Raw genomic sequence first — 216771 nt, 5'->3', positions numbered from 1 at the left:
AACATCCTTCCTATCCACCTTAAGAGAAAGCCATTGATCTAAACTTTAATTCACAATATCGTTACTTGGGAGTTTTCCTAAATACAGTAACGTTTCTTGTATGCTTCAGCGTAGATCAGCACTTAGTTTCCTGGGTCACCTTAAAGATAAAATGCAAGCTGCTAGCTTTTCAAGCTGTATTTGTGTCGTAACAATGCCTTTCAGCACACCCATTTTACTCTGAGGCATATTTCCATCTTGTAGAAGAGTAGCATGTTTTATTCCTGGGCACATCTGTTCCCTACTCTTAAAGTACACACTTCATCTGCACTAAAAGTGTTATCAACTAAATTTATGAAACACTTAGGCACACTAAGTATCTATGTAAATCTCTACTCAGCCCTTTAACAGAAAAGCGTCAGGAAAGAATACATCGTGAAAAACACTGAGGGATCTGAGTGGCAAAGTAACTCCGATAATCTCAAATGTCAGAGTCTTACGTAAAATAAGAACTGACACTTTCTTATTTGTAAGTGATATTAAAAGGAGGCAAGATGAATTTTAAGAAAGTTTTATTATACAAAAGACGATCCAAACCCAGAAGAGCTCTTCTACAGCTCTAAGAGTTTTGTTCTGTGACTTGTACTTCCATATGCTCTTCCAAAAAGCCAAGATAAACAGGCTCATTAGTCCCACTTTCTTCTTACCAAGAGTGTTGGAAAAAAATGATAGCTGCATCAGAATCCGTTTTTTATTCTTTGTATTCCAAGAATTGCTGAAGTCTTTTTTTGTGTTCTGTAGACACTTGCACTGCACTAAAAACAACAAATGCAGAACATAAGATTTTACAGTAAATGTAACACACCACAAAAAATAAAGCTCCACACCAAACTTAAGTATACATCAAAATCAACAATTACACTGGAGCTAAATTTTAGGAAACCCAGCTGTATCAAAAATCTACATTCCAAGAAAGAGACAAAAAAACGTATTAACCCTTAAAATTGTCAATTCTTACCCTCAACAGCTTCCACTACCAAGACACTTGACCCTAGAAACCTAGCCTATTTCCTCACCTTTAAACTCACACGAGCAATTGTTTAACTCGCATGCATGATTTAGGTAAGAAAGAATCTCTTAAAACGATCTCTCCTGTATATCTAGCACTTCCAAACTGAGTAACATTTCATCTCCACAGAGAGAGATGGGCAGATACTGCAGGAAGGTTCAGTCCCACATATGCAGAGGCCAAGAACGAAAGTCTGCCTGCTGCGACTGGGAAAGAGCCATCAGAGAACCAAGAAGCAAGGGAATTAGATTACTTGGACTGTTCATAGGATTCTCAGGATTCTCTCCCTACAGAACAGACAATTGTCTCTAGTTGGTTTACTTTCTTTTCAATAGCAAAGATTTATTAAACGAGTGGTATTCATGGACTGCTTCTAAAGACTTCATGAAAAGTCACTAGGAAAAATCGCCCAGATATCTATGAACAGTAAGTTTCTAAGCGGGGAGGGGGGGAAAGGTGTGTGTGTGTCTAAGGGGGAGGGGAAAATATCTATACAAGAATTTAAATCAAAAAATCAAAATCAAAAAATACTAAAATACCATGAATAATGACCTGAATGGATTTTTGCCCAAACTTCCCTTTTCACAGGTCCTACAATAACATTAATTAAAACCAAATTTAGCAAGCAATGATTAAAAAGTTCTTACTTTAAGTGTTCTCCAAAGACGGTAGTTATCCGGTATAGTGCTGTTTTCAGAGATGCTCTAAGTGCAAATCGTAGCGTTTTGTAGGATGTGTCCACCAGACTTCCTGAAATCCTGGGGGTCTTGCTAGAAACATGAGGCAGTTTGAAATACCTGTCTACAACCTGATGGAGAAACACATATGAGAAAAATGAACTTGTTTCGTCTGCTCAATTATTTCATAATGTAACTCGCAGTATGTTTATGTCAAATAAAGAAAAAAAGAAAGTGCGAGTTCAGAAATTCCACGAAGACATACAAAAATGTACTGGGAGACTGAGCTTGACCTTGCATTCCCTGGCCATCAACGTGAACACAGAACTAAGTTCTGTGAAATAAACCTCTCTGTTAATGAGTCTTAAATGCTAAGCACAGCGCACACTGCAGTAAAAATACATTTCTGTCCTGTATTATGACTTGTTTCTTTCAGAAACAAGGGTATTGGCTTCCTCCCCCTGCGGTGCCTGTTCTTGGAATAGATGACTTGCACCGAAGAACTTTAATAACCTCTAAATTCTTTCCAAGAATCTCCATTAAGGCAGTGTAAAATGATTATGTCAATAGGACACGCATAGCCTTGGAAACAAATCTGGATTTTTTTCAAATACACATTACACAAACATCAGTAAGTTGAGAGTGACTTAGTATTCGCAAAGGAACACCACACAGATCTTATCTCCCGTGATTTGCAATGTCTCTAAGTGCTCCAGGTTTCACGAGGAATGGTGTACAGCCAAATAAAGATGAAGTCCTAACTATGCATAAAATACAGTATTTTAAGTGCAGCATCCCCAAAATAAGGTCTTGAACTGAGCATAAAGTAAGTTTTTTTTAGAAATTAAACATTCCATTAAAAACACACTTTCTATGTCTACATTTTCAAAAACTATAGCAAGGTCTTTATTCAGCTGTTTCACAATGAGATAGTGGCAACTAGCTGTTTTGTTTAGATTAACTGCAGAAGAAAAGCCATTTACAAACTTGAATGTTATGACTGGTCACCAAGGTCAAAATATAATATTAACAAAACTCCTTCTCTTCTTCTAAATTTGTTCTGGAGTAAGGACAAGTTAACAGTTTTTACCTCCTGAAGAGTCAGTAAAGTATTCAGGATATCTGGCAGTGTCGTTTGGACAACTCCAAATTGGTCTTCAGTAAAGGAGGCTGCTACCAAATGAGACAGACCTTTAAAAAAAAAAGTAATTTACTGTAATTACTGAATTATCAGCTTCTGAAACATTACCAAAGATTATGGTTTGCCTGAAGATTCTACTAGTGCAGTGAAATTCTTCAGGACAGCCAGGTGACAGTTACCTCAGCTTTGCCTTGCTTCAGGACTGAACCAGTCCCTGGTCTGACAGGTGTACAGGAGTTTGAGGTTGATGACAAGGCAAGAGAGAGTATGTGTGAATTTTAAAAAAGCACTGGCTCCCTCTTTCCGCTGCTCGGATCAGAGCTGCACCTGACATCAACCAAGAGACAGGACCTATTTCACAGTTCTTCTCGCTATAGACAAACATTTCTAGATCACTTAACTTTTTTTGTTCAGCTTGTACAAGGAGAATGCTCTACTACTTTGAGGGAAACCTTGATTTAGCTTTAAATCCCTTCACAGTTTACTTACTTATCATATTTTTAAGAATTACAGCTTAGCCCTCTGCCCTTAGTTAAGACATGAATGGTATCGTCTGCTTTTCTGCAAACTGTACGTGTGGTTCCCATCCTGACTCTACATCCCAACTCATCACCTTCACTCTGACAGTCTGACATATCTGCCCATAAAAAAATCTAACCTAGGAAAAGGATCAACTTTTACAGAGTCAAAACTAATAAAAGATTCCATCAATACTGGTATTTGCTCATGACTTTGAAACAAACAAGAAAATCCCGCAGTGCGACCACATGCTGTCATTGTTCTTTTAATTCTCTGCAGACCATCTTTTTCCATTTAGTTGTTAGGTCACTACCTGAGTGCCTCCCTCCCTCAACTCTCTGTGATTAGCAGAGAAAGGCTCAGAGCTTTTAGTCAGAAAAGCCATTTTAAAGAGACATCATAAATCTATTACTGAAAAAAAAAATATGTACAAGGGATACCTGGTTTCACGTGGGAGAAGCAACAGAAATCAAGTTTAGGAATCTCTACCAAACCTCTACAGAACATAAACTTAAGAGATCTCGCATGGGATCTCAAAACTAACAAGTGAACTAAACCTTTATTCATGTTGGTATCTGAAATGCAGTCAGGTTTTATCAAAATAGATTCAAAGATTTTTCTTCCATTGCATTTCTAAAGCCCCAGAAACCTGGAATTGAATCCTTTTAGTAGTAGCCTGGGAACAGAAGCTGCTTACCTCCCAAAGCCCAGATGTGCATTTGGGCATCAGAGAAGACAGCTTGGATGGAGGCTTCGGGGTGCTGAGAAGAAATCAAAGCATTCTGAGTGCACTTCACAAACAATATCACCAAAATTACAGGTTTCAATTAAGGTATTACACATTTGGTGGGGTCATCCCCCTCCCCTCAGAAAAGACCTGCAAGGCTGACAGATCTCAGGGAATACTCAGAAAAATCAGATCTTTTAAGAAACTAAAATTCTTTTTGGACAGGAGCTGCCCACAAAGCCATAGCTATGACTGGGAATTTTAAAAAAATAAGTTAGCTAACTAGTTTTCAAGAGTTATATAGGCAAGACAATTCCCCCATGCCCATTTAATGATCTTGCTTGCCTCCATCTCCGCTCCAGTCTATAACTGATCAGAAAACACTGCTGTATATGTAAGCGTAAACCATTATCACATACACAGAAAAGACTGCGTATAAAAATATGATCTCTACTTGCAGGAAACATTTAAATCCCTGAAAAACAAAGTCCAAAATTAGAGGGGGATGCTTCTGTAAAATATAACTGAGCTGTTGTTCAATTATGCTAAGAGAAATACCCAGCTGTTTTTCTGTGTAAACACGACGCAAGTTTCATTTAAGTGTTCAAGTTCACCTCAAAAGTAATAGTAATATTTGTACCAGTATCTCATAAGGAGAAATTCCCAACGTTCTAGCTACCATTTCTCCCACAAAGGAAAACTATAAAGAGTTTATTTGGTACACGGATCTAGCAAAAAGCAGTTAACTGAATTTTAAAATTAACTAGAAGCCATGTCATGTTACAATTAGTATACCAAAACAATTGCATTTAAGTTTTCAGTTGTGTTTTATTGGTACATGATGCTTCAAGCAAAATGCAGTTTATAATCAGATGAATTTAAACGAATATGATTATTCTTTTTTATGCAGGTATGGGATACTCCTGCTATGAAATTAATAGTAAATACAAAGTTGTACTTATGGAAAACCTTAAATTAACAGGAAAGGTGTTAGAGCTGTTACTATATGCAAAAAGTACAGAGCGCCACAGCAGAACCCATACGCTCATGCACTTCTAGTCTATGATCAGTCACAAAACATAAGATCATGATTACCTTGCTGAAGAAATACATTATCAGCACCCGTTTGGACAAAAAATTTTTTATCTGAAAAGAAACAAAAGATTAAAAATAGTTAAACAGTTGGCCCTCCTCAACCCTATCATCTCTTCACAGCGTAAAGGGATTGGAGGTGGGTGGAAGGATTTTTGTTATGTGTGCTAATTGGAGAAGGAAGTATTAATTAACAAAAATGGAAAGTTTTTTCCAAAGAGAGAACACCTAAGCTACACTGCTATAACCTATCTGTACTGCGGCTTTTACTCTACCTGTTCTTGCTTGTTCTGAAGCCATGTGTAAATAAAGCTTGGCTGTACTGCCTCACTGCCAGCTCTCGCAGCAGAGAGCACTGGGATGGACTCGTGGTGGGAACCATTCACTTGCAGATCTACAAGAGAAATACAGCATCTTCAGAAAACTGGTTGCTCTCACTTTAATCCTCAAGATACAGATCTCTATTGACATGCCTACTACACTTAGGGCTACAAGGCTAAAAACAGCGCTGCGGAAAAACCTTTACCTGAACCTGATGTCCACAGCTTTGGTTGCCTTCTCATAACACGAGGACTCTGGACTGATCCATGCCAAGGAGAGTTTACATCTAGAATTCCCATCTTGCCATTTAAAGCAGGTGAGCCGAAAGGTGAACCGAGATCAGACCCAGGCGATCTCTTTAAAGGCGTTAGGGATGATTTAACCAGGGAAGACATGGAGGCTCTGGGAACAATATTAGACCTCTGTGACTGGAAAGACACGTCTTCTGTCACAACAGCTCCTAGTGACAAACAACACGCTGCGTGAAGACAAACAGGCTGGCACACATGAAATAAAAGACCGGTTTGTTATTTGATTGCTATTTCAACAACCTCGCTTGTCATTAGAGCTTTTACGAAAGGACATTGTTTCCACTGTGGTTTTGCAAAGAAGTACGCATCCACATGAGCATGAAGTGTTTTAAAAGTTCATCAGTTTAAGAACAGCAAGTGATGAGAAGGATCCCCATGGATTTATTTATTTTTCTCCTTTTGCTAGCTAGCATCACTATGCCCTGGTATGTATCTACATAAAGTGTGTGTTTAGGATTAAGTACTAGAAAAAGGCTACCTATAGAAGAATGGCAATTCTTTCCGATTCTGCTTGGTATGTAAGAAAAGACACAGAATCCAAGGAACAGCAGCACTAGAAGAAATTCACCTCTGACATACCAACAGTCCCCCGCTGTTCCCAGGGCACTTGTATCCTAGGCACTGACTGCTAAGGGATTCAATTACCCGGCACCCCTCGTGCTAACACAGCTCTGCTGCCAGGAATGATGCCTACGTCTGGCACGTAAAACACCCGAAATGCTTGCAGGCGGCACACCGCTCAGGAGTCGGATTGGATATTCTAATTCTACAGCGATATTAGTGAATATACTAATATCATATTAGCAAATATACTAATACATACTACATATTCAAAGTCCCCCCGACAACAAAAAATTGTTTTACCATCTTAAACTAATCATAAGAGCAGCTATGCAAATTACAAAGCATCTCTTGGCAAGATTTAAATTCTCCCTCTGCTAGGTTCGACCACTTACTAAAACTGTACTAATTAGACTTTAGTTCATGCAAGTGCGGAAAAAAATATTGTGTTGAATATAACACCATGCAAAGTAAACAAACTGAGTAAACATGATCTTTCCAAGTTCTCTAGTTATTTTGGGATTATTTCAACAAGAATATCTAAAATTAAATCGGGGAGAGACTTTTTGTTTGCATTTATTTGTAGAAAACCCTATAACTCATTTTCCCCATACAACTTAATTGAGACTAACGTACCTATGGAATCTATTGGTACTTTCATGCTTTACAAACTATTATGAGCGTTTCCCTCGCATACCTGGAGTCTGTGGAAATACTTTCAGCTCTCCTGCCGGCTGCTTTGCTCTCCCATTTGCTGCTGCAGCTTCCTGCTGTGTGATCAGCCTCTTGGTCAGATCACTCAGAAGACTCAAACACTCCCTTGATATCGCAGTCCAGTTGTGCGGGTGCCCACCTAGCAGTACGCACACACAAAAGGAAATGCTATAGGTATGTTTAACCCAGATGCTCATCCCTGGATCTATCCTGACAGTGCCCGTGTGCTCTCAGCACAAGGCTCAGAGATTATAGTATTTCTAAAAAGACAGAGTGCATTTTCACTGTGACAATAAATTTGTATTGAGGGGAAGATGAAAACACAGACAGACTCTACCCTTCTGCCAGTGGCTAACTCTAAAAAGACTGCAGTAAAACCCGCTAAGCGAGCGGGAAACACAGGCAGCTCGGCCCATCAGATCTGAAATCACTAAACAACTAAAACGAACAAAGCAATATCAATGGTGATGGTAAACAATTTTGAAGTAGTACAAACACTGGAATTCCTGATGAGGTGTAACAAAAAGTTCCCGGAGGCTTTGACGCAGTTTTAATTTACCTTCTCTGCCATATCTTTGTATATAGAAAGAGGCTTGAATACTAATTGAAATTATAGCCATTGTTTGCTTTCACTACTCTAGTGGTGACTCACCATTTATGCTTGATTTCACCTCATTCACATCTGAGCATTAGGCTTTCATACACATCTGTTAGGTTATTCACTTCAGACTATTTGACTGGTGGCATCAAGAGGACCCTGCTTTCAGTATCCCGAGACCTGTGTTTCCTCATGGCTGCCATTTAAATCAAGAAACAGGCACCAGAATTTCTTGAGTTTAGTAGATGAAACAATATGAATATAGATAATTACGCATCCTTTTGGAAAAAGGCATCATAGGGACGAAGCTCCCTGGCTTAGATAGCATACCTCGCAGCATGAAGTACAGTCTAAAAGCATTTGACTAACAGTTTTAAAAAAAAAAAAAAAGACAAAGAATCAACATAAAATATTTTTTATAATTACCTGGCTGACTAAGGCTAAAGACTTCCTGTCGTCGAACAGGAGAATACTGGGAAAGTAACATCAAGTCTTGTAAGGCTAAAAACTACAAAGAAAGGAAAATGTTTTAGGGCATGCAAAGTCCAATATGTTTCCTTAAAAAAATGTAGTTATCCATACAAAAGCAATCCCTAACAAAGAATGAGTTCACACCGACTAACACCAGCCACAAAACAGAAAAAGCAAGCAGGCAAACGACTGCGCACATCCCTAGAACCACTCTGGATGGCGCTGCTGAGTTAGTAAGAGCTTCCGAGAACTTTACTAATATGTCATTTCTCTGGAGTTAAAGAAGATCTAACGCTATTTTTTATCTTAACAGCTAACAGCTCAGACAAAGAGCCTAAGACGCAAAAAAATCTCAGGAAAGAACTGTTTCTATAAGCCAGAGCTCAACTCCACAGTGTGCTGTACAGTACCAGACCTAATACTGCTTTTTCATGCGATTAAATAGTTAATGTGGCAAACCAAAAATAACCAGATTTCTTACACTGTGCAAGACCCAATTATAGATTAGACACTTTAGTAACAGCTGGGATCATAAATTAGACTTCGTCTCCTTTTAACAGTGCTGTGCTCGACCCTTCCTCGCCCATCCTTTGATAACGCAGCAAAGCTTAAAAAAGGATTCAAATGGATTAGAGCCTATTGTATCTCCAGTCTTATCAGATCTGTAAAATCAGTAAAAGTGGATTTTGTATGTGCAGAATATTCTTATCTTTATTTACATAATACTATATGAGGTCTCCAATTTCTAAGTATTATAATCAGTAAATCCCATTAATGATTACCATAGTCAGACCAAAATTACTCCTTTACTCACAGATTTTAAGTAGCTTTTTAGTATTGTCTTTAAAAAAAAAAAAAGAAACCCAACTTCCAACGTAAAAATTGAAATATTTTTTTTAATTTCAAGAGCGAACACACACTTAAGAACTCAAATACAAGTAGCAGGGGCAAAGTATTAATTGTGTACAAAGGTTTGACAACACACCTGCTTATCTGGCAAGATTTAAAGCTGAAAGAATTAAAAAAAAAAAAAACAACAACCCCCAACTGTCACTAGCCTTTTGTTTTTGCATCAGTACATGTTAATATACTTATGCTGCAGACAAACAGACCTTAGGTCTAACTAACTGAGTCTGTCTTCAGCTTAAGTAACAGTGCAGTGAGCACCAGCAGATGTCACTACTAAACAAATTTTCACCATTAAGTGTAATGCCTCCTCCAGTGTTCCCAGGCAGCTTTTTAAAGAACTAGCACCTGAGTTAAAATAACTGGTATCTAGAAGATCTAAATGCACACTTCAAGAAACCACCTGAGCACACACCTAGCTGGGAAGATGGTGGGAATTCCATTACCTTTATAATGAGGGGAGGATTGCTGCTTAAGATTTTCGGCAGGCACTGGTCTGTCTCCTCAGGAAAAGTCGGCTGGACAGGAAAATGATGAGTCTAAATATAAACATCAGAAATTGAGTTACACAGAGCAAAACAAAAGAAAACCTTACGAAAGGCCAAGCCCGAGCTGTTACTTGTCAGATGAATGACGAACTACAAAAGTGTATATCCCGTTGTTTCAACTCACTGTAAATTTGCCTGAATTTCCAAGATAAAAACAAAAAGACTTGACTCCTTACATTTAAAACCGAGAAACCTTAGAAAAATCAGGTATCTTTACCTTCCATGTACCAATTTAATTCACAGCTAGAGGCATCATATCATTATGACAAGAAATCCCTCTAACTACACACCCAGGGGAAAAATTAGTGACAACACATTCAGAAACAAGACTGAAATTTAAACTATAATGTCTATCTTTAAGAGTGTAACCACTCTGGTCAAGAACTGAGGGTTCTTTTACCAAATAATAAAAGATTTGTTTAATTTTTCTTTTGCACCGTTTCACTGATAAACTAATGAATTCTTCATATTCATATTCTGTGTTTTTAATAGAAATTCTGTTCTTGTAGCTACATTTAAAATGGAAATAGCAGTTTTTAAATTGTATCAAACATCACATTTTTAACATTATTTATTTAACATGGATCAGTTTGGCACAGATTACCTGTTAGTTTTGTGTTACTGCACTCATTTTACATATCACAGCTTTATTTTCCTGTTTCCAACTTCAAAATTGAAATTTGAGGTAGCAATTGCTTCCAAAGTGTTAGTAAAGTGACTTCATGTGAACTAATTTCTTTCCTGGCTTTTTTATGCAATTATTTACAAACAGCTTCGGAAGTTTTTTAGCTCTTAAAAAAACAAAATTATGTGGATAAACAAATCTTTTGTTTGTTTATCAAGTCAAAAGGTCCTTCACAGCTGGATGTTTCTTTTGCCTTCCAGAGTTTTATAAGCAATACAACAGTTACAGCCACTGACAGGCAGCGTTCCCTGGTGCTGCAACTACTGTCCTTTAAAAAAGGTTGTTCACACCTCATAACTGTTGTTGGAGCCGCCCGCAGATTCTGACACATAATTACATCAGTTTTGTTTCACTCATTGTTAGTCTTTTCTCCATGCAGCCACAACTAGATCTTTTTAATTAAAGCCAACACTCCAACAAGCACTGCATGCCATTTCATCCCATAAGTGTTTTGCATCATTACTTTGGTCCAGGATTTAAACATCGCTTTTCCCCCCACTAACCTGCAGTCATGTTTTGTTTTGTTTTTTAAAATCAAGTTAGATGAACAATTTTTTCCTCTGTATTCTTACAAAGAAATATCTGGATTAGTCACAGATCAAGTCTCCAATTTTTTTTTGGCAAGACTTCTTTTTTTTCCTCTTCAATCATGGTCTCACATTTATTCTAATATAATTCATTATATATTTAAACGGTCTTTTTTTAGCTGTATTAATTTGTAAATTTATGACTTAATGAAAAGGCATAAGTGTCTTAATTCCCGAGATTACTCGAAGTCTATTTTAATACTGCAGCCTGAATTAGATTAACATGTTTCTGCTTTGAACAACTGTGTACTTTGATGGTTTGCTTTGAGATTTCTAGAGCTTAGCTCGCAGAAAACGGACAACATTTGGTTCTCTTTCCTACCGTAAAATTGCATTGAGAGCTATGTAGTTTCTGGATGTTCTCTTCCCATGTAACCTGTAGCTGTTTAGCTAGCCTCGCACACAAATACAAAACCACTGCATGGAAACACACGCAGAGACCATTAGTAAGCTCTGCCAGACACATACGGGCCCTGCACTGGCTCATCTGTCTTTACACCTAAAGAGGACCAGGAACGCGGTGCAGACTCCACGAAGCACAAAGTGGTTCTTTGTTAGGGTGGCCCCAACAACATCTGCACGGATTTAGCATCAAACATGAACAGGAGAAGGGGGACGTCGAAACAGAAGTAGAGTATAAGGAGGAGGTGGAAATAACAAAGCACTGCTGTAAACCCTGTTAATTTTGTAAGCAGCATAGGCTTGTGCTATAGGGAGAAAAGGGGAAGGTCAGTTAACACTCAAGGCCTCTCTCAGCTGTTCAGTTATCAGGTATTACCTGGGGTGCGTGCTTCGAAAATTCAAGAATTCGTAATATGTTATTTCCTAGTAAAACTGCTTTTGAAAAGAAAGTAGTGTCTGTGAAACACTGATGTTACATCTTCAGCACTGACACCAAGTACTAACCTCTGTAGCATAGATTTTGAAGAGTAACCACGCGATGTACCAGGTAATCAGAAGAAATACGCCGCATAACCAGGCATGGTAAAACAAGGAGAGATCCAATAGGCCAGTCAGAGTGTCAAGAGGATGCAATTTACTGCAGATAAACCAACCAAGAAGATATAAGTATTTTTATTATGGAAGATGTCTATACTAAGCTGTAACAGGAGCAATAATTGCAAGAATAAAGTTGCATTCTTTTTTTGCAAAAACACTTCTTAAAGGTGTTTGAGATACCATTTCTTTAATTTTTCAGTAACTGTCATTAAATGAACTTAAGAAAAATTAAGGAAATTAAGGAAAAGAAAATAAGTATGAAATAAATAACAATAATTAGAGTTTTAAGTAATTACAGTAATTAAGAGTCCAATTTCTCTATTTTAAAACAAACGGCAGTCGTATAAAAACAAAGCTATGTCCCCCTAGAATGACACAAAAGCAGATAAAACACACACTCGATTTGGAGAGATTTGCCTTTCTAATATTTTAGAGACTTACAGAGATGAAGGAAACAGGATTTCTCAATGACTATCTACAAGACGGTTCCTACAAGGGGATGTTGGTTCCTTTTGGATCCATCTCAGAAGCACCAACTGCTCCCCACGTTCTGTGTGGGGACACAAGGACCCGAGTCCTACTAGACACACACAGCCAGCTGCGGAGCTGGACTTCTTTAGCAAAGGGAGCTGTTGTCAATATTCTCCTGCAAGTTTTCATCAGCGCAACGTACAACCCACCTGTCTACCTGAAGATCCATTGTGGTACTTATCCATACCTTTGGGATGTAACCTAGGGGATCAAAAAGAAACACTGAAACAGCTACAGCACTGCAAAACACATATGCAACATGCCAAAAAGACGACAGAAGTAGAAAGCGCATATAGAGACAAGAGACTGGTCTTGTAACATGAGCACACCAGGAAACAATCTGCCTTTGGGTTTGTTTTGTTGTGGTTTTTTTTTAAGAAACAGAAACAAGAGAAGGAAAAAAAGCCTTCAGGCCAGCAAGTATACATTTAGAGATGTAGACCTAATGTTTTATTGCTAGCTTCCCAGCAAATATTTGGGAACATTTAAAGAAAAACGGGAATGTAAACTACAGACTAAAACAAATGATTTTTTTTTTATTGTTTTCAGATTTTTATTCTTTTTGCCACAAAACAGTGGCCCAAAGCACCAAGCTTTTAAATGTACACCTGTAAATCACCAGCTGATTACAATTTGGCAGCTCCTCTTCCATGCAAGTTATTTGACAGCTGCCTGCACCAAGATTTCCTGCACAGAAGAGATCACCCGAGACAACAGTCTGTGTTTTGGTACAGTGACGAAACAGACCTCAGGTTAGAAAACTATAGTTCCCCACTCCCTTCTCCTTAGAATACTGTCACCTTCTGAGAATGCTATCAGCTAGACAATAAATTCATATAGAAAGCATTAATCTCTTTGTAGAAGAGACAGTTCTCATATGCTAAACAAGCTTCTGTGAGGCTGTAAGAACTGCCATCCTACAAATATCGCTGTACAAACCCCATGTCTTTTCTTACTGTTTTGGAGAAGTGTTAGATCTCTTCATTTATTTATTTAAACAAGCCTACAAGCCTTTAGCAAGTTACCTGGAGGGCTGAAAAATAGCATAACAGGCCTGACTGATTAAAGATAAAGTTTTCAAAATACAGGAATTTAAAAAAAAAAGAATTTCAGGAACCCTTACCAAAAAAGTAATATGCAACACAGAAGTTTCTAACGAAATATAGCGATTCCACACAACTGTGTTTAACAAGGAGAGGCAAAGACCTTCTGAAACGTAAGCACTTGTATTGCTAAAAACAAACAAAAAACTAGTTTAGTATTCTGCACACAGAACATATCAATGAAATGGTGAAAAATAAAAAACGGACAAGGTACTTGAAAACCTGAAGTCTAGATGAATTAAAAAAAATAGTTTAAGGCAATTCCACATTACACCTACTATTTATTTTCCTGGTGTCTTTCTGCCAGCCTCTTTCCTGACTTTGTAAATCCGGGAATCATGCAGAGTTAACAGCTGCTGTAAGGCTACAGCAACAGAAGATGTATTTGTAAGACGATGTTTCACAAGCCATTCATCATTTCACATTGGGACAGATTTCTGTAGAACTGCTAGAGCCCCTCCAAAGGAATTAATGGAATTTCACATGAACAAGCTTTGGATGTTGAGCTTTAAGCAAGATTCTGGTTGCTTAAAGATATGAAGATCACTATCTGGTACCCAGTCACAGTTGATAATGTGCTTTTTTTCTGCTCAGGATTTTGAGCTTTTAGGTGACCCATGTTGTCAGTTCAGTTTGTGGATATTGTTTCTTTCCTGTAGTTCACTTTCTGCACAGAAAAGCTTCTAACGTGCATCAGAGGGGCATAAATTTTGGATCTCTGGATTTCTGTGTTCATTTGAAAGGGGCTGAGCAGGAAGGAGGAAGATGAGCAGTACAGCCATTTAAACCTGAGTGTACGCTTCATCTGTTAGAGAAGGCACGCCAACAGACAGCTGCTACTGCCACGTTCAAAAATCTAAACAATCAAGGCTTTTTTGGTTTACTTAGACATGTCTTTCTGCAAAGATGTTAAACCTCTTACCTGTATGATTGGAAATGGCAAATAATTCATATTGTTTATAAGATAAGAAAGACTATAACTGGATCCCAGGAAAGCTCCCGAAAGTAGAAAAAAGAGGTGATATTCATTTAGGCACATCTGAGGAACAGCATCAACTAGGCTAAAATAGAAAACCTAGAATTAATTCTGAGTTAAAAAAAAAAATTAATAAAGTCATTCTAGCCTTCAGAAGTTCAAATCAGAAGTTTGATTTTACTTTCCTGATCAGTACATATGATGATATCTCAATAAGTCTTTACTAAAGTAGGAATCCCAGCACCTGTTTTTGCAGTTTATACATGAAGATGCTTCTGATATTTATGAAGTATGTCACGTTAACCAGAAGACCAAAACCTAGTTCAACCAATTTGTCATCATTCAACTTTCCATTAAGAATGCTGGCTATTTAGTTTCAAGCCCAGTTATTTCTCTGTGCTTTCTAACATTTACAAAGGATGCTATTTCCTATCCTTTACTAAAGGATATCAAGATATAATTGCTTATTTTTGATAGTACCCAAGTTATAGTCTTTTGTTTGAAAGAAGCCATCAGTAAATACATTTTACGCTAGAAGTTCTTTGCATAATTTACCTTTGACACACACAAATAATTACCTTTCTGAAGGCGTGCAGGGCACAGCAAGAAACTGGAACTTCCCTTTTGTCATAACTGTAGCACACCAAGCAACCAACATTCCCATTACAGCATGAACAACCGAATGGATAACTTGCCGAGGGTGAATAATTTTTCCTATCAGTGCTAAGCGAGAGCATGGTATCGATGGCACAACTGCAAATAAAAGCCAAAAGTGAATTTTCATTTCTTATTAACAAAACCCTTTATTAGAGGGGAAAAAAAAGCCATTGTCATTAAAGAACTTCTCATAGTTGGAATCAGTCACTAGATAACAAAGAAATCAACGAAGTGTCTCAGCTAAGAGAGTCTCAGCCAAGAAGCAAGCAGGAATATGGAATGATTTACTTAAAAACAAGCTTTGTGTCTTGTCTATATTAATTTAAAAGGAAATCTACCAACGTCAAGTACACTGAATGAAAATACAAATCTCTTTAAATGGCCATCCTACTTAATTCAGGTATCACAGCAGTTTACATAACCCACCTGCATAAAATTCAACGTTGAAGACGCTTATTACTACTATCACCACAGACATAAGGAGGATACAAAAGATGACATAGGAAGTATATAAATCATTGAGAGAATCTAAAATAAAAAAAATATATTATTGCTCAGAAGATTGCAGTAACACAACAGCATCAAGTAACAGAAAAGAACACTTAAGCAGTGAGCAGTAATGCACTAAGTGCATAAAGGGGAGTAATGTTCAATGGACTCTAATCTCTCACCAGATCTGCCCAGCTACACAACATTTCTGCATAAAAGCATATTTAAATGTCACGGAAACTATTTAACACCCTTATAACTGGTTTTCTCATAAGTGAACAGTCAGAATTTTGTTTTTCAAATAATAATCTTTCAAAGTTAATTAAATTATGGCTCAACTAACACAGCTTCCCTTCACTTAATAAAAGCTACAACCATACAGCCACACTTAAAAGGTAAGAAAGTCCTTACAAAGTAAATTGCTTTTGAAAATACAAAAGCCCAAAAGAACAAATCAGAGGGGGAAAGAAATCAAGTCTCGCTGCCTGGAGCAGCGGAATGACTCCAGGTATCCAGCTTTCCTCTAAACATCTCTCAGTTTTCTGTGTGTGCACTCGAGTGAAAGTGATGTTCACCACGCAGTGCAGCTGTTTCAGGAATTTCACTTGTGATTCAACGCACCAAAGCTAGAGGAAACTTAAGCTCTTTATGCAAACAGCAGCTGCATGGGGCAGGAAGGGGAAGCGTGTCCAAGTACCAAAAACAGAGAACTAAGTCGCTTAATTTTTTTTCTCTGAAGGATATACTCACTTACATGAGCTTGCAACAGCTGTTTCTACCTCGAGGGAATTATGGTTATAACCAAGACAGAAACTGACATTTTGTAGCTTACAGACCACCCCCAGCTGCCCCGCTCCCCGCGGCCGCAGCTCACAGCGCGGTGCCCGCCGCCTTCCACGGATCCCGCGCCCGCCCCCGGCCCCGGCCCCGACCGCCGCCTCGGGGGGGACAAAGCACCTACTGGAGATCCAGCGCACCGGGTGGAAGGGGTCGATGCCGCTGAAGACGACGAAGGCCGCGGTGCAGACGGGCAGCAGCAACACGGACCAGGCGACGGCGGCCGCCACCCTCCAGCCCAGCACCTGAGGGAAGCAGAGCGTGAGGGGCCGCGGGGGACGGGAACCGCCGCCTCCCCTCAGGCCCCGCACTCACCTGGCGCAGCAGCGCCCGCCGCCGGCCCGCCTCTGCCTCCATGGCCGCGGCCCGGCCGCCCGCGCCGGCCGTTCAAAGTCTCCGCCGCTCAATGGCCACCCCCGCCGGCCGCACGCCACTTCCGCCGGAAGGTGCGAGGGACAACAGCCAATGGGAGGCGCTCGGACCCGCTTTCCCCGCCCCTTGGACGGAAGTGACGCGTCGCGGGCGCGGGAGGACTACAAGGCCCGGCGTCCCCCGCGCCGCCGCTGGGGCGGCCATGGCGGCCTGAGGGGAATGGGGGTCCCAGCGCGGTGGCAGAGCCCCAGCAGGGCCCCTCAGCGCCCGCCTGAGAGACAAGGGGAAATGTTACACAGTCCCGCGGGGAGGGAGAGCGTGACTGAGGGGAAAGCAAGCGTGCCGACGACACCAAGTTGTGTGGTGCAGTCAACGTGCTGGAGGGAAGGGATGCCATCCAGAGGGACCTGGACAGGCTGGAGAGGTGGGCCTGTGCAAACATCATGAAGTTCAACAAGGCCAGGTGAAAGGTCCTGCACCTGGGTTGGGGAAATCCCAGGCACAAATACAGGCTGGGCAGAGAATGGACTGAGAGCAGCCCTGAGGAGAAGGACTTGGGGGTGCTCGTGGATGAGAAGCTCAGCATGAGCAGGCAATGTGTGCTTGCAGCCCAGAAAGCCAACCGCATCCTGGGCTGCATCCAAAGAAGCGTGGCCAGCAGGGTGAGGGAGGCGATTCTGCCCCTCTGATCTCCTGAGACCCCACCTGCAGTGCTGCATCCATCTCTGGAGCCCCCAACATAAGGAGGACACAGACCTGTTATAGCGAGTGCAGAGGAGGCCACAAAGATCATCAGAGGCTGGAGCCCCTCTGCTGTGAAGACAGGCTGAGAGAGTTGGGGCTGTTCAGCCTGAAGAAGAGAACATTCCAGGGAGACCTTACAGCAGCCTTCCAGTACCCAAAGGGGGCTACAGCAAAGATGGGGAGGGACGCTGGATCAGGGAGCATAGCAATAGGACAAGGGATAACGGTTTTAAACTGAAAGAGGGGAGATTTAGATTAGACATTAGGAAGAAATTCTTTGCTGTGAGGGTGGTGAGCCCCTGGCCCAGGTTGCCCAGAGAAGCTGTGGCTGCCCCATCCCTGGAGGGGTTCAAGGCCAGGTTGGACGGGGCTTTGAGCAGCCTGGTCTGGTGGCAGGTGTCCCTCCCCAGGGCAGGGTGTTGGAACTGGGTGATCTTTAAGGTCCCCTCCAACCTAAATCATTTTATAGTTCTATAAAGAATGCGTCTGGGCCTAGGAAAGCGGCAGGAACTGCTTTCAGGGCAGCATTTGGTACTGGGAGAGCTCGGTACACGTTCGGCCCTCAGGGCAGTTCAACCGTAACATGGCAAAATCCTGTCTCGCCTCCAGCCCACCTTCACACCTCTTATGAAACCTTCTCAACAGCTTTGGAGAATGAGTATCAGATCGTTAACAAAATAAGAAATCACCTTCAGAACACTTTATTCAGAGGCAAAATAGTGTTGTGAGTGCAGACAGACTTTTAAAAAAGAAAAACTGCTGTACAGGATTAAGATCAACAGTTCACTCCCCTTATGGAACCAGTCAGTCTCCAGTGAGTCTGGAGATGTCCGTATGTCCATGGGACATCACTGTCCTTTCTTCTACAAAAAGCATTCCCTTTTCTTGCGGTTTCCATGTTCTTCAGTGAAAAAATAGTCTAAAATAAGATTACTGTACAGATGGAGAAACAGGCATTGTAACCTGAAAGAGACAAATAACTCCTATCAATATTACAGCTCCTCACAGGCACCAGAGGACACAATAAAGCACATATTTACATCTAAATACTAAAATTGATTACTATCATTTGGAATCCTAATAGGCACCTGGGATGAGAAACTGATTTTGCAGGAGTAAAGCTTCTAAAATTGATCTGCATGATTAGACTGTGTCACAGATGGTAATTCTTTATGATCATTTTTGCTAGGCATATTTGGCTTTTTTCTTTTTTTTTTTTTTAAATCTAATAGAGCTTCTGCTCACTCAAAACATACTCTGATCTCCACATACATGCTTGCGGCTGCTGTACTTGCAGGGGCCTGGCCTCTGCATGTCTATTAGCCTTTCCCTGGACCTGTTCCACGTCTCATCTCTCCAACAGAATTCAAATGTCATCTGCCGCTGGCAGCACTCCCAGCTACCAGGAAGCAGAACCTCCAACCATCCCACACAAGGAATGCGGTCCGTACGGATGGCTCAGGCTCTGAGTCAGCCTTGCTCAGGGAGTACATGGATGTCCCTGTACACAGAGCTGCTGCTCTGAAACGCATTGTCACAAACACCAAGGGGGGGAAAAAATCCAATTTACTTTTAAGATTAAATGGATAGGAAAATAGGAGCATAATAGTTTATTGCTTAAGTTTAACTTGTGCAGTACAAATTCTAACAAATATGTTTTGGCTTTTGTAAGGAATTGAGGGAAAAATACATCTTTGAAATTACCTATGGGACTGAGTAGATTATTTAAATGTGTGTTTCTTTGCCAAGAGTAAACTGAAAGAAAAGAAAGATAAGATGCCTTTGTTCCTCAGAGTCTTTCTGGCTATATTTAAAACTTACAACTGGAAGAAATGTTAATAAATGGTATTTATATATTATATAGGTGCCATTTAGCAAAATTGGTCTGTTAAACCCTTTTCCACTCAACTACAGTAATGAGAAAAAGTTTCAAGATGTCTTGTGATGATTACAAAAGTTAGTTTAGATTGGATTCTTACCTTATTTACCGACTCCTTGTTACTACTGTTGATACATTGTGAGCAGGGATAACAGGTGCAGGAAAATCCAGTTCAGGGGCATCAAAAAAGTACGCCTGCATTATCACAGAGGAGAAAAAAGACTGTTTAGGAAGAAACTAACAGTTCTGCCTCGTCCCAGCTCTTTCCTTCCACACTTGCTGTTCACAAAGTATAAACACAGCACCGAAACAGCAGATTTGAAGCTTTTCTGGTTTTGTCAGATTAGAAACGGTCAACTAAACTGGTGCTCTAAACTACACCTTCAAACATAACAGTTTGCAGCTGAGGCCTTTAAAAAGACAGTATGGGAAGGGACTGGATTGCAGATATTTGACTGTTTGCTTTTTTAACTGGTGAAGCTCCAGGCAGGCTGCGGTGACAGGAGCCCCGCTGAAGTCAGCTGCAAGTCTCCTGCTAACACGAGAGTTGCGTTTTGCCTTCGCCTCCCTGCACGCTGAGCTGCGGGGAACCAAATCTATCTACTCTGGAAGCTGGGAGGGCAGGGAACAGAAGCGAAGCCTGGATTATATCATTCTGCCTACTGCAACAGAGACAAAAAATAATTTCTCATCACTGTGTATTTCCATAGTTTTAGTTTTTGTTTTCATAACGCTGCTATCGTGGAATCATATTTACTAAGTTGTAGCAGGTTTATGTTTTCATACATAAAACTCATAAGCACACGCTACATATTGAACATTTAATCATTTTAAAGGACTACCTAAGCATAGTACTCGTTGGAATAAGCTGCAACTGGATACAATAAAGATTGTAAAGATGATGAATTCCAGACAAATTTAAAGACGACTCTGTGAGTCATTTTGTGCTAAAGACTTATTCATTATTGAGTTTGTTACTGGCACTGTGAAAGTCAGATTGGCATCAATTTTTGATGTGTTTGAAGTAATTGGAACTTTCACTTTGGAGGTTTTTCAGAAGTACTATTACTTTCTTTATCAAAAAAGATTTTCCAGCAATCCCCTTCCCTGCACCGTAACATGTCGCCAGTCCCAGGAAATAACGGATTAGAGAAGAGGAAAGGCAGTGTCATACCAAACAGCCGACAGCCAGCAGGGCATGAAGCAGAACAATGGTCCCCACGGTCGCCAGCGCAATCCTCCGGTTGTCATCTCGGACAGCGGGCCAAAAGGTCATCACCAAAACAGACCCCGAAAGGCACAGGGAGAACATCACCAGGACCCAGCGCACCACTTTTTGTGGAATAATCCATAAAATCTATAAGAGGGAGTAAAACGATTGTTAAATAGACTGTGTGAAACAGGGATTCATTTATTTAACGCATTGTTCCATGACATTTCCTCACTTCCAGCCAATTTGTGCACAATTAATTCACGCCTTATCTGATATGTCTCTGTTATTTGAGGAAAGAGTAACAGCAAGAGCAGACATGACAAGAGCATGTCCCCTGAGTTATGGCACTCCCTCCAAGGCCTGCCCCTTGCCAGAGCGGCCCAGGATGGTCCCCGCTAGGAGAACGTGTCCTCGGAGCCTGTCCATCAGCACTGCCAGCCCACTCACCAGTGTCTGTACCCTGGGGACACACAGCCCGATTCCTGAAGTTCCCCTGGACCGCCTATGCGGCTTGCCAGCAGTTTGGATTTGCTGCCGCTGCGGAAATGACCTGTCCTGGGCTTTTCCAGGACCCACAAGCCATCTTTACGTTACACAAGCTTAAACAAAAAGCCAAGCAAAAGCAGCAAGTGATTTGCCCAGTCCCCAAGATTTGGGCTAATAGGAACAATAGTGAATTTTCTAAAGCAGGACCTTTTTGCGGGGCATGTAATAGAGGTGCCCTCTTTAGGCCATACGTACCGCTGTGGGAATGTAAATGAAGAGGGAGTAACCATATACACACACAATCTCCAGGAACGAGTAGGACACAATGTTCATAACTTTACTGTTCCTCCACATCAGGAATCCCCAGAGAGCCAGGGGAACAAGCCAAGCATACGCATAAATCGTTGTCGCTGCTATGGACACTGGAAATACAACAAAAGGTTTCACATTTTACTCAAAATACCAGCCAGAATCAAACATGTAGAAGCATTTAGCCCCAACACTAAAAAACTATCAAAATATTAAAAGTTTGAATTATTAATAAATTGAGAACTTTGCATTTACATCCAGTTTACACCCACTACTTTACCAGCTCTTCAAGTTAGTTTAAAAGTAAAGACTCCAGAAAGTATTCTCTTGATATTTTCAATTTCTTTATTACACCTGTGTAGAAAATGCTATCGGTTTCAGTGTGAAAGGAAGTGTCACAGAGGAAAGAACGACTTAGTTAGAAATTCGGCTACTAACAGCTACTGAAAAATGAGAACAGACTGCAGACATGCTAAAAAATTTGGAGGAAGACACAGACACGAGTGGCAAATGTGAAATTATTCAAGTGACTGGATTCCCAAGCAGCAGCATTCTTCCAAGTACACTGGATTTTGGAAACAAACAGAAGCCACGTTCCTCGGCAGGGATGGCAGTGTCCTTCAAACTACAAGGACGGGCATAGACAATTGGCTCCTCACTCCGAGTTCTCTGGGGCACGTATCAGTTGAGCATCTTTTGCTTAGAGTTTGCCAGAAGGTAACAACTCGGTAGGTGATATAAGTAATATTCTAATTCAGTCATTTTCTGTCTGAGGTCTGCGGGCTTCTAGGAGGCCACGGAGCCAGAAAGGCACCTACAAAAGCACCACAGTAGCCACTGCTGGGCTGTCCCTCTCTGTACAGGGGGACATTCACTAAGGCTAGAAAAACAACTGCTCTAATTACTCCTACCTGCTCTAGTAAAACTCTGTAGCTACTTCATGCTCTGGAGGAGTAGGGTTCTACCTGTTACAGCCCATTTTAAGGGCTCGTTTCACATCTCTAAGAATTTAAAGAGAGCAGTTAATCAAAAGACTCTGCTAAATCAAAGCTGTGACCTGTTTTTACATTACTTCACTAGCACATTAAAAAAACAGAAAATCCAAAAAAACCCCACCAGAAACAAAGCAAAAAAAAACCCCACCAAACTCAGGACTGTATTGACTACTTACAAACCTTTTCTGAACTCGGGCACATAGTGGTATGTTGGTTTGCCCAGATGGATGAAGAAATTCGAGAGATTGCCACTAACAGCAATGGTAAAGACGAGCGTGGCACATATCCAAAAAGGACCTTAAGAAGAAACAAACATGTTCAATAACAACTCCTCTGCCCTCTTGTTTTTTTAAGGCTAGCGAGTAAAAGGCAATACAAACTCAAAACACTTAGCACAGAAGAGAACTTCTCACACCTCGTACGTACCGTAAAGGTCAGGATTGCTGCGGATATACAGCCTCACAAAGTTCTTCCCCGGTACTGGGAAAACCGAACCTTTGATTCTGTCCAGGACCTATGAATACATACAGATTTGTCCGACTCAAGATACAAAACAGAAAAAACTCAGTATCTGGATAAAAGATAGCTCAGACAATAGTTCTGCTCTGGAGTGAAGTATTAACCTGGTACGTGTCCACATCGAAGAACGTCTGGTAGTACTCAAACGTCCAGAAAGGGGCACTCTTCTTCTGTCCTGCAAGCAGCTGTACGGAGGGGAAAGTCAACACGAAAAACATTACAAGCATGCAATTTATGTATTACTAGTTCACTTACACAATAGTTAAATGATTTCTGTACCTGGACAGAAAACAAACTGAACAGGCTGGTGCTTACTATTTAATGGTTTCCCTTTCCCCTGCTAGTATTTGTTAGCAGCGGCTAGTCTTATCTCCCTGAAAGCAGAATGGTGGCCTGGCGTTCTAAAGAGCCGCCAGATATTACCTTCCACCACGTCATTTATAACACATGCCGCCATTGGTATCACAAGTTCCCTCGCCGTCGCTGACAGCTGCATTAGCTGAGCCTTCAGACAAAGCCCTGGCCGTTTCCAGGTTTCCTGCTTTCCTGCCAGAGTCACCAACCCCACAGCAACAACCGACAGAAACAAACACCGTGCTGTTTTCAGCTGCTGCTGTGCTCATGTCCTGGCGTATTTGAGTAGCATAAATCACCGCCATTTCAGTTCAATTTCCTAGGCTGCAAAGCACAACAGCTGAGGAGCCAACGCACGTTTGCTTCTGCTAACTCTGCTAATGAGAAAGTAACCTGCAATGGGGATGAAGCAGAATTTTAAGTCACCCAGCATGAATCCCTGGTGTACTTCCGAAATATCTCAGTGTTCCCAGCGCTGTTTGTGTAGGTGCCAATGGAGGCGCTGTAGGTGTAAGGGCATTACCTCTGTTTTATCCGAGTCGTCGGTCCCCAGTAATTCATCATCCTCTTCTCTCCCTGGGTCCTGCCGACGGCTGTGCTGATTCTTGGGGATTTCAGCTGGCTCGTCAATGCTTATTGTAGTAGCGTCAGGATTTGCTGCAAGCAAATTAGCTGCATCGTCAAATTCTGCAAATAAGTACATTACAAGAGAGGCAATGATGAAGCTAACGAAATTTTTGCTTTTGTGGCTGAAAAAACTGCATTAAGACCCCTACACAGCCCAAGAAAGGATACATCACTAGTTTAGGCACGTCAAATACGACCTGCTTCTTAAAGCCCAAACTGACATGGATCAAGCTGAATACTTACTTAATTAATAAAGCGTGAGGATGTCTTTCCTGCTAACCTGCCGGCATTATGATAAACCCGCACCACTGAAACCTGCCATCAGCCCCAACCTGAGACTCCGCAGGTCTCTGCGAGGGCGGGGGGAAGGAAGCTGCCCCTCTGAAGCGACTGTAGAAATGGCTAAATTTCATCCTCTCCAAAAATTAGGTTTTTTTCCGACCTGAGTCTATGTTATCAATAAATCCGCTTAAACAAGTCTGAAGCTACAGCCCACCCCCTCCCGCCGGGAAGGGCGCCGGCCAGCAGAGGTGACACCGGGCGCACAGTCCCATGGCCGGACGCTAGACATCCCTGACGCTACCGGCGAAACCCCACGGCGGGTTTTCCTCCGAGAAGGCTCAGCGAGGCTCCCCGGCTCCGACCCCCCACCGGCTGGGCCCCAGCCCACCTTTACCTTGGAATTTGAGGTCATCCACCGCCGCCATCCCCCCGCCCTGCTGCAGGACGGGCGACAGCGCTGAACCCCTTCCCCGTGTCCCTGTCCGTGTCCCCGCTGCCGGCGGCCCCGTCGCAGAACAGGTGAAGGCCCCGCACCTCCGGCCGCCGCAGCCCAACCGCTCCCGGCCCTTAAAGGGCCAGCAGCCGCCGGGCGGTGACAGCCAATCAGCAGCTCCGCCGCTCTCCTCTCCTCCCCCGCCCCTCAGGCTCGAAGGAGACGTCGCGGCGACGCTTGTCGCGCCAGCCAATCAGAGACCGCGGGGCGCTTTCGCTTCCGCCTCCGCCCACCTCCTTAAAGAGCCCGCGGCGCCCCGAGCGCTGCTGGGCTGGTGTTACGGGAGCGGGGCCCCGGCTGCTGTTTGTACGTGTCATATACATACACATACTGATTATACGTGTAGCTATATGTTATATAGTCCATTATAAACGTATATTATATATTTTATAGACCACTGTGTAAAAATATAATAATGTATATTATAGAATTTATATTTTTATATATTATAGGTATTGGGGTGTATATATATATAAGGCACCCCCCAGTGACAAGCAGCAGCCACCAGAGGAGGCCAAGCTGTTGGAACAGGCAGCTGTTGGTGCAGCCCATGCGAAATGCAAATGGTGGCATCAATCCAAGGCCCCCAGCGTCACCATTGAGGGTCCAGTGCCGAAATGTGACCGCTCTGAGACCCGTGGGGTCCCAACGCGGAATCGCTGGCAGCATCACACCCTCACGTACCGCTAATGCAACTCAGACTTTCACCCTGCAGCTCTGGGAAAACACCCTGATTCAGCTGCTCTCCTTAGTAAAACACACAATATATTAATGAATAAGCCTTATAAATGTGCAATTAGCACCAAAAATCTACCTGTCACTGTAATTAATGCCTTTGGTGCAATGGAGACGGTGCGGCTGAGCAGCTTCTCGCTCATGCAGACACTGAATTCCGCGGAGACGTGATGGCGTGCAAAAGCAAAGCAGAAATTCTGCCAAACGTGAACTTTTTTCCTCCCCCTCGACCTTTGGCCCTGCTGTCACTCCGCGTTCCCCATCAGAAGCGGCCAGACCTCCTCCAGCACCATGTTCCGAGTCAGGGTATTCCTGCAAAAAATCCTGATTCTTCTGCATGTTACTACGTGCGTCATCGTCGGCAAAACGCTGATGATCCTGTTCCCCAATGCCATGAAAAGATACATCCTCAAACAGGGCGAAAAGAGCAGAATGAACACGAATCCGAAGTTCAGCTACGAAAACTGGGGCCCAACATTTTTCAGCTTCCAGTATTTGCTCTTTGTGCTGAAGGTGAAGTGGAAGAGGCTGGAGGATGAAGCCTACAAGGGACATCCCGCTCCCAACACGCCGGTGGTGACTGTCAACGGGGAGGTTCATCACCTCTTGGATTTCATGCGAGGTCAGTAGATGGGCCGCGTAGGTGGCATTCACGGATGGGAAAGGAGCAGCACATTCACTCCAGCTGCCTCCTGATTTTCAAACACGACCCGTATTTATCATCCTGGCTAGCGTATCCCTTCACGCCAATAAGCTCAAGAACATCTTGCAAAAGGTGGCTCTGCCTGGAAATACCTCTTCACTGATTTTAGGGAGAGAAGACCCAGAATTGGAGCCGTGTGCGGTGATTCACAACCGTTGGCTGTCACTCCCTGTGTATGTACAGAAAGTCCCCCACCAGAGCCCTTGGCCAGCACAAAGCCTAGAAAGCGCAGTGGTTTTTTCCAGATTCAAAGTGGCTAGAAATAAAGCAGAAGAAGCTGCTTTGTACTTTGTCCACTGCCTCCCACGGAGGTCTCTGTAGAACATGGAATTAATCATTAAACTGCAGTCTCAGTCCCCATGGGAGGGATTACACCCTTATCTAACTCTGCTTTTCTAATTTTTTTTACATATATATTTTCTTTCTATAGAAAACAGGATACAAATCTGGAAAAGAGACACACAATATCTACAGGGAGGTACCCCCTTTATTAGATTCTTTAGGATATGGATCTATGCTAGCAGCGGTTGTTGAATTTAAACCCAGCCAGAGGGAAGATCTTGAACAAATTTCAGATAATTTAGCATAACCACAGACTAAAAGAGTGCTTAAAAATCCTGCAAGTCCTCTTAAATGGAGGCTTTACAAACAGATGCTAACACCTGTGGGCACGTACCCTGATAATTTATAAGCAACTGCATAAACGCTTTTGCCAGTGGCTTTTTTAACACTAGTTTAATAAATAATAATATATAACCAGAGTTCTGTTTGGACAGGAAATTGCAGAAATACACTGAATGCATGAAAGCCTGCGAGGCATGACTGAAAAGTGCAGCTTCCGCTCAGCTCAGCTAGAACAGACGCCTCTGAAAAAAAAATCAAGACACGGCCACTGGGTTCATTAAAAGGCGTTAAAAAAGGACTCTGTACTTACGTGTCCCTCCCTCAAACACTGTCCTTTGAAAAACCTTGTGGATGATCATGTTGAGTATTTTTGAAGTTCCTTCGTACGAAGGATCTCGGGGAGGCTGTGATGCCCTACGCGCTGTATATCCATTTTAGACCAATTCCCTCTCCCAAAACATTGGTAATTTGAGTGCTGGCTCTCGTGATGCGGAGGCGAGGGAAGCCGTGGGACCACATGGTGCCTCCTGCCTTTGCCAAGGAACGGATCCCCTTCGGATGAGCTCCGTGCTGGACCCAGCACAGCTCAGAGCCAGGCGAGGGTTAAAAAAGCACCTTTGTGCCTGTTTTGCATAGACGCAGATGTTCTGCTGATGATTTTAATGTCCTGAGAAAGTTACAGGGTGACGTACCTACTATTGCCCAGGAAACTCTGCACCTCAAGTCAGTGTATGTATTTAATTCTCTCCTTCCTCCCAACACTGATTTAACCACAAGCTGTCCCCTTTTCTTCCAGAAAACCGACCTTTAATCCTGAATTTTGGAAGTTGCACCTGACCTTCGTTTATGTTAAAATTTGATGAGTTCAACAAGCTCATCAAAGATTTCAGCTCAATAGCAGATTTCCTTATCATCTACATCGAAGAAGCTCATGCAGCAGGTACTGTACAAATATCACAGTAATGCCTACCAAAACTTCAGACGCGCATCATTCCCTTTAGGAAAATACGTATTTTGGCAAAGGAGGGAATGCAAATGGGAAAGAAATCTCCCTCAAAAGTGGCAACACCAAATCTTGGCACCAATTTGCGTCCCTAATTCTCTAAAGCTTTTACTCACGCATCTGACTTTACACTGAGGCACTCTGGCTGAAGGCTTCATCTCTCTGAAGCGAAGCACGGAGTTCTATCTTTATAAAACTTCCTCTCAGTGTTAGTACAGCCCCTTCTGATATTAAAAAAAAACAAAAACATTTAAGAGAACAAAGGTTTAAGTATACGATGCCACGTGTTAACGTTTAAAAAAAAAATAAATCATTTAAACACATTTCAAGAACAGGAGGCAGACTCTTAATTTGAAAAATTTAGCAAACAAACTGTCCACACATTGGCCCTGATTTTATCCCAGGGTTAAGGTGGTTTTCTACAACATAGCATTCAGAGTTTTCAAGTTTTCTAACAACACATCACTTTCAGTAGTTGAGAAAAAGGTAGTAACTCAGTCAGTCATCAAAAACTTTTACTAGTTTCAACTTTACTAGGAAGGGTTGTGTGCAAACGTGTGTTTGCGTATTTCCAAAAAAGGAAGCTGTGCCCTGGCTCAAAAATGTTTCACTTCTCACAGATCTGAAATTTTGTTTCATAGGCTCAGTGAGTACAACCAAGCAGAATGAACAGTACGATTGCTGAGACTGTGCTAAACAAAGGGGTATCAGCTGATAGCACTACTTACCATTATAAAATCCCTTCCTCTGAGCCAGTAATTTTGGCAAACCTTACCTAAATAGGCTGTATCTCCCCCAGCTGATCTCTCTCTAGGGTGATTGACATAGGAAAATTTCAGCTAAAACACATCAAATATTTCTGAGTCCAGGGCAAGGGGAAAATAGTTTGCCAAAATTAAAGAAAAAAAGAAAAAGATCTTGGAACCATTTATTTGAAAAGCTGTAGTGCTCTCACACTCTGAGGGGGGGCTTTCATTTCATGGCAAGTTTTGGTGTCAGCAATAAACTGCAGTACTGTTCAAACAGAGTTTTGGGATATGGCACGCAGTACATCTCCACCCTTGGCACCTATTCAGAATGTTCCTTGCTAAATCCCTTTCTCATTTGTTTTAGATGGATGGGCTTTCAAGAACAATATTGTTATTAAAAATCACAGAAGCCTTGAAGATCGAAAAATTGCAGCACAATTTCTTCAGAAAAATAATCCTTTATGTCCAGTGGTTTTAGACACTATGGAAAACCTGAGCAGTACAAAATATGCTGCATTGCCAGAACGACTCTATGTACTTCAAAGAGGGAAGGTAATCTATAAGGTAAGAAATATTGACAATAATAATGAGCACAATATATTGAGATTTTTAAATTTCAAAATAATTTGAGGATGCTTTACATTTAAGTCAGGATTTCATTCTGTTTCAGAACTAGTAATTTCACAATTTACTGTGACTGGAGAGAAAACGGACTTGTAGCAAAACCAGTCTGGGCCTTTATGAAGTACATATTTGATGTACACCTCAGTCCTGCTCAAATATTTATCCTTTGGCTCATTAGGAAACCTAAGTACATCTAAGCTGTCCAGCTCCAGGATCCAGAGTCTGGCCCTGTCCCAGTTACACAGCAGGGTGTAACCTGTGCATGCACCATCTCCCACACGACGGCTGCCATGCAAAGGAAGCTCAGGCACATCTGCCCATAGTTCTGGTGCAACTGCTGCGTGCCAGAGGACTGACGCTTTGCCTGCTTGAGCATCACTGTGTAATTTTATTGCCTCTGCAGGGAGGAGTGGGGCCTTGGAATTATCACCCCCAAGAAATACGCGCCATCCTGGAAAACATGAAAAAGAGGAGGACTTCAGAATAAAGATTATCTGGATAAAAAAGCTCAATTAATAAGTTTTCATAGATGTAAGTGTAAGAAGGAAAAAAAAAAGAATAATTTAAAAATAACAAGAGAGACAAGAGGGAAAAGAATCTAAAGAGCATCTGCAATGTGTTTGTCCAGAGGGTTTCAAGTCTCCTCACTACAACCCCAACTACTGCACTGTAGCATCTTCCTACACTTACACCACATGGAGTAATGAAGAGTAGTTGGGTCCACGGAGCTGTCAGGACTGGAAACCAGCATTTAAATTTGTAAGGAATATTGTGCAGGATAAACTTCAGGGGTGGTGACATTTGCTGCAAAAGTCGACTGGCATGCAAAACACTAATTTCACATTATTAAGATTCTCTTTCTCTTGTATACGTACAATTTTCCTAAATGTTCACCTTCACTGACTTCAGAAGGCTTCTGAATAAGACAATCTCTATCAACATTTGTTTCTATTAATATTTGTTATGACAGTCATAGCATAAAGCATGGACGGCTGTGACCTGACTGTAGAAAATATTTATAGAAACAAGGGATTGATCTGCAATTATTAAAAATCTATCAGAGCACTTCATATGGCTTCACATTATTTCCCTCCCTGCCCTGCCCCTCTCTCCCCCACGTTATTTATAAGCATTGGTATATGTTTATATTCATCCTATTAATCTTGAACAGTTTGAGTTGATGAGAAATTTACCAATTTAAGAACTTTTGAAGGACTTGTTTGACAGTAGGAAGTAATAACTCCCATTTAAGTATTTGACACTTTTTTTTCCTATTTAACTCAGTGCAAGGGACACATTTTACAGGAAATCGAGTTTTAATTCATATATTAAGAAAGCCTGATACAAACATACTTATTTAAATGGACTCAGTTATGTTCAAGTGTTCTAAGGTAACAGTCTAGGTTATAAAATGAGAAAGCTGTTACTACAATTAACAAGAGTACTGCATTGCGGTTGGACTTGATCTTAAAGGTCTTTTGCAACCTAAATGACTCTATTCTATTCCATACATTAAACCATCGGGGAATACATACTCCATCTAAACCTTCAAAAAACACTTCAATACAAGGTTTTCATAATAAATATTCTCTGCACTACAGGTATCAAAATATAGTTTCTTTATATATATAAAAAAAAAAGGGAGGTACAAATTTAAGCTGGACTTAAGTGTTTTCTGCTGTGCCCTCTGCCATCACCCGGTGCACTGACACAAAATGATCAAAGGCAGATTTGATGATGAAACGCAAGTAAGTGGCTTGGAAATCAGGAAGCTGTAGAAGGAAAAGGAAATGTTATTGCGTTCTCTGTAGTAACATCACTATCCGACAACATTTGCAGCAGTTTGTTAGACAGAAGGATCTAAATATTTATGTATCTGTTTTTTGAATTACACATAAATCAAGCTCTTTTAATACATCTAGCCAGCTTCAGAGCTTCTTTAGATGACAGCAAATCAAAAAAGTCCCATTGTTCCTCAATAGTGCAGCCTTAAAGGCAACAACTGAGGGAGGAAAGACTGCCACACTTCTCGAAAGAGTTCCTTCACAGAATTAGGAGCAGTAGGCAGATGCAATTTCATACCATAATCTACAAAGGAGCAGTCGAGAAGTGCAATTTTATACCATGATCTACAAATTCCCATATCTAACATCAACTTAGCAATAACTGTAAATAAGGACATGTTTTGGGTTTTCATGGTTTCTCCCTACTTGGTCTAGACATCCCATTTCATGAACAACTACTGATGTACACCATAAATACTCACCGGAAATTCTTCCATTTGAAGCTGTCCTTCTGTGTGTTGCAAATCTAGAAAATATATTTTAAAGGAAATAATGAAGAATAATGTGCAATACTGTGAAAAGTTTCCACTGGACTTCAGACTTCACGGGAGTTTAAGGACCATGAACTTACACTGCATATAGAAATAAGGTGGTTGGTTTAACAAGGTGATTTAAGAGAACAAATACTTTTTTGCAATATCCCAGTGTATATATATCCCACCCACTAGACTGTTTTATAATATGTCACCCAAGAGGCATTAAAAACAAAACAAAACCAAACAATGCAGGTAAATGGCACTCTATTATACTACGTAAATCTGTTTTTAATTTTTGGAACATAAAAGCGAGTACCTAAGTAGTGCTTTTAGCCCTTTTACAGCATTTTACATCTCCAAACTGCTACAGAGACCACCAGTGTTCATAAACTTCATTCAAATGTGACTATTACATTAATGTCTTAATAAAATAATCATCAAGCCACACTTGACTACTCAACGAATAGACATGGGGTTAAAATGACTTACTGAAAAAGATCAACGTTATTCCCACAAAATCCCTGCTGCTTCAGATTCAGAATCTTACCTTTTTCAATGCACTGTTCAAAACCTACTGGGTCTTTAGATACGCTTCTTTCAATCCTTAAGGTCCGCACTAAAATATATATACATACACATTTAAAATATCAATATGAATTCTGACTCGTTATTAATATTTATTGCATCACTTTTCATCCACAAAGCTCTCTAAAAGCATTAACTAATCCATTCTTCGTCTGACTTATGGGGCAGGACTGTAATACAACCAACATCACGTACAAGGTTGGACGAACAATGATAAGTTTTCATGTCTTTTGCGTAGCCTCTGCAAATGGTCAAGGTGCTGTCTCCATGCTCTGACCTTGTAATAGTAAGTTCTGTTTTAGAACTCAGACTTCCCTTCACATTATTTTAAAAAAGTACGACTAAGAGAGTTCTGTCCTATGAAACTATTAGAATCAATATTCAAAATAAATCATTAAAAGAGTAAGTTTTGTAGTCCTGTCCATTGAATTAGAACAGCCAACGCTGTGCAAGAGAACAGTTAATTATAAGCTTCATACGAGTTGTTATAAGGACAAAATAAGTGCAGGTGGGGCAGATTTTCCATCTTTTTCTGATTTATTTATGAAAAACTTTGAAGGCAGAGAGCCAATTGCTTTGTTAAGCTAAATGACGCTTTACAAATTAAATTAAGCTTTAGAAGTGACTACTTACAGAATGCGACACCACTGTGAGAATTTACATAGGCACGGAGACACGTTTTAACATAGTGCGTATTACATACCGCAATACATGAAGTCTTACCCAAATAACACTGGATTGCGACTTTGCTGATTTTTACGCATTTAGGAAAACCGATAATGAATTCCTGTGGGAACATCCCTGTCGTCGTCCAAAACGTTTCTGAACTTCTGTGGAGAGAACGGGACAAAACCCCCACCTGCAGATTCGCTCCTATAATAACCTTAAAAAAATCTACCACAAAAGAAAGAAAAAAAAAAAGGCTGCAAAGCCATTTTTATTTGGGGTATTTTAAGCAAACCGCTGTACGGCAATGGGGAAGCGCTATGGAGGTATTAATACTTTAACGTGCTCTATACCCAAGCAGCAACATAGGACTCAGAGGGTCCCAGAAACAAACAAAAAAGTTAAATTACGCGTTAATGAGTGGGAAGGCAAAGGACAGAACGTGGCGGAGCCGGGCTGCGGCACCGGCAGCACCGGGAGGGATCCCCGGGGGGATCGGCCACCCCCGAGGAGCCGCTTCCCGCCGGGGCCCACTCCTCCCTCACGGCCCCTCAGCGCCCCCCTCACCCGTCCGCCATGTTCTCGGCCGGGTGCTGCTCGTCGCTGGAGGTGGCCAGGACGACGGCGGCCCCCGCCGAGCTCAGACACCAGTCTGCGGCCCTCATCCCCGGGCGGCGGGGAGGGGAAGGCCGGGACGGCCGCTACCAGGCAACGGCGGCGGCCCCCGCTCCGCCCCCAGAAGCTGCGCGGTGCTTAGCGGTGCCCTGCGGGACCCGCCACCCCAGAGAGCCCCTCAAGTCCCCGGCTACGCCGCCGGTGCCGCAACCCCCCGGGGGTCTCCCGCCCCGCTGCCGCCGGTGGGGTTTGGGAGCGGGAAGTTCGCCTCAGGCAGGGAGGAGGGAGGCCAGACCGGACCCCGCCGCCCCTCAGCCCCCCGCTCCCGGCATGCTCCGCGCCGCCCCGGCCCCGGCCCCGGCCCCGGCCCGCTGGCGCTCCCCGCCCCCGGCGCGGCTCCGCCCGCCGCCCGCCGGCGCTGCGGGATGGGCGGCGGGAGCGCCGAGCCGCGGCCCGGCTGACGGCGCGTCGGGGCGGCCCCTCCTGGGGCAGGTAGGTGGGGGCCGGGCCGGTGGCCCCTGGGAGGCGTGGGGAGCGGGGCGCGGGGCTCTCGCCTCCCCGCCAAGCCGGGGGGGGACCCTTCCCCTTGCCCCCAACCCCGCCGCGCTCATCCCCGGGAAGAACCCGATCCCTTCACAGAGCCCCCCTCCCGCCCCCTCAGGGCTGGACCCGATCCCCCCGGACCCCTCTCTTCCCGGGCAGAGCCCCATCCCATCCGCTCCCCTCGCAGGGCCTAGTCCCCTCCCGCCCCGCAGGACCCGAGCGCCCAGGGCAGGAGCTGACAGGACCCCGTCCCTCCTCTGCCCCTCGCCGTGGCCGGGTCTGCGCCCTCCTGCCCCCCCTCGCAAACCAGAGCCCCTGGGCAAGGCTGGCACCAGGAGCCTGCCCACCCTGCCGGGGTGGGAGATCCTCCAGCAGGCTCCGTTGCCCTGCTGCAGGCAGCCATTTGCCCTCCTCCTCCTCCCCCTCGCCTGCAGCAGAGCCAGGCCAAGCTGTGGGGGCCGCTTCCCACGCAGACCCCCCACCACTGTCCGTGCCTGTGCAGGTCTGGGACGCTGCCCCGTGCCTCTGATGGCCACCAGGCACCAAGTGGCAGGGCCCTGACAGAGCAAAGGCCCTTTGCCTCTCTGCCAGCCCTGCATTCTGCTCCCACTTGAGCGGTGTTTGCGGTTTGATGGCAGACAGCACACCCCTGTGCCACACAGCTCAGCCATCCTTGCACCGCAGGGCTCCGTGGCCGTGCCTGGGGCATTGAGGATGGCTGCCAGGGTTTGGGGTCTTTCCCGAGTAGTGTTTTCCCTTGTGGCTATTCTTTACCTGTCTACGGTTTGTTTTTGCAGAACTGGACGAGGGGAATGTCTTACTGTCTCCACTCTGAAAGCCATTTGGATACTGGGCCAATATACGTGCGTGAAAATGGGAAGCTGCACATGGTAAATCAGGGTGCAGGCAGCATACAGAATGTCACTCCCAAAACAAGACCTTTTAGGCTGTTTTCCAGAGGATTTTCGGTGGAGCTTTGTATGAACAGGGAGGACGATAGGGCAAGGAGGCAGAGGACTGATCATTTCATCTTCACGTACACTAAGGAGGGGAACCTCCGATACTCGGCCAAGTCTCTCTTCAGCCTAGTGCTGGGTTACATTTCTGACAATGTTGATCACATTGACTCGTTGATTGGTTTCCCAGAGCAGATTGCGGAAAAGCTCTTTTCAGCTGCAGAAGCAAGACAAAAGTTCACGGAACCAGTAACGGGACTGAGAGCTCTACAGAAGTTTACTGAAGCATATGGCAATTTGGTGCTATGTTCATTATGTTTGCGGAATAGGTAAGTGTGTGCAGTAACAGATATTGTCATCTGCTAGTGCTTTTTGTTAGCATGCTTAAAAGTTTCCCTTAAATTATTTTCTCTTAAAAATAATTTTAAAAAAATCTCTTGGGCCTTATGACACCACCTAATTTTAATGAAATGACCTGAGCCTTATCTCACTTTGCTGCTTGCTTACTTTTGTCCCATTCCTTTCCTACAAGTGCAGCTGGTGGTTTCATTCCAAGATGCAAATCGTAATACAGGTGACAGGCTACATCCGTGTTAACTAACAGGGGATTTTACGTGAAGGATTAAACTTCCAACTTTTTTTAACAATAATAATCAGCGCTTCCACAGCAATCTCTGTGTTTAATGCATTCTCAGGTATTTAATGGGAAGTTTTTATAAGTGCTGCTAATAAGCATTTCAACATACTTAGCTGACTGTACAGATAAAATACACCCTTGCAAACTGTCTGGGTTTATTTACTATAAGCTTGTTATCCTGTTTCATTTTGGGGCCTCAGAAGAAGATACAGTCTTGTAGGTAAGTTACAGGCTTTGAAGTCAGGCAGGTTTTACCTTAGTTTATTGTGGTTCCCATCCCCATATTGAACACGCTTTAACGAGGTTCTGATTAGAGTCCAGCACCATTTTTTCCACCTTCTCAATGTCCGTGTTGTCTTTCACTGAAAGAGAGTCTTGCCAAGCTTAAAACTAGATGTTTTTAAAGCTGTGCTCCTACTGAAGTCTTTCCCAGTAATATAACCAGTCTATCTTCCATCTGTACACTTGAAAAAGGGATGGTTTATCCAGTTTAAAATCAAAGTAGGGACATATTCATCTGAAGTGCCAAGGGTGTTTTGAGCACAGTAGGAATGTTTGAGCAGAGGTCAGTTATCTTTTGTTTTATCCTTTAAACCTACTTCCTTTTTATCTCTAGTACAGATACTTTTTATGGGCTTAATTCAGAAATGAAGTTACCTCTGGCATCTTTTGCCATTACAGAAAGCCGAGTTAAGTGCTGAGTCTTTGAAATCCAGGAAGTAAGATATTAAGGCATTTCTGATTAATCTTATTTCTAAGAGAGCCCGCTCTACTCCTCACAACCTCCCTGAGCTAGTAGTGTCTCAAGAATTGTCTTGTGTTCTGCCTATATGTACCACCTTCTGCACAGCTGAATTGCGTGGCAAAGAGATTTGGTGGGGTAGTTTGATAGGTGTATATACAGTGGGAGGATATTAAGATCCCCTTATTTGCATGGCCAAAGAGGTATTCCTTTAGGGATCAAATTAATAAGCACCCCTCATTTCAGCAGTGAAGATGCTGACCTCAGGGTTTGTCTTGCTATGGGGAATATAAGGTAAATTCAGGAGAGATTAGTGAATGTGGGGTTTGCCTTGCCACGGGGACAGTAAGATGTAAGTGCAGGGGAGACTGGTGATGTAGAGGCTGCTACGTGCTTATTACTGCATACTCATGCAGTGGTTTGTTCCCATCTCTAAACCTCCTACTGAATAGTTCCAGCACAGATGTTTGCGTGGCTGCAGAGTGAGTCAGATCAGGGAACCAACACAGCTAAAAAAATAACCCACTGAGTAACTGCTGCCTGGGGTGCAGTCCTAGCTCTACTCGGAGTCTTGCAGGTGTCCTGTAGGACTTTAATCTCTAGTGAAGTATTTTATTTACATATATAAAAAGTAAAATTTTGCTGTTTGACAAGATATCCTGATACATTTGAAGTAGATTTTAAACCTGGATGAATGTGAGTTTGTCTACACACTTCGTAGGTACTGAGGAAGAACAGTTTGTGAAGTTGACTTACGATAAGATAGAATATACATTTTGCACTATTTTGAAATAATATAATAGTAATCTGTAAAGAAGTCCCTAATTGCAATGTTTGCAAGTTGAAGTCTTAATTGTTAGTCCCATATTTTGAATCAAAGCAAAACCATGACATTTGTTCAAGGAGAAAACTGGGAACTCAGCTGTTTTGTGTACTGCAGACTGCACGTAAACTGGTAGTTAGGACAGCTGGCTAATTTCTGTCAATTTGCACATAGGTACTTACAAGAAATGACTGCATTATGCTTGTGACACTTGAGGATATAGGGATATAGGTGCTGCCTTATGTGCCTGAACACTGATAGCTTTTTATTTTTCTCTCTTTGCAGATACTTGCTTATCTCCGAAAAGCTAGAAGAAATTAAATCTTTCCGGGAGCTGACGTGTTTGGATCTCTCCTGTTGTAAACTTGGAGATGAACATGAACTGCTGGAACACCTCACCAAAGAGGCTCTGTCTAGGTACTGATTTCTTGATGCATAGCTAAAAATGACACTTTCTTTTCCTATCACTAAGCAATTCAAAGAATCAGGCTGTGACTGTAAAGGAAATTTTCACAGGCAGAAACGTGTAAGTTTGAAGATTTTGGTTGTTCATAAAACACGTTCTTGAGGTAAACAAAATACAAAATTTACTATATCCAAAGCACATACTGAATTGTAAGATGTGCAAGATAATTTACTGTCTCATATTTTTAAATCAACTTTTTATATAAAAAACACAAAACCTGCATCTTGAGCATTTGGAATTTTTACACTTTCATTTCCCTTTTTAAGAGAGAACTTTATCAGCCAATTTTTTTAACCAAACCAGTGTTCCAGATAGAGATTTCTGCAAGCAGTATGTGGAATACTTAATTAATTAACATTTAAAAAAAGATTTTTTGTAATTTTATTTAATACTAAAGATTGAAAAGTAGAAAATCAATAGGCAGGACAATTGCTAGTTAGGGGATATTATGTTACTATAAGATTTTGGTGCATTTTACTTCAAGGCTGTGTCTTGAAGTGCTCTGGAGAATGTTTTAATGATATGTTTTTCCCCCTGAGTTTTGTTCATCTATGTTATGATACCTCATTGCTAATTTAAAATCATTGCCATATCTCTTATTAAATCTGCCCTCTCCCATTTTGCCAAGCATTTTTCTCTTTTTAGTTTTGACCGGAGTCGAGATTGGCAGCCTTGACTTAAATAGCTTCAGTGTATAAAGAACCTTATTGTCTCTGTTAGCAAATGCTTGTGCTCTAGGATCGGTTTGTCACGGGAGCTCTGGGAATAGCTGGTCAAGCAAGTGCGTCTGTTGAGCTAGCAGGGGCAATATAAAGGTATTTCTTAGTCCTACTAACCCAGGCTTCTTCCTTGCTGCTTTTTACTAATGTTAACAAAGCGTTTGCACAGGAAGACCCCAGCCTTCCGACACAGAGCTTTAGGACATTTTGCTAAATTATCTAAAATAATGACTATAAACTATGTGTTTATATCTCTCCCCGCAGTGTAAAACGGCTTCTCCTGAAAGACAACTCTTTATCGGATGCAGGCCTTCGCAGAATGACAGCACCAGTACGAGTATTGAAAAAGGGGCTTGAGAATCTTTTGGTATTAGACTTGTCTTGTAAGTACTTCATGGGTTAATATTAGAAGCAAACTGTAGCCTTTCTGATTAAGAATTTTTTCTCCTTAATGTTGAAGGAATACATGAATTTAATGATTCCCATGAGCCAAGTACTCAACCCCAAATTTTACCAACAACTTTCCAGAAGGCGCAGGTCATACCTGTAGTCTCAGCCACTTGCTACTTACGTAAATATTTTTAATAGTTTGAGAAATGATATTGTGATATTTGTATTTTGATCATTAGAGGGAAAAAGTCAGTTTTGACTCACTTTCAAAACTTGAAGCATACTACAGAAAAAAAGGCCCAAACCCCCTTGTTCCAATATCAGCTTTTGGAACAGACAGTTTGTTGGTATTCTGATCATCTTTCTCCACGTCTTGCAACTTCATTAACCATTCTTGACCTTACAGGTAACCCTAAAATCACAGATGTGGGAATTGGATACCTTCTTTCTTTCAAGAAATTGAATTGTTTGGACATTTCTGGGACAGGTCTCAAGGTAAGCATCTCAAGGAGCATCTAAGTGTACCAGACAAGTGTCATCAAATGTTCTTCCCCTCTGCTTACTTTATTTCCCTTTTCACTAGGACGTTAATGCTGTCATTAAACGGATCCAAATGCAGATAGGCCTGGTTCACTCCAAAGTGCCTCTGAAAGAATTTGATCATAGTAACTGCAAAACAGAGGGATGGGCAGAGCAGGTACGGAGTTTTAAGTCTCTTTTACTCTCTAGAAATAGTCCTTATGGAGTATTAAAACACCAAATATCAAGGACTAAGGCATAGAGTTGTTTCCAATGATATTTCTGTAAATTTTACAAGAAATATTTTAACGCGTTCAAATGTTATTTCAGACAGTTTTGCAGTGGGAGCAGGCAGTTATGGAGGCCAGGAAGTCACAAGACGACTTGAGATCCAGAACAGCAGCTCTGCGTTTCTGTATGTAACTACATATAGATCACATAGTTTATTTGTTTTCCTTCCTACAAGGAGTATTTTCGTACTTCTTTTTTTATAGTACAAAGACCATCTCAGGTGTGCAATCTCAGTCATTTGTGTGACTGCATTACAACGTGTTTGAGTTTTTTCATTTGTTATACCGCCAGATAAGTACAGCATGGCAGCGTGCTGAGGGCAACATAAAACAACTGAGTTTTCTGCTTTTGAATCTAAAATATAAATGTTATTTTGCCTTAAGCAGTCAGTGTTCCAAGTTGGCTTGGCCAAAACACTTTGCAACACAAGTATGCATTTTAAAGCATAATTCTGTTTTTCCCAAAATTTAAACTTGATATTTTTTTTTCCTGTAGATGGCAAGACACATAGAATAGAGGATGTAGTGAAATGCAAGCTGGTGGAGGCAGAAACAAAAGCATCTGGAAACTTGCAGTTCTATAAGGAAAAAGTTCAAAATTGTCATTTACCTTTGAAAAAGGAGATTGCAAGCAGCCATGAATTAAGGAACAATAAAAAAAGAGCTTTGGCTGAACAAGAGAAAGAAAGGACTTCCAAACAGAAGCATCTGTGCCTCAGTGTGGAGGACTGGGATTTGTTAAATACCTACTGAGTCAGAAAGAAGTGGGTCTTTTGTTTGTTGTTTTCTTGCTGATGACAGAATTTAGACATATTGAGAGGGAGTAACAAAGGAGACCGGCATCGGCAAAGCTGGTTGCTGGGATATGCTTGTGGGTTAACCTGTGCTTGGGGAGGGAGAGTGTCAAGGAGAAGGTTGATGATACTACTGTATATTTTCAATACACAATAATTTTTTCAAATAAAGTTTTTGTTGTCATCCTTAACTAATTCTTCTGCCATAGATGTCATTCAGAAAAATAGCTGGTCCTATCCCTTCTCCTCTCTCGCCTCCTGAGGGGCAGAAGACTAATCACCGCAGCTTATCTGAAAGGAAGCTGCACTGGGCTGGTCAAGCGCCCTGGGCCGTTAATAGTGGTGGTAGAACATAAACCCCAGCCTGTAAGCACCAGGCTGTGCCCGGAGAGCTCTGACAAAGGCAGGAAGCAAAGAGGATAAGCACCGGCCCCAGGGGAGGGAGGCAGAGAGACAGTAACCCCTCGCTAAAGGTTATTGCAGAAATCCAAAGTAGAACAGAAGTCCCCTCTCTCTCTCATTTTAGCCCAGGAAATGAAAGCTGAAACTGGGTCACTGTAGAGATTAGACTCTGCAGTTGTAATATGTTCTCCCTTACAAGCAAATTCACTGCATTTGAGAACATTCTGTGGTTTAAAACCCTTTCTCGGTGTGTATGCTTGCCTGCAATATACTTCCCATCTAAAAACAGGGTAGTGTTCACAGAATTATACATATTTGCCATAAAAAAAACCCCAAAACACCAAAAGCCTAGATTCTCAGACTCGTTCTGTGTTGGTCTGTCTGAAGCCAGGAGTACCATGAGTTGGGCACTCGACCATCATTGTGCTCTTAGGCCCATCAGGCCAAGAATTTAACTACAGGTTTCCTCTCCTAGTGCTTATTTAGAGGATATCTTCCTTTTACACTGTTGTCAACCATAATTCAGCAACAAGAAAAGCAACACATCCTTGGAAATCATGAAGCGTCCGAGAAAAGGAACTTGACCTCAAAAAATGCATAAAGAGCTAAATCTCTTTCTCTCTTCGCTGTTAAATTGATGGATTTGCCTCAAAAAAGGACGGCCCACAAACAAAACGAGAATCCTTGCAGTCAAGCCCTACATTTTTTCCCAGAAACTCAAGACTATTAATAGCTTCCACTGACAACTACATCGGCCCTCCGTTGAGACAAATAGCGGCACAAACAGTGACTTAGCAAAACAGCGTCACAATGGGGAGGAAGACGACTGTGGTGCTCAAGCATAATCCTCCTGCAGCTGGCAGCTGGCCCCATGGCCACGACGGATTTCTTTTGCTAGCCCTTCCACCACTAGTGCGAGCACAGCGAGACGCGCGTCTCGGGGAATCGTAAACTCCATTTCACATCGGTAAAGCAGGTGGGAGCTGCTGCCTCGAGCCAGGAAATAGGCACACGGTGATTTGACATGAACGGTCTGCCCAGGTCACAGCCTTGTTGGTAAAATAATACATTACAGCTTTCCTTTTCAAAAAGGGTGTTTTAGACCACTGCGTCTCTTACACTTTCCATCCCTGGTACTATTATTCCTTTCCTTAGGTTTCTTGCTGACCACAGCAGGCTTCCTCTTTTAAACGCACCGCGGTGCAAATTTTATCCTAGGAAGACTCAGACACACTTACTGCTGTGTCCTCAACCCACTCATCTCCGTTTATTGCTCTCTGTAAGACACGCAGCCTCTGCTGACCGGGAACAAGGCAGTAAGTAAGAAAATTACAGGAGGAGACTCACCCTGCAATAGATGGGCTCAGCCAAGTGCCTGCTGAAACCGCCCGCTGCGTCCCTGGCTGTTTCCAGGCTGGTTACTGAGTCTTGCTGCCTGTGGACTGTTGCTTCCCTTGTCCATCTTGGTTAGGCTCTTCACAGGTGTAAATCCAGAGCAGGATGTGTCCCCGGTTCCTCTCTCCTAACCCGGGGACCATTAATCCCAGCTCTGGCACCCCAGGGACATCAGCCGGAGAGCAAGCCGGGGCTCTACCCTGCAGGTACCAGGTGGGTCGGTTCCTCTGACACCAGTAAACTTTTACTGGCTATCTTAAATGCAGAGATCACATTCCTGACCCCATTTCTTTGTGGTTTACCTCAATTACAAAAATTCTCAGGAGAGGGGAGTGTCTGGTTTCCTCTTTCCAGCCATGCCCCCTAAGGCTGCCTCCATTTCCTCACCCTCCTGCTGAAGGAAAGAGAAGGTGGCACAAGAATCTTCCCTGCCTTAACCATTTGCCTTCTTTATCCGTCTCAAAATAAAGTAAGAATTCCCAGATCCCAACGTTGTCCCTATCCAGCCAAGGCAAACCACCACGTGACCTCCGCTGGGCTGGAGAAGCAGTCTCCCACACAGCAAGCACAAACGTCCAACTCCCCACGCTCACACGTTGCGTGCCCAGCCCCCTTTCCTCCTCTCCCTCGAGAGCACCTCAAAACTTGGCAGAGGTGAGCCGTGACAATGATCGACAAATCTTGGACTGGGAGAACAGAGCAGTTGCCATATGGGTCAGCCTAACCGGCATCCTCTTCCCAACCACAGCAGACATCGGAGGCTCCAGAAAGTCATGGCTGTCCCAGTATCTTTGATACAAAGCAAATTTTATTTACCCATCACATTGGCTGGGCCCTGTGCTGAGCGTGAGGGTTTTTTATATTTTTTAACAGCTTGTTAGTTCAGTCCTTACCAACTACAGTTGCTCCGTTATCCATATGTAGTTCCCATCATGAGGGATGAGGTTCTTCTTCCCCTCCTCTCCCACCTTTCTTTGACCGCTGGCCCGTAGAAGCCTGCAGCAGTCACAGCCCACCTCCCACCTGCCCCCTGCCAACTGAGGGACCTTGTTGTGCTTCAAAGCCAAGGAACAGGCAAACAGTTGCTGCCTGAGCCCAATCTGAATCAGAAAGAAGCTCTTCTTCCCTGGGAAGGAGAGGCTGATCTGGTAGCGCTGCCTCTGAATCACCCCTCCTTGAAATTTCCTTCAGAAATGCTGCAAGACTTCCTCATTGACTGCCCCAGAAGACACTTTGGGGTAACAAGAGGAACAACAGCAGCTACAGCAAGCCAGGCTTTATTTACCAACCCCGGCTCAGCCTTGTTGAAGTGTTAGATGTCTGTGACTCTCCAGCAAAAGCGTGCATCTCGATTTCAGGCTTTGATGGAGGCTGGAAGCTTGCAAGTGAGAAATATTTACCGAGAAATCTCCTAACCTCTCTTCTGAGCTGCAGCACCGAACGCGCCACAGTAATGTTTTATGGGCACGGAGAAAGAAAACCATCCGTCCTAGCCAGGTGTGGAGAAGGACAGGTTGTTAAATGCGTCTTTAAAACTTTCTCATAGTCCTGGTTCCGTTATGCAGAGTTTTGCCATCTCATTCCAGGTGAAAGTATGAGTCAGAATACAGTAAAGCTATTTTTAAAAGATCTCTCAGCCCTACAGCTGTATCCCAGCTACAAATTAGAAGAAACATTCACTGTTGATGCAAGCCATGATGACATGCAGAGTTGCAGATCACAGGGCAGAGAGGAAATGATTGAACAGGGTTTTATTTTTAAAGATCTATGACCTGGGATGGTGGTGGGAAGAATATCACCTGGTGTTTATTTTGGGCCTAGAAAACTAAGCGCACTTACTGCAAATGTGGGCTTTTCTCAGAGATGATGTTTTAGACACAGAGGAGCTTTTCAAAGGAGCAGAGAAAGACGGCACCTTTCTTAAATTTCAGTGGCGTGGCTGTATCTACATCCTGAGGACTGCTTTGAAGGCTCGGCTGCCTGATCCTGCTCTGCTGGTGGAGGAATGAATCGAGCAGCGAACAGACCCTGTGTCATCCCTCACCGCCCCAGGAGCAGCACTTGAGTTTCTGCTGCTCCCTGCTCCAAGGCTGCGACTTTTTTTTTTTTTCCCTCCCTTTCTTTGCCATCTTCAAGCGCAAACTCATCCCAGCCCCACGGCTGTTCTCAACCTGCTGAGCTGCTGCTCCAGAACTGCACAGCCCTGAGACAAGTGCATTTTATATATGCGCCAGTTCCCTGTCCCTGACCTGCAGGGATGGCTACGTGGTCACAGGGACACGGGGATTTGTCCCCACAAACACTGAAACACCCACTGCAGTCTTCCTTGCCATTACACTCTCCACGTTGGCTTTCATGGATTGAGAAGAGGGCGGGAGGCGGCCTGTGCAGCAGCTCCCCACCGCGTCACCCTCAGCACAGCGTTCCTGAGGAAGTGTCCTGGGAGCATCAACGTGGAGCCTTCAGAGCTGCTGCTGAAACCACCTGCAGGTGTGCTTTGCACACAAAGACAGGGTTCTCCTCCTGCCCACGAGGATCAGGAGTGTGAAGATGTGTCAAAGGGAAATGCCAACCCAAGGGCTGGAAAGGCTCACCTCACTCAGCTCCTGCTCTTTAGGGTAGTCCTCAACGTACCTTCATTTGGCTGCCTGCAGAGGCACCAGCATGTCCATTCTGGAGAAGCCCCTCATCCAGGGTTGGCCAGACTCAGTATCTATGTCACCAGAAGCTAGTGGTCTCCAGCAGCCTGCACACAACCCATCGAGCTATGGAGTCAATGCTGCAAGATGGTGCTTTGCCCATGTAGAAAGGACTTGCCCTCACAAAACAGGAGAATCTGTGAAGGTGTCCCATAGCTGGTGTCTCACCTGCAGCATGGGCTGCCGTAGGCTAGAAGCACAGCACTTCATCCCTGTTTAGTGTCACCACATGCTGATGAGGACTTGCTTGGGTTGGAGCTTCCTGAGCAGTTGGTAGAGCAGGAGGACACCGCGGCTCAAAGGTGACAACGCAGGAAGCACCCTGCAATCTCCAGCGCTGCTGGGTGACAAGACTTCACGGTCTGCAGATATACTCGTCGGACCAGCTGTGGCAGTGCTGGATGCCGTCCTGGCACAGCCTCCTGGGGATGCAGGAGCAGTACTCGTAGAGCACAGGGCTGCAGTTCCACCATTCTGACCCACATGGGGGGCAGGCAGCCACTGGGAGGGATGGAAAACAGGGAACAGAAATGCTTCTGCTGCACTGGCCCCTTCCCTCCTTTCTTAGGTGGGTAGCTACCCTTTCACCCCCCAGCAGCTACTGCAAAGCCACTGGTGATGACCTTGCGCCTGTGAACCCACCAAAAAGGACACTCGCTTGATGCTACTTAAGGGAGGCAACCACGGAGTGTGACATTGTGATGACCTTCATGGCAGACATGTCACCCTGGGAGGAACAACTAACTGTAGTTTGTACTTTTTTTAGCAAGCCACTCTAGAGAAAGCTGCTCAGATGGGCAGGTCTTGCCTGAGGTTCAAAACCAGAGGGGCGACTTAGGAACAAACCTGCTGCTCATTTTAGCGAGAGAAGGGTGTAGATGGCTTTGAAGCTGCTGAGGAGCGTTCAGTCCCCCCGACTCAGAAATGTACCCATCTCCTGACCAACAACCAAAGGCCAGTTTGAATGATCGTTGCTGCCTACAGCTACACATCCCAACGAAACTGCTCCGCGCTCAGCAAGCCACAGAGGAGGAATGACTTTTGGGGCTGGGAGCAAGGCACGGAGTCTTTCCCCTCATGGTTGCCAACAGGCATTGACACAGAGCCCTTGGCAGCTGACGGGAGGGAGTCCGCACAGTTTGTACTCGTGTCCTGTCCCAGCTATTTTGTGTTTTAGCAGTGGATGCCAGCCTCCCAGCATTTCCAGCAGCAGCAGTGGGCACCACGCTTAGACAGCCTATTGCAATCCATCAGCAGAAAAGACCTTTTGCCCAACAGCAGCCAGAAGAGAGACTTACAGCTCCCTGTCTCATCAGAGCAGTCTCCGCAGTCGTTCATCCCATTACACCTCTGATCGGCGTAGACCCAGTATGCGGGGTTACTGCAGCGGAAAACCAGGTGTCCCGGAAGGCTGCGGGGCAAGTCACCTGCACGGGCGGACACAGAGGACACGTGCTCAACTCCGCTGGGCACGGACTGGGGCAGCAGCTACCAAAGGCTGCTGTCATGGGGGGGGTCAGTCTGTCCTTCCCCATGCGGTGTCAGGGCATGAATGCCACCGCAGATGGGGAAGCTGCGGTTGGAAAGGGAACGGGATGCTCATGGAAGAGCCAGAAGCAGAGTCTGGGTGCCCCACACTTCTCCTTTAGTGAGTTTTTTGTCCAGTGTAACTGGACTATAAATTAACGACGTAGGCTTACAGCTTAACCAATGGAGGAAAGCTGCAACATGGTTTAAAAAAAGCCCTTGGAAGATCAGAGGAGCTTGGAGTCTTTGATTCCTGGCATTCCCGCTGGGTTTTAGGCAGTGCCATCTCTGAGCGTCTGCCCTACAAAGGATCTACCAGGCTTATCTGCTCACGTACGCATCCAGCAGTGCGGAGCAGGATTAGAGGAAGCTCACGATAGGAAGACCAGCGCGGGGAGGATGGTAACAAACAAAACCACTCACCACAGAGTTCCTCCCGCTCGTCCTCTCCACTCCTGCAGTTGCTGACTGTGTTGCAGACCTGGCTGGCAGGGACACAGGTCACTTTGTCATCGCACAAGAAGCCTGTGCGGTTATTGGAGGCTGCGCAGAAGCGGTTCACTGGAGGGAAAGCCAGAAATACTTTATTGTTCAACATTTTTGTGGTATGAAGAACAGATCAAAGGGAAGAAAGGGGGATTTCTGAAATTGATTTGTTGTTATGGAAATAACCAGGGGCCAGGAATAATCTCTGCTAGGTTCCTGTCAGAGTCATAGAATCATAGAATCATTTAGGTTGGAAAAGACCTTTAAGATCATCAAGTCCAACTGTTAACCTAGCACTGCCAAGTTACCACTAAAACATGTCCCTCAGCACCACGTCTACACGGCTTTTATATACCTCCAGGGAAGGCGACTCAACCACTTCCCTGGGCAGGCTGTTCCAACGCTTGACAACCCTTTCAGTGAAGAAATTTTTCCTAATATCCAATCTAAACCTCCCCTGGCCCAACTTGAGGCCATTTCCTCTTGGCCTATCAGTTACTACCTGGGAGAAGAGACCGACCCCCACCTCTCCACACCCCCCTCTCAGGCAGTTGTAGAGAGCGAGAAGGTCTCCCCTCAGCCTAGCTTTCTCCAGGCTGAACACCCCCAGCTCCCTCAGCCGCTCCTCACAAGACTTGTGCTCCAGACCCCTCACCAGCTCCGTTGCCCTTCTCTGGACCCGCTCCAGCACCTCAATGTCTTTCTTGCAGTGAGGGGCCCAAAACTGGACACAGTATCGAGGTGGGGCCTCACCAGTGCCCAGTACAGGGGGATGATCACTGCCCCAGTCCTGCTGGCCACACTGTTCCTGACACAGGCCAGGCTGCTGTTGGCCGCCTTGGCCACCTGGGCACACTGCTGGCTCATATTCAGCCAGCTGTTGACCAACACCCCCACATCCTTTTCCACCAGGCAGCTCTCCAGCTGCTCTGCCCCAGGCCTGTAGCGCTGCATGGGGTGGTTGTGACCCAAGTACAGAAGACGAGACCAGTAAGTCTGAAGCGTGACCATACCACCATACCACCCAGAGCTACCACAGCCCTATGGAGCAGGACACCCGAGCTGAGGAACGGCTGGTGGTCCCTTTCCTTCTTCCTGGTCTGTGCTGGGAAGCATGGTGATGGACACAAAGGCTCTTCTCATGCAATGCCATTCTCTGCCACCCTTACCAAAAAAAAAACAAAACCAAAAAAACCAAAAAAACCCACACAACAACTCCTGGGATACCAACCTGGCGTGTGTGACAGGAGCCCCAGCACCACCGCCAAGCCCACGGTGGCCACAAGGACAAGCAGTGCCATGGCAGAGATGCAGACACATCTCCATGTGCAACTGCGTGGATGGCAGCGGTCTGTCAGGAGGCAAGAGCAAGAGGTGAGGGGCTGGGGAAGGGTCAAGGTGTTTTGGAGGGGAACAGCGCCGAGCCACGAGGGTGATGTTTGAGGGGTTCTACATGCAGGAGTGGCAGGGGGCTACTGGTGTTTGTGTACCGATAGTTGAGTTTTAATAGCCAAATGATGATGTTAAACACCTCCTTGCAGGGAATTACGCTGCTTGTAGTGTGTCAGAGCCTGTGCTGCCACTATGGAGCACTGGGACCGAGTGGCACAAATGCCGTGTCTGCATCGGAGCTCACCCAACGCACTCGGATGCAGGGGGATGGAGAAGACCCAACCCCATGGGACAGCAGTGCCCTTTGCACGGTGGGAGCAGCTGAAACACAAGGCAGGTCAGTGTAAGGCTGGGAAGACGCCCTCCCAGAGCCCACAGCAAAACTCCCCAAGAGGTAAAAATTTCACTTGACAGTATTTTGGGCTTTCTGCCCCAACCAGGACTTTAACGGTCCCACAGGACGTGGCTGAATTATCAGCTCAAAATGGCGAGAACCGGATGAAGAGCAGCCTTTTCCCTCCCCAAAGATGTCTCCGGGGTACGGAGGGCAACAACCTTCCAGGGACTCCAACTTCCAGAAAGTCACGTACGTAAATAAAACCGGAAGACAAATGACAAACCCACAGTCATTGCAACACCAGGGCAGCACACGTACGAGCAACACGGAGCAGCTCGGCTCTCTGCAGCACCAGCGCTTTGTCTTTAAACCAACATCATATTTTCCTTTGTATTTCCAGACCAACAGGAAAAAAAATTAATGTTGTCACCCGAGAAGCACATAACTGGGGCACTTAAGACAACCCTGCTTGTATAATTGGATTTTGGTACTTCTGAACTTAAAGAGCTTTGATCGAAAAGTTAGAATTTGTTGTAGCTTCATCTTTATTTAGTTGTTGTGTTGTATGAATGCAGTGAAGGCACGGCCTTTGCTCAACGGCAAAGGGATCCCGGCTGCAGTTACCACCCCCTCCGTCACGCTCGAGCGGGAATCAAACACAGAACATTTCAGCTTAAAAGAAAAGTGGTGAATTACAGCATGTCCGCCTCTACAAGACAACACCTTTGACCAGAAAGCACAACAGCTGCAAACAGACACGGGTGTAGAATAATGGCAGTGATGAAATGTTGTTGCAACCTGATCCACAGGTTTGCTATTGATTCTGTTTGGTCTCACCGTCTCCTTCTTAAAAATGGTCAAAATTTGCTGAATTTAATTGGCTATTAAAAACGTACAGAAAGCCTATAGCAAGTTCACGATGAGCCTTTCCGTGGCAGCCAAGGATTACTTATCACGCCGCTCTACCGCAAGACTGCCAACTCCAGGCCAACAGACAACAGCTTAAGTTTATTGTTCTTATAGTCTGGACGTTTCACTACACAGGAGCGGGGGGAAATCAGTCTCAACAGACCAGAAATACTGCTTGTATTTTACAGTACCTAGATAGTTTCAATTGATTTATACTCTAATAATAAAAATGTTAAGCTCTGCGTTTTATTCATTACCTCTTTCTTCAGAGAAGGACTTTGCTGAATCAAAAGCGGCCACATCGCCATTTCTCTAGAAGGAAAGGAATAAAAGACGGTTTACGGAAGCAGCACGCAGTAGCCACGCAAGGTATGCCTTTCTAGTTCTCATACCACCTTACCCAGGAACATATAACGTATTCCTTTATTTTTACATACAAGCAAAAGTTGCCTCGGTGGAAACACGGCCCAGATTTAATTCACAGAGCAATCGACCAAACCGCCTTTTAAAACTTAGTGACCCATTCGTGAAACAAACACTAAGGCAAGTCCAAGCGCTTTGTATCAATACTTGCCTTTCGTATCAAATTAGGTTAAGTAGAAACAACCCCGAAATCTCACAGAAACCAGCGATAAAGAGGTCAGACAAACACCGCTACCGAGAACACGTGCACTTTAGGAAACAGCTGCATGTAAGGTTTTTCCCCCCCAAAGAGAAGTACCGTACCTGGGGGTGAGTTTTGTTCATGCTTCCCAGAGCTACAGCCCTCACAGAGCTCAAAGGACCGCCAGGAGTCTTCTGCACCTAACAGGAGCGATGTTACCAGGATACGAAACCCAACAGAGGTAGGAGAGCAAGGCAGGGAGCTGCTGCCCGGACACGCAAGCAGGAGGGGACGGGGAAGGCATGTGTCCTGGGTTGAGCGACACAGGACTAATTTCTCTTCCAATGCAGGGGAAATCTCCACTTTCGGAAGACTCTAGCGTCTGAATTCGTGAAAATATTTACTTTATAGCCAGCTATGCCATGTGGGATTCAAGGTCTCGGTGTTCTCAAGCCTTGCCGGGTGCAGGGATGAGGAGGAGCGAGGCCTGGGCATTTGACCCAGGCTGGCCAACAGGATTATTTCATACCATGAATGTCCAGAGAAACTCCTTGCCCCGGTGCCGGACCCCTGAGCCCTTCCCTTCCTCCCAAAGCCGTTGCGCTCGCAGCGTCCCACATTTGCTGTCCCCTGCCGGGAGTGCGTGGCTTCCTGCTGAGAGAATGGGCTGAGTATAATTCTTGTATATCTTATATTAGTGTTGGGATTAATACTGGTTCTTTAGTATTATTGTTAATTATTTAGTCTTATCCTATTAAATCTATTTATATTTCAACGCTTGTGTTTCCTTGCTTTCCCCGATTCCCCTTCCCGGGTGGGGAGAGGTCCATCAGGTGATAGAACAATTGTCTAAACGACAATAAGTTGTTATGAGTTTTCTCAAACCATAACACAGTGCTGAGCCCGTGCTCCAGCTCCAGTGGGAAGCAGGTTTTCTGGTTTGTTTCTCATTCCTCTGGCTCCATCTTGGTTTCACAGCAGGGCATTAGGCAAGTCATAAAGGACACGGAGATTTTGGCTGCAGAGAACCCCCGTTTGGAAGACGAACGCTCACCTCCAGCCAATGCCAAACACATTTACCCTGGTGCCAGTCAGGGAGAACTCCCCTTCACAAGGAAAGCTTAAGGGAAGAGTCTGATCATGTTCACGCAAGTCTCCTTTCTCCCCACCTCCTTCCAGAGAGCTGACACACTCACCTTGTAGCAGCATCAGCCCAGGCTCCTGCAAGATGATCAGATCTCAGCAGACCTGGGCAGGATACAACCCTCTGGAATAGCTTCCCTGCTTGGGCAGCGAGCACAGGCAGCGCAAATCCCCCAGGGTCCTCCCTTTCACTTGCGTACTTGAATTTCCAGGCCTGCAGAAAGTCTTAGCGGCTCAGCCTGTAGCTAATATGAACTCACAAATCGGTTGCAGCCTTCTAAACTGGCAGCAGGCCTCAGCACAGCACAGGCAGAGTGGAGTTTTGCAGCTTCAAGGATAAGATGTCACGAGCAGGCAGCTTTGCCATGGGGCTAGGGGGGAGAAAAAGCACTGGCAGAGAGTCCTCGAGGAGCCTGTGTTCTTCTTGCTTGCAGGAGGCTCCACAGGACTGAGGTGCCCCCAAAGACGGTGATTCCTCCCCAAGCAGTAGCAAAACCAGCTCACCAGGACTTTGGAGGAGAAGCTGGCAGCTATACTGCCTGTAAGTTGGCCCCGAGACAGTTGCCTCAACATGATTCAAAGCACCAAGTAACACCCAACATGGGAGAATAACTATTACAGCTACTTCCCTCTCCATCCCCACACACGACACGCACCTCACTCTCCGTTACGTTAACTTTGAGTTAATATACTCTTCTTGACACGGGCATCTGCCAACCCCGCACTCGCCTGCTCACAGACCAGACAGAATGAACTACAGTCTCCAGGAAGGAGCTCCTCCTTCAGTGTGGCAACACCAGTTTGTCCAAAGCAGAAGCTTCTCAGAGGAATACGTCACTGGTAGATGTGGTGCTCTCCTGTTCTGAGGGGAATTTTGGGTGAAAACACGAAACCCCAAGTAGCAAACAGCCTGCAAGCCTGGGCACCCGCTGCAATAGGGAAGAGTGACGGACTAAGGGTTAAAACCTGCGTTATCTTAAATTTGGGATCTTTTTATAAAGAGGAAGTTTAAGTTTCTAATTGGACTTGATAGAGAAGGACTATTTTGAGCCTTCAAAAAGCTCGTTAGGCGACGGCGAGCTTGCTGAGTTCCATGTAAGAGCACGGTCAAGCCGGCTATCCGTACCCCACGAAACAAGCCATGTGTAAGATGTGGGGTAAACCCACTCTTAGAGGCAAAGGTCCGTAAGACCTGACTTCTGCCACCATCTGCTTCCTCCCCCAAGATGCTCAAGCTCAGCTGTAGCCAGCCAGGCGGTTGGGTTTTAGAACAGTTATCCCACATCAAAAACCGCTAGTTCAGAAAAAATGAGCTCATGCGAATGAAGCAACAAACACAAGCAAGTCCTTCTGAAGTAGAAAAAAAAAAAAAAGAGATAAAATCTTTACCGAAGATCTGAGAGGCTGAAGAGGGAGCACAGATTAAGATATCCAGTATGACAGGAGACTATCGTTAATTCTAGCACCTAAATAAAACCCACCCCAAACCCCCCTAAACGTACCATGGCTATTTCTGCCAGCAGCAAACTGCACACACTTCAGAGGGTTGCCTCATTTGCGTCAAGATGATTCCATTTAAAATCTGATACAAGTTCAGTTGAACACAGGCCTAAAGAGAATATAAAATGCTTTCCTCCTGCCGTTTCAGTAATTCAAGGCCCTTCGTGTAAACGGTGGTCTTGGGCAGAGACCAAACCCAGGCTGCAGCCTCTGAAAACGAGGATGTCAGGAAGTCAAACAGTTTAAAAAAAAAAAAATAATTCATCAGACAAGCCATTTTGCAAAGCCAAATGTCAAGATAGCTTAAATACTCCACTTAGATTAGAAATCTTGAGAAATGGTTCAATTCCTGCAGCCTAGCTAGTATCTGATTTTACTGAGGGAAGACACTTTGACAAGAGCTTCCAAGTACAACACTTAACAAATTCTCCAGGCTCTGGCTCGCTCTGGAGACAGTAGCGCCAAGTGACAGATTGCCGCAGGCACGGCGTATCCTGTGACCTAACAGCACGTTACTGAATCACTGGCTTCACTGCACAGATTACTTTCGCTGGAATGTCATTAAACAGCGAACAAAAGACAAAACCTGTAAAACTTCTGTTGAGTTTCCTCCCTTTGTTGTAGGCAGATACAGCGCCAAACGAGAGCAGAAGCTGTTTAACTCAAGCCTAGGAATCTAAGCAAGAAAGTCAAAACGTTCTGGAAGAGGAAGTTTTGTGAAATCAAGCCATCAACATTACAGAGGCTGTACCGCACACATTGGAAACAGGCAAACAGGTTTTCCTGAAGCTCTAACACTCCCTCTGCAACTACACCTAAAAGCAAAGGAAAACATTTTAAACAGACTTGAAAACATTTCCATGACAGTCATTCAGTTAGCAAAACTGGGATTGCCGAAGACTCTTCTGGAAAGGCAATCCCCAACAATATAGCGCTAAGACGACAGGCAATAATCACTGACATAGGGCCCATATTTACAAGGTAATTTTGGAACATCCGTCACACGCGTCACATTTGATACCGCTCCAAGCGGAACACTGGCATCCCGCACCGAAAGAGGGCTGCGTGCTGAGCTTTGCACCACGTGAGCAGAAACATCTCAACTGAATCACTGCTGCAGAGGGATTTCCCGCCCCTGCCATCGTGCAAGTGAACAGCGTTCCAAAAACATCAGCCCATCCATTTTCACCACAGTCGCGCTTGAGGCCTCTGCAGTAATGGCACCCACGCACGAAGGTACCCATCAACAGCTGCTGGCACCCACGTTTCTGGGCTACCACGTTGTCCCACTGAAGAAATTAGCACAAAAGAGGTACTCCTAATTTAAGACTTCAAATTGCAATTTCCGCACATTGATACAAGCCTGCTTAAAACAAAGCGTCGCTCAGTGCTCTTAAACCTCATTAAAAGAAAAACCGCTCGAGTGCTCCCAGGCTCACGGCCCCTGCAAGGCTCCATCCTCTGCAGTTACACAACCCTCAGCGTTACAGCCGCATTAGGAATGGCTATTGAACCAGTTCTAACAGCGAGGGAACGCGTCGCTGTATCCTCCAGAACCTCTACGGCTCTCACCAGAATTCAAAACCTGAAGAGGTGGTGTTTGGTTTTGGGTTGGTTTTTCTTTTTTTTCCCTTTTTCTTTTTTTAAACCTTCAAGCAGTTCTGTATAATCAACAAAACACGACAATGAGCTGGAAATCACGCGTTCTAGCCATCTTTCAAACACTTACAGAGACCTTAAACTAAATCACATATACCCCCAACTCGTCCATGCTATGGGAACCAGCACACAGTAATCTCCTCAAAGAAATAACCACTAAAAATATAGCAGGGACACTGTTAGATGAGAGACATTGTTAGTTGTTGTTGCGTTAGTGAATCATACAGCAAAATCAGGTCACGTTGCCCATGAGGGGAATGTCACAGAGAGGCTTTCATACTAAACACGTTGTGGTCAATAATTAACCGTAGCAAAAAGCTCTACAGTCAACATTTTCTATACAGTCAATTTTATTTGTCTCTTCTCATTTCTCAGGAATCAACTTGTTTCTGTAAATGAAGTTACAAGACTAGAATAGTTAATCAAGAACAGAAAGTAGAATTTCTTCAGAAAACACAGGTGCTAACTTTACAAGCAATTTAAGACTTAAAGGCTAAAGTTTGACAAAATAATCAATCATGTTATGTTCCCTGTGTGAAGGGATATGCCCGTAAGTTTTAACAAAGTTTCCATCTTTCACAAACGGAGTTCTAGCCTGCGATACTTCACAAATGCTTTCCATCTTGGATATTGCCACACTGTAGAAAAAAATATATTTCTGGTTTTGGAGACAGGGTTGTTTGTGCATGGACATTAACAAGTACAAAAATTCAGCAGATAATTTTATAATATTTTCTCTTAACTACAACAGAAAGTGCAACACTAAAAAGGCATCTCCCGCCTACTTAAAATTTCTTATACCTTTACAAAGCTAACTCTGAATGTACACATTACATCCTAGAACACACAAAGAAGTCTGAAAGTGGAAAGCATGCTTACAGCTTTTGTAAGCAAAGAGACACATAGCAAACACCAGTGGAAAGTGATTATGTCTGGAAACAAACATAAATTCAAGATGTCTGAATCTTCACTACTAGTTGAAAACAAAATCCCATGACATTTGTTGATTCTGTAACTTTATTTGCATTTAAAGACTGGCTGCTAAGCTTCTTGTCTGAAGAACCACCACAAACAATCAGGAGTTGCTAGCTCTGTAAGAATTAGTCTATTGGATCCAATGGAGATGTATTTAAATGGCTGATTGAGCCAGATTGACTTTTGTAGGAAGAGGTCCTGCTTCTTCATGTTCCTCAGTCTTGCATCGAACCACAACAAGTGCAGAGGGTGGATATCTGTTCAGTTTTTGTTCATTCATGTATTCCAGATCTCCATAGATGCTCAGCTTCTGAAATACGTAAACAATTTACTTTAAGACTCTCCGTACTGAAGACAAAAATGCATTTCACTATGAAACTACATTCCTGGTTCCAATGGCTGCAGCCCTTCAACACAAGTGAATCCCCAGGCTTTCTGTAACGTCTGAAATTCATGGCTGGAACTAGATTTGAGTCCAGAAGAAATGTGTTAAATCTGCCAGAACAACAGCAGATAAGAGCTTGTGTAACAGCTCCTTCAGTTTGCCAATACCGCAAGCCTTGTTTGCACTAGAGATGCGAGTTCAGCCAGTTCCCCCCCCGATCAGACTCTCTGCGCTCACCAATAATACGCTGTCACTTCTGTTCTCACTATGGATCCTCCTAGATTAAACCCATACTGTGTTCCACCTACGCCACCCAACCCTCGGTATAGCTTTAATCCCGGAGAAATTAGTAGCAGCCTCCATTTGCTAAGAGTAATCTGAAGGCTGTCAAGAGGAGAGCGCTACAAACCAAAAGACATCACATCTGGGCTGGCTGAGTAAAGCTCAGAGCACCTATCAGCCACAGGAATGAGCAGGAATTGTTTGGTTATGAAAATCAACATTCAAATAGGAAAATTGGTTTGCTACCTGCAAAAATAAATAAAAACAACACCACCTCCACTCCTTCTAGTTGAGCCTCCCCCCAAACGTTTCTTAATCTCTAGACGGCTGTAATGCAAAAGTAATATAACGAATAAATTCAAAATGTTTTAAGTTATAAAACAGAGTTACCTCAGATGGAACATATTGCTCTACAGCTGTAGCTACAGTTGCGCAACAAATCCAGAGCAGCACCAACACTGAGAGGACGAGCGTAGTGGTTAAAATCCAACTGGAATTTCTGAAATGAAAAGAATGTTACTAGATTTCATATACCGAACACGAGACAATGGAGCCTCTAAAATGTTTGGTTCAATTTTGACTGCATTTCCTGCTGATTCATTAGTCTCTAGCTCTTTCAGCTACACAGCCCACTTCAGACTCCTGGGTACTCTAAAGCCTATTTAGTAATCTGACTTCACAGACAAAAAAAGACTTGCAGGATTCTGTTTATTCATCCCTAAGCATCCTCCCATCTACAATTTTAAAAACAGATTTTTCTGTTACACATTTTGGATGCAATTCACTGATTCTTCATGCGTAAGTGTTTAAGGAGAAAGTAACTGGAGTAAGGGAAAGAACCAACACGCTGATCTTCAGCAACGCTTTAATAAAGCTATACTGGGTATTTTCAGACTGAAAGTGAGACATGACAGTACCTTTCATATCAGACAATCCCAAATCAAAATACAAAACAAGTGCTTTGCCCTGAAACATAGCCAGAGCTAAAGAACAGGCAAAACAGCATTGATTAAACAGTTCACAGAACACACTCAAAAGACAGTGTAGGAAATTATCGATATGAAGTTCAACTGAAACGGGTAGGAGAATCAAAGTTGGCAGAATAGCCTGCAAATAACACGGGGCCATCACAGAAAAGCCGCAATCGCAAACAGAGAGCCAGTTTTAACTGCTGTGCATCCTGACCCCAACAGACTTGTAGCACTTTGAGATCTTACAACATACACGCAAAGGGAAGGCCGTTACCCTCCTTACTAGGTATAGACATTCTAGGATATACGTACATGGAAAGACACTTGAAAAAGCTGTCATTTTCTCGCTCTTCAAAAAGTCCTCGGTATGTCTGTGAACTTCCTGGACGTAGGTCTGCTGAAATACAACAGCAGAAACAGCAGTCAGGGGAGCAATAAAAGTAGAAGACTCAAATGCCACACAGCTTGTTTACAGAATGCATAAAAAAAAACCACTTTAAAATGGCCCTAGGTTGCATGTTTCTATTTCCAGCAGAGCCTCGTTTTTACCACAGACTTCGCTAAGCGTGCATAGTGCAGTCTACACGGCAAACACAGTTATATTTTAGCTTTCTAAAATCTGCTTTCATGTGCCACCTGCAACTTCATTTTTTATTGCACGACAGGGAACATTTGCATTTGCTCTTCCAAAGCACAAAGAACAACTTACAGGCTGTTTTACTCAGCGACAAGGATCCTCTTGTATCTCCAGTTTCCTGATCAAGCTGTGGGACATACTGTACTTCTGGCTTTGACTAAAACAAAATAAGGAGTTAGGAGATCCTGCTAGCAGGCTTCCACTGATCTTAATCATTGACATTTTCAGAACTAATACGGAATTTAAGCTTAAGACATGCACCATTCACCCAAGTTTGACCCGCTCCCTGCACCAGTCCTAAAGGCAGTGAAATACTAGCAAAAACTAAACACTTCTCATAGTGCTCCATAGTCCTTTCTGTGACTGGAAGGAGCAGAGTTAAAGGCATTTAGCACCCAGAACATCTAGTTGCCTTAATCTCAAGCAAAAAGGCAGGCACCTGGAATATGACAATTTTGCCATCATCTGCTTGAAGATAGAAAGTCCATGAGGATGTTATGAAGCTCTGAGCAGAATCCATCATGTCACTCCAGAATGATCTCACCAGTGTCAGAGGAAAGAGGAGATGAATCCTTGGCATCAGGGACATTAACTGCAAGCACAACATTAACTGGTTTTCCATTTGTTTTTACATGAAAAGGACAAAAGTCATGTTCCTGCTCACCCCTCGCCCCACACCTAGATTTGAGTCCTTAGGAAGATTTGTCTTACATTTGAAGAAATTAAAAAAAAAGACGACACGCTGAACAGAAAACAAGTATGTGGTATTTGAAAAACATGTCATCTACTTACTTGCTCTTGCCTTAACTCAGCAAATGGCAATTGGTTCTGGCATCCAAGATGGCAAGCATATTGTTCATCAGATTGGGAGTATGCTTCCGTACAGGCTGCAAGGAAGAAATTCCCCAAATGAGAAGACAAATTCTGTGTTTTAGTTAAGAAAACATTTTCAGTATAAGTTGGATCAGAAACTAAGCAGCAGTTAGAAGACTGACAAACCCATTTGCAGGGAAAGATATCGCAATCACTCCACGGGTAGCATTTGCTCTGAGGTCTAACAAAGGCTAAGGAATCAAGTCTTAGACAGATGAGGCAGTTGAAATCTGAATGCAATCAGAGCAACTGATCAGCAATGTTACCCTGGAAAAGCTTACGGATGCAAGTTTTCATTGATCCTCCCACAACTACTATAGTTTTTCTTCTACGTAACACATAAAACATGAGTTTTTACTTCAGAGAACATAGACTGGAATCCTAGAAGGAATAGAGGGACCATCAGTCCATTACATCCCTTAGAAGTAACAGCAGAGGTCATGGTATTACAGGAAAACCAAAGGAGTGTTTTCCTGATAGCGAGAAGAATACAGAAACTGCATTAGAAAGTATTATGGAATAATTTTTTTAAAATGAAAAATGAAGACAATGTTTTGTTTTACAGAAACCTTCTATTAATTGTTCACTAGAGACCATGAAGATCAAGAAATCTAGATTATTCAGAGATAATAATTTAGATTGTTCTGCCCATGGAGGTACTGGGCAGACAATACATGGGCATAGCTCTGCCCCAAAACACTATAGCTTAGGTGGACAATGTTGCAGCACTACCCAAACCAAAGACTCAAGCCAAGTAGCAACACCAAGGACAGGAGCTCTCCCAGTTTTCCACAGGAACAAATGGACCATCATAAAGGCTAAGAACAGCACGGCATCAGCAGCTAAGCATTTGAGTATGCAGCTCATAGCACCTGAACAGCAATTCTATGGTAAAACTGCCACCCAACTAGTGTTTGTAGGCAGAAAGAAGCATCAGAAGACAGAATTGAGCAGATCAGCCAAGATATATCTTGCCAAGCATGGAATACTTAGTCAGAGCACCAACCAGTGTAACAGATTACAGAACATAAGCCAGCAAAAGACAACAGCCTCAGGAAGGAGTTAAACCAGAAAGTAAGCAACTGTTCAATTACCCCTACATGTGGTCTATTGCTACGTTACTCTTTTTATGGCACTCTCTCATGTGTGGTTTGACAACTAGACTGACATGCTGTATCACAGCTATACGCAGTGTATGACAGACTAGAGCATTAGCCCATTTCTGGAGTATTTAATGCAGTTTTGTAGCACATTAGCATCTTTGCATGTCAGGCTTTCTACTTGCGTACCTTCTACCAGCTCTCAGAGATAGCCACTAGCCCTCTTGTTTTTATGAGCTACTGAGAGGATAAAACCTCCTTTAAGTGCTGTCTTGGTGCCTAATTGTATTGGAAATATTGATGGAGAGCTCCTACCTTTCCCGCTTTCCTCTGAATAAAACTGTGAATCAGCTGCCTCAATATTATTGGAGGAAAGTTCTATACAATTCCAAACCCAGTAATAACTGGCCTATGGTACACATATTTCATATTCACTGTGCAATTTTTGCTCTAACACGGATAATCTGAGAGAATTAGTCACAAGTATTTAATGGCCTATTTCAAACAAAACACGTACCTCATTCCCAAGAGTTTAGCTGTAGGTAAGCCTCAGGATGTAGCCTAGACCACAAGTTACAAGGCAGAGAGCACATTAAGATCTGTGTTCTTACTCTCTCCGAACGATTCACTTGTATATACAAGTTTGTCAGGAATTGTAAATGGCACTAATTGTCACATGGAATTATTAAAGGAAAAGTGTTCATTTGACTGGATTTTTTTCCCCAGCCATTTTGTGTTTTCTATGACAAACTGTTTGTAGTAAAACAATTTATTTCTAATTTGTTTACAGGGACTAATGATACTTAAGAAATTCGTGAAAATAGCAACACTGAGGCTCAGGTAAGGAGAAACTCACAGAGAACAGACAACCTTTCCTTAAGATTTTTTTTTTTCATATTCTGTATATAAACTCTAAGAAGTTGTTAAACAAAACCAGAAAGCAACTGAAGTAATCCCCCCGATTTAACAACACCCTTTCAGACCTTCCTGCTCTCGCCTCTGTTATGTCTCCACTTTACAGGATGTTGAAGGAGTACTGAAATCTTACCAGAGTCGCATTCCAGTTTGGTTCGATTCAAATCGATGCCATCGTCCACAAACTGACAAATGGAAAAGAGTCTGCAGCCTCGCTGGCACGCGTACAGCTCCTCTTCCTGGGAAGGCACAAGAAAAAGGCTTGCATCCCTCCATTCAAGAACATAATTGTCAGAAAACAAACAATTTTTTTTTATTTTTTTTTGGAAGTGCTATAAAAAGCCACCCACCAGAGCACCATCCTCCTTCCCTCTGCTAGACCGGGAAGCCAGCTAAACGTGACACTCTGGATCATCTGAAATAAAACCAAGCTACAGCTCTTTAACGCTGTAGCAGCAGTTACAACACAGTAATGCTATTGATTTATTTCAAACAGAGCTCTTCATTCTGTAGTGGGGCAGACCTGGAACAGCAAATTCTATTTTGTAATTCTGGTCCTACAACTCACAAGCAAAGTTGCACCGCGCTTTTTTTTTTTTTTCAATAAGCATTGCTTTTAAAAATAAGAGATATAGCTATAAAAGATTTACTGACATTTAACCCTACAAAGAGTAGATAGTCTTAATTTCAGAACTCAAACAGTAGAATCCAACAGGAGAGGACCAAAAAAAAAAAAAAAGACTAATTTTGACAGTGTATTACAATGTATCTACCAGACTCTATTCAGAACTACAACAGAATTGTCAAAATAAGAGATTATCTTCTGACGTACTAAAGCAGTTAATCAGGGTACCAGTAACTTGCCAAACCAGCTTCACAAGCACATATTTTTATTTATTATACTGAACTGAAGCGGAAAAGTGCTTCCTCTAAATTGGAGACTCTCTAAATTGGAGAGACATGGATTTGATGACGGACCACTCAGTGGATAAAGAACTGGCTGGATGGTCACACTCAAAGACTGGTGGTCAATGGCTCGATGTCCAAGTAGAGACGAGTGACAAGTGGCATTCATTCCTCAGGGGTTGGTACTGGGACCATTGCTGTTTAACACTTTTGTCGGCAACATGGACAGTGGAATTGAGTGCAGCCTCAAACTTGCCAAGGACACCAAGCTGTGTGAAAGGGTTGACATGCTGGAGGGAAGGGATGCCATCCAGAGGGAGCTGGACAGGCTGGAGAGGCGGGCCTGTGCAAACCTCAGGAAGTTCAACCAGGCCAAGTGCAAGGTCCTGCACCCTGGCACAAATACAGGCTGGGCAGAGAATGGATTGAGAGCAGCCCTGAGGAGAGGGACTCAGGGGTGCTCGTGGATGAGAAGCTCAACATTGAGTAAGCAATGCGTGCTTGCAGCCCAGAAAGCCAACCGCATCCTGGGCTGCATCCAAAGAAGCGTAGCCAGCAGGGCAAGGGAGGTGATTCTGCCCCTCTACTCTGCTCTCATGAGACCCAACCTGGAGTACTGTATCCATCTCTGGGGCCACCAACATAAGAAGGACATGGACCTGTTGGAGTGAGTGCAGAGGAGGCCACAAAGATCATCAGAGCGCTGGAGCACCTCTCCTATGAGGACAGGCTGAGAGAGTTGGGGCTGTTCAGCCTAGAGAAGAGAAGGCTCCAGGGAGACCCGAGAGCCCCTTCCAGTACCTAAAGGGGGCTACAGGAAAGATGGGGAGGGACTCTTGATCAGGGAATGTAGAGATAGGACAAGGAGTAATGATTTTAAACTGAAAGGGGGTAGATTTAGACTAGATAATAGGAAGACATTCCTTACTGTCAGGGTGGTGAGACACTGGAACAGGTTGCCCAGAGAAGCTGTGGATGCCCCGTTCCGGAGGTGTTCAAGGACAGACTGGATGGGGCTTTGAGCAACCTGGTCTAGTAGGAGGTGTCCCTGCCCATGGCAGGAGGGGTTGGAACTAGATGATCTTTAAGGTCCCTTCCAACCCATTCTACGATGCCTCACTGAAACTATTAAAATTATGCAACTATAGAAAACCTACACCTAGTATATCTTCTGTTCACAATATCAAAGGGATGGATGTGCACTTTGCACATACAGTGCTCTCCATGTTGCAGAACTAAAAACAGACTCTATTACGTGAGATCTCCTACTTATGATCCCACCCTATCATGAATCAGACCCATCAAAACCACTAACTACATAACCACTGAAATGACTGCAGCCAGTTGCTACACAGGTGGAAAATGGACTCTGAATTAATTTAACAAAAACCAAACATACCACACCTTCTGTACAACCTACTGTAAACAAACTGGCCATTGTTTGCCTCTGAAAGCACAAGCTCACATGCTTTAAAGGCAAAAAGTAGAAGACTGTGAATATAAATTAAAACTCAACTCTAACAACACTGACAAGGTGGCTAAGACAGTTATGCTGTTGCAAAAAAAATGTTTGCAATTTGATATCCAGACAGAATTAGCTTTAGCAGACTGATTTCTATGGCAGTCTTCCATGGAAGTCTCAATGAAGCTTGTCTTCCTTTCCACTGACAACTAAAACTTCCTTCAGTTCAGCTGGTAGTTTTGTGACACATGGAACAAAGACTAAATGTAAAGGAAGAAATGGGTGTATTATTCGACAGCTCCAACACCAGACAACAAAGAATTCAAAAGTACAGTAAAAATCACAGAACTATCAGCTTTCCCTGAGCTTGAAAGAGTCCTTTAACAGAAACAAGAGCACTGTGCCAAAACAGTATGGAAATATATTAGCATAACGTTTAGTCATAATTTCTCAGGTTTAAGTTATTTCTCCTCACTGTCATCACATGAAAGCAACAAAACATGCCGTAAGTACAGAGGTAAGTTTACTTATATTACACACAACTCCCTGTTACTTCCCTGTGGGGATACCCATATCAGTTAGAGTCATAAAATCCGATTTAAGTTTCACACGAAACAGACAAAGCCCTATTACCTAATATTGTCAGCGCTGCCCTGCATGAAGTCTCAAAGATGGGGTAAGAGCTCCCATCATTTAGAGTTCAACCTGCCACACAGCTGCAGCTGATAACGAAGTATATTGCCAAGAACCAGGAAAGATGAGATTTTTGGCAATAGATTTTCCAAATTCAAGCCAGTAGTTAAAAGTTTACAAAGCTTTGAACCAACAGTAAACTCTGCAGTATGAAATTAGATTCCCATTAGATGCTATTTCAGTACTTTATCATGAGATGGAAAAAAATTCCATGCAAGCAAATCAAAACACAGGTTGAAGGTTCTGACAAGCTTCTTGTTTATCATAATTTATACTTCATCTTTCAATATCCAAGTGTCACACTAGTGCCCTGACTCAGGATCTTTGGCCTGTAATGCACACAACATTGTTTTTGTGCCCACAAATATGGAGCAGCCTAAGTCAAATTACAGCTGCCTCTTTTGGAACAGGAAGGGAAAAAAAGCCACAAAACTGACAAAACTACCCAGCACTATTAAATCTATACTTTGAAAGTGGCATTTCTTCGGCAAGCTGCAGCCTAACCATCTATTTTCAAAATGAAGTCTCTATCTTTAGAGAAGCCACTGCGTTCCCTACTTTGAGGGGACGAAAAATCTAAGCCAGATGAGAAACGCCACAGGCGGCCAGCAGCAGGCTGCCGGCTGCCCCCGAGCGCTGCGAGCATCAGCTTCCTCCATGTTTATGCTTACTGAAGACACGTCCAACACCGCTTGAGCAAACACGGACTGGGACAAGCCTCGACAAGGGCTACCGTCCGAGAAACCGCCGGGTACGTCCTGTCACTCTGCAGCACAAGAAGGGGCTGCGAGGGGAGAGAGGCAAGCGACAGGCCGAGGGACGGGGAGGCCGGGGCCGTGTTGCCCGCCCGCCCCTCAGCAGGGCTGCCGGGGGAGGGAGAAGGGGAGCGGGGAGGGGCCCGCCCCACCGGGAGCCGTGAGGCAGGGCCCGCCCGTACCTTGGGGTAGGTGTGCAGGGAGTAGGTCAGCTGGCAGGCGCGGTGACACGACGCCGTGTTGCCCAGCACGGAGTCAAAGGCCTCGGACGAGGCGGCGGGAAGCGGCCCGGCGGCCGGAACACTGCTGCTGCCCCCCACCAGCAGCGCCAGGGCAAGAGGCAGGCAGAGAAGGCCGCCCCGCCGCGCCGCCATCTTCCTCCTCCCGCAAGCCCTCACTGACGGCCGAGCACTCTCGCGAGATTAAGTGCCTTCGTCTCTCCCGCGCGGTGCCTGCTGGGAGATGTAGTCCGTGCCGCGGGGCGGCCCCGGCCACCCCACTGGGCCTCGCCTCCGGCGGGAACTACACGGCGGAAAGGGCGGGGTCAGCCGCTTCCGGGAGGATGGACCGGTTCGTGGTGCGCAGGGCCCGCGGCCCGGAGAGCCCCCGCCGGGCCGGGCCAGCCCCCCGCGCCTACCGGCAGGCCACCATCGAGTCCCTCAAGGCAGGTCACCGGCGCTGGGGGGGGAACGGGAGGGATAGCACGGATCGCCCCGGCCTCCTGGGCCTGAGGGGGGGTCTGCACCCCGCGGCACCGGTGCTACTGCGGGGCCCGCTGCCTCCGAGGGCACGGGGCGAGGCCTTGCGCCGGGGCAGGGCCGCGCTGCTCCCCAGAGGCTGTGTGTCAGGGCGGCGGGAGCACCCCGGGAAGAGCCAGGATGGCCCTGAGGTGCCTCGGGCGGAGGAAGGGGTGTCGGGCCTTCACCAGGCCGCCATCCTGCCTCTGCATGGAGCTGAGCAGTGCGGGGTGACAGCGGGAGGAACGTTTTGCAAACTAATCCCAAACTGATGTCTGTTACCATCGAGGAGGGTGTTGATCCCAGCACGCCTTCCCTGCAGTCGCTCTGTGCCCACCTAGGTATTCACCTGTGGCTTCAGTTCTTCACCAACATCTTTGCAGCGTTGAGGTGGCATCCTCACAAAGAGCAGGGAAGCCAGGTTAGAAAGGTGCAGAGGGCTCTACCGCATTGACAGGCCTTCCCTAAACCGAGATGGGTTATAACTTGGCTTCTTCCTGCCCATTTGGTGTGGTGTAGGGTCAGGCTGGGCACGCCATCTTCAGTATTGCCAGCTGGCTCGCTTTTCTCCCCAGCAAGAAGAGCTCTTCAGTTGGTTGCATGGTGGTCCTGTGCGAGACCTGCATAAGAGCTGAGCCCTCCTTTGCGGAAACACAACAGGAAAACATTTGCTGCACCAAAGAGCTTGTTAATGTAAGGCAGAAAGCAAAAGACTGGTGCATAAAAACCACCCCAGCTGTCTGACCATTGCTGAATCTTTCTAAGATGCCGCATATCCAAAAGATGAGGCTTGCACCGTTTGCAGCCTGTTCTGTGGAGCTCTGTGTCAAAAATGGGTCAAAAAACACTGCAGATGTCCAGTGTACTTGAGTTTGCGTTCGTGTTCCCTAATGCTTTGTTTCTCTCCGTGCTGGCATTATTTTAAATTTAAAGCCAATTTGAGCAGGATTCAGATTCTGCCAGGCTGCTAAAGATGAGTTCCCTCCCTCTTAATCCTTTTTTCTATTAAGAGAGATTTATACAATGGACTCCTTAAATTCAAAACACTTCTCTTCTAGCAGACATTCACTGTTACGTGCCCTAAGGTGGGCAGACCAAGGTGAAGCAGCTCACTTTGCTTTCTAGTTTCTCCAGTCTTGATTTGCAGTAGGCTGCTAATCTCAAGCAAGTACCCATCATTCCAGTCCATCATGTATCCTGTGCTCTGGTTCATGCCATAATCAATAATTCATGTGTTGATGACATCCCCATTAGCTACAATGAAGCCAGTGTCCTTATTTATAAGAAAAATATTCTGCTTCCTTAATGGCTTTTCTATTTTCCAGAGAGTTGTGGTTGTGGAAGACATAAAACGATGGAAGTCTATGCTTGAGCTGCCTGGGCAACCAAAAGAGAATCTGATCGAAGCTTTGGAGGAGCTGAAGAAGAAAATACCTTCCAAGGAAGTGTTACTTTCAACAAAAATAGGTACATCTTGTCTGATCTAGTCTGTGAATGTTAGGCTGTCTTGTGTCGGCTTGGCTTGTCAGTACAAAAGAGACTAGATTGCAAGTTTTTTAAGAAACAAGCATAGCTACCAATAAAAAATTGTTGATATCCAGCCTGCAGTTTTCAAAGCTTGTACTGAAAAAGTCAGCTATCCTCTACTTCTTCCCGGATTGTCTGCTTATTACCAAATACTGCATCACCGACTCTGTGTCAAATTTTTCAAGCGCTCTTCTTGGGCACCTGTGTGTTTTATTCCTTCTCCTGCTATCTGTTAGGGGCATGGCAGAGTGCGCTTTTGCCATCTGAGACATGGCTCATCTCTTTGACCTGGCCAAACACTCTGAACATCCGAGAAATTCTCCTCGGATTGGCCCGGAACTGCTTACTGCATCCTCACGCTGAGAAATCCCCAGCAGACATGTAGCTGCATGCCAATGACACAGCCCGATCCTGGCTATTTTCCACAGGACTTGGGGGAGGGACAACGTGAGACCACATGGTCCCTGCCTCTCCTGTCTATGGAGAGCATCCCGGCACGAGAGACAGTCGTGCTGGCCTTTGTTTGCCATTACAGCAGCTGGATCTCTATTCAAAGAGCCCCCCTTGCCTTAGAAAAGGCAATGTGATCTGCCCCATTCCCCTTAACTTCTGAATTGTCATTTCATTTGCTGTGTTCAGCTTATTCAGGCTTTTCCCGAGATTTTCTTCCCCAGTGCCTGCCTGAACGCGGCTGGAAGAGCCACTGAAGCCTAACAGTGACATCTCCTGGCCAACAGTGCTAGTGGTCAGAGACAAATACCCCGCTGGAAGAAGGTCCCTTTTGTCTCCTCTCAGAAGAAAGCCTCTTTTGCACTGGCAGGCCCCGTCGATTGGGAAGGTTCTGCTTGGGGTCACTGTGGTGTTTGTACGTTAAAGTGCTATAGCCCTCACCAGCAACATCTGTTTTCTTAAAGGGGTTTTCAGGTTAAAACCGGCATTATTTGTAGGCCAATCTTACAAGCTTTCACCAGATCTGGTATCTGTGTAGAAAATTAATGTAGCCCTGTATTACCTAAGTGTTGCTCCACACCTTGGTGATGTGGGAAGGTAATTTTCACATGTATAGGTCAATTTCTTGCTAATTGCTCAGGAAAAAAAATCACCGCAGAAGTCAATGAGTGAGAACTTCGGACTTAATTCCTAATAATTATATATTTGTATTTCTGTCAATGCTCTGGTTGCTTTGCTGATGCTGCTTGAATTAAAAATGTGTGTGGCTGCTTTAGCACCAATGTGATTTGACCGGTGTCCATTACATTTTATCCACCTACCAAACCTGAAGGAGCTGTTACTGTTTTCCAGGTCACACAGTGAATAAGATGCGCAAACATTCAGATCACGATGTGGCCAGCCTCGCCAAAGATATTTACACGGAGTGGCGAACTTTCATCAAAGACCATTCAAACAAGCCCTCTATAGTGGTCAGGAGCGATCCCAAGACGGAAGCTTTCAGAAAGAATGCGCGGAAGCTGCTTTGTGAAGCCCTGGATCTAGAGGTAGCTTTCCCGTCCATTTGTCTTTGGCTCAAAGAGTTACTTCTTGTAGGAACAAGTTAAACAAACTTTTTTCAGCCATAGCTACTGTAAGGCTTGTCCTGCCCGCAGAGCCAGGACAAAACCAGATGATCTGTTCCTATTTTCAGTGATTCACTGTGCGTCCCTATTTATAAGTAGCTTTGTTTTCAAAGTAGGTAATTATTTCTTTTTTGGTTGTTAATCAAGTAACCCCGCTAATTGTAAATGAGGTGTATTTGCACTCATTTACATAACCAGCCAACAGAATTGTTGTGTGTCTGCTGCAGTTGGGCTGTACAACAGAAGGAGGAAGTTAATAGAACATAAAGTTTTTCCTACGACTTAACAGCTGTGAAAGCAACACTGGGACCTTTTGGTTGTTTCATATTTAAGTAATTAAACATTTGTAAATTTAAATCTATTGCAAAAAGAGAGAGGCAAGGTTGACAGTATATAAAGTGATAAATACCAGATCCCTCAGGTATCTTTAAGTAAATGAACAGGGCTTTGCTGTAATGACTAGTTTGCTTGGTCTATGAAATGCCATAATAATTATCCTTTTTAATTTATTCATTAGTTATCCTTTAAATGGCAAGTCAAGTGATAAGCACTCAAGAGTTTCAAAGCTAGGTGTTTGCTAGCTATGAGAACAACCTCTCCAACTTCCAGTCCATCTGGACTGAGGCAGCACAAAAGGATGGTTTGCTGTGGGAACGGCAAAGTGGGAGCTCACCTTTGCCAGGCCGCTGGGTCAAGCTTGGTTCTTGGAAAGCACATCTATGCATGGTGGTAAGACTAGTAGTAAAGTCTGAACCTATGGGACATAAAGGCTGTTGTACCACTCTGAAATGAGTAGTATTGGGTAAAGCAGAATTGCCTCTGAACAGGACTTGCACAGCAAGGAAAAATATCCTTCTAGCTTGCAGCTATCACTGTACGTGCAAGCAGAGCTTACAGCAGCAGGTGAACAGCATGTATAGGGAGAGGAGCCACAGAGGTCCAACAAATGGGGAGCAGGGACACCTGAGAGGGTGACAAAAAGGAGAAGGGAAGGTGGGGCTGAATGAATCCAAGGGGCTTCTAGTGCTGCCTAACAGAGGGGCAATGTAGTGATGAGTAGCAAAACCAAAATGGGCGAACGACTTGGAGGAATACTGCTTGGCACGCTGGAATCTCCTGCATGCAAAGCATGGGAGATTCCCCATCACAAAAGGCAGAAGTGAAACTAAAACCATTTCTTGATGGGTGGGGGATTTTTTTTTCTAAGCTGTGCTAAAGTACAGGTTTTGGCACGTGTTGAAGCAATAACTGCATAATTAACATTTAGCAAATCCCTTTCTGCATTCTTAATTACACCTCCTTCTACACACAGAGAGCCCACATTTCCCTTTATAGCACCAGGCAGAGTTGCCAAGTGTTTGGCATGTCTTAGAGTTGCTGTTGGAATCAAGTTTGAAATAGTATCCAAGGTACCTTATATCAGCAAGATCAGAAGTGAGCTTTATGGAGACGGTACAATGTAGCTTATAATTGCAGTTGAGCTTGATACCCAAAGCTGGTTGCAGATTAGTTTCCTGTTGTGATGGCAAAGTACTGCCACCCAGCTGGAGATGTGGATATGTTCCCTGCTACTGACCACATTGCCTTGTTCCTTAATTGCTAGGGTGGAATTAAATTGCTCTTCCTGTTACACTTGTGATGGGAAGTAGATTTCCTTGAATCTAAACTGATTAATGAAGAAACACTGAGAAGCACCAAACTCCAATTTCAGTCAGTTGGTCTCCTTATTAAATGTAAAGATCTAATTTTATACTTTGTTGTTTTCAGATTGATCACCCACTGGCTGAAAATATTGAGCGAGAAGCTTTTCATCTCTCTTCCCGTCTCATTAGCGCACCGTATCGCAGAATGGTGCGAGCTCTTGTCTTCTCATTAAAGCACAAACCTGAAATCCGAGCAGAAGTCAAGACTGGCACACTCGCTGTCCCTGCCTTTGTACAGAGCCATAAAAAGTGAGGTGTTGTGCTTGATCCTGAGTAAGAACTTCATGTGCCTACATCTGTGTGGAACTGGGAGCCCTCTCTGTCGTGAGGGGAGCGCAGAACTGCTGATGGTGTGACTCACTTGGCACCGCTCTATGAACAGGGCTGCTGAAGACAAGAACTACTAATGATGAAAATGGTGCTGTAAATCTGGCTTGGTAGAAATCCCTGTGGGCTTTGTTGCAAGAAAAGTTTCTTCTACTCTGCTGTATATTTTCCTGCTACAAAACCATCCTCGCTGACTCACCTGTTTCTCACTTCTGCCTGTTTTGTCATACCTCAGTTTAGCTCCGTCCCTGATATGGATCCTCAGGTGTCATCAGCTGGATCACGTAAAGGAGCAGCTCTGTGCTGTGCTGGTAGGAAATACTGGGAATTCAGGGTAATTGGTCCGTGGGAGGAGATTCCTAGTGGATAACTGCAAACCCTAGTTAACCCTAAATCAGCCACATCTGCTGCAGCTGGGCCCTGCCTGTGGCAAGAGCTAGCTGTTTTGCCAAGCCAGGTGATTGCCCTTGTGCTGCCTTTCAGAGTTGGATGCGCAAGGGGTTTCAGTGGCTTGGCTGCCACCATTCCGTAGGCTCAGTCATCCTGCGATTGTGGGCATTTTCTAAAGCCCTGGGGTAAAAATCGAAATGCCCTGGAGTATAGGTGCTATCTAACGCCTCTGCTGTTTAATAAGCAGCACACTCAAACTTCCATACATCACTCATGATTTAAATGTGGTGCTTGTTCTTACCGTAACATGAATAAAAACTTGAATTTTCTAAATAAAATTAAGTTATAAGCAAAATACTCCTTTTAAAGGCTTTTTTTTTCCTGCAAAAGGAACGTGGTTCAGAATGATCGTGTGAACAAATTTAAGCAACAAACTATTGCTTTAATTCCTTCTAGTTATTAAAAACTGGAAATCTTGCCTCTCATATTTGCTCTGATTTCTTTAGTGCCACAAGTCACCTTGCTCTCCATAAGCTGTTATTAAAGCTGTGACAGGCACAGTGTTTCTCTACTGGTAGGTAATAAAGCGCGCTCTGTTCTCCGTGTGTACGTACACTAGGGACTGGTCACAAACCTTTTTCTGAGTTACCAGGGTAGACAGAACCAAATACAGGGATGAGCGAAACCTGCCTGGTCACAGTTGTGGGAATTCAAGTCTTAATATACCATAAGGAGGTGTCTTTCGATCAGTTGTGGTCGGGACTCTTACTTCAGAAGAGTCACTTAAGGACAAATAATACAGTGGGAAAACTGAATTAGTCTTTATTCAGATCTTCGCATGACTAACTGTCATTACGTGGACCTGCTAAATACCCTTTTCTTCTGTGGACACTAGAAGCTAAAGAAACACCCAAAACTTAGCTGAGGTGTTGAACTCTGTAAATTTAATTAGATAATTGCAGGTTCTCTTGGAAACAACTAAACTTTGTCTTGTTTGCATGGGCCAGTGCAAGACCATTTCGGTTTTTTTTCTGTACACATTGTGAAGGTACCTTCAAACGGTCAGCTTTTCTGAAAACAGCCGTGCTCTGGTGTACAGACATTTCATTTGTGGAAAGTTAAGGTTAGGTGTGTTGGAGACAGTGTGAGACGCAAACTGTCAGACCTGCGGGTAGTGACTGTATGGATAATGCATCAATGAAGACTTAACGCTTGTTGACCTGGCTGTAGAGATATGAAAATCCTCAATTTATTTCTTACCAGTAATCAGCTCCATTCCCCACTTAAATAACTTCAAACTACACAGCTGTAATTGAATTCACGAATCCTGGGCTGCCATGGGAGGAGTTCAGGATCACCGAACGACCTAGCTTTTGCTTCCAGAGCTGCAACGCCGAGACCTGCAGTATTTATTTTCAGTTTTCTGTTCCTGCTGCTGGGCTGTGTTTTCTCTATTTAATAGAGAAACAAAAATCCTGAAAATGAGGAACTTCTGTTCTAATGAATGCCAGGCCAGAGAAGTTTCCCACGCAGGTCAGACACAGTTAGACAACTTTGGCGTATCTGAACACGCAGCCAGTTTATGCTGTGCTGTGCGTTCGTTTGCAAGACAGGTCTAGGAAACACCCAAATTGTGGTGCACAGTGCGGGTGACAACTGAAGACAACTGTTGTATGAACGTGAACTTCTCTGTAGCGCTGGCAGCTTTACTCTGAAAACAGCAACCCAGCGAGATGCGCTTTTGTTTTTACTGTTTAGCCCTGGGAACTAACTGGGAGTGAGGAAAAGTGATGTGGGTGATTCTTTCCCCTCTCATTAGTAACAGTCCTGCGGAAGGGATGCCATTCATGACACGGCACTGTAAAATTTAAAAGCAAGAGCAACACAGACATAAACAAGGACCTGCCACGGTCCAGAGTACCCCTGTGTGGTTTGTAATATGTGGAGGAACAGGACGATGGTGGGGAATGCCAGCCTTGTCCTCAACACGTATTTAGAAAACAAGCAAAACTCCAACCTGAGCGCACCTCCTCCTTCGTGCAACCCTTTTGCGGTGGTGCGAGCCCGAAGACATACCAGCCGCTGTCAGCAGGCCTGTCTGAGATCCCCTCGCTGCAATCTTACAGGCTGGCCACATGTCACCTGGGCTTAGCGTGGGACAGCCAGTGCCTCCTCGAGTCCGCAGACGGCCTGGAATGACCTACAGGTACGTGTGAGCTCTTCTGCTCCGCACAGACAACAAGCTCAGGCTGTCCTATGCCATCAGACTGTTTCGGGATATAAGCAAAGCTCTGCCAGGCCCATCTCTTCCAGGTGACTTTTTCCACACCCTCTCCTAGTCCCTGACACTTTCCTTTTCTGAGCAGTCTTCAGGGAAGAGTGAATTATTATTAGGTTTTTTTAATCTATTTTGGATACCTTCAGCTCTTTAGGGCATACATTGTAGTGATTGTTTTTGCTTCATTCTCAATAGGTGCCAAATATTTTTCATTTGGGAATTCACTTCAGGGATGCAGAGTTACTGCAAACGAGGAGAAAACTCTCCTATAAATTTCCTCTATTTAATGGCTAATATTTTTGTCCAACTTGTTTTCAAAGGGACCTAAGTGTATAGCTCTGGGTCCAGCGCTTCTCTCTTAATGTTCAAGCTGGCAGTAACATTTGGGCTGAAGGTTCACAGACTCAGCTTTGCATAAAACTGACTGTCTGGAGGAATTGGAAAAGATTCCCGAGGGCTGGACTCGAGACCCACAGGACAGGAGGAATGCAGAGAACAAGGGAGTACTTTAAGGACAAAACCAGAAAGGAAGGTGGGGAAGGAAGGCAAAGCCAGACGAAAAAGCAAAAAGGACAAAAAGGGCTTAATTTTCCCAAAGGGTGATGCTGAATGCGACAACAGGATACTTGATGCCTGACAGTAATCCAGTTTTTAATTACTCGATAAAGACCAGATTCCCCCCTTGGAGCACTCTCACCTGCACAACCAGTTTGCTGCTCCTCGGGTCTCCCTTCCCTCTCCTGGGCGATGCAGCCAGTGGGGGACTGGAGCTGTGCGGCTCGTGGATAAATCAGGAGGCCAAGGATGGCTGGTCCCCAGGGCTGCGATCCGTTTGTTCACCTGCTGTAGTCTGTGTGACCTCTGGAAATCCCTTGAAATAGAGGGTCTGGAAGGGCACAGGCACCTGCACCCTGCGGAGCGCATGGCTCCCGAGGCTGGCCTGGCTCCGAAACGTCTGTTCTGCTGTAGTTTGCCTGCGCCAAACCCACTCACAGGGGGTCCTGCAGGACCCTCACTGGCTTGGGTTCCCCCACCACGTGGGTTACACATCAGGCTGGAGGAAGAAAGGGCCCCTCGCGCACCCTGAGGTTTGGCCTTGCCGGCCCAGGCAGGCGTTTCTCCTAAATTCCGCTCTTTCTCCTCCGGTTTTCCTTGTCAGCCGCTGTGCGGTGCAGACCGGCCACAGGGTACCGGTGGGATGCGTTACAAAAGGCAGGGACTCTCCACAAGCTCCCGTCTTCACGCTGGGGAAACCCTTTTAGATGAAAAGGGAGGATGAAAGGGCTGAGCGGTGGCTCCCTTGTGGTAGGTTCCTCTGGCACGGTGCCTTTGAAATAGCTGCTTCCCTTTTTACGGGGGCAACATTAAATGTAGGAGGCACCCAACCTGGAGAAAAGATTCTTCTTTTTTTCCCTTTTCTTACCAGATTAAGCCCAGCCCACAGATTTTTTTTCAGCAAAAGAGAAGATAAAGCCAACTGATCTATGGAGACCTGCTGCACCCAGCAAAGAGAGGAGGGGAGCACCTTCCAGAGGTGTGTGACATCTCCTGCTCTCCTCCCCTGCCTGTGCTGCTGGTGCTTGGGGAGCACAGGGTGGGCTTGGAGCAGCTCCGGGAGGGATGGAGGAGGGATTTGTCTTCTGACGAGCAAGTTTGGGAAGGCACCGGGTGACAGCTTGCTCCGTTTCCCCATCAGCAGGCACGGCTCAGGAGAGCTTTGTCCTGCCGCAAATGACTTGGGCGAAAGAAGACAGGAATAGACAAGATCCTCCCTGTCCTTCAGAAAAGAGAGTGCACAGCAGCTCACCGTTTTTCATCTTTTAAGAGGCTCTTCAAAGGTTTCTCCACAAAGAACCCAAACTTTCAGATCTCATTTGCTTCCCCGGCAGACCTGTAATACGAAGGGTTTGTTAGGCTGGCCCCGGATTAAGAGATGTTAAGGCAAGGAGCGGCCAGAGATGTCTTTTGGAGCCCTGATCATTTGAAGTAGGCTCCAGGCACTTTCCTGCCAGGGTATGTTAGCACACCACAGGACGGGAGCGTAAGATGGAGAAGAAATTGGGAGCTGGAGCAGAGGAGGGACGGAGGAAAGCGGAAAAGAAGAGGTAGAGGGAGGGGAACGCGTTGGGGAGTTCCCCAGCCAGCAAAGCCTCCCTCCTCTGAGTCTCCCTGGCTGCTTTAAGTGGCTGCGGCACTTTTAAAGTGGTTTTAATGCTAATGAGGGAGCCTTCCCATAGCAGAGATGGTGTTGTGGAGGGTACCACAAGGGCTGGAGAGCCCTCCTGCATTTGTTCAAACACCCCTCTGCACAGGTGCTGGTACGACAGGATAAATCCCCCCCATCCCCATTCAGGTGGATGCACTGGCATTTCAGAGGAAGGGAAACTGAGGCACGAAGGGACTCTGACATGCCACAGGAGGCAGAAAAGGGAAGCCTGTGCCAGGGTTACACTGCAATTAATAGCACTCTAATTCTTCTGCTACCAGTCCACAGAACAACATCCAGGGTCTCTGTCAATTAGACTAGATTATGGGATAATCCTCGCTAATTATATATTATTATACAGCAAGCACTTGTCTCCCTATAAAGAGTGCTCCTATAATGGACAAATGATGTTCCTTGAGCACAGCCAGCCACACTGGCAAAAAAAAAAAAAAAAAAGAGCCAAAGTTGCAGCCAATATTTTACCTAAGCTGAAATTTTCACATTGCAAACATGGCACTGCTGTCCCGGAGGAGGAGGAGGAGGGCTGCAACATGCAGAGCCAGCCAGAGATGGATGGCAGCCTCAAATCCACACACCCCCCAAACCTGCAACAGAGGCATGACCGTGAGCTCGAAATCCAGCTGTAAACTCTCCCATCCGTCATGGAGCAAATGCCCCTTTCAGCCTCCACGCGCCACAACCCCCCGAGCCGGGGAGGAAGACCTCACTGTCCCCGGGGCTGCAGCGACCGGGAAACAGGGTTTAAAATGAGCTGAGAAAACAACTCCCGGTAAACGCTACCATTGCATTTTTAATTGTCCATATGCTTGATCCATTATGTTTCCCCAGATGGCAGGGCCGCCTGACTACTGCCTCCTCATCTGTGCCGCCACGGCCGGGGTCTCCGGCAGGTACCTGGATCCCGGTCGCCCAGGATGCCCAGTCACGGCATACGTGTGGGAAGAAGGAAAAAAAACCCCTTCTATTCAGCGAAGCAGCAGGGTTTGTGCCCACGAAGGGGGTGCGATTCTGCACACCGCCAGCACCGCTCAGAGACGTGGAGCTCAGCTCCGGCGCTGGCTCCCCAGGTGTCACGAGCATGCCGGTTCTCTGCAGCCCGGTCCCAAGCTGGGGGAACTGAGTATAAAATTAAAGTACACAAGTAACTCCCTGAGAGGAGGAATAGGGGGAGAGGGAAGAAATCACTGGAGGAGAGCTGTGAGAATCCTTGAAATACATTTCCCCCTCTTTCCCAGCACGAGCCTGACGTGGGGCAGCAAACCAGCTACCACATCTGCAATGTGAGGCCGGCCGCCACCTCCATCCTGATGGTTTGCTGCAAGAACGTGGAGGGGAATGGCTTCTGGAGCAAGCGGAGTGACCCAGCCAGGGCGAGCTTGGGGCCCACCAGTGCCCGCAGCGAGAACACACACCCCATGGCAGTGGGGCTCGCCCTGGTCCCCGCTCCCCTTCCCACCCCAGGCACCGCTGGTGTCACCGCAGAAAACTTTACTGAGTATTACACAGAATAAACCACCAAAGGGCAGTCGCCTGGGAAGGGGTGAGCAGCCAGCTGGTGCTCAGAAAGCTTTCCTCTTTCTTTCTGCAGCCACCAAGGTAACAAACTGGCCATTTTATTCTCATTTTAAGAGAAAGATGTGAGTCAGCAGAACATCACAGTGCCCCTGGAGCCACATAAATCTCAAGCGAGAAGAGCATGCGATGCTTCTGCCTAAGAAAGCGTCGGGACATCCTTTGGTTTTATGGCTGGGTTGGTGCAGAAACCTGGGGCATATATAAAGCCTTCCCAGAAAGACAGAGACCCGAGTTACCTGTCACAGCCTGGGAATGGAGAAGCCCCCCAAGCACCGGTGCTCGGTGACCCCCAGGGTTGGGTTTGCAGCCTCTGACCTGCAGCAGCCCCCCACCTGCGGGAGTGGGGCCAGACCCGCTGTGCTGAGCTTGCAGGAAAAGTTAAGCACCCACTCCTTAACTAATTATCCCTGCAGCCGGAGGGGGTCCATCCCCCTCCCCTCACCAGAGCCCGGTGATGTGTGCAGCCAGGAAACCATTCACAAGACACCAGAGAGCTCCAATCTCTGCCCCACGCTGCAGGGACAGACCCACCGAGGGGCCATCCGTCCCCAAAGCTCACCCAGCCGCGGTGCTGCTCACGCCGGGCGGCTCCAGGGGACTGCGGAGCAATGATGCCAGCTCAGCCAAGCTGGCACCCTGCCCTCGCCACGCTCCTTCCCAACCCCGCAGTGCCCTGCTCGCCCACCCACAGCTCTAGGGACACCCGGGCGGCTCTGAGCAAGCCCAGGTTCAGCTGCAGGGCTGGGCTCAGCTGTGTTGAGTTTCCCTCCTCGGCAGAGCGCTCCTGCCCTCAGGCTCCTCCGGGCTGCTGATGGCCACCACAGTGTGACCGGCTGCACCTGAATGGGCTCACTTTGGGTGCAGGTGGGATTTTCCAAGGCTGACAGACCCTCGCGTTGTGGATCATGACACCATGTGCTTGCTGGGAGCCCCAGTGGGATGCCCCGTCCTGCCCAGCACCCCAGGGCAAGGGGGTGCAGGGTCCTGTACAGGCAGCGGTGCCCATTTTGGGGCACTTCCACCATCGTTTCACTTGCCCAACGCCGCAGCACAAAAGCATGGCGCCCATCAGCACATCCAACCAGTGCGACACATTAAGAAAACCTTCCTGGTAAATAGAGAAAACATGGAGAGAATGGCTGGGATTTTTATGATATTTTAGCCCAGCTTCCCTCCGGTAGAAGCGATTCCCCCAGGGAGGGAGAGGAATAAACCAACTGATCTCCTGGGGGCTCTTTCAGTCCTGTTTTCTATGATCTATGATTTTCGATCATCATTCTTCATCAGATTTGCATGCAGGCGCTCGCAGAGAGGTAACGGAGGCTCTTCCTCCCGCAGAACAGCAAAGCCTTTGTCTGCTCCAGAGGGACGCGGCTCCACATCCATAAGCAAAGCCAGGAGATGGAGTGGCTGCATTCAGCCCCGTGCAATCAAATCATCAGGCTCTAAATAAATAATCAGCTGAGTAATGGGAGCGCTGGCTATGCCCGCTGCTCTCCCCGCCTGCTCGGGAAGTGCCGGGCAAACACCAACGAGGGAAACTGAGGCCCAATGTGTGAGGACAGTGGGCACGGTGGAGGGCAAGGAGCCCTGGTGATGGATTCCTGATGTAAGTTTGCAACTCAGCAGAGTGGCTCTTACATGAGAAAAAGGGTTTGTTTCACAAAATGACCCGGGTGGTCCCTCTCTCCGGGCTGTGGGCTTGCACCGTCCCCCACCCCGAGGCTGGGCTCCCTCCCAGTGCCCAGCCAGGGGACCTTGCACTCACTCACTGGGGATCTTCTCCCCTCCCGGCTGTCCCAATGTGTCCTCCCGTGCTGCTGGGGTCTTCACCCGCAGGGAGGAGGACGGACGCTTGCTGAAGGAGAACTGCCACGGGTGCCACCCCTGCTCCGGTCCACGGCATGGCCATGCTCAGCATCAGAGCAGGTGGTGGCAGGGAAACTCTCCAAGCCACAGAGATGTCCCTTGATCCACTTCGGCGCAGCTTTGGTTGCACGGAGGAGATTGGATGAACACAGATTTCTTATTAAAATGAATCTGCAAGGCCGGAATAGCTCCATCCCCTGGTTACACCTCCCCTTTCTCCTCCTGGCCCCTTTCTGTTAGCTCTCTCTGCAGCTCCTGCTCGTCCTGCATCGCATCGCTTATCACGGTGACAAATGAGCCAGATCCTCCACAAACGCCCCTCTACGCTGGGTGTCCCTGTCACAGCTGGCTGCGGGCAGGGGCTGGCTGGGCCATGGGAAAGGCAAGGGAGGGCTCCGGGAGAGCCTGGTGAGCGCCGGCGGGGAGAGCACAACCATTCCCCGTCACGCTCGGGAGCTGGGTGAGCACGAAGCGCCCTGTGCACAAAGCCCCATTGTTGGGGAAAGGTCGCCTCAGGCCGGGAGGGTGACAGCTACAAGGGGCTTTTGTCCCAGCTGGGACTGGGACTGGGATGGGGACGTGCCATCGGTGCTGCCAGGTCGTTCTTCGCAGCGGTGTGGGACGATGGGGTTGTCCCGCTCCGGGACCACGTCTCAGCCAGCAGCACCACGCTCCTGGGCTGGAGAGGGGAGCACCCCGCCGTGGTGGGGGGAAGGAGCTGTGGAAGATATTGGGTGATTTGGGAAGCGGACGGTGTGGAAGCAAGTGGGATAAACCAGCTGTGAGCACGTTTGGGCTGGAAATCCGGAGGGGGTTATCACGGGCAGCTCAGGGATCTGGGCGGGAGCGTTGCAAAGCCACAGGCACGTCACGAGCCATTTTGAATGGAAACCAATCCTGCATTAACTGGGGAGAGGTGGTGCTCCCACGTCCCGGCCACCCAACCAGGAGGATGGTAGGGGCCCCAAACTCAGGGGTTACACCTCTGTCCCCATGATGTCCCCTTTGCCCCATGCCGTCAGCATGGCTTTAATTGGGGTCCTCACGCCCGGTGGTGTTGGGTATCTGAGAGCACAGAGGGCTCCTGGCCAGCGTCAATGGTGACACCTCCATTTTTTTTGCAGACTCCTCTTCCCAGGGTGTTAAATTTGGAAGAGAAAGGGAGGGCCCTGTGTATCAGGGAAGAAGCGGCTTAACAGGGGATGTCAGCAAGCAAAATCCTGCAGGTCGGGGAGAGACTGGACGCCAAAACCTAGTGGAGAAAAACCTAATGAGACCAGCCGGGGTGCTGGGGAGCCCCTTGGCTCGGTGGAGCTGAGCTGCTCCCGCATCCCTCGGGATGCGTGCAGGCGAGCGTCGCACCAGGGATGCTCGCGCGGCTTCAGACCGGAGACGGAGCTGGAAACCCTCCCTGGAGTGAGTGCAACAGCAGCCCGTATTGCTGCTGGACTCTGCGACCACATTCAACTCCTCACTTGAGTGCACCAGCAACAGCTACCCAGAAAAGCCTCTTTTCCCTGCAAATGGCAGGTTCCCGGAGGCTCTGGCCGGGCGAGGAGGTGCCCGTCCTGCGGGCGAGGGGCTGGGTACTGCCAGGCACGAGCGGCTGCAGCATTCACCTCTTTCAGCCAAATCTGGGCTGCCAGGAAGGTTAATTACATCTTTAAGTTTCTTCAGTTGTCAAATCTTGTAACCCTCGCCTCAAGCTGACAGTTATATACCTAGCAATTAGCTGGCAGCAAGGCTTTGCAGGCAGCAGGGGAGTCTGGCCTTGTTTCTCCTCTTCGTACACAACACGCTCTCGAAACGTTTGCCTTAATGGAGCTTAACTGCGCTGGCAAATATTTCACTCGGAAATCTCGCATTTGCCGATGTGTTGCACCAACAAACACCGAGTCAATCCGGGCTCTGATAACGAAGGCTCCTCGTCAGGAGGCATGAGTAGACATGTGCCTTCATAGAATCATAGAATTGTTAGGGTTCGAAGGGACCTTAAAGATCATCTGGTTCCAACCCCCCTGCCATGGGCAGGGACACCTCCCACTAGATCAGGTTGCTCAGAGCCCCGTCCAGCCTGGCCTTAAAAACTTCCAGGGATGGGGCAGCCACCACCTCTCTGGGCAACCTGTTCCAGTGTCTCACCACCCTCACGGTGAAGAACTTCTTCCTAATGTCCAGTCTGAATCGACCCGTCTCTAGTTTTAATCCATTCCCTCTAGTCCTACCATTACCCGACATCCTAAAAGGTCCCTCACCAGCTTTTTGTAGGCCCCCTTAAGATACTGGTAGGCCACTATAAGGTCTCCTCGGAGCCTTCTTTTCTCCAGACTGAACAACCCCAACTCTCTCAGTCTGCCCTCATAGGAGAGGTGCTCCAGCCCTCTGATCATCCTCGTGGCCCTTCTCCGGACACGTTCCAGCACGTCCATATCCTTCTTGTAGTAGGGGCTCCAGAACTGGACGCGGTACTCCAGGTGGGGTCTGACGAGAGTGGAGTAGAGGGGGAGAATCACCTCCCTCGACCTGCTGGCCACGCTTCTCCCGATGCAGCCCAGGATACGATCGGCTTTCTGGGCTGCAAGTGCACACTGACGGCTCATGTTGAGCCTCTCGTCCACCAGCCTTCTTCCCTCCCCAGACACCTCCGAGGCATCCGTGGGCTGGTGGACACCAGGAGGAAAAGCCGCTTCATCACCATCCTTTTCCTTTCCTGCTGCTTCCCCTGATGTTCAGCAGCAGGTACAGACCTGTCCCAAGGGGTGCGGGAAGCTGGACATCAGTCAGGAAAGGTTTTCACCCATGGGCTTGTCCTGTTGACCTCTGCTAAAAATCCCAGCGGTGGATTCAGCAGCCAGAGGGGTTTGCTGTGCAGTGTGATGCTTGTACCCTCCGTAGGATGGATTCCCCTTGGGAGGCAGCGCTACCAAAGAAAGGGCTCCTGGATTACCCACTGCCCTTGAATGACCACACTTGGACATTTTAAGATCTCGCCCTGCACCACAGTGTGTTTTGCACAGGTTGGGGCGGGTGGCCCCTACGCCAGGCTCCCAGGGCTGCTTTCACCCTTCTTCTGCTGCGAGATGTCACGCTGGCTTCGCCATATGCTCTCTTTGCCACAGCCACCCCCCCGTGATGCTAAAAGGGAATTTCCTTTGTGTTGGTACAGCACAAGAGGCAGGCAGGGGATTTTTGGCCATCCATCAGCCAGCAGCATCAGAGCTCCTGGGGAGGAACCCAAGTTTTCTGGAGGTGGAGGTGACCACAGGACTATCTTCATGCTCTCGGCTGCCAAGATCACCTTCTGCAAGGACCAAGGGTGGAGGTCTGGGGTCACGGAGGTTGGCAGCAAAACCCGCGTCAGTCCCAGGGAAGCCAGCCCCTCCTGCTGAGTCCAGCTTTAAAGGGTTACCAAAACCTCCGTGCCCACAGCTTCAGACTCCGGGAGTGATGCTGGTACAGAGCTCACAGTGGTGGACACCTGGGTGTGCTGGAAAGGAGGAAAACACAGAGAAGAGAGATCATTCTCCTACCCTCCAGCCGCTGGTGGCTGAAGGGCTCAGGTGAGTCCTGCGAGCAACGGGCGGGTTAGACGACATGCAAAGATCAAACGAGGAGCTCCAGGGCACCCGATGAATGTGTCTCATCACATCGCCCGCGGACATCCAGAAACGCCGCCTGGAAGCATCTACGTGAGCTGCATCTATTCTATACTTGCCAAGTGGAGATACCTATAACACAGCTCTATGGTACCCCCTCGAGCACAGGTGGGAGAGCGGAAAATATTTGTTGGGAATATCGCTATATTTGAGGATGGTTTGTACCTTCAAGAATCCAGATAAAAATAATTGACAGGAGGATTTTCAGCCATCGGCAAACAACGTTACTTTCCTGAAAGCAGCAGCACCAGAGGGAAAACAAATTGAAGCAGGTGCGGGAAGAGTTAGGAAGCGCAAGAATTGTATTCCCGAGCCAAATGGACAGATTGAGACAGAGGAAAACAAATTGGGAAGGGAAGTGTCTGCCTATTGCCCAGATTTTTCAGGCGCTGGGAGGAGGTGGAGGTTGGGTTCAGGCTCAGTTTCGGGGCCTGGGAGCCGTGTCTCTGTTTGAGCAGCTGTGTTAGTGCTCAGCCCGGGGTGAGGATGGATTTTGGGGTGATTTCCACCCTGGGCAGGGCTGGGATTGCAAGCCCTGGAGATCTGGGGAGCAGCATCTTACAGAAGCACCAGCCCCACCACCGCGATGACCATGAGGAGCCCGGCCAGAATGCAGATGCTGATGAAGACGATGTCGCTGGTGTCTTGGCTCTTGGTTTCACGGGCATCCGTCGCTCCCCCCTCCCGCTGCTGGGCATCCACCAGGTTTTCTGCCTGGCTGAGCCTGGATGGGTCGGGGCCGGCGATGAGGGTCACCGAGGCTTCCTTCCTCTTCGGCTCACACTGCACCTCATACTGGTGGATGTCCTCCTGGTCGCCCACTGAAAAATCGATGTAGAGGGTGCTGACGATGACGGACGTGTTGTTGCGTTTCTGCAAGACAAGGGTCACGGCTTGTTGGGGCTCCTTTTCACAGGGGTTTGGAGGGCAGTTGCCCATGGATCAGACCAGCATCTACTAGGAAGATGGGAGCTCCTCTCTGCAGCTGGTACAACCAGCACAGGGCCAACCATCTACTCAGCTTGCTTTAAAGGAAGGTTCGCTGACCGCTTACCTGGGATTCGGTGCCGCAGGTGTCAAACCTGGTGTGTATTTTAAAGTTCCTGCCAACCACCTGGGCTGCACAGGATGGGGTCCCCAGATAAATCCTATTCCTCTCCAGATGGGCCAGGGACTGCACGGGGATCTGGATGTGGAAGTCCGTCCGGGTGCAGCTGACGTTCATGGGCACAACTGTTGGGAGAGAAGCCAAGGTACAGGTGAAGGTCCACGGGGAGGGGATGTCCTCAGGCTGCGGCAGCTGGAGGAGCTCAGCGCAGAGCCACCAGAGCCACAGCCGCTCTCAAACCTCGCTGTCCCCATCGCACACGAAGCAGGTGACCGACAGTGCCCGGAGTAGCAGGGACATCGGCCTCACGAGTTTGCTGTGCATCTCGCAGTACCTGGCGTTGCTGCCACAGGACTCAGGGGATGAGATGAGTTTTCAGGGAAAAAGGAGCCCCACCGAAATGCAGAAAGCATTATTTTATATATCAATATTTTAGCCCTGCCCTGTGCCAAGGTCAGACACAGCTGGTTCCCAGGCACTGCCCCGCTTTCTGCCCCGGGGGAGACCCCACCACCGGCTTTCTTGAGCCTCATCCTCCTTTCCCAGCTTTCCGAGCGATGCCCAAGTGCCATCACGAGCAACACTGCGGTCACTCCATAAGCAAGGAAGGATGTACCCTGTGGGAGCAGCCCCCCTCCGACACTATAAAGCCAGCGAAACATTTGAGTTGCTGCCCAGGATTAGACCACGCCAGCTTTGCTGATGGCTTGCATGGGCACAGAGCTCCCCTACATGCTACAACACCCCTGCAAGAGACACTCTTACAGAGATGAAATGGAGGAGACGCATCTCAGGAGACTCCCACAGGTGCCTGTCCCAGAGCTGCACGGCTGCCACGTGGTCCCAGGGGAAGGGTGACCTGGGTCCCTGGCCCCAGGGCATCCTCCTGGGGATGCTGTCCCAAGTATCATCAGCCCTCCACCTCCCCCAGAATGTTATTTTTGGTGGGGAGCTGGTGAGCCGTGCCTAGAGGGAACTGTTGTTGGGCTGCCCGCGATGCTGAGCAGAGGAGTGAGGCAATGGGGAACCCAGCCCCACTCCATCGCTCTCCCTCCGGCACCGTATTTGGTCCCTCTGGATGCAGAAAGCATCCGTGCAGGGAAAGAAGCAGGGAGAAAAATGCCCCCCTCTTTAAAGTTAATCCTCGCTCAGCTTGAACCAACCACTTGGGCAGTATGAATTATTGAATTATTCCAGCTCCCTCTGAATCTTGGCCTTATGAAACTGGTAAGATGCAATAAAATCAATGCGAAAAAATAGTGTCACTTTGCTTCACTTAGTGCATTATAAAACCATTAGAAGATTTACCAAATAACTAAAGTGCATTAGATCAAGAGGAGGAGGAGGAGGAGAAAATGGATCCTCTCTCCCGGCGTGAAGGCTTTCGTTCAAACGGCCGTAAATCTCATGCGCCCCACCAAAGTCATGCCCTTTCATGGGCCCGAAAGAAAACTATCTGCATGGCTGAAGGGCTGTGGCTGCGGATGCGGAGGCTGAGGTGCCCCTTTGCCAAGGGCTCCCAAGGAAGCCGGAGAGTCCGGTGCTTGCCGGTGAGAGCAGCCCCTCTCCTGCAGGGCGCTGGTGGCTGGGTGTGCCGGGCTGGCAGCTAATTGCCAGCAGATGCCCGAATCACTGGGCAAACGTAGCTGTGGCCTTAGCTTTATGGAGAAGGGCTCGGTTTCGTATCCAAGCTTTTGTCCTCCCCCAACACGCATCTGGCAGCGTGTAGCGGGGGATGCAGGAGCCTCGGGCAGCCAGGAGAAGTCACGTCCCTCTCCACCACAGGGCTTTCCCCCGCTCTTCAGCTAGCATCCCATCTGTCTGTCTGCAAGCTCCTCCGTCGGGAATGTGGTTTCTCCATGACCAGACACAGCGAGGCCAAGACTTCTCTCCCTGCACCCTGCTGTAAAACAGTAAGTAATAAGCAGGACAAGGACAGGGACAGACCTGCCGTACACACTAAAGCCCTACTAGATGTCCAGTATGACCTCTCTGCCTCCAGAGGCTGCAGAGGCTCAGGACAAAACTCCATCCTGTCTCTTACTCCTAGAGCCACATACCCCCAAATCCTTTCTGCTACACTGGAAACGAAGAACAATTTTGCTGCTGAGGGATAAAAGCTCGTAAATCCGGGGCCAGCCACCCTCCAGCTCCTGTGCCGCCGGTCCAGCATCCCTGCTCCACCTCCAGCCCGCCAGCGAGGCTGCCCCTGCCTCAATCATCCCTGACGCCCAGGTCAGCTCAGACGCAATTATCTTGAAATACAACGAACGCCATAAATTCACCGACTTTTGAGGTGCAAAGGTTGGCAAACACATGAGGAAGGTTACATGCTGCTCCTCCCACCCCCACCGGCTATGGATGCACCGGCTGGGACACAGGGCATGCCGGCAACGGGGAGATCCTGGGCAGGATTGGCTGGGCGGATTTGGGAATGCTGTGCCAGGGGTCCTGTCCTTCCCAGTGCTGGTGGAGGAGAGGAGATGGTTTATGTCTGCCTGCTCAGCCATGTGTCAGCAGGGACGAAACATCCTGGGAATCTTGATGCTTGAGCTGTTCACCTCCCCTGGGGCTTTGGTCCTCTCAAAACCCCCGGGTTTTCTCACCTTCACGCTCTGAGCGAGGAGAAGCAGCATGGCAGTGGCAGAGACGTGGGGAGGAGAAGCTGGAAAGCATGTCCTGAATACTAAACACGACATGGAGCGTGTGTGTCTCGCACTCTGGGAGAGCTGGAGTTCACTCACCATGTCTTCTCCACCCCATCCCTAAAGAGCCAGGTGCTCTGCTCCTGCAGATGGGTATCTTCACCGCGCAGTCCTTCTGGAAATCATATGGCATGTCCCAGTGGAAATAAAGCATTGACGAACACCCAAGTGAGACCTTACCTCCCACGTAGGCGATGGAGAAGCCCCTCTTGGCTGTGTTGCGGTCGGTGTGGAGGACCAGCAGCAGCTGGTTGCTACGGGAGGTGACGGGTGACGGGTTCTCCCGCCCGCACCACCGCCCCAGCAGGGACCCGTTCTCGGTGCCACCATCAAAGGCGGCCAGATGGTCATAGTCACAGCCACCCGTCAGGCTGCTCCGGCCCTCCAGCTCCATGTCCAAGAAGAAGACCTTGACCTGGTAGCCTGGGGGCAGCTGGATGCTCCACTGGCACTTGAGGTTGTTGGGGTAAAAGCTGGGGTACCGAGGGCTGGAAAAATTCCCTTTGATGGTGGTGAACACCTCCTGGCACTCGCCTGCTCAGGAAAAAAGAGGAAAGGAAAAAATGAAAGCAAATCTGAAGCCCCCTGGGTGCAGACAAGCTGGTGTCTGAGCAATCGCTTGTTTTATTGCTAAAGCATGCTCTGCCCTCCACCTCACTGCTCCCCAGCCTTGAGTTTGGCCGATGGACACCCTTCAGTTTTGGGAGATGGCGACACCCAAGGTGGCCAAAGTCCTACAACTGCTGACAGGGAAAACCTGTATCCCCGGGGAATGGCATGAGCAAGGGCGAAGGGCAGCTCTTGCGCAAGAGAAAGACAACCTAGGGCCTGGAGGAGACACAACCAAGCCATTTGTGTTGTGTGGCTGATTACACTTCACACCATCATCTCATGAGCTCTCCCCAAAGGGCTCCCCTCCACTATCATCTCCTCTTGCTGCCATGGGAGGAAGAGCATCCCCACAACCACCTTGGGGACCCGTCCTCACACCCTTCCCATCACCTCGAGACCTCGCACCCGAGTAGAAATGGGCCTTGAAGCCCCTGCCGCCGATGTTGAAGTCTGACTTGAAGAGGACGAGGAGGTACGGGGTGGAGGAGACGGTGCGGGGTGGACGGGCACTGCCACAGTAGCGTCCCAGGCGGGGGGCGGCGGCGGTAGGGCCATCAAAAAGGGCCACATAGTCGAAGCCGCAGCCCTCGCCACCCTCCACTTGGAAGTCGGCGAACACCAGGGTGAGGGGGCCACCACTGCCAGTCCCCCCGATGCTCCAGCGGCACTCGGCATCGTTGGGGTAGCTCTCGGGATAGCGGGGGCTGGTGATCTCCCCGGACAGCCCCGTCAGCTGCCCACCGCAGGCATCTGCAGAGAGGCACGGGTGATGAGGATGGTGGAGCAGGACAGATAGATGGATGCTCTGCCACCGCCATCCCTCCCCACTACCTTTCCGGTAGGCAGCGGCGAAGCCACGCTTGGCCACGTGGCGGTCGGAGCGGAAGACGACGGCCATGACGTGCCAGGCGGAGGAGAAGGGTGGCGGGGGGCTGTGGCCACAAAAGGTGCCCAGGAGGTTGCCCTGGTCCCGGGCAGCCCCGTTGTAGACCTGGAGGTAGTCGTAGGCGCAGGCGGCGTGGTACTCCAGCTCGAAGTGGCTGAAGGAGAGCAGGACGGAGGAGCCCTCGGCCACCACGATCAGCCATGTGCACTCTGTCTCGTAGGGGTACGGCCCCGGGAAGTTGGGGCTGGAGAAATTGCCGGAAGGTGCTGAGAGCACCCCCCCGCATTTGATGCCTGGGGGAGACAGAGGTGAACGTGACATCCCCTTTCCAGGGGAAGCCCAAAAGGATGGAGATGGGGTGCACGGCGCCGGCTCCATCCCACCACCATGAGTAAGGGAGTGAGTTTTAAAGGCACAGTGGTTCCAGGTTTGCCGGTGCCCCAGCTTCCCAGCCCTTCGGCTTTTTGCCTCCTGCTGACGATATTCCCTCCATATAACGGTGATATCAGTGAATTGTAGCCAGGAGAAATCGGGGTGAAGGGCTCAATGCGCTTAACAATGAGTTATGCATGTAGGGATCGATTTTCTAATGAAATCTTTATACTGAGACATGGTTATTATAAAATAAGTTGGAGGAGGAGGGGGGCGGCTGCCACCTGCCCCTGGGTCTGATGAGGGTTGGGGTGAAGAGGCTGATGTAGCGGGCACATACATCACGTCTGGGAGGGACGCAGACCCTGTGTGGCCTCAGGGGGACACACGTGTGTGTTCCCAAGCAAGGCTTGGGTGCTCGCTGCCATCAATCTGGGCCAAGTATATGGGGGATCAATAGTCAGCCAGCGCGTGTCGCTTTTCATCAGTCTCGCTGGGGCGGTGACCTCCTGGCAAGTGGGGGGAGGTCCTGCGGATGCTCGTGGTGCAGCACCATGGCAAACGGGTAAGGGGGGGATGTGTGTGTACGTGTGTTTATTTGCCTAAGAAGCAAAGCTGGCCAGATCTAAAATCACCTCGGTAATTACTGGGGATAGGCAAGAAAGTAATATGGGGCTGGTACTAAAGGAATAACGTTATTGGAGTAAATATCCAAGAGGAGGCGAGTAACCACGGGGCAAGCAGACTGGTGGACTAAGGGCTGGGAGACCCAGGGTGCCCCGGGGAGCCCAGGTGGGTGCAGGCAGGGGGGAGCGCCCACCCCCGGAACGGGATGGGTTTTGATTTCTGACGCAGCCCTTTTGTAAGAAAGGCCCTGCCACTTTTGGGGAGGGGTATGGCTCGTTAGCTTAATTAGCCGGCTGACCTGGCCCACCCTGCCCCCCAAATTACCGTGTTGTCTGCTAACCCTGCCTTGTGTCCTGGGGGTGTTTTATCCAGGTAAGGTGGGGGGTTTATTGCATGTGTATGTAACACACATACATACATACACATGTAATACACATACGTACATATACATACACATACATATATTCACATATATACGTGTATGTGTATATATATACACATACATTCACGTATATGTGTGTGTGTATATGTATATATATGTATATATATTTATATAGGCATGTGCAACTCTAGAAGTTAACAAAGGCACTAGTAAAGCACCTGGACACCACCACAGGACAACCCCTACCTGCAATATGCAGTAAAATCAGCAGAAAATCAAGCACGGAGCAGCATCCCGTGCTCGCTGCTGTGCACGGCGACGGCAGATCCCAGCTCCTTTCCCCAGGCCAAGCCGGGCATCCCCTGGCCTGAGCCGCTCTCCCTCCCCGGGCTGAGAGCTGGGACCGGCTGGCACCCCAGAGCCGCTGTGACACCCACAAACAGCCCTCTCCTCCCCGGGGTCCCCACTGGGAGCTGGGATGGGGCTCTTACCTCTGCTGGGAGCATCCCCGAGAGCCCCGCAGAGCACTGCCAGCGCGGCCAGGCAGCCCGCCCCCGCGCACCCCATCCTCCGGCAGGCAAACCTCCCCTCACCGGCGCCCCAGCATCCTTTCGGAGCTGTCTATCCGGGAGGGGGGAAAAAAAAAATAAACACAGAGAGAAATAAATAAAAAGCGGGAGGGCTGTAGAATTAATAGCAGAATGAATAATTCATTGCTTGTTTGAATTAAGAGCGGCAAGGTAACTTGATCTATTCCTCCCTTCCTTCACTCAGTTTTAATGATCTGGATCAAATGTCCCAAGGATTTACACTATACCAGATACCTTGTCAATACACTATATTTATAAGAGATATTAATGTTTCAGATACGGTGTATAATGGCAGTAAGTCTGGGCTGACAATATGCCCTTAAGGGGCTATGAAAATAATTTAGTTCACCCGGCAAGCCAGCGAACCAAAATGGGAATTTCAGACTTACCGAGGAAAAGCACCTCAGGAATTAACGTGATTTATACTGCGGCACCCACTGCACAAAAGCCAAGCGGTGGTAAAGGCTAGGGAAACGGGGAACGGGATTTAAACGCAGCCGCATCTCCATGTTGGCTGCGGGGTCAGCGTCCCTGCAGCCAGTGCCCGGGCTCAGCGGGATGCTCAGCCCGGGAAAGCGGCAGTCGCGAGCACTAAAGATAGCAAATCCCACCTCCCCCGAGGAAGATTAGAGATGAATTGTGACTCCCGGGCAAAAAAACATCGATTATTATAGAACCTGCTAAGGCCTTGGGGAATTACCATGTTCGTCTATGCCGGCTCACGCTCCTTCTCACCCAGGCTCTTGGATCGGCTGAAGGTGATCAAGCCTTTGCTTTCGGTGGGGAAGACGCGCTCCTCCTGCTGTGCCACATTAGCTGGAGAAATCCCCAAACCCAGAGGTGTTTCAGCTCCTTCCCTCCCGCCCAGGAGAGAAAAGACTTTCTCGCTGCCATGGCCCACACCCAGATGAATGCCAGGAAACAAACACCCACGGGGGCCTCCCGGCGCGAGGGACCCGTGCGGAAAAAGTCACCTTCAAAGCAGGGGGGCAAGCAGCAGCCAGCATCTGTAAATCTCAGGCAGGGAGACAAGTTGCATTTATTAATTAAGCAATGAGGATCGATGCCTGAGACATTTCCTGTGGATTAATGATGGGCTGGGAGGAGCTGACGGCCCGAGGTGCAGCTAAGGACCATTAACACCAACTGGTCATTAATCCCCAGGAAATGCTCCATGCCAAGGTCGTTAAGTGCCCGCATATATTTATGGGTAATAACAACAATATTTGTACAGGCTCTCTCCCCGCTGCCCGGCCTCCCTGGAGCCATGCCGAGGGGTGGGGGAGCATTGGGACATCCCAGCCAGGAACCCTCTGTCCTGAGGCGGGGGACATCAGGGTGTCTGTCCTGGAGCGTCGGGCACTGTGCCACCCCATGGGCGCCAGGAGTAAGCGCACATCCAAGAAAACAGCCCTCCCTGTCCCGGGGAGCAGCGCAAAGCTCCTGCTCCAGTGCAGGCTGTGGGAGATGGCTGTGATGCTGGCACATCTCCTACCGACCTCCCAGGGACTCTGCAGAGCTTAATTAGCCGCTTCTCTAACGGGCTGGTAGAGGAGGTCTGACCCCATGCCTTGTACAACGCACGGGGGATCAGCACCCCCAGCAAAGAGGCAGGAGAGGTCTGGCTCCACAGCCTGGCTCCCTCCATGCCACAGCCTGGCTCAGCCGGGAGCGCTCAGCCCTCTCGGCCACGATCCCCCGGGCTCGGGGACAACATGCTCCCGGCTTCTCCATCGCTGCATGATGGAGCAACATGTTCATCCTCACTGATTCATCTCCAGCAACACCCACTGTCCTACAGCCATTCCACCACTGGCCTCAGCACTGAGGGACATCCCAGCATGGAGCCGAGGGACATCCCAGCACGGAGCCGAGGGACATCCCAGCACGGAGCCAGTGTCCGGGACACCGGCACCTCCGCGTCCACTCTTCTCCATCCCTCCGGCTGCGCTCTGCGGTCCTGCTTCATGCTGTGCATCAGTGATACCCCCAGGACCCGGGGGGCTGGGGCCGTGCAGCGCAGCAGCTGTGCCCCGCTCCCGGGAGACAGCATCCATCAGCCGCCGGCACACTCACCCTCGCCTGACCCGGGGCCGGCCATTCCTGCTGGGCCTGAGCCGGCGGGGAGCGGGCAGAGGAGCCAGGCAGGTCCTTCCACATGGAGCAATGGCCGGAGTTCTTTTGGATCAGCCCAGGGTGCTCCGTCTCCGGCCAGAGACACGGCGGGTGATCTCGAGGTGTGCCGTATCGGGGCTGCCTCTATTCCTCTGCGGGCAGATTTATAAATCATGAGTTAAAAAGGCATTTGATTCATTTAAATAGAAAGGACGTGATCAGGACTGTGAGACTTCAGAGAAGATCAAAGGTTTAAATACGGTCCCCAGGAGAAACAGGAATTATTTAGGCAGGAAATAATGAGATGAAATTAAGAAGGTACTTAGGCAGCACATGAGGAAGAATGGGAGCGAAGCGAAGCCCCTCTCCCAGGTACAGCGCTGCAGGGGCGGCGGGGGCTTCCCGGAGCATCCTGCCAGCACCCCCCAGACCCGGCAGAGAGGCAGGGTCCAAGTCCCTGCCCTGGCCTGGCAGCGGCCACCTCCAGCTCCACAGATCCCTCGATAATCCACAGCATCGCCACCACTTCCCTATGAGACTGCCACCGTGGGATAGTTCCCGGGCCTCCAGAGGGAAGGAAACCTCTCCTCTTCCCTCAGCAGGGATAATCCTGCCCAAAAGCCTTTCCATCCCATGTCCCTGCCTTTGCAGGAGTGCCACACAAGCCTCTGAAAGGGGCTGTCCCCGCAGGGGATGGGTTGGGATGAGGGGACTGGTCTGAGAGCCAGCCGGAGAAATGACAAAAGGCGGGAGGGGGAAGGGAGAGAAGGGCAGAAAATAGAGAACAAAGTGCCCAGGGGCGGTTTAAAAGCCCCTTCAAGTTCATACGTCCATGGACATCGTCTCCCCCATGGAGAATGTCTCACCAAGACCCCCTTGTCCCCTCCGGCGTGGCGAGTGGGGCTGCTGGCTCGGCGTGTGTCACCTCCTCCCGCTCTGCCCGCAGTCTGCCTTCGCGGGATTGCAACCCGCAGCACTCACAGCTTGCTCCGTCTCTCACCACCCTCCCTTGCAGCCACGAACAAAGACGAGAGGCTTCGCGGCAGAATTGCCGGACCAGCTGGGTAAGGTTTAACCACGGGGGCCCATATGTGCTGAAATACCCAGACATATTGGGGTTGTGTTTAAAGGAACAGCCCCGGCTTTCGCGCGGAAAGTCGTCGCTTCTCCGACGCCAGCGTGAAGTTTTACTTCAGGCCTTTGCAAAAAAGGCTGGGTGGATTTTTAGCAAAATCTCAGAAAGGCAGAATATTTAAAGCAAGCAGTATATAAGTACGGTTTTCAGAGTACGTAATACTCGAGGAAAATACTTTCTGCTAACTAGAGGCAAAGTAGGGAGAGCAACCAGAGAAAGCAACTCCTGATTTTCTCACCCCCACGCCGTGCAGAACCTCTACTACACAGTGGCTTACCGTGGATGAAGCAGGGTTTGGATGGGAGCTGAGAGCTTGCCTTGGACCTACGATGGACAACTTCCCTGGATCTCTCTGCATTAAAAGACAGAAACCTGTTTTGGGTTACGAAGATGGCTTTCTTGTCAGCCCCTGCTCTGATGGAAGTTAAGATAAAAGCTGCAGCTACACTGGATTAATTCCAGGCGGCTGGTAACTGGAGACAAACCTCACCAATGCGAGGGGAAGCTGCGCTTCCTCCCAACATGTGAATCAGCGCCATCATTTCAGTGCACGCTCCTTGTTTTGAGTAACTCAAACTCCATCTCCTTTGTGTAAGGTGTACTATTTGATACATGTAAAAAAGAGACAGGAATGATAACGCAACGTCATCTGTCACAGCCTGGGAAACCCCAACACAGGATAAACTGGGAATGAACAGAAAAAACACAAAGGCGTGCAGAAAGTCTGTATTTCCAGGTGCAGTTAGTAAACACAGTGGTCCCAGAAGGTTAACGAGCGGACAGCGGGTGTCTCAGAGGAAAGGCAGCAGCATCTTGGACTGAAAGAGGAGGAAGGCGCTGGGGTGCCCGGGCTGGGTGCTCTGCCAGGGCAGCTGCAGGGCTGCCATCCCTGGGGTAGGGCCTTGGCTCTCTCCCCTGCCCCATGGGAGAGAGAACCCCAGCAACACTTCAGCTCCTCAGGCAGTGTTCTTGTACGCCTGGGGCACCCCTTGGGCACCTGTGACAAAAAGAAACAGCTGTTTATTTGAAAAGAGGTTCAATTGAATGAACCAGGGCTATTACACAACACTTAGGGGACACGGAAAGCAACCAACCATCCTCCCCGAGAGCAGCTAGATTCCCAGATGCTTTCTCACACAGAATTTTAGGACATGCTCTGCTCTTCCTCTCCCCAGGCAGCATTTCAAGGGCCAAGGGCCAGGGTAGGCAATGCAGGCTGCGCTAGGGCAGGGGGGCCCACATAAGTCCTTGCTGGGCATCCTTATGTATAGCTTTTTCCATTATAGGGTTGGAAAGGCTCTTTTCAGCGAAGATCGGTGCTGCCTTCTCTGTATTAGTGTACAACGGGGCAACTGAGGCACAGAGAGGTTGAAGTGACTTGCCTGGCACCCCCAGCAAGATAATGACACAACCAAAATGAACCCCACAGAATCCAGAATGTTCTGCTGTTCCCTTGGCCGGGCAGTCTTCTCCCTCAGGATGAAGTCTCTCCTCAGGACACCTAACAGGGCACGATACCACTGCAGACTAACACGGATTGCACAGCAAGTCACTGGTCTTCATATTAAAAGACAGCTGTGTACTTGGATGCTTTTTTAATAACGCTAGGATGCTTTTAAGAGCTGTCTCTTAAAATTGCACGTGCAGACTTCCATTAAAATTACCATGCTGTTCCCTGAGGTGTGGGTGGCACATCACATGGTAGCCACTCTGGAACGGCACCTGTTCATTAAAACATTCTCAAGAGTGAGAATCGTACTGGAGACAAATATTTGATCCAAAGGCCTATGAAAGTCTATGCACAAGGAACTCAGTCTATCGAGATGACCAATTTTGAGTAATGTCTGCAGAGAAACAATGATGTCCAAGGCTCCGCCTAAGGTTCCTCGGGTCAGGAATATTCTGCTAAAAGAAAAAACAGGAATTTTCTTCGATTCCTGCAGCTTTCAAGTATCTATTCATATCTTCATTGAATGCAGAAGAGCCGCAGATCAATACAAATGGCTTTCTTCGACAGGAATTTATTATCATCTTCATCAGGTCTTCAGCGAGACGACCAATGTATGTGTTTTCCTGATAGCTCCAAGGAAGTTTTTCCAGTGAAGTTTCCTGAAAAGGCAAAAGGTTTTCAGTGTGACATGTTAAAAAGGACTACTGACTGCTTACAGCTGAATCTCCCTCCTCCCCTCAGAGGACTGCACAGGACGTTTTTCACCCTTGTGACTCCATCTGAGTAGAACTGACCCTTCCCGAGAGCTGCATTCCTCTTCCAAAGCCCAGATCAAATCTTTCCCTGCCATGGGACCTGGCCATTCACTCACTCAGAGGGGACTGAACAAAACCAGCGTGTAACTGTCACTGATAAACGCTGCAGAACCTTCTCCTTTGAGAACCACTTCCCAGAGCGCCTTTTCTATTCCCAAGTCCTAAGTCACAAGTCTATTCCTCTCTATTGCCTCTCCCATTCCCAAGTCTCTTTCAGTCCCATCTCCCTTGACCAAAACTGAAAGATGCCAGTCCTGCTCCAAACACAGCTCTGATCCCACGAGAAATGTTAAATCCCATGGCGTTAGATCCAGTGGGGACTCCCTTACTGCTATTAATTAGAAGCAGAAGGTGCTCAGATGTGGTGGTGACAGGCAGCAGAGTGAAATACTGAGACGGACGGATATATAATCCTAAAAGGGAGGATGCACGAGTCAGTGTGGGACGACAGCAAACCTGCTAAGGGAAGAGAAGAAAGGGAGAGACGTACGTGCAGGACAGACAGTGCTGACAGGGGTCAGGTGGGTTTCTTGCCCTTCACTGATTGAATTTCAAGACCTCCTCACGGTCGCAAGACCACACTGTCCTGAAAAGGGTATTTAAGCCATGTCACCACAGGCAATTACTGGTTATGCTCCTACTCTGTAGGCAGCTGAGGGGGTGCCTAAGTCACAAGGCCTTTTCCCTATACCCAATCTCAGCTTGCCGAGGCCATATGTAGAACATAATGTATGAGGCAGATCCGCTATGAGAGATACAAAAAATGATTCATCTGAGAAACTAAAAATGCAACGGGATTCATTCCCTTAGCATAAATAATTCCTTCTATATCCTCCCTGCAATGAATCCTCATTTCTGAGAGAAATAATTTTCAACTACCCAATCCACGCAGAACACAGGCAACTTTGGGACCAAATGGAAATGAAAAAGACTGCGCAAAATGTAAGACCACTGAGAGGTATGCCCTTATCCCATGGATTTGGCAGAAAAAATAATTTTAGAGAGGGGGAAACAACTTTAAGAACTTTAAAAATGGGTCAGCTGGGAAAAATAATTGCTGGGAAGTTGGTGCTAACGTACTAGAAGAAGAGAGCTCTAGCCATGAGCAATGAATGCAGGATAAGGACAGATTAAGGAACTGGTATTAGGAAAGAAGAAATAGTTTATTTGCTGTGAGTCTCCCAGAGTCAAGTTTTCTTTGCACAAATGTTTAGGTGCAGCAACAACAGTCTGAAGTCGGGGGGAATAATCAACAGTGACTATGAATCAGGGGGCTCATCCCAACAGAACTGCTACCAAGGAGGTAAAGAGGGACAAGCAGTGATGGTCACTTCCCTGAAATTCTCCAGACTGGTAACAGCGTGAGAATATGTAGCAGATTTAAGAACAGCACCTCCTGGATCACAAAATAGCCTCAATGACTGGGAAAGAATTAAGATCATGCTCGTGGAAAAGCAGAGGAGGCAGAGGCTCATCCAGCACACAGAACCCTCACACGAATACGCTTCATATCCAGTTATTTACCTGGCTTAGGACGTAAAATATTCTGACGTTCCAGTATCGAGCCAGATCCTGCAGAAGAGGTTTCAAATAAATTTTGTCAAAGGTACGGAAGCAGCCAACAAGAGTTACAAAGGTTTCATCCTCTTCATCATCTGTTATGGACTGGAGGATGGGAAGCATCGGTGCAAGGCCGGTACCAGATGCCAGCATGAGGAGTTCTCCATACTGACAACAAAACAGAGAATTTTGAATGAGCTGTGGTGACTGCAAACGGACAAGCTCATGGTCAGTTGCTCCTTGCTGCCACACTGGTAGAGGGTCCCTTGAGAGAAAACACATCAGAAGGTCATGAACTGGTAAATTCAAATCTCAGGATGTATTTTTCTGCAAAGGGTTACAGATAGCACTTCCAGGGTTTACACACCATATCTAACGAAGCTGGATTTTACCTAAATACAGTAATTTATCCTGACTTTAGCCTTGATTTCAATTAATTTATATTTCAGTTCCAATTCTGCAGTACACTTTGCTGACCCACTGCGTGTTGTTTTCCCACTGGAAGTGCTCCCTGTGTGTGTGTTTATCTCGGATGCTGCAAACTACAATCCTGAATGTTCTCTGGAGGAAACGGTTTCTTCTCCATCCTGATCCACGTATCTTCCTGGTACATTATCTCACTTTTCTCAAAGAGCTACCACCAGCTCCCAGTGCTCCCCACCTGCAAGGGGGGGACACTCACTCTACTCGCAATAGGGATGTCCAGGCAGTGAGGCGCTGTGCGTAGGAGGACAGAAGGTTCCCAGCACCTTCCGCAGCTGCCAGCCAGTGTGCCAATGCCAGAAGCGGGACTTAAGCCCCTATTAAGCCCAGAGGCTGCTTGTGCTCTGCTCTGACTTGGCAGTTTACTGTGGATGGATCTGATCTGCCCGAATCTGAATCCTATTCTACTGGCAGCAAGGAGAGATAAAAGAAAATTTTACTAGGAAACTTTGTTATAATTAATAAATAATAAACTGTTCTTCTACAGCAAGTTGTTTTAATGATTGCTCAGGTGCTTTGCAAACTGCATGTACACAGATCACCCAGACAGCCCCTGAACGCAGCCACTTCTAGGCATGACCGCCACGTTCTGTCCCAAATGATTATCTGGACACTTTTAAGATGAGAAGGGAACAGTAGCCTAAAACAGCAGGGAGAGTATTTCAGGAAGCAGAACACAATTGGTTTGCATGGAGCTTGGCCACTGGGATTTTACAGCCTTATTTTTGTTGTCATTGTTGTTGGGGGTGGGGAACAAGGCTTTGGTATCTTAATGACCAGTGTTTCAATTTTGCTCCTCATTTGAAAGGTCAGAATTAAGTAATCGAACTAGTACGTGTGAGAACCCTTCCCCTGAAACTGGATCTGCCTTTCTTTGCAGGGAGCCTGCTATCAGCAGGTGGGATCAACATTTGCAGAGTGGCTGGGTGATGTGACACCTCACTGGAGCTGCTGCAGTTCAGGGAATACCCAAGAGAGAAAAAGATCAACACCTCTCCTTCGCTCGTACTCAGTCACAAAACAGCAATGTGGTTCAAACAAGGCAACAATCCACACTCATTGCTGGTGCGAAATAAGTTCCTTTTGTTAAACACATCAGGAACTTTTATTGCAAGTGATGAACACAGAGCCTTGCTAATATTTTCCAGTCTCACATCCACCTCCCTCTCCTCTTCCTTCTTAAATATTCTGCAGTTCAATAAGGTGTACTTTCTCCAATTGACTGCTAATGCTGCAGCACTGTACAGTAATCCAGGAGGTCCCTAAAATAATCAGGAAAACAGTAATCAAATTGATGTCTTCCCTTCGGAGTATTAAACAAAGCTAGCTGCCACAAGCTGAAACATCCGATGTCTCTTAGGGAACTAACCTTATTAGGTCGATATGGGAACCCTCCAAATGGCCCACGCCAAAAGACCATGTCTCCTTTTTTCCACGTTTTTATGTATTGTGACATTAGCCCGGCTTCATAGCACTAATAAAAAACATTGCACAAAAGAAAAGAATAATTATACTCTGTTGGAAAGTTTCCCAGCTTAAAGTCAATTATAAAGTTATCTACATTTAAACAAGAAGGGGACAAAAAAACATTTCATGCATTTAAAAAGAAAGAAAGATCATTCTATTTGAAAAATAACTCAAAGTTATACCCAAAACAAAGACATTTAAATTAAATCATATTGGATCCATTCCAGCTTCGCTGTAATGTAAACACAACCCACTCTCATGCAGTCCGAATTTCCAAAACGGGAAAAAGCTTATCAGAGTTCTTGCTTACAAAGCACACAGAGAAGAGTGTCTTGAATGCAAAACACAGTCCAAGCCTTCAAGCGTTCTCCAAATCTCAGGGTGTGGGGTCTGCAAATGCCCTCTGGGTACCGATAGTTATATAAACAATGCATAGCTCTTGCTTTATTTCATTCTCTCAGATGCTGTGTTGATACAATTAATGACCCAAAGTCAGGTTAACTCATTTATAAAACTCTTGTTTTCAGAACAGATCATCTGGATGCCAAGAGATGCCTTCACATTTTCAAAAAATTATGTTAATTTGGGCCTCACAGAAGAAAAACATTAGTAAAATCTGCCTTACTTCTAGCAGGCACAAACAATATTATCTAGGCTCTTGCCTGGAGGAATTCTAACCTCGCTCAGGAGGTCAGAAACACAGAAGCAAGGAGAGGCTGGAAAATGAAGGGCTCATCCAAGCAGCCTTGTAGCTATGTGCTATACAGATATGTATGTCCTATATGTATGACCACTTTACGGTTAATGAGAACAAACATGCACAGAACGGCCACAGTCTATAGGATCTGGCCAGAGAACAAGGGCTGGTCCAAACAGCAAGAGCAGATAAACTCAATAGCTGGGGCAGACAACTGGTCTCGCACAGAGGCGATGCCACTGATAGCCTGAGGAAGAGCAACACAACCAGAGGTCAAAAGATAAGATGTGATATAAGCCTTCAAAGACTCCAGCCCATATGAAAGAAGTGTATTTGGGGGTATTTTCTGCACGCACGTTGGACAGAAGCCCAGCCCCACACCCCAGTGCCTTGGCTGGCCACCAAGCTGCACTGCAGACAAACAAAACCAGTGAACCACAAAGAAGCTAAGAAAAAGTGAGTGAGTGAGCGTGTGCCTGCAAGCAGTATTAGCTAATAAAGAACACAGATGCTCCTCCCCTCCTAACAACCTCACTTAAACAAGATACCTGAAGTATTAAGAACTATTAGCACCAACTGTTACATTCAAAAGGTAAATGCACGACATACACACACACATCCAGGCTCCGAGTTACTGTCAGAAATGTTTTACATTGAGAGGGTTCTGGGCATGTACTATGTCTCACACAAAGAGTGTGCAGTTGCATCAAAGGAACAGTATTTTATACCTACTTTCTTCAAATATATGCGGAAACCCAAGGCAAGAGCAGAAAAGTCAGCCCCACTTACTGCCTATTCCCTATGGACCAGGGTAATGGAAACTAAAACAATCCCTCTTTCACCAAAATTATTTCCAAAAATTGAAGTGAGAAATGACTGAGTGGGTTTAAAATGAAATTTTCTAAATAAAAAGAAAAAAAGAATTATCTCCTGGGGGAAAACTTTTACACCCAGTTTTACATGGAGAGAAACCCTAACATTATAAAATCATTCAAAAAGAGGGTTATGCTCCGTAAATGGCAACTCCCTCACTCTTAACTGTAGTATCACAAATGCAATGCTATAATAACAGGAGACAGAAGGGTTTGAACAGTGCTTGGATTGCATAGTAATAATAATAATATAGTACTTTCCAAAATTGCCTGAATAGTGTGAAATATACCACAACCTACAGAGTGAGTTATAAAAATGGCTGCTTTACACTGGGTGTTACCAACCTCTTTTGTCACTGCCAGAGAATAACTATAGCTCCCTTCGGGATGAAAGGTTCTATATAAAGGAAAGGTATCATTACAATCATTACTATTATTATTGAAATGCAAAACCTGTGCGTAATAACCAAGTATACATGAAATTTCACAGTCATCCTGTGAACGTATCCTATTAATGCAACACTTTTCTCCCCCACCACACACCAATTGCCACAAGAATGGTGAAATGACCCTCCCACAGGTGTCCTATAGAAGCTGTACGCTTTTCTAAAGAACAGGGTTTGTATTAGAACATACAACGCATAATAAATCCCCAGATGTGAAATCCTGGAAGACAGGCAGAGGACAAGTGGTCACTCCCTGTAAGCCACCTGGGACAGCCAACAGTCTGAATTTCACACCTATACTGAAGTCTGCGCCTGCCCCGAGGAATCACTAGAGACATACAAATGCAGTATCAGAAAAATCTTCTTCAATTCGATATTCTCGACGCAAAGTCATCATTTATGAGGGCCCTGCAGACTTTATTCAGACAAATTTCCAGCCAAGTTCTCCTATAAAATCCTTCTGAACTCAACCAGCATTTTGTGGTGGCCTCCAGAAAGGCCAGGACACTTGTCCAAAATGGATCTCTGCCACCCCAATAGGTGTAGCGTGTGCCCGTGGGCCACCTCTCTGCCCCCTGGGCCACAGGGACCCTCTCAGACTGCAGACAGCTCCAGAGCCCTGCCTGCAAACCAGAAACAGCTGCCTACTGTCTGCCTACACTTTTGAACAAAATTAATTTTTTTTCTGAGGAGTGTTCTTAAAGCAAAATACAGAGGGGAAGGATAACAGCTGGGAAAAGACTTCCCAAAATCGGTGGTTCAACTGGGTGTGATTTCAAAGACAGACTGAAAAGGCAAAATGAAATCGGGGAAGCAGAATGGGCTCTTTCCACACTGGTGACCGCAGGGCTCCCGAGAGGCTCTCCCAAGCGCATACCAGGGCGTATGCTGCAAAGCACTTGTTTGTGTGTCACCTTTCTCTGCTTTCAGTTTTGTGGGAAAAAACTGCAATTTTTATCAGCAAAGCACAACTGCTTCAAAACAACACGGAAACAGTCCATGAGGGGTTTGAGAGTCTCACTTGAAGCACGGACAGCTTGGTTCCTAAAGAAAACATAGTGCCCAGCACCAGAGACTCTAATCCATATTGCACAGGCTTACTTACTTTCATTAAAACTTCAAAGTACCCTTCTGCATTCCCTGGGCTAATCGGAGTATAGGCTCGCTGGACCTCCAACCCATTCACCACTCCTCTGAGGAGAGAAATAGAGGAACCCACTGTGACTTGGGTCATTGACCAGCATTACCAAACTTCTGCAGTTCTCTGGGGAGATGAGGGAGGCAGCAGGTCCTCTTCCCAGTGGCCCGGTCTCTGCACAGATGCAAAACATTTCCCTTCCAAAGGTAAAAATCCAGGGGGAACATAATGGCTAAATGCACCTTTTGTTTTTCCGGTGGCGGCCCCAGCTGTACTACACATTCAGCTCTTGGACGCACCCCTGGAAGGATGTTTGAGCCATTCTGTGAGAAACAGCCGAACATGCAAGAGTGGCAAAGGGGAGAGAAAATGCTTTCATGGTTAAGTTTTCTATCCCTTTTGGGCTGGGGTCTACTTTCCTTTCTGTGTTCGGACGGCATCTGGTAATTAAATAATGAAAGCTAGGGCACAGCCTTGACCTGAGGTCTTGTCAATGTACACTGTATTTTCCTGTTAGTCTTCTCTTTCTACAGAATATATCCACCCTGCTCTTTACCACTGACTACGGTAATTGATTGAAGTGACCGAACCTTTTCCTCTGCTGCATTATGAGAGATGGCTGAAGGGAGAAGCGTGTACTTTCAGCAGCCAGCCAGCTGTATACATCAGCTGCTAACGTACAAATAACATCAACAGATACAGATCAATGGCATCGTAACATGAGTTTTTCTATCTGGCAATGATCACCACAGATGGCCGAGAGAGACATAAACTTTTCCCAAGTGGCCCCTTTCTGGCAAGCAACAAACTACACAGGAGGGTTGTTTTGTTAGAAATCCGTCAGGAAATACCTGGATGTCATGGGTAACACCGCGGGTGCTGGGTTACTCCAAGATACAGGGCCTAAAATACTGAGCTCTGGGGTAAGTGCAGTTCATTGTCTTCATTCCAACACACTGGAATAAATCATCTGTTGTAACATCTATTCTTTGAGTCTTTCTTTCTGCAAATGGATTTTCTTAATCACACCTAGTTCTTTCTGACCCACCGACGCAAGGATAATGCTGAAGAAAAATACAGCTTTGGAAAGGCTTTTACCATAAAATCAGTAGAGCTAGCGAGCTCACAAGTTCTTTCATCTGTGTCATTGTGGAGGTATAGAAATTATGATTTGCCTGGTGTGAAGCCTTTGTCTATTGACAAAAACCTATGTATTAGGTTACATAATGCAGACTGTTTAACTAGCACAGAGAACAATACCTTAACACGATATGTTGTCCTAAACTCAATTGCAGACTGCTATTTCCCGGTAATTCAAATTTGTACTGGTAGGTGTCCTCTGTTAGCTGCTCCACCGAGCTAATGTTGAATGCAGTAAATGTATCTGGATTCAGTTCTGAATTATTGCTCTGCAAGAACAACAATAAATAATTACTTGGTTAGATGGTGTCTTTTATTATTTCATTTTTCTTTGGAAGCAAACGTGTGTGCTAATTTAGTGCCGGAGATACTCAGGACTCCAAAAGAATGTGTATTAAATGCAGGGCCCAGCACAAATTTCAGCTCTCTGCTGATTCATTATCATGTTCTGCAGCATGCACTTTGGGATCCTACATTCCAGCCCCCCCTTTTTAAATTACATTTTTGCACCTTCCAGCAAGGTCATCCTCATATGACTCACTGCAATCATCTTCTCATGTCTGGAAACAAACAGAAATAATACTGCTAAAAGAGCTGAGCGCTGCTTTGGGGGCAACTTTGAAACCTACTGACGACCACTGTGAATAGGAAATACTGTTAGCCGTTTCAACGCTGATCATTTTTGCTTGACACAGCATAGTTAATCTTACGTAAAAGGGCACCGATAAGCTTAAAATTAGGCGCTGAAGACAACTACTCCACTGCACACAATGCAGCTTTTTTCATCCTCAAAGTCTAAAAAAACAGGAAAAGATTAAAAAGGTCGGGAAAACAGAGCTTCTACAAGTAAAGTGTCAGAGAAAATTGCAGTTCTTTGTACCTTTCACCCATTCCCACTTTCCAGAGAGGCTGGCTCTGGCTGGCTGGGGTCCCCCAGCAAGGAGAAGCTGCAAACCTAGGACTGTAATGCGACACCAGGGCGAACTCGACACTTGGAAAATCACATTACAGCAGGGAGACAGCAGGCAAGGGGGAGGGTGGCTGTGAAGGCAGAGTTTGGGGAATTGCGTTTACAGCCTTCTCTTAAGGCACTGCTTTAATCTATTGCTGCATCCCTCGCCCATCACCACAAGCCTGCACGCTAACAAGTACGATCAAAGTACTGGCTCTAGAATGTGATGAAGATAAATTGACCTGCTCCTTTTTTTCCATGAGGAGGCTTTTGTCTTTCTTTGCCTTGGCCCTTTCCCATTGTGCAAGCTCCTTCTCGTACACATCATAGATGCAGGGTTTGCAGCCGCTGCCGCAGCACTGGGATGGAGAAGGTTCCTGGGGTTTGAGAGCCAGCCAGTCGTCCTCGTTTCCACTCATTGTCTGCAAAACACAAGCCCTGCATCAAAAACAGCAGGATGAAGAGCGGCGCGTGCTCATCAGCCAAGCATTATTTGGAGAAGGACTGAGAAATCTCTCTTGAGCATCTTGCATGTGTATCTCAGGGGACTCAGAAAAACCTGCAAGCCGATCTGGTGCCTACAACGCTCCATTTTTGTTCAAGTGCTCACTGCCTCTGCGTTGTCCGGTGCAGGAATGTCAGACATTGCAGCCACCAGCCCAGAACCGTGCAGTAGACCCCAGCCCAGCCTCAGGCTCCACTTCCCAGCCTGGCTGCCTAGTCAGAGCTACCTGCAGCAGCAGCACGCACATGCTTATTCCTGCTTGTTCTGCCGTGGTGATTTCCAAAGGAAGAGCAGCCTGGTCACACAGAGCTGAAACATCAGAAAAATCTGCAACTCTGTGAACGAGAACCGATAATAAACCCCAACTGCCAAGCCGCAGCCTGCTGGAGCACTGCTTTAAAATGGGGGGAGGGTAGCGAGCTGAAGTGGGGGGGTTTAGAGCCTAGAGGCAAACGTGGTAAACTCACAAGCAAACGAATAAACACTTTGCTTATGAGCAGATTTGAGCCTGGCTTTAAATGCAGACATGTAGGGACAGGGTGAGAAGCACCCAGTGTGATTTTTATCCCTTGCCGCTCGCTGCCTTTGGTTCAGACAGAGCTGTACCTACTGAACGCTCCTCAAACCAAAATCAAGATGCTGACTTCTCAGGGACTCTGCCATTTTTACACAACACTTGGCCTAATGCTATTCCCAATGCATTTGTATCTGTATCATTTAAACAAAGGGAGGTCCAGAGGAAATTATAAAGCCACGGGTGACGAGGCTGAGGAAGAGAACACTTAGCACTTAGAGCTTCATTTTCAAGGTGAATTAATTAACTAACCTTCTCCCCCACAACACAAAACCGCTTATTCTAACGTTACAGAGGCAGAAGAGGGAACCAAAAGGCGAGTGGTCCTGCTTTTCACAGCAGCCGACGGTTCCGTACCCACCAGGCACCCGAGTGCCCGAGGTTCCTCTGAGGGCTGTGAGGGGGGAGCCCCCGACCAGGCCGCGGGTGGAGCCGGGGAACCCTAGACTCGGGGCTGGCCGCGTTTATGGAGTTTTGAGCACTTACTGTGCATGCCCGGGGCTTGGGCACGCCGCCCCGGGGCCAGAGCAGCCCCGTCCCCTCGGGCCCCGCGCCACCTCGGAGCCCAGGCCCAGGCCCAGGCCCGACCCCACACAGAAGCTCTGCAGGCCCCGACGGCCCCTGCCCGCCAAGGGCCCGTCTCCCAACTTTCTCCCCCTCCCCCACAGGAGAGAAGGCACCTTCCCCACCCCCTAACCTACCAACATAGCTCCTGCCCTTCACCCGCCGCCAGGCAATTTGCCGACCCTCCCTTACCCCGTGGGCGCCTGCTCGCCATTGGTCGCCGCCGCCGTCAGTCACCCGAGGGGGGGGGGGGGCGTGAGCCCGCCCGCCGCGCTCCCGCCGTGCCGCGCGCGCCAAGATGGCGGCTGGCGGGCGCTGAGGCGGCGGCGGGAGGATGGCGGTGGGGCCGATGGCGCTGAGGCGGGTGGGGGCGGCGCTGCGGGGCCGCGGCGTCCTCACCCGCAGCATCCTCACCCGTGCGACGCGGCCCCGTCCCCGTGGGCCGCTGCCGCGCACGCCCTGGACCACCCGTGGGCCGCCGCCGGAGGAGCTGGCCCGGATGGTGGAGCGGCGGCCGGTGCGGGAGCAGGTGGAGCTGGACACCATCACCTACGCCGGGCGGCAGCACTTCGTGCCCGGCTTGGCCCGGCCACGCTTCCCGCCATGGGACCGGGGTTGGCACGACCCCCGGCACTCGCCGGGGCCGCGCTACGAGGACATGCCGCTCTACAAGGAGCGCGGCTGCTACATCTGCCACCAGGCCGTCCGCATGCTGGAAGGTACCGGCCCGGCCGCCCCTCCTCCGGCGCCTCCTCCGCCCGCGACACCCCGCTCAGTGCCCCCAGCGCTGCCCTGGGCCGCGCAGCCTGTTCAAGCACTCGCCCTTCCCCGCCAGCCATGGCTTCTCCTCACATAATGTCAAAAAACACACAGCGGAGAGCCCGCCCTGCCTAATGAACTGGCTGCGCTGTCAGCCCGACGCCCAGCGGCCTCAGTAATACATATTTCTTGGTTTGTTTTGTTTTGTTTTGTTTTTTTTTTCCCCAAGGAGTTCGGCAAGCGCAGTGGCTCACCAAGACGAAGCTGGTGGAAGGCTTGCCCCCGTCGGTGCTCAGCATCATCGACAACCCGGCTCACCAGCTGGAGGACTATGAGGAGGGTGTAAAGCGTGCGATCTCGCACGCCAGGTTCTGGGACACGACAGAAGTTGCTCCCAGGAGAGAACATTATTGGTGAGTTCTCAGTCCTAGGGAAAATCTTTCCACTGTGTCATTATGGTTTTAGCATAAGCCAGTCATCAAGCAGGTAACTTAAGAACCAGAGTTTTTAACACTACAAAGAAAATTCATACACAGATCTGCTGTTGAGAAATTCACTTACTGTGCAAAACTGTTAGCCACAGGTTATCAACTTGTAAAACAAACAACCACCACCAAAAACCCCAGTTCTGAACATTGACAGTAGTACCAATGTAAACACATATTCTACATTAAAGCTTCTTTCAGGCTAAAGTCTGTGTTTCAACTTGAGATCTACTTCTCGCTGATGCAGAATGTCAATTTTTAAATCAGTAATGGTAAGCATTACCTGTGCCAACTTGGAACAGGACCGGTGTGTGAGATATTAATCTGAAATCTGTATTGGTGACTTGGAAATGTTACGATACTATGTTTTACATACAGTAATGCTAACAGCATTCATGTCCCACAAGCATCTGCCCGCCATTATGGTCATACTTTTTTATGTAACTATTTTTTTTCTCATTCTAAAGCCCAGTACTGTTTGAAGATTTGATACATTTATGTCGGTTAATGGCTGCAAAGTATCCTTCTTTGGCTAAAAGAATGTTGGCTAGAAACTACAAGATATCAGCTACGTGGGAAAGAGGTTAGTTGCTGCTTTGGTGGAAGCATTTAGCTCTTTTCATTCATGTAAGAGGGGTGACAAAGCTGCTAGCTTTAAGGCTGAGGATTTGGAGAAAATGAAGAAATTTCTGGAACTGAGTAAATCTTTCAGTTTTAAGTAGTATTGTAAGGATGGGCAGCCTTGGAAAGTAGCAGGATACTTGCCCTGAGGAGATTATTAGAGCCTTAGACAACATCAACGAGATGGCAGGAGAAGAGAACCAGTGCCTTAGAACTGATTGTTTATTTTTTTGTGTCCAAAATCTGTGCTATTGCTTTTCTACATATGTTTAGTTAAGAAACTAACACCAGCAGTTAAGGTTGGTATTTTAGAAGAAGAACCTATAGCTGAGCTACTGTGTAAGTTTAGTTTGGAGGTGAGAGGGTGAGTGAGCCTTGCAGAACAAGTTCTTGCTAGAATGCTGCTACCCAAAGGAAACGTATGTCTTTCCCTAATGTTATTTTGGCAATGCTTGAATGTAGCCTAATTTCCCTCCCCAGAATCCATTCTCCTTCAGGTCCGTGGCCTGAACGGAATGCTTATGAACTCTATGGCCCCGATACCACCAGTAGCCTCCAAGGAGGAGATACTGGCCACGGAAGAGCATGCTCTGGAGACCTTCTATCCCATCTCTCCTACAATTGATCTTCAGGAAGTGAATGTGTACAAAGAGCTCAATGATACAGGTAAATCTAGCCGCTGATAATAATTTTCTGTCAGACCAAGTGTTCGGGTTAACCTGGAGTCCTTGTCCTTCTGCGAGACAGCAGTGGGTAGGGGGTGGATGGGAATGAGGGAACACAGTAGCTGGGCACAGGGTGTGCAGCGCGAGTGCTCCAGGCCCATGGCAAGTAGATTGTGGCCTAAGCAGGACTGCGGAAGAGAACTTAGATCCTGGCAAGTTAACAGTTCCTGAAGATAGGGGAGAAACATCGTCTGTGCAGTCTCTTACTGAGCGATTCCTGACATGATTCTCTGCCATTTAGGTTTTAGAGATGGTTATCCTTACGCTCATCCTCACACTCTCTTCTTCCTGGAATCGGCCAACGTTCGTACTAACAGGTTCAGACCAGAACAACTTCGTGCTAAAATGCTGATGTTTGCTTTCGGCAATGCGCTGGCAAAGGCTAAGGTGCTGTACGGGGTATGTACTGGAGACTGCTGCTGACTCGCTGGGCCTTTGTTCTTTCCCTCGCGCTGCACGTAGTGGAAAGAGTTGTGCCATTCCCATGCCGTGGCATGTGACATTAGTTTTCAAATCTGAGCTTCCCAGTCCAGAGGTCTAACTCTAACCTTCAGGTCTGGTTACTGATGTCTGCTTGATCCAGGAAACCATCTCTCAGCCATGAGCGTGTTCGTGATGTAACATGCGTTGGAGTGGTAATGGGAAGGAACCAGGGAGTAGGTTCAGCTGTAAAACTCTAACCCATCCGACAGCTCAGTATGTAAATTGATACTTCATTGCTGGCTGAAGGAGGAATTTTAATTAAAATACAAAATCTACATTCAAAACTTGTTTGACTAGAGTAATTTTCTGGGCAAGGTAACAATACATTTATTAAAATATTGGCTTTAAACCAAGTAGAAGATGCCGAATCAGCAAGTACTCCTATAATTTCAGCGGCAACTGGCTTTTTAAACATTCTTCCCCACTCCTTCTTTTCCTAGAACGATCCCAAGGTTCTGGAGCAGCCAATAGTGGTGCAAAGCATTGGCACAGATGGCCAGCTCTTCCAGTTCATGGTGTTCCAGTTAAATACAACAGACCTTGTCTCTAGCGATGGCATAAAAAATCTGGTCTGGATTGACTCTGATCAGAATCTGTATGAAAAAGCCCAATGTGTTCCAGAAGTCAAGAAGAGAGTTGTTACGGTAAGCAAAACTTGGGGATGTGGTCCTGGAAATCCTACCCTTTCTCCTCTGCTGGAGGTTTGAGAGCTGGCGTAGAGCCGCAGCGCGGGTTTTAAACCGGCTGAAGGGACCTGACGCAGGCACTGGCCTTGTTCTTAGGCAGGTGCCACCGACAGGGAGTATTCTTAGTGCTGCTGTACCCCGTGGCGTGCGAGCCACATGCCGAGCTTCGTATGAACTCCGACGTAAAGATAGCCCCAGCTGTAATCTACCAGCTCGTAATATGCTCGTTTAAAATAGGCTGGTGCTCTGATGAAGGGAGTGCTTACGTGCAAGTGCCCGCTTCGCTGTAGAGTAAGCAGAGCGCGGTGCTGTCAGCCCTGCTTACGCTGGGAGGGCGTCTCGGTTTGACGGGCAAAGGGTTTGTGCCGTCTGCGGTGTGTAACCGGTGGAAGTACCCGCACACAAACCCATCTGGGGAGGGAGGGCGGGCACCATTTGGAAGCTACCACATCTGGAGTCTTACTCAAGCATTATTTAAAGCCGTTGTTTGTCTACATTAATCACTTCACTGCAAACTGAGCATCCATGTCTTTTTCTCTGCAGAAGCCCGCTGGAATATATGGCTTTCAGCCAGACACATTCAAGAAGTTTCTGGCACTGTATCTGCATGGAACTGTGTGAAATTCAGCTCAAATGAAAATACTTCACCAACTGTACCTGCTGCTTCTCTTTGCCAGAACCATCACATAATTAAAGAAAGGTGGATTAATTTACTTGAAAAAATAAATTATATTGCTACTGAGAGTAAAATTTTTTTTAAACTAAGTTGTGCATGAAGGAACTCTTTCATTTTAGGGGCTCACCTCTGGATTCGGGTTAGAGAGAGTCATCAAATGCATCCTCCTGCACTTTTCCACCGTTGCCTAGAAAGAACATAAGCCAGTCATTATTCCTCTGCGCAGGTTCTGCTCTCGGTGTGCTTTTGCACAGAGCTAGACTCAAACCTATTTTCCGAGTTTGCTTTGAGTACCTCTGAATGCGGGGTGTGTGGAAGAGGCTCACAAAGCTTCAAGAGGGGAGCCTGAGACATAAGCCTTTTACATTCTGCCTGGCTTTTACTTTGTTTTTTCTCCTGGCTGCTTTGGGATGTATCATGCTGCCCTGCGCTTCGTTCCCAAAGCACTTAATCGGTGAGATCGCTTTGTTGGATCTATAGAACCGCCGTTCTTTTATCCCCCAATCCTGGGATGAAGAGACCTATCCATTTTGGGAAAGTGGCGTAGAATGTAGCGTGAAACTTTGGTGCCTGGTAGCTGGTATTTGCTGCTAAAAACACAAAGGAAGAATTTCTTCCTGCCACACAGAGTTAACTGAGCAGGAAGCGTAGTCTTTTTAAGATGGGGGGATTAGCATGGTTTGTGTGAAATGAAGGCTAAATTAGCTCCAGCCAAATGTAGAGTGTTTTGCAGTTCTGCGCTGATACCCTCCAGCACATGGGAAGGAATAGGACAGCCTGCGCTGTTTTAAGGTGTGGAAGAGCGCGTTCCCCAGAAATTCATCACACTTCAGTTGTGTCAGAGACTGGTCTGTGCTTCGTGATCCTCCCTGACCGTCTGGGTGAACACCCCAGTTGCGTGTTCCAGTCTCAGTCCATCAGACAGCTCTGCAGGTTTCGGAAAAACAGATTTTCGCTAGTCAAACTTGAGATCGACAGTTGCACCCAGTAAATGGGGATGCGTCGGCTGTAAGTTAAACTAACAAATCCCTCAGTAGTTAGGAGAAGATGCTTGAAAGAGAAATAATCTAGTGAGGGTTGCATTGATCTAAATCCCATTAATTCTGCCTGCTCAAGGGTTGCCTAATTCAGCTCATCGATTTAAATCTGTTCAGATCTGTAATTTGCACCCAGTTATTCAGGAATATATTGTAATACACTCGTGCTCTGTGGAGCATGTTCCAGTAGGTGTTTCTTTCTCAGGCTGTTGGCTCTGTCACACGGACGCTGCCGAACAGCTCTAGGCAACAGCCCTCGGAGTATCCACACCCCCTCACCCTTCCAGCTTACCCATCTTTGGGAGGAAACCCTGTAGGGCGGCGTTAACATTCCTGAGCAGAGCGGTTCCACCAGGGAAGCCTGGTGGAAGAGTGGCTTTGGTGGAGAGGGGGTGTGGAGAAATGAAACACCTCCTGTGCTTCTGGTAGATGTGGGAATCTGTGAAGATGGTCTGCTTAGGAAAGAGCCAAAGGCCCTTTAGATGCTTTACCTCTCAACAAAGACATCTCTATTAGGACAGGTGGTAGAAGAGGAGAAACTAAGTGAAGCTGGAGACCTGCTGTCTCCAAGACTGAGCAGAGGTGAAGCACAAGCCCAGGGAGAGATGGACAAAGGCAGAACAAAGGCAATTTTGAGGATGGCAGAAGCAATAGGACATGGGACAGTCAACAGGGGAATGAGGCTTCAGCAGGTTACAAGAGGTATTAGGAAGCCACTTGAGAGGAGGGGACCATACACAAGCATGCAAGACTGTGTCCCTGGTTTGCTCAGGACACAGCTGATGTCGCCTGTGGTGGTGGGGAAGCAGGACTCACGTGTTGCTGGAAGGAGCAGCTCATGCTTGTGCTGGGTAAGCTCCTCTGAGGTCCAGGAGAGGAGCTTGAGGGAACAGAGCAGGGCTCCCAGCTCAGCACCGGGGATGGATGCTCAGGTTGGTCCGTCGTGGTGCAGGTACGAGGTCTGTGAACCAGGCAGCCCCTACCACAGACAGCCATGCACGTGTGTGGTGTCCTGCTGGGCTTCACCTGGTTCACCCGCTCGTTCCTCCGGTGTGACCTGCTGGAATTGGCCCAGCTGAGGGAGGTGGGACCCAGAGCAGGGCAATGGGTCACAGAGGCACACGTGGGCTGGCATCAATAAGTTATAAAGGCTCGTCAACCAATGAATGGCGTTACCTCAGCATGGACCAAGAACCAGGCATTAACTTTTAATGAACGGCAGCCGGGGGAAGCAGAACATGTGAGAACAGGGTGGCTGGAGATGAGGACCCAGCAGTGCCTGGCTGCCCAGAGGAGAGCTCTGCAGCCGCTGGCAGGGGGTCTGGCCCCCAGCCTGCCCTGGAGGTGATGCACGGTGTGTTATCCCAGCTCCACCACTCCACACTACCTTCCCCTGAACCTCTCCTGGTGGAAGATCCGACTCCACGGGCTGCACTCGTGGTGCCAGCAAGTACACACCGTGCTCAGACCGGAGCCCCTGGTTGTTCAGATCCTCCTCCCACATTTAATTTAATGGAAACTAACGTGGGAGACAATTATCCCTAAGGTTGGGCTCAGGAGATGTTTAGAGGAGGGAACTTGGCAGTTTCTCAGGGCGGTGTTTAACAAAATTAGGCTGTAACCTGGTAAGAACCAACAGGACGGGCTTTTCTGTGCCCCGCAATAAACACATCAGGCAGCAATGCTGCCCCTCGCTCCAGGCGGCTGAGCGGTGCCCGCCTGGGCAGGGATGGCTCCAGGAAGCCAGGAGCGCAGGAAGCCCTCCTCCTCATCAACTAATTACCCCTGGGGGGCCGATTTTCCCAATGATGGACAACACCCACACGCTGCTTTCTGCAAAGCGCAGAGATGTGGTTACCTGGACCAAAAACTGCATCGGGGGATAGCTGCGGACCCGGCACGGGGACATCTGTGGCGTTAACCCGGAGGCAAACCTGCAGAGGTAGCGAAGGGTGCGAACACACCCTGCTCCTCAGCCTCGCCGTTAATTACATGCTAATGGGCTCTGCAGGCACAATGATTTTTCTGGGTGGTTCCCAAACCCAGCAGCCATCCAAGGCATTGCCCCCCTGCTCCGTGAGCATCCAGGACCACACCGCTCTCACGCCCGGAATTGCAGCGGTGACGTGGCTCCAGGTGCCGGGTGGGATTGTCCCCCAGGACCAGCAGAGCTCCGGGATGGCTCACAGGCCCCCGAGCCCACGTTTGAACGTTCCCTCAAGGAGGGAGAGAAGCCGCAGAAGCGCAGCCAGCCGTACCCTGCCCGAACTAGTCACGGGCGGAGAACAAGGCTCAGACAGCAGCTCCCGGCAGCGGTTCAGGCACCCGGCACTCGCAACCGCTCATCCGAAGACCTAAAAAAGCCCCACTCTCTCCCCAGGCGCTGCAGCAGGCGCTGGTGCCGCCCGTCGGGGAGGCAGGTCATGGAGGCTCAGAGCCTGGAGCTGGGGTTGATCCCGCAACGGTGCGTTCGCCCGCCCCGCACCGCAGCCGGACCTTCCTCCCGGAGGGGGTCAGCAGACCCCATTGCAAGTCTATGTATGTGTGTATATATATATATATTATTTTTTCTTTTAAGGTGACACTCGCATCCCTCCCCCCGCCTTGCTTACCTCCCAGCGGTGCAGGCCTCCAGCAGTGGGAGGCGGCGAGACTCCTCTCCTGGGCCACCTGTGACCTGCTGCGTGGGTTGCCAACCTCCATCGTCCCAACTCCTCCGGCCTCTTAACGGGGGAATCCTGTGGCGGGACAGGGTGCCAAAAAAAAAAAAAAAAAAAAATCCCCCCTTTTTTAGCCCCAGAAAGCCCCCCTCTGTGCAGCCAGATGGGCTGGGTGCGAGGAGGGTCTGGCGAGCGCGTCCTCAGCCTGATGAAGGCAGGAATGACCGTTTTTCTACGCTAAAAGCCGAAATTTTCAAAATGCTTAAAAAAGAATAACCCATAAAAGAAGCGAGAACGGTTAAACCAAACCTCTCCCAGCCCACCCCCCCGCCAAGGTCCTGCGCCGCAGCCAAATCCCCGTCTACCTTCCAGAGCCCCCCCTGCCCAGTGTGGCCACCTCTCGCCTCCGTTCCCACATCCCAAACCTGGCGTTCGGTCCTTGATAAATAAGGGTCGGAAAAAAAAAAATCCGCCCCGCCCCCGCCCCCTCCCCAAGTCTGGCAGCAAACACCAGGAACAAACTGCAGAGCACCGAAATCAAATGTTTATGTTGATATTTATTACAGCATGGGGGGGGGGAGGGGGGAGAACCGTTTCATTCAAAAAAACCATCCCATACCAATGAAGACAATAATTTAGCTATTCATTTTAAAATACATTAAAACCGGTCCTTTCATTTCCTCGTTGTCAGAACAAGAAAAAAAACCAAAAAAAACAAACCAAACAAAAAAAGGAAAAAAAAACCCCAACCCCAAGATGGAAAGCGGAAAAGGAAAAAAAGTTGACCCCCCCCCCCCGCCCCGGGGAGCCCCCGGGTATATTCAGGAGGCAACAAATCTGCGTTCGGTTATTTCTCAGCGTTACTTGGAAAATATTAACCTGACTGTAACTATGAGAGTGACACCCTCAGACCCCCCCATCCCCCCCGCCCCTCCCTCCCCAGCGACTTTCTACAGGTAAAGCACAATTAAAATGCCTAGGAAAAAAGAAGGCAAACATTGGAAAAAAAAAAAAAAATTTGTATTACACGCTCAAAAAAAAACGTTTTGTCATCTCATGTCTTGCAGTCAGAGTAATAAAAACAAGCCAAATGTCCCCCAAAAACATTTCAATGAAGGGGTGCGGAAAAAAGACATCCCTTTAATAAAACATTATCAACAAATATCGTACACAAACTACAATGTATAATAATTACTTTTTTTTTTTTTTTTTTTTTTCCCCTCTCGGTAATTTTCGAACCAGACTACAAGGTAAGAAAAAACACTGAAACAAGATACAATGCTTTCAATAATCCGCACAAAGGTCAAATCCAAGGGAGAGAATATTTTACAGAATATGATATACATGGAGCAGAAATGGGAGCCGGAGAAAAACAAAGACCAAACTACAGGGTAGTGTCATGTACAGAGATCCCAACCCGCCGCCTTGGCTCGTCCCTTCCTCTCCCGCCAGAAGGAAGGGCCCTCCAGGCCTGCCATTAATTTTTATTTTCTTATTACAGAGCGAGCCTACAGAAGAGCAAGGTTACATTTTTTAACAACAAGAATTCCTTAAAAAATATCTCCGTCCAGTTCCGAATCAGAGAGAAGTGAAACAAGAGCACGTCTCTAAAGAAAAGAACACCCCCCCCACCCCCTACCCCCCGCAAAACACCCCCAAAGCAAATAAACACCCCCCCCTCCAAAAAAAAAACCAACAAAACCCCCAAAGTTAGCTGGAGATCACAGTTTCAAAGTCCCAGGTCAGATTAACCCTTTCTTTCGATGGATTTTTAAAAAAAAAAAATAAAAAAAAAATCCATTTTTGCAGTGAACCAGCTGCAGGACTGTGGGGAAGGGAGGGACAGAGATTTCTTCTTGCACTCGAGAGAGGGGGGGGAAAGACTAACACAGTGCATGCCACAGTCACAGAGAGCAGGATCACCATCCATTCGAGGACGGGATCCCGGAAGGGGTCACCTGCCTCAACAAGTTTATAACGAGGTGGTGGAGTCTCTTCCCCAAAGCAGATCTTGTTAACTGGAGGAGGAAGCGTTGGTGCTGCGAACGAACCAAAAAAAAAAAAACAAAAAACAAAAAAAAAAACAACAAAAAAAAACCAAGCCCCAAAAAAACCCAACAAAAAAACCCACCCAAAAAATAGAAGGGAAAAAAAAAAACGCCCCAAACCAAAAAAACACAGGCCTTCTGAACGAAAACCACCATTGTAAACTGTCCAGTTTATTTAAAAAAATGACTACAACAGAGACAACATGAGATTTCATATCTAGACTAGCTTCCTGGTGTCGCACGGCACAAACATACAACAGGTTCGGTTTCTGTCTTTATTTAAAAGAACAAAGCAAAGAGATCGGAGTTGGGTGCTAGAGGCTTCCGTTTGTTTCCAAAAAGAAGTGTCATGTACATATATAAACCCTTCTGCACAAAGAAGGGTCTTGTCATGTCTTGAAATATTTTAAGTTTTGTCCTTCATGTTTTATGGAATAAAAAGTTCGGCCTTTTTATTGCATGAAACTAAACCTGGGGTTTTGGCCCCCGCCACGCGTCTCCCTGCCCATACACCTAGCTTCTTCTTCGTCTTCTTCTTGCATAATTCGTTGAGATCCTCCGAACGGCAGCTGACTCTCTTGATCCTGGAGAGGAGGAGGGGGAGGGAAATCACACACTCATCGTCATGCTGGGGGAATACTGGAAGAGAGACAGAGCCAGGGTGAGAAACCAGGCGGGCCAGACACCCCCCCCCCCGCCCCCGCCACTGAAGGGAGGGTGTAAAAGGAGGCTGATGACAGCTGTACAGCAACCTAATTGGATCTAATAAATCAGGAGGAGAGGATATGCTGGAGGCTCAAATTTATCAGGGCGTAATCTGCTCTGCAACTCGCTTTTCCGGGGAGAAAATCAGCGGAACAGTATGGGGTGAGACGCAATTTAAAACAAATAATTAACATGCACGTGTGTCTGCGCTGCTAATAGAAGAGGAGGGATGTCTGCAGCCGCGCACAGCGCCTTGCATCGGCCAGGCCAGCACAGCTGGCTGCATCCACACCCGCTCCTCTTCGTCCCACGGGATCCTCTCCTCTCTCCTCCAATGTCTAGCAAGAAATTTTTCCCTCTGAGGGCGGTGAGCCCCTGGCCCAGGTTGCCCAGAGAAGCTGTGGCTGCCCCATCCCTGGAGGGGTTCAAGGCCAGGCTGGACGGGGCTTTGAGCAGCCTGGTCTGGTGGGAGGTGTCCCTGCCCAAGGCAGGGGGGTGGAACTAGATGATCTTTAAGGTCCCTTCCAACCCAAACCATTCCACCATTCTACGATTCTCTCCCCTCCCTCGGTAAGTCCCATCCCACCGAGGACCCAAGCTTGCACCCACCAGCACGTTCTTCCTCCCCACTTTCTGTCCCGGAGCAGCTCACACACAGCACAGCCCAGGTCCAAAAGCCACCCACCGGCAAGCCCAGCCGCCCCACCGTGCCGGGATGCCCCGGGGACCGTCCCCCCCTGTCCCCAGGGAGGCTCACTCACTCACATTGTCATTTTGGAAGGAATGGAGAAAGTTGCCTCCCAGCTCCCCGTCGTCTCTTGGAGTGCCCGGGGGATTGCTAATGCCACTTATGTTGTTTGGAGAATTCTGTGGGAGATGGGGGGGAGGCGGTGAGCGGCCCCTGAAACGCCATGGGGACAGGACGCAGCCCTGCCTGCCACCGTCACGTCCCCCCGATGTGTCCCCATCCATCAGGGTCACACCGGCGCCCCAGGGCTGGGAAAAGGGGGGGGACCACGCACCCGCTCTGCAGCTCACTTACTTTTGGAAGTCCATCTATGTCTCCTGACCCTGTGCAGGGGGGGGACACAAAAAGAGAACAACCTTATTGAGCATGCAGCGATGGTCCCTGCGTCCCCCTGCCATGCTCCTACCCCCCGAAGGCTTTGAGCACTGGTCTGAACCGGGGGCTGACCCCCAGCAGGCACTGGGATGCTCCGCCAGCATCCCCAGGGAGCGAGGGCCCCCCAAGCCACAGCCCCGCCGCGGGCGCTCACCTAACGATCCGTTCATGTGATGGGGCTCCATGCCGCCCATGCCACCCATGGGGCCATCGGAGCCAGGGCCCATCGGGAACTGCGGAAGAAAAAAGGCAACAGACCCCAATTTAGCCACAAAACCACCCCGCACACCTGCCACGGCCCTGGTGGCTACTGGGGACTGTCCCCTCCTCATCCATCCCTCCGGAGCGGGGCAAGAGGAAGGATGCATCCACCCCTCTGAGGCTATGGGGCATGTTTTGGGGCTCATGGTCCTATGGGTTCACCTAAAAAATTTGGCCATACGGTGACCCAGACGCACGGCAGCACAGAGGGCTCCCTCCAACTAGTATTTCAAGAAATTTAAATCTGCCCCCGCCCCACAAAACACAAGATCTCGCCGGGCACGCAGCTGCCACCACCTCGGCCAGAGCAGCAGGACCGCCGCTCTCTTAATAAGCATAAAAAATTAACAAAGTCACCAAAGAGTTAATCGCTTTTTGATGGTTTGTTTTATTTCTGTTTTGTAACAAATGGCTGAAATCAATTAAAGTGCTTTACTCTCAACTGATGAAGTTAATTATGATTTGTTATGGTATCTGATATGTAAATTATTAGAAAGCAGACTTACATTCGATCGACTGCCTGCGGGCGGTACTGGATTAATCATTGTGTAGATGTTGTCACTTGAATTTGTTGAATCTGTGGAACAGTGAAGCCCAGTAAGTCGGGTGATTAATTCATTTCTTAATTAAAACAAACTCATGCCACTTGAACTCATTCTTTTGTATTTTATCACCTAAAATTCCCTCTAAGTACCACCATTTTCTGGCTAATTTGTATTTAATGAAGATCCACAAAGTTTTTAATCACAGAAATTCAACTGTGAAAAATAATTCAAGTCCTGGCTGGGAAGCGTGGGGAGGTGATTCCCTGCCATGTAGCACTCCCCACCTCCCCGAGCCCCCCACCATCCAAATCCATAGGGGGACATGCCACGGACATGCCATCCCAAAGCCAAGCGGCCCACGCCGCTCGCTCCCCGACAAGGCAAAAATTGGGCAGGGGTTGTCCCTAGGGACGGGGTTCTCCCAGCAGGGGAAGGGGCAGGATCCCCGGAAGGCTGCCCCTGGAGAAGGAGGTCTCGGGGCGGGGGTGTCTCGTACCTGCGGGACTGGGCATGATGGGCGTCCCCGGAGGACCGCCGCCGCCGGGTGGACCCTGCGGAGAGACAAAGTGGGGGTCAGCAGCGCGAACAGGGGCATCACCCACCTCCCCACGCTTTCAAACGCCTTCCCCCGGCTGGATCTTGCACCCCCAAATCCAGCCCGCCCCCCCCCCGACCTCAGCACCGCATCCCCCCCAAACTGCATGAACTCCCCGATCGTAACATCTCTGCACCCCGGTGATGGGATGGAGGGAAGGAGACGGAGGACTCACCACGTATGTACCAGGCGATGAAGAAGAGTATGGGATCTATAGAGAGAAGAGAGCTGGGTTCAGCCGCGGGGTGCACGGGGGCTCCCATGGGCTGCACATCCAAGAGCCCCCACCACCCCCCCAGCCAGGCCAGGATGGGGGTCCCAGGGCCCACCAGCCCTCACAGCTGCCCCCGCTGCAGGGAGAGCAGCACGGGAGCCGGGCATAGGCTTCAGATGCAGCAAGAGCCTGGGGGACCCCCTCCTCATTAGCAGGGTTCAGTTAACGAGGAATGGCCTCGTTTGCGGGGACGGTCCCTGACCAGCCCCGCTCTTGCTTCAAGATACTCACTGAGTTAGCACTGCTGGGGTTCGGCCACGGTCTGCCGGCTCCTGGCCCCCTGGGGTCAAAATTAAACGGGAAAAAAATTAAACGTTGTGGTTTTTATCCGTAGGGTCTTGCAAAGCCCGAGTCGGCAGCCAAACACCCCCGGTGCGGGGTTTGCCTTACATGTTAATTCCAGGCATGCCGGGACCTAAGGAGTTGGGTGGAGGTCTCATGCCGCTGCCATAGTTCTGCAACGATAACCAAGGGTCAGTCTACCGTAACGGGAAGGGAAACCGGAGAAGACAAGGGAAGGAGAAAACAAACCCCAACAAATAAAAAGAACAAGAAGGTTCATTTGCAAAAATGAGCTTAAAAATCAGATGATGATGAACGTAAAAGCAATTAGCAATTGCGCTTATAAAAAAAAACAGGCAGCTGAATATGGGAGGGAGTCAGGCTGAGCCCTAAAGTCCCCCCCTGGTCTCTGATGGAGGGAAAACAGCCCCCTCCCAGCTCCGGGAGACAAATCTGCTCACAGCCCCCGGGGCGCCAGCAACAAAACCTTTTGGGTTTGTCTTTTTGTGCAGGAGAAAACAGGGGCAGGAGGGGAAAAGGTAGCAGCGGCGCTCGGAAGGTTATTGCTGCAGCGTAAGGATCGGAAAAGGCTGTGCCAGCTCCCCCCGAGATGGAGCATCCCCTGCTCCCAAGATAATGGCTGGAGTAGGGAAAAACAAGCCAGGCTTGTTTTCCCGTTGCTTCCCAGCTCTCTGCAGCTTGGGGAGCCTCTCGGGGCTCCTCTCCTGGCTTATTCCACGCTGGCTTAGCCTCCAGCTGGGACCGGGAGCCTCAGATCTTCGTCCCTCATCTCCTAAAACCAGCTGGAGTACAAAGCCAAGCCCAAGGCAGCGGAGGAAGAGGAATCCCCCGAATGCCGCGCTCCATTTGGTCTGCGCTTGGCTCCCTGTGCCCTCCGGGCGACGTGCAGCCGGATTTAGGTCGCGCTGCCGCTCCTCCCCTCCCACCTTCCCCACGATGCATCTTTTTAGGCTGTATTTCTGCTATTTAGAGAAAAAATTGCTAGGGCAGGAGGGGGGGACGGCTGGCCGCTTCCTACTTTGCAGCCCCTCGGAGTGCTCCAAGCTGGATCTTAAGTGCAATGCATCATTGCCGTTGATTTTTCCCTGGATTTATGGATGCATCAGAGCACGGTGCATCGCCAAAGTTTGTTTTGAAGAGGCAGAAAAGGGTTTTCCCCAAACAAATTAACGGCAAGTCCTTAATTGATCGAAATTCCAGCCATTTACACTGAATAGCAGCATCAAACCCCTTGTTTACAAAAAAAAAAAGAAAAAAAAAAGGAAAAAAAAAAAAGCTCAGCGTTTTTAATTGGAGCTGAAAGGCTGGAAAACGAAGCCATCTGAAAGATGGGGAGGGAGGGTGGGGAGGGAACGCAGCTGTGCCGAGAGACCTGGATGCCGGGCTCCGGCAAGACACCGCCGAAACCCAGGGAGCTACAAAGCCCCTTCACAGAGGCACCGGCAAACCTAATCCTGGCTTCTGCAGAGCTAAAACTGCGACTATTAAAGGGAAAAAGGCAGCGGCCACCGGCTGTAAGGGATGATTCATCGTCGGTGCATAATAAATAGCTGTTGTCAGGACGCCGGGATGTCCCGGCTGGATGCTCTGCAGCCCTTTGGAATAATTTCAGGAGAATTTGGGAAGGTCCTGATGCAAAATCTTTAGATTTCCAAATGTAAAGGGAAAAAAAGCCCTGGTGTGAGAGGCTGCTGGGTTTGGTGCGATATTTTTGGCGGTTCCCGGATGGCTGCGGGGAGGCGGCGCCCAGCGGGTGCCAGATTGGGAAGCCCAGCGCTTCTCCAGAGGAAGGCTGCCTTTAAAAAAACCAAAAACCCCTCTCCCGAACGTAGGTAACACAGGGAACGGCGGAGTCAAAAATAAAAGCTCTGAACATTTCACAACTCCTGCCGGCTCCCGGAGCCGCCGCCATCCCACGCGGCGCTCAAGGCGCGCTCGACGCTTCCAAGTTTCCCGGCGAGCTTTGGAAGTGGGAAGCGAGCAGCCTCCCCCGGGCAAGGCGCCGCCGCTCTCCTTGGCGCAGGCCACGCTAACAAATGCCTTTTTTTTTTTTTTTTTTTTTTCTCGGGTGCAATCCTCCAGGAAAGAAGGATTTTAAACGGCGCTATCGGAGGGCTTGTCTGTGAAACACTGCTCGTGCAGGTTTGTTATCCCGGGTTTGGATCCCGGTGCCTGCGGAGACAGCTGGGCATCCCCGAGCAGCATCCTCAGGTTGGTGTTAAAAAGAGATGACACAACTCCCCTCTTTACACAATATTCGCTTATCGCAACAGTCTCGGGGGGGGGAAAAACAAAACAAAACTCCAGCGCGCCCGCTCGTCTCCTGACAGACTCTGATCCTCGCGCTACAAACTTGACGTAGGCGACGAGGCAGAGAGGATAAACCTCCAACCAAAATATGGTAATCCGGTTTTTGAAGTCTCGTAGCAGGAACAAACAGGAGTGAGTCAACAACAAGCCACTCCGTAAAGTGAATCAACGGAAAGACAGCATATATTAACCCAGATCTGCTTAATTTCCAGAGTTTACTCCCCTTTCCCGAAATAGAGAGCTTGAGCAGGCAGCAGGAAGGGAACCTCGCGAAGGAAAGCCTTATTCCCCTGCTAAAGGGATCTTTGCCATTTCTTGTTATTTATTTATTTTTAATGAAAGCCTCCTTTCCCTTTCCTGCTGTTAGGGCCGTAACTATTTCCCAGGCAAGCAGTGTAATGCACTCAAAGGCTGCTCCGGTGCGGCACTAAGTGCCATCCCCTCTGACGGAAGGGCAGGGAGGGAGGTTGCAATACCCTTAATGAGCTCTGAAGACCTCGCTCCTGTTAAAAGGAGGGATTTCCAGATGCAAGACTAATGTAAAACGCATTAACACTAATGGGGGGGACAGGGCGTGGAGGGAGGGGGGAACTCCCAGCCCTTTGAGCCCCAGGAGGTTGTTTCGACGGTTTGCCGAGCCGTAAGATGCTCTTTGGCGCTGGGCTTACCTGCGGACCGGGACCCATGGGGCCCATCCCTCGCGGAGGATTCATCCTTTGCATGGGGCCGCCCATGTTGGGGTGCCCTGTTGGGAGGAAAGCAGGGGCGTTAGGCGGCCCAGAAGCCCCTTCGAGTCGCAAATGAGCAGCTAACGAGAAACACTAACGGTCCACCCTCCTCCACTGGGTTTACCTTGCTGTCGCGTGGGATCCATCGAATTGGGCAGCAACGGCTGTGTACCGGGAACGGCGCCCGGGGGCTGTGAAAACAAGGGGAGGAAGATTAAAAAAAAATAAAATCATTGCTAAAACGCAGCCGAGAGAGAGAGATTTGGGTTGAGGCTTTAGGCTTTTGGGGTGCTCCTCGGTGTGCACCCTGGGATGCATCACCCCTCCTGCTACTGCACAACCTGTGGCTGTCCGAGCATCCCGCATCCTGCTGCATCCCACGGCATCCTGCATCTCGGGCATCGTCCTACAGCCTCCAGGTGTTTGCCTCCCCTTCCCTTTCGCACACACCCTCTAAAAACCAAACACAGCACCAGCGTTTCCTCCTCTCCCTGCAGCCCACGCGCCATCAAGCTGCCATATTTTAGGGGAGCAGGGGAAAGCCCGGGCTGCACGGGGCAGAGACGTCAAAGCCGGCAGAGAAAGGAGACGGGCAGTGCAGTTCCCCGGTAATTTACGCAGCTCCAGGGCCAAACCGTGCAGGTTGCAGCGATTCAGCGGCTGCCGGCGGGGAGATGCTCCATTCGCAGCAGAGCAGCGTTCGGACCCGTCCCCAGGCCGGCAGAAGGGGAAGGCGGATGCTACCCCTCCCCAAACCCAGCTCTGCTCCGACAAGGTGGCTATTTAAAGTTCAAAGGCTGCTCCAAACAGATAAAGGGGAAGAAGATACCATCTGCCTGGGGGAAGCAAACTGTAAACAGTTTTGCTACAGCACCGCCTTTTATTTGACTGCCGGCACAGACAGACCCCACTGCTGGAGCGCAGCATGGGCACTGGGTGCACGCGGACACACCGAGGCAGAATTTGCCCGATCCCAATTTTTTTTGCCAGCCTGGAAGCTGGCAGCAGGAGGAAGATAAACCGGGGGCGGTGTGTGTGTGTGTTGTAGTGATGGATATTTACACTTCTGCTGCCTGACCTTCCAGCCTGCCTATTTATTCCTCTTGTCCCTCTGGATGCGGCCACAACCTCCCCGAGCTCTGCGTAGGTACAAAACTGTGTTTTATACATGGTGTTTGGGCGGGGGGGGGGAGGCGTAATTAAATCCTTCTAATTAACTTTACCCAATCCTGCGTGCTCGACCCTGCCGCCAGAGCAGCCACCGCAAACCGTCCCCTGCCTGCCCCAGCTCACTGTGGTCACCTCCAGCAGCACTCAGGACCAGCCTGGGTACCACAGCAGGACGGGGGGGGGGGAGCGGCGGCCCTTAAAAACGTCCCACGAGGAGGCGCAGTTAATTAATACCTCGCTAAAACAGCCACCAGTGCCCTGGGTGGGAGGCTCTTCCGACTCAGCTGGGCTTGGGGGTCCTCCATCAGCCCCCCCCCTCCCCCCGCCCCGAGTTTTTCTCAGCTACGTCTCAGCTGTCTCAGCATCATTTTGCAAAGTCCCAGCGATTCAAGTCTCAAATCCAGCAGGCACAAACACGAAGCGAGCTGCTGCATCCCATTTCCTGACTATTCTGCTCTTTCTGCTAATAGCTCTATATTAATGTTGTTAGCCAAAAAACAAGCTCCCAAGACAATTTCTGCGCAGTCACCTTTCCTACTCAAAGGAATTACAGGTTTCCTTTAATTTCCCTTTAATGACAAATAACCTCTGGTTGGGTTATTACCCTGCGGATCCGCACGGCATCGTCGGGAAGGAGATGAATTCCTCTACCCAAGCCACGCGTTCAGGCAGCGCGTGGGGTGGAAGCCTCCGTCCGTAAGGCCAGAAACAAACTGCCCTTGTTTAAGCTGGGATAAGAGGATAAGCCCAACCCCAAAAATTCAGCGGTGACCTGCCCCGCTTGACCCCGCCGCTGATCTGAGCGCTGGGTCAACCCAGCAGCGGGATTATCTCCATCACTTTAATTTTCTGCGATTCCAGGGAAAATCTAGCCGGGCAGCGAGCCCACAGCACGGCACGGCTGCGCTGAGAACACCACAAATAAAAAACGGCACATGCCCCACCGCCATTTATACCCTGGATATGCCCGAACCTCAAAAAAAAAAAAAATGAATATAAAATGGTTGTGTGACACTTGACGCTCCAGCAACACAAAAACGGAGGATGTCCGAAGGATGCGATGTTTGCCATCCAAACCCAAGGAGCCTCGGCAGGGCACGTGGCCCTCATCCCCCTCCCCAGATAAAAGCCATCCCCGGGGAAACCCGCCGGCGCGGAGCCCGGGAGCGCAGTACCTGGTTGCCCATCCTGATGGGGGGCCGGGGACCTCCGGCGTAGCGCGGCGACATGAACGGCTGTGGGGGACACAAAAGGGAGGTCAGGGCCGAGCTGCGGGGAGGCAGCACGCTCCCCACGCACGCCGGTTACACTGTACACACTGCTTTTATTTTTGGTTGTTTTTTTTTTTTTTTTTTTTTTCTTTCCTGGAGACATCCTTTTTCAAAAAGTGAAGTTTCGAAAGGAAAAAAAAAAAAAAAAAAAAAAAAAAAGATGTCCGGAGTCCGTTTTTTTTAACATTTTCTCTGTAGGTTTATTGTTTGAGAGCGTTTGACATCGGCAATACTAGGTGAGGCTGTTAAAATTAGTGCATGGGAAACCCTGAGTGTTAGATACTGTTCAAGTTTAAATATATAGAGATACATTAAAAAAAGTGGCAAATAAGCACATACAGACACGCACACACGAAAAACCCCCAATGCTAAGTACTGAAAAAAAAAAAAAAAAGAAGAAGAAAGACTTAAAGTTACTTTTTTTTTTATAACTGCTGCTACTAATAGAAGCTTAAAAACCCACATCCAGTTAAATTTCTCAGGCTACCTTGGGAAGGTAAAACAGTCTGATACCCACGATTGAATTCTCAGTCCATTGACAACTACACATCCAAAAAAAAAAAAAAAAAAGAAAAAAAAAAGAAAAAAAATGGGGAAAAAACCCACCATTTTGCTTCGGAGCTGGGGTGCCCGGGGGGATGCTCCCCGGGGGGTGGGTACCCGCCGCCCAGCATGCTTATATAGAGGGAAAAAAAAAAAAAAAAAAAAAAAAAAGGCAAATCGAGCGCACGTCCCGGTTCACAGCCCTACCCATCGCTAGTGTCTTTACCTGACTGTGGGGTCCCATCATGCTGTTAGGATTGTGGGGTGGAGGCTGTGCGTGTGGCGAGGGCTGTGACCCAGGCGGTCCCTGTGAGGTCAGACAGTAGAAGGAGGTTATAGATTAGCACATGAAAGCGCAGAAAGAGCTAAAAAAAGGATTGACGGGCGGACCTGTTTCGTCGGGGAGTCGGTTCTCCCATTTTTAAATTTTTTTTTTTTTGTTGTTTTTTTTTTTTTTTCCTCTTTTTAATTGAGTTTCTATTCATTTGTAGCTGAACGATGAATGACGATATATATAAAAAAAAAAATAAAATATTAAAAATCAGAACATCTGTCAAAATACAGCAGCTACATTGACGGTAAACGGTCCGGTAGTTCAACCAAGTCTGCAATGATAAACACACAGGGAAACACTTCGCAAGGGCGTGCAACGAGGAAGAAAAAATACGCAGGAGAGGACTGAAGAGGTTGGGGCAAACAGGGAAAAAAAAAAAAACGCCCCCAAACCAAAAAAAAAAATCTCATTTTCTCCTCTCTCATCCCAAAGGTTGGGAACACCTCTGGGTTTTGGGTTGGTTTTTGGTTTTTTTGAGCGTGGTTCGGTGGAGGTGGCGGAGCGAGCGCAGAGGACGAGGAGCACGTCCCAGCTCGCGCCTGGGCAGCGTTTGGCCGGCACAACCGGGGGCTGCATCGCCAGCCTGGACGGATGCAACAGCCTTCCTCGAGGTGGATTCCCTACGGATGCGAGTAAAATGGCTTGCGAGCAAAGAAAGGATGTCTAGGGGAAAAAAGGAGAGATTAGTCGGTGCAGGTTTAAGGCTGCAATGCAGCAGCCGCTGACATTTTGGGTTTGAACGCCCACTTTTTTCTTTCTTTTTTTTTTTTTTTTTTTTTTTTAAATTTCCCTTAAAAGCATGAAATTAAAATTTGCTTGGAAAAACCGCGCGCTCGGTGCAAGAACATAGCGGTGCGTGTTAACGTAAGGAAGGAAAAAAAAAAAAAAAAAGAAAAAAAGGAAGAAGGTATTTTTTTGAGTCAAAGGAGGTGTAATTGGTAGAGAAAAAGCAAACGAGCTTTGTCAGTAGGTGATGGGAAGCGACGGCAGCTCCAGGACCGGCGCCGGAGCAGATGTTCTCTACCTGCCTCGTTACTGATTTCAACAAGTGTTCGCCTTCTAGCTGCTGCCAGCAATGGCATGGTTTGTTACCATGAGCAATTTTCTTAATTAACAGACATTAATTAGCCATTTAGCAATTTTGCAAGCATTTGTTTAGCAGCTTTCCTAAACATGAATACCACTGTGATAATGGTACTGATTAGAGGGTCCCCTAATTAACAGTACAGGGAAGGAAAATTGAAATCACATAAATTAAAAAGGGAGGGGAAGTTAATGAAGGCAGGACATATTTGCACCTGCAAATCTTTTGTACGGCGGAAACTTGAGTGCAATGTAAATAAAGTAAGAGGGTGGGTTTTTTTCCTCTTTTTTTTTTCTTTTTTTTTTCTTTTTTTTTTTTTTTTTCTCATTTGAACGGTTCGGCAGCGAGATGGAGCCAGGCGGATTTAAACCAGCAGCCTCCTGCCAGCCTTCCCGCTCCAGCCGCTGCGCCCAGGGAAATGACGTCCCACCATTTACACCACCATTTATTCTCCAGGAGCCAAAGGCAACCGGCCTTCCTAGGCTGGAAGAGGTGGCAGCACCTCAGGACAACCCTCCCGGTGCCAACACAACTGCCTTCTCCATCCACGTCCCACCACAGTGGAGAAGACAAACCTCCATGGTCCAACTGTAGCATTGACCACCTTTAGAAGTCACCTCCATGCATGAAATTTGACTTATTTTTGCTGAAGTGGCTAACTCTGCCCGTGAGAATGAAAACTGCACCAGGGGCAGCAGCCACCTCCTGCCACCGGTTCATGGAGAACAACACCTCTCAACGAGGTCTGGCCACCACCAAAGCCCTTCCTACACGTCACAGCTGTAGGATCTGGGGTAGGGAAGACTGGCAAAGGTGAATGAGTGATGAAACCGAGTGGAAAGGACCAACTGGGACGCACAGAGGCCAACCCTCAAGTCCCAACAACACAAGGGTCAACGGGTCCTCCACAACGCCTGCCTTGCTGTGCTGCAAGGAAGACGTTGTTGTTATCCAGGTACTGAGTGGACAGGCAAGGAGACCCCATCCTGAAGTTATTAAACCCCCGATGTCCTCCCTCTTGTATCCTCCGGCGTGTGAAGGTGTGGGGTTAACAGGTATCGAATGCACAGTGGACATGGCCACCTACACACAACCCAGCTGGGCCCAGAGATGAGGCTTTGGGGCCGCATTTAGAGCTCCAGAGCAAGCACCGTTTGGTTATTGTAGAAAAAGCATCTACAAGACACGGCAGCATTTTTACCAGAGACAAATCCCCCGCGGCGTTCGGATCTGGGGAGCATCTGTTATTTGTGCTGCTGGATGCATCCTCCGGAGCGTGGTCCTGCCCCGCCGCCCTGGGATGCTTCCCGGGATGCTCCCGGCTCGGCACCACTTATAGCAGCCTTCCAGTACCTGAAGGGGGCCTACAAGAAAGCTGGGGAGGGGCTGTTTGCAAGGGCATGTAGCGATAGGACGAGGGGCAATGGTTTTAAACTAGAGCAGGGCAGGTTTAGATTAGACATTAGGAAGAAGTTCTTTACAATGAGGGTGGTGAGACACTGGAAAAGGTTGCCCAGAGAGGTGGTGGAGGCCCCATCCCTGGAGACATTCAAGGCCAGGCTTGATGAGGCTCTGAGCAACCTGATCTAGTTGAAGATGTCCCTGCTGACTCCAGGGGGGTGGGACTAGATGGCCTTCACAGGTCCCTTCCAACCCAACGCATTCTATGATTCTATCCTCACCGTTGCGTTATCCCATGTGGTCCCGCTCCTGGCAGACTTCTGGATAATGTGTCTACAGACACCCGGCAAACATCTCGTCAGGCAGGGAGGAGCCAAAAGGGGCTTTTTTTTTTTTGAATGCCTTTTTTTTTTTAATCTTCTTCATTCTTTTCTTCTATTTCATAAGAGCGGCAGCATCCGAAATGCTCGCTCCGGGCTGCAACCGCCGCGGCCCCCTCCTGCGCCCCCCGCCGCACGGCTGCTCCGCTCCGTCAGAAAGGCAGACCCTCTGGATATCGTTATCTCCGTAAATATTTGCAGATGTTCCAGGGCCAGGAACGCCTGCCGTATCGGTTGCTTTTTTGCATGGGTTTTCCCTGGCTGCGGAGGAAGCGGCAGACGATCCCGACGGATTGTGGCGGTTAAGACAAGTGTTTTGCAGAGATGACATGTGGCCTCCAACCAACAGAACAACCCTTTGTTTTGACTTAAAAAAACCGGGTATTTAGCAGTTATTAACTAGCGCTGTTACAAGAGGAGGCCGAACGCACACAGTCCTTGCTTCCTCCACATCCCAAAAGCCCCGGAGCCGCATCCCCTCAGCGGAGTCCATCCCACGTGGTGAGCAGGACCTGCTCGGCAGAGAATTCACTCTCATCTCAAGACCCAACCCGAGAAACTCCATCATATCTCAAGCTCTCGGGTTTTTTTCTTATTTTTTCCTAATTTCCCCCCCCCCCAAACTGGATGCCTTGCCTAGGGGTGGCTAGGCCTACTAAAGCCTTACTTTACTTTTCTCACCTTCCTGTAGCTGCCTGAAAAAAACCCCAACAAATAACCCCAAACAGCTAAAACGGCGTTAGAGGAAACTGTTTCCCACAGCCCTCGGTGCCCCAACCTCCTCCCTGCTTCATTTCCCCCCTCCTCTACACCACAGGGACTTTAAAAGCCCAACCTGGCCCATCAGACGACCAAAGTTTGCTGCTGCTGCTGCTTTCTACCCAGAGTTTCCAGGCGATCAGGTTATTTCCACTCCGTCTTTCACCAGCTCGACTCCTCAAACTTCTTGTAAAATATTAAAGATGGAAAATGGCACGAGCGATCATAGCTCCGCGTGTGTCAATTTATGTTTCCAGCGTAATTCACCACAAATGGATCATGTTTTATGGGCTACATACTTTCAGCTAATGGGGGAGTTTTTCTATTTAAAAACATTTCCAAGCACCTCTGGGGGTGGCAGAACAATGCGGGATGGTACGAGCAGGCAAAGCATCGCTGCCACGAGATGCCGACAATTTAGAGTTAGCAACAGGAAGGCATCTTTGTGTTTTAAAATACCTGCGCCGGCCGTTTGACATTAGAAAATGCCAAAATAAATTAGGGGGAGATTCATTAAACGCGTGCCTGGGTTTATTGGGTAGGAGCTTTATTTGTAGGGAAGGAGAGGGCGGTTTTGCCGGTTATCAACCAAAAAAATGAGATATCCTTGATGGAGCCTTTAGATGCTCCAGGTGCCCTCAGAGAGGAGGACCACGGCCAGCTTCCGCACCTTCCCGAGAGAGGGCAAGGCAAGGTAGGGCAAAGCAAGGCAAGAAAGGGCAAAAGAGGCCAAAGCAAGGCAAGGCAGGGCAAAGCAAGGCAAGGGGGGGGCCAAGTTCCCCCGCCGACGGTGGAAGGCAGCCGTGGGCAGGAGCTCTGCCTCGCCTGCAGCTGGGGCTCCCAACTGCAGAAGCCTGGTTTTAAGGAATATGTTAAACACAAGCTCTTCAGGAAACAAACCCGTGTCAGCCGGAGCCAAGAACAGTCACCTCCATCTGGCTGGAGCACCCGAGAGAAAGTTGACTGCAAATCCCACCATATGCTCCAGACGCTCGGTACAAAAGCCTCGGGCATCCTACTAAACTTCCAGAAAAAAAACCCCCAACTTTCTCTGATGCTTGCTTTTCCTTTTCTCTGGCTCGTAAGACACCTTCCTTCAAACCCTGCCCGGTGCAAGGCTGGCACCGAGCTCTGCCCCGGGGATTTTGGGAAGGACAGCCTAGTTTTGCGGCTTTTGTGCCACCTGGCCGGAGCTGGCTGACCACAGCTGGTGGCAGTGGCAAATCCCACTGAGACATCAGGACAACTGAGCAGGGGGAAAATGGTGGCATCCAAGGAGGAAGCAGGACAACATGGAGCCCTTCCTATTGCCCCCGGCTTTACCATCCTCACCCCTTCCCCAAAGCGATGCTCTCCGGGATGCAGGGAGGAGAGGCGGGGAGGACAGGGGGTGTCAGGGGGAGCCCCCCGCCAGGCTCCGGAGCCCCCTGTCCTCCCCGTTTCCCGAGGTGTCTCTGCATTAGGGGGCAGTGTGGGAACACCAAGCAGCCCGGCGCTTTGTTTTGGTGCATCTCGGGCGCCGAGCCGCTGATGCATAGCTAACGCAGCCGCCGACATTGATTTATGGTCAACTTTCCATTTCATCAGCGTGAGGGGTACGGGGCGGCGCGGGGAGTTTGCACCGGGGAGAAGGGGCACGGCCACGGCAGGGGGCTGCTGACTGTGCCCCCCCCCGCCCCTATTTATTTATTCTTAAGAAGGTGTGGTATTAATGGCTTTCAATTTTTAATTTTTCTTCCTATATTTCCCTGCACCCCCCTCTCCCTCCTTTAAGGGATCTGCACCCCGGCATCAATCCAGGTTTCAAAACAAAAGCAGGAACGCCTCCGATGACCTTTAGGAGGATGAGCAGAGGGTTTGTTTGCTCATCTCAAAGGGACAAAGAGAGAGATTTAAATAAAAGCATCTACCCACGCCAGCCGGCAACCCGTCCACCTTTTGTCCGGAGCACTGCCCGATGCCGTGCCGACGGCTGGCACCACGCAACGCCCCAGCAACCCAAGGGTGTCCAGGGCCTCTCCTTTCCCATCGTTTTGGGAGACTCTGTGGCCTGTATCTCCCTTGGCCTCCAGCCCAAAGGTCGCTGCTGAGCCCCAACACAGGGAAGTGACTCTCCCTGCAAGACGGTGGCGGCTGCAGCCTGGGCTCCTCCTCTCTTCCCTTCCTGGCGCGTCACTTCTGCTCCAAGCTCACTCCCACGGGTTTTTGGGCCACTAGCTCCCAGGAATGGTCCATGTATTTTCTTTCCCTTTACCAAACTGCAGTGCACATCTGAATGCATGGGGTGTGGGGGCTTAATGCTCCCCCCAGGGCTTCAGCTTGGGGTTTCTGCAACCTGACCTTCACTGGTGACTCCCTCCTCAGCTCCTCGTGCGATGCACCACCATGCCAGGACAGTATCAGGCCCTCTAAATCCTCTCACAAATGATCTGCCCATGCCTCCTATCCTCAGGGATATCCCTGCAGGTCCCTGGTGCCTTCAGCATGGTGCACAAGAGTGAGATGCTGGCCCCCCCCATCCTCCGGTCTCCTGGCATGAGGAGGGCACTGGCCAAGGTGGTACCACCAGGAACCTCACTCACTCCCAGGGCTGGCACACCAAGGGTCAGGGAGAAGTCCTTTGCATCTCCTGAGACCTTTTTGGACTTGCCCTCTTAAGTTCAGCGCTTAAATTTCCTACAGAGATAGGACATTACCCCTGAGCTGTGACCAGCTCGCCACCGAGCCTCCAGCCCACCTCTGTAAGAGCTGGTCTCCAGGACCTCCTGAAGCTGGAACGAGCTCCAGCACTCGCAATAAATCAGCCAGGCTTTCACGGAGGCGATGTTCAGACTGTGTTAAAAGGTGGGATTTTTCTTCTCCCCTCCTCCCCTCCATCCCCAGGGCTGGGAGGAGAAACCAGATGTTGGAGGGCTTTCAGGAAAGGCAGGCTCTTGAGATATCACATGCGAGCCATATGCATCGGCACCCGGCCTCTCTTCCCCCCAGCAGCTCTGGGGACGGGCAGCATCCCCGCACACGACACCTGCACCACTGCCATTACTTCTGCTGGGTTTTCAGGACCCCCCCACCAAAGGTCCTAAGAAAGCAGGGCTGCTTCTGAGCCCCCCTTCCCCAGCGGCTCCTGGTCCAGCCACACAAGAGGTAGAGGGTGAGGATGGGCTGTTCGCTCCTGAATCGGACCCTCAGTGCAAAAACGCTATGGGAGGGCAGAAAGGAAAGGAGGGGGGACAGCTTGGAGGTTGGCAACGGGAAGAGTTGAGAAGGGAGCACGAACAGCACGTCTGGGGAGACGCGACTCCTTCCTCACCTTCCCCTCTCGGGGAAAGCCAAGCCATACTCTTGAAGCCTTGCCCTAACTCCGTGCCAGTTTTGCAGCCCTCGCAGCTCTGCGTGAAGCAGGAGCCCCAAAGGACAGTCAGCTTCGCCACGGGGCGAGATCAGGACGTTTGGAGACACATTTGTTGGAAGCAGCAGCCTGGCACTCGAATTGCTGGCAGCAGCTATGACCTGCGAGATACTATCTCTGCAGTTAGCTTCACCCCGTGCCGCCAAGTGCTGCTACAACATTCGCCTGTTTTAGGGTTCCCAATCAATACCGGATATTCTTACTTTGTCAGAAGCATGTTCAGGAAATGGGATCTCTCTTAAAAGAAAAAAAAAAAAAAGACAGGACCCTCCTTCCCCCTTCCCATACACACGCAAACGGCAATATCGGGCTCAGATATCGCCACAATAAATCACAAGCGCCTTATCGAGTCTGGCTGTCTACTGCCCGAGAAGTTCTCCCATATACAAATCACAAGCCCAGATAAAAAAAAACCCCAGCTTGCCAAAACAAATATTCCTTTCAACTCTTATCCCATTTGTTACACGAACAAGTGTTTCTTCCTCAAGAAGGAAGATTTGAATGCACCGAGAGCTTACGCCGCTGCAAACCAGTGAGGCTCACGCCGTGCGAGGAGATTTCAAAGAAACCCCCCAAAACCCCCCCCACGGTTCAAGTTTTGAAAACTCCTTTTCTATGAGCTTGTCGAGAACCCTTCCATCCGCGTCACTCCAAACATACATTACCCCCTCCTTGGTCGGAGCTCGGCGCGGGAGAAGGAAGGAGCGAGGGGACTTTGGGGACTTTGCGAGGTATTTGCTTACAAGGTGCCTCCACGGCATTCGGGGACTTGGCTGGAGCCGGCTCCTGCCTGCAGCCGCAGCCAGCGTTTGTTAATGCTTTCAGTGATTGCATTTGGAAAAAATCAAGCGGTTAACCAGAGAGGGAGGTGGGGGGCGGGAGGGGGGGGGGGAAGTTTCAGGAATCAAAATCCAGAATGTTTTCAATTATGCACGTCTGTTAGGACCGGAGAACAAATACAATCTCAACCCAAACACAAACCAAGCAGCTTTGGAAAAAAACATCGGTTGTAAACACACAGTAACCTCTTCGAGGGAGAAAGAAATTGGCTCTGAGGCCACAAAAAAATAGAAAGCAAACGTGGAAGGACAGCAGAACAGGAGTTGTCCCTAGACAGGTCAGCTACGTGGACACGCTGCTTCCCTAGCATCCCCTTGGGAAAAAAAACCACAGTCACGACAGCGCTGACACCCAGAGCGTAAGCAAACACGTGCGTGGGGTGGAGGCGAGCACCGGGAGGAGCGGCAGCCTACCTGGAAGAAACCGGGCGGGATGGGGCCCCCGGGCATCCCGTCGTTCGGGGGAATGTTTCCAAGCACGGGACTCGGGGCGGCAGCTGCGCTCTGCGGGGAACAAAAACAGGACAAACATGGTGGGTTTGAGTCAGAGTTAAGAAAAAAAACACATTAAAAAAGCTGTCTCTCCTGCCACACCATACTGAGTCGATTAGCCTGTTACCCCCAGAGCCCCGAGCATCGCTCCCCATGTCCCGAGCATCGCTCCCCATACCCCAAGCATCGCTCCCCATGCCCCAAGCATCGCTCCCCATACCCCAAGCATCGTTCCCCATGCCCCAAGCATCGCTCCCCATACCCCAAGCATCTTCGTTGCCCGGGGGAAAAAGCAGAGGATGCTCGGAGCCGGAGCGGCACCGGCCTCTGCGATTCACCCATGGAGAAGATGGCTGCACAAAAAATGGGGCTAATTCTGGGGCTTATTTATTCATTTACCCAGGTATTCAGTCTCGTTAATCCACCAAGGAGACTCATCCAATGCATCACTTCAGGCAGAATCTGTTTTAAGGCTTTTAAAATGCTTCTCTTACCCCACCTCCCCCCCCCACCACTCGCCAGTTCAGTTCTGTGCTACGAAAAAGACGCCTCCCTGACCTAACCAGCATGCTGAGGTTTTATTATGAATTTCCAAATTCATCGCACCCGACCTGCGGGGTCACATTCCCCAGGACGAGCCATCCTAGTGGCTCCAGCCCTGAAAAGGAGGGATGGGGGCGGACATGGGGTACCCAGACGCTCCGCTCGCTCCTGCTCAGCATCTCTATTTACTTCCTCGCTGTGCTGTGCAGCCGGCGGCACTGGGAAAGCACCAGGATGATGGGAGGTCCTTTCCCCGAGGATCCCTGCTGACACACGTCCCTGCTGGGCTAGGAGCGATACCTGTGCCATTGAAGCGCACTCTCGTTTACCCATCGCCAAACGAACCCTCCTTCCCAGGGCAGTTACAAGGCAGCCTCAGTGATATTCCTTGTGTTTGGACCACTCAACCATTCCCTCCACAAATTTTTATGATGGCCTTACCCACCTAAAACCACGTGGCGGGGCCAAGGAAAATCATCCACCACAACAAAAATTAGTGGAAAAATTTTCCACCGAGGAAATCCCACGAGCAGATGGGGTACACATGAGCCTGCTCAGGCTTGGGTTTACCCCAAAGCTTGGCGCACCCTGACCCCAACAAACCCCATGTCCTGACAGCAGCCAAGCCAGCCCCGGCCCCTGACTGCTTCTGATGTGGTGGCAAGTGCAAGTGCATCCTCAGTAAGTTTGCTGACAACACCGAGCTGTGGTCAACATGCTGGAGGGGAGGGATGCCATCCAGAGGGACCTGGACAGGCTGGAGAGGTGGGCCTGTGCAAACATCATGAAGTTCAATAAGGCCAGGTGAAAGGTCCTGCACCTGGGTCACGGCAATCCCAGGCACAAATACAGGCTGGGCAGAGAACGGAGTGAGAGCAGCCCTGAGGAGAAGGACTTGGGCATGTTGGTGGATGAGAAGCTCAACGGGACCTGGCAATGTGTGCTTGCAGCCCAGAAAGCCAACCGCATCCTGGGCTGCATCCAAAGAAGCGTGACCAGCAGGGCGAGGGAGGCGATTCTGCCACTCTGCTCTCATGAGACCCCACCTGGAGTACTGTGTCCAGCTCTGGGGCCACCAACACAAGAAGGACATGGACCTGTCGGAGTGAGTGCAGAGGAGGCCACAAAGATCATCAGAGCGCTGGAGCACCTCTCCTATGAGGACAGGCTGAGAGAGTTGGGGATCTTCAGCCTGGAGAAGAGAAGGCTCCAGGGAGACCTGAGAGCCCCTTCCAGTACCTAAAGGGGGCTACAGGAAAGCTGGGGAGGGACCCTGGATCAGGGAGCATAGAGATAGGATGAGGGGTAACAGTTTTAACCTGAAAGAAGGTAGATGTAGACTAGATATTAGGAAGAAATTCTTTCCTGAGTGGGTGGTGAGACACTGGAACAGGCTGCCCAGGGAAGCTGTGGATGCCCCATCCCTGGAGGTGTTCAAGGCCGGGGTGGATGAAGCTTTGTGCAACCTGGTCTAGTGGGAGGTGTCCCCGCCCATGGCAGGGGGTTGGAACCAGATGGTCTTTAAGGTCCCTTCCAACCCAAACCGTTTTATGATTCTGTGTGAGCAGAGGTGGTACACTGGGGTGTCAGGACTTGGGCAGCCTGGAAAATTAAGGATTGCTACTAAGGACTAAGGCTTGCCAAGGTGGGACCCCAGTGTCTGGTTGGGACTCTTGCTATTCTGGACCAGAAAACCCCAGACCCCCTTGGCGAAATAAGTGGGGTCCCCCTGCGGGTGCGGGGTCCTGAGCCCCCAGGCACAGCCCACACCACACTCCCCCCTGCCCCTGAACGCGGCATCCCGAGCAGCTCCCCCTGCATCCACAGCAAAGGCCAGATCTGAGTGTTTTTACAGTTCATAAAAAAAAAAAAAAAAAAAAGTCGTCCTGGCAGGAAAAATAAGCCTGCCCGTTCCAGGCTCTTTTTATACATCAGACGGCAGCAAAAATAGACGGGAGAGGGAGTGAACCCACTTCTCCCCCTCCCTCCATCCCCCCAAGTGGGTCAGCTATAAAAGTAAAACCAAATCTTAATCCAAGGCCATGAACATATTGCAGTTTCTCTGCAAAGCAGATGACGGTTCTTAATGCAAAAATATATAAGACCGAGCCCCAAACTGCAGCGAGCCCATTTGGAATTTCCTTTATTAAACCCTCTATCACGCAAAACGCTTCTCTCCCAAGGCGGCGAGCGCTGCAATAAAGCTGCCAAGGTGATATTTTATGGTTTCAAGAGATTTCCAGCGCACCATAATCCTTTGCCGGGGGAATCTCCCAAAGCGGAATGGATCCCAAAGCAGTGGGGAGCGAGGACGGGATCCAGGAGGAAAGTACACTGCCTTCCTCCTTCCCTCCGCAACAGGGAGCAGAGGGAGGAGGGCGAAGCAGCCAAAGAAAATCTTGAAGCGAAATGCCCGTTTTCCCACAAAACCGCAGAGGATTTTTCTGCGCTAAACACCCCGAAACCTCACCTATGCCTTCGCGGCGTAAACGGGGATTTAAAGTTCCTCGCACATGTGGCGCTTGGCAGAACTCGGTAATTAAAAACCCGCAAGTGCCCTGAGCATATTGTAGGATGGGAGCCAAATTGGTCAGCCCTTGATGAATGATTTACAAGGCTGCGAAGTGACATTTTATTTCTTTTTTATTCCCCTCCCCATCACCGCCGCTAAGGTAAACACGGAGGCACCTTTAGCCCTGCCGAAGCCATGGGAGCTCAGCCACGGCTGGAGCAGCTCTGCAAACCCCTGGGGAAAGCGCCAGAAAAGAAAGAAAACGGCGGGGGGGGGGGGGGAAGACAGTGGGAACAAATTTCCCAAACCCTAAGGGTGAGGACTCAAACCCCGAGGGTCAACACCCAAAACCCAAGGCCTTTACAGCACCAATTTCCAAAAAATTCGGACTTTTTTGCCCCCCTAGCTCCCTTTCCCCTGACTGATTTCCACCATTTTGGTTAAGAGACTCTTTTTAGGGACTCTGGAGCTTTCGGCTGGAGTTTGTCTGCCAAGCCCCTTTCACCAGGAGAATATCTAAGCCCCCCTAAACCCTCCCAGCTTGGTTCAGGAGCACAAAGCCCGTTGTGCCACCGCATCCACGCTGGTGCCAAACCGAAGCCACGTCCAGCCACCCGAAGGTCCCCGGTAGCACGCCATGTCCCAAATTCCCTTCCACCAAAGGACGCCGGGGACGAGCAGGGACAGCTCTGGCACAGCCAGCACGCCGGCTCGTTTGCCTTTTATTAAATGGTAAATTTGCTCCGTGCCGGAAACAAAATGCAGTTCCTGGGGCACGCATATATAGCTATATACACACACGTACATATATACACATTTATTCCCCGCCCCACCCCGGCCCCACGTACGTTGGATTTTTTTCCCTCTTTTTTTTGGTGGAAGCGAGCGGAGCGATGGCAATCTGGATGGCCGCATTTCGCTTCCAAACCGAAGCTCTCAGTTAACACACCGGCTCGGTATGCCAGCAGATGCCGTCTAAGCCTTTAAATCGCACACTAATTGCACTAATTGAGCTAACAGTCTCTGTTTCGTCTCCCTACCCTGAGTCAACCAGCGTCTTCTGGTACTGCTGTAGAGATCCAAGCTGTTGACTGTAGTGTTATTTTGTCAGCCATTAAACGATTCATCAGAGTCATTAATTGATTTATTACCGCTGCCTGCGAGTATAGCTTTGCAAATAAAGAAGGATGGAGGTCAGGAGGCAATGGAAATCGGACAAAACAGCACAACCAGGAGCTGGGCACTTGAATTATCGGTAGGATCCCGCTCGCGCAGGACCGCTGGCATCAGGGTAGGGGGGAAAAACGGGAAAAAAAGAAAAAGAAAAGATGGGCTGCTTGGCTGCACTGCCAAACCAGTTAGGTTTTGCAGCTAAAATCTTTGTAGGATGTAAAAGGGCTATTAAAACCGGTTTGTTTTCTTAACCTAATCCTTAGGAAGAACCCGGGATATTCTGCTGTATTAATTGCATTTAAGAGTGGTGGGGAAGAGGCACCAGGTTGCCCCGCCAGCATTTCGGTGTCACCCCAATTTGCTTTCCCAGACCGGGAAAACGACTCACCTCCGTTCGTCCCACCGCCCCGGGAGGAGCTGCGGGCCCCTAATTTTACTTATTTACTTCCTTTAACGCCGTGTTTAGGTCTTTGCTCGGTGTGAAGGTTGGTGAGAGCTGGGTGCGGTGAGCGGCTTCCTGCCCCCCCGCCCCCGGCAGGCTCGACCCGAGAGGAGCGATGAGGCACCACCGGGGCCGAGAGGGTTTCGGGGCATTGAACTTAAAAAGCAGAGCAGAGCTGGTGGGCTGAAATCGCCTCCAGCGACAGCACGCTGTTACCCCCAGCCCCAGGGTACCCCTGGTAATAAAAGGCAGCACCCAACAAGGGAAGGTCTGGGAAGCTTTTTGGATCCCACGGAAGCCCTCGGAATGCTGCGACGGGATTCTTCCTTCTCGTCCCCATCACTGGACGAGCCTGAGCCGCCTGCAAGAGCATGTCGAAGGTGGGTTAAGGCGCTGCACCCCGATGCATCCCATCCTGCAAGGTTCCCAGCGTCACAGCGAGACGATACCCTGCAGGACGGCAGGGACCAGCCCAGCCTCGGCTCGCCGCCCGCCCGGACCTGCCAGGCTTCCCCAACACAAGCCATGGTTTCTATTAATGATAAAAACCAGGTCCCAGTTCCCCTCAGCGGTATTTACTCTGCTGTTAAAGGCGAGACAGTGTCCCTACCGCAGGCTCCAGGCAAGCAGCGCCAGCATCCCACAGATGGCTTTCACCAAACACCTTATTTTTTAAAAAATAAAAAATAACCTCGCAACGATGGTGCACGGTGACAGGAGGCAGCAGAGGGGATGTTCCCGCCATGGGAAGCACCACCAGCACCAGCCGCTCTGCCGGCCCCAGCCTCCATCAACCAACCCAGAGATGGGAGAGAAAATATCTTCATGGCACAGACCTCGAACCAAACTAAGGACAGCCGGACATTTGCTTTTTTGGCTCAGGATGGTTTTGCCTCTGCTCCAGGGCCAAAAAACAGAGGATTTTTGGGCTGCATCTCACACTTTGCAGCACCAGGCACTCGAGGGCAGCCTCTGGTACAAGTGTGTGGGGACGCTTGGGACATGTTGGGGATCTGGTGTCTATCTGTCTCCTTTGATTTTATTTTTTTGCCTAGAGCACAGGCTTTGGAGAGTCGGGAAGAAACCGGCGTGCAGGTCAGGACTTAAGCAGGCTGCGTAAACAGGTAATACGGAATTTAATTGGACTCCAGTTAAGCCTTTTCATCTCGTTAAAGCTGCCTTCATCTTACATAGCCAGGTTTTAAATTTAATAATAGAACCCTCCCACACCTCGCAGTAACCCGATTAACGCCGGGGGAGGACGGCACGCCGACCGCTTCCTCTGGACCGAGCCCTCGGATGCTCTCCTGCACCAGTCCCCTCCGCGGGTCGCTGGCGGCATCTGCGTTGCATCAACGTGTGTGAAAATAATTAAAACACCAGCCCGAGGCAGCCGACGGGCACCCACTGCGGCACCCACTTCAAAACCACGGTGCTCGCAAAGCCTCTCGGGTGGGCTCAGGGGATTTTTGGGGCGCATTGTGCCCCCCAGTCAGGGTACGCCAGGGACCATCCTGCATCCTCCGCTGCAAACCATTTGGCTGGATGCTCCAGGAAACAAAACTAACTGGGTTTTGGTTTATGTTAGGGTAAAAGGCGGCGAAAGGAGGCTGAGGTGAAGCTTTGTATATTGGCAAGAAGAATCACAGAATCGAAGAATGGTAGATATTAAAACAAAATAGAGGAAATGGGCTTGTAGCAGTATCACCACGCTACCCAAACGCCGTCACCGCGCTCCCGTGGGACACCGAGCCATGCATACGAGTTTGCCTTAATTATATTTCTAGGATGTCGCAAACTTTTTGTGCTTATTTCAAATACATCCCCTACAAGCCGGCCGGCACACAAAGTGCCAGCGTACACCCTGGCTGAGGACAGCCGCACTCGGCCACTTTTTTCCCCCTCCTTGAAAACGAAACAAGCCCCAGCCCCGCATTTTCCCTAAGCTTTAAAAACACAACACCAACCAAAAAAGGCAAAACAGTTGAATGGTGTTTCAAGCTAATACTGGGCTATTTTTTTTTTTTGTCCCCCCTTGTAAAGGATAATCTGAGACAGCAGCCCCGGCCATGAAACAATAGGATTTTAATCTTTTAAGTCGGCGTCCCCCTTATCCCCGGGAAGGAAACCCCTTCAGTCATTTACAAGTTTGTAAATAAGGCTCTTGGTAGCATCTCGCGGACATCTGCTCCGCCAGCCCGCCAGCGTTCCTGCTAACATTTACAAACATCCTTACGCAAACACCCAGCGCGCTCTGCTGAGCTGGCTTTCTCTAAATATATCCCAAGGAAATAACTTGGCAGGGCTGCAAAAATTTCACAGCAGACCGAATTAAAAGGGGGGGGTGGGGGATGATAAGCACGGGAGGTGTAAAACAGGCTCAATGCAATTAGGCCCGGCTTTGCACGCGGGGGTGCAGGGGAAGGGTTACGAAGGGAAACTTGTGGGAAGTTAAGCCGGGCTCGCTGGTGGCGTTTCCCCTGACTTAGGAAGGGTTTTGCAGAGGAGAGCGCTCCGGTACTTCACGCCACGGGGATGCGAGGCATCGCCGGTACCTTGGGACGCTTTGCCATGGGCATCCCTCAGCGCCCCCCCAGCCAGCCCCAGCGTGGGGCGAAGGTGAAGCTGGGGTCCCACATCCAGCCCACACCTTAAAACCCGGGTACGACCCCCTCCCCGCTGCCAAACAGCTCAAACGGATCTCGTGCCTAATTAGCAGCCTGGAAAATACTGTAAAAACACAGGTATTAATTACTATCAATTCTCCTCTAATAATTCTAGCAACAGACAGGCCAAGGCTCTTTTCCAGCGATCAATACCATCCATTTCAGGGCCCACCTGCCAAAAAACTTATATAAAATAATTATATAAAATTTTCATTAGATAATGCAATTGCTTAGGACTATTAATCTACCGCTCATCTATCAGCGCAGGATGCTCGGCTCCACCGAGGGCCGCTCGGCCATCGCTGCCGTGCAGCCCCTCGCACCCACAACCTGTGCTCTCTCCTGCACCGGACACTTCACGGTTCCACCCGGATTTGCTCCTGACGTACCTACACAAACTTTACACAAAGCTTACAGATCAATTTCAGATTTTTTTTTAAAAATTATTTGATTTTTTTGAAAATCACAAGGGAAAAAGCCCCGGCAAGCAACGCCGTCAGGAGAAATAATTTGCTGGGGTTTTCTGCAAAGTTAGTGACGGTTACAGCAGGTGGGTGTTTACGCCTCGGGATGCCCCTCGCTCCCCACTGCTGCCGTCGGGGTGCAATTATGTGGGGTTGCATGGCTGGATGCTCGTCAGCACGTGTACCAGGTCACCTTCCATCCCTGCCTTAAGCATCATGGCTGAAATCAAATCCTCTCTTTTACCAGCCTTTGAAAAGATCAGATTAAGGAAAAATACTGCCTCTCTTGAAAAAAAAAAGTAATAATTTGGTGATGAGGTGCAAGGGAGGCTGCTGGCGTTGGCAGCCCGGCTTCTGCTTCCCAGCGCCTGTACAAATCACTGCTCCTCCAACTTCTGCCTTCTTCCAGCTTGAAATTGCCAAGCGAATTTTGGAAGGGGTTATAAGAAAAGCTTGAGTTAAACGGGTGAACTAATTTAAAAGAGAAAAAAAAAATAAAATATACAATCCGCGGCTTTAGAAAAATGCTGTGCCATTGCACCACGTGAGTTTGAGAAAACATCGTTTTAACTTGTCCAAAGGATTTACTAACAACTAACAAGGATATTGGCAATCCCGTTGGCTAGCCGGCGCACCGCAAAATGCCCCGAAGGCATCCAGCGCCTGGCAGTGATTTCCCCATTAAAGATGGGTGATGGGTGCAGATTAGAAATATATTTTTAAAGAAATTTTTTTTTTTTTGGCCACCTTGGGTTTCAGCTAGCCGATCTCATCGGTTGCGGTTTGCAATCAAAAATAATACAAAATAAGCTGCGTGGGGAGCCAGTGATGCCCGGTACCCAACTCTCATCCGCACTCAGGGAAGGGGGTGAGACTCCCCCCGGCACCTGCCTTTACAGCGGTAAACACTGTGACCTCCCCAGAAAAAACATCCATTTCCATTGTTTGGGCAGCGGGATGCTGCGGGATGGAGCACCAACACCCCGGCACAGCATCCGACACTTCCCACCCTTGGTCCAGCCGGAGAAGACCAAGACCCGGCTCTGCCCCGCGGGGAAAACGCCCCCATTTTCTCCATCATCTCCAGCCGCGGGGAAAGAGAGGAGGGAATTAATGCAAATACTCCCATTCTTGTCATGCACTTGAATGCCAAAATATCCCATTTGCTTAAGCCTATTTTACTGCTAGCAGCTGCCCCAGTATTATTCCCTGACACCAAAGGCAAAGGGCGAAAGAAGTTGGTCCGGAGCAGGTGAACACCATCTGCCCGTCCCCGACAAGATGCTGGCGGCCACCATCTTCATGTAATAACACAAAACCCGTTTGAACGCCTGCGAAAGGTTACGGCGGTGCTTAAAAAGCGCCGCCGTAACCTTTCGCAGGCGTTCAAACGGGCTTTGTGTACCTACGGAGGCGGCCGAGCGTCCGTCCCCGCTCGCAGCGGCCCCTGATGGATGTGCCTGCTGATGTGTGAAGAGTAAAGTTTTTCCACAATAAGCCTTTTTTAAAAAAAAAAAAAAAAAAAAAAAGGCAGAGTCAAATCCCCTTCTCTAACAAAGCAACAGACGAACCAAAAAAAAAAAAAGAAAATCATCATTTTTAGCAAAAGTGGCTTTGTTGATGCTTGCAGATGCTTCGTAGTATCTCCTCTGCGTAGCATCTTCTATTAAATATGCTGGTGGAGGGATGGAAATGCCTTAAATTGAGGTGGAGGTGGCAGCTGAGTTAAAAAAGGGCTGTGACTTGCTGTGTGGGTCCAAAGTCCGGCACCTCGTATAAATCCCGGCGAGGCAGATGGGGAGGAAGATGCCGGACTTTGCATGGGAACAGCCGGCACTGCTGCGGCCAGACGCAGGGCAGCACGTCAGAGCCCCGAATTAACCGGGATGGATGGATTTATTGCCAATTTTCATGACTTCTGTATTCCACAGCAATGATGGCTACGGGCTTTTGTCCTCCCCATCACCCAAATAGCTCCCATCCTGCAGCATCCACCCTCCTGGGAGCATTGCCATGACAAGCCCACCAGGTTTTTCCACCCTTGATGTGTCCCAAGAAGCAAGTATGGGCTTGGAAGTCCTTTGTGAGGCTGCAGTCGTGCTCCGAGAGCCAACCCAGCCCTTGATGAGCCTTTGCTGGGATGGCAACACCGGAGCATCACGAGGAAAGCCGTTAGCAAACCCCAATCCCAAGCCAAGATGGGTTTAGCGATGGAGTCATGCCCTTGCCAGCGTGCATGGAGAAAAGCCATCGCCCCTCAGCACCATTCCTACCATTTCCAGGGTGATCTTTTAAAAACGGTAAAAATATTGTGCCCTCCATGCAGCACTTTACACCTAAGTGCTGCCCGGAGCTACACAGCATCCTGCACTCCTGCATCCATGCAACGTTTTGGTGTGGAGATATGGATCTGAGGAGCATCCTGCATCCATGCAGTGCTTTACTGCCTAGGTATGGAGCTGCAGAGCATCCCGCATCCCGCAACAGTGGTGCCAACCCTCCCCAAGCCCTGGACGGCCACCGGTAAGGTCACACCGCCTGCGACCTCGAGTGCCATATCCTGGGCTCGTCCATCCCTGGTCCCTCGGGAGCAGATTTGTCCAAGCATAGTGGTGCACCACCGATGCTCTCTCCAGGCGATCTTAAAGCTTGAGCAAACAGCTCGGGTTTGAAACACGTTGAGCTCAAGGGAAAACGCAACACGTGGGTGCGAGGCGGCAGCAGGAGGAAAATCTCAGCTTTCCTCATCACCCGCCGGCACAGGATCCCACTCCAGGACATGGTCATCACTCACCCCCAGGAGCACGGAGACGGTGTCTCCGGGGGCACAGCCAAAACCGAAGCAGTGATAAATGTCCCCAGAAATCATCCCTGCACATCTGCCAGGGGTCAGAGATGAGGGGGTTTGGGGAGGGGAGGGGAATTGCAGCAACTTTCCCCTCCTCTCCGCTCATCTAATCCTCTGGGCTAATCCCTTCCAGCCATATGGAGCCCTCGCATCCCAAACCTGCCCCCGGGAAGCACCCGCGGCCGCCCTTCTGCACCCAGTATCCTCCCAGGAGCAGCGCCTTGGACTTCCTTTGGAGCCCCTCCGCAGTCCCTGGGGGAGATGCTCCCCTGCAGCAGCTCCCCAACACATTGTGCACGCACAATTTCTGATGAAAATTCACACCAAAAATACTCTTGAAACCCAGGTGAGCGCAACCCCCGTGTCCGCTCTCCCCCCTTTTTGAACAGCAAGGTTTATTTATTGCAGTTATTTGTGGGTGCTGCTCCCAAAAATACTGTTCCCCGGGTCTGGTAATTGCGCAAGGCGTTTGAAAATTAATAGAGCAGCTAGAGCAAAGCACAGGAGGAGTAAATCTGATGTAAGCCAGCATGTAATTCTGTGCTATTCCCAAGAACCAGAGGCTTTTCTCCGCACCCAGTAAAAGTAGGGGCACAGAGCTTCCCTGGTAGGCTGGGATTTTTCGGGAGGAGGAGGGTGAATGGGAAAAGTTTAATTTCCAGAGCATTTTAATTATTATGGCATGTTCCGGAGCAGGAGACAAGATGGGTATCCATGGGACGGGAGGGAATTCACCGTATCACCTCGCCTCCAGCTCTGCTTTGTCTCGCCTACCCCTACCTGGGATAGGAAACACGGCTCCAAAGTGGCCCCACGTTTTATTTACCTTCACGCCAGCTCTCCCCATTGCTGTGGCGCCGCTAGCAGCGGCCGGCCAGGCACTGCCAAGCTGTGGGGCTTCCCTGTGGAAAAGTCCCTGGGGGGTTGTATAACTCAAGGAGCAACCTCACAAGGCGCACACAGGGCTAGGGGAGGATTTCTGATAAAAAAGGCTTTTTTTTTTTTTAAATTAGTCACTTTTTTTTTTTTTCTTTTTGCATGCTCACAGAGCGGTTTGGTTAGATGAAACTGCAAGCTATGTTACCCTTAGAGCTTACAAAAAATGACTTATTTCACTTCTAAGAGCACCCCTCCCCATCAAAATAAGGCGGTTAATACAAAACCCCCCATTTATGAACTGGGAGCTTTTTGAAGCCAGCTCTGGAGGAACCCTATAAAACCAGCATGCAAACCCCCTGACCCAGCAATAAACTAGTACGTGAGCCAGGAAAACTTAAAGTCTTGAGAGCGAGGGAAAGAAAGAAGAAAAAAAAAAAAGAAAAAAAAAAAAGAAAGAAAAAATTAGCCCCAGGCTTTCAGACAGCAGAGAGGGGGAGGGAGCGATGTGAGAGCTGAGCATCACTGCAAGGTCGTGTTTGGACTGGCAGCGCTGGGGAAAACCTGGTTACAGAGCGGGATGGACGGGGACGACGAGCGGAGGGAGGGGATGGGCATGGTGGTCATGGCTGTGAACTGCTGATGGGAACTTCCCCATGGGATTTTTTCGCTTTCTTTTTTCCCCATCCACCATTTGATATCCATAAGTAAGAGCAGGTCCTCCACTCCCCGCTGCCGGAGCCGCTCTCCAAGTCCGGGGACACCGCTGGTGGGTCTGGTGGCACCCTCCTCTCCATGGCGACATGCCCACGGGTGCCAAGTTGTGGCCCCATCCCTGTGGCAAACCCTCCTCCATCCCCAAAGCTGAGCACCCCACAACCTCCCGGCTCTGAGGGCTGCTGCCCCTCACCAGAACACCCCCAAACCCCGCGGGGAGCTGCAGGCAGACCCCGAGCTCCCCGAAAGGCAGAGGATGCTCCACGGCACTTGAGTTTCTCCAAGCCTCGGTACACGCTGGGAAGGAGCCCCGCATCCTGGGGATGATGGCACCCTTCCCCTGCCCACCCCTCCTGGGGCACCCTGCAGACCCCCGGGCCCCGCCGGTGAAGCTCCAGTGGTCTGGGGGAGTTTCTCCCTCCTCCTGTCACCCATCGCAGCAGCCCCCCCAGCACCCACCAGTGTTTTGGTGGGCGATGGCCCCTCCTGGGAAAACTCTCCCTGGCCGTGGCATGGAAGCGACATCAGGGACATGGGCCTTTTGTGTGGGAAGCACCCCGCTAAGCCACACAAAGCCGGGGTGGGGGGGTTTTCCAAAGGCTCTCGGTGCAGGGAAGGGCCCCCTCCATCTTCCTCCACCCCAGGCACCGGCTTTTGTATTGCCTTGGCCGGATTTGTTCACTCCCCTCCTGGAGCTGGGCCTCCTCCTCCGTCTGCAATCCCTGCGGATTTTACCTCCCGGCAAGAGCAAGGGGGGAAGAAAAAGGCGGGGTGGGGGGGGGCGCAGCCCAGAGCCATAAAAGAGCCTGGTAAAAACAACAGACTGCGGTTGGGGGATAGATACGCCATGGCTTTAAAAAAGCGCACCGCCGAGGAGAGTTTGATGGCTCTGCCAAAAGGAAAGAAGCGTCTTCCCACTTGCAAACAAGAGTTAATTATAGAAAAAAAAAAAAAAAAAAAGAAGAAAGAAAGAAAAAAAAAAAAAAAGGCCCAGGAAAGTGTTAAAACCATCTGTGCCATGAGGAAGAGGCTGGGGCCGGGCGGACGCAGGCAGCAGCGCTGACAGCTGCTGTGTACGGGCAGCCTGGACTGCTCCCCCCGCGCCGTGCTGTGCCACCCCTGCCTTGCCATCCCTTGCCACACCATCCTCCCAAGCCAGTGGCTTTAGCAAGCCACACTGCTGCGAGGTCCTACTTGCCCCAACACGTGCCGTGGGCCTCCAGCAGGACCCCCCAGCAGCAGGTGGGGTGCACAGGGCAGGAGCTCCAGGTTCAGGGGGTGAGGCCACCAGCAACCCCCAAAAATGCTCCTGGGTGCCACAGATGGGACATCCCTGGGATGCACAGTGCACTTGCACCATGAGACTTGTCCTAAATATGTCCCACCAAAGCATCACACTGGTATGTTCCAAGGGACAGACCTCTAGGCACCCATTTTTAACCCCAAACCCTAAGGAAACGAGGCGCCTGTGATGACGCCGAGCACCCTGCATTGCCCCTGCCACCTCCTCGACAGGGCTGAGGATGGATGTGCCTCCTGCCGTGGGGAGCATGGGGTCCGTGGGAGGGATGGGACCTGTGGGAGGGATGGGGACCATGGGAGGGATGGGGTATGTGGAAGGGATGGGGTCCGTGGGAGGGACGGCGTCCGTGGGAGCCAGAGCCCAGCCTGGCCGCCTGCAGCAGCGCCGCCTGACCCCGCAGCCGGATCCCAACCGCTTCACAAATATTTACCTAGCTGGTTTTTAAACAAACCCGAAATGCCGGAGAGTTTAAAGTCCATGTCCCAAACAGCTCCTGTCTTGCTCCCGCCTGCCCTCGGGTCCCCAGCCGCCTGCCCGGGGAGCCCCCGGGGTCCTGCACCCTGCCCCAATCCTCGGATTTTAAATAAATTGCAGGCAGCGGGCAGGCAGGCTCCTGCCCGGTCAGGCAGCCGGGCCAGCGGCAACACTTCTGCCTCTTATTTTATTAGGGACATTCAGGCTGGATGATGCCTGAACACGCAACTGGTGCATTTCAGAGGAGACCTCATGCTGATGAGCTTGCATATAGATTCACCGCAGAAAATAATTAGCCATAATTAAGGGCTTCTGGTTTATGGCTCCAACAATTGTTTAAACAGCAGAGCCCTGTTCAAATTAAGTTCAGGACTTGCCAATAAATATTTCTTTACCGTGATACGGTTTAGTTTCAAGCTCCTGCTCCAACCAGCCAGCCTGGGCTGCTTGGATCGGGGCTAAAGATGCTTCTCCTGCAAGGAGGAACATGAGCCGCACAGCTGGACCTGGTCCCAAAATCACGCTCTTTTGGAGCAAAAACCTCCTGGGGGTAAGAGAAAGGAAGGAGGAATGGCAGGAAAAAACTGTCGGGAGATGGAGAAGACAAGAGAGGATGAAGAGCAAGGAGGTGTCACCGGCGGGTAGACAGCTCCATGGGGTGAGGTGGGCACCAACATGGCACGGCTGGATCGGCTGGTATTTCAGCTCACTGAGTCGGAGGAGCAGTTGAGGCTCTTCCGCGTAGCATCCACCCACCGGGCCGGCCCCCACCCCACCTGCGGCGCTCCCTCCCTACGGACAACATATGGCATGTCTCACCTCATTAGAGCCATAACTAGCAGAAATAATCAGCAAGTTTGGTTCCTCCGCCACCACGTGCTGTTTTAAGAGAGCGATCAACAACACACAAAGTCTAAACTAATGCACTAGAACAAGCTCTTCAGCACCGAAGTTTTCTGGTGTTCCCCCAAAGCCCTGCTCCCAAAGCCAGCCATGGTCCTGCAGCGTGCTCATGCTCCACAACGTCAGCCTCGGCGACATCAACCAGGCAAAATTTGAAGATCAATATTCATATCAAGAGATTTTGGCCGTGAAAGATGGTGCTGCCAACACAGCCATACACTGCCCAGGTGCACCTGGAGGGCACCCACGCAACTGTGCTCTCTGGAATAAGGAACCGGTGAGAGGGAGTCCCAGGCTGCTGGTTCCACCATGCAGGAACCATCCATGCGTGGAAACCCGCAAGGAGCTCCACAACACATACACTGAAAGTTTACTTTTTCCCCACTTTTTAATTAATACCAGCCCCCGGTTAGCGCTGGCAAAGAACGAACACCTCAGCATGCCACCATCTACCATGAGGCATCATACTGTTATGCAGTCCCACCACACCGTGATGCAGTTCCACGACGCTGGACCAGGTAAAGGACAAGAGAAGAGGAGGCCATATGACGGCCCGCATGGGAGCTCTGTCCCCAGAATGGTGGGGACATCGTGTAGGGATGCTGGCCCTCAGGCTGAGTAGCTTCTTCTCTCCAAGGCAGGTCCTGAAGCCATCTCAGGGCCACCGATTACGGAAAGCCCAAAGGTTGCTACAAATTAGTAAGTCTTTCTGCTGTTTTCTTTGAGGAAAAGGGCTGTTTTCCCCCATTGCTGCTTCTTCCAGCAGATGAAACCTCAGGAAGTCCTGTGAGCAAAACCCCAATGGTGCTCTGCCACCCAAAGGAGCATCTTCATACACGTTTGGTGCCTCCCCAGAGGAACAAGCCAGGAGCACCGCCAGCCCCCATCAACTGCAGGGTTTTTCCAAGTATGATCTAGGAGCACCGTGGGAAGCGCACAGGGAAAATGGCCATATCATAAACCAACTCAACTTTATGACCTGAACGTTTTAAGATGTAGCAGGAGCCTTTGTACTGTGGATGTAATGGCAATATATCAGTTAGCCATCGCTTCCACCAAGATCTAGCGCTCTAGATTTTGCAGCAAATGCCGACTTAAAGACCCATATCAAATACATTATGATACCACTGTTTCCCGTTACCCACGCTGATGATTCAATTAATTTAAAAACAGCAGTGAAATTTAATTTCACCATTAACCCTGCCAACCCCGGCAACCGCCGGCTGGGAAGACGGCAGCCACCTGCCCAAGTCTGGATGGACCTGAGGGGTGGGAGAAGAGCAAAGGGATGAAAGGTGAGGAAACATGGATGAGAGCGGAGAAAACAGGGCAAGGCGGGATCTTTACTAAGCCCTTTGCAGGGGTAAAGTTTGCAGGAGAGAGGGGACAGGGAGCAGACGAGGAGTTGCAGAACAGCACCTGCAAAGGGCTTTACTGAAAACAGGCTCTTGCAGGAAAGGCTCGCTCTCCTCCTTCCGCCAGCATGGCTTGAATTCACGTGGTCCTGCACAACTCCAAAGACAAACGCGATACAGAGCGCAAAACACACCAGCAGCTGCCCTCCAGAAGTGTAACCCCCGGAGCCTGCCTGGGTCTCACCTCGGATCCATCAGTAGGGCCAAGGGTTAACAGGAACCATCAAGTGGAGCGCAAACTCCATAAAGGCAAGCTGTTCTTTTTTTTAGGGGGGGCAAGGGGGAAGGTTGCCCTTTAGAGATTTTCAGTGATGGTTTGCACGTGGGCTCAGGCCTCGGGTCAAGCGAGGCTCACCCGTGGCTTCATCAGGCAGCCACGGAGGAACAGCACAGAAGGGACACGGCCACCCGACGAGCTTTCCTCCCCGACACACGGCTGGAGAAGAATAGTTAGCCTGAGCAGAGCCCTCCCATCTGCTTTTGTTTTCCAGTCTTCAGTCCCGGGCTCTGCTAAAGCCCCTGAAGTCACCGGGCATCTGTTCTCCTCCACCCATCGCAATCTGCCAGCCACCGCCGCTCTGACAGCCATCCATCACGCCGTAATACGCTGACCACGAGACCCAGTGGGACATCATTTTCAAGTCAAATGCAGCAGTTAGCATAAAATAAAGCATCGCCCTGGTTTGGGGTTGTTTTTTGTTTTGTTTTGTTTTGTTTTTTTTGACGATTCCGCAGCTGCAGCCAGGGACTCGGTATGCAACAAAAGTGAGGGGGGAAAAAAGGCACAGGAAAATGGCAATTCTACTCTTCTGAGTCATAACAATTATGACGTTGTGATAAGAAACGTTTTCTATGAATTTTTAAGTACCAGTAATCCTGTTTTGCAATTGTCCCCCGGGAACAAGGCGACAGATTGAATGGGGCTGACAGTTATTTCCATCCTGACAAACGCGGCTCCGACGCGCCGTCTCCTCCCTCCAAACTTCCCAGCCCGGCGTTCAGCCCACTGCTCCGGCTCTGGTTTGTTTGGTGCAAGTGAAGTGGACCTGGCTCGGCCACCGGTGTGACTGAGGACATCTTCAATAACCCTGCCAAAACCACCCCGCTGGCACCAAACCCCAAGTATGTACTTAATTTGCACGCCCATAAAGCAGAGCTGCCCCTCCAACAGGACGCACGGGGAGGAAATGCACCCGATAAAGTCCTATTTCCTTGCACGTGCAGCGATCCCCTCAAGAAACCTTCAGCTGCGAGCCACGAGGCAAGTGGAGCATCTTGGTCCCCCCTGGTCCAGCCACAGCAAACACCCCCGCCGGTCCCGGGAAGATGGGGATCAACAGGGAAGAGCATCGCTCAACATCTCAGGTATCATCGCCCTAAAACCCTGCAGATTTATCTCACTGACGTGGATATGGGCTGCGGGAGAAGGCGTCAGGGAAACGCACATTTTTGTTCAAGTCTCTCAGACCGGGAACAAAACCGGTTCCTTTTACCTCTTTTGTAAAACGAGCACCGTCATCAGAATCAGTGCCGAGGAGCGAATTTGTTTTGCAGAGGATCAAATAAATAATGGATGATGAAGGAAAGCTGCCACGGCGAGACTGCTCTGCTCTACGCAGCCTTTCCCGATCTGCTAGTTCTTACAGCTCCTCAGGCTGGCACCAGCTCCAGCCCCAGCGATGCTCCCCAAACACGGCTACCAAGCGGTGCACCGGACGAAGTGACACGCTCTAGGACACTGGTGGCCACCCTCAGCCACCAGCCTGTCAATACGTCTCAATCCTTTCAATAATATGTTAAAAAAAAAAAAAAGGGGGGAGGGAAAAACTAAGTTTCTGCTTCCCTGCGAGCAGTCACCCTGTGCCTCTCCCACCTCGGACGGCTCCGTGCCACCACCCTGCACGAGCGGGGACGTTTCCCTGTGCCCACCTACGAGAGAAGCCTGGGCCTTTAAGCACTATATAGCCAGAAGACATTAAAACCAGCCTGTCAATTTAGATGCAAATTTATTTTAGATGCGACAGAGGGCTTACAAAAGAAGGTGCAGCTAGATGCTGCTTGCTTCTGCTAAGGCTGTTGTGATTTGGTTCCCAAGCGGCGGATGGGTGTTGGGATGGGTGATGGGGGAGCTGGCGGGTTGGGTACGGGGATGCAGAGGCTTTTACCTGCGGATCAGTCCCTGCCTGAAACCCAGCTCCGTAACGACCAAAAGCCCTTCATCTGAAGGCTGTGCAAGCTGCTGCCACGGGAGAGGCGCAAGCACAGAAGGGTGCCCACAACCGCTGCCTCCTCCGCACCTCTTCCTGGCAAGTCCTCCTCGGTGCCATGCCGCCGAGACCGGCATCCTTTGTTTTCCTTCCCTGAGCCTGGGCAGCCCTTCTCCTTCTTCTCTTCCTCTTCCTCCTCCTTCCAGCCCTACCACCACCACCGCCACCGTCCCGGGGCAGGCTGCAGCCCGGCAGGTCGCCGGGGCGGTTTCTCAGAAAGCATAACCGTTTCTGCAGAAAGTTTGGCAGCTCGGGCCAATGGCAGGACTTGCTTTAATCAACTCAAATTGCATTTTCTGCAGATAAGTCTCCCACTCTCGGCTGCCAGGAAAAAAAACCAGCCGGACAGCAGCAAAAAAACCCCAACAACCCCAACCCAACACCACCCCCCCCCCACGCAGGCTGCAAAGTCACCGCACAAGCTCGCAGGGTGATTATTTATAGCCTTTCCCTCTGCAAAAGCCAAAAATAATTGTTCCAGCCCAATTACCGAATTTCTGAGTGCTCGGCTCAGGGGTAGCCACTGAAGCGCCGTGCCTCGGGCCGCTTGCAATTAGCACCCGGCGAGGTGGGATGGCTAACAGTAGTGGGCACCTCCGGAGAGACGGCATGCTGTCAGCACCGTGGCGCTTCCCCCATGCCGGGTTTTGGCAAGGAGGACATGTCTTATGGAACGTAACCTCCGTGGGGTTGAGGTGGGGCTCCAAAGACGTTCCCCAGTAAAGTGCTGGGCTCTAACGAGGTTTCACCGCAGCCTGGGCTGAACCCCAGAAACCCCTGTAAAGGTCTGACCACGCTGGGAACACACATGGGAAATGCTGAGTTGGGTTCCTTCCACCCTGTCCTGAAGCCCAACAAGACCGAAAGCCTTCTGCAGCCCCCTGCTCAGACAGCTTCCCCAGCCGTTCCAGCCTTCCCTTGGCTTCCCATCCCTCCTTACGAGCCCTCTGGTGTTGTTTGGAGACTGTTTTTCCTCCTCCCTCAGCTCAACCCACCCACGCCACCGCTGCCTTTTCTATCAGCAGCCAAGGCAGGTGAAGGGAAGCGACCACATTTTGCATGAGAAGAGGGGGAAAGCACCAGGTGCCCGCTCTGAGCCCGCGACCTCTGAGTACCTTCCGTAACATTCACAAAAAAATACATATATACACCAAAACCACCGGTGGTGGAGCCAAGCCAAGGAGCAATTCAGGGCTGCATGCCGCACAGTCACCCTGCCTGGAGTCAAAACTGATCTCCCAACTTGGCTATCACACATTTTGGGGATGTTCACCTCTTGCCGAACCCATAAAGAACAACTCAACCACCCACAACGCTGTGTGAGCCCCCCCAGGCAGGAGGTGAGCCCCCAGAACAGCTGCTCAGAACAACCAACAACCGCTGCTGCCTTTGCGGGGAGAAAGCCCAGGTTCCCTCTGCACCCCACTTCTGCGTTTGCTGGCTTGATCCCTTGGGAGCTCTCAAAAAAACACCAGTTTTGTGAAAAGGAGGTAAAGCAGAGGGAAACCCAGCTGCACCGGTGGTCCCAGCCGAAGAGCCAGCAGAAGCCTGGCTGTGAAGGAACCTGTGTGGGAACCCAAAGACGCTCCCACAGCAAACCCACAAATAAACGCATTTCTTCCTTTTTAGAGATAGCCTAAAATTTTTTCGTATCGGGGAGGGAGTTTTCCTTTGGCTTCTCCTTTGGGAGGACCAGAAGTGTCATGCTGAGCTGCTCTCCTAACAGCGATCGTCATGGCAGCCCCCATGAGACGCACCCTACGCTGCAGAGCACCCAGTTGCCAGCACCTGCTTCCAACCCAGGCAGCCAGTGAAGCTGCAAACGCCTAAAAAAAACCCCAAAACCTGCCCATTTCCTTCCATATGACTCATCCCACCTCACGACCATCTTCATCCTGGGGAGCTCTTCTTCCCAGGTGCAGAGGAGGGGGCTGCAGACCCTCCTGGGGATCCACCTCCATGGGACACCTCCGACCAGAACCAACTGGGGGGCTCAAGCTTCAAACCTAGAGGCCCACCGAGGGGAGGGGGGGATACAGGGTGGCGGGACCCCATCTTTACCCCAGCAAGGGCTGTCCTCCCCCTTCCCCGCGAGGCTGTGCCGGCTCCAGCCGCTCCCGCGATCCAAGCGGAGCAGATGGCACGCACAACACTTACGGCTTCGCTTTCCAGCCGCCATCGCAGAGCCGCTTCTCGGCAGGGCGGAGGCGGGGGGTGGGGGGGGAGACAGCTTTTTTTTTTTTATATATATATATATTTTTTTTTTTTTCCCTGGGAATTTTGATTTTCTGTAAAAAAACATGTATTATCCTGCGCTCAAGACCCAGGAGCCCCTGGCAGGCCAAGTGCGGTGCTCTGCGGAAGGACGGTGTGTGCCGGCCGTCTGTCTGTCTGCCTGCGCCTGGGGAACCAGCTGACCGCTTGAAATCCCCCTCGAGAAGGACAAATCCTGGAAAGCCTCACAAAGCAGAGATGGGGGAAAAGAAAGCGATGAAGGGATCAAATAAAGGGTTTTCTAGGGATTCTGCTGGCTTGCCTGGATTTCCTCCCTTTTGATGCCTCATCCCCTGCTCACCACGGGGCAGCTTCTCCTCTGACACCCTGGCGGGGTGGACATGGGGTTTGGAGAAGCGTGGCCTGAGCAGAGATCTGGAGGGAAAGCCGAGCCGTGTTTCAGCTCCCTGGGACATCGGTCCTCCTGCCTCCACCAGCTAAGATGGAGCAAGGGAGATGCGGTCCCACCCGGGGCGATGACAGGCTCTGGGGGCATTCGCCAGCTTGGGGACCAGACCTGCCCGGGTCTGATGCCATGGCATGCCATGGTCCTCTAGTCCTACACCGATGGCTCAAACCAGGTTTTTTTGCTTCCCAGTGGAAGCCAACACCTAGAACGAGGCTGGGAAACCATAAATCTGGGCATCGCAGACACCAGATTGCTTTCAGCAGCCGCGCTCTGCGCAGAGCTCGGCGATAAGTAACAAAAAGTCTGCGCTTTGCGCCGCTGATTTCTTGTCTGGGGATGCATAAAACCTGGGAGATGACAGATCGGCACCTCCATCCAAGAGCATCCTCACGCTCGCTCCGCCGGAGAGGCGGATAAACAAAGGCGGCTCTCCCCGGTGTCCACAGGCAGCTGCCACCGCCACCGTGCGATAGCGGGAGGGGGGGAAAAAAACAAAAGAAGTCTGCACCGCCGGGATTTGCGGGAATGGGATGCTCCCGGCACTATCCTGGCCCTTTTATTCCGCTTGTACCCGCAGGGAGCTTGGCCCCGGCCCCTTGGATGCCTCCCTTCCTCGGGGGTCTCCTTGCCCAACCGCTGCGGCTGGATGCCAACAGCCGTGGCGACTACTCGGCATCGCACGGCGAGGAGGAAAACATCCCGGTTTTGGGCACAGAGAGCAGCTCAGCCACCCCGACAAAGAGCTCACCCATGGTTTGGACCAAGCTGCAGCGGTTTTGCACCGATGGATGCTGTCGGGTTTGGTAGGTGCCTGTCTGAATCCCACGTGGTGCCCACGACTGTGGCACCCGGAGATTTGGTAAGGTCAAATATTTGGCAGGGAAGTTTTCTGATGCGGTTTCTTAATTTAGACGGCCCCACCGCTGGCAAAGATGCTCACCGATGCTTCGCACGGGGCAGTCACGACAGCACGGGAAAAGGGAGGGCCAACTTGAGGATGTTCCAAGAAAACACAAGAGAAGACCGTGGCTGTAGCACCACAACGCCCAGGTCTTGGTCCATCCATATGTGGACACGTGCTGGTTGTGCACTCGTGAGCTCCGAATAGCCTGAAGCTGCTGGACTAACGCTGCCATGGTCCTCCCAAACCCATCCTTCTTCCCCAAAACGCTGGCTGGGCCCCTGCGTCTTATCTCCATCCCTTTTTCCAACTACTGCGGACCCACAGTGACCCAATCAGGCTTGAGCCCCAGCTCCTCCCCACCGCTGGGCTTCTCCCCGGCAGAGCAGCACAGACCCCAAAATGTGTGTTTTGGGAGTGCTAACGAGAGTATCTCTAGCTCTCAGAGGGGGACATGGCGACGCAGGGATTATTTCACCAACCCACCAGGGCGAATCCTTCAGAAGGAGGGACGGAAAAGCAGGAAACCATCTTTGCAACCCCAAAGTTGAATAATTATCACCTGGGCTGCGGGAAGCCCTCTCCCCCTTCCCTGGTCACCAGCTCCCGGGACCCACCAGCACCCAGGGAGGGGACTGTCCTCCCGGCCCCCCGCCTCCCCGGGGCTTTGCCGAGGAATGCCGGGGGCGGCAGAGGCGGGGGGGCAGCCGTGGCGGCGGCACTGGGAAGGGAACCAGCTGGAGAGCCGCAGCCTCATGAAATAATGAAATGCCAAACCAACCCCTGCATCTTCCACAGTCTCTCAGGTCACCTACCAGATTAGGAGGCCTGTTGCTAAGGCAACCATATCTTGCAAGTGCTAGCTGAACTTCCCCATCGTTTTTAACCCTTTAAGGAGCAAAAACAAAAAAAAAAAAAAAAAGAAAAAAAAGAAAAAAGAAGGGAATATAGGAAAAAAAATTAAAATAAAAGGGTAATGTGGATGATTCAACCCGCGGGAGACCGGCGGAGGCAAAAGGGGAGAGGCTGGGAAAGGGAAATAAAAGAAGAGGCGCCCCAGCAGCCACCTCCCGCGCGATGCACGCCGTGCTGGCTCCCTTCCAGGCGGCTAATAAAATTATTCGGCATCCGCACACGCACGCGAGACCCGGCAAACTTTCGATGCGCCTGGCACAGCAGTGGGGAGGGGGGTTGGGGAAGGGGAGAAAAAAAAAAAAAACAAACAAAAAACACACCCAAACCAAAAACCCCAACAAAAAAAAAAAAATCAGGTTACACATATGAAATGGGGGCAAACAAAGCAAAAATGGAACTTTTTTTTTTAAAAAAAAAAAAAAAAACAAAAACACAAAACCAACACAACATGCAGAAGCCCTGGCGGCCTCGCAGACGCCAGGCAAGCCCTGCCGCCACGGCAAGCAGCCGGCAGGCCGGCGCCGCACGGGAGGGGACAGATGGCCGGCGACGTCGGGATGGAGGCGATGGGCGCCCCGCAGCCACCCCGCCGGTTCTGCTGCAACCGAGGGCCAGCGGCACCCACCCCGGCGATACATGGCTTGTGCTCTGCCACGATAAAAATAATAAAAAAATAATAAAAAAAAAACCAAACAAAACAAAACCAGCCCCCCCTCACCGCCCAGGGATCACACCCCAGCGGGGCGATGGGAACCACCGTAACCTCCTCTGGGAGGATAAAAACCCATTTTGAACGCACACACACAGCAAGCCCCAAATATTTCTGGGATAACGGGGAGGCGTGCAAGCAATAAGGGAAAAAAAAAAATAAAAAAAATAGAGGAGTAAGGCGATGCACAGGCAGCACAAGGGGAAAGGGAAAAAGAAAAAAAAAAAAGAGGAGGGAGAGGAGGGAGGGGAGAAAGAGGCATGGAAACGAGGAGAAAATGTGGAGCGGCATAAATCAGGCGCGCGGGGGGAGCCGGGGAGGCACGGCAGCACGTGCTGCCTCCCGAGCGCGCGGGCAGCGCACACAGCCGGCTCCTGCCCAGTGGGGTTGGCATCGGGACGCAAACCGGCCTCATGTCCCACAGATAGGGGCTGCCAGCACCCCAGGGTGCTAATTCAGCATGGGGGGTGTCGGGTCTGCCCCCAGCACACCATCGTTCCCCTGTTAAAATCTCTTTGGGAAAGAAAAACCCTCCACCGGCACCGATGCTCCATGTCAAAAATTGAGGGGACCCCCCTTTTTCCACCCCGCTTCCCATCCTCGGGTCAGGGTGTGGACGGCAAACGTGACGATTCCTGCTGAATTCCCGTCAAATGGGGGCGGCAAGATGGAAACTTGCTCCACACGCCCCCTTCTTCCCACCAGCCTGCTCCGAAATCATAATAAAGAGGGGTGCAAGGGTCCAGCGCAAACCCAGCCCTGCTTCGCTCTGAGGCTGCGATGAGATGGGCTCGTGGCCGGGCCACCGCACCAAGGGGCTGCTGGCGTTGCCACCCGGCTCCAGTCCTGCCCTCCAACCTTGCCCCCACATTGGCACCCCTGCACCGTGCCAACTGGCTGGCGGGAGAAACTTAATTATCCTTGTCCGTCAACCCCAAACATCTGTAACCAGCAAAATTTACAACCAGAAATAAAGAGGAGTGACCTTCGCGGTGTTGAAAGACAGTTGGGTTCTTGTATTACAACGGCGGGGACAGGCAAAATTCATTATCTCTAATAGCCGTCCTTATAACCAGATTAAACACAAAGGCAGCAATTCCATATTCCCTGACCGGCCACCAGCCCCGGCCCCATCCCGAGCGGAGGGGAGCTCCCCTCTGCCGCAGCGTCGCTCACACAAACCCCATCGCCGTGAATTCAGATGATGTTTACACACGCGGCCATCTCCATCCCTCCTACCCAGGAAAGACAACATCCCAGCTCATCCCACCCCACCAGGTAGGGACACCCAGCTGGCGTCACATCCCTCCTGGTCCTTCTCCAGGCAGCACTGGGGAGATGCTCGGTGAGCATCCTGGAGATATCTCCGCACCAGGGATGCTGCGGTGGTACCCGGAGCCGGTGCTGCAGATGTTTACTCACAGGACGCAAGGGAAAAAAAAAAACCTGGTTTCCAGCATACAACCAAACAGAGCCCAACCCTCCAGAAATAATCATCATCACGTCCCAGGGCACATACGTTCCCGAGCACGAGGGGTTTTGTCCTGAAGACGCAGTCAAGGCTTTCACCTCTGGCTGCGAGATGCACACGGTGCCAATCACTGGCCAGGCAGCGAGAGCCTGTTATTTTCATCAGAGGATGCTCTCCAGGGGGACCTTCAGCTGCCAGCCAGGAGAAACAAGCCACTGGAGAAAACTTGAGCCTCCTAATGCTTTTTCTTCATCCCCCTCCCCGGCCCTGGCAGTGGCACAAGAGCAGATCCTTCTCCAGAAGATGAGCACCAGCGGGGCCAGGTGGTTTCTCCCGTGTTCAGCAGCAACAAGTCAAACTGCTTGGAAAACACTTAAGGTTGCGGGGGGCGGGGGGAGCTTCAAATGGACCAGGCGGACGGTGCACCGTGCTGGAGCAATGGTAAAAGTTAAAATTAATTAGCTGGCAGGATGACAAAGAAGCCATTGTGCAGCATGGTAGAGCAATCCAAGTACAAAGGCTTTATATAAGTCATGTTGAAAACTCCTTGATGACTGCAGGTAAGGACGGACAAGCTGTTAGGACGTGCCATGACACCCTGAAGGGCTCCGGGACAAGCAAGTAAATGTGCTTTTAACGATGAAATGAGCGCTGGGAGCCCTAGCTTGGACCTTCTCTCCAGAAGGGACTGACAAAGGCACAAAGCGCCTGGGCGTTATCGGTGCTGTGATGCCCAGGATAAACCAAAACCAGCTGGTTCGGGCTTTTTCATGGAAAACAGCCCTCGAGCTGGGGTAAGGATGCCCACGTGCAACACAGACCAGCATGTGCCTCCTTGTGAGCTCCCACCTCCATCCCCGGCCGTACCCCATGAAGGACATCCCTGTCAAACCCCCCCCGATGAGACCAAGCATTCCGAAGCGTGGCTGTCCCTGCCTCAAACCAGACCCGAACCGGGTCTTACCAAACCAGACCTACCTCCTGGTTCAGGCCTCGCAGGGAAAGACCCCAACAGCCAACGGGTCTCCATCACCTGGTGGAGACCCCAGTTCTGCTCCTCAGGGAAGAGCAGGCCCCCTCCCAGAGCTGCAGGGGATGCAGGAGGAGAGCTGAAGCTGCGGTGGAGAATCACCCCAACATTGCTACGAGCCATGACCCCCCACCACACACACACCTTCCTCCTCCTCACTGCAAGCATCACTCCCAGGGAAAGGAATGGAGGGGCTCAAGCAGCCCCTGAGCCCCACAGCCTGCCCTTATCCCAATGGGGATCCCTCCAAAAACAGAGGCGAGCACCCAGCGAGGGCCAGGAGGGTGCTCTGTGGGGCTCTGACAGGGGAGCAGAGGCCAGGGCGAGGCGGCAGCCTTATCTGCCCACCCCAAACCAGGGTGCGCTGCGAGGAAGCACCCTGCCCCCTTCCTCGCTGTGCACCGCCTTTTTTTTTTTTTTTTTTTCACTTTAAAAAAACTCCAAAACAACAAACCAAGCTCCCAACTCAGAAGCTGAGCTGCAACAGGGGGTGATCAAGTTTTTTTCCGTCCCCCCCTTACGGTTGCCAGAAAGAAATAAATACGCAAAGCCAAGGTTTGGGACACGCTGATTTGGGAGGAAGGGGATGCCAGCTCACCACTCGCCTCGGTGGGCACCCATCAGTGCTGGGCCAGGCGTGATGGCAGGCGCACGGTGGGGGAGCTGGGGCAGGAGGGGGGCACAGGAGAAAACCCACATCAGGTAGGAAGGAGCAGCTCTGGACTGGCGTGCCTGCCGGGAATGCCATGGGATGCTGGCATCAAAGCTGCGCCGGGCAGGTCGTGCTCACCAACATGGCAAAGCCACTGCCATGCAACCTCCGCTTCCTTTTGTAGCCAAGAAATCCCACTTATAGGTGCGAGCTCAGCCCTATGAGGTTGTAAGAAACCAGCCCAAATGCAGGGAAGATGGGAGGGAAAAACCCCCACCCCAGAGCCTGTTTGAGGCGGGCGGGGGGTGGGGGGTGCGCAGCAGCGAGAGTTCATTTTCACTACAGAAAGCCGCCGCACCCCGGGAGGAGAGGCGCCAGATCAAGTGTTCAAGGGTTGATGCAGAAACAGTAAGGAAAAAAAAAAATTAAAAAGAAAATGTTAGCTTAAGGCACAGCCAGAGGTCTTCCTTTGGACTTTATCTCGAGGCGGCAGGCTGCAGCGGTGCTGCCTCACACGCGGACGGACGGACAGACCCCACAGCCTCCCACCCAGCCGGGAACACGGAGGTGGGAATCACCTTCCTAAAAGCCACCAGTCATGGTGGCGATGGCCATGGAGGAGGAAGAGGCAGGTTGGGAGAGCGCTTGGTGGCCGGGCATGAAGCACTGCCCTGCTCCATCGCCCCAACCACACACCAAATGTACAGGCACATGCACTTACATCTACCTATATCAATATGTGTATCTTAACTCTGCATATTGCATAGATTTAATTGCACATGTACATAATTGCATATATATGCACACATATATTTTGCTTAATTCCGATGTTAGCAGTCTCCACACACCCAGCATTACGCTCAGGCAGGAGAGTGGGCATTTCTCCTCCCCCAAAATATATATAATTTAAACGCACAAACCTGAGACAAAAGAGAAGCTGGCCTTACCACAGGGAAAGCTGTGCCCCAGGCATGTCCAAACCTTATCCAAATGCCCCCCGGCCGCCCTTCCCACCCGAACCCGGCACAGGCGACGGGTGTCACCACCGCAGGATGCGGGGACAGGAGCGGGGAGGTGACGGTGGGTGGGGGAGGGACACACAGCTGGGTCCCACCACACATGGGAAGCGGCACCCACAAGCAGCCGCCCTGTATTTTGGAAATCCCCCCACCCCCCCCCTTCAACTGCACAGCTGTAGCTTTGAACTCAGCTCCTGATACTTGTGGCCACGAGCAGGAGTTTTGAGAAATGTATAAAAAAAAAAAAATATACCAAAAAACCAAAAACCCCGAAGCGAGGCGGAGGCGAGGTATTTGTTTACTTGTGAAAAAAGCTGTTTTCGCTCCCTGTCAGCCCAGAGAAAAGTGCTCCTTCCCCCTCGCCGAGCCCCCCAGCCCCTGACCCGCCAGTGGGATACTGGTGTGGCATCCCTGGGATGCTGGTGGGGATACAGCCCGCTCTGTGCCCCCCTGGGCAGAGCAGGGTGCACCCCCAGCACCAATCGGGCTGGGATGCTCCAGCCACGGCATCCCTCTGCCATCCCCTCTGTTTATATGGATCCCAAGGAACAACAGGACCAAACACCGCTGCAGCAGCTCCCCCAGCTCCTCTCCAGAGTCCATCCCCCCCCGCCGGCAGCGAGGGCTTCACACAGCCGGGTGCCATTTCGGTGGTGCTGGCGGGCACGGTGAAAGAGGAGAAAGAGCCGGAGCCCGGAGCCCCCCGCCCGCTCCCCGGCACCGGCAGCTGTTTCCAATAGATCCAGGGATGGCTTTACAAGAGAGAGGAGAAAAAAAAAAAATAAAAAAAAGGGAACAAAAGGTAGGAGAAAATCCAAGTTTCCAAGGTAAGGAAGGAAATGATCAGGAGAACAGGAAAGCCTCACTCGTACCCAATACACGGCGTCCTGACCTAACGAACCTCCCCGCTGCCCACGCAGCAGGACGGGGAGCCCCCCCACCCCAACGCCAGACCGCCAGGCAGCCTCCCCGGCACGGCTCATGGCCCCTCGCCCCTTTGTTCCTCCGAAGGGACCCCAGAAAGCAGGGGAGGGCAGGGCTGCGGGCTTTGTGCGCGTCCAGAGGCCAGCATCTGCCCGGGGGGGACGGCCGCTCCCCCCGCAGCCCACTGTGCCGGGTCCCCTCGCCGGCCTCACCGCGCTGGCCCACGTGGCCGCTTCGCTGCTGGGGCAAACAATGGGATGGCGCGGGCTGCCGCGCTCGCCACGCAAGGCCTTCCTCCTCATCCTCCTCCTCCCCGCCACAGGCTTTGCCTGCCACCAGCAGCTGGCCCCTCTCGAGCACTGGGGTGGGGGGCCGGGGGGGAGGGGGTGGGGTGGGTAAAAAAAAAAAAAAAATACGAAAACCCCACAAAAAATGTTAAGAATTACTTAAATCTGCCTCGTTGTTGCACAGCGGTGCGTGCAAGGCAAGGGGACGCTGTGAGATGGGTGATGGGGGGGGAGCTCTGTGGGCAGCACTCAGGCACCCAGCCCAGCACCCAGGGGTGCTGGGGGTCCCCCCACTGCAGCGTCAGGCCCCATCCGTCAGCGAGGATTGAGGAAATCCTCCCCTCTCCTCTCATCCCACCCCCGGCTTTTCCGGAGAAACCCCTCCCAGATTGGAGCCGGAAAAACTTTGCATCTTCACACCATTTGTTGATACAAAATCCATCCCCTGCCTTACTTTTGCAGAGGCATTTGGGGTGGGGTGGAGAGGGGGGGGAACGTCTGTTTCCATTTGAAACTGTCAAAATTAGCATTCAGTAATTAAAAATCACACCCTTTCTCTTAATAACCTAACCAGCATGATACAATCAGGTTGTGCCAACTCTTTAATCTAATTGACTAATTACAGATTTTAATTTAGTCAGTTACTGAACAACTGTTGACAATTTGTTTTCATTAGGGACAGAACAGGATAAATATTTAGGCTCCCCAGTCAAAGACTAAGACATAAGCTCTGGGCTCTGACCTCCGGTTTTGCGCAGGAGGCTTCTCCATCAGCATCACCCACGGAAAGGTGCCGCTCCGAAACGCCCCAGTCCTGCCACCGGCAAGCGCGGAAGCAGAGGTTGCTCCGTCGCCACAGACGATATTGTTTAAAATATAAAATTAAGCTAATCCCGCCTCACATGGTACTTCCAGCAAAAGCAGTGTTTAAGGGACGCTCAGGCTTGCAGGCAGGATGGGCACACCAGTACCCTAAACTGGGAGGGACGGCTGAGCCCAGCACACTGCCAGGAGGGAGTTTCTGTATTTTTTTTTTTTATTTTTTTTTTTTTTTTTTAAGTGATGTGGAGTTTTGCAGCTGCTCCTGGCAGCCTGCCACTCCCGAAGGAAACTCCTCTCTCCAGTTACCTACCGGGGAACCCTGCCCCTGCAGAACGCAGCTGGATGGAGCCCAGACGGAGCACGGTCCTGCACGGAAATGGGCTGGAGCCGTGCGTGCCACCAGCTGAGCCCCCTACCCAGGGCTCCGGCGATGCCTGGGGGGGCTCCCTGGGACGACGCAAAGCTGTTCCCAACCTCTGTCCCTGCATTGTGCCAAACCCACCCAAAAAACCCCTGCTCTCCTATGCAACATGTTTCTAATACATCGTCTGCAAAGGGCACATTGTAGAGATGGGCATGGACCACAACCACCACCACCATTGCAAAACCAGTCATGGACCGCCACCACCACCACTGCAGAAGTGCTCATGGACCACCGCTGCCACCACCACTGCAGAAGTGCTCATGGACCACCGCCACGACATGCACAGAGGCGCTCACGGACTGTCACCATCACGTTTGCTGGTCCCACACCCTCCTCACGCAGCCAACAGTCTCTTTGCTGGTCCTGGAGCAAGAAGACAGTCTGGCACAGGAGAGGTGACAGTCCTACCAAACACCTCATGCATGCAGAGCGTCTCCTCCCAGGAGAGGTCCCATGTGGCCATCTCGCCTGCCAAGGTGCCATACCATGAGGTGGCCACATGGACCCCAGGGAGCAGAAGATGCTGTGATAATGAATAGATGCCCCACTGCCCAGTAGACGCCCAGATGCTGGGATGGGGCACCTGTCCCACAGCCAGCTGGGGTGCGATGGACAGATCCAGCAGAGAAGGACCATTTCCCCATACCTTGTCTCCAAAGTGTGGCTGAGAGGCCACTTACAGCGGGGACAACAGCTGGGTTTGGGGTTCATGCTCCAGTGCCTGGGTGACACCCCCAGCCCATACTGCCAACTGGCCAAAATCCTTCCATCCCCTTGGGTTTCAGCTTATTCCCCACCGAGCCAAGTCTTGCCTGCTAACACCAGCAAGCCTGGATGCTACATTCGTCCTTCTCCAGGGGCTTCAGAAACCCCCTCACCGAGATCTCAATCCAAGGGGAACCTTTTCAGATGGTAGGGAAAAAAGGAGGAGTCCCAGTTGCCCCAAACCAGGATGAGAGGACACGAGCCCCAAGCACACCATCTTTTCCCAGACCAACCACCCCCACTGCAGCAGAGCATCCTTCCAGACCCAAGTTAGAAAGAACTGCAGCAGCTTTCCAAAGTTAAAAAAACACTCAACAAATCAATGCTTTGCTCTAAAGGCAAGCTGAAGCCACCGCTCCTTAGGTCTTGCACTACAAAGAAAATATAATTTCAAATGCTCCCAAGCGTGGGTCCTTCTCAGGGGGGAAGCAGAGGAGGGGAAGGATGAAGTCAAAGTCTCCGGCAGCCGAAAGCTACCCTGATTTTTCCCTCCTGCACGTTGACGCTCCGAGCCGGCTGCGCAGGCAGAGCAATACCACAAAAAGTATGTAGCAACAGTCAACTAGATTTAAGTTCATTTTCTGTAGCTCGAGGCCAAAATCGACTGAAGTGGTTCTGGTGATCAAGTTTTCTGCAATTCCCCTTTCTATGTATTAGCTCTTTGACAGAAATTCACTGCGGTATTTAAACTGGCAGTCATCACCGCTAACTCAAATTGTATTGGCTTTCACGGCGTTGAAATGCTCAACTGCGACCAGCCATCGGCCAATTCCCAGATAACACGGCAGCTGAAATCCCCTGTCATGCCGAGCGATCCCGTTGCAAGCTCGCTGGCTCCGGGAGCATGCCGGAACGCCGGCACGCTCGCCACAGGGCTTCGCCTGGCGGAGGAACCCAAATCAATGGCTACGGGTTGCGTTTTAGGAGTCGATGGGTGCTCGCGGTGCTGTCAACTTCAATAAACTCCTTTGATACAGGTGGGAGAGGCTGACGAATAGCCCTCCGACCAGCACAACTCGTTAGTTGCACTAACAGACTTGCAGCCATGCTGGAGATGGAAGGGAAGCATGGAATTCCTCCTCCCTGCGCCAGGTGAATCCCTGCTCCCGTCACCCCGCTCCCAACAAGCGCCTTTCCACCAAGTCCCAGCAGCTTTTTGTCCTGGCTTAGGATAAAACCTCAGAAGAAAGCTAAAAACAAACATTCCTCAGCCATGGAAAGAACCCATGGCTTTCAAGGGTCCCACACAAAATAGGAGGGGTGAGATTTCTCCTTGGAGTTCTCCTTTTGTTTTTTTTCCCCCCCCTCACTCAAGAATTCAATATTAAAAACCGGAGGGGGAAACTGGCGATTTGTCCTGCTGGTCCTAACAGTTTTCATACAGTTAGGCTGGGAAACAAAGTGGAAACGATGCAGCATGCAAATCCCGCCGTTAGCACCCTGCTAACGGGGTGCACCGCTCCCCTTCCCAAAGACGGGTCCCTGGGGCGAGCACCCCTCTGGCGCCAGCTCCGTGAGGATAGCATGCCAAACACTGGCTGGCCCGGCACCGCCGCGCTGCTCCCAGAGCATCCCCCTGTTTTGCCCTTAGAGCAGCAACAGTAAATACACATCGTCTTTGGGTAAATAAACACCATATTTCGGGCAAACACTGAGCTGGCCAGGCAGAGGTTGCCCATCGTCGGCCAAGTGTAAATACGACGCTCTACCAATCTGGGACAAGACTTTATATTGGGATATTTTTAATGACAACCACCACATGAAGCAATTCATGACTCACTGGTCCAGCCCCATTTGGGGCTCGCACCCCGTTTTAGCTGCCAAGTGCCGCTGGTGGGTTGTGAGGGTTTGGCGTTTGATAAAAGCCTGCATTTTCAGCTCTGGCACCCATCGGTGAGGTTGGCCACCATGCTCACCAGCACCGGTAGCCCACCCCGGCAGGGAAGCTGGCGAGAAACAAGGCACTATTCACACTCGGTTATCATTCGGTTCTTTGGTCAATATTTAAGTTTTGGCCAGGTAGGTCCCTCGCCCTGTAAAGTACACGCCGCGCCGGGAAAACACTGGAGACGGACTATGCCGTGAGCATCCGCCACCGGCCACGCCAGGCAGGAAAAGCACAATCCCCGTTTTGAGACCAAAACGTGCCCCGGTGAAACCAAACCAGTGCCACCAAGCCAAGGCACAGGGGAGTAAAAATCTTCTCAAAGAGTCTTCGCGATAAAACCCAAAAGGTAAAAGCACTTGGGGCTGTTACAAAACTGCATTACACCGAGAATTAAAAACAATCAGGATTGTGTCTATTTACTATAAGCTTAAAGCAACGTGTATTAAAGAAGTTTATGCGAATCATCTAATGCACTCAGGCCTATTGTCAGAATTATTACCAAGCTAAAAAAAGATTAATTTCTCTAAATACACTAAATCCTCAGACACGATGAGGAGGGAAGCTGCTGTGAATGGAGCATTACCACGTCTTGGTTGCTAATGTCATCTTCACCTGGGGCTTTGCTGCCCAAAGATCTACCTTTGCCTTGCTCCCCATGAGCTTGCTGTGCCCATGGGGCTCAAAAAAAACCCAGAATTTGGCCCAAAACACCCAGGAAGCGAGCAGCTGCCAATGCTGAGCCAAGCACTGGTGGATGTGCCACCAGTTGTCAGCTCTGACCCTCGGTTCAGGAGTTCACCATCTTAATCTGACCCAGCAAAAAACAAGTGATGCAGAGAGCGGACGCGGGGAAGGACGGACAGACAGACAGACAAGCCTCCATCGAGCAAACACCCAGATCTGCTCCCCCGTGCCCCAGTGAGACGGGCATCTTTCTGCCCTAGGCAGGGCGAAGAGGCACCTCAGTAGCCAGCCCAGGCTCTCGGGTAGCCCTGGGGCAACCAGTGCCAGCATGCAGGACCACCACGGAGGTCCCTGAGACACTGGCCCAGCACTGCTCACTGGCAAACCCTGGCGCATCCCAACCCAGGCATGTCGAGGCAACAAGAAACTCGGGAAGGGAGGAAAAATGGTTTCCATACCATAGGCTCCCCGGAGCAGACAAAACCAGCTCCTGCTACACAGGGTTTAAATTCACTTGACTGGGGTCCAAGCCCGCAGCCAGGTGACTAATCCTTTGATGCAAATTCCTCCCGACGCTGCAGATGCGGGCAACGGGCGCGGGCAGCCCACCCATCATCGCCCACCAGAGCCGAGATGCCGCGCGCCATGGCCAAGAGGTGTCTTTTTGGGAGGCACCCTCAAAACCCCGGCATCCCACCCCAGGAGCATCATCCCTGGGTCACGCTCTGCAGAAAACAACCCAACACCAACGGACAAGATGGACACCATCAACTAAGGGGGGGGTGGGGTGTCTGCAACACCACCCTTCAATGAGCAAACACCTCTACCTCGTTTGGTCTCCAAGGAGGACCAGGACAACCAAGGAAGCCCCCAAGCTTGCCAAAGGCAGGGAGATAAATCCTGTCGAATGCCCCAGGAAGTTGGGGAATCCCCCACCAAAATCCAACCCCCTGCCTCCCCAGTATGAAATACCTCACCGTGGATCCTCCAAAAAATAAAAAAAAGAAAACCCCGCTTTGTTGTCCATTGCTATGCAAAACTGCTTCATTCTACCAGTAGCCCAAACGCCTTTAAGTGCTTAAGATAAGTATCTCAGCTAATTTACATAATTGCAACATTATGAAATACTGTTCAGTCAAATCAGAACCTTGTTGGTTAAAAAAAAAAAAAAAAAAAAAAAGACCAAAAAAAAAAAACCCAAAAAAACAACCCAGGCTTTTGCCAGGGGGTTACGTTGGCTCTCTCTCGGTGCGGCCCGCCGAACGCCGTTAATTACCCGCCGTGTCGGGACGGCGAGAAAACTTGTTACTCACGTAGTCATGAAAGGCTTTGGCTTCGCTCGAGTGTTCGCAAGTGTCTCGCCTTTCGGGGGCGGCGCAGTAGAGGTCCCAAAACACGCTGCGTGGCGGAGAAAAAAGTCGAAAAGAAGAGGACATTTACTCACCAGGGCTCGAGGGGCGGGGGGACGGGACATCAGGGGGATGCCCACCGCTCGCTCCCGTGGGGCGTCGAGCGCCAAGCCGCCCCGCCGCGCCTCGACGCCCCACGGGAGCGAGGACATAGGGCGTTTTGGGGTGTTTTCGGGCGTTTTGGGGGTGATGCTGACTCACGCCATCACCGGGGGCTTCGCCCCCCCGTGGGCTAGCGGGCAACCTGGGGGGGAGGGGGGTGTCCCTTTCCTTTTCCTTCCCCTTCCCTTAGTACTTACCACCACCAGGAGTGCAGGAAACCGGGGGGTTCTCCCAGCGTGATGTTCTTCTCCCACCGGATCTGTGAGGAGCGGGGGGGTGAAAAGAAGGTGGAAGTTGAGGGGGGGTCACGGGTGGGCGTGGGCCCACGCGTGGCGACCCGCCGCCGCCGCCCCGCACAAAATGGAGGGCGGGCGTGAGGCGGCGGCGCACAAAGGGCGGCGGGGGGGTGATATAAGGAGGGGGGGGGGGGGGGGGGCTCACCTCGGACAGGAAGGTCTGCGCCGACTTCTGGGCGCCGACGTGCAGCAGGTACTCGTAGACGTACAGCGCCAGCCTGCAACCGAGCAGCGGGTTGAGGAGGAGGAGCACCGCAAACCCCGCACACACCACACACACGCCCCCCCCCCCCCCGCCACCCCACCACCCCGCACAAAGCCGCCCCGCGCTTACTTCTCCCGCGCCTGCCCGTCCGAGGGCACCGCCGAGCCCTTCCCTTTGGCGAACATGGTCCGCGGTGAGGAAGGAGGAAAAGGGGAGGGGGGGGGGGGGGAAGGGAAGGGGGAAAGGGGGCCACCGGGAGCGCCGCTGTGCCCGCCTGCGGAGGTGGAGCGCCCGGGGGCTGTCAGAGCGCCGGCCGCCGCCGCGCCCCCATCGCCGCTCCGCCGCTCGCTGCGCCCGCCGCGCCGCTGGCCGCGCACCCGAACGTGGCCGCGCCGGGCACCGCCTCCCCCCTCCCCACCCCGTCACCGCACCGCCGCCGCCGACGGGCGTCCGCCGCCACCAATCGGCGCGCGCGGGGGGTGGGGCTAAACCGCGCCACGCCTTCCTCCGGAGGCGGCGGGCGGCCTCCCGGCGGGAGGCTGAAAGGCGACGCGGGGTCCTAGCGCCCGCCCCGTGCGGGGAAGCTTTGGGCGACGCGGCGGAGCGGCGTGGGGCCTTTAAGGCGGAGGGCCGCCGCGCGCAGCCGGCGCTGATTGGACGGCGCCGAGGAGACCTCGGAAGGGGGGACTTGAAACCGCCCGCCGGGCGGTGAAGGGGAGGGAAAGGGGGGGAGCGCGTCGGTGCGGCCGGGCGGGCGCTGCCTCAGGCCGCGGCGCCGGGCGGGACCCGCCGGGGCCGGACCGGAGGCGGTGGGAGGCGGGGGCTGGGACCGGCCCCCACCTCCCACCGCCTCCGGTGTGGCCCCGGCGGGTCCCGCCCGGCGCCGCTCACCCCAATCCCGCCGCTGCGGGTGGTTACCTCAGGGCCGGGCTGTGAGGAGCCCTGAGGGGAAGCCCAGAGCCGGCCTCCCCCCGCCCCTTCCTGGCTGCCAACTTCAGCGCCTCTAGTCCCCGCCGCCTTGTTTTTTTGTTTCGCTGCCCTTAGAAAAAAAAAAAAAAAAACCCAAACAAAAAACAAAACACCAAAAAAACCCACAAAAACAAGGCGACACTGGGGTCGGGGGGGAGGGGAGGGAGGTGTTCCACTCCGGCCCTGCCGCCGTGCTGAGGTCCCTCAGGGTGAGGGCGGGGGGTGGGGGGAGGATTGTGCCTCGTACAGCGGGGTTTGCTGCAGGTAAAGGTGCACCCCTCATGTGGCAGCACAAAAATAAGGGCTTCAAAGAGCTTTTTTCACCCGCCTCCCCTTGCCCCGGCCTTCCCGAACAAAACCCGGCAGAGGTGGAGCACTGCGGGCTGATGCGATTTGTCACCCATCGTTAAAACGGGGGGGTGTTACAGGCATGGAACCTCACCCAGCCAACGCTTGGGGAGTTGGGAACGGGGGCCAAACGCGCCCGGCAGCCCTCCGTGTTGAGGGCAGGGAGGCTTTGGGGTGGAGGAGCGCTGCTGTGCCCCGTGGGAATGTTCACGGCCGTGGGGACCTGCCCGAGCAGGGCCAAACTCGCTCTAAAGGAAGGTTTAAAACAAACCGGGGGGGGTGGGTGTGGGGGTGGGTGTTGGTGTGTGTAAATATCTCCTTGCGATGCGGTAGGTCGAAAAGGATCAAAACTTGAAGGCGTCCGAGAGCCTCTCTCCGGAGAGGGAAAACCTGGCGCTTCTCACCGAAGTTTTTTGCTTTGCAGGGTGTTGGCGGCGGAGAAGAGGAGACGGGCGTTGGGGCTTGGCTCCCCGCATGCCTCTGCGGCAGAGACCGGAGGGACAGGCTGGGCACATCCCAGGCTTCGTGTCTCCCGAGCCTTCGCGTCTCTCTGCTCCTCCCAACGGGCTCGAAAATAACTGAGAGCCTCCCTTGGGACTGAGGCTATGGGATAAATTTGACCCTCCAGCAGCATGTGAGGTGTTCGCTAAATATCCCCGCTTAAAAATAATGCCCTGCTAGTTTGTACCTTCTGCGTGGAGGTGGAAAGCACTAACGCCACCAGCGTGACCGGCGCTATGCTCTCGGCAGCAAAAGGGCCTCTCCGTGCCCAGAATATCACCCTGCCCCGCTCCTGTTCATCGACAGCTTGTTTTCTTTCAACTCCCCGATTTTTGGGGATGGATGAGTAGACAAAACCCAGCCACCTCCTCTCCCTGACCCAAGGGTCGCTTGGGAGGTGAAGCTAGCCCAGGGAAATGCGACAGGATACTGGATCTCTCCTTTCTTGTGTGCCTTTGAGGGTCTGATTGCAGGTCTCCATCCAGGAGGAGAGGACATCTCCAAGCTGCTCAGAGGAGAGAGCAGCCCGGGGGAGCCAGGAAGCCGCCTCGGCTCTCCCACTTCTCCTCCGGACTCTGCTTCTCCGCTGTTGCTAAGGGAGATGGAGAAGAGCGGTTGATGGAAATCTTCCCCTAAGTGGCACCAAAAGAAAGTATCGATATCGCCATCCCAGGGCGGCAGAGCCCAACCTGCCAAAGGCTAGCCCGGCGAGGGCAGAAACTCCCAGCCCGTGTGAATCCACCGGGTACCAGCCCTGCCTTCGCATCTTCCACGACCTGATGATTAGTGCAAATTATAAGCCGGTGCTTTGGACCAACTTAGCTGAAGATCAGAAGGGAGACTCATTTCATATTATCACCACCGCAGAACGCAATTAAATGGCTCTGCAAAGTTTTAACGCAAGTTACGACAGGAAATTTAGGGGGGGGGAAAAAAAAAAGAAAACCCCACACCCAAAGCCGGCAGCTCTGTCTAGCCGTGTCACAGGAGGATGTACCAAGGCTACCGAGCGCTCCCAGGGCTTGCAGGGCAACCTGTGGGCTGCCTTACTGAGCCGGGCTTTCTCTTCATCGGGAGTTTTTCTCGGGTTACAGCAATTAAAGCACCAGAATTCATTAAAAAAACCCAAACCAAGAGCCCAGATGGTTGGTTGAACCACCCGCCCGTGGATTTCTCCCAGCCCCCTTGCCGGGGCTGTGTGGCACAGCACCCACCCAGCAGGTACCCGACAGACCCTGCTCCGCTGAGCCCCAAACAGGAGAAAGTTCGGGGGGGGGGGCGGGGAGGGAGGCAATGTGTCCCGCCTGGCACAGCGGGAGGAAGGCAGGAAAGCGCTGGGGCTGCTGTGGGATCCCCGTGGGCAGGCTCCCCGTGGGCAGGGATGCGCAGCAGGAAGGACAGGTTTGGGAGGGAGTAGCTGTGGGAAGAGTGGCCTCTCCACGTTGCATATTAACACTCCGCGGGCTTTTAATTGCAGTGGGACCTATCGTGCAGGAGCCATTAGCATGCAATGCGGAGGAACACGTATTTTTGGGATGCCTGCCTGGCTCACGGACTCTCAGCCACGGGGAGGCAGTGGGCCGTGGGATGCAGGGAGAGGTGTCTCTTGTGTCGTCCCCCCCCCAGGGACGCCGCTGGAGTCGCAGCTCCTTCCTTGAGCCCCTGAATCATCCCCGCTGCCATCTGCTGCACCCTCGCTCTTCCCCGCAGATGTCCTTCTTCCTTCCCCAGAAGGAGATGAGAACCCACGACGAGGTGCCAAACGCGGCTTCAAACAGCATCTAATAAAACACAGGATTAATTTCTTCTGACTGGTGTTCAATGGCTCTGATTAAGCAGAGCAGGATTTAATTAGCTTGTTTGGACTGCCTCGAAACCCATGCCAAAGGTGGGGGAGTCTCAGCGGCTGGGTGTCCCCCCACCCCGGACCCCGACCACGAGCCGCTGGGGGCCAGCAGGACCTTCCCCCCATGGAGCAGAGCCTGCTGCCTGCCCCACCAGGCTGGGGACACAGGTGGGGACACAGACAGATGAGTGGCCCCACCAAGGGAACCCTTCTCTCTTCATGAACCGCGTCTCATCCTCTAAACCCCGTGCCTCTTGGCATAAACCAAACTCGCCCTGCCACTGAGTCCTTGAATTTAAAGTAACCCTGTTCTCTTCTTGATTTACTACCAGTTGCTGGCTCCTCTCCTCTCCCTCCGCCTGTCTCCTTTAACCCATTTCATTATCTATGCTAGCTTAGGCTTGTCTACGTGGGAACATCACGGTGCAGATATTGCAAAATAGATGGGCTGTGAATGTAAAGCGCGGCGGCAGCTCTTCCCCGGCAGCTCCCCACACGGTGGCTCGGGTTCCTCGCCCGCAATTCCTGCGTTCACCCGGGCTGCAGGCAAGGCACCCCAAAGCGCTAAGTAGGAGCATCCATGTGGGATGCGGCTCCCGAGCTTCCCCCGGCTTCGGGGATGCGGTGCTGCATTCCCAGAGCTGGCACTCCTGGGATTTTAGCTCTGCGGGTTCCCGTTGTTGCAGAGGAGACAAATGGAGGTAGAAGGCTCCAAGGGAGAAAGGGCCAAAGAGAACATCCAGGGAGCAGGACTTCCCCGTCTGAGGAGCATGGATGACTTGTGGGCCCCAAACTTGCAGAATCTCGAGGAATGGGACGGACTGCGCAAAGGCGAACCCCAAAACATCAGACCCCTGTCACCCCATAGCCCTGACAAAGTGTCACCTTTACCCACGGCCTGCCAGTGCCAGGCAGGTCAGGTCCTTCTGGTCTACACCCACCTTGCCATTCTCCTGTATCTCCCTGCAAGGGATGTTTTGCAATTAAATATCCCCTCCCCAAGCAAACAAGCATGCAGGAGCCGGAGTCTGTGTCTGACCCTGCTTGTTCCTGCTGCTGGGCTCTGGTGGCAGCTACGTGGCAAGCGGGGCACCAGCGTGGGGCGAGGATGCTAAACCCTACGTATAAGTGCTGCCTCCAGGTCTCCTGTGGCAACGGTATAGCAGAGACCTTTCTGGGGGTCCCAGCAGAGCTGTCTGTGCCTGCAGCCCCTCCAGACAACGAGATGGTGCCTGTCTTGGGGGTTTCCCCCTCTACGGGCTACCCAGGCATGGCCTCCAAGCTGGGCTACCTGCCACCCGGCATCAACAGTCCTCAAGGGAAGGGTCGCAGCCTTGCCGGGGTAGTCGACTGCCCGGGGAGACAGACAGAAACCCCATTGCACCGACTCAGTATCTGCAGTTTAACCGCAGTGGTTTATTTACCCCCTGCCGTCGGTGAGGAGGGGTTTAGGTGGGGAGCGTGCGCCCGGCTGGTGTTACGGGATCTAAATCCAGCTCTGCTGGGTCCGGGCTCAAGCTTCCTGGCTCCACCGGCGCAGTGCCTTTGGGTCCTATCGCTCCCGTTTCTTCTCCGGGCTGTCCCTTATCTGTCACCTCGTCCATCTGTCCCTGCCTGATATGCGCCGCCGGCGGTGCCCCGAGCCAGCTGCCCCCGCTGGCGCCTTGCAACGGGCAGGAGCATCTCTTTGGCTCTGCTTTTCCAGGATGCTTCGCGGAGCTGGCCGGAGGGTGACCTTGGGTTTTGGAGCAGACGTCCCCCCCGGCTGCCAGCAGCCCCGCCAGGGTCCACACCAGGGCGGACGGGCGCTGAGTGCGGGTGTGGAGCTGTAGATCTGCTGCGAGCACGGTGGCAGTACGTGTATTTATTTTCGCAGCCTCATTTTAGGCAAAAAGCTGCTGCAGCGACCGGCTCTGCTGCCCACAAGGGTTTCCTCCGCCAGTCCTAGGAGCTTTTTGGGAGAAAGAGGGACCTCAGGAGCTGGAGGAGAGGCCTCCCAGGCAGCAGCCTGACACAGGAGCCAGCATCCTTCATGACACTCACCCCTGCAGCATCCTCCAAGGTTTCAAAATCAGTTTTTGCTGCTCGGAGGCCTTGCCCCGGCTCTGCTCCCACACCCAGCCGCGCGCGGCCACCTCACTTCCCCGCAGGCAGCGAGGGGACCTGGCCGGCGCTCAGCCCTCCCCTTGGCTGCAGGATGCTGCACGCGTCGGGCTGGTCCCCAGGCCATGCACCACGCGCCCTTCCCTGCTCCCACGCTGCACAGAGCACCCCTTTTCCTAACACAGAAAAAAAAAAAAAAAAAGCCTTTTTATCCAGCCCATGTTTTCCTGGCTTGCACCTTTGCTTTGTCATCTGGAAACACTGTGACCAGCTCTACCCCCTCCGACCTTCAGGCGGGGAGCCGCTTCCCCCCCTCCCCGCTTTCACCTTTACTGTTTTAAGCGCGGTCTCTTCCTTCTCCCTCCGAGCGCTCACCGCCTGCCTCGAGCCTGCGCGACTTGCTGACCCAGCACTCCTGCCTGCTCCTCCATCCGTTTTGCCTCCACGTGTAATGCACCTCTGTAATCTTCCCGAGGAAGGACGTGCAGAGCGGGGTCACGGTGCAGCATCGGGGGCCGTGACCATGCAGGGGTCCCCATGCACCCGCCTGGGACCCCGCATCTGGGTTTTCTTCGCCGTCCACCCCGGTACTTGTCCCAGATACCTCCAGGGATGTGGGAAACCCCCCAAATATCTCATTAGGGGGCTGGCTGCAGGACAGCGATGCAGCCAGATGAGTCGGGAGGAGGCAGGGGCTCGCGACTGCCTGCAACAACAGCCTGGGTGGGGGACACAACAGCCCAGATGTGAACATCAGCCCAGATGTGAATAGCCCAGATGCGTACAACAGCCCAGATGGAATCTATAGCCCAGCTCTGCCCATCCCACAAGCCAAAGGATGCTTCATGCAGGGGCCGCTGCTCCAAAATCTCTGCTTGTCCCCAGGGAGCAGCCCTGGGGGCTTTGCCGTGCCCCCCGCCACCGCCGTCGTCCCTCCTGGTGAGAAACAGGAGAGCCATGGCACGAGACCCAGCCAAAGCCTCTCCCGTTTTGAGCGGCGGAGGCGTGGGCTGCTAACCGCAGGGCCTCGTTAGCTTAATGGATGAATTTCAAAGCTGGGCTTTCAGATGAGTTTTGCGCATGCAGCAAAGTCTTCGGGAGCGCCAGGCTAGGACCCGGTCTCGGTGTCTCCGAAAAGCCGCATCTTCTGGTTTCTGAGCGAAATAATAACGAAACCAGGAGATTCTCATAAAGGAAATCAGCAAAGACAACTACTTTTATATCTGTGCTTAAGTATTTAGGTCAGTATTTTTAGAATAAATAGCCGTGGGTTGGTTCCTATCTTTTCACTTTCATTTTTCACACTTCAGCTTCATTTTCCCGAATCTGGTTATCCTGAAGCAGCAATTGGGTTTTTCAAAGCGCTCACACCTACCAGCGCGCTGACCTCCCTGCCTCCCATTTCTCCACTGGCTCCTCTCGCCCTTTCTTCTCCCCAGTCCTATTAGCGCAATTAGGGGGGGGCTAAACCCGTGTGCCCCCCCCCCCCAGCCTTAAAGATTTCCCCCAGGGCGGGTGAGGGAGAGGAGGGATGGGCTGCGGTGGGGCGGGGGGGTTGGCTCTGCAAGGAGGTGGTGGAGCTTCGCTGGTCTGAACTGGGAAGGTGGTGCTGGCCATGGACCACGATGGATGCGTGGTGGATCCGACCCCACTCCCAATGCCACCCGGCCCCTTCCCGTGCCGGGGAGAGCCCCCGGCTGCGAGCTGGGCGTTGCACCCTGCAGCCTGCTATTAAAAGCAAACCATCTAGAAGAGTCCTTCGGAGTGAAAGCGGCTTTTAAAGGAAACATTGGCAGAGTCTCGTTTGGCTGCAACAGCGCCGGCTTTGCTAACGGCCTCCAAAATTAGAAGAGGCTCAGAAACTTGGGATGGATGTTACTGCAGCAGAGCAGGGAGCCGGGGGGGGGGGGCGAGGGGGAGGCTGGAGCCAGCTCAGCCTCAGCTGTGCTTCCCCAGAAATCGGGATGCTGCTCCACAGACCGTCGATAAAACCTTTTTTTTTTTTTTGGCGGGGGGGGGGGAGAAGATAAGCGCACCGTGGGAACGGAGCACGGGGAGCAACGCACGGCCGGCGTGGAAATCCTGGGCACGCACGTGCGGCTGGAAAAAGCGGCGATCTCCGCTGTGCTAAACACGCTCCGCGGGAGCGACGGAGATGTGCCAAAGCCTCTTCATGACTTAGCTCCTAATAAACACGCTGCGGATGGGAAACGAGCCTTCGGCTTTCCCCACCGAGCGGGGAGCTCGCCCCGGCCATGCTCCAGCCCCATGAGCTGGGGGGGCCGGGGGACGTGGGGCACGTCCCTGCTGGTCCCTGGGGCCGGGCTCCTTCCATCCCGCATCATTCCTGGGGATGTTTATCCCGAAATAAAGCCCTCCTCCTCCCCGGCTCAACAGCAGCTTCACCTCCAGGAGTTATTCACAGATAAACTCCATAAATTTGGGGGACAGCCATTTTATCACTCCTGGCAGCTCCGTGCATCGCCTGCCACAAAGGTGAAGCCAAGGGAGCTGGGAAGGGATGGAAAACCAGCGCCCGGGAGAGCCGGAGCATCGGAGCACCCTGGCGCAGCTGAGGCCACGGATGGCCGCATCCTGCCCCGGCTCCCGCTGCCCTCCCGATGTTTCTGAGGCTTTGTTAGATGCGGGGAGGCGCGGGAGCAGAAAACCTCCTCCTCCCCGCCTTGCCTCCATGGATGATTTATTTCGACACGCGACTCCAGCCTGTTTTGCTGCATCACTCCAGGCGCTTTATTGCCTCCGGCCTGGGCTGGCGACATCCCCGCACCCAGCTCCGGCTGCCCGGCACCAGAAAGGAACCCTTGGCCCCTGCTGCCGGGGGCCGGTGACGGTACCCAAATGCTCCCAACCTCGGGTGGTCAGTTGGCCTTTCCTGACCTCCTGGAGCAGCTCCCCTTCTCACGACCCCTTCCCCAAACTGTATGTCCATCACCGCCCACTGGTCCATCGCTGCCCTTTCGTCCATCACTGCCCACTGGTCCATCGTTGTTTGCTGGTCCATCGCTGCCCACTGGTCCATCATTTTCTGCTGGTCCATCAGTGCCCACCAGTCCATCGCTGCCCGCTGGCTTCCACCCTGGGCTATTTAAGAAGCCCATCGCTGGGGACGATGCCCGTTTGTCAACGCATTGGGGCTCTTCTGCTGGCACACCACCTGTAAAAATAAACAAACGAAAAAAAATATAAAATAATCCATCCTTTATTTTGCCCTCGGTCTATTCATTAGCGAATGTTGAGCTATAACGGCCCCGGGAACTCCAGAAGGGACGTGGTCCTTACCCACAGCGGCCACGCAGGCAGCATCCTGCCGCAGACGGCCGCGGCTGCTGTCCCGGCCGGGCACGGACCTGTGCCGGCGGCATTCCCGCACAGCACGCCGAGCCCCCAGCCCGTCTGCGGGACCATTCTCCCACCAGGCACTGCTACCGCATTTCATTAAAATTTCAATTTTAATTTAGCCCGAACTATAGAATTTTTTTTTTAATTATTTTTTAAAATTTTATTTCCAGGTTACTGCCAGCCCGCTATTCCCTTTTCCCATGGGAAAGCCAAACCCCGGGGCGTGACGACTGCTGGTGATGCCGACGGGGAGGACGGGAGAAGGGCTCCCTGCCGACCAGGGCACCGTGCCCTCCCCTGGAAAATGACTCCCCCATTTCACAGCCTTCCCGGAGCGCGACGCAGCTGCCGAGAGGGGCTGGATTTGATGTCTAAAAATTTCCCTATCTTCTAATAACCCTTTTTTTTTTTTCCTTTTTTTTTTTTTTTTTTTTTTTTCCGCCGGCTGGGCGAGATTTCCACACCTCGGTGGCGGTGCCAAGGGCTCTGCACGGCTCGCATTCCAATGAACCCGGCGACGGTGGGTGCTGTGTCTCTCCCCCCCCCCCCCCCAACTCCTCTCCCACCCTCGGTTATGATTTTTTTTTTTTCGGAAGGAGCCATTCTCCCGCCGTTGGGGTTGGGGTTCCGGGGGTCCCGCGTGGCGTTGGGGGTTTCCTGTTTACCCGCCCAGCTGCGCCGGCGGTTGGAAGGACGTCGGTTGGCCGGCGATGCCGAAACATCACCCGTGCCGCAACCGGATCCTCGGCCGGCGCGGTGCTCCAGGCCTTCCCCATATCGCCCATTTTTTTTTTATTTTATTTTATTTTATTTTATTTTATTTTATTTTATTTTATTTTATTTTATTTTATTTTATTTTATTTTATTTTATTTTATTTTATTTTATTTTTTTATTTTATTTTATTTTTTTATTTCCTTTCATTTCCTCTCAATTTTTGTTATTTTTTATTATTTCATTTTTATTATTACTTATTATTTTATTTTATTTTTTATTATTTCATTTCGTTTCAATTTTTTTGGCCGCCGTTTTGCAAAAAAAACCCAAAAACAACCCCCCCCCCCCAAAAAAAAAACCCCGTCAGCGAAAGGCTTTTTTTTTTTTTTTTTTTCTTTTTTCTTTTTTTTTAACGAAAGGAAGACGGGAGCTGGCGGATGCTGCCCGCGGATAATTAATTAAATCGCGTAATTAACAACATCGCATTATTTATCTTGGGGGGGGGGTGTGTGTGGGGGGTGTCCCCATCATGACCAAGGGGCAGGGTGGGCAGCGGGGCCATGGGGCTGCCGTGCCCCCCCCCTGCGCTCCGCTCCCCCCCCCCCCCCCGCCGAGCAGCGCGGACGCGCTGCTCGGCGGGGGGGGGGGGGGGAGCGGAGCGCGGGGGGAGGCACGGAAGGGGCCTCTTGAAACCGCCGCGCCCTGATTGGCTGAGCGCTGGCCCCGCCCCCTCCTCCCCCCCCCCGCCGTGGGGGCCCGGGAGGGCTCCGTGTCCCCCTGTCCCCCCCCCTCCGGGCCCGGGGCGGGGCGGTGGGGGGGCGGTGGGGGGAGCGCGGGCTGCGCGGCCGCTCGGAGTAATGGCGCCCCCTGGCGGCAAACGGCGGCGGTAACACGCAGGACCCCCCCCCCCTCCTCCCGGTGTCACTGTCCCCGGGTGCCCCCCCCCCCCCTCGGGCGGCCCTGTCCCCCTGCATCCCCAGTGTCCTGTGCCCCCCCCGCAAGTGTCCCTGTCCCCCGGTGTCCTGTGCCCATGTGCCCACGGGTGTCCTGTGCCCTGGCACCCCCGCCGGTGTCACTGTCCCTATGCCCCCCTCCCCCCGAAGTGTCCCTGTCCACGTGCGCCCCCGGTGTCCTGTGCCCCTCTGTCCCCCCGGAGGTGTCCTGCACTCATGTGCCCCCCCCCCGGCTGTCCCCGTCCCCATGCACCCCCCCCCCCAGTGTCCTGTGCCCCCCTGGGGGTGTCCTGTGCTCATGTGCCCCCCCCAGTGTCCCTGTCCCCATGCCCCCCAGTGTCCTGTGCCCATGTGTCCTCCCAGAATGTCCCAGTGTTCATGGACCCCCCCCTGCCCCCGCCCCAGCAGTCCCTGTCCTCATGTACCCCCTGGGATTCCCTGTCCCCACAGATCCCCTTGGACTGTCCCTGTCGCTATGTACCCTCCAGGCCGTCCCTGTCCCCCTGTCCCCCTGGGTGTCCCTGTCCTTACGCCCTCGCCCCTGCCCCCCCGCCGGGACTCTCCCTGCCCTCGCGGACCCCTGGGGCTGTCCCTGTCCTCCATCCCTCCCCGCCCCGGCCACCAGCAGCAAGCCTGTCCCTTGGCACCTCCCCAACCTTCTCCAGAAGGTTCTGCTCCCTGCTGCTCCCCATCCCCGTCGTGGCCAGACACCGCACTGGTCCCCCACGTCACGCACCGTCCCGTTTGCCGACCGGCGTCCAAACCAACCGGTTTTGAATTAAAACTAAAATAAACCCTCGCGGGGAGCTGGATCCCGGCTTAGCCTCACGGCACACGGCCTCCCTCCTCCTCTCCGTGGCGGGGCGGGCGAGCCGGCCTTAGGAAATTAAGTAAATACCAATGGAGGGGTTGAAAAATAGGTTACCTTGTAAATGATTTTTTTTTGCCTGCAGCTAAAGAAAAATTAGCCTTCCTGCTGCCTTCTGCAGCCCGCGTGTTTGGGAACTTACCGGGGTGTGTGGCAGCCAAAGGGGTGGTGTGACAGCTCCTTGGCCCAGCCTTGTCAGCTTCCTGCCGAGCTCGGCTTTTTTTTTTGGTTTTTCCCTTTTTTTCCCTTTTTTTTCCCCTTTTTTTTTTTTTTTTTTCTTTTTCCCTTTAAATTCCAAGTGCTGCCAGGGAAATCTAGAGCTTTGACAGCTCGGAGGAGCCGAGAACAGGACTCTTGGCAGAGTGATGTGGCCTTGATCCTGCACCAGGAGCCGGGGGACACCCCCCTCTCTGGGGGACACCCTGGCTTGTGGGTGGCATCACCCCATCCTGCCGCCCCATCCCACCACCCTATCCCACCACCCCATCCCACCGCCCCATCCCATCACCCTTTTCCACCACCCCATCTTGTCACCCATCCCGCCACCCCATCTTGCCACCCCATCCCACCACCCCATCCCGCCACCCCATCTTGCCACCCCATCCCACCACCCCGTCCCACCACCCTGTCCTGCAGTGGGTGCTGCTGCAGCCACCCCGGGGTAGCAGCGGCCGTCGAGACGTAAGGGTCGGTCCCCGAGCGGCCGGGGGGGTCATCCTCCCCTGCTCTGGGGGACACGGGACCCCCATCCCGCGATGTGGCCGTGACGTGGCTCTCCTCCCCGGTGTTGCAGCAGCTCCTGATGCCGACACGAGGGTTCGATTTATTAAGCTGGTGCATTAGTATCATTATTTTTCCCCCTTTTCCCTAACAAGCCGTTTGCATGGTGGTGCCCGCCGGGATGCCCTCCCTCCTTCCCATCGGCACCCCGGTTTTGGGGGGCGTTTCCCGGGGAGAAGAGCCCAGCCGCCCAACCTTGGGTACCGCACCATCGTCCTGCGGGGGGCCGGGGGGGGGGGATGTGCTTGCTACCGCTGGATCCGGGGATGTGCTTGCCACCGCTGGATCCAAGGATGCCTGGAGCACCAGCCTGAGGCACCCCAAAAGCATCTCCAAGCCCCTGGCATCGTGGTCCCCTCGCGGCAGCTGCTTGGCTCGGTGTCCCCCAGCCCCGTCCCTGGTGTGGGACTCCTGGCCCCGTGGGGCTGCTGTGGCTACGCAGGTACCGTGTTGGCACTTGCAGCCGTCCCCTTAATAGCCAGGAAAACCCAAGTTTCAACAATAACTTACGCTGCAGCCCCTTTCTCGCCAAGCCGGCGAGAAATTTATCCTTCCAACTACTCCGAGAAGCGTTGAAACCAATAGGTCACTTCTTTTTTTTTTTTTCTCAGCAGTAATTAATGGTTTAATTAACACTCACGACATCCAATTCCCATTGCTTTGCCACGAGCAGGCTCTGCTGCCGGGGCCTCACCGCGAAACCCTCCGGTAACCAGGGGTGGAAAGGGTTAGCCGGGGAGCCGGCGGGAGCTGCCGGCTGGAGGCCGCCCATCTGGCCGGGATTTCATCCCAAGCTGGAATCTTCTCCTCCTCCTCCTCCCAAGCGAGGGAGCGAGCGGGTGGCAGCGGCGTTTCCAACACGTTTCGCAGCCTGCTCCGCTTTTGCACGGACTTGTTTGTGGCGCGGCGGCTTTTTAAAGCCGGGGGAAGAAACCGGGCGCCATGAGCGTGCCCCGCGCGCGGCCCTCGTTATTCACTCCTAACGATTTTACAGTGCTTTAACGCCGATCCCCGAGAAATTTTAGCCGTCCCAAGGAGAATAGCTGCTTGTAACCGGCTGCTAATTGCGAGTAGGAATGTCAATTAATTCATTTAGCTAATTATCCACTCTCTGAGCATCACGCACCAAAGAACTGTAAAAGACGGGCATATGGCGATGGATCGGAGGGAAGAAGCCGGCGCCTGCGTGCGCTCGCTGGGTGGCCGGCACCGGGCGAAGGCATGCAGTTTGCGCGAGAGCTGGAGCGATACGGCTGCCACGAGCCGTAATTACAGCATTATGTTAATTGGGCCCGAAAAACATCACCCCTTCTCCTCGCAACTTTTGTTTGGAGGCTTGAGTGCGGGGTCAAGCAGCTAAAGTGTTTCTAATTGCGCTGCTCCCTCTGACGCAGAGCCGGGGAAGGAATCGTTTTCCCTGTGTGGAGAACAAACCTCTTGATCCTCATCGCTGCCGCCTGCAGAAACAGTCCTAAGGAGGCAGGGAGAGATCCCTGACGAGCTTCCCGGCTAAAGGTGGGGAGGACAGAGGATTCTTGTTGCCATCTGGCCACCCATGAGCCTTCCAGGGCACCTGGGCTGCTGTGAGCATGGAGAAAACCATTGTGGTGAAAATTAATCTCCTTTGATGCCCCCTCAAAAGGAAAATGTTCTGAAGGAAATGTTCTTTTCCAAAATGATCAGAGTTGGTCGCATCTGGGTGTGTGAAGTTACCGGTAAGGCGTGGAAGAGGTTGTGTGGGGCAGAGCGGACGCCCCCGGCTAGGTCTCAGAATCACAGAATGGTGGGGGTTGGAAGGGACCTCTGGAGATCACCTAGTCCAACCCCCTGCCAGAGCAGGGTCACCCAGAGCAGGTGGCACAGGAACGCGTCCAGGTGGGTTCTGAATGTCTCCAGTGATGGAGACTCCACCACCTCTCTGGGCAGCCTGTGCCAGGGCTCTGCCACCCTCACAGGAAAGAAGTTCCTCCTCATGTTTAGGTGGAACTTCCTATGCTCAAGTTTGTGCCCGTTAGCCCTTGTCCTGTCCCCGGGCACCACTGGAAAGAGCCTGGCCCCATCCTCCTGACACCCACCCTGTAAGTATTTATAAACGTTGATAAGATCCCCCCTCAGCTGTCTTTTTTCCAGACTGAAGAGACCCAAATCCCTCAGCCTTTCTTCATGAGAGGTGTTCCAGTCTCCTCATCATCTTGGTGGCCCTTTGCTGCACCCTCTCCAGCAGTTCCCCATCTTTCTTGAGCCAGGGAGCCCAGAACTGGACAAGAACTGGACAGAAAGCCGATGAAGAACTGCAGATTTTATTCCAGCAGCTGAGCAGTGAATGCTCAGCGGGGTTGAAGTCCTTGGTCAAAGTCCTTCTTCCAGAGGGAATCTCCATCATGGTGCTGGGATCAATCACCCGGTGCCACGCTGCCTCCTCCATCCCCTGAAGGCTCCTAACCCTCGGTGGGCAAGCATCGCCCGGGGCTGGGCCACCAGCTCCACCCCTGCCCGGCCCAGCCTTGGCAGAGGGACCACCAAGGGGTCCCTCCTGCACCCGGCTCGAGGGTTTGGATGAGCTTTTCCCACTTCCAGCCAAAAATTAGGGTCGCTGAGGCCCCAGCGCTGCAAGGGGCAGCAGGTACTGCTGCTCCGTGCCCACCATAAGCATTTACTGGGTTCCAGTGCTTGGTTATGCTTATTTACCAAAAAACACAAGGCCTTATTTCCTGTTAAATTTGTTTAATTTTTTCACCTCTGGCTTTCCAACGGCAGCGCTTGTGCTGCCCGTGCTGGCGAGCAGCTTTGATCAAACGCGTGTACGTCGATTACCAAGGTTCACTTCCCAAAGCACGCAAATAAAATGCAAATAGAGCAACATCTCCCCCCCAGACCCAACAGGCTGCATCGTTAACGCGCTGACACGGCAATCTGCATTTTATTTCCTTGCTATAAAAAAAAAAAAAAAAAAAAAAAAAAAAAAAGAAAGGGTTTTATCACAAGCCCTGTTAGAGGGGCTTCAAAGGCAGCAGGGGCCAGGGGGTGGCCGTGGCGATTGGAATGGCTCCGGCGAAGTTTGCGGAGGCTTTCCCAGCCAGCAAGCCTGGCATCGGTGCCTGCAGCTCCGGGGGAAAAAACACATATTTTTAGGCAGGTTTAAGCGTGGGGGGGTGAGACCCTGGTGCTGACACGGTGCCGTCGGTACCGAGGGGGCTGGGGGACCCGCTGGGCACCCCCCTGTCCCTCGCTGGGGTGACGGGGGGGAAGAAGGGGTGATGCTTGGGGCTGGGGAGGGGACCCAGGACGCTGTAGCCAGGGAGAAATGAACGGAAAACCGCCGGATCCTGCCCCGCGGAGCTGTTGGCGGCGTGTCGGTGCCTCCCGCCGCCATCCCCGGCTCTGCCGCCGTCCCCGCACCTTGGCTCCTGCGGCGTAGCATCGGCCAAGGTGCAAACCTCCGGAGCGCCGGCCATTTTCCAGGCGAAGAGCAGATTTGCCAAGCGCTACCTTAAGAAAAAGTTGTGCGTGGCTATATTTAAGGAAGCGGGGGGGTGTGCGTTGGCCCCGTCCCAGGGCCCTGCGCCAGCCTCTGGCCTTGACGCCCGCGCCCGGTGCCGGCCGCGCGCGCGCAGGTGTCCGGACGTTTCTCCATCGAGCCAGCCGTCCCTTCGCCGCCGCCTGCAAATGCTCAGCTTCTTCTGGCTGAGGTGAGGGCCGGGGGGAGAGGCTGGGGACCATGGGGACAAGGCGGGGACACCCGGGGGCTGGGTGAGCCGGAGCCGGCATCCGGAGACTTCCATGCCCGGCAGTGGAGTGGTGGCTTGTCCTGGCTTGCATCGGCACCGTCAACACCAACCACCCCCCAGGTCTTTTTGGGTGTGCTGGGAGGGATGTTGGGGGGGGGGTTTGGCTTGAATCAGCCTTTTTTCACGTAAAGGGGGGGGCAGATATTTGGGAAGTGTGGGCACAGAGCTGCCGGGAATGCTAGTGTCGTGGGGAGGGCAGAAGGATGCGCCGGGGTTGGCTGGGGCAGCATGGGTGGCCGGATAGGGTGGGTGGCATGATGCTGTGGTGGTCTCCACTCTGGTGGTCTCCACCCTGGTGGTCTCAACTGAGGTGGTCTCGGCCATGGTGACCACCACAGTTGAGACCACCAGGGTGGAGACCAGTGCACCACCATGGTGTGCACCCTGGTGGTCTCCACCCTGGTGGCCTCAGCTGTGGTGGTCACCATAATTGAGACCACCAGGGTGAAGACCACCAGTGTTTAGACCACTGCACCACCATGGTGTCCGCCCTGGTGGTCTTCACCCTGGTGGTCTCAACTGCGGTGGTCACCATGATTGAGACCACCAGGGTGGAGACCACTGTGATGTTCACCATGGTGGTCTTCACTGTGGTGGTCTCTGCTATGGTGGTCTCCAACTTGGTGGGCTTGACGATGGTGATCTCAACCATGGTGGTCTTAATGCTATGGCAATCTCTTCCTGGGGGAAGCTGTGGGCGGCAGGGCGAAGGTGCTCGGGCTGGGCGATGCCGTTGTCCCCACGCTCCTGAAATTTGGCCCCAGCGGTGTTTGCAGCTGTTATGCGGTGACACTTGGCTTTGCTTTCCCCCTGGGCTGGAGGCAGCAGTGCCAGGGGACCTTTGTCTTCTGAAACACTCCCTGGGGAGACTTTGCCCCTGTGCTGGCAAACCGGCACCAGCCTTCCGGGAGCTGCGGGAAGCGGCTGGGCAGGGGCATGGATGGGGCTGGGGACTGCGGGCACGGCCAGAGCTGGGGATGCTTCACCCAGTGTTGAACCAAGTGTCAGAGAGGGACACAAGGGGGCTGGAAGGGAGCCCACTGTGCTCACCCCGAGCAAAGGTTTCCCATGGGTGGTGGATGTAAAACCAGAAGCCCCTCGTGAAGGGGACTGTCCTCACAGCCCCCCGCTGTCTTTGGCCCTCGGTTTGCACTTTCCTGGCCCCATGCCTTGCTTTGCTCCATGAAATCCTAGAGAAAGTGTGACGTGTGGTCCCAAAAATACCACTCACAGGGCGCCCTGGCCTTTCTTCTGGGCTCCTCCTGGGTTCCCACCGAGACCCGTCGCAGGGAGCTGCCGCACGTCCTCGCCATCTCATGACCTGGCAATTCGGTCCCTCTCATCCCACGGGGCCACCATCCTGATGGCTCTCAAAGGAGCTGGCACCTTGCACCCGAGCGAGTGGCAGGGGTCTCGTCCCGGGGATGGAGCTGAGCCTGGCCGGGCACGTCCACCACTGCTCGCCGGTGGGGTCCCACCAGAGGGGACATCTGCCCTTATACCAAACCTGCCCGTCCCATCCCCAGGAGCACTGGGGCTTTGCCGGTGCCGGCAGTGGGACTGGTGGGCCAGGTCTCGGGGGAAGGAGAGCCCTCGCTGCCCCGTCGAGACGGCGGAATTTCCCAAAGTAGGTCAGGTTAATTTTTTAACGCGTGCAGATTTGCTTGTTACCATGGATATTGCTCAATTATACACCAATAATCCCCCATGAGAACTTCATTCTCGCCGCTTTCCTCCCCCCGCCCCCCCCCCCCCATCTCCCCCTTTTTTCTTTAAATATTCCCAGGGAGGGATAAGGATGCCCCGAGGGGCTGGGATGGGGTTAGGAGACCAGAGCCAGGCGAGGGAGAACGGGGATTGGGTTTTTGGGGCTGGCTCGAGGCGTGAGGGTGCCCTGCTCGGCCCAGAGCCCCCCACGGCCCAGCACCCGGGACCCCCACCCTGGCTTCACCCTCATCCCTCCCTCCCATCCGCTGCTTGGGGGTGGCTAAAGCAAACATCCCGCTTCCAGGGGGGAGCGACCGCTCTCCTGCATCCCTTCCCAGCAGCATCCCGGGGGCTGCGGGACCCCGGGGGGTTTTGCCACGGAGGCCGCCCGCGGGCTGATGGTTCCCTGGTGATTTTCCAAGAGGCCAGCACCCAGTTCGGCAGCAGAGACCATCCCCGGAGCTTCGGTGCTGTGGGACACCCCCCTGCCAGGGTATAGGACAGCAGTGGGGTGCCACAGAGTCCCTCTCCCCCATGTTTTTGGAGCCATCAGGGTGTCTCCCCCCTCTGTGCCGCTCCCCCGGTTTGCTCTGCGGGCTTCTTACGCCTTCAGCAGTGCAGGAAGCGAGCGTGGCAAGAAAAATATTCTGCTGGAAGGTTTTGGTTTTTTTTTTTTTCTAATGCAAACTTTTTTTTTTTTTTTTTTGGGTAGAAGTGGGTCACTCGAGGGGTGACAGAGTAAGAGCATCATCGCCTGGGTACTGCATCCCGTTGCCATGGTGACCCGAGGGCTGCATCAGTCAACAGCTTTAAAAATGTGACAGTTGAGTGAGGCTGAAGACTTTAATGAGGACAGACACTTGCTCGCTTAGTTTCGATAACCGAATACTCTATAAATACCCACCGGCTGAATGGTTCCGGGTCTCTGGAGCATGTTTGCCATGTGTGGCCGGGGTTCTCCCCTTCCCGGGGCAGAGCCCTGCGCTCCGGGCTGGGAGCGTGGGCTGGGACCACCTTGGAAATAAGGGAGGGAAATGGATACAAACCAGGCAGCTCTTCTTTTTTTTCCCCTCCTCCTGCTAACCCAACCCAGGGGACAAGGTGACACGATTGCAGAGCCAGGAGCAGGTTTGGGTTTCCGTGGCCCGAGCCGCGTGCCCTCCGGTGTTGGCAGCTGTGGCCATGGGGTGTGACGGGGCCACCGCCACCGCCTTGTGCCTGCGATATAGCAAACCTGGGGAGCAAGCCCAGCTTGCTAAAGAGGAGATTAACTCTTGTGTTGGGCCAAAATTGGTCAGTCCCACGCCTCAGGGAAGGAGCTGCCGCCTCCGGCAACCTGGCAGGGATCCGCATGGGAGAGGGATGTTTGCCGGGACAGCTGAGGGCACGTCAAGGGCCCGTCGATGTTGTGTTTAAAAGCAAACTGTAAATATAAAGCCTTTTACACTTGTTTTTGCTGCAGCTCCCACGCTGCCTTTGCTTGCGATGCCACCACCGTGTCCGGCCGGGACCCGGCCGCAGTGCATGTGGCCAGGGAGCCCGCGGGGACCCAAGGGCACAGGACGCCCTTGGGGGATGCCAGGGCTTGGTGGCAGAGGGGCCGGTGCAGGGCACGGCGGTGTTGCCGGCGACGGGCGCTTCCCATTTGCTGCCCCCGGTACCACCCGCAGCCTGAGTCCTGCCCGCTGCCAAAAATATGCTCCCGGCTGTCTTGTGACCGCGGCGGGGTCACCGTGCCAGCCGGGGCAGCTTCAAGACACAGCCCGCTGTCACATGTAGCGACACGGAAAGTATTGACGGGGCGTCACCGGCCGAGGGATGGGCTGTGGCACCGCATCCTGGGCTCGCTCACGCACTCCAAAATAGCTGGGAGTTTTTCCATCACAGCAGGCGAGCACTGGACCTGACCCCCGAGGAATGGCAGGCGTGAGCCTCGGGTTCACCCTTCTCCGTTTCGGCTCCGGCAGCCACCCCGATAGGTGCTGGCGAGGGTCCAGTGGGTGGGGAGGGACGTCAGCATGAGGCGTGAGGACAAGGTGTGACAACCCCCTTGTCAGACGGTGGCTCTGCGTCATCCGTCACACACGCTGCCTTGTCCCGGCGGGGGGACAGCCACGGGCATCCTCCACCCCCGGCTCTGCCCGTCCTGCTGTAACCGCAGCCACTCTTCTCCTTTCCAGGTGTCTCTTAAAAATGGTCAAGGAGAATATTGTAGTCCCTGAAGAGATCTTGAGCTTCTGTTGCAATGGCCTCCAGGTACCCCTCCCTGTGCCATACAACTAACCCTGGGGCTCCCCGTTGTGCCAGTGGCTACTAACCAGGGCTGTGCCGGGCAGATGCCGCCCCGTGCGGGGACCTGCTCCAGCTGCATCCACTCCCCATGCATTCCCCATCACCATCCCTGGCCTCTTGCCGGCTACTGAAGGGTCAGGGCTGTTCCCACAGGGTGCCAGCTTTTTCCCTAAAATTGAGAAACGGCGAGCATCGGGAAAACACCCGTCGGGAGCTCCGGCCGGGTTGGCTGCTCCCTTTGCAGCAGGCGGCTTTGGAAGCTCTTTGCATTTCTGGCTCGTGCCCCAGAGCCTGCCGGCTTCCCGAAATAGCTCCGTGGTACTCGTGTAGGCACCTCGGCACGCTGGGAAACGGCCCGGGAGGTTCGCAAAGGGGTTGGGAGCCCACCGGAGGGGCTCTGGTGGCCGGGGATCCGTCTCGCCGTGGGAAGGGGGGGGGCCTTTGCCATAGGTTTGGTTTGCCACATTCACCGCCGTCTCTGCTAAGCCGACGTTTGTGCCGTTCCGGGGATGTCGTGTACCAGTAGCTATGGAAACAGAGGTTAGACCCGCTAGAGAAAAATGCTATTCTGAGAGGCGGTGAGCTCAGGGTAGTCGGGAAAGCTTCATTTTCGGCATAAACCCATCTTTAAAAGAAGCCGGGCAAACCAAAGGGCGAAGAAGCTGCTGCAGCCGGGCTCTCGCAACAAGTGCTGTGACCGGGAGCCGCGGTGGGAGCAGAAAGCGGAAGGAAGGGCTGTAACGAAGCCCAGACGGCTCCTCGTGTCTCCTCAATTACTCACCGGGCTAACCGAGTTCACCCCTTGTGTAACACGGCTCACTTGACGTCTAATCAGCTATTTTTCTTGCCGGCACAGCCGCAATACCAGCCTCCCCCCCCTCCACAGCCCATCTCCCCGCGGGGCAGGGAGCAGGCAGGAGCGGCTCTGTGCCCGGCAAACTGCGAATAAGGAACATATTTGACTGCGCAAACAACCCCAAACCGAGGATGCTTCACACACACACCCCCCCCCTCTGCTTATAACAGCCAGGAAAAACTGCTTTTAGTGTTTCCTTTGGCAAAGGGGGGTGCTGGTGGAAGGTGCGGAGCATCGCTGCCTGCCCAGCCCCGGGAGCAAGCCCCGGGAGCACAAAACCACCCTTGGCTCCCGCACCCTAAAAACGAAGCTGTCGGCAGACCAAAATTCCTTCCCAGAGAACTGATTGACTTTGGGAGGGGTTTTTGCACGGTTTTCGGGAGGAAGCAGCGGGGCTGGGTGATAAATGGCCTGGAAACCTGCGGCGATCACCCACGGAGCTCCTTTTACAGGGATTTTTATTTTTTTTCCTTCTGGCTGCGGGCATCACATCTTTGGGAAGGGCTGGGTGGGTTTTGGTGGCGGCTGGGGCTGTGAAGGCCTGGGGGGTCCTGCTGGGTCTGTGTGGGGAGGGGGCTGCGTGGGTCACCATTTTCTTGGGGGTTTTTCCTCCCGTTTGGGTAAAATGGAGCTCTCATCCCCACAGGGCTCGACCTCTCCGCCGCGTGCCCGGGATCCAGGGGAGCGGGAGGAGGCACCGGGGGCCATGGCGAGCCCCTCGCCTCCCCGCAACCCCACGGAGGTGCAGATGAGCCAGCTGGTGCTGCCCTGCCACACCAACCACCGCGGCGAGCTCAGCACCGGCCAGCTGCTCAAGTGGATCGACACGGCCGCCTGCCTCTCCGGTAAGCCGTCCTCTCCCACCGGAGCCATCATCCCGCCGCCCCGGGAGGGAAGCGACATGGTGGTGTCCCCATGAGCCGGCTCATCGGCGGCGTGCCCGGCCGTCCAGCGCCGTCCCTGGGAGCTGACGCCAGCTGGGGACCCGCGTCATGCCATTTTGCTGAGTAATTAGAGAGCAGGAGGAGAAGGGGAGGAGACGTGCGCGGCAGCATGCACGCTTGCTCGGGCACAGATCAAAATCAACGCCTGCTTCTTCCCAAACGCTGGCCTTTTCCATGCCTGCTGTGCTGGTCACCGGGTTGGTGACGTCCCCGGCATCCCGGCAGTGTCCGGAGAGATCTGGACGGACGGATGGGGCTGCGCTCCCTCCGCTCAGCAAGGAGCGATGGAGCTCGCTGAGCACGGGGAGTTTATGGCAGGAAAATGGGTACAATTTTCCAGTTTGAGGAGGTTCCCAGTGCAATTGTGCAGTCTGAGGTTCCCAGAGTCCCAAGGGAAAGCCGGAATGGCAAGACGGCTTTACAATATTTGCTGTGTACGGGGAGCCGGTATCAGCTGCCTCTGCATCCCCGCCGTGGCTGGAAGCGTGGAGGGAAGGCAAACAGCAGGGCAGCGTCCCCCCCAGCTACAACACACCCTCCAAACCCCTAAACATCTGCAAACCCACACTGATACGGCGTGGAGAAACCCCAAACTCCGCTCTCGGCCCCTGCCAACGCGGCGGGCGGGCACGGGCAGGGAAAGGGACGCCAGCCAGGGTGTCACCGTCATGGCCAGCCCGGGGGACAGGGGAGGGCGGAGGAGCGTGCGTGCCCCTGGCACGCTCGGCGGGTTGCCGCAGGTAGCTGATGCAGTTTGTTTCTCCTTTTCCAGCCGAGAGACATGCTGGCTGCCCGTGCGTCACGGCTTCCATGGATGATATCTATTTTGAGCACACCATTAGGTAAATACTCGGCTCTCCAGCGGGGCATGCGTGGGGATGGATGGGTTTTTCCCATCTGCCGGGTGCAACGTGGATGGTGGGGCTGGAGCCGGGACAGGGAGCAGCGTGTTTGGGAGGGGAGGAGATGCAGTGGCGATGCCAGGGATTGAGGCTCCGGCTCCGTCGCGGGGCTGCGGACCAACCGTCTGCTCTGATTTATGCGCTGTCTGGTCGCCTGGGGAGCTCCTGCTGGGTTGGCTTCCCGGTATTTTCCCCGACCTCAGCCCCTCCCTGGCTTTGTTCAAGAAACAGCTCTGACTTTGTGCTCTGGAAAACTTAAATCTTGCAAATCCGTGCCTCTGTGGAGGCCGTGTGGGTGGCTGGCGTGCGGTGGGGCTCACCCACCCACCCACCGGGGGCTGGGGACAGTGGGACCTCCTTGCACATCCCTTTGTGAGATGCACTAGGCTAAGCTTTCCCCGGCCAAAATCCCCTCCCCAGCTGGTCCTGGCCACCCCTGGGTGCTGCCCCCATGGAGGTGCCCAACCCCATGGACGCAGCCGCTGGGGACAAGGTTTCTTCTGACCTGGGGGACACCCACCCTCCCAGGGGTCCGTCCTCGTCCACCGCAGCTCCCGGTATTGAGACCATTCCCACCAGGCACAGGCCTTATGTGCCTATGGTGGTTCTCCTGCCCTGCCACCCCCGGTGAGCCCAGCTGCTGCCACCCACTTTTACTCAGCTCTCGGAGACCCACCCCGTGCAGGGGGACACCCATCTGCTCACCCACTGGGTACCATCTCAGGGGGCTTGGTGGCTGTTTGGCACAGGGTTTTGGTGCCCAGCAGAGGGGTTTTTGGCACCCCCCGTCCCCTGGGGACCTGCTGGCAGAAGGCTGGCCCTGCCCAACAAGCCGTGCCATATGGGATTCCTGTTGCCTGGCAGCCCACCACCATGGAGGGGACACGTCTGCCCCGGGGACACATGTCTGCCGGCTGAGGACAGAGACCAGTCCGGGCACCCGGGGCTGGTGCTGGGGTCCCAGGCTGTCGGCTGATGTGTTTGGTGCCAGGAAGCCCAACTTGCTCTTGGGTTTCACCAAAGAATCATAGAATCCTCTAGGTTGGAAGGGACCTTTCCGATCATCTAGTCCAACCATCAACCTAACTCTGACAAAAACCGCCACTAATCTAAACTATAGTGATCGTCCGTCATCCCCAGGAAACGCTAAACTCCCACTTTCTCCCTCTCACATCGATGTCATGGTGCTGGCGGGACGGCAAGCCACTGGCAGAGGCTGGGGTCCCCGTTGGGCGGCACCACCGGCATGGATGCCCTGCACCAAGCCGGCTCTGTGGGTGCTGTGCCTGGCGCCGCACGGCTCCAGCTCCCGGGAGAGCTTTGCCTTGGAAGCTTTTCCTCGTGGGTTTCGGGAGTGGGAGGATGGACCCGAGCCATGTTCCAGAGCTTTAAATCAAGCCCTGCAAAGCATTTGCCCCTCCTTGGGGGTGAGCCGGGCACCGCTCCAAGGGGTCAGGGAATTTGTGCTGCTCCCGGCTCAGCTCCCGCTTGCTGTGGTCCGGCTGAATGCTCTGTGCATGGGGCCTGGCGGGGTTTTTCCTCGGAGCTGTGGGAAGAGCTTAGGGTGGTGGCTGCGTGGGATGCTCGCCATCCCTCAGCCCTGCCGCGTGGAAGTGCAGCCTCCTGGGAGGGTTGCACGTGGGTTCATGCGGCTTTTATGGCACCGGCTTGTGCCGTTTGGTACGGAGAGAGAGGATAAAGCATTTTTTGGGATGTAATATAGACAGCCAGGGCTGCCAACGTGCCTGCCCTTGCACGCCCCTCGCTGCAAACCCACCTGGAGCATCCGTGCTCCAGCCTCGCCATCCTACCGCTTCCTTCATCTCTAACCCTCTCCCCCCATCTTGCTTTTTCTTTTCGCACCAGCCAGCCGTATATAAACCCTCCTGGGCAGCGGGACGGGAAGAGCGGTGTCTGGTACGGACGTTTGCAGCCCTAGAGCAGCCGGCCTAACGCAGCGCTGCCGTGAGTTGGGAGCATTAACCCCACTGACGCGGCACGGCCCGGGGGGTGCACGCAGGCTGCCCACGTAACCCCGCTAACGTTTCGGCATGCCGTGGCGGCACAGGGTCCGTGCCAGAGGATGGCTGGAGGCACCGTCCCAGCCTCGCACCCTCCCTGCTCCAGCCAGGGCCAAGGTGCAGAGCGTGTGGAGTAGCCGAGATGATGATGGTTGTTTGGAGCCAGAAGTCGTGGGGGGGGGCGAGGGGGGAGTTACGGTGCTGAAGCACACGCTGACTCTTCCTCGCTTCTGGTTTTGAGCCCTCTACGGTGCAAACCTGCAGTAGCGGTCCTAGGGTTTATTTTTCCACTGAGTTTCCTAGCATTGGTTTCCTTTAGGGGATGAGGAACATTCCTGATTTAATAATGCATTTGGTAAAGACTCTGTTTGCTGTCAGTGTCGCCAATAAGCTGCATTTGCTCATTTGGTCGGTACCAGTCTGGATCAGGTCAGGCTGCAGACCTGAAGCTGTCTGCGTGTTTACTCTGAAGCCTACTGAAGGCGCAGAGGAGAGCTCCTGGACGCTGCGAGCAGCAGTTTGCTGCCAGCAGATGTTTCATGTGAGAGATGGTGCGAAATGCCACTGGCCGGATCCTGCCTCCTGCCGTCTCCCAGTATCCCAAGGCGTCTGTTGCTGGGAGGCACTGGAGAGGAAGAGGGATGGGAGCAGTCAAGATGCCTGAAGCTTTGGAGCTGCTGCCACCGCTGATGGAGGGCCCAGGGGGAGACCCCATGGGTGCCCCCGTTGTGCAGGACATCTCATGCGAGGCTGGAGGAACTGTTTGCTCTGGCAGGAGCGTGCATGCCTGCATGGCGGGGGGTGCAAAGCAAACATCGGGCACCTGCACCACCTCCCCCGCCCCGACCTGGGACCTGTTTGCATGCAGCTGCTCGGGGGTGACATCTCACCACCGGGCTGGACACCCGCGGGCTCCCACGAGTGGGGGTATCTGTCCCCATGTCCTGCCGGCTGTCTTGGCATGTCCCCCCTGTCCCACCACCGCCGTGGGCAATGAGCCACCTGCGTGGGGAGATGCTCAGTGCCGGCACGCGTGCGGGATAACCACGGGCCGTTGTCCCCCGCTGATCCCGGTGCGCTTTCTCCTCTTTCTGTTTTTCAGTGTGGGGCAAGTTGTCAACATCAAAGCCAAAGTGAACCGAGCCTTTAACTCCAGCATGGAGGTTCGTCTGCCGCCCCCCCGCCACCTTCACCCCAGCCCCTGTCCCCCCTTGGCGCGTGCCCGTCCCCACCAGCCACGTGTGCCCGTTCACCGCCACCAAATGCAAAACACCCAAATCCTCCCGCGATTCCCAGCTTTGATCCCGCGTGTCGGCCCCCTCCTGCTGTCCTTGGAGGGATGCGGGTCCCCGGGGAGCGGAGCCGGCTCTCAGGGGTGCTCTGCCCTCTCCCAGGTGGGCATCCAGGTGAGCTACGAGGACCTGTGCAGCGGGAAGCACTGCAGCATCTGCAAGGCGTACGCCACCTTCGTGGCGCAGGGACCCTTCGGCAGCAAGGTGAGCGGCGGCCAGCGGCTGCGGGGGCTCAGTCGGCCCCCGCGCAGAGGCAGCCAGGGAATGTCCTCTCTGGGGAGAGCTGGGCTGGGATTTCCATCACGGCATGCGCCGTCGCTTCGTGGCTACCTGCACACGATGGGGTCTGTGCTCCCTTATCCCATGTGTGTGGGGTGCACGGTGGGATGCCGGGGCTTTCGGCTTGCTCTGGGCCCAGAGGGCAACCACCCGCTACTGCTGCCGTCCCCTCCTCTGTGCCCGGGGAGGGCAGGGATGTCCCTCCCTGCCAGCACTGCAGGATTGCTCCTTCGCATCAGTGCCATCCCTGCTCTGTGGCACCTCCCAGGGGATCCCTATCCAGCTGAAGGAGTCATTTGCCCTCTGGCCCCTCCGTGAGCAGCTGTAACACAACCCAGGGGGAGCGCGGCTGGCTCCGACACACGTACGGTGGGACACACGGTGCTATAGGAGCGCATGTCGGCGGCCGAAGGAGCCCTGCCTTCCCTGGCAGCAGGACTTCACCCTGCCCGTGTCCCCCCTTTGCAGGTGAAGCTGAAGCCGCTGACCCCGCAGACGGAGGAGGAGAAGATAGAGTACAGCATCGCCGCCGAGCGCCGCCGCATGCGGCTGGTCCACAAGGACACCCTCAAGGACCTCCTCACGCGCAGCCCCCGTGAGACTGGTACCGTGTCCCACAGCCGGGGGCTTCCAGCCCCAAAATAGCCCCGACAGCCACCGGTGACACCATCCTTCCTCAGCGGGATGCGTGGCGGGGGTTTAAGGGTAGTTTGGGGATGCCCTGGCCGTGGAGGGGGGTGTCAGCCCCACCATCCAGCACCCCCAAACTGGGAAGGGGGGTTGATGCAGTGGGAGGGTGGACGTGAGGACAGGAGGTAAGGGGTCTGTGGGTCCCACTGGCCACCTGGCATGCTGAATCCCATGCTCCCCCCATGCCAGAGCTGGAGACGCGGGACGGCAGCGTGGCGGTGCCGGCGGAGAAGACGCGGGTGGAGAGCGTGGAGCTGGTCCTGCCCCCACACGCCAACCATCAGGGCAACACCTTCGGTGGGCAGATCATGGCCTGGATGGAGAATGTGGCCACCATCGCAGCCAGGTGACCCGATGGGGATTTGGCAGGGGGAGATGGCGTGCCTGGAGGGGACACACAGCCAGGGCAGTGTCCAGCTGGGTTGGGTTGTAGGGACCCTCCAAAGGGACGGTCCCCAGCACATCACCCTTGGGTGATGCCGTACAGCGAGTCCCATGGGTGGATGGCGCTGGAGGACCCAAGGAAGGGTTCACACTCACCACACTCTACTTATTGTCCCTCTCATGGCTGGTTTTGGCAGTTGAAATCCAGGGGTGACATTTTTTGGGGTATCCTCGGCTCTGGCTGGGACAGGGAGGGTGTGTGGGGCTGCCAGGGTGCCGTGGCCGGGGGGGGTGACACCTGTCCTCCGCAGCCGACTGTGCCATGCCCACCCTACGCTGCGGGCCATCGAGATGTTCCACTTTCGGGGACCATCGCAAGTCGGGGACCGCCTGGTGCTCAAAGCCATCGTCAACAACGCCTTCAAAAACAGGTGGGTGCCAGTGGCCAGGGGTCCCCATCCTGCCCTTCCTGGTGGCTCTCCGCACCCTCACCCCTTCTTCTCTGCTCCCCGCCCCCGCCAGCATGGAGGTGGGGGTCTGCGCCGAGGCGTACGGCCAGGAGATGTCCATCAGCCGAAGGCACATCAACAGCGCCTTCATGACCTTCGTGGTGCTGGACCAGGAGGGCCGGCCCCGCACCCTGCCCATGGTGGCACCCGAGCCGGGGGTAAGCACGGGCAGGGCTGGCTTCTCCCCACCGCGGTGGCCCCCGGGAGTCCCCGCTGAGCCCTGAAAGGCTCTCGGCTTCGTGGCAAAACAAATGCAGTTTGATGACGATGGAAATCAAATTGCTCGGTAGCAAGCGTGAACGAAATTGATTGCGCGGTATAGCTAACAATAAAATAAACCACTTGCCCGGGCAGAAGTGGAGACGCATTAGCCATGCAAGGCTTAACAGAATGTTGCCTGCAAGTTTGAGCTCATCTTTTCTATAATTTAGGGGAAAGAATGCAAAGCTTTTAGGTTGTTTTTACCTTTCAAAGCACCCTGATCCATAATTTCCTTGGGTCCGAATATTTAAGACAAATCTGTCACGCGAGACAGATTTAAGAAAAACTTGTCTGGGGACACTTTGTAGCATGAGCAAACGAAGGCGTCACCTTCCCCATGGCTGATCCGTGCCCACCTACCTGATTTTTTTAATGCCTTAAAACTAGGACTCTTCTCCCACCCTTGGGAGAGCATCTCATGGCCGGAGCCAGGCTCCCTGAAACCGCTTCTCCGCCTGCCTTAAAGCACTGTGCTATTGCTCTCTTTGAAATAAGCTGCTTTTTTGGGGGGGTTTTTGTTTCTCGAGAGGAGAGGTTTGCATGTGGCAGGGGACGCAGTTCGTGTTTCGGCGGCTGTTTGCAGCTCTGCAGCCGCAGCAAGGGTTTTTCCCTCATGCGCCGGTGCCCGTCGTGTGATCCCAGTGAGCGACGGCGATGCCGGAATGGCTCACGGTTGATCACTAACCACCGCTGCCAGCGCAGCCGGGCCGGCAGCCGGCGAGCGCAGGGGCTTTTCCACTGCTGAACGTTTTGCCCCCTCCCAAAAAGATATCTGGGGTTCCCCCCTCCCGCCTCATTTTGCTATTGACCCAATGTGCTTCTCCCATTTATCAGGAAGGAGAGAGGAGGTACAGAGAAGCCAGCGCTAGGAAAAAAATTCGGCTGGACCGGTAAGCAGGAAAAGCAAGTGGGATGCAGGGATGGAGGACGGAGGAGAGGGGGGGGCTCGGCACTGGCGCACAGGGACAGTCTGTGGGTGGCTTTGTGTCCCACCCTAAGGGAAATTGTTCCTTCCCTGCAGAAAATACGTCGTCTCCTGCAAACAGACGGAGGTGCCGCTCTCCGTGCCCTGGGACCAAAGCAACAAGGTAGGATGCTCCCAAGGTAGGGAGTCGCTGCCTCCTGTCCCCCCCCGCCCCAGCCCGCCCCTGATGCGCTGCCCCTGCCCCAGGTTTATCTGAGCTACAACAACGTCTCGGCGCTGAAGACGCTGGTGGCCAAAGCGAACTGGGCGCTCGCCAGGGAAAAGGAAAAGGTACTAAACCCTGCCCCGTCCCCCCGCGCTGCTCCTCGCCCCCAAAGCGGGGGCAGCCGGCGGGCTCGGCGGTGGCGAACGCGTCCCAGCCCCTGCCCTGTGCTCCCCGAGGTGCGGATGTACACGCTGGAGGAGGACAAGTTCCTCTCCTTCCGCATCGAGATGTCGGTCCACATCGCCGCCAGCCAAGCCTTCTCCCTGCTCTCCGACCTGCGGCGCCGTCACGAGTGGGACAGACACTACGCGTGAGTGCTGTGGGGCTTCCTGGGGGCACCCGGCCCCTGGCAAAACCCACAACCTTAAATTTTGTGGAGGAACATCCCTTTGGGCTGTCCTGGGAGCAAGTGTGTTGCCCTGGAGCCATGATCGCTCCTAGAGACCTTTCACTGTGCGTCCCTGTCCCGGCTTCGCCTGGGCTGATGATGGGTGCTGCAGAAAACATCTATTTTGGGCCCATCAGAATATTTTGGGTGTGGCAGTGGGCTGTAAACGTGTAAGCCCCCCGATGCGGGGGCCACAGCGGGGTTTCTCTGACCAGTCCCCTCCCGCCTCGCAGGAGCGCTGAGCTCGTCCAGCAAGTAGACGACGACGACATGATCTACCACGTGGTGAGCCAGACGCTCAGCCACGAGAACAAGCCGCAGGACTTTGTCATCCTGGCGTCCCGACGGAAGCCCTGCAGCAAGGGGTAACCATCCCCATCCCCGACCCCGACCCCCTGCTCCTCGCCGGCTGCTCTGCGCCGGCTCACCGGGCTCTCTCCTCCCCAGGGACCCCTACGTGGTGGCCTTTCGGTCGGTGACGCTGCCCACCCACCCAGCCAGCGCCGGCTTCACGCGGGGGGAGACGCTCTGCTCCGGTTTCTGCATTTGGCCGGAGTCGGAGGAGATGAGCAAGGTGGGATGCTGCGGACGTGCCGCGGGGCCGTGCCCACCCGCACCCCACTGCGGGGGCTCTCCTATCCCCACATGCCCCTACTCACCATCTCCCGTGCCTCGCAGGTGGCTTACTACAACCAGGCTACGCCGGGGTACCTCAACTACGTCACCACCAACGTGGCAGGACTGTCCTCCGACTTCTGCGCCACCTTCGAAGCCTGCGAGAAGTTCCTGCTGAAGAACAAGGAGGACCTGATCATGCGGCTGTAGGCCCTTTAGAGCCGCGGTACCCGCGCTGACCGACGGACGGAGGGACGGACGGACAGACAAGGGGCACCTTGGTGCTGGAAGGGGACATGGGACGGTGGCGCCCAGGCCCTGCCTCCCCAGGGGCTCCGGCCTGAGCGAGGTCCCGGGTGCTGGGGTGGAGGGACATCACTGCATCGCCTTGCCCTTTGCACTGACGCGTCATGTCTTTTCTTCTTCCTTTTCTTTTTTATTTAGAAATTTTATAAGCTGATGTACAGGACTTGGTTTTCTAGTTCACTTTGTGCTACTTGAACCTTTATACGATTCAAAGTCTTCCTAAAACAGATTGGTTTTTTTTTTTTACACACTTTCTTTATGGGGGAAACTGGTTCCCTGCGAGGCAGCAAAGGGGGAAGGGGGCAGTGATATGGGGAGGGTGCCGTATCCCTCCCTGGGGTGGGGGGGGGCCGGTGGAGCATCCCGCTCCCCCCATGGCCGCCGGCTGCTGCTCCTCTTCCCGGGCAGGGCTGGAAAACAGCCCCTGCTCCCGGCGGGCTGACATCCCACCCCACGGGGCTGTGGAAGGAGAGGCAATAAAAACGCATTAAAAAGAAAAAAAATATCTCTGTGTACTTTGGGTGAGTGTCTGCTCCGGGGCTTTGCTGTGCCTGGCTGGCAAGCGTGGGGTGGGGGTCCCTCATCCCCGTCCCCGGGTGCACCAACACCTTGAGCCGTAAACCCCAAACTGCCTCAGGGGCGCTGGAAAAGCAGGAAAAAAAAGACAAACTCAAAGTTTGTTTCCATAATTCTGAGCAAGGCTGCCGAGGACGTGGGGAGAAGGTGCAAAACCCGGAGCCCCAAAGGCTCATACCCATCCCTAATTGCCCCGAGCACTAATGACCTGAGTGCCCCCAGGGGCGCTTCCCCCCAGCGCTGCTCTGATGGCAGCAGAGGATGGGGTTAGGACCATTGCAAAGACCTTGCTGCCATCCTGCTTCTCCAGGAAAGCCGCCGAAACGCAGCACGGGTGACGGTGGAAGCGCTGCGCATCAGTCACACCCCGGGGGACATCGGTCCTCGGCCACAGCCCGGCTGAGATCTCCCCCCCCAGCCCAAGGCTTTCCTGGCCCACGTGGCCAGAGGTTTTCTGGTAGCATGGAGGTTTCTGAAAGGCTTGCTGCCAGCCGGGAAGGGAGCGAGCCCTGGTAGCCCTCGGGCACGCAGAGCTGCAGGGACAGCAGGTTTAACGCGCGGCAGCCGTGCCCTCGCCTTTGCTGGCAGAGCCCCCGCGCTCAGCCCCCAGCAGGGGCTTTTGCAGAGCTTGTCCATGGGCAAGCGACGGTGATGCCGCGCGCGGGGTAAGGCGAGACCGTGGGGCACCCGAAATGAGCACAAGGTCTTTTTCCAGGGTGTTTTCTCCCTCTCTGCAACACCCAGGCCCTAGACAGGAGCTTTTGGCACCCAAACTCCGCACCCGGTTTCTAAGCAGAAGGAGCCGCCGTCCCCTCTCCCGTGGGTGCCGGCTGGCGGCTCCCACCCCTGGAGCCAGCTGCGGCCACAAGCTCCTCATCCCTGCCCTATCTCCCATCATAAACGTCTCCGTGCCAGGCCTGGCACGGGGCTGCCCCGACCTCCCCCTGCTGCGCTATCGCCACGAGATAAAGCCGTCTCAAGCTGCACATGGTACAAAACATTCAATTTTTACAGAGCCCTCTTATCTCCCGAAACTCGGGAGCAATCCTGTCTTTTTATCACCGGGATGCGAGCCATCCTTTCTACTTATCGTTAGAAATTGCTGCTGCTTGATTAAGTGGAGGGAATGATGTATTCGCCTGAACATTAAACTTCAACTGACCTCTCCTTCTCCTGAAGTATTGTGCTTTTTCCCGCGGCGAGGCCACGGTCAGCCCTCGTCCCCGCCTGGCTGGGTCCCTGGGGGTGCGGGGCGACGGAGCGGGAGCGATTTGGGAGCAACGGGAAATGGATGGGAGCACGACGGAGAGCTGCAATGGTGGGAAGCATCTTGTGGTTCATGTGCGGGGCCGGGGGGGGGGTGGTGGTGGAATTGCAGCCCTGCGGCATCTTCTGCTGGAGGGAACGATGCGGGAGTGAGCGGTGGGCAGCAGGACCAGGCGGCTTGGAGCATCCCTGGAGCACCCATCTCCAACCGCCTCGTCCCACAGCCAGCTCCCGGGGGAGGAGGGACCCGCTGGTGGGTGCCTTGGAGCCTGTTGGGAGCAGCCTGCTCTTCCCAGCCTTTCCCAGATTTGCCCTCACCACCAAACGCATCACTCCAGGGCCAATTTAGCAATCAATTTTTCCTTTTTCCTTAAAAAAAAAAAAGAAATCGCTGCAGGGTGTTACCCCCTGCTCCGAACAACCCTCCCGGCTGCCGCTTCTTTGCATGGAAACACCCAGCTGCCTTGCTGCTGCTCTGGGATGCTGATTCCTGCACGGAGGCAAACGATTTGGAATGGCAGATCCAGAACCCTGGGACCAGGAGGGCTCCGTGCCGGCTGCCCGTGGCGCCCACCACTGCCGTCCTGCACAGGGTGATGCGGGGAACAAAGCCCCACCAAAGGACTGCGGCCACCTTCCTTGGGCCTCTGCCATCGGGAAAGCCAGGGGATGGAGCAGGGAAGCATCCCAGAAATGCCAAGAGGCTTGTGGCAAAGAAAAGGCCGTGAAGATTTCTGGGGATTTACAAGCGCTCCGGGTGGGATCCGAGTGCCTTCTCCAGTGGGTGATGCTACCATCATGAGAAGGTTTCAAGGACCTGATTTTATAGACGCCTAAATAAACACATTGGAATTGATATATAAAACCACGGTGTGTGTTTATCTGTTTTGCAGGGGGAGTGGGATGTAATTAGACGGCAGCGTTTCTCTCAAGGCTGTTCCCGCTCCAATTCATGCCCCGAGGCCGCTGGCCGGGGGGAGGAGGAGGAATAAAGCAGGCGGCAGAATTGATGGGCTGCTCCCAGCAGCTTTGTTTTAATTAATTTCCAAAGCGCTCCTTGTAGCGGAGCAGGCAGCTCCTTCAAAGCCTCCCTCTCCCCGCCGCTGGCCGTGCTCTCGTGTTTGTGCCAGCGTGGGGTCCGGGGCAGCGGGGTGACGCCGGGAGCCAGCCCGGCTTCTTCGAGCCCCCAGGCTTTTTTGTTAAAGAGTGCAAAAACTCATGCTGTTTTTAGACAGGGGGACTTTTCCCTGGCCAAGAGGCCTCTTTGATGGCCGCAGCGTGGGCAGGCGTATCTGTCAGGGCTTTTCCTTTTTATTGACTTTCTGCTCGTTCCTGCTGCCAGGGGTCAGCCGGGGCTTTGGCTGGACATTACCGAAAGTCCACCCGACAGGGCCCGTTACCAGGTGCTGACGCAGTGCCCGGCCCCTGAGATAGAAGGGGTCCGAGAACCGGGTTGGCAGCCCCGTCGAGTGGGTGGTGGCAGGGCTGGGAAGGGGCTGTGCCAGCTCCAAAGCTCTTCCCAAAGAAGCCAGCTTGTGAAGCTAAACTGCCTTTGCTGCACCCAGCAAGGTGACGGCAGTAACAGCAGCGAATTGGGGGGGCGGTTCGGCTGACATGGAGGGACTCGTCCCCAGCCAGGACACCACGCTGATGGACACAGAGCCCTCCAACACCATCAAACTGCTGCACCTGGTTTTCCTCTCCACCTACTGGGGAATGCAGATCTGGGTGACCTTCGTGGCAGGTAGGTTGTGGCCCGTGCACGCCACCGTGGCTCCCTGGCCGGGGGAAGGCCCAGGGGAGGTGGCTTTGCCCCAGGACCTACCCGCTCTCCCCCCTTGCAGGGTTCGTGATGGGCAGCCACCTCCCTCGCCACACTTACGGCTCCATCCAGCGCCAGCTCTTCCCCTACTACTTCCACATCGGCTCCACTTGCGCCTTCCTCAACCTGACTCTATTTGCCATGTACCACCCCAGCGAGCTGCTCAGCGACGAACAAACTACCCAGGTAGCCTCCCGCTTTAAAACATGAGCTGGCCCTAGCCCAAATTCCTCCCTCCGCGGGGTCCCGCTCCGCTCCGCTCCACTGAGGTTGGTTTGCAAACGATGATGATGTCCACACATGGCTCTGGTTAAAAGAAGCCGGTTAGCATCCAGCTTGCAGCGAGCCTTGTGCGTTAGAGGGGTTGGGGGAGGAATTTAATCTACCAGATGTGCGAGATGTTCACGGGCGGGCCTTGCTCCCCTGCAGATCATCGTCTTCTTCGTTTGCGTCGCTGCTTCTGTGCTGAACACGCAGTGGTTCGGGCCGGTCACCTCCGGCATCGTGGCAGACATGCACCTCGTCGAGCGCAGCCACGGCCTCGGCCAGGAGGTCGGGCTGTCGACCAGCAAGTCCTGCAGGGAGCTGCGTGCCGCCAACCCCAGCTACAGGCAGCTGTCCCGGCAGTTCTCCCTCTACCACGCTCTGTCCTCCCTCTGCAACCTCTGCTGCGTCGCCTGCAACGGCCTGAGCTTGTACTACTTGGCTGCCCGACTCTCTGCCCTGTGAGAGCCGGGGCTGGCTGGCCAGAACCAACGCTCTGGGAAAAGGGAGGCATCCTGCTGCCTTGTAAACTAACCCCCAGCTCTGGAGATTAAATTTCAGCATCCTCAGACGAAGATACTCTTAACTGTGTTGGCGCACGGTACAGAAATTTAGGAATAGTGAAATGGAAATGCTTTCTTTAGCGCCGTCTGAATACAGCTCTTGGAGCGCGAAAAATCCTGCGTGATCTGAGCAGGAGTGTTTATGGCTGACCCTGTGCGCTAGGTGTGTCTAAGAAAAAAGAGATTTAGAATTACTTTTAATTAAATGCTGAAAGCTAACACAGAAGCGCAGAAGACCCTGCATGTTGGCTTTACCGGTTAGCGTAACGGATAAGGTTGTTACGTTTGGGTTTAGAATTACTGTTCGTCATTCTCTTGGAGTATTTAACGAGGTGAGAAGAATTATTGTCTCATTTATTAGGCAGAAGTCAGTCTTACTTAAAATAGACATGTTTATTTCCGGGTTCTATGGGGCCATCGGTAAGGTAGCAAAAGGGTCAGTAAAACACACCGCTCCCAGCGAAGAGCTCTGCTTTACCCTGGCCGGCGGCAGAGCCGAGCGGTGAAAAAGCAGCAGCCGTTTAATCCCAGGCAGGAATCTGACTGCATCCGTCCCGCTGCAGCAGGCAGGTACGGCCCCGGACCGCTGCTGTGAAACCCCAGCAACCCCAGCCCACCTCCACGGAAATCGGTGACTTTTCACAGGTAAGTAAGTACCTTCCCAGCTGCTGCTGCTGCGTCAACTGCAGCCAGCGTTTGGCGCTGCTTCAGGTTTATTTCGTAACCGCATGCAGCCTATCACCGAGGAGACCTTCTGCAAACCAGCTGGATTTCTTTTTAAACAAATAATCCCCTCTTGTAAACCCTTCATTCTCCCGTGCTGCTTTCCTGCAAGTTTCCCCGTGTGCCAAGATTATTCTTCCCCCTGAAGCGTGCAAGGTCTTTTAGTACAAGCAGAAGTTTGCAGCCTGTAGCTGGGATAACAAACAGCAGCCTCTTGCACAGGATTCCTCGTTTCGTTCTTGCTCGTTATAGTCGATGCACCTTCTTGCCAGAGAAGTACTTCTTTGAGAACGGAGAATGCTTTACAAATGCCAAAACTGTTGGAGTGCCAGCCTTTACAAAATACCTGCAAAGATTAAAACGAGTCCTTTGGCTTCCTTGTAGCTGGCCAAGCGTCATGCAAGGTGAGTGACTTCTGCCCAGCTCAATAAAGACTGACGTCCCCAAGGCCAATGACAAGCTTTTTGGCTGATCAGCAGAGCCTTTCGTAGCCAGGGCTACACACATTTAGGAGGAGGAGTGTTGTATGAATCAAATCCTCTCCCAACAGCTACTTCTAATTAAAACAGCTGTCATTCTCCCTCTGGAAGGAGGTTTCCTTTGCAACTGCCCTTACAGCCTGAAGTCTGCGGGTTTACGCACGTTGCTGAGTTTTATGGAGGGACAGTTCAAGCACAGCCCGCAGCAGTGGACCTAGAGCTCCGCTCCCACGGTGACAGACCAAGCCCCCAGCGCCGGGCAGCAGGCCTTCTCCAGCCAGCTACAAGACGGTGCGAGTTAACAGCACGGGCTTTACAGTAACTTTTTGGCTTCACGAACAGCAAATTCTTCTCTCTAAATAACTGCACAACACTTTAAAGTCAGTTTCAGAGCGAAACTGTGCTGCGTGCTGTGCTGGGGGCCGCTCATGCAGCATCGTTAACAGTGAGAGCATTGTTAACCTTCAACATGCTCTCTTTACATGCTGCTGCTTTTTCCCTTTTTTTTTTAAAGTAGCACTGCGTAGATGGGATCTGAAACAGCCCTTTTGTGCTGCTGCTTGTGGTGTGTAGCCCGATTCCCCTTCCCAACTCCATCCAGTCCTGGAAAAAGTCATTAAGTTTTTTTGTTTTGGGAAAAAAAATGATGTAAGTCGCTAAAGCCAGGCACAAAATCCACGCAGTTCCACTGCTTTACACCTTCAAGAGTTAGGACTATTAAATCAGAGAAGAGTTACGACAATTAAAGTCCAAGAGTTAGGACTATTAAATCAGAGAGCAAACTGCATTTAAAGCCCGTCGCTCATACTTTTTGCCTTTGTGCTCTCTGTGGGCATGAACAGGTACGGCCTCACCTTTGGTGCTGCAGCACTTGCAGCAACGTGTGTTCCGGGTTCAGCTTGTACATTTCTGTTCTTTCTTCATCTTCAAAATAGAGCTGAAAAAATTTGGGAAAGTTATTAAACACTTAAGATACATGAGGTCAAACTACTTAAGCTGTTAAAAGTCCAGTAACAGCACACCATATATCGACTCGAAATTTACCAAACATCTGTAGCTGGAATCAGCTGTGTCGGACGCTAACTTCAGGAACATAGAAATTGTTTTGTGTAAATTCCAAGTCTTCCCTGTATAAACTAGCTCAGCTTCTAATAGCAGTGGCAGCAGGAAGGCAAAATACACTGGCTGTTCCCGTGCTTTACAGAGAAGCAATCAAAATCTACGGGCTGCTTTTTAACAGGTGACACGCAGCAATGGTACGAGCTAAACTGAGTAGGTTTAAAGGTACTTGAATAAAACAGAGTAGATCTAAAAGATTTGAATCCAGCAACTGTGCCTTAGACTGCACACGGAGCTACAACCCCAGTATTTAACCTGGTAAAGTACACAGCCACTGTCCTTTTGGACCTGCCTGCTCACTGCACGAAGGGCTGGCACACGTCACGCTGAAGTGGGAAATGAAAAATAAACACCTGTATCCTTCCATGTACAATTTCTGAAAAATTCTCCAAACCTGCCATAGCCGCAACCAACTCGCACCTCGGATGTGCTAAAGTCTTAATAGACATATACTGTCTTGATGGGATTAAGTGTTTAAACACCACCAGCTAGATCTGAAAATAACCCTTTTTTAAAATTCGTTACATATTTCCTCATTTGTATTGAGCAACTTCACAACTATGCAGTTAAAAAAACGGCAGCCTACCAGCTCGATGGCCTAAATCTTAATTATCATTACAAAGATGAGAATCTAAGCAGTATCTATAAATGCCTTCTATCAAATACAACCTAAGTCGAAGAAAAAAGAACTTTCATTTTCATTAATGAATTCTGTGTCCGTGTCAGCACACCTGGAAAATGTTTGTGTTAATAAACGAACATAGCTCTCCAAATCCTTATTTCACATCCATGTTGGGTAAACAGGTAACGATGCCATTGCTTTCATACGCTCCAAGCTGCTCCATCTGACTCCAGGAAAACCAAATCACAACACGACAACCTTGAAATAGAAGGAAAGTCAAACCTCCCACCTCGATATTGCTGGGAAGGTATTTTCTTTCTAAATCCCAAGGAGGTAACTCAGCAAACATCACCATTAAATGATCAATAAACCTAAAAGCCAAAACACACTTGGTTAGCTTAGATGAAGCATTCAGCTGCAATGATTTGTACAGTTGCATTTGACTGATGGTAAAAATACATTGGCAAATCAGACAATAAAATTGAAAGTAAGTATGGATCACTAACAGTTTCTTCCCTTCAAACTCTTTGCTTTCCCAATGAGACCAAGGCCCCGTTGTAACTCATGCTATCGGTTTCAAACTTGAGCAGTGCAACAGCAAATTATTTTTAACTTTTCGTTTTCCCACTGAAGAAGATGTCAAAATAAACACCCTGCATTTCATCTAAAATCGATTTTCCTTTTACCCGGTCCCCCCAGCACCACGCTTCAGCAGATCAGAGAGCTCAGAATATGCTCGTGTGTCAGAGGCTTGCTTATTTTCCTGCTTGCGGAGTGTTGGTGGCTAATTTGTTCTAAGAACCCATTTTCATTTCTTTTGGTCATGAAAAGGAGTAGTGAACAACATCGTATAAGAACCACAACTTTACTACTCTGTTTGCAGTGTAATTTTAAGTCCTAAACTTATTATTAGATCTGAGGAATAGGTACTTCCCCACAAAAAAAAAAAGAAGTTACAAATTCCAAGTTTGTTTAGCATTGCAAGATCAGAAACTGAAGTTAATATCAAGAGAAGCGGAATTCCCACCTTGTCAGTCACTTGCTTATAGTCTGAAAGGTCTGCAGCACTTCAGTCAAGCCTGCTGTAAGCCCCCATGGAAACTATAGGGTCACTGGAGGTTATGAGAGGTCCCCTTTGGAAGCTTTGTATAATTTTTAAGTTTAATCCTCTTTCCGAGACCCCATATTTGGAGGGCTTGGGAACAGCACCTTAATGAACCTCTAAAATCCGTGCCTGAGGATGGGACACAGGTATAACTGGCCACTGGTCTAAGCTTTCACGGCAACCCCCTTTAATCACATTGGCCAAATATGACATGTTTGTCTGTGCTATAAATTCATGTAACGTCAAGATTTTGGCCCTCATATTTTGAAGAGGCATTTGTAAATCATAGAATAATTCTTAGAACCAGATGAGCTTTAAGGTCCCTTCCAACCCGAACCATTCGATGATTCTATGAGTTCAGCTTGGAAAGGACCTCAGGACGTCATCGAGAGCAGCCTCCGGCTCAAAAGCAGGGTCAGCTATGACATTAGAAATCCGGAGCTACTTCATGAGCATGGCAGTGCTTCACTCGCTGCCTGTGCTCACCTACTCAAACATCGCCTTTATGCAAGAACGCTGCTGACAGTGCATTTACCTGGAGTTCTCATGAAAAGCCGCAATGAAGTCTGTCTGCTCATGCTCAGGGTACAGAAAGAGGACAGGCCAGTTTAGGTTGCCATCAGCATCTAGGTGCACCTTTGCCCCTGTGGCATTGTCAGAGTGGAATCCATCTATGGATAACTCAGCCAGGCCGTCTGATATTTCCTCTTCTTCATTTGAAGGCTCAAGAACTAGCTTGATATTTCTTTCCTGGGGAGGAGGAAGGAAAAAACCAAACCCAACCAAAAAACAAACAGTTATGGTGGGAAGAATAAGAGCAAAAAATCAGCAGCCAGTAAAAAGACAAATTGTGTTATTCTTATTAATGAGTCAGCTCTTAAACATGCCATCAAAAGCCTTCTTACAGTATCAGACTCAGGTGACCAGTCTTCCCAGCAGAATCCAGAACCTCAGCCAGACACCCAGACTCCTCATAAAACAGAGGAGGAGAGGTGGGAATCCAGAGAAGCCTGCACGCTGAGAGAAGAGCCTGAGAAAATGTGGGGCAAGGGAGGCATCTGAAATCCTATTCTTCAGGACCATAACTTCAGGGTGCAACGACACGCACCAGCTCCTGAGAACATCCACGCTTTCAGAGAACTGAAGAAAGCTCACTCTTTCTTTAGAAAAACAACTGCAGAAGAGGAGACCAGATTTTACGTAACAGCCCAAAAGATTTTAACATAGACCAAACAGACGCCAAGAACGGAAAGGATCCAGGACGGATTCTGTCCTCCACCGTACTGGATGGTTATCTTTTACCCTTCCACTGAAATAAAGCCCATCAGCAGCAAACAAAGCAAGGTTAATCGGGCCAGTGTGATGCTACAGCTCAGCAGACAGAGCGCTCTCTTGAACATTTGGTCTACCTCCTAACACTGAGTTTGTATTTTGCATTAGCTGTTACCTGAAATATGGAAATGTGGGAGCTGGGGCTTGAGGCACACAGATAAGGAGAACCATGGCTTTAGCTCGATTTTTTGGCTCTAGCCCACTAAAGCCTACATGTGAGAACAACCTCTTACAGACAGACAAGAGAGCTCTTTAAAGAAAACCAAACCCCGTCACTGACCCACCTTTATTGCTGCAAGCAAAATTTCCTTTTGACACTGCTCTTTCTTCTCCATCACTTTTGCTTTCCTTGCATCCCGCTCCTCAGCTCGCTGCATGTAAGAAAAGGTTGCACCATGGTCACACACAGCAAACCAATGCCCATCGCTGCCCTACCCTGCCAACGGGTGGAGAAATCATCTCAGATCTCCAGAAGGGTCCCCTCCAGCTCTCTCCCCTACACATTTCAACAACACGCACTACATGGAACCACCACTCGATTCTGTTTGGGAATATAATACACAGAATCTTGTACGGAGCACTCTTCAACCAAGGATCCCAAGGTGCTTCTTGACACAAAGTAGGCGACAAGCATTGTAGACGCTGGACTGCCTTAATATTTACCTTTAATTTGTCAGCTTTAGCTCTCACTTCCACAAGCTTTTTCTCTTTTGAATCTATTCGCAAGCCCTCCTCACACCATGCTATTGCTTCGGAGAAATTCTTTAGCTCCATGTGACAGAGAGCTCCTGGAAGGATTAAGATTTTAAGGTTATGGTATTGGAGTCAGAATACAATCACTACACAAAGTGGTGGTTATGAAGACAGCATTAGCCCTCATGCTTTCAAGAGGCGCACGCAGCAGCACACACTATTGTCTTGCGGAGTCACGTTCAATCGTAGACTGCCAGCAGGTCAGCTGAGAAGAAAACTTAAAATATTTCAGCAGTTCCCGTATCATTTGCTCATCTAGTCAGAGAAATCGGCAGAATGATGCTAGAAGTGTGTGTTACTAGCAACATTTTATCATTAAAATTTGTCTCATGAGGAAAAATAAAGCGGCCATTTCCATGGAGTGAGAAAGGCTGGGGGGGGGGAACCCCCAAACCCCAAAACTAGTGGAAAACAGCAAAAGTTATGCTGTGCTCTACAGAAACAGGTCCAAAGCCTCTTTGACAGATACAGACGCTGAAGAGCAATGAGCAAAAAGGCAGTATTTTGACTAAAAAGCCAAAGCAAAAGGCAGAGCTCTGTTTTGGGGAGAAACGGCAATAACAAAACAAGAGAAGTGATCTGGTACAGTAACTGCTTTAATTTCCTGAAATGAATGATGTCCTGAAACAACGCATGAATGCACACTCAACACTAATTTCGGGCATGCAGTGAAACAAAGCGACATCCAACAACAGTGTGTTCCTGGGTTTGTAACAATAACAGCACAATAAGTAAAACTAACATGTGCAAAGCTGTTTTGAAACGACCTTGCGCTCCGTGCGGTAACATGTGCTTTGACTCTTACCTCTTATGATTGCTTTGAGATGGGTGGGCTTTAGCTTTTTTGCTTGGATGGCATCATTGAGAGCAGAACGGTAGTTACCTATAAGCAAGAAACACCGCTCAAAACTTTTCATTTATGCTTAAAGTGCAACCAGATCCAAAGGTGACAAAACGGCTTATGTGGGGACTCTGTAACTCAGTTTCTACAATCACTGTGAGGCGAGTGGAGGAAGGAAGAGCACACTAAGAGCAAGGACCGAAAGGAGAGGAATCCCTCAGGCAGGTGAGCGCCCCGTTCCCAGCCCTGTCCGAGGAAGACGGGGGCACGTCCCCTTACCCAGGTAGAACTGTGCGGCCCCCCGGTTTGTGTGCAGCACGGCGTTCAGCTCGGGGTCCTCGCAGTTCTTTTTCAGCGCCTCGCTGTAGGCGATGACAGCTCTCCTGTAGTCCTTCTCCCTGAAGTACTCGTTCCCTTCATTTTTGTACATCCTGGCCAGCTCTGCAGGGATGGAAGCGGGGCGGGGGGAAAGAACGGACAGGGCCTGAGTGGAGGGTGCCGCTCCCCAGCGCCCCAGAGGCGTCCCAAGCCCTCTCGCCGAGCCGGGCAGACCCCCTCCCAGCCCCGACTGCCCACCTGCGGGGCCCTGCTCCTCGTCGAAGAGGAGGGACTGCAGACAGGCCAGCTCGGGCTGCCGCGCCGCGTCGATCTCGGCCGGACACCGCTTCATGAACATGGGGATGGCCTCCAGCTCCTGCGGGCGGACACACACCGGCGCTCAGCTCAGCTCAGCTCGGCCCGGCCCGGCCCCCCGCACCCCACCCGGGCCCCGCCGCCTCACCTCCTCCCAGCTGTCGGGGTGGAGAGCGCCCCGGTACCGCGCCGCGCCGCCGCCAGGCCCGGCCTCCGCCATGCTGCCGCTCCGCGCCGCCCCGCGCCTTCCCTTCGCCCGCCCCCCGCCTCAGGCCCGGCCCAGCGCCCTCGGGCCCGGCCCCACGGCCCCAGCGTCCTCGGCCCTGAGCTCCCGGGCCCGGCCCCAGCGCTCTCGGGCCTGACCGCCCGGGCCCGGGCCCGGGCCCGTCCCCGAGCCCCGTCCCCGCGCCTCCGGGCCCCGTCCCCAAGCCCACCCCCAGCGCCCTCAGCCCCGGCCCCAAGCCCTCAGCCCTGGTGTCCCCAGGGTCCTGTCCCCAAGCACACCCCCAGCGCCCTCAGCCCCGGCCCCAAGCCCTCAGCCCTGGCCCTGGTGTCCCCAGCGCCCTCGGCCCTGAGCCCCTGGGCCCATCCCCGAGCCCTCAGCCCCAGTGCCCCAAGCCCATCGCCAGCGCCCTCAGGGGCAGGTAAACCTAAAGGTGGCATCTCCCATGGGCATGGCAGCTGGAGCTGATCCTTGCTTGGGACAGGGAGAAGGCGACCCAGGTGACCTCCTCAGGTCCAGGAGCACGCGGGTCTGACACAAAGCCCTGCGTGACAGTGGCACCGCTGTTGGTCCTGGTCTCCAGATCTCAGAGGCAGGAGCTGCGGCACAGGGCGAGGGGAGTCTCCCCGCTCGAGGGAGGCTCAGGGGGCCACGGCACCAGTCAGTGTCACTGGGATGGTGGCTGTTCCCCGCAGGAGCCCCGGCAAGGCGAGCCCCAGGCTGCAGTGGGCATGTACGGGCGGGATGTCACCAGCCAGTGGGACAGGGTTACTTACAGCCTAAAAACAACATGGCCCGGACTTTTGCAGGTCCCCTGATTTCATGTTTCCTAGTTAATCTTTTCGGCAAAGATTTTCTACCACTCTGAGGCTGCATCCCCGAAACCACACTTGGGTGTCACCACCCAAGCCCGGCAGATCCAGGCGCCTCACCAGCTGGACTGACCTGCAGGACTGGGATGCGGATGCCCAACACCATTTTTCACCTTAATTCCTGCAGATTTGCAGTGCTACGGCATTTTCAAGGTGAACAGGGCTCTGGAGTTCACTATTTCACTTTAATTAAGATTAGCTTCCAGCTTCACGGAACCTGGGTGTCTCCACAGAGAAGACACAAACGGAGTAAAGGTGCCTTCCTTTCTCTCCCTCTTAAAATCCCCCATGCTCAGAACTCAGCATCTAAGAAGGGAGAGGGAAAGCCCTCCTGTCCCCCCTCCTGCTGCCTCAGCTGTTGTGTGGGCTCGACAGAGGCCATTGCCAGCCTGTTTGCCGTGGCCGGGCAGTGATGGCTGGCCCTGCCAGCGCTCCCACAGCCATGTGAGGTTACACACACTGGTAAAAGCAGCTCGTGGGGGCCCGCAGCCAGAGGAGAAACACCCCCGGTCCCACAGGGAAACAGGATCTGACCCCAGCTCAACCCCAGCGCCATTGCAAGGCACCGAGGCCAGCTCTGACATGAGCTGGATTCGGCTCCGCTCACCCCGAGCCTTCACCGACAACCTGCACATCCTCGAAAAGGAACCGAGGCTCTTCAGATAAACTTAGTGCAGCAAAGATGAGAAATTCAGAGACAGGGAGTTTAAGGGACTTGCACTTTACTCATCAACTCAATGACACCTTCCTTGGTGAGGAACAAAACCTCGCCGGTGTTCTGATTCCAAACCTCAAAGACCGGGGGGTCCTCGCAAACCCTTTTCCCGGCTATGACCACGTAGGGATAACCCAGTTTGTTGGCGTCCTTTAGCCTTTTGCCGATGGTCAGCTGCGTCCTGTCGTCCAGCACCGAGTCACCGGCGAGGTGGGGCAGCGCTTCGGTGAGGTCATCGTACACCCGCTCCAGCAGCGCAGCTCCCTCCTCCTCCTCCTTGCTGCCCTTCTTGGGGGGAATGAAGCAGACCTGGTAGGGCGCAATGAGGCTCGGCCAACGGATGCTGTCCTCCTTAGACAGCACCTCGATGGAGGCTGCCAGGATGCGAGTGACGCCCAGGCCGTAGCAACCCATTTCTGCCAGCTGGGGTTTGTTCTCGGGGGAGAGGAAGACAGCATTGGAAACAGAGGAATACTTGGTCCCCAGATAAAACGTGTGCCCCACTTCGATCCCTCTGGTCTGGGTGAGTTTTTCCCTGCATGTGGGGCAAGATGTTTGTTCCCCGTTTAGCGTTTCCACGTTGGCTGCAAAATGTCCGTCAGGGCACAGCACCAGCCTGTCCTCACCGACATCTGCCGGGAGCTGGAACTCATGGGACATGGTGCCTCCAATGCTGCCCGTGGCTGCCCGCACTTTGACGAAGGGAAGGCCCAGCCGGTCGAAGAGGCTGCAGTAGGCGTCACACACGAGGTCATAGGTCTGCCGAGCTGCCTCTTCAGAGGCATCAAAGGTGTACATATCCTTCATGTAAAACTCCCGCCCACGCAGCAAGCCGAAGCGGGGCTTGGGCTCATCCCGAAACTTCCTGGTTACCTGGTAAAGGCGCAGCGGGAGCTGCTTGTAGGACAGGTTGCTGTGAGCGGCCACCAGCTCCGTCACCGCCTCCTCATGCGTGGGGCCCAAGCAATAGCGCTTGCCGTGCCGGTCCGCCAGCCGGAAGAGCTCCGGCCCCATCTGCTCCCAGCGGCCACTGGCACGCCACAGCTCCGCTGAGCTCAGGCTGGGCATGTTCAGCTTCTGCCCCCCCACGGCCTGCATCTCCTCGTCCATCACCTTGACAAGCTTCTCCATGGCGCGGACGGTGGGTGGCAGGTAGTAGTAGCAGCCGGGGCTGGCGGGGTGGATCAGCCCCCCTTGCAGCATCAGCTTCTGGCTCCGGCAGAGGGGCTCCCCGGGCCTGCCCTCCAACCCCGCCTCGCCGCCCACCTGCAGGTTGAGGGGCTGGAAGAGCTGTGAGAGCAGCAGCCGCCTGGCTCTGCCCGGGCCGCCATGCCGGGGCCCGCAGCTGCGCCATCTCCTCAGCAGGCCGGCGGTGCGGGCCGGGAGCCGCCATCTTCTGAGCAGGCCCGCCATGGCGGCGCCGCCCTCACACCTCCACGCGGACGTGGCCGCGAGCGCGCGCCAGCCCGCCCCGCGCGCCCCCCGCCGCCACAACCAATGGGGAACAGCCCCCTGTCACGTGTGTAGGGAGAAACTCACCCGCAGCCGGCCAGAAGCCGGAAGTTGGCGGAGCGGAAGGAGGCAGCCAGGACTCTATGGTTGCGGCGGCGGGGCGGCGAGCGCCACCTGCCGGGCGGACAGGGCGGCCGCGGCGGGAGTCCGCCAACGCGCCGCCGTGCTGGGGCTGGGGACGTGGCGCGGGGCGGGCGGGGGGGAGAGACGGGGCACCCCGAGCTCTGCCGCCGGCCCAGCACGGCAGCTGGAGGCTCGGAGGGAGCTCAGCAGGCAGCCAGCCACGGGCAGGGGATGGCGGCGGGTGCCCACCGGTGCCGGGGCGGCGGGGTGACAACGGGGCTCTTAGAGGGCTAATGCCACAGGGGAGGCCACGGAGGGGATCAGAGGCTGGAGCCCCTCTGCTGTGGAGCCAGGCTGAGAGCGCTGGGGATGATCAGCCTGGAAAAGAGAAGGCTCCGGGGAGACCTGAGAGCCCTTTCCAGGCCCTAAAGGGGCTGCAGGGAAGATGGGGAGGGACTTTTTACAAGGGCGCGTAGTGATAGGACGAGGGGTGATGGCTTCAAACTGAAAGAGGGGAGATTTAGATGAGATATCAGGAAGAAATTTTTCACTCTGAGGGCGGTGAGCCCCTGGCCCAGGTTGCCCAG

The 216771-nt window shown here is 51.2% G+C and overlaps 16 protein-coding genes across 30 annotated transcripts; 6 read left to right on the top strand and 10 right to left on the bottom strand.

Moving 5' to 3' along the window:
* Positions 1–544: 544 nt before the first annotated feature.
* Positions 545–16937, bottom strand: NDC1 (NDC1 transmembrane nucleoporin). Of its 2 annotated transcripts, none has more exons than XM_063344942.1 (18): positions 16814–16937; positions 16623–16743; positions 15599–15700; positions 15094–15268; positions 14462–14600; positions 13560–13668; positions 12586–12637; positions 11813–11945; positions 9533–9625; positions 8136–8217; positions 7095–7250; positions 5731–6003; positions 5480–5598; positions 5208–5258; positions 4083–4146; positions 2816–2916; positions 1696–1856; positions 545–794 (listed from the first exon to the last, which is right to left on the bottom strand). In XM_063344942.1, exons 1-18 carry the CDS (start codon positions 16853–16855, stop codon positions 731–733), a joined length of 2037 nt encoding a protein of 678 aa, XP_063201012.1. In that variant the 5' UTR covers positions 16856–16937; the 3' UTR covers positions 545–730. The 2 variants fall into 2 exon arrangements, with proteins under 2 accessions (XP_063201012.1, XP_063201013.1); XM_063344943.1 differs by having other exon boundaries at positions 5731–5985.
* Positions 16938–18299: 1362 nt separating this feature from the next.
* YIPF1 (Yip1 domain family member 1) lies at positions 18300–25718 on the bottom strand. 3 transcript variants are annotated; one of them, XM_063343001.1, is made up of 9 exons: positions 25586–25718; positions 23893–24056; positions 23120–23200; positions 22923–23010; positions 22677–22793; positions 21448–21614; positions 20668–20850; positions 19594–19688; positions 18300–18577 (listed from the first exon to the last, which is right to left on the bottom strand). In XM_063343001.1, exons 1-8 carry the CDS (start codon positions 25647–25649, stop codon positions 19599–19601), a joined length of 954 nt encoding a protein of 317 aa, XP_063199071.1. In that variant the 5' UTR covers positions 25650–25718; the 3' UTR covers positions 18300–18577; positions 19594–19598. The 3 variants fall into 3 exon arrangements, with proteins under 3 accessions (XP_063199071.1, XP_063199072.1, XP_063199073.1); XM_063343002.1 differs by lacking the exon at positions 25586–25718 and adding an exon at positions 24673–24869; XM_063343003.1 differs by lacking the exon at positions 25586–25718 and adding an exon at positions 24673–24869 and having other exon boundaries at positions 23893–24026.
* A 66-nt stretch (positions 25719–25784) lies between these two features.
* Positions 25785–29745, top strand: DIO1 (iodothyronine deiodinase 1). The gene is made up of 4 exons (XM_063343004.1): positions 25785–26128; positions 27630–27773; positions 28950–29149; positions 29613–29745. Exons 1-4 carry the CDS (start codon positions 25798–25800, stop codon positions 29694–29696), a joined length of 759 nt encoding a protein of 252 aa, XP_063199074.1. The 5' UTR covers positions 25785–25797; the 3' UTR covers positions 29697–29745.
* Positions 29145–33494, bottom strand: IFT25 (intraflagellar transport 25). Its single transcript, XM_063343005.1, has 6 exons — positions 33348–33494; positions 32838–32944; positions 32077–32145; positions 31476–31519; positions 30859–30981; positions 29145–29660 (listed from the first exon to the last, which is right to left on the bottom strand). Exons 1-5 carry the CDS (start codon positions 33443–33445, stop codon positions 30874–30876), a joined length of 426 nt encoding a protein of 141 aa, XP_063199075.1. The 5' UTR covers positions 33446–33494; the 3' UTR covers positions 29145–29660; positions 30859–30873.
* Positions 33495–33725: 231 nt separating this feature from the next.
* Positions 33726–40459, top strand: LRRC42 (leucine rich repeat containing 42). Its single transcript, XM_063343000.1, has 8 exons — positions 33726–33887; positions 34736–35223; positions 37382–37513; positions 38546–38664; positions 39078–39166; positions 39255–39368; positions 39521–39605; positions 39977–40459. Exons 1-8 carry the CDS (start codon positions 33726–33728, stop codon positions 40231–40233), a joined length of 1446 nt encoding a protein of 481 aa, XP_063199070.1. The 3' UTR covers positions 40234–40459.
* Positions 40460–45125: 4666 nt separating this feature from the next.
* On the bottom strand, positions 45126–50168 carry LDLRAD1 (low density lipoprotein receptor class A domain containing 1). The gene is made up of 6 exons (XM_063344890.1): positions 50148–50168; positions 49679–49733; positions 48015–48134; positions 46721–46858; positions 46069–46197; positions 45126–45271 (listed from the first exon to the last, which is right to left on the bottom strand). Exons 1-6 carry the CDS (start codon positions 50166–50168, stop codon positions 45126–45128), a joined length of 609 nt encoding a protein of 202 aa, XP_063200960.1.
* Positions 50169–54603: 4435 nt separating this feature from the next.
* Positions 54604–64700, bottom strand: TMEM59 (transmembrane protein 59). Of its 2 annotated transcripts, none has more exons than XM_063344332.1 (8): positions 64464–64700; positions 60599–60704; positions 58370–58464; positions 58017–58169; positions 57650–57734; positions 57253–57334; positions 56360–56468; positions 54604–55612 (listed from the first exon to the last, which is right to left on the bottom strand). In XM_063344332.1, exons 1-8 carry the CDS (start codon positions 64653–64655, stop codon positions 55457–55459), a joined length of 978 nt encoding a protein of 325 aa, XP_063200402.1. In that variant the 5' UTR covers positions 64656–64700; the 3' UTR covers positions 54604–55456. The 2 variants fall into 2 exon arrangements, with proteins under 2 accessions (XP_063200402.1, XP_063200401.1); XM_063344331.1 differs by having other exon boundaries at positions 54609–55612; positions 57253–57337.
* A 97-nt stretch (positions 64701–64797) lies between these two features.
* On the top strand, positions 64798–70879 carry TCEANC2 (transcription elongation factor A N-terminal and central domain containing 2). The gene is made up of 4 exons (XM_063344333.1): positions 64798–64945; positions 66344–66485; positions 67848–68041; positions 69887–70879. Exons 1-4 carry the CDS (start codon positions 64844–64846, stop codon positions 70073–70075), a joined length of 627 nt encoding a protein of 208 aa, XP_063200403.1. The 5' UTR covers positions 64798–64843; the 3' UTR covers positions 70076–70879.
* Positions 70880–82235: 11356 nt separating this feature from the next.
* CDCP2 (CUB domain containing protein 2) lies at positions 82236–90157 on the bottom strand. The gene is made up of 7 exons (XM_063344225.1): positions 90127–90157; positions 89328–89457; positions 87401–87748; positions 86975–87319; positions 86138–86491; positions 83199–83377; positions 82236–83017 (listed from the first exon to the last, which is right to left on the bottom strand). The coding sequence occupies exons 1-7, from the start codon at positions 90127–90129 to the stop codon at positions 82703–82705; spliced, it is 1674 nt and encodes a 557-aa protein (XP_063200295.1). The 5' UTR covers positions 90130–90157; the 3' UTR covers positions 82236–82702.
* A 3133-nt stretch (positions 90158–93290) lies between these two features.
* LOC134519717 (NADH-cytochrome b5 reductase-like) lies at positions 93291–106318 on the bottom strand. 4 transcript variants are annotated; one of them, XM_063344227.1, is made up of 7 exons: positions 105477–105527; positions 103939–104118; positions 102865–103013; positions 101572–101659; positions 98354–98458; positions 96466–96669; positions 93291–94785 (listed from the first exon to the last, which is right to left on the bottom strand). In XM_063344227.1, exons 1-7 carry the CDS (start codon positions 105480–105482, stop codon positions 94582–94584), a joined length of 936 nt encoding a protein of 311 aa, XP_063200297.1. In that variant the 5' UTR covers positions 105483–105527; the 3' UTR covers positions 93291–94581. The 4 variants fall into 4 exon arrangements, with proteins under 4 accessions (XP_063200297.1, XP_063200298.1, XP_063200299.1 ...); XM_063344228.1 differs by lacking the exon at positions 105477–105527 and adding an exon at positions 106162–106318 and having other exon boundaries at positions 93292–94785; XM_063344229.1 differs by lacking the exon at positions 105477–105527 and adding an exon at positions 105028–105235 and having other exon boundaries at positions 93292–94785.
* MRPL37 (mitochondrial ribosomal protein L37) lies at positions 105607–109840 on the top strand. Its single transcript, XM_063344226.1, has 7 exons — positions 105607–106058; positions 106328–106511; positions 107051–107166; positions 107685–107870; positions 108171–108328; positions 108853–109056; positions 109642–109840. The coding sequence occupies exons 1-7, from the start codon at positions 105674–105676 to the stop codon at positions 109717–109719; spliced, it is 1311 nt and encodes a 436-aa protein (XP_063200296.1). The 5' UTR covers positions 105607–105673; the 3' UTR covers positions 109720–109840.
* Positions 109841–114745: 4905 nt separating this feature from the next.
* Positions 114746–170310, bottom strand: SSBP3 (single stranded DNA binding protein 3). Of its 3 annotated transcripts, XM_063342717.1 has the most exons (18): positions 169964–170310; positions 169775–169847; positions 169531–169592; positions 169136–169220; positions 133968–134057; positions 125574–125654; positions 124709–124768; positions 122488–122554; positions 122304–122380; positions 119413–119477; positions 119254–119302; positions 118924–118959; positions 118650–118704; positions 118115–118185; positions 117502–117580; positions 117267–117295; positions 116990–117091; positions 114746–116158 (listed from the first exon to the last, which is right to left on the bottom strand). In XM_063342717.1, exons 1-18 carry the CDS (start codon positions 170017–170019, stop codon positions 116129–116131), a joined length of 1167 nt encoding a protein of 388 aa, XP_063198787.1. In that variant the 5' UTR covers positions 170020–170310; the 3' UTR covers positions 114746–116128. The 3 variants fall into 3 exon arrangements, with proteins under 3 accessions (XP_063198787.1, XP_063198788.1, XP_063198789.1); XM_063342718.1 differs by lacking the exon at positions 125574–125654 and having other exon boundaries at positions 169964–170308; XM_063342719.1 differs by lacking the exons at positions 124709–124768; positions 125574–125654.
* Positions 170311–185815: 15505 nt separating this feature from the next.
* ACOT11 (acyl-CoA thioesterase 11) lies at positions 185816–201193 on the top strand. Of its 5 annotated transcripts, none has more exons than XM_063344337.1 (18): positions 185816–185966; positions 189953–190028; positions 191567–191765; positions 192637–192706; positions 194633–194683; positions 195890–195950; positions 196182–196283; positions 196827–196962; positions 197238–197394; positions 197744–197863; positions 197955–198099; positions 199037–199092; positions 199224–199290; positions 199374–199457; positions 199569–199702; positions 200014–200145; positions 200228–200354; positions 200459–201193. In XM_063344337.1, exons 1-18 carry the CDS (start codon positions 185944–185946, stop codon positions 200603–200605), a joined length of 1887 nt encoding a protein of 628 aa, XP_063200407.1. In that variant the 5' UTR covers positions 185816–185943; the 3' UTR covers positions 200606–201193. The 5 variants fall into 5 exon arrangements, with proteins under 5 accessions (XP_063200407.1, XP_063200409.1, XP_063200410.1 ...); XM_063344336.1 differs by lacking the exon at positions 185816–185966 and adding an exon at positions 186038–186125; XM_063344339.1 differs by lacking the exon at positions 194633–194683.
* A 2812-nt stretch (positions 201194–204005) lies between these two features.
* TMEM205 (transmembrane protein 205) lies at positions 204006–205235 on the top strand. The gene is made up of 3 exons (XM_063344574.1): positions 204006–204287; positions 204388–204551; positions 204795–205235. The coding sequence occupies exons 1-3, from the start codon at positions 204158–204160 to the stop codon at positions 205092–205094; spliced, it is 594 nt and encodes a 197-aa protein (XP_063200644.1). The 5' UTR covers positions 204006–204157; the 3' UTR covers positions 205095–205235.
* Positions 205236–205735: 500 nt separating this feature from the next.
* Positions 205736–213054, bottom strand: TTC4 (tetratricopeptide repeat domain 4). Of its 2 annotated transcripts, none has more exons than XM_063344573.1 (10): positions 212948–213054; positions 212743–212860; positions 212446–212607; positions 212131–212208; positions 211236–211360; positions 210857–210943; positions 209776–209990; positions 208425–208506; positions 207249–207331; positions 205736–206261 (listed from the first exon to the last, which is right to left on the bottom strand). In XM_063344573.1, the coding sequence occupies exons 1-10, from the start codon at positions 213017–213019 to the stop codon at positions 206162–206164; spliced, it is 1122 nt and encodes a 373-aa protein (XP_063200643.1). In that variant the 5' UTR covers positions 213020–213054; the 3' UTR covers positions 205736–206161. The 2 variants fall into 2 exon arrangements, 1 of the variants encoding a protein (XP_063200643.1); XR_010072314.1 differs by having other exon boundaries at positions 206214–206261; positions 208245–208506.
* A 1486-nt stretch (positions 213055–214540) lies between these two features.
* On the bottom strand, positions 214541–216196 carry PARS2 (prolyl-tRNA synthetase 2, mitochondrial). Its single transcript, XM_063344046.1, has one exon. It carries the CDS (start codon positions 216020–216022, stop codon positions 214601–214603), a length of 1422 nt encoding a protein of 473 aa, XP_063200116.1. The 5' UTR covers positions 216023–216196; the 3' UTR covers positions 214541–214600.
* Positions 216197–216771: the final 575 nt, after the last annotated feature.

Source organism: Chroicocephalus ridibundus, chromosome 8 (assembly GCF_963924245.1).
Source record: "Chroicocephalus ridibundus chromosome 8, bChrRid1.1, whole genome shotgun sequence".
Taxonomy (NCBI): domain Eukaryota; kingdom Metazoa; phylum Chordata; class Aves; order Charadriiformes; family Laridae; genus Chroicocephalus; species Chroicocephalus ridibundus.
The sequence above is the reverse complement of the archived record's forward strand: the minus strand, read 5'-3'. Positions and strand labels throughout refer to the sequence as shown.

Bases quoted from the DNA above. Each gene is read 5' to 3' on its own strand.
- NDC1 (XM_063344942.1), bottom strand. From the start codon at position 16,855: ATGGAGGCAGAGGCGGGCCGGCGGCGGGCGCTGCTGCGCCAG. The intron at 16,744-16,813 runs GTGAGTGCGGGG...TGCTTCCCTCAG, and splicing joins GGCGGGCGCTGCTGCGCCAG to GTGCTGGGCTGGAGGGTGGC. The intron at 5,599-5,730 runs GTAAAGGTTTTT...TTTCTCTTGTAG, and splicing joins GCTGTGGACATCAGGTTCAG to ATCTGCAAGTGAATGGTTCC.
- YIPF1 (XM_063343001.1), bottom strand. From the start codon at position 25,649: ATGAGCGAGAAGCTGCTCAGCCGCACCGTCTCCATTGCACCAAAGGCA. The intron at 22,794-22,922 runs GTACGTACGAGG...TTTCTTCTTAAG, and splicing joins CAGCAATCCTGACCTTTACG to GTCCTTTTTGGATATGTGCC. The intron at 21,615-22,676 runs GTTTGTAAGTAG...TTGTATTTCCAG, and splicing joins TGTGCCCGAGTTCAGAAAAG to TGTCCATAGCAGCGACAACG.
- IFT25 (XM_063343005.1), bottom strand. From the start codon at position 33,445: ATGAGGGCCGCAGACTGGTGTCTGAGCTCGGCGGGGGCCGCCGTCGTC. The intron at 32,945-33,347 runs GTGAGGGGGGCG...TTCTCTCCACAG, and splicing joins GCCGAGAACATGGCGGACGG to AAGTTCAGAAACGTTTTGGA. The intron at 32,146-32,837 runs GTAAGACTTCAT...TATATATTTTAG, and splicing joins CGCAATCCAGTGTTATTTGG to TGCGGACCTTAAGGATTGAA.
- LRRC42 (XM_063343000.1), top strand. From the start codon at position 33,726: ATGCTCCGCGCCGCCCCGGCCCCGGCCCCGGCCCCGGCCCGCTGGCGC. The intron at 35,224-37,381 runs GTAAGTGTGTGC...CTCTCTTTGCAG, and splicing joins TCATTATGTTTGCGGAATAG to ATACTTGCTTATCTCCGAAA. The intron at 39,167-39,254 runs GTAAGCATCTCA...CCTTTTCACTAG, and splicing joins TTTCTGGGACAGGTCTCAAG to GACGTTAATGCTGTCATTAA.
- LDLRAD1 (XM_063344890.1), bottom strand. From the start codon at position 50,168: ATGAACAAAACTCACCCCCAG. The intron at 49,734-50,147 runs GTACGGTACTTC...CTTTCCTTCTAG, and splicing joins TGAACAAAACTCACCCCCAG to AGAAATGGCGATGTGGCCGC. The intron at 48,135-49,678 runs GTAATGAATAAA...GCCTCCTGACAG, and splicing joins GTCCTTCTCTGAAGAAAGAG to ACCGCTGCCATCCACGCAGT.
- TMEM59 (XM_063344331.1), bottom strand. From the start codon at position 64,655: ATGGCGGCGCGGCGGGGCGGCCTTCTCTGCCTGCCTCTTGCCCTGGCG. The intron at 58,170-58,369 runs GTAAGTAGATGA...TTGTGCTTGCAG, and splicing joins CTGAGTTAAGGCAAGAGCAA to TTAATGTCCCTGATGCCAAG. The intron at 55,613-56,359 runs GTAACTCTGTTT...TACGTATTTCAG, and splicing joins AGCAATATGTTCCATCTGAG to AAGCTGAGCATCTATGGAGA.
- TCEANC2 (XM_063344333.1), top strand. From the start codon at position 64,844: ATGGACCGGTTCGTGGTGCGCAGGGCCCGCGGCCCGGAGAGCCCCCGC. The intron at 64,946-66,343 runs GCAGGTCACCGG...TCTATTTTCCAG, and splicing joins CCACCATCGAGTCCCTCAAG to AGAGTTGTGGTTGTGGAAGA. The intron at 66,486-67,847 runs GTACATCTTGTC...ACTGTTTTCCAG, and splicing joins GTTACTTTCAACAAAAATAG to GTCACACAGTGAATAAGATG.
- CDCP2 (XM_063344225.1), bottom strand. The intron at 83,378-86,137 runs GTAAGGTCTCAC...CTCTCCCAACAG, and splicing joins CTCCATCGCCTACGTGGGAG to TTGTGCCCATGAACGTCAGC. The intron at 83,018-83,198 runs GTAAGCGGTCAG...CTTGTCTTGCAG, and splicing joins CCTGCGGCACCGAATCCCAG to AAACGCAACAACACGTCCGT.
- LOC134519717 (XM_063344227.1), bottom strand. The intron at 103,014-103,938 runs GTCAATTTATCT...TTGTTCTTGCAG, and splicing joins TCATGGAAAAAAAGGAGCAG to AGCAATAATTCAGAACTGAA. The intron at 94,786-96,465 runs GTAAATAACTGG...TTGCCTTTTCAG, and splicing joins TATTTTACGTCCTAAGCCAG to GAAACTTCACTGGAAAAACT.
- MRPL37 (XM_063344226.1), top strand. From the start codon at position 105,674: ATGGCGGTGGGGCCGATGGCGCTGAGGCGGGTGGGGGCGGCGCTGCGG. The intron at 106,059-106,327 runs GTACCGGCCCGG...TTTTTCCCCAAG, and splicing joins GGCCGTCCGCATGCTGGAAG to GAGTTCGGCAAGCGCAGTGG. The intron at 108,329-108,852 runs GTATGTACTGGA...TTCTTTTCCTAG, and splicing joins AGGCTAAGGTGCTGTACGGG to AACGATCCCAAGGTTCTGGA.
- SSBP3 (XM_063342717.1), bottom strand. From the start codon at position 170,019: ATGTTCGCCAAAGGGAAGGGCTCGGCGGTGCCCTCGGACGGGCAGGCG. The intron at 119,303-119,412 runs GTAAGGCAAACC...TTTTGACCCCAG, and splicing joins GGCATGCCTGGAATTAACAT to GGGGCCAGGAGCCGGCAGAC. The intron at 118,186-118,649 runs GTACGAGACACC...ACTGTTCCACAG, and splicing joins CATCATGCCCAGTCCCGCAG to ATTCAACAAATTCAAGTGAC.
- ACOT11 (XM_063344336.1), top strand. From the start codon at position 186,058: ATGCCCGGCAGTGGAGTGGTGGCTTGTCCTGGCTTGCATCGGCACCGT. The intron at 196,963-197,237 runs GTACCGTGTCCC...CCCCCATGCCAG, and splicing joins GCGCAGCCCCCGTGAGACTG to AGCTGGAGACGCGGGACGGC. The intron at 200,355-200,458 runs GTGGGATGCTGC...CGTGCCTCGCAG, and splicing joins AGTCGGAGGAGATGAGCAAG to GTGGCTTACTACAACCAGGC.
- TMEM205 (XM_063344574.1), top strand. From the start codon at position 204,158: ATGGAGGGACTCGTCCCCAGCCAGGACACCACGCTGATGGACACAGAG. The intron at 204,288-204,387 runs GTAGGTTGTGGC...CCCCCCTTGCAG, and splicing joins CTGGGTGACCTTCGTGGCAG to GGTTCGTGATGGGCAGCCAC. The intron at 204,552-204,794 runs GTAGCCTCCCGC...GCTCCCCTGCAG, and splicing joins GCGACGAACAAACTACCCAG to ATCATCGTCTTCTTCGTTTG.
- TTC4 (XM_063344573.1), bottom strand. From the start codon at position 213,019: ATGGCGGAGGCCGGGCCTGGCGGCGGCGCGGCGCGGTACCGGGGCGCT. The intron at 212,608-212,742 runs GTGGGCAGTCGG...CCATCCCTGCAG, and splicing joins CGAGGAGCAGGGCCCCGCAG to AGCTGGCCAGGATGTACAAA. The intron at 209,991-210,856 runs GTGGGTCAGTGA...CCTCCTCCCCAG, and splicing joins TTTTGCTTGCAGCAATAAAG to GAAAGAAATATCAAGCTAGT.
- PARS2 (XM_063344046.1), bottom strand. From the start codon at position 216,022: ATGGCGGGCCTGCTCAGAAGATGGCGGCTCCCGGCCCGCACCGCCGGC.